Genomic DNA, 253,992 nt, shown 5'->3' on the forward strand with positions numbered 1-253,992 from the left:
TGGGCAATCAATGAATGCTCATGTGCATATTTTCCTACTCTGCAAGGCTCAGAAAAGTTGTAGCGGCCTGGGGTTGGTGGGATAGGGCATGTGGTGAGGGGATTGACTAAGAACCCACCTTCTGTCACATGTGTGCAAGTATTTTGCCTTCTCTAGTAAGAAGTCTGTCCACCCACTACAAACATGTAAATTACAAAGTCCAGTGCACTCTCTCTGGGCCCTTTGTCTCCCCATCCCACCACTGGCCACTCTCCCTTCTCCTCCTCTATGGTCCCTAACCAGTCTGAAGAAAACCTGGGAACTTGATACCTGGCCCCTGTGCAGGGGGGAGTCAAATGGCTTTCTGGGGCAGATGGAGGCCCCCTTCTCCAGATCCACATTTCCTCCTCATCTCTCCCCACCCACAGGAAAGAAGGAGAACCCTGCCAGCCCTGCTCCTTGCCTTTGGCATCCAAGGTGTCAGTGAATGTCATCTTCGTGGAAGTCCATGCAACTTCTCAGTTACTCCCACACTAGACACTTGCTGGCTGGATTCCCTGTTAAAGCCAAGGGTTATTTCCATCTCATTTCCCACTGGGACACTAGATCCGTTGTGCCTTCTGCTCCAAACATGGTCTTGCAGAAGCCTTGGTTTCACCATGTCCTCCTTTCAAATGGCAGCACAGAGAGCCAAGTGTAGCTGCCCAGGCCTCGCAAGCCTGCCTTTCAGCTCAGCACTGGCCAGCAGGAAAGGAGCCAAGTCCAGAGCCCCATACACAGCAGGCCCTTCAGCCCCTCCTCGGTGCTTCCAGCCTCAGGGTACAGATGGGGACAGTGCCTGAGCAAACACTCTGCACCTAACACTTCCTTTATCAAACTCCTGCTAACCCCAGAGATGCCAGTGTTTCCTTCCTGAGCCCCAAGCAGCTGGCAAAGCTATAGCTACCCTCTCTCAAAACTTCCGCTCAACTGGGGCCAGGACCTCCCCATCAACTCTAGTGTCAGGAGAGGGGCACCACAGAAACAGGAACCCCAGGAAAGACATGGAGCCTGGGGCTGGCCAACCAGCTTTCTGCCAGGGCATGCTGGCACCTGGCTGAGTCAGAGCTAAAACCAATACTCATATAATCCTGTTACCTCCTTCATGTCTTAGGGCTTAGATGGAAGAAGGAGTCAAAATCCAGGCTTGGAAAGGCAGGTCTTGTGCCTAGGGGTGAGTGAACTGAATCCATGCAGGTGTGTGGGGACAGAGGTCCCTCGGAGGCAGGAGATGTCTGCTCTGTGAACACTGGGTAGGGCTGGGGAGCGGGTGTGTGAAATGGCAACATAAGCAGATGGAAGAGGATTGAACATCTCCCTCAGAGGTAAAACTTGGTTGGGATCCCTGAAGACCAAGGCTGCCCCTTCTCAAAAATAGGCATGAAGATCATGGGAATGGGCCTCCCAGGCCTCCAGCCATGGGCTGAGCAATTGACCAAGAGCATCCATCTGGAGCTACACTTCCTGTGGCCACTCGTGACCCAGGAGCAGCCCCACCAGTATTGTAGCTTCACAGGGATTGTAAGCAAGCCCACACATGGAGGACACAGGAGGCCCAGAGGTCTTTCCACCCCTACGTAGAGTGAGCCCCCCGGCCATCCACCCAGTCTCCCCATGTGTGCCCTTCACTCATCATGGACGTCCATCACAAGCCAGCTCTCCTAGTCTAGCCCCAGCTGCCCTGATGGTTTCCTTGCACAATGGCCCAGCCTTGGAGTCTCTCCTCAGGGGACCCAGCCTCACCCAGAAAGTTCCCAGACTGCTAAAAGGATAAAGCCCTGTGGGTAAAACCTGCTCACAGTGTCAGAAGGCAGCCTGCAGAGGTTGTCAGGGAAGAGGGTAAGGATCAGGAGGAAGTTGGAGGGTGGTGGAGGGGAAGGGTCCCTGGACTGACCAGGACTCCAGGAGAGTATAGTCCTCCAGGGGGTCTCTCACTTTCAGGAAAGAGCCCTCCCTCCCTACTGGCAGAGACTGGGCCAGAATTCCTGTTGCCTCCTGGTGGCCGTGCTGTGCACAACACCTATGTCACATCCCATCTTGTGCTGGGATTCAGCTGGAGGGAGGAGTGGAGAATTTGCTGTGTTGTTTAATGTCTTCTCACACTCTCATTTATAACAGATTGCAGGAACTCTGACCTCCAGACCTAAGGCTCAGGATCTCCTGTTCTGAAGTCAGCTGTGTACCTGTGTGCATGTGCAAATGATGCCCAGATCCATTGCACTATACAGGGTGAGTGGAGGAACTGTGCAGTATGGGAACTGTGCCTGGTAGAGCTGAATTAAAACCCACACCCTGGACCCAGCACAGTGGCCTAATGGCTAAAGTCCTTGCCTTGCATGTGCCAGGATCCCATGTATGCGCCGGTCTAATTCTGACAGCCTCGCTACCTATCCAGATCCCTGCTTGTAACCTGTGAGTGCAGTTGAGGATAGCTCAAAGCCTTGGGAGGCACCCGCATGGGAGGCCTGGAGGAGACTCCTGGATCCTGGCTTCAGATCAGTTCAGTTCCAGCCTTTGCAAACACCTGGGGAGTGAACCAACAAACAGAGGATCTTCCTCTCTGTCTCTCCTGCTCTCTGTATTTCTTTATTTATTTTTTTTTTTTAAGAATTATTTTTATTTTTATTTTATTTTTATTGGAAAGGCGGATATACAAAGAGGAGAGACAGAGAGGAAGATCTTCCGTCCGATGATTCACTCCCCAAGTGAGCGCAATGGGCCGATACTATGCCGATCCGAAGCCAGGAGCCTCTTCCGGGTCTCCCACGCGGGTGCAGGATCCCAAAGCTTTGGGCCGTCCTCGACTGCTTTCCCAGGCCACAGGCAGGGAGCTGGAAGGGAAGCGGGGCTGCTGGGATTAGAACTGGCGCCCATATGGGATCCCGGGCGTTCAAGGCGAGGACTTTAACCACTTGTGCCACCGCGCCAGGCCCATGCTCTCTGTATTTCTGACTTTCCAAAGAAAAATAAATAAATCTTAAAAAAAATTCCATACCCTAAGAATAGTTGGAAGGATCTGAAGATTCTAGTTCATGACATGACAATGGTTGCTTCAGTTTCTTGGGGAAATGTCCAACTATATGTGCAAGAAAGTCACATGGTCATTACCCAATGAATCCTTATAAATCACTGTGCAGTTACGTGCAATCACCTGTTTTGTTGCATCACCACCTGCCTCTTCATTTATGCACCTAAAACTATGGGCATCTGTGGTTTCCTCACCATCCGTGGTGGCCTGAGATACTTGGATCTAGGCCTTCCAACGCTCTGCTCTATGAGAGCACAAGAAGCTGCCCAGAGTAGCCCCTGATACCGTCAGTCCTGAGCTCTCTCAACACACTGCTCCTCTTCATGTGAGTTTTGAAAATCCTTAGTCTTCTACCTCTCTCCTTTGCCCTCTTTCTTTCCTTTTCATTTTTGCCTCTATTAACTCCCCGAACTCCTTAATCTCTTTTCTCTCTCAACTGGGGTCTTCCAGCATAAAGTCCTGCCTCTTCTCAGTCTTTGTTCCAGAATCTGAGCACGTGAGCATGAGTGCTAAAGATCACCATGAGTCTTAACATTCCTTGCAGATATTCTAACTCTGTTTGCTTTGGTCTTTTAATTTGGTCTGTTTCTCTGAGCTTATTAACAGTACTGCATTTCAGAAAACCTTGTGGCTGCAGGGACAAGAAATAGTAGAGGGAAAAAAATCATCACTTTGTTTCTCACTGGTCTCAAGAAGTCAACTCTGCTTTATCTCCACTTGGCACCCTGATTTCTCCCTCATAGCACATTTTACAAGCACAGACCCTATGCCATTTGTGTAAGTATTGTGTCTAGTGCCTGTCTTCACCACTTGCAGGCTTCCCTGTGAGGGCCCACATCCACTTGTTTGCTATTTCATCCCTAGAGCCAAGCAGAGCACCCTTCATGCCATCAAGCCTCAGGATATATCTGGAATGAACTACCTGCTACGGCAAGGACCCTGGACTGAAGAACCTGTGCTTCCTGTGATGGGACCCTTGGGCTGGGACAATGAGCTGTCTCAGACGCCCTGGTCTCTCCTCTTCACAGACTGTGGGTATTCAGTCAGCTTTACCTCATGTAAATGCTGACAGGTGGTTTTGAGGGTAAGGATGGCATTGCCATGGTGCTCTTGCCCTGCCTCTCTTCTATACCTTCTATTTATTTCCATTATGCCTTTCTTGATTTCTATGCCCTGCCTGCTCCAACCAACACACACACACACAGTGAGCTCATCTCATTCTCTCTCTCTCTCTCTTTTTTTTTAATTCCGCTGACTCACCCTCACATGGAGCTGTGGCCTCCTACCTACCAGCAGGTGGCCCGACTGATACTCAGCATCAGCTGTGGAGCCCTCCCTGTCTGACGTGGCTGGAACTGTCTAGAAGTGATAATGCTGATGGATGGCTTCTGAATACATGAGCCCATGACATCTGAACCACACACAACAAGGGGGCAGGACTGTGGCTTCAGTACCGAATTTCCATGGTCTCAGAAACTGAAGGATCACCTCTTTTATTGATGACACTGTTGGTCTCCCATTAATTTGGTTTGACTACTTTCTTCCAACTGTTCATTGTTCTGTATAACCAAAGGCAAATAAGCATAGATACCAAAGAAGGTCCCCTAGAAAGGGGAAAAAAACTGAAGATCTCATTCAAACAGCATCTCAGAATTTCCATATCTCATATCAGATTACCTCTTTCAAGTCCTTGCTCAACTTCCAATCTCAAGCCTGTAATGCATACCCTGGAAGTAGTCAGTGATGACAAAACTGTCGTGACTCTGCCATGTACATCAGAAACTCCAACTGGTTTCTGGTCTCTTGGCTTTGGCCTGGCCCAGCTCTACCTGTTGTGGACATTTGGAGGGAGAATATGAAAATAAAATATCTCTGTCAAATAAATGAAATAAAAATTGTAAAAGGAATCTCTTTGGAGGCACGAAGATGCCAAATGTATTCAGAAGAGATTGTGAAATAGAAGACATGGTAGGAAAAAAGTAAAAGTATAAAGTAAGTTATTTTGGTAAGGAAGTGGGTTACCTCAATCTCTGTTAGATTATTGAACTGAGCAAAACATTTTTTTTTCTTGGTCTCCAGGGCTGGAGAATGGCTGTAAACAGACGTCATATGCTTGAACTTTCTGTGGACCTGGCTTGTTCATTCTGACGTATTGAAGAGCAGGAGCTTTTGGAGATGCAGGTGTCAGTGGCATGAAAAGAGGCAGACGGCTTCCTTGAGCTCAGACACTTAGCTCCTCTTGCAGGCCTGCTATGTTTGTTGTGGCAAAGGTAGGCTCCTCAAATTTTAGTATTTTTTGTGCACATGACTGGTGGGATGTTGGTGAAGATCAGGGCCTGAAATACAGGGTTGGTTCTTACAGATTATGGTTTCCATTATCCTCCATTAAGATCGTTACTCAAGTGATCCCTGGCCACTTGTTGAGTATGCCCTATTGTTTTTGCTTATTGAAGCAAAAAGGATGAAAAATCAATATTTCAAACAGAGAAGGTGGTTTACCAGTAGAGTAGATTGTTTTCCTTGTAGAGTCTGGAGTGAGAATTACTCCAGGGGTGCTTGGTTTAGAATATGCAAGGTGACATATTACAAAAGTCTCCTCAGAATGTACAAGGGGATGAGTCATAGGTTTCCTTTCTGTAAACTTTGCTGCCTTTGGGTTTAGTGGACTTGAGTACCACAGTGAAGGTTGGTGGGAATGGACACGGTATGGAAAGAGAGAGTACTGGTGGCAGAAAAGGAGTCATCATCTCCCTTAGAGCTGTCCTAGAATGGAGTGTGTGAGCAAACTGCTTAGTGAGGCAAAGAGGCTGATTCAACAGGTATCCTGACGAAGAGGTGCTTTGTTTCTGATGAGCCTCATCTTAAACGAGCTTTCCTTCAAGGATCCCTTTTGTAATCTCTCCATCCATAGAGGCATCATTTCATTCTGCTGGTGTCAGCCACTGGAAATGGAATTGAGTGGACAGATACAGTCCTTGGATGCACATCCCTCAGAAACAATGTCAGTGATGGCTAGTGATGCCCATGAATTGTTATGTGCAAGTGGAATGCACAGAATGAACACTATGGTAAGATCCATAGATTCACTTTGTGCTTTGGAATACTCGATCTACAGAGACTTGTAAGTTTGACTAATGTAATTCTGAAATAGTCCTACAGGTCAGCAGGGTAGACACTGTTCTCAATACTTTGCAGAAACTACTCTAAAACCCACCCACACTGCTAGGGTGTTGTTGAGCCAACATTTAAAACCCAGGAATTCTGGGCCCGGCGCGATGGCGCAGTGGTTAAGGTCCTCGCCTTGCACGCCTGGGATCCCATATGGGCGCCTGTTCTAATCCTGGCTCTGCACCCGCTTGGGAGACCCAGAAGAGGCTCCTGGCTTTGGATCGGCATAGCATCGGCTGTTGCACTCACTTGGGGAGTGAATCATCGGACGGAAGATCTTCCTCTCTGTCTCTCCTCTCTGTATATCTGCCTTTCCAATAAAAATAAAATAAATCTTTAAAAAAAAACCCAGAAATTCAAATCAAATTGAAACTCAAAGTTCTGAGAGGTATTGCTAAACTGGGTAAGAGAACGCCCATGCCTCAGGACGCCTCTGACTACCTGCTCTTTGTAACAGGAATTGTGTAGTGCCAGTAGAAGTTTGAGGGTAAGGAGATGTATGCGGTAGCCTAGTGGCTAAAATCCTTGCCTAGCATGTGCAGGAATCCCGTGTGGGTGCTGGTTTGTGTTCTGGTGCCCCAGCTTCCCAGCCAGCTCCCTGCTTGTGGCCTGGGAAAGCAGTTGAAGACAGCTCAAAGCCTTGGGACCCTGTACCCGCATGGGAGGCCTGGAGGAAGCTCCAGGATACTAGCTTCAGATAACCTCAGCTCCAGCCTTTGCAAACACTTGGGGAGTGAACCAACAAACAGATCTTCCTCTCTGTCTCTCCTCCTCCAAAGAAAAATAAATAAATCTTTACAAAACATCACCAGCAGATTCCACTTGATTACCACATTTGCAACTTCTTGAGTAAGTTGAATTGCCACAGGAAAACATGGCACCTTCTGGAAATATTTCTCAAGCTGTGTTACATCAGGCTCATGAGGCTATGGGAGTGATCCACATGAGGAGGCCCAGCCCTGAGCAGGGGAGAGCTCAGGGTTGTATCCCAGGAGGTGGCCATGAATAAAGCTGTCCAGCCATGGTGTGCTCCGAGGAGTGACCTGCATCACATGCTGCACCTCTTGAGTCCACCCCACTTGTCACTGGCCTCCTCCAGAATTCAAATTAGCCCCAAGGGACTTGGAAACCATCTCCAGTTTCTCTCAGCAGTGGACTGTACTGTGGCTTCCTGTTCACCACTCTCTCCCTCTCCCATCTCCATCCTGAAGTTCAGTTTCACAAGTCAAAGACCCTGTGGCAACTGATGAAAAAGCTCATGGGTAGGAGACAGCAGCTGCCATTTCCTTCCAGACCAGCTGATTTAAGACAGAATGTTTGATAGTACCATAGTTCCTCAGATTTTTTTCTTCCCAGAGAACACAGATGCCTTGGAGTGGGCCTTGCTGGCTGGAAAAAATGGAAAGATGGATACTTCTTCCCAGTGAAAGCTCACTGAGCGTTCCTTATCTGTAGTCCGATCCCTTAATAGTGCCAGGGCCGGGGACAGGAGACTTGTATAGTAGACCGAAGAGTATGATAACCACTCTTATGAACCCTATGTTTGAGGTTGGTGTACACTTATTTATCAAGAGGCTAAGGCTGCAGCTGTAGCATCAGCTGGCAGAAGCTGGCACTGGGGCTAATTCTCTCAAGTCAAACCACAGAACCATCTGGAGAGTGCATAATCTGGAAGTGGGAGAGGCCTGGGAGGGAAATAGTGGGCTTCTCCCTCTTGGGTTACAACTCCCATGGGAGGGCACGAAAACTAGGCTGGGGTACCTAGACAGAGAGGCACCCAACAACATCCGTGAGGGCTGGATAGTTGAGCTGGTTAGATGGAACTAAGCTTTAATACCCACTGACATGTACGAGAGCTGAAGGGGATGTGGGACAGACTGGACTAGTCAGTTACACATACTGGCAAACCAGGATAGTGGGTGAGCCTGGTGGGGGTTATTGTGGGTCACCCCAACTAGGCTGCAGCTCCCACTGGTTTATGTGAGGGCTGAATATGTGCTGGGCAGAACCAGGCTGGACTACAACACCCATTGGTTCCAGTGGAATTTGGGGCTGAAAACAGAACCAATCCAACAATTGAAAGCACCAGCAGATTGGGGCGATGGATTGTGCCAGGCCCTGTACTTGCTAGTACATATAAGAATCTGGTCTAGGAACACCTCAGACAAAGACTGTTTGGAGATCTTCCCAATCGAACTGCTGGACTCAGAACCCTAACAATGAAAAGACAGAAGATGGAACAAGTCAATCAACCACCTCAGCTATATATTGGCAGTGAAATACTGGGCAAACGAGACTGTATGATGGACTATGTCAATCAGTGGATTCTTCAACAACCTCATTGTGCTTGGAGTGGTGAGAATGGCAGCAATTCATAACTGGTAAACTATCAAACCACTTGAGCAAGAATTTCGGAGCATGCCCCACATCTGGGACCTAGGGTGGGTGGGAGACTGGGTGGGGCTTCTCCCTTAAAATCCCCCTTTACCTCAGATACATGAAGGAAACAATATGGAAATAATAGTCTTGCCCTCTTTCCTGTAGCCCTTGAACCTTTTTACCCTAATTAACTATGTAAAGATTGTCAAAAAATATAATTTAAAAAATGGAAAAAGTTAAAAAAGGCTAAACCTGGCCCTTAGGATCACGATTCCTTTACAAGGGATATTGAAGACTGCGTGCTTTCCACTAGGGAAGGCAGTGCTAGGCCACTGAAGCAGTGCCTAGTAGTGGAGTAGCCCTGGGATGAGAACCAGGGGTTAGGAAAGGATAGTCTCCCTCCAGTCAGCAAGGGTGGAGGACTTGAGGTCCCCTACAAGCACCTGTGGGACTATAGCACATGGATGGTGGGAAGCCAGAGGACGTGATCAGAGCCCAGAGCTCTAGGGTGTGTATGCTACAGGGGTAATGCCAAGGATTCTCTTTTGTTTACTCTCCAAGGTTCACTCCCCAAGGATTCAAATTTGTTTATTTCTGTAAAAACAAAAAGGGGTGCACTCACAGAATATTTCTTCACCTGGTTCTCTCCCTAAATGCTGATGATAGCTGGTGCTGGAACAGGTGAAGCCAGGAGCCAAAAGCTCTTGCCAGGGTCTCTCATGTGAGTGGTATGGGTACAAGTAATTGAGGACCTGCTGTCCTTCTGGGTGAATAAGCATGGAGCTGGATTGGGATATGGAATACAGTTGTCCCAAGTGATGGCCCACCCCACTGCACTATAGCACTCACAATGGGGTTTTAAGCAGTCTGAGGCTCAAAAGACAGGTCAAGTTGAAGTCCCCTTTCCCCCACAGACCACTCCTGATGTCCCCTACTCTTGACATCTCTCAAGACCCATCCTGGCACATCTGACGAACATAAAGGCTTCTCTTCTGTGCTCAGGCTCAGTCTAGGCTCACTATCAAGCAGTGCCTCAGGCAAAGACCAGCCCAACCATGGCCTGACATCCAGTTCCTGTAGGAAGCCAGTAAAAGTCCTTGTCCGTTGCTCTATGATGCATCCCTGACAGGAATTGGCCTTTTCCTGAGCTGAGCACCATCTGCTAAGGCACATCTTCCATGGCTGTGCCTTGCCCCCAAGCCATGGGTTAGCAGATATTAGAAGAAGGAACCGGATGTCCTTTTCTGTGACTGACAGGGTCACAGGTCCTACCCCTTCAGTGCTGGGACAGAGAAGCCTTGCAGCTCCCCATTCCTGCACTGTGGAGGAGGGGCCCTGCTTGTCCACTGACCAGGGACAGTTATGGGGAAAATATAAAGAAGGCTCAGACCTCTTGGCTGCACTGGGAAGGGATGCGACACTGACCAGTCTGTCATCCTGGCCTTCATCCCCAACCCAGTCCATGCTAGCCCTTTGAGGAGCTTTTAATGGAAATGAGCTCAGACCCGCAATGCAGTCCTAGTCTCTCGCCTTCATCTTCACTTCTCTCCATATTCATCTCTTGCAGTGGGCTTTTTCTCCCAACCCTCCTCCCACTTCTAGCCCCACTCCTCCCTCATATTCCCCTCTCTCATGTCTTCAACATTTGACTCCCACTTCCCTTGCACCTATTCCTCTCATCTCCTGGGACTTGCAGGTATAGGGAAGGAGCAAGGGAAGAATGAGGAGAGGGAGGGAAAAAGCCCCTGGCAGGATGGATGCTCAGCCCCTCCCCTCTGCTCCCTTCCTTCCCCTCCCCTCTGTGCATGGATTACCTGGCAAAGGCTGCAGACAGAGCTGGTGACAGCAGCGGCTCTTAAGCTCCCCTCCTTGCCCTCTGCTAGCTGGGCTGCCTATCATTTGCTCTTTCTTTCTCTAAGTGAGAGTGGACGACGTGGGGAACTAGGTCTCTGCTGCTCCCCATGGACCATGAAGAAGGTTTCCAGAGACAGGAGCAGCACAAGTTGGAGAGTGAAGCCTGGGATAACCCTGCCTACAGCAGTCCTTCTTCCCCACACGGGACACTGAGGATCTGCACCATCACCAGTGTGGTGCCTCAACAACCCCAACCCATGAAGCCTGAGGATGTCCCGCAGAAAGGAAGACCAAGGACCCTGATGTCCAGCTGTTGCCTGAGGGTCCAACGTGGCATCAGAGGTATGCACAGGGTAAAGGGGGGTTTGGGGAAATCATGGGGTGGAGGGTCTAAGTAAGAGGTGTTCCAAAGAAAACATGAAATCACTGGGGTTTGTGAGTTGCCTAGGTTAGAGCTGCCTGCCCCAGTGCTGAGGCCATGCTCGGGTCCAAAGGGGGAAACCTAGTGTGGTCATCTCTAAGGAGGGGCACATGGGTGTCAGGCTGAGTGAGGACCTGGGCACAGTACTTCCATACACTGTCCCATTTGGCTCAGGTGCCTCCTTCCTGCCTTGTTCTGTAGGATCCAAGGCACCCACCCTGCCTGCCTCATGGAGTCGGAGAGTGCAGGCACAGGTGTGGGCAGCGGGAAGTGGGCAGATTCAGTCAAGGGGCAAGACAATGGGCATGAGAAACTCAGCTGGAAAAGGGTACAGTTCCAGGGCAGAGCAGTGGGGGTAGCTGGGAACAACACTGCTGTCAGGCATCCTGATCACTCTCCCAATGCCCCTTAGGACTTTGGGGAACGACCCTGACAGAGAACACAGCTGAGAACCGGGAGCTTTATGTTAAGACCACCCTGCGGGAGCTGCTGGTGTACATCGTGTTCCTGGTGGACATCTGTCTCTGTAAGTAGCTTCTGCTTCCATGTCCCTGACTCCTGGAGCTGTGTGCAGTGACTGTCTCTGCCTTCCTGCAGGTGACACTCATTTCTGCAAGCTATGGCCTCGGAACCTCATGCATCAGTCTTCAGACCCTACTCAGTACCTCTCAGCTCCAGATACTTGGTTTAAAAATAATTTGTCACTGTTTACAGTACAAGGAAAGCAGGTGGCAGATGGGAGAGTGGCCTATAGAAGGAGAGTGGAAGAACCATGATGTGGAATGCTGAAGTTGGCCCAGCAGGTGCTCTTAGGCCCAAAGATGAGGATAGGAGTTTTATACTTCCTTACAATGTTGCACAGGAAGTGAAGTTTGCCTCACTCATGAGGGTTGTGTTTGGCTGTGTGTATGGTATGCTGACTGAGGCTGCAGCAGGCCCACAGCTAAGGTGTCCTGCTCACTAGGGGCCCAGTGCCCCAGCAGGCACTGGTCCTGTTAGGGGCATGGATCTATGCACAGGGAAGCTGAAGCTCTGATCACATTAAGCAGATGCCATCAGCTTGTCAGAGTGTGCACCCTCCAGGAAGGTGGGGCAGAAGGCACTTGTTTCTGCTGGGCTCTGTAGGGATTCTGTGAGGCCCAGGGGCCTTCTGAATGTTTTACCACTGGTCCCTAGGCACAGAGTGAAAGGGGACTTGCATGTGAGGACCCAGGGCACACTTGTGTGCATCCTGCAGGGCCCCTTTGGTTCGTTCCAGCAAGTGACTGTCAGAGTTCATTGTTGACATTGACTTTTGTCTCCACCACCTGTCAGGAAGGTATGTTCCTTTCCTCTGTCAGCTCCTGTGACAGCGCTGAAGCCCACAGGCAGGGCCTTTCTCCAGAGTGACATCAATGTCTGTGGTCCCAGATCAGACATTTTGGAACATGGCTGGGCAGTCTCCAGTTTACCGGAGTTACTGGGAATCTTGTCTGCCTCCTTTGGCTGTGGCTGGGAGAGGCTGGGTTCTGGAAGCCCAGAGTTCCATCCACTCATGTTCTCTGTTTTCAGAGGCCTCAATGCAGTGGTCAGTGGCAGGTCATCCGGGGCTTGCTGACGTCGGGCACAGACTCGGTCTGATGCCTGTGGAATCCCTGAGGGCCAAGCGTGTCAGAGGCCTCGGGTTTGGGGTGCAGAATATGCAGGGTCCCTGCTCTGCTGTCTCCCATGGTGCCCTGGCAGGGCCAGGCAGCCCAGCCTGGGCAATGTCAGTGGGGACTTTACTGTCAGTGTGGAGCGTTCCATTTTACTACAGTTGGGCAGCTCTGTTTCCTTCCATTGCCAGGCCTCATGGGAGCATCTTAGATGACTGGCATGTGGGCCTTTCCCATCAGGGCTCAGCGTCTCCTTTGTAGAACCTCCCTGTTCTGTTGCACACTGACTTGCCTGACACTCTGCAGTGACTTTTCAACTGTTTGAGTGACATAGCTGTCCTTTTTCTCCTTGGTCATTTTTCCTTCTAGTTAAACAATTTCGATCTTCTTGCTAAATCAGTGACAGTGATGTTCTTAGAGGTGGTGTTGTGTAGAGATGGCAGGCAGAGGCTCTGAACTTATACAGATTTTGCGTTCAGGTGTCATACTCTACCATTTACCATTGAGGGACATTGAGCAAGTTGTTCAACTTCCTTGAGGTTTGGTTTCCTCAAGAAGATTGTGGGAGATAGTATCCCTGACGTCATTTACTGAGAGCCTGGCTTGTCCTAGAACACTTCTGCCCACCTACTACCCTGGTTCCTGTCTCTAGCCCTGGAGTACAAGATGCCAGGTACTGCCAAAAGTATTCCATGAGCATCTGACCAGCACAGAATACTCCTGCTGTATCCTAACTTGGGGACCAATGAGGACAGACAGAAGGAGTGGTATCTGAGTGGAAACCAGAGAGATGAGGAGCATTTAGTTAGTTAGAGGAAGATAAAGAGAGGGGAGGTTTCTGAGAAGACGGGAGGGCACTACCAAGGCTGGGGTGCTTGGGCCCAGTTTAATGAATGTGCGTGTGTTCAGGAGCAGAGAAACTCAGCAGCTGAGTGGGCACAGATGTGCAGGCCAGGTAAACAGGGGCAGCTCATGGTGTGCTGGATAAGGCATTGTACACAATTGGCACTTTTATCCTGAGGGCTTCAAGGGAAATATCCAAAAGGCTATTTGCCTGGGAGTGATATGACACATTCTAACACCTTCTGATTCTGGGAAGCAGATCTAAGTTGGATTTGAGTAAGCTGAATGAGAAAGGTGACGGTCCCAATGCTAAAAATCCAGCAGGGAGCCGGATGGGAAGTGGGGCCACCGGAATTAGAACTGGCGCCCATATGGGATCCTAGCACTTTTAAGGTGAGGTCTTTAGCGGCTAGACCACTGTGCTGGGCCCCATAATCATTCTTATCAAAATAGATAATAGTTAATAGGAACCTAAAACAATCTGTGATAGCAAATATATTTTTGTAATCTTGGAAAATTTGAAAACATTTTGAAATTTTCTTTTACATCTAGACTAGTTATTTTAAAATGTTTGAAAACTAAACCCATATATAAAGATTACATGCTGCGTGTCTCCAATTAATTATATGACTTTCTGGGAAAGGCCAGACTGTGGAAAGAGTAAAAGTTGTTAGCGGTTGCCAAGGTGAGAGGTAAGAGGGATGAATAGGCGAAACATGGAGGATTTGGAGAGCTGAAGGTGCCCCTTTTAGCACTGGCTTATGTTACAACAGCAGAGGGAAGTTATGCATTTGCCTAACCCACAGAATGAACCACACCAACAGTGAGCCCAAAAGTATACTGTGGAAGTTGCCTGATAAAGAGTGCCAGTGAAAGTCAATCATGTAACGAGTGTGGCACTCTAGTGTGTGATTTTATCAGTGGGAAGGCTGTAGCTATGAGGGTGTTAGGATAAAGGATATATGGAGAAGTTTTGCCTAAGTTTTACTCTGAACCTACAGTTGCTCAAAAAATATACATATATATTTTAAAGTTCATTAACAGTACACTTTCATGGTAATATTTAATCGTGCCTATTACCAAATAGCTAAAAGAGAAAATCTTAAATATTCTTAACACAAAGAAATGATATACATGGGGTGTATCTAATTGTTATTCAACTAGGCTTGATCATTTCACATGTGTACATGTGATAAAACATCATGCTATAGCTCACAATTAATTATACATCGTGTTGTTTGTCAAATAAGAATAAAAATATATAACTCAATAAAAGTATCTGATAATTTATGGCTGGCTTCACATATAGAGATAGTGTCACTTGAGCAGTATCTTTTAAGTAACTGCTGCCAGCATCATTATTAGTACCTTATCTAAGGCCCAGCACAGTAGCCTAGTGGCTGAAGTCCTCACCTTGTACCTACTGGGATCCCATATATGCACCGGCCTGTTCATGTTCTGGTGGCCCTGCTTCCCATCCAACTGCCTGCTTGTGACCTGGGAAAGCAGTCAAGGACATCCTAAGGTCTTGGGACCTTGCATTTGCATGGGAGACCCGAAAGTCTCCTGGCTCTTGGCTCTTGGCTCCTGGCTTCAGATCAGCTCAGCTCCAGCTGTTGCAGCCACTTGGGGAGTGAATCATAGGACAGAAGATCTTCCTTTCTATCTCTCCTCCTCTCTGTATATCTGACTTTCCAATAAAAATTTTAAAATCTTTAAAAAAATACTTAATCTCACTGATTACTCTTAGTACCTCTGAGAAAATGTTTCAATTATCATGTCCATTTCACAATTCACAAAAAGATTAGATGTGGCAACAGTTTTGTCAAGTCTGCAAAGCAAGCAAGTGGAAGAAGCAGGTATACAGCCTAGCAACTATTTGCCAGACTCTGATTCTAAGACTTTTCTCTGCCTGGGACTCATGCAGCCTCTGTGTGCACAGGAAGTACATGATTCATTAACACCCATCAATGTTATAACAAGGATGGTCCTCTCATCCCTTCATACCTGTGGAGTATGGGGAGAATTCAACTGGAAAGCTGATGTTCTTTCTTTTTGGTTGGTATATTCAAAAGATGATATAAATAAAACACTGGAAGACATTTAAAAATTCAATTCCCTGCCACTCCAACAAAGATATTTCATTTGCCAGTACTTATCCATACATTTACATATTTTAACCTTTTAAATCCTTTGTATGTTCATCTATAATTGCATCACAAACACTTCCTTATGTTTCTAAGTAGGTTTATGTTTTTCATTTTAATTACAACAGTCACACAAAATTTAACTGAAACGTTTCTCTTGGGGTTTCAATATTTGTCTATTATAGATAAATGTACCTATACACGCTACTTAAAAAAAAAAAACACTAATTCCCTTGAAAATTTTAATGGAGATATATTGCTACACCCCAAGATAGAAATCCCCGCTTAGTATTTGGTGGTAGTTGTCACTGTGCCTCTCTAGAGGATGAAACAGACTTCTGACATTAGTGATGTGAATCACACCAATTTTGGCACAACCTCACAAAACTAGATTTCTTCATTTCTCATTTTTAGAATCAAATAGATATAAAATGGTACAATTTCTTTTAGTGTGTCCTTGATTATTACTAAGGAAAGATAGTTTTTTCCTATTTTAATTAGTGACATGTTCTGACTTTCTGTAAATTTATAAATATACATTAAGAGGGACATGGGAGAAGACAGAGTGCTTAGATCTTGGACCATTCACACTCCTAATGAGAGCCAACCAATGAGACTCTCAATTCGAGATCTGGTTTCCTGGAAATGGAAAGAAGCACTGATATAGTTAGACCTCAGCTATGTGGCAGTATAGCCTGGGGTGGGCCCACATTTCTTCTCCCCCATGCTTTTTTCTGGGAACTTGTGAGCTTAAGAAGCCAAAGCTGCTTGGCATCTCATCTGGCTAAAATAGAGCTATCTTTTTTTTTTTTCATGCAGATGCAGGTGATGTGGGTGGACCATCAATCTTCTCCTAATAACGGTAGCCGTTTACACTTTTGCAAAGAGCTGGCAGACCTATCATCTTATTTGATCGTGACGGCAGTCCTGAAAGGGATAGATACTATTACTTCTCTTCCACAGACAAGAAGAATGTTCATGTTGTCATTATGAATCATTCAGGAGTGAGGATTAGTCATTCAGAACGATCCTGGTGGGTGAAATTGGCCCTGACCCAGCTACTCCTCAGCAGAGAAAAGTGCTGGAGAAAGATCTTCCTGCTTCCCCTCCAGCCACCCCACACCATCATGTTATTTATGAAAGGGCTTCCAGCCCTTTGTCTTGTTGGAAAGATGGCTGTAGCCTTTTGTTGATGGAGAAACATTGACGATCTTTGTGTTGAAACAGTGGCTGTTTGTTTTAGGAGACATCATTGTCATCTCAGAGGTGCACCTGGAGCTGGGCCTGTATAGGAGAGACTCTGAGCCAGGGCATAGCTCAGTCTGGTTGCCATGGAGTTGGTCAGGGCGGGCAGAGTCCCTCAGCCTTCAGTGATTCATGTCTACACATCCATTAATGCTAACTGGATGTTCTTCATCCATCACTGGTTGCTATGAAATGCCTGCCTCTATTTATTCTGCTTTATTTTATTGGATCTCGAGGGTCTGTCCATAGATTGTTGGAATCCTACATTTTCGGGAGAGGTTACAATGAGCTTAGAGATCTGAAAGATGTCTTTCTTGGTAGTAATTCTTTCTTGTCAAGGAGTGGAACAGAAATGCATTGGAGGCTCGTAAAATGTCTGCAGGTGAGCCCCTGTGTGGCTGTAGTGAAAGCCTTTGGTCACATGAAGTCATGACTTCTGTGAAGACTCAGCGAAAGAATAGAAAGAGCATGGGACCTAGAATAAGGTTTAAATGAGGATGCTCATGGTTGTTAGCCATCCATCTTTGACATTATTGGTCAAGATCCTTACATTTCTCTATGACTTGGTTTCCTTCTCAAGTGAGGATAAAGTTTGCCTTTGTGAGTTTGTGCCTGGAATACAGTAGGCTCTCAGTAAACATCAGTTGGCATTGCACATTAAGGTATAAATTAGGAAAATACTGAAGAACATCTCAGTGTTCTGAATTGTTGTGGATGAGATCAGACTTGGTGCTGTTGTGTTAAGCAGCCACAGAAAGAGTAGGTGTCCAGATGTTACAGTAGAGTCTGAGTCCTAGCTCCAACCCTCACCAGATGAGTGAGCCTGAGCAAATCTCTGACACTCAGAATTTCATGATTTATGGGAAATTTTACTCAGAGGTAGGACAGAATTATCAAACATGATAGTAGACATTGTGTGAACAAGGTCTTTGAAAACTGTGAAATAAGGTACACAGGTAATTGAGTGTAATAATATTAATGTAGTATCTTGACTTATTGATTAGTGTCAGACATGTCCTCCATCCTGGACAGAGGTTCTAGCCCAAGAGAGAAGGATATCAGTTCTCAGTGCCATGCTTCCTGCAGTCTCTGGCTTTCCTGAAACCCTTTCTGGAGTTTGTTACTCTCTCTCTTACCCAGGAATATATTTGTACAAGATTCTATTTTCTTCACATGCTTCAACTAAGCCACATGTTGCAACAGATTAAATGGCAGAAGCTGACATAAAAAGCAGCTGCCTTCTATTAAGACAGATGTTAAGGAGCTTTACAAATGTGAAAACAATGCTGCTTTTCTCATTAAAATTTTTTTGTGATGTCTCAGGGAATGTAGGTTGTTCTAAAAAATAAAAATATGTTATTTGTGTTTACATGTATTGTGTTATTTTTGAATGAACACATTAATAAATATTTCTTCAGAGTTAATTTCTAATGAGATAATGAGGCACTGAGTCAGAGCTGGTCTAATTAGATAATTTCACAGCATGGAGGAAAAGAAAATGTGAGGAGATCCTGGGTATTCACACATCCATTTGTTTGAACATTTTTAAAGTCCTACCATGTACTGGGCCCTTGGTCAGGTGCTGAGGACTTCAGAATACTTGAGGCACATCCTCAAGAGGGAGACCACCAGGTAAGCCAGCGGTGGCAGGGTGAGGAGTATTGCAGGGAGGGCTGCTCCAGGAGCACGGTGAGATGTGGGGGCAGAGTGATCAGGGAGCCCTGGCACTCTTGCAGGGCCAGGGGCAGGAACCCACTCACGTCTGAGAGGTCCAAACTCATTGCCAGGGAGGCCTGAAGGCATTGCCATTTCCCTGCTTGCTTGCTTGCTTGCTTACTTGTTTGCTTAAAGGGTGTTGGCTCAGTCCATGGAGGCAGGGGTCAGAGGAGGTGGCGTCAGCCAACCAAGCCAGCTGAGGCCTCAGGCCATGACTGTGTGAGAGCTTTGCCAGTCGGAGTCTCAGTGGGCAAGTAAAAGGAAAAAAAGGTCAAGCACGATTTCTTTTCATTCCCTTGCAAAATAAAGAAAAATAAAACTGGGAATATCTTTATTAGATTTTTACCCAATGTGTAGTCCTTGTTTTCACAAACTCTAGTTGCACAGCTGTCAGAGCCACTCCCTGTACTCACTGTTGCCAGTGGGGCACTTCGTGTCAGCCATTTTCCAGACACACAGAAATGTATGTGAATCTTCCAACAGAAGCTCAGGGTGGTCACACTGGAAGGAGTTGTGTGGTCGTGAGGAGAGCCTTGGTGAGCTGCAGAGGCCACTGCCGGAGATAGAGCAGTGTGGGAAGCCCTCGTCCAGTGTGACGGCCAAGGGCCGCAGAGGCCGTGCAGGAGGATCTCTGGACACACTCTGAAAGACAGATCCTACTTCAGAATAACAAGGAACCACCAGGGCAGCCCAGGGGCAGGAACGTGCTTTTTGCTGGATCCTTCTGGGTCCTGGACCAGCTCTCCCAGCACCTACTCCTTTCTCCTCCCTCTCCCTTCCCTGCCTCTGTACATACCTTTGGGCTTCTCCTCCTCTCTGATCCCTGTCTTCCTGTTCTCCTGCTGAGAAACATGTTTTCCACTCTGTTCTTGAGCACCAGGAAAGTTTGCAGTGTCTCAGGAAGATCATGGCCTTCCACATGACATCGTTTCTGTTTAAATTGTTTAAACATCAGCCAATGCATTCATTACTTGTTTGCTTTCCCTGTAAGTGGGACCATTTAAGAGCGTCTTCTTTTGTATGAAATAAGTGTTAGATTTAAGGAGACAATGCACTTCTCTGGGGTCACCAAAGCTGTCTTCACACAGTTTTCTGGGGTGACCCTTAATTTTCTTTTCTTTTTTTTTTTTAAATTATATTTTTGACAATCTTTACATAGTTAATTAGGGTAAAAAGGTTCAAGGGCTATAGGAAAGTGGATAAGACTATTATTTCCATATTGTTTCCTTCATGTTTGAAGGGGGGTATTAAGGGAGAAGGCCCACCCAATTTCCCACCCGCCCCAGGTCCCGGATGTAGGGCATGCTCCGAGGTTCTTGCTCAAGTGGTTTTGATAGTTCACCAGTTATGAATTGCTGCCAATCTTGCCACTCCAAGCATGATGAGTGACCCTTAATTTTCAATACTTTGTGAATCCATCACAGATGATGCTACCCTTCACAGACCCAGTAACTTCAGAAAGAATCAATTCTTGGCTTTTGGGGAAACATGTGGTTTGGTTTTGGTGTTGACTATCCTGTTGTTGTCACAGGGACTTACTGCGTTGGAATGCAAACTTAAACGTAAATTCAAGGTTTCTATTAGTGAAATCATTCATTTTCAACTCTGTTAACTTAGTCACCTTCCCTTTACCATTTATTAATACGTTGTATGAAATGGTGGTACTGGAATTGGCATGAGCCCTGCAGGTTTTTCCTGATTCCTTCTGAGTCCACATTGTTGAAGACTCCAGCTGTTAACAGCAGGGGCTCTTCCTCTGATGCTTCCTGTGGTTCTATATGAAATATATTTTTGCACTCAAAAGCACAGCACAATGGGTCAATGACTAAATCCTCACCCTGCAAGCACCAGGATCCCATATGGGCTCTAGTTCTTGTCCCAACTACTCCACTTCTCATCTAGCTCCTTGTATGGCCTGGGAAATCAGTAGCGTATAGCCTAAAAATCTTGGGATGCTCTACAACTGCATGGGAGACCTGGAAGAAGCTCCTGGCTCCTGGTTTTGATTCAGCTCAGCTCTGGCCATTGCAGCCATTTGGGGAGTGAACCAGTGGATGGAGGATCTTTCTTTGTCTCCTTTCTGTCAATCTGATCTGCCTTCCCAATGAAGATAAAGCTTCAAAATAAATAAATATATATATTTTGGGCTCATCTAAAAAGAGAAAAAATATCTTTGGGCCTCAGCTCTATACCATTTTTGTGTGTGTGTGACTTTAGTTTTTTCTTCTTTTTTAAAAAGGTATATGCATTTGTTTATTTGAAAGTCAATAATTCAGGATAGAGAGAGAGAGGTGAAAAAGCAGATCTTCCAACACAGATCTTCCATCCACTGCTTCACTCCCTAAATGGTCACCATTACCACAGTAGGGCCAATCCCAAGCCAAGAACTTCTTCCTGATCTCCTATGTGGGAAAAGAGGCCCAAACACTTGAGTCGTTTTCTGCTGCTTTCCTATGATTGTTAGCACAGAGCTAGACATAAAGTGGAGCAAGCGGGACTTGAGCTGGTACCCATATGGAATACCAACATTGCAGATAGTGGCTTTACACGCTATACCACAACATGGCCCCAAGTGGCTTTAGTTTTCCTAAGATAATAATTTTCTGAATGATTTTGGCAAAACAGTGCAAGGAAACAGTAAAAGTAAGCACAAGTCTTCTGTAGCCTTCTGTGGGATCAGGTGTAACCACTGCTGACTCATTAGCTTAAGAAAAGCCAATATCAAGACCAGGCTCCTAGATTTTACTCCATGTGGTGTCCTCCAGCCCTCTTGTTTGCTACCCAAAGACAGGATGACGAGGCTCTTACATACGTCTTATGACACAGACAGAAGTTCATGCTGTCGTGGGGTTTCCAGACAGCACACACATAATTCTGTGGAGTGTGGGGGCAGATTTTTTTTTTTTAGCATCACTCTGAGATGGATCATCCATTTGATGAAGGACTTTTGATCTCCACTTGCCTTAATAACTCGAAGCTGTTCTGAAACTACGTAAGAATTAGCACTCAGAAAGAGTGTTTATCCTAGTCATTAAGATCTTCGTGTTCTATACCAGAGTAAATGATTCACTTCTCACCTCTGGCTCCTGACTGCAGCCTCCTTCCAGTGCAGACCATTGGAGGCAGGGTTGATAGCTCAAGTAATTAAGTTTCTGCCACTTTTTTAGGAGACTTGGGTTGCATTCCTGGCTTCTGGCTTCAGCCCAGCCATTATAGGCACCAGGTAATGGGAGCATATGCTCTCTGTCTCTCTGCTTTTCAAATAAATAAAAGAAAATGCTAAAAAGAATTTAGAAATTAGCACCTATCACATAAGGCTGCACTTATTCTACAAGAATTGCTTGCTGTTCTCTGCCTTGCCTCTGGGTTTAGAATTGAATAGAACAGCAAGTTCCAGCCACTGATCACAGGGTGTCTTTGTGCTCTGGTCCTTGGGCCCATCTCCAAGTGTCCAGATATCTAATTTCAGTCCACCTCCTGATTTTGCTACAATAATTCAGCATGCACAAATATTTATGGATCTGTTCCTGCTGTGTTAAGATCTCAGGGTTACTGAAAACTTAGAGAAATCACTAACCGGTTCTTGGATTCATTTTCCATATTCTGGCCTTTTCACCCTCATTTTGATTCAGTGTCCTTTAATAGCAATTCGTAGTCATTCTTGGGTTCTGAACATGATATCTCAAAGCAAAAACAGCCACATTTTCTAGAATTTCAGTATTCTAAGCCTAAACTCTAGAAATCTTGATAATGCTTAGAGGCTTTGTGACTGGGGCAGATGTGAGTGGTCAAGTTCTCTCAGCTGCAATTTCTTTTGTGTGTGTGTGTTCATTCTTTTTAAAATTTTTTATTATTACTTTTAGCATTTTGTGACACAGTACCATAGACCCCTGGGATTTCCCTTATCCCCTCCCCAAACCCCCCACCAAGTTCCCCTATATCATTACTAAAGTATCATACACAGTCATATTTCCATTATTGTGGGTATGGACAATGACAGAGAATCCATCATCCTATTGTCATATAGTAAACAGTTTCATTGGGAGTCCATCTTTAGTCTGGAAGTAGAGATGCATACTGTATTGCATCCTCACATCTGGATATGTTAGTCTCCATTTCACAGTTACTGTACATCCCCTTAAATGAAAAGCCACCATACAAAATAAACAACAGGAAGAAAAAAGAAATTAACAACACCATGAAGTTAAATAACATGCTACTGAATGACTAATGTGTCGCTGAGGAAATGAAAAAGAAAATCAAGAAGCTTCTTGAAGAAAATGATGCTACTGTATGATCTATGAGTCATTGAAGAATTTAATCTGAAGAAAGTATTTTGAAGCGATAAAACTAACAAAAAAATCAAAATTCATGAGTTTCCACTGACTTTTGTTGGTAAAATGTGTCTCCTGTAGGCAACAAATAGATGGGTTTTGTTTTTAAATCCAGTCTGCTTATCTATGACATTTGATTGAGCTTAAGCCATTTACATTCAGAGTTTAATATGTATGGGTGGTACTTTGGTCCTGTCATGTTAGGAATGGGTTGTTCATTGATTTAGTCTTCTGTTGTCATTTTACTGGGATGTTCTTCGCATTTGCCTTTGGTTTTGGTGGGTGCTATTCCTCTTCTCTGTCAAGAGAACATCTTGAAGTATCATTTGTAGGGCAGGTTTGAAAGAAGCAAATTCTTTTAACTTTTCTTTGCTGTGGAAGTATTTTATTTCATTTTCAAAGACAAAAGAAAGCTTTGCTGGGTATGTTATTCTGGGCTGACAATTTTTTTCTTTTAGAATCTGGAATATGTCACTCCATTGTTTTCTGGCCTGTAGAGTTTCCAGTGAGAGGTCTCCTGTGAGTTTAATTGGCATTCCTTCATATTGTCAGTTGATTTTTTTTCATGTGCACATTTAAGGATCTTTTCCTTGTGTTCAATTGAAGAGAGTTTGATTATCATGTGTTGTGGTGAAGATTGCTTTTGGCCAACTCTTTTGGAAGTTCTGTACCCCTCCTTGGTGTTGTTTCTGAATTCTTTTTCCAGACTAGGAAAATTTTCCCTTATTATTTCATTAAATACATTTGCAAACTCAGCTTCTCTTTCTGCGCTTTGTGGGACTCCCATAACTCTTATATTAGGCCTCTTAATAGTGTCTTTCAATTCTTGAGTACTTTTTTTGTCCTGATCGAGCTCTCCTTCCAGCTTTTTGTTTGTTTTCCCCTGGTGACAGGAAATATCTTCCAATTCTGAGATTCTTTCTTCTGCTTATTTCATTCTATTTTGAAAACTCTCCATTGTACTTTTAATTTGCTCCACTATGTTCTTCATTTGATTCATTTCCTGTGTGACATATTCCTTAAATTCCTTGAACATCTGCTTTATGTGCTTCTACTTGTTGATAAGAAGCTTTATAACAAGTGTTTTGAATTCTGTATGTCCCATTTTATCTATGTCTTCCTCAGTTAATTCTGAGATTAGCAAAGGCTTTTGTTCCTTTTCAGGGGAATCATCAGTAATATTCATTTTTTAAAAGATTTATTTTATTTTTATTGCAAAGTCAGATTTACAGAGAGGAGGAGAGACAGAGAGGAAGGACTTTGTTTGATGATTCACTCCAAAGTGACTGCAGTGGCCGGTACTATGCCAGTCTGAAGCCAGGAGCCAGGAGCTCGTCTAGGTCTCCCATGCAGGTGCAGGGTTCCAAGGCTTTGGGCTGTCCTTGCTGTCCTCGGCTGCTTTCCCAGGCCACAAACAGGGAGCTGGATGGGAATCAGGGCTGTTGGGAATCAGAGACAGTGCCCATATGGGATCCTGGCATGTTCAAGGTGAGGACATTAGCCACTAGGCCATGATGCCAGGCCCAGTAATATTCATTTTGCCTTTGTCACTTCTTTTGCTCTTGATCATTGTACTTCTGGTTATCATATTCTTCTTGGGACAGGTTTCTAAGCTGTTTCATCCACAGGTCTAGTGGATTTTACTTATTGCAGTTGGTACATGGTTCTTTGTTTGCAGTCACATGTGCCACTCCTTTTAGCAAGTTCCAAGTCTGGGTTCTTTTTTTTAAAAAAAAGGTTTATTTATTTATTGGGAAGTCAGATATACAAAGAGGAGGAAAGACAGAGAGAAAGATCTTCCACCCAATGATTCACTCCGCAAGTGAGCACAACGGCCAGTGCTATGCCGATCCGAAGCCAGGATCCAAGAACTTCTTCCAGGTATCCCACACGGGTGCAGGGTCCCAAGTAAGGCTTTGGGCTGTCCTCGACTGCTTTCCCAGGCCACAAGCAGGGAGCTGGATAGGAAGTAGAGCTTCTGGGATTAGAATCAGCGCCCATATGGGATCTTGGCGCGTTCAAGGCGAGGACTTTAGCCACTAAGCCACGCCGCGCCGCTGGGCCCCCAAGTCTGGGTTCTTATGTTAGATTTCCACCATGTTCTCTGTAGCCCCAACTCCTGGCTCACCGCTCTCCACCTGCTGTGACTCTGCTGAGGCTGCATCCCGTCTCTCCAAGTTCTTTACCAGTTAGTGGAGGGAGGGAATTGTGTTCCTGCCCCAGGAGACTGCTTGACAACAAAGAGCAGCCATTTAAAAATGGTATTTAGAAGCCAAGGAGGAGCTTGGTAGCATGTGCTGACCTAAAGGACTTTCACCTAAAAAGAACACATCAACTGCTGACGTCTTATTATTGCACTGAACTGGGAAAGTCTGCCAGCAATTCAAAAGACAGGGCAAGAACATTCTGTCTGTACTGTAAACATAGAAACAGATAAAATCAGGTTATTGCCCAAGCTCATGATGACTAATAATAATTATTATTATGTCAGACCTCTCTAATAACTATATTCATATCCTACCTTTATCTAAAAGGGATCTGAGCCAGCTTACATGAGAAAAAGCACAAATATAATAAACTATAGTCCATTTGAAATATAATGAAAAGACTTAGCAAATATACTGGGAAAAGATATGGGAGGGAGATAACATGTATGAGAAGACTTAAGAGAAACCATTCCTGCAAATGAGAGCCAAGTCTGAGGTTCCTGGCTGCCACAGTGAAGGAAAAAACCTAGCTTCAGCCTTTGCTGCTTTGGGGAGTGAACCAGTGGATGGAAGATCCGTGTGTCTCTTCTTATCTCATTAGCTGTGCCCTTTCAAGTAAATATAAATAAATCTTTAAGAGAATTGAAGGTACTTTCCGTTGGACTATCTCTTATGTTTGCTTCCTTTAATCCTTATTAAATAATCATGAAAAATGTGTATCTTCCTAACCCTAAAATTATATATGTATTTACTATTTGTTATATAACATATGTAATATAGGAAGAGAGATACATAATAGATGCATATACCAGTGTGGGTGTGCAGATGCTTCTTTAAAGTTTTTTTTATAATTTTTTTTTTTACAATGATTACATGATTGATCAAGGCGGGAAGGATCAAGATTAAGGGAAAAGTGGGTAAACTCATTGTTTCCAAATTTGCTATTTCTTTAAGTTTTTCAAGAGCTCTGTATTTATGGAGAAATAAAGCTTGGAGACCCTTAAAGAATTAATGATTGGCACATTTCTCAACTATTATCATCAGTTGATGTGTCAGTAAGCTCCCTTTAACATAAGAATGTTTTAACTAATGTTGATAGGCATCATTTTATGTAAGATTTGTTTGTTACTTTTGTTTGATAGATTTTATAGAAAGGAGAGATGCAGAGAGAGGTCTTCCATCCATGGTTCACTCCCCAAATGGCCACAATGGTCAGAGCTGAGCTATTCTGAAGCCAGGATCCAGGAGGTTTTTCCAGATCTCCCATGCAGATGTAGGGGCCCAAAGCCTTGGGGCATCCTCCACTGCTTTTCCAGGCCACAAGCAGAGAACTGGATCAGGAAATGGAGCAACCAGGACTTCAACCGGTGGATATGGCATCTTTTTAAGACACCAGTCTTGGGGCTAACATGGTGGCATAGCAGGTAAAGCCACTGCCTATGATGCTGGCATCCTAAGTGAACGCTGGTTCAAGTCCCAGCTGTTCCACTTCTGATCCAACTCCATGCTAATGGCCCGGGGAAAGCAGAAGATGACCCAAGTGTTTGGGACCCTGTACCTATGTAGAGGACCTGAATGTAGCTCTGGTTTTGTCCTATCCCTGTGTGGCCATTGTGGCCTTTTGGGAAATAAACCAGTAGATGGAAGATCTCTGTTTTACCCTCTCTCTGACTCTTCCATGGGGTGAAGTGGATGTTTGTGGAATGGTCCATTTCACAATGGAAAGTTCTAGTGGTTAGAAAAGGCTGCCTTTTATGGAGCTTCAGTTTGCCACCCTGTGCCTTCTCATCCCTGAATGCAGTTCTTCTTTAGAGCAGTACAGAATCAGTCTACTGTGCAGGCAGATTTGCATTTGAATCTTGATTCCATTTGTTGTTTACCTTGGATAAGTTACTTCAACTCTCTGAGACTGGAAAATGGACACAGTTACAACAGTTACCACATAGGGCCATGGTAGGATTACCTGAAACAGGCTTGTCAAGCCCTTGGCACAGGGCATACTTGGCATTTGGCGCAGTGTTTAGAGACAATGAGCAGCTGCTCTGGCCATTTCCCCCTCTCTGCCTCTGCCTCTCTCTCTGTAACTCTGGCTTTCAAATAAATAAATAAAACAGATCTTTTTGTTGTTATTAAGGTAGACTTTGAAGAATTATTATCTTTACAATTTTTATCTTTTCAATGCTTCTGGTTGGTAGCCCAATAAATATAAAAGCTGGGTTACCAGAAATCATTTGGGTTTCAGAGAGTAATGAAGGGAAGAACCTCTTACTTCCTTATCATTCTCCCTCTCCCTCTCTTGCTTCCTGCATTCCCCCAAACTGATCAGTGTCTTGCTTTCTCAACTTTTAAGTATGGAATATAGTGTATGGAATATATATGCTACTTAACAAGGAATATTGTGTGTTTCACAGGGTTACAAAGTGTTTTATTTGTTTAGCATAGCGCCTTGTATTTAATAGGTTCTCAGTAAGTGTTGGGTTGAGTCAACAGTAGAAAAATTTTAAAAGTAGTGGAACTATAATACAGAATAGCAAGAAGTCAACCAGTTTCAGACTGACCCATAACAGAGATTTTATCAACACAGTCTAAGATAACTTCTGTATGTCTACTTAATAAATGTTGGAACAAAACTGAAATATTCCCTACTTCAAAAGGAACAATCAGTTCATGCAAGTCTTGGGTAGGAGAAGTGCAGCCAATGTGTGGCTGGCCTAACAAGCAAGCCCAGTAAATTGCAGACGTTATGCCAAATTACTTCTGAATATCTTAATTTTAACTTTGTATGAAGCACAAAATTTGTACAAATAAGAATTAAGAAGGAAGAGATGATGTTTGGATGGAGAGGCTGTGTTGTGTAAATACTAAACCAGGTTTAGACCCCGATTTTTTTTAAAGATTTATTTATTTTTATTACACAGTCAGATACACAGAAAGGATGAGAGATAGAGAGGATGGTCTTCTGTCCGATGATTCACTCCCCAAGTGAGCACAGTGGCTGGTGCTGTGCCAATCTGAAGCTAGGATCCAGGAACTTCCTCCAGGTCTCCTACATGCAGGTGCAGGGTCCCAAAGCATGAGCCATCCTTTACTGCTTTCCCAGGCCACAAGCAGGGAGCTGGATGGGGAGTGGAGCTGCCGGGATTAGAACCGGCGCCCACATGGGATCCCGGACATTCAAGGCGAGGACTTTAGCCACTAGGCCACCATGCTGTCTCGGGCCCTAGACCACAATTTAAAAGATTTTAAAGGTTGCTTCTTGGCTTTCACTTAAAAAGTTAAACCATTCTTCTTTTAAGTTACAGTCTTTCCTGTCTTGGAGAATAATCAAGTGATAACCTGTAAGTGATTGGCAAGCACTTCAGAAGATTATTCATTTTGGAGAGTCATTTCCAACTGGAAGAGAGAAAAAGTGGTGGTGCAAAAGCAATGGCACCACCTTGTGGCCCTTCTGGAGCTGTAATAACAGCCTTTGTTAGCAGGAAAAGCTCCACTCCCTGGTCTTGGTTAGAACTGCATGAGGGGTTCCCAACAATTTCAAGTTTGATTTCCCACAGGAACTCATTTTGCGGATACAGAAAGTTGTTTCTGAGGTCTTCTCCTGCTACTCAGGACAGATAATCACAGATCTGGGTTAGACAGGGTAAGCCCTGTCAGATTTTCTAGAGTGGAATGGGAAATGGGAATCAGCCTCCTTCCTTACTGATGCTACCAACCTGGAAATGAATGATGCTGGGATCAATCTGGGATCACTCACTGGCACCCCATTTCTTCCAGTGCACTCTAAGTCCTTCCAATTCCAGATGGAGCATCATGAAAAAATATGATCCAAGATCTGAAAATGAAGATTCTGAAAGAAATTGCTCATAAGAGCCTGGCAAATTTAATTTTTTTCCAAGATGTTTATGTACCTGCAGATTTACAGGAAAATTGCAAGAGTTCAAAAGCTCCTGTATTTACTTCATGCATTCTGCTCAGATTTCCCGAATAGAAACATTCTATCATTATGCCTTCCCTTTATAAACCTCCTTCTCTGTCTTACTCTACACGTGACAGACATACATGAAAGTAAGCTGCAGCCATAATCCCCTGCTATTCTTTAATACCATCACATGCGTTTTCTAAAAACAAAGCCAGGAAATTACCCTGATCTAGTAGTATCATCTAATGAACAGATCTTATCATTTCACCAATTATCGTAATAATTGCATTTATAGTAAAGGAAAAAAACAACCCAGGATCACATGTTACATTTAGTTTATATATTTCTTCAGTTTAAAAAACAATTTGTTAGCCTTTCTTTGTCTGTCATGACTTGGTCAGAAAATTTAGTACCAAAATAAATAACAAGAAATTATAATCCATGGGGGGGGTGGAATCTCAAGAATCCTTGAGTTCAGACTGATTCATGAAAGGGAAGAAAGGAAGCTCTTTCAGAAACCAGTGCCTGCCAATCACTGCAGAGGGAATGAGGCAGTTTGAAAAATCACCGTGTGGTTCTCATGTTAGTAATAATCAAGCTGAAGTAATCCATGATGATTGAGTAGACTTTCAGCTGTAAGCTTGGGGGAGAGCAGGAGACCCGGTGCCATCCCTAGTGTATTCCCTGGTTTCCCCAATGCCACCATCAGCTAACTTTAGAGGTGGGTCTGATGCCTGTCCCCTGCCATCTGGGTAGCATCTCTACCCAGGCCAGGGGCTTTCCTGTCCCCTCTGAAGAACGGACTAGGGAAGAGTGAGGACACAGCTTCTTGGCTTGTTTTCCAGTGACCTACGGGATGATGAGCTCCAGTGCCTACTACTACACCAAGGTGATGTCAGAGCTCTTCTTACATGCCCCATCAGACACTGGAATCTCCTTCCAGGCCATCAGCAGCATGGCAGACTTCTGGGATGTGAGTATGGGATCTCATCTTTCTGTTCTCCTCTCTCATTCAGTGGCTAATCATCACAGGCCAGAGTTCAGAGAGGCCAGACAGTGGGTCAGACTACATGTTAGAATATGATCACATCAGCCAGGAATGAGGTCAGTCCAAGAATCAGGCTGAATTATTGGGTTGAACTGGAATCCAGATGGAACAGGGTGAAATGGGGATGCTGACCAAAGAATCAAACCAGGGGTAAGATGAGTGTGGGAATCAAAGGTAAGCCTGACCTTCAAAACGTATTTTTAATAGGGTCAGATCAGAAACTGGCCAAGGTATCTAGAACAACTGAGGAGTTCCAGCCTAGGAGACTTATCCAAGTTAGGGTGTGGTGGGAGTCAGGGATTGAGGGTGAAGGTCATTCTGAGACTAGGAGTCAGGATGAGATAGAACTGCTCCCAACCAAACTCATGGTACAGTTTGCCCAGGGTCCTCTGCTGGATGGTTTATACTGGACCAAATGGTACAACAATAAGAGCTTGGGCTATGGCTCCCACTCCTTCATCTACTATGAGAACATGCTGCTGGGGGTTCCAAGACTGCGGCAGCTGCGGGTTCGCAACGACTCCTGTGTGGTGCACGAAGACTTCCGTGAGGATATTTTGAACTGCTATGATGTGTACTCAGCTGACAAAGAAGAGCAACGCCCCTTTGGATCCCTCAATGGCACAGCGTGAGTGAGCCCCCATCAACAATCTCTGAGCCTGATGTCTTCCCAAGGTGTAGAACCACTTGCATTGAGTCATAAAGAACATTGAGATGTTCCAAGTGACTAGGAGGCATCTTTCTAAGTCCCAATTTTTGGGACTTGGTCTGGGAATAAAAGAGGCATTTAGCAGACATAGCCATTCATTCCCTCTGGACTTCTTCCCACACCCAGGTCATAGTTACACTTGTGCTACTCTGCAGGAAGTGCTTCCAGGGAAAATGTCTTTGCCCAGAACTCCCTTGGGAGTGTCAAGAGTGAGTAGGGTTGAGGCCACCACAAGAGTCACAGTCAGAGCTTCCCACCCTTGAGTGATGGGGTGACAGCAAGGGGTCAAATATGGAAGATGAGTAAGGGGACAAAGAGAAGCGGGTAGACAGAAAAAAAAAGTGGGAGGAAGTAAGGACCTATGGTGGAAAGTCTGGTGTTAAACAGTCAGCTTCCCAAGCAAAGAGTTGGAAAGATCTTTGTACACTGTATGCTCAAGGAGCTTTCCTTAGGGAGACCCCTCAGGCTGGGATCAGAAAGGGCGTGGCTTTGTCATCGATGGCCATAACTGACATAGTGAAGTGCTGGGAGAGTAATGTGTATTTCCTTTCTGCCACTAGAGAGTTGGGATTATCTTGGAAATCTCTGACTCTTCTGTAAGATATTTGTCCTTCCTTCTCAAACAGCTGTCAATGTCAAATAGAATAATATTTGTGAACTTGTAAACCCTCCTCATATCTAATATGTATACATACATATATTTGCATATATTATATATTCTGCATATTTTAGAGACATATTTCTATAAAATGCAATTGCAAGAATGTTTACTTGGGTGCAGGACATTTTGAAATCCATGCACATAAGAAGTATTGGAAAAGTTCAGGAAGAAACAGGCATTTGGTACAGCAGTGAAGACACCTGCATCTCTTATCAGAGTGCCTGCTTAGAGTCCTAGATCCACTCCTGATCCCAGTTTCCTTGTAATGTGTACCTTGGGAGACAGCAGATGATGGCTCACGTGATTGGGTCCCTGCAGCCCATGTGGGATACCTGGGTGAGTTATTAGCTCCCAGCTTCAGCCTGGATAACCCAAAGTCCCACTGCTGGCACATGGGAAGTAAGCCAATATATGGGAATTTTCTTTGTGTCTGTCACTCTCTTCTGACTCTGTCAAATTTTTAAAATTTTATTTTTATTGGAAAAGCAGATAAGATTGATAGAAGGAAAGACAGAAAGATCTTCCATCTGCTGGCTCACTCCCTTAATTGACTACAATGGCTGGAGCTGAGCTGATCTTAAGCCAGGAGCCAGGAGTTTCTTCCAGATCTCCCAAGTGGGTACAGGGTCCCAAGGCTTTGGGCCATCCTCCTAAAGCTTTCCCAGGCCAGAAGCAGGGAGCTGGGTGGGAAGTAGAATAGCCGAGACATGAACCGGTGCCCATTTGTGGTCCCAACACTTACAAGGTGAGGATTTAGCCACTGCATTGTATTGGGCCCTCTTGTCGAATTTTTAAAAATATCATGGAAAGTGTGTATTTTTAAAAATCCATCCTTTAATTGCAATATCCATAAACTTTTTGAAGTATCCACATACTGTACACTATGTATATGTCAAACAGACATACATAAACATGAGCACAGATATAGTGTAAACTACATGCATGATTGATGTGAAACTGTGAAGCCCAGACAACCACAAAACCTTGCTATTGCTGTGGGAGCTGGGCCCTTAGCCTTGGGCCTTTCTCCACTCAGCCAGCCTCTTTTGCGGCAGGTGGACATATCACTCTCAGGATGAGCTGGGGGGCTCCTCCCACTGGGGCAGACTCACAAGCTACAGTGGAGGCGGCTACTACTTGGACCTTCCAGGATCCCAACAGGCCAGTGCAGACGTACTCCGTGACCTTCAGGAAGGGCTGTGGCTGGACAGGGGCACTCGGGTGGTCTTCATCGACTTCTCGGTCTACAATGCCAACATCAATCTCTTCTGTGTTCTGAGGTGGCCCCTTTCCCTACTGCATCTCTCCATGCATGGTTCCTGGTTCTTTTCTCCAATGCCCTTCCCCAAACTTGTGCTCTATGGTGGGAGGGGGAGGAGAGGAATTCAAGGAACTCTCTACCAACTTAGGCTCCCCTAAACACCCCCTCCCCACCAGGCTGGTGGTGGAGTTTCCAGCCACAGGAGGTGCCATTCCATCCTGGCAAATCCGCACGGTTAAGCTGACCCGCTACGTCAGCAACTGGGACTTCTTCATTGTTGGCTGTGAGGTCATCTTCTGCATCTTCATCATCTACTATGTGATTGAGGAACTGCTGGAGATCCATATCCACCGGCTGCACTACCTCCACAGCATCTGGAACATCCTGGATCTCGTGATCATATTGGTGAGAGACTGAGATGGAGGGGATGCATCTTGGCCACCACTCCACGTTCTTCCTTTCAGTCCTGAAAACCTAATCACTTGCAGCAGCTCCCAAAGTGAAAGACAGAGGCCCTCTTGTTCAGCACCTAGGAAGCCCCAAATCCCACATCTCTCCTCCTCACCTGTGATCTAGGCCCTGTGCTTTTTCTTCAGTACTTGATACTCTATTGCCTTTCTGACTTTTGCCTGTATAACCCATCGCTGTCCCCTTGAAACTCCTCCTTTTTCTGTCCCCTCCTATTCAAGTGTTCTGATCCTTCATCTCCATCTGCATCTTATCAGCAGGACCAAGGCTGGTAGGGGTAGGAGGAGTAAGATCTCTTGGCTCCAGGTTCCTGTGACCTTTACATCCTTTAGTCCCTGATCCTTCTCTTGGGCTTTAGAACACTGAAGCTGTTCCCCATCATGCTGGTCTATTCGCATCTAAGCTAGTGAACACATTAGCAGGACAGGAAGTTTCTTTCCCACCCGACTTGCCTGTCCAAGCTCTTCCTTGAACCCTCATTGTTGAGCACCACTTGAGAACCCCTTGACTTTTCTGACACCCCATGTTCTCCGTGTGACAGCTCTCCATTGTGGCCGTGGGCTTCCACATATTCCGAACCCTGGAGGTCAGTCGGCTGATGGGCAAGCTCCTGCAGCAGCCAGATGCATATGCTGACTTTGAGTTCCTTGCCTTCTGGCAGACACAGTACAACAACATGAATGCTGTCAACCTCTTCTTTGCCTGGATCAAGGTACTTGGGACAGCCACCCCTGTGTCTGCCTCAGGGAATGGATTCTCCTTTCCCCAGTGCATGTCTCATTTTTCTTGTTTGTTTTGCTGCCTCCTGTGGCCTCCATAGGTCCCTGGAGTAAGCTGTTCAGTGCTTTTCTCTTTTATTCCTTCTCCACTTGGTTCCACATGGCTCTTGCAGATATTCAAGTACATCAGCTTCAACAAAACCATGACTCAGCTCTCCTCCACCCTGGCCCGCTGTGCCAAGGACATCCTGGGCTTTGCTGTCATGTTCTTCATCGTGTTTTTTGCCTACGCCCAACTTGGCTACCTGCTTTTCGGAACCCAAGTGGAAAACTTTAGCACTTTCATAAAGTGCATGTATGTGTTCTACCCCCTCACTCCTCCCTGCCCTCTATTCTTCCCTTGCCCCTCACTCCCAGTTCCCTGGGTCTGTGTGTCACTTGGGAAAATGGCAGGATGTGTATAGATGGGCCTGTGCTTAAAATGGCTGTATGAATTTTGGGGAGCCCTGATGCGCACACGCTCTCTCCCAGATTGGATTATAGACGTAGGGGCTGGGATCTGTAGTTAGGAAAGTGGGGTATGGGTGTGGATTTGGATAATTTAGACTTTGGTGAAGCCTTGACCTTGTCTGTCAGTTTCACTCAGTTTCGGATCATCCTTGGGGACTTTGACTACAATGCTATTGACAATGCCAACCGCATCCTGGGCCCTGTCTACTTCGTCACCTATGTCTTCTTCGTCTTCTTTGTGCTTCTGGTAAGAGTCTCTGAAGGGTGGAGACATAGTTGAAAACTCCAGCCTACAGGCTCTCTATGTCTCCCACTCAGGCATAGGATGAGTTTTTCAAACTGAGGATGGAGAGTGAGAGGAGGATGTCTGGATCTTCTGAGAGCTGGCTGATATGGTCAGCGTGGCCAGTATGGTCAGGCAGCTTCCAGCACATGAGGTTACCTGCAGATGCCTCTAGTAAGATCAAATCCCCATTCTCAGAGGATGTGAGAGGATAGCAACGTGCCTCATGAAGGAAGTTGCTCTCTCCCAGATTGGATTATAGACCTAGGGGTTCCTTCCTCTGAGGATCTCTTGGTGATTTGTCCTACCACCACCTGGCAATTGTTCTCTCTCCTTGCCTACAATGGAAGGTCTGGGTGTGGTTTTTATTGATGAGACCAGCACATTTCCTTACTTGATCAATGGTTGAGGAGACAAATGTGAATGGTGGTAGAGAGACCACAATTGTGCATTCACCTTAAGAAGTTTCTGGCTTCAGTGATGGGCAGATCACTAGATGGAGGTCTGTGGTATCTGTTGAGTATCTTCATGGCCATAAAGGTTATCGCAGCAACTGGGAGTGAGGGCCCAGATTGACATAGAAGCATGGCAGAATTGTGCTGAAAGGATGAACTCCAAGGACATGGGAGGTATAGGTGGGTAAACTGAGCTGAGGTTAAGAGCATTGGCTCTTCTAGCATATATGTCTTGGGCATTAGTGGGGTCAGTGGGCTCAATGCTTTTAGTGGGTCTGGTGGTTAGGACCCAGGTCTCTTCCCTTATCCTCCAGAACATGTTCCTGGCTATCATTAATGACACGTACTCCGAGGTCAAGGAGGAGTTAGCTGGACAGAAGGACGAGCTGCAGCTTTCTGACCTCCTGAAACAGGTGAGTTCAGACTCAGGCTTTTCCAGCTGCACATCCACATCAGGGTCTGGGTTCAAAGTTCTGTTTTCTGGTCTGTTCCTGACTGGTAAATGGCCCTATACCCTTGTGTGCCTTTGCTATCCCTGGGAACCTGGAATGATGTAGAGGAAAATGGGACCAGGAATGATGATGATACTGTGAGGACTGCTACCTGTTTTCTTTGCTTTGCAGAGCTATAACAAGACCCTACTGAGGCTGCGTCTGAGGAAGGAGCAGGTTTCTGATGTGCAAAAGGTTTTGGATGGCGAGCAGGGAATCCAGTTTGAGGATTTTACTAATACCTTGCGGGAGTGAGTGACCAATACTTTATCTATGTTGCTCCCTAAGTCTTTAAACCTAAACTGTATATATTTTGCTTCTAAGCTTTTGGTCTTTGTTTTAAGCCTTGGATCTTGCCTTGAAGGTCTCTCACCTTGGCCTTCAGAATCATTCCTTTAATCACTCAGACCATAGTCCATCATTTTAGACCTGGTTGAAAAACTTCTCAGATTAATAATTCATATATTTATTTATATATGTGATGACTACCAAGCTCTGATATGTGTTTTATGTTCCCCCACAAACACTGGTCTATTTCTCTAGCTGCTTTGTCTATGCTCCCCTATCAAAAATAGTAAAAGACTATGAAAACAAAAACTTGTTTTAAGCCCTAGCTCTTGCCTAGGTAATGAGCAGGGGACAACATAATTAAGTGAGGCAAACTATTTGTCCTCTAGTTGCTCATAAACATGTAAGCAAAGAAATAACACCATGTAAGTAATAAAACAACAGAGATTACTAAAAAGGGAATTGAGTAAAGACAGAGACCAGTTCCATTTTTGATATTACATGAAGGTTTTCTGGATGAAATGCTGTCTAAAAAAGGTTTAGGAGCATGAATAGCTTGCAAATGGACAAGCAGTAGAAGACCACTCAAGAAGAAGTAAAATTACATACAGAAGCAAAAAGCCCAACACTAAGGAGCATGTGTACACATACTGGAATAATAAGTGATTGAACATTGTTAAGGTACCAGATAAAAGGTACCTAACAGGAGAGAGGCCAGATAAATAGGCAAGGGTCACACCACCACTTTAGCCAAAGATGGGGTACCTGGGAGAAATTTCAAGGAACATTTAGAAATGCATTTTAGGAAGATTTACTTGTCTAGCCATATTATGGAAGAAGGATTTTAATAGGCAGTGAAGAAGAAATGGGAGGAGGCAGGTTATTTAGAGGCAAAAATATTCTGCAGTTATCTCATAAAAGATCATGATTTCTCACCCCAAGTAAAGTTTCCTAGGGTACATCCCAACTGGACCACTGGACTCAAACCCCAGCCTCAGGGAAAATTCACAGAATATGTGGTCCAACCTTGGAGTACATGTGTCAGGAATGAGCCTCCTCAGATGTTGACACGTATGCAATAGAAAGACACGACAGCTCATCTAGGCCAACAGAGGACAGGAAGTACCTCTTCAAAAGATGGAAAGATGGAGAATAGGTTGAATCCTCTCCTGCCCAGGCTTTGCAGCAAATGTCTAGGTTTATGGGTATACCAAAGTAGACCTGGTCAGACAATAGACCCCAGAAAGATTTTCTCAACCCTGGTGCAATGAAGCCAACATCATCTCAGAACTATCAAGACCACTCAAGCGGCACCCTCAGAGCATTCTTCCCTACATTAAGGTCTCTAAAGCAATATTAAATAACCATTCTCACCCCCTGGGGCTGTCTGTAGGTAATATGGGGGGATGGTGGGAAGGGAAAATGGGAAAGAAGGCAGAAGAGTAAGGGGGGTAATCACTGTACTTAAAAAACTGTATCATGGAAAAAAGAATAATAACAATAAAAAGCAAACCAGAGGAAAAAGGATTACAAACCTCTAAATCTAGTCAGCAGGAGTCAGGAGAAGAAACAGAGTTGAGATATAGGGGGAAGGGGTCAAATCGCTTTGGAGATCCTGGCTTTCCCATGAGATTCCGTTCTTTCCCAGAGAGCAGAGAAGCCAGGACTCCAAGAGCAGAGTTCTTGCCGCAGTCTAGCAGAAGAGTGGTGAGTACACAGCCAGGAGGTGACACACATCGTTTCATGTCCTGCTCTCCTCAGGTTGGGGCACACAGAGCATGAGATTGTTGAGCTCACGACTGCCTTCACCAGGTGTGACCAGGATGGCAATCGGGTTCTGGATGAGAAGGAACAGGAACAGATGCGACAGGACCTGGAGGAGGAGAGGGTGAGCTGAGCCGACTGGTCAGGAGGCAGAGTAAGGAAATTGCTCACCCACTTCTCTCCACCAACACCCTCAGATTACAGATCAAAATGAATATCCTCCTCAGATGAACAGAAGAAAGTTCCCTAGATTAGTGGTCCTCAAACTGCCATGTGTTGGAATACCCTGGGGAACCTTCAAAGTGCCTCACACTTACTTAGGCCACCTAGACCAGTTGAATTGGCTTTGCTGAAGCATAAGGAGGCATCAGATTATAAAATTGGAAGCCAGCGCTTAGTCCTGAGAGTCTATTAGGGCAAGTTTTGGAACATTTTCTCCCCCTCTGTTTTCTGACTTCCCAATAGGTGGCCCTCAGCGCCAAGATTGAGAACTTGGGCCAGTCCATTGTGAGCAGCCCATCAGGCGAGCCAGGTCCAGAGACCAGCAGAGCAGAAGGCTGCATTTCAGAAGAAAAATTCTACATGTATGTGCACCCAGTGGCCCAGGATTGCTATTATTGTAATACACTATTTTGAGTTTCTTTCCATAACTTTCCAACTCCCTGTTCCAGCCTTGAAAAACCTACACTCCCCTGCTACTTTTCCTAAATGACTGGGCCTTATCTTCCTAGTTCCTATCCAAACACATACCACCTTGTTACCCCTGCCCTTAAATACCTCAGACCTGGACTCATACTGCTCCTCCCTTGGTCTCTCTCACGTCCTGCACAGGCTCACAAGGAGAGTTCTGCAGCTTGAGACTGTTCTGGAAGGAGTTGTATCCCAGGTTAACGCTGTGGGATCAAAGCTGAAGTTGCTGGAGGGGAAAGGGCAGCTAGCTCCCTCCCCCGGCATGGTGAGTGGCCCTTCACCTGCGTTCTTGTACATCCCCACAGCTGAACTCAATGATCTTCTACCCTCAGTAGGTAAGAGAAGGACGTTTTTGAAAATTCAGGCCCTTGGAAAAACACAGTGGTCAATGTGTCAGTGGGAAAAGGAGGGACCAGGAAATTGGTTTCCTGAGTCTGAGAGTTCCTTGGCCTCTAGGCATGGTCTGGGTCTTCACCTACCCAGGATTCTACAACAAACTACCATCAGCTGCTTTACTTATAAACACAGACATTTATTTCTCATTCTGGGAAGCTGGGAAGACTAAAGTCAACATATAATGTATTTAGTATTTGCTAAGGATCCAGTTCACAAATGCTTGTCTTCACATAGCAGAAGGAGGGAATTCTCTTTTATAAAACTACTAACCCATTCATGAAGGCCCCACACTCGTAACTTACAATGTCCCCATCTCCTCAAACCATCACATTGATGGCTAGCATTTCAGCCAGTTGATTTGAGGGAGAGACACCACAAACATTCAGTCCTCAGCAGTGTGGGGTTCTCTGAATCATATGGGGGGGGGCTATAAAAAAAAGTGCTGAATTTTCTTTCAAGTAACTTTTCCCCACTTTTTTTTTTCTTCCAACAGAAGCACCAAGCTATTTGGGAACACTTGAATTCAGCTCCTGCTGTAGCTCCAGTACCCCAGAGTGTCCCAGAGAGTGGTGAAGGGAACCCCTAAAGCATCAGACAGCAGGCTCTACTCAGCCTCCTAGGAGGCCTCCTCTGTACACCCTGTTCTTGTAAGGCAACAGGCCCTGTCATGGCTACTTCCAAGTCCCACCCTGCTTCTGGTGTTGTGAACCAGTGTTTTCAGTGCGTAGCCATGTAGCTCTGTAAAGTAACTCTTCTCACCCCCTCTGCACTTAGCTTTACTGTGGTGGCCAAAAATACCACCAATAAACAGGATAACAGAAAGGAGGGTAACAACTCTCCCCAAGCACCCCGTAGCTGTGCTTCGTGAAAGAGGTAGACACCAAGAGCACAGGCAAATGTCTCGATGTCTTCTTAACTGCTGGGGAAACTGATCCCTTGTGCATCTAGACACATGGCTAGAACCCATGGGTTTGTTATCATCCCCTGTAGAATTTCCCTGTGAAAGAGAAGGGGGAAGCTTTGAGCCTTTCACAGGGTGATGGCAGCACTGCAGAGGAGTGAGTGGCATCCTTGAAGAGCGAAGTCAGCCGCCGAGGCCCTTGTGGAGAGTCAGCCTCATGGCATTCCACTCAACCTTGGGGGCTGAGGGAGCAAGCACACCAGGAGTCTACAGGGAACCAGGCAGGAAATGGCCTCGGCACTCAGAGAGCATTGGATAAATTTGCGGTGGACTCTGGCTCTATTCTTCCATAGGACAAAGTGGTTTTCCCTGGTGATTACCAATAAAACTCCTTTAAAAACCTAAGATTTTAAAGATTATCAAAATAAAATAATATTTAAAAAACTTAAGATTTTGCATTTGTTGCTAGGAGGGAAAAAAAAGAAGTTAGAACTGTGATGTCCCACAGCCCTGTGCTTGGGTTGGAGTGGGTTCAAAGCATCTGGATGGTAAAAGGTGCAGGCAATGATCACAGGAGGCAGCCTGGCTGACCCAGAGTCCCGAGATAAGAGCACTGGCTGAGAGGCATGGTTCAAAGTGTTGGCGTGGGGGGACACTATGCCTGCGCCATAAGGAAGAATGGAGACAGTTGTCTGAGGGACAAAAAAACATCAGGCTGTGGGGCCAGCTCTTCCATGACTCTTGCATATACGTATACAGAAGATTCTATACTTAGTCTCTCTTGGAATGTCTGTCAAGCATCCATATCACCCAACCTCTCCACTTCTGACCCAACTCCTTTCTTATGGCCTGGGAAAACAGCAGAGGATAGTTCAAGGCCTTGGGTCCCTGCAGGAGACCTGGAGCTCATGGCTCCAGCCATTGTGGCTGCTTGGGAAGTGAACCAACAGATGGAAGATCTCTGTCTCTCCCTCTCTCTGTAACTCTGCCATTCAAGTAAAAATAAATAAATCTTTAAAATTTTTTAAATTTATTTTTATTGGAAAGTCAGATTTTACAGAGAGAAAAATCTTCTGTCCACTGGTCTGCTGGTTCACTCCCCAACTGGCTGCAGTGTCTGGAGCTGAGCTGAGCTGAAGCCAGGAGCCAGGAGCCTCTTCTGGGTCTTCCACTAAGGTGTAGGGTCTGAAGGCTTTGGGCCATCCTCTATTGCTTTCCCAGGCCACCAGCAGGGAGCTGGGTGGAAGTGGAGTCGCCGAGATATGAACTGGCACCCATATGGGATCCCGGCAGAGCATGCAAGCCAAGGATGTTAGCCACAAGGCACTGCACTGAGCCCAATAAAAACCTTAAAAGGAGGAATGCCTACACCAAGGTTTTGGATGTGCAGGAGCCTACATCCTGAGACTTCTGCATTTGTTCTCTGCCATCTCCTGTGCCTTTTGTCTCATCACTTTGCACCTAACATTGGTCCCCTGTCACTTCTCAACTGCTCCTTTCAGCTACTGCAGTCCTCCCAGCCTTTGAAGTACTTTATACCCCTAGGAGACATGCAGAACTGCTAAGTGCAATTATGATTGGAGTGTATCCTCAGCCCTAAAACGCCACAATTTAAGCTTTCTTCAAGAAAGACTGAATCAGCCAGAGAGGCAGGTGCCAGTCTGCAGCTTGCTTAGCTAGTAAAGCTGGTACCTGCTACACCTTGCTTCCTCTATAGGCTGTGGTGAGTTCTGCCAGTTCCACTTCTGATCCAGCCGCCAACCCCTTAGGTCCCGTTAATGGCCTGTGAAAGCTTGGGCCCTTGCACACACGTGGGACATCTGGCTTCTGCTGGCCCAGCCCAGGTATTGGGAACATTGTGAACCAGTGGATGGAAAATGCTTCTGTTCATCTCTGCTTTCCAAATCTTGTAAAAGAAAGAGGAAGGAAGGAAGGAAGGAAGGAAGGAAGGAAGGAAGGAAGGAAGGAAGGAAGGAAGGAAGGAAGGAAGGAAGGAAGGAAGGAAGGAAGGAAAAAAAGAAAAGAAACGGGTCTACGAGTTGGTGTTCATTCTGGACAGAGGGAGGCAAGAGTTTTTAGCATCTGGGACCCATGCCAGAAGACCTACCAAAGCCTGGATGAGGCCACCTGCCACCGCATGGGTTTCCTTTGCATCTTCTGGTGACTGACAGCCGCCAGGGTGCGCAGTGTCTGGGCTGGGAACAGCAGGTGCTGGCGACCTCGGTTCGAAGGATGCTGCGGGCTCCACTCTGCCGGGTGGCGGGGGATGTGGCTGCAGGCCGGAGCGCATCCCCCAACCCTAGACATCGCGGCTCTCGCAAAGAGGCCCTTTCACGCAAGCCCTTGCTAGCTACCGTTTCAGCTGTGCTTTTGACGCTTGGTTACGGATTATTACGCGAGTAGGAGTGGTGGGATCGCTGCTCTCAGAAGAGGGCTGGGCCGGCGAGGCGGGGCCTGTACGCATGCGCAGACCTTCGGAACCGGAAGCAGTGGAGCCGGGCATGGCGGCGGCGGCTGAGGGTGTCCCGGGGACCCGACGTGATGAACCTGTTCGAGGTGCTCAGAATGGATGGAGCTGAATGGGAACGATTGGGGTGCTAGGGCCCCGAGTAGCCGGGGCTGATGTGTGGTTGGCTCACCTGGCAGGGAGGGGCAGGTCGCAGGAGCGCACCTGTCTGTGTTTACTGTCTGGGCTATTGAGTGGGCTCAGCCCGGGGGTCGTGTACAGTGAGCAAGGGCCGGCACGGGGACTTGAGGTTATGGCAGATGAGGAATGCAGCCGCCTTCGTCGCACAGGTGTTGGGAGGTAGGCGGAGGCTGGCTGCTTCGGCTGGGTCGGGACCGGTGTGGGGCAGGACACTTACTCCCGCTCCCTTGTCCCTAGACGATGCGGTCGTGGAGACAGCTGAGGAAGCCAAGGAGCCCGCAGAGGCTGACATCAATGAGCTCTGCCGAGACATGTTCTCCAAAATGGCCACGTACCTGACTGGGGAGTTGACAGGTGAGGTGTGGTCTGGGCTAGTAAAGGCAGAGCTGTGTGCGGCTGGGGTTTGGTTTCCAGGGGGTCTGGAAGGCATCTGCCGCGGCAGCCTGCAGCCACCTTCCTTCCCCTGCTTACCCAGAAAGGCCTGGGGGAAGTGTGGGGATATCATGGTGGGAGCGAAAGCAGACCAGCTCTTCCCTGGAGAACATCATGAACCACTTTCAGAAACACTGAAGAATAGGCAGGTAATACAACTCTGCGGGCCTCTGTGATGTACAGAGAGGATAAGAAAGAACAAACCTAGTGTCTGGTCATGGTTGATCAAGAAGTTCTTCCTTGGGGATGGTGTGGAAAGGGAGAAATATGGAATTAGTTAGGTGACACAAGCAAGCCAGGACGCCAGGCCCGCACTTTGCTAATTCTTGCCCGAGTTTCTACTTAGACATTCTGAGTATGCAGGTGAAGTACAAATGTCATAGTTGATGTGGTGGCTGCTTTTACGTTTCCTAGTCCTTCCTTGAATCACGTCGTGGTCTGCCATTCCACTTACAGGTGATCTAAGATTGATCTTAAACACATGACTTCCTCTCTTTATTTTAAAGCTACCAGTGAAGACTACAAGCTCCTGGAGAATATGAATAAATTAACCAGTTTGAAATATCTTGAGATGAAAGATATTGCTATAAACATTAGTAGAAACCTAAAGGACTTAAACCAGAAGTGTAAGTAGTCATTTTTATAGTGAAACATTTGTATTTACTGTTCTTTTTGTTTGGGGCCATGGAGAAGGGGAAGAGCTGTGACATTCTTTCCTGTAGGACCTCATGTTATTTTTTCCGTTCTAAGGATTAGCATGCTTTAGTAGTACTGCTACTTGTGCATCCAAATCTTGATTTTTTTCAGTTGGTTTCTGGAAAGGGAAGGGACAGAGGAAGGGTGGCACCTCTAGTGACTTGGTTAAACTGTGAAATCCATACTCCATATAAAGAACCAGACAACATCCCAATGGAAAATGCCAGTTTAGAGTGGCTGCATGTATTTTTCTGTTGGCTTAAATGTGTTGCTTATTTGTAGGGCACTCTGTTTATATGGGGATATCAAGAGACTGGGGGGAGCTGGATTGGAAGTAGGATGGGAAGATTGCTTGGGAAGTAAGGTATAAAAAGAAAGGAAATTCATAGTTGAAAGAGATTTACGTTGTTGAGGTTGTGATTATACTGGCTTCTGAGTGTCTGTAGTCAGCATCCTGTCACCCTGACCTGACGTGTCTGAGGCAGAGCTGGGGACACACTAGTATTCCCACTTTCCCACTCTTGTTTCTACACTTGTTGTAGGAGTCGTATGAACCTGTGGTTTGTTTTCTTTTTAAAGATGCTGGACTACAGCCTTACCTGGATCAGATCAATGTGATCGAGGAACAGGTAGCAGCTCTGGAGCAGGCGGCATATAGGTTGGATGCATATTCCAAAAAACTGGGTAACTACTTTTGTTTCTGTTGATTCAGTGAACAGTACCTCTTGCCACTGTGTTTGTAACTAACGGAATAGTTAACATTGCTGGTTTATACACAGTGCCATTCATCCTCACCAAAACCTAGTGAGTATTGATACAAGTCACATTTCTTGAGTTGTTAGTGACATATCAGGGACTGTGTTTTTGTACTTTATCATGTTTTTCATTCTTCTAATAATCTGCAAGGTAGTTTTTAATTTTTTTTTCAAGATTTTTAAAAAGGAATTATTTATTTGAAAGGCACGAGAGAGAGAGACAAAGATCTTCCATCTGCTGCTTCATTCCTCAAGTGAAAGCTGGGCTAAATGGAAGCCAGGAGCCAGGTGCTTCTTCTGGGTCTCCCATGTGGTTGCAGGGGCCCAACCATGTCCATTGCTTTTCCCTTAAGTATTAGCAGGGAGCTGGACCAGAAGTGAAACAGCCAAGACTTGAACCTGCACCCATATAAGGATACTGTCAGTGCAGATGGTAGCTTTACTTGTTCTGCCACAGGCCAGCCTCAGCATTTGCATCCTTAAGCAAGTTATAAACCTGTGGCATCATGCTTTTTTCTCTAAAGAACTGAAATAAAAATCACATGCTGAGGCTGGCCTGTGGCGGAACAAGTAAAGCTACCATCTGCACTGGTATGTTTAGTGTTGATAACTTAAAGTGCGGCTCTTACATCTATGGTTACAAACGATGAATTTGTTTTTTTATCCTAGATAACATTAGCAGATTTTATTTGTTTTATTTTATTGTCATCATTAATAATAGTTGACTCCTACAACAGAATAGTTTATAGCAGGCTGAGATTTGCTGCAGGTGATACTTAATGGCCAGTTGCATGGGCTACAATTTAGTAAATGGTTACCAAAGAGAAGGCAGGAGTTCTGTCATAGTAAATGGCTTCTTTGATGGCTTTTAAAATCTCTCTCCAAAGTGCCCTCCTGGAGTGAGCAGTAAGGATAAATAGATAGATGAAGAATTGTACACTGAAACTTCCTGAGGGCTCCAGTGGATGTCCATGGGGTCCCTGAGACCGTGCCAGGAGGGGAGTCCCCTGCTTTGTGAGGCTCCTGGTGGAGTTCCGGTCCCGTCAACAGCCCTGCTCAGCAGGTGCCAGCAGGTGGCGCCAGACCCGCTCAGGCCTGCTGGAGATGCCTCAGCAGGGCTGCAAACAGGACCTGAACTCCATGAACTCACGTTGGCAGGGTTTCTTCATTTTGGGTGTCTGTGAGTTTGAACCCTTTTTTCAAAAGTTGTATAGATCAGTGATGAGATTGAAGGCAGTAGATTGTTTTTGCACAATGGAATGGAGATGTTTAAATTCAGCTGGTGTCTGTGGAGAGTCATTTTTAACCATTCACAACCCTGTGCTCACAGAAGCCAAGTACAAGAAGCTGGAGAAACGATGATGATCAACTTCTTATGCAGCAGTCTTTTTTTTTTTTTTCTTTTAAATGTGGAAGAATGCTGGATGAGACCTGAATGCTGAGGCTAATGAATTGTTCAGTCTCCTCCATAAGGAAGCCAGGCTGTCGGGTCCTGGGAACTCTCAGTGCTAGAACGAGCCGGAGGACTGCACCTTCCTGCCGAGCCTCCCTGGAGGCCCTCCCAGCTCTTGCCTTTGACACGAATGCTCTGTCATCCATGCAGGACTGAGACACTCTCTAAGTCCAGGATGAGCCTGGGCTTGCTAATGGAATCAGTGTTTTCTCTGGTTGTGGTTGAGTAATAGCTTAATCTTAAATGGCTGATTGTTGAGTTACTGTGTAAATGGTTATTTCTTTCTGTTAGTAATGCTAACGTATTGTTAACAAGAGTCTATATTAAAAAAAAAAAAGGAAAACAGAACAAACTCGTTCTCTGCAGTTTATACCTTGCCTTATTTATTCAGTTTTCTCTAACATTGCAAAGACTAGGAAATCTTCAAATGATTCCACACCGAGTTTCATCTAGAATGTGCACACAGTAAAAGGGCCCTTCTGAGAGCTCCTGCCCCTTTATCCTGCGTGAGTTGAACATCTGGGGAGGAATCACATCTTGACACATGCTCCCTTTTGGAAATGTGAAAAACAGAGAAGAGATTATATGCGCATGTGTGGTAGTGGGTGGGGGAGTGGGAGCTGCACCCATGAAAGGAAGCATATTGTCAGATGTCTTCCCATATATGCAGGCCTGATGGAGCGTGGTGGGGGAACCTTCCTGTTTTCATCCACATTAAAGACATCCGAGGATGGGGTACAGATGCACCATGTCAGTGTGGAAGCCAGGCAGCCTCACTGGAGCAGGGTGTCGTTGGGAAGGTGTCACGCGTCCCCACCGCTTTTCCTAATGGTTCTTAGTTCTGTTTTTGTCCTTGTACACCATTTCAGTTCCACACTGCTATCTAATCTATCTTATGCTCTGCTGTGGGGTCTGCTGTCCCTCCAACCCACTGCCACCAGTGCCAATCTTTAAGGAACAAACTGGACACAACACTCCTTCTAAGAATCCTGTAGTAACTGCTCATGGGCTTTTGTTATGAAAAAGGCACACACTTGTGTATGAGGACTCAAAAAATATTTTTAATGGGAAGTCTGATTTTTACTGGAAAGGTAGATTTATAGAGACGAGAAGCATTTGCTTTCATCTGCTGATTCACTCCCCAAAGGGCTGCAATGGATGTCATTTCCTGTTATTCCTATACACACACTGTTCAGCTGCTTAAATTCTTGAGTTTTCTTGTAACACACTTTATTTTAGCACAAATTTATAGGAGAGTGGCAAAGATAATACAGAATCCCCTGGGTAGGTTGTCCAATCATGCTCTTGTTTATTCTAGGAATTATTATTTGTCCATGCTTGCTAAGTTTCATCTCCAACATTTGGGAAGTGTAATATTAGCCCAAAAATAGGGGGAAAAAAACTATCTTAGTGTGTCCAGTAATGCAAAGACATCAATCTTTATGAGACAAGCAACTGTTTCTTAAAAATGCATAACAAAAAAGAGAGGAAAACTAGAATTTTGTGGGTTTTTTCTTTCCTTAAACTTAGGTTTATTGAATTTTGAGTTAGATTTTGAGTCTTGTGCCTGATGCAATGGCTCAGTGGCTAAATCTCTGCCTTGGATGCGCTAGGATCCCATATAGGTGCTGGTTCATGTCCCAGCTGTTCTACTTCCATCCAGCTGCCTGCTTGTGGCCTGGGAAAGCAGTCTTGGATGGCCCAAAGCCTTGGGACCCTGTACGCACATGGGAGACCCAGAAGAAGCTCCTGGCTTTGGATCAGTTCTGCTCTGGCCATTGCAGCCACCTGGGGAGTGAACCAGCAAATGAAAGATCTTTCTCTCTGCCCTTATCTCCAACTCTACCTATCTACTATAAATTAATTAATCAATTAATTAATTAATTAATTAATTAGCGTCTTCCCTGAGCTTTGGTTGTCACGGTCTCTCCCTTTGGTTTCCATTTTCTTACACACTGCTTTCTCCCATCAACCAACTGGAACTTCTCAGAAAAGTCAATGTTACGGGGGAATAAAGGCTCAAAAGTTAGGTGGACCTTCATGGATCAAGAGAATAGAGATAGAACTAAATGCCAGGATGAAACTCAAATGGATTGTCAAAGAAAACAAATACCAATATTCATGTAAGTATAGGTTGAGGCATATAATCAGATTGAGGGGACAAAAGCAAAACTTAAAATATAGATGTATATGGGGTATTACTGAATTAATGTTAATTTTCCTAGTGGCAGTATGGATATAGAAAAGAATATCCTTATTAGGAGATGCAGGCTGAGGTATGGCCAATTCTCTCCAGTTTACATTCAGATTCTACAGTTTTTCAAATACTTTGTTTTCAAATAAAAATTGCTTAGGTACTCCGAAAGAAGATAGTGTTGGCAGATAGTGCTGGAACTAGATTTGGTTACATTCTAACACACAGTGGAAGTATGGTCAGTATTCTCGTAAATTTTGACAGGTTAAAAACTTGCAAGAAATGCGCGGCGGGCGGGGGAGGGGGGGATTGTGTTCTGTCTTGCCCACTACACTGATAAGGCTAGGGCAGGACAGTTATTTAGGGGTTAACATTGCGTTGTAACATACTAGCAGATCACTAACTTCCATTCTGGAAGGGAAAAAACTCAACATACGAAAAACAGGACAAAAGAAAGCACTAGAACGCTAATTCCTTCAGTCGTTCTCCAGTCTTCAACCTGCTGCTCTTGCAGGCTCCATGGAAGCGAAACCACAAGGGAAAGGGTTGTTGTCCCTCGGCGCTCCCCGTAGATAGCCGAGCGCTCATTGGCCGAGGCTTTCCGACGTCTTCCCGAGCTAGGGGCACGTTCTCTTCGTGGAGCGCGGTCCGTGCTTCCTGCTTTTCGGGGCTTCTTTCCCACCCAGAGTTTCAGGCCCGATGGCTCAGAGGCCTTTGCGTATGTGAGTACGGGAGTTCGTGTGGTTGCTGGGGTGCGGTGTGGACGGGGGCGGTGATCCTATCCTGACTGGACGGAAGGTGGCCGAGTCGGGGGTCGCGGGCCAGCTGAGACGGGTCCGGTCCTGGCTGGGGCAGGTCGCGCCTCTTTCGGGGACTCCCTTGGCGACTCACTGGGAGAGTTAGATGTTGCGGGCGCCAGGCCTTTTCCATCTCTGCCATAACATGCCCCTCTTCGTTTTCCCCTCTCCCCGTGCACCTGTTTAGTAATCAAGTACTGCTCGGTATCGGGCCGATCGAGGGCTTTGGGCAGTGGCCCTCGCGGGGCGCAGTATTTCGGGGGCGGCCAGAAGGTGTGGGGAGGAAAAAGGACTTCATTTGAGAGGAAGGGGGAGGCAGATGTACAGTATTGTGACAGTCATCAGTGTGAGGGGAGCCGCTCGCTATTGGGTGGCGGGCGGTGGATAACAGGAGTACTTATTGGGAGGAATGAGGGCTGCACTCCAGGGGGAAAAATTGAGCCCTTGATAAATAGGTTTGCCTTTACCCCCCAAAAAGATTGAAATGTGTAGGACCGCCGTCGTAGGTCAGACTGCAGTTATTTAAACAGATAAACCAGAACCGTAAAAGGAGAGGACAGCTGGAGTTAGTGGAGTGATGGGGGAGGAAGGGTCAAGGACTCCAGGTGTGTTAAGGAGGTGAACTGGACAGGAGTGGACACCGTCCAGTTATGCTGAGATCTCTGTCCTCAGGGAGATAGGCAGAGCTGTTTGAGGAAAGGCTGAATTGAGAGTCGCCCTACTGTGTAGAGCAGACAGTGGGTCTCTTTCAGAAACAGCGATCATTGGGTGTGACGAGGAGAGGGGTGCCGGATCCTGTGGGGGCGCTGGGAGTTGGTACCTGGTAGGAACCAGAAAGCTCTGCTAGAAGACAGGGAGCTCGGAAGAGGACTGAATGCTTAACGGTCCCTAGCCATCAAACCAGCAGCAGTCAAAGTGATGCTAGGGGAGGGTCTCCCGTCCGGAGAAAGCACCGTGCGGAGACAGGGCCTGTGGAAAACAGTGGGACATCTTGTGTTTTTGAGAAGAGCTAAACAGTCTCTATGTGGGATGGCGTAGCGGCCTTAGAGGAAGCACAGGCATGGTCTCCACTTTGTGTTTCTCTGCCGCACGACTCTCCCTCACATGTGTCCTTCAGCCTTCTCATTTCCCTTCCTACTTCCTCCTTCCAGTCTGTGTTCACACTTGGAATTTCTCCCCATCTCCATTAGTGTTGTCCTTGTTGATATTTCTGCGTATCCCTGCTTGTTGTGCAGGAGCATCACTCCTTCTGTAAGTGAAACAGCAGCTAGCAGGTGGAGTAAGTACAAGTTTAAGACGTGAACCACTGACGACGTATACTGAGATAGGGATAGTGGCAGACTCAAGGGGACAGACATTTGGAAGATGGGATTTATGGAACTTGGTGACTGGACGGTGGAGTTTTGCCTGTTGGTGACCAATTTGGTGAAAGACCTGTCTGCACAGCAGGAATGAGGAGAGGTGGCTCCGTTGTGGAGGAAGTGACATACTAAATTTTACATGTGTCAGTTTGGAGGTTTGGTGGGAGCTGCCTGGTGGAGTTTGGCTCTGCTAACAGGTACTTAACTCCACAAGGTAACTGGAGGTAGGATCACAGGTCTGCCACTTGCTGAAGATTCGTTCTTCCCAAACCTGGCAGGCCCCTTTTAAATTGCTGTAACCTTCATCTCTGGTTTGCAGCTTGGCTTGTGGCGACGTCGATGGCAAGTTTGATGTTTTATTCAATAGAGTTCGAGTAATTCAGAAGAAGAGCGGAGACTTTGATGTAAGCCTTTTGTTTTATTTTAACTGAATTTCCTTTTACCATTGTAGTCAGACATACACAATAAAGTTTGATCCCCTTTGTCATTTCTTAACATATATACTATACTTTTGGTTGGCTGAGTGCAGGCCTGTTTCATGAGCGTGCAAGTGTTTGACCAACTGAAGAGCCCTCAGCAACGCTCAGCATGGCTGTCTGCTCAGCTGTAAGCTCCCAGCATCTGCAGAGCCTGCTGGAGAGGAGGCTGACTCGCTCGTTGGGGCAGAGGCGAGCACCATCCCTAGGCAGCACACAGGTGTCTGGTGTCCTGAAGCTCAGTGTATTCATCTTCCAAGTTCTGGATTGCGCAGAGGGATTGTTTAAAGTTCTGTGCCTCCATCGCTGTGTACTCCAAGGAAGGAGGAGGTAGAGAGCGAACCATGCAGGGGAAGACTGGAGCTAAGACTTGACGGGCACGGAATTCTCTGATTTCTATTGAAAATTCAGTTCCTTAACTTCTGCTTCCCTGCCCCCAACTTGAAGTTAGCAGGCAGTGAGAGAAAATTTAATAATTCATAGAATCAATAACTATTACAGCTGCTGCTGAAAATGATATGCTGAAATTCTGCAAATTGATTAAAAGCCTGATTAGAAAACATTATGTAGGATATTTTGTTGAATGTAACTGTCAATTTTGTACTGTTTTATATTTTCACATCTCTTATATCTGTTTAAAAAACTCATTTTAGCTGCTGTTGTGTGTAGGAAATTTCTTTGGCACTTCCCCAGACGCTGAGTGGGAGGAGTATAAGACTGGCATCAAGAAAGGTAATTATTCCTATTTAACTTATGATTTCTAACCAAATTTTAAGGGTTGCCGTTCTTGCTGTTTTTCTTTTTTACGTATTTGTTATTTTTAGATTTCTCTTAAGCTCTGCATTAGCTCGAAAGGATGAGCATAAGCTACATGTTTACATGTTTGAACTGCTTCAAGTTAGTTTCAGAAAAACTATTCTGGTTTCTCAGAAAGTGAATAAATGCAGTATGTCTTTTCCTTTTTCTGACTTAGTGTTTTTACTATTATCGTTAAGCTCTTTAGATTCTGTGTCACTTCATGTGCCTTCTGACATGTTTTATAGTGAAGTGACGAGGTTAGGTGTGGGATGCCGTTAGTGCTCAGCTGGCTCCTCCCTTAGGATTGCTACAGGGGGTGTGCACAGTCACTTTACCTTTGCTGTGTTTCCCTGTAGGAAAGCATTTCTCAAACTTGGAAGTCAATCTGGTAACTGATGTCACATCTCTTTTCCTCACTAGCTCCCATTCAGACATATGTGCTCGGTGCCAATAACCAGGAAACAGTACAATATTTCCAAGATGCTAATGGTTGTGAATTGGCTGAAAACATTACTTACCTGGGTAAGTTGATATTTTTTGGTTATAATGAACATAACAAAGTTTCCCTAAGAATTAGGCTCCCTAGAAAGATTTGCCTGAATTATTTTTTCTGCTATAACCACTTAAGAGAATGAGGGTTCTGGGATCCCTTCTGAAAGTCCCTGGCTGTGCCTCAGGACCATGGGGTTTTTCACTTTGTTGGCGCCACTGTTTTCTCCCAGTCTCTTTGTTTCCTACAACCAGAGAAAGACACAGTCTACAGTGTGGGGAGAATGTAAGGTATATTAAAGTGCATTCAAATAAAGGAAGCTCCATGTGTGTGGCCTGACCATATCACCTTGCTGGATATGTAGCCAGCTTTGATTCCTGACTAGCTATAACTCAGGCTTCACCCTAAGGTTTTGATAATTCAAAATTTTAAGTGCTGATTCTTAGGTTTTTTTTTTTTTTAATTCCTTTTTAAATTTTTTCTGGTTCCAAGTCAACTTTTCAATTCCAAGTTAAAGTTGTTTCCTCCACAACCCCTTGTCCTTCTTTTAGTGATTCTTCTGTGTCTGGCCATTTTTTGGCCATTTTTCAGAGCACTGAATGATTTTGTGTGCTGTCAGTCTCCAGAATCATTCATCTCGTTTTCTAAAATGATTCCATGGTTAGTCACTTTTGTTCATGGTTATCTGATTTCTCTGGAAAGCTTCTACATCTTCTCTGCTGTAATTGTCCTCCTGTCTGCTCCCCAGCATAGGCCTGCTTGTCCTTTGGTCTCCACATCCAGCTGTATCTGTTCTGCCTGTGTAAGCAGCATCACCTTGCTCCAAACATAGGGGGTGAAGGATTCTGTGTGTTTTTGACCTCTGGTTGTTGTGAGCTGTATGTTTTCAAATTCTTTTATTATAGATCATAATGTGGGCCTGACTTGTGGTAATTCTCAGGGTAGTTTTTAGATTAGCATTTAGAGCGCTACTGATCTTAGTATCAGTAGTGGAAAAAGGGACTAAAGTACTTAGTTTATCTTTGGGAAGTAGTTTTTTTCTTTTTAGCTCCTTTAGGAGCAAGGAATGAACTTGATAGTGAAAATGCAGTGGCAAGCTTAACATGTTGGTAAAGTATGCAGTGAAGGTGGAAGTGATAAATCATTCTAGATACTGTAAACAGGGTCAGTAAAGGCTTTAGGGAGTTATTTCCATCAGATGAAAAGTGTAAGTGTTCCAGGTCAGCAACCTTTAGGAGAGGTGGGAGAGGGGAGTTGGACTGCAGAGTGCTAGGGCACTCAGAAGTAAAGCTCTTGGAGAGCGTGGAGCATTCCCTAGAACCTGGAAAGAAGAGGAGGAAGTTTCCTAATTAGTTTGTGTGTTTGTCCTGGATGGGAAGTCTTGAGCATATTCTGTTTTTCTGAACAGAGAAAGCCAGCTAAGCAGGGACTCAGCAGAAGAAAGGGAGGTGAAAGTTGATGGACTGAGGTGTTGGAGGTGAGAAGGAAGGAGTCCAGGCCACAAGCTGGGAGAAACTTTCGAAGAATCTCTGATTTTCCCCAAACATTTGCTCTTTCCAAGTGTTTTCTTCTTCTTGGAAGTTGCTGTTTGCCTGAAAAGTACTTTTCTTAACTCTTAGCACCCTCAGAATTGTAGTTATTTTGTCTCTTCATTGCCTCTTCCTAGGTATAGTTGTTCATAGGTTTTCTTTAGTCCATTTAGCATCTTCTCTCCAAGGCAGAAAACCATTTTCTTAATTACCATTTACTAACTTTCTCAGTCGTGTTTGTGAGGCACTCAGTATTAACATGCTGGCTTGTGGACTCCAGCAGCCTCATTTCATGGCTGGAATGAGAAATTTAGCACAGCTGTCTGAGCTCAATGACCAGCAGCCAGGCGGAGTAGGCCTCAGGAGGGACCTCCTCCTGGGCAGCTGAGGCCAATGCGGAGTAAGACTCACGAGGGCGCCCCCTGCAGACAGCTGCAGGGCCACTGCAGGGGGAGGAATTCATGTTGAAGGCATTTCCTTGAAAATTTTGATTAAAACTTGTCTGTTTTTCTTTGAACCCAGGTCGTAAAGGTGTCTTTGTTGGAAGCTCGGGGCTGCAGATTGCGTACCTCAGTGGGACAGAGTCACTCACTGAGCCGGTCCCCGGTTACAGTTTCAGCCCCAAGGATGTGTCTTCCCTGAGAACAGTGCTGTGTTCTACATCCCATTTTAAGGGTGTTGATATCTTGCTCACGTCCCCATGGCCCAAGTATGTGGGAAACTTTGGGAATCCTTCTGTGAGTAATGCTTGTTCAGTTGGAATTTCTATAAACAAATTACACTAGCTTAAGCAGGGCTTTATTTGTTTATGTTCTTTTGTTTTTCCTCTTTTTGTTGAATATTTTAGTACTTTGTATCTTTCACTGGAAATCTCTCATAAAAGTTTTTAGGATTCGATAAGCTGTAAAACTGACTAAAGCATTGACCTCATACAAGTGTAATTCACCAAAGAGATTGCTGGAACCTTAATTATTTAGATGAATCCTTTTGTTTTCTACTTCAAGTACTCTTTCCCAGATCTCTTCTTAGTATGTCTTGAGGGTTCAGTAATTTTTTTGAAAAAAGATTTATTTTATTTATTTGAAAGGTGGATGGAGAAAGATCTTTCAACCCCTGGTTCATTCCTCAAATGGCTGCAAAATGACCAAGACCTGGGTCAGGCTGCAGCCTGGAGCCTGGATCTGTGGGTAGCAGAAGCCAAACTACTTAGGCCATCTTTCCCGGCTTTTCCAGGTGTGTTAGCCGGGAAATTTGATCGCAGATGGAGCAGCTAGGTCTTGAACAGGCAGTCATAGGATGCTGGATGCCAGCGTCACAGGCAGCAGCTTTCCTTGCTGTGCCAAAACCCTGGTCCCCAAAGGTTCTGTAATCTTTAGTGAATTTGTGAACTAGTGGCTGCTCTGTGGATATACTCCACTCATTTCATTCCAGAGTATTGATTTTTGGCTGTCAAAGTGTTTTTAAAAATTGAACCATCATAAGGTTGTGTCTAATCATCTAAAGATGGGAAGCAGAGTATTGAAAATTTGATACTCCTCTAATAGGATTATTTTACTGTCAAGATGCATAGGAGTTCCTCATTGTGTTGAATCTGAATATTGCAAATGATCTCACAGATGATGTGTATACCGTATCCATATATATCGTATATGTGTATACATAGGTACGTACTAGTAAGAACAGCTATCATGGGGAGGAAAATCTGTATGGTTGGAAACAAACCAAGGCAGATATTGAAAAGACTGTGTGAGGCCGAGATACCAGCTGAGCTCAGTGGAGAGAAATGGAGGAATGCTTCTGAGGCCAAATCTCCAGGCACAGATCAGAATTATCAGTGATCCAGAGTGTCTCACAGGCCCCTCCTTGCCGACTTCAGTACTGTGTCTCTGTGACCAGGATTGACAAGGAACCAGGAGTGTAAGGGGAAGATGTTGAAAGAAGAGGGGACAGTTCTCTCTTCCTCCACAGACCTATGATTATTCTTCACCAAGAATATAAGAGACAGTGCTGGTTGAAACACCAAAGACATGGCAAGGCTACAGAGATCCATAGAGGGGCTGCTGGAGTGATGGTGGGAGCATCTGTAGCACAGGGTGAGAAGTGATGCCTGTTTAGCTTAGCGTAAGCTAAGAAAGGATATTTTTAAAAAGATCTGTTTATTTTTATTGGAAAGGCCGATTTACAGAAAGAAGTAGAAACACAGAAGGATCCTCTATCCTCTGGTTCATTCTCCAAATGGCTGCAGTGACCAGAGCTGAACCAATCAGAAGCCAGGAACTTCCCCCAGGTCTCCCATGCTGGTGCAGGGTCCCAAGGCTTTGGGCTATCCTCTGCTGCTGTCTCAGGCCACAAGCAGGGAACAGCTGGAACACAAACCAGCACCCATATTGGATCCAAGTATATACAATGCAAGGATTTAGCTGTTGAGCCATTGTGCCAGGTGTTCAGTTTTGTATTTATTTATATTTTAGTGTTATTTTTACATTTACTGGAAAGGCAGATCTACAGAGTGGAGTGACAGAAAGATCTTCAATCTGCCTTTTCACTCCCCAGATAGGCACAATGGTTGGAGTTGAGTGAATCCAAAGCCAGGAAACAAGAGTTTCTTTTTCTGTTTTTTTTTTTTTTTCCCTCCAAAGATTTATTTATTTTTATTGGGAAGTCAGATATACAGAGAGGAGCAGAGTCACAAAGGAAGAGCTTCCATCCTTTGATTCACTCTCCAAGTGACTGCAACAGCCAGAGCTGTGCTTATTTAAAGCCAGGACCCTGAAGCTTCTTCCAGGTCTCCCACACAGGTGCAGGGTCCCAAGGCTTTGGGCCGTCCTCGACTGCTTTCCCACGCCACAAGCAGGGAGCTGCATGGGAAGCGGGGCTGCTGGGACACAAAGTAGTACTTTCCTGCAATGAGATTGACAGCTTACTCTGTCATTACTATAGGTACACTACAAAGCACAGTCTAGAAATATGGTTTGTTGGTTCTCAGGAGAGAGCTTAAATTCCCAAAATGGATGTAACAATCTTTGGGGAATTGTGCGGAGCGGTCACCTTAGTGTTTTATTTCTGGTTTGCAGCAACTGTTTCTATTCCTGCATTTGTTGTAGTTTAATTCCCTTATATTTTTTATTTTTGTCTGGTTGTCATACATTTGCAAGTCATTGTACAGTTCATTCTGCCCCTATTTGTATCTATATTTAAATTTCTTATTTCTTTGCATTTCTTGGTAACTGTTATAAGTATGTAGATGACCAAGTTTCTGTTTACTAGGGAGAAGTGGATACCAAAAAATGTGGTTCTGCTTTGATCTCCAGCCTTGCCACAGACTTGAAACCAAGATACCATTTTGCTGCTTTGGAAAAGACATACTATGAGAGGCTTCCCTATCGGTGAGTAGAATTTCTTCTTTTTTCTTTTTGCATTTTGAAAAATTTGTCTTGGATCATATGTGTCAACTACTGTTGTTCATTTTCAGCCATAGATTAACTTGATCTTACACAGAAGCTGAAAGGAAACCTGTTAAGTCATTGAGCTCCTCTGAGTTTGTTCCCTAAATTGAAATACAAAAGATTGAATTAGAAGGGCCTTTAAAGTTTTGGGGGCCTGAGGTGACAATATTGTTTAATCACTACCACTCTTTGAAGCACATCCACCCCATTTGATTAGATTAATCCAAGTTTCTTGGTGTGTTCTTCATTATTATTATTATTACTTTTTTAAAGATTTATTTTTATTAGAAAGGCAGTTTTACAGAGACAAACAGACAGAAAGAAAGATCTCGCATCTGCTGGTTCACTCCCTAAACAGCTGCAGTGGCTGCAGCTGAACTAATTAGGAAGCAGGAGCTTCTTCCAGGTCTCCCATGTGGATTCAGGTTCCCAAGTACTTGGATCATCCTCTGCTGCTTTCCCAGGCCATTAACAGGGAACTGGAAAGGAAGTGGAGTAGCCAGGGTAGGAACCAGTACCCATAATGGGATCTTGCAAGGGAGGATTAACCAATTGAGCCATCATGCTGGACACCTTGATATGCTCTTAAAAATTCAGAGAAATCAGTATTTCACAACAGAAATCAAGAACTTGTATCAGCTTTTTTCTTTTTTCTTTTTCTGGTTGGAGTTTGGAGGTAAATTTTTTTAAAGGAAATACTTCGCAGAAAATAAAACCACTGTTTTATAAATGGTGGAGTTAAATAAAGCCGTTTCTGAATTATCTTCACTGATCTAGAAAATTCCTAGTTGATTAGACATTTCCTTTTTGTTTTTATAGAATGTTAATACATATATACTCTTTCACAGTTTAAGAAATAAAAGTGAGCAAAATTATAAATAACCTGCCTCTGTCTCATTATCTTGGATTTAGTATATAATCATAGGGTGATACTGTTTTTTTCATTAAGTCTCCATATATGTACATTTCTTGTTCTCTAAAAGCCAGCTGAAATCAGGAGGGTAGGGAAATGAGCCATTCAAAGCCTGTACAACTGTTAAGGATGTTAGTATCCAGTTCTTCATCGAATGTATATAAACTGCCATTAGACACATTAAAAGGTGCTCTTATCATTAGCCACTTTGATAACGTAAACTGTGATGTAAATTGCTAGTGTATAAAATGGTGCAGCCACTTTAGAAAGCTGTTTATAATTCCTTCAAAGGTTTAAACCTAGTTACTTGCCCCAAGCCTGGCTTTCATGCTCATCAGTGCAAGCTGCAACCCAGCCAGGGGAATACCCAGTTATCTTACCAGGCTTGCTCCCGGCCCCAGACAGTACTGAGGTCCAGTCTGACATAACTTGCACCCAGTTCCAGCACTTGCCAGCTGGTGCTGTGGCCTAGCCCAGTTGCCCTGCACCCGTTCTGGCTCTCTAGTGCCAGTGGATGCGGCAGCCTAGACCATCCTGGTTTACAGCCAGACCCAGTTCAAACGCCAGCCAATAGGTGCTGCAGCCCTTTCCAGATTGGCTCACCCTAGTCCCAGCTGTCATACTCATCACTGGACACAACAACCCAGCAAGGGATTCCCTAAGATTCTCCTACCAAGCCTGCTCCCAACCTCAGATCTTGCATGTACCAGTGAGTGATTCAGTCCATTCTGAGATGGCTTGCTCCCAGTCTGGACATTTGCCAACAGGTGCTACGGTCTAGCTCATGCCTGGCCCACACCCAGTTCCACCTGTTACCAGTGGGTACAGCAGCCTATCCGAGCCTGGCCCATTTCTAGCCTCACCCCTTATGTCCACTGGTGGGTGTTGCGGTCCAGCCCAGCCTGACCTGCACCCTGACCTGCTCTTGCCAGTATGTGCTATGGACTGGCCTGGTCTGGTCCACCCCAAGACCCAGCCCACACATTGATCAGCAGGTGCTGCAGCCCAGCCTGACATGGCTTTCCCTAGTCCTGGCACTCACTGGAAGATGCTACAGCCTACCTTGACTGGCCTGCATCTCTTCTGGCTCTCGTGACCTGCTGCGTGCGTGATCTTCTGCAGCCTAATTTATACTCATTCTGTCTCTTGTAAACACCAGCAGGTGCTGGAACCTAGGGCAGTTTGGCATACCATAATAATGGGAATTTTAACATGGTCATCTTTGGGGGAGCATTATTTTGTTTCCCACTCCTGATGAGAAATGTTAACTTTTTTTTTTAAGATTTATTTATTTTCATTAGTAGGGTAGATTTACAGAGAGGAGGGAAAAAGATCCTCTTTCTGCAGTTCACTCCCCAAATGGTCACAATGGCTGTATCTGAGCCAATCCAAAGTCAAGAGCCAGGAGCTTTTTCCAGGTCCTACACATGGATGAAGGGTCCCGGCTGGGTGTGGAGATGTGAAGTGTGCTTGTGATGGACTCTTTCCTGCTCATGGTCCTGTGGCATCTACATGCATCATGACTGCAAATTAAAAGTGAAGTGTTTATAATCTGTTATTTTCAAATATGTTCCAGAAATCATGTTGTTCTACAAGAAAGTGCACAGCATGCCACCCGATTCATAGCTCTGGCAAATGTTGGAAATCCAGAAAAGAAAAAGGTAAAGATCTGAGTATTGGGTGATAGGTTAATATTCATTGCTTGCTTGGTAGAAGTTTCTGTGGCCCAGTTAAGCAGTCACATCTTCCCTGCAACTGCATGGTCCCAGCACAGATACTGTAAAGAAGGGTCAGGTCCTAGGGTCCTTTGGAAAACAGACACAGAGCAGTGAATGCAAAGGACTGATGAACAGTTTTCCCTTTCCTACCGTGTTCATGTTTTCTCTGCAGGTATTTGTGAGTTTGCCCTTAGATGGTGCTCCTTGCCTGCTTCTTTTGGCAGTTTCAATTAGCGTAAATGGGAAAGTCCTCTTAGTGAACTGCTTAAGTCTTCTTTGGGTTTGGGAAATGTATTGATATCTAGACTCTTCATACTGGAAAACAATACAAATGATGAAAGGGAATATACCAGAAAAAATAAGTTGTTTCTCTCACTTTGTTGAGAATATTGTTAAAATCTAAGGGCCAGAAATATCCTGTTGTGGATCGAAGCAGTTAAAATCAGAGCAGTCAGTCAAGTAGGGAAAGAGGCAAAAAATTTTCCTAAATAATTTAAGTATTATTCCACTATAACATATCATAGATGATGTATATAAGAGGTAAGCAAGTGTTTAATTTTTTTTTTATTTTTAAACTTTTATGCCCAGTTATTTCTTAGCAGGTTTTAGATTTGTGATTTTTAAATTGTCAATCAAATTGAGTAGCACTTGCAGTGTTTTCCATCTATTGCTTAATTCTCAGAAAAATGTTAGCCTCAAGCAACTCATACTCAGAGGATATGTACTTTTGTTTTATTTTTGCTTTTTGGCAAACATTTTTGTAGCCACCTCAGAATTTTGCTTCAATCTGTATAATTACCAGCAGTGTGAGGCTTTTCCCCCGTATTTTCACTGATTAGTGTCAGATTTTTTGAGGATTTTTGCTAGTCTGACAGGTGAAACAAGATGTAATATTGTCATGTTGCTCTGACAAGTAGTGAGGTCAAGCGTCTATTCATATCTGAAATTTCCGATAACTGTGCCATTTCTCTAACTCTCTAGATATTTGTATAAATATCTAATTCTTTGCTACTAGTTTTCAAGAAATTTTTAATCATCATATATAGCAGAATCTATCATATCAGAGAAACCTTAAGTTATCTAATTGCAGTTCTCATTAGGAAAAAAGTATGACAGGGTTGTGATTCTGTTAACAAAGAACACAAAAATAAAGGATTCAGAGACAGAAGCAGATGTCTTCAAGAGTTCGGAGCAAGTGCCACTGCACCTTGTAGTGGCGCTTGCTTGTTCTCCCCTTCGCAACGGAGGACCCTGGAACTGAGTCTTTGCCATCGTTCCATCAGCCCTCGGTTAGCACCTGCAGAAGACACTGAATTGGGACTTGATATGCTGTGTGTTTTCTGAGCCACAGGTGGGCTGCTTGCTGTGCTTTGGGTTTTACTCAGTTCCTTTCACTCAGTTCTGATGCTTTCTGTGAAAGTTACACAGAACAGATTAATCGCATTCAGATAAATGGTATTAACCCTCACCTTATGTTATTTTTCTTCAAAGTATCTTTATGCATTCAGTATTGTTCCCATGAAACTAATGGATGCCACAGAACTGGTAAAGCAACCTCCGGATGTCACTGAAAACCCTTACAGACAATCAGGAAAGGAGGTGTCCGTAGGAAAGCAAATCCCTGCCCCTGAGGTATGTTCTCGTTAGTGGCTGGCAACGGGCAGGAATGCCCATTGCAGGTGTACTTTTCCTAGTGATCGCGTAGTGACTCAGAGTAAATGATAAGGTTCATGCTTAAGCCTTTAGAAAGTCATAGTAGTGATGGTTTTGTTTTTGTTTAATTGTAGTTTGGGGTTAACCAGTTTTATGTGTTATGCCACTTTGTAAGAATTTAACTATTCTTAGCTCTTCAGCAAGGATCCAGCTTGATAGCAGTGTTATTTGTGATTTATAGTGACAGCTTATATATAAATAAAATTGATTCTGATGAACTTTTCTTAATAACAGACTTTTCTGAAGTTTTATCTTCCCCACAAGAAAGCAAGGAATGTCAAATTCTCTTGTCAATATGCATGGCCTACTTTCTTGGGCTCTTAATGTGCAACCTTCTCATCTCTTTGATTAAAGTTGAATTGAACTCATTTCACCCTGTGAAATTGTAGTGTTACAGCATGTCTCCTTTGAGAGAGAAAGGAAAAGGAGTTTAGGTAGGTTCATATTATTTTGTTTCAAGCAAAAATTGCTTTATAACTTGCATTTTCACTTGAGGGATTGATTTGTATTAGGGTAAGTGTTGGGATATGGAGAGGCTTGGAATCAGTTGGGAAGATACATTTTTTTCTCGAGTCCACAGAAAGGACTGAGAAAAAGGATAGTATGATGTGTGTAGCTCGTGGATAGGTTGCCTGAATAACATTTCTCCTTCTGCCTGTTGCTGTTCCAGGAAGAACCAGCCTGTCAGTTTTTCTTTGATTTGAATGAGAAGCAGGGAAGGAAGCGCTCATCCACAGGCAGAGACAGCAAATCTCCTCATGCGAAGCAACCTCGCAAGCCTCGTAAGTGCCTCAGTGCGGCAGGTCTCCTGTGAGCAGTAACTGCTTTGGGTTTTCTTTGGAAAGTGACCTTGCTAAAAAAAACACCTCATCTGGCAGGGGAAAATCATACATTGAGTCATTAGGAACAACAGTAAAAATAAAATAACCCAAGTATGGTCTGACTTGGAGGCTGGCTGAGGACTCCCTCTAAGAACCCTGGGGAAAATTTTCTTTCCTTTGTAGAGATAAAAAGCATAGAAAATAGAAAAACAATGTAAGTTCATGAAATAATAGAATAATCAAACTGAGAGGAAGGACATTGCGGTTATTTCATTGAGATCCACTTTGCTCACCTCTTTGCTTCTTTTTTTTTTAAGATTTATTAATTTTTTTTTATTTTTAAAGATTTATTTTTATCGGAAAGGCAGATTTACAGAGAGAAGGAGAGACAGAGAAAGACCTTCCATCTGCTGGTTCACTCCCCAAGTGGTTATAATGGCCAGAGCTGAGCCAATCCGAAGCCAGAAGTCAGGAGCTTCTTCCAGGTCTCTCACACAGGTGCAGGTTCCAAAGACTTTGGGCCGTCCTTGACTGCTTTCGCAGGCCACAAACGGAGCTGGGTGGAAGTGGAGCAGTCAGGATTAGAACCGGCAGCCATATGGGATCCTGATGATTTCAAGGCAAGGATTTAGCCACTAGGCTAATATGCCAGGACCAAAGATTTTTTTTATTTTTATTTCAAAGGCAAAGTGTTACAAAAAGGAGAGACAAAGAGGTCCTCCATTCCCTGGTTCACTTCCCAAATGGCCGCAATGGTTGGATCTAGGCAGTCCAAAGCCAGGAGCTTCTCTTAGGTCTCCCACATGGCTGCAGGGGTCCAAAGACTTGAGCCATTTTCTGCTGCCTTTCCCAGCAGCGAGCTAGATGCAAAGTGGAGCAGCTGGGACACAAACTGTTGTGCATATGGGATGCTGGTTCTGTACCCTGAGGCTTAGCCTGGTATACCACAAGTGCTAGCTCCTGGCCAGCTCCTTGTTTCTAAGATAAAGATGCTGAGATGTGGGGTGACCAGCTGCTGGGTAGTGTTCTTTCATGCTAGCCTATAATTTGGAATGTGCTATTTTAGTCACTATGTGATTATCCACTACCTGTGGATTTATTATAAATTCAGCTGTTTTTTCTGATAGAGATTGGGTTTCATTAGAAATGGTGATGGTGGAGTGAGAGTGGAGAGTATAAGTCCAGCCTGTTGTGGCAGTGCTGTGTCCCAGTGTTCCCAGGATTCAAAGATCAGGCGAAGCTGTGTTCTATAGGGTGACTGTATGCTGTAGTGCTTGGATCGAAGTAATTCTTGACTTTCTTCCCCATGCAGCTCAGCCTCCAGGGCCCTGCTGGTTTTGCCTTGCAAGCCCTGAAGTGGAAAAGCATTTGGTGGTCAACATTGGCACACATGTGAGTTATTTTGTAAATCTCTTATAGAGGACTCATTTAACTTGTTTTTGTTAACTTTACTGGATTGTAAAATTTACACATTTGAAGTGTACAGTTCAAGGATTTTCAGTAAGCTTAGTGAGTCATGCAAGCATTAAATACCTAGCTTAGAACGTTTCCATTACTAATAAATCCAATGTGCCCAATTGTAGTTAATCCATGTTTCCCTCTTCAGCCCCAGGCAACCACTAATCTACTGTCTCAGTGGGTTTGTGTTTTCTGGACATTTCATACAAATAGTATATAATAATGTAGCCTTTTGTGTTTGAGTTTTTTTTACTTAGAGTAATCTGTGGTTCATCATTGTTGTAGCATGTTATCAATATTTCACTTTATTACTCTGAAAAAGTATTCCATTTTATAGACATACTGTGTTTTGTTTATGTGTTTTTCATTTGATTGACATTTGAGTTGTTTCCATTTGGAGTAATGGTACTCTGAAATGTGTACATTCTTGTTTTTGTGGAGGCATGCATTTTCCTTTCTGTAAATACCTAGGCATGGAATTGCTGAATCATGTACTATAATTCTGCTTAACATTTTTTCAAAACGGCCAAGCTGTTTTCCAGAATGGTTGTGGTATCTTACATCCCCATGGGCAGTGATTGAGAAGTGTTCTTTTCTCTGCGTCCTCACCGACACTTATTATTACCCATCTTTTTAATTGTAGTGCGCATCATCTTATGGCTCTGTAGCATCAGCTTCACAGCATTGCTCTCTTTCTTTATCCCTCTCTCACAAATCAGGTATTACTTTCTTAGGGTGATGTGTTTATGTACATCTTGAGCACTTTGTATTTTTATTTTAAAAGATTTTGTATTTTTTTATTTTGAAAATTAGAAAGCTTTTTTCTTTTTTTTTTAAATTTTATTTTTATTGGAAAGGCGGATATACAGAGAGGAGAGACAGAGAGGAAGATCTTCCGTCCGATGATTCATTCCCGAAGTGAGCGCAATGGTCGATGCTATGCTGATCCAAAGCCAGGAGCCTCTTCTGGGTCTCCCACATGGGTGCAGGGTCCCAAAGCTTTGGGCCATTCTCGACTGCTTTCCCAGGCCACAGGCAGGGAGCTGGATGGGAAGAGGAGCCACCAGGATTAGAACCGGCGCCCATATGGGATCCCAGGGGTGCAAGGCGAGGACCTTAACCACTGCGCCACCACGCTGGGCCCCCATAAGGCTTTTTTCTGTAGGGTGGTTCATTCACCAGGTGGCTGCAGTAAGCCAGTCTCCCATGTGGATGGCAGCATCCCAAACATGTGGACCATTTCTCCTGCTTTTGCACGCCATTAACAGGGAGCTGATTTGAAAGAAGAGAATCTGGGTCTCAAACCAGTGAACATATGGGATACTGGAATTATAGGCCATGGCTATTCCCACCATACCACAATGCTAGCCCCAGAACACTCTATTTTACTCTGTACCTGTTTGGCAGTCATGAGTTGCCTTTGTATTCATATTTAAAACCTAGGTTTTCTTTGACTTGAAAAGAAGTCCTCTGTTGCTTATAATCCTACATTAGGTTTAAAATGTTGATATTCTTTGTATAGCTTCAGATTCAGAAACTTGAACTTGCATTCTAGTTTTTATCAAGAATTTTTAGCACACAGCTATTCACTCTAACTGATAGCAAGTTTACCTTGCGGGTTCCTGGGGAGGAGATGTGACCTGAAGAAATGGGGGGACTGTTAGTCACTTAAGCAACTGACCAAGTTTATTTCCAGGGTTCTAGTTTATATACATTCAGCAAAGCAATACTTTGAACACAGTTCAGCTCAGATATCAGTTATAATGATCAGGTTTGATATACAACTCCTATCACATGTGTGTAAACAGGGAGTTCCAGGAGAACTAACAAGGCACCAGGATCAAAGCACCATTGGTGTGAGCTATTGATAGAGTACTACTTTGATCTAGGATAACTGGCTAACTAAGCACAGATGTTCACCATGTATCAGGGAAGCAGGAAAGCACATCCAAGGATTTACTGGGGGCTAGAGTGCACTTTGGATGAGAGGCCCTGCACCTCCTCTTTCCTGGAGCCTCTTCTCAACAGGATCCCACAGGCCCCTGCTGTCCCAGCTACCCTGTTGGATGTATTCTGACAACTGATCATGTCAAAGACTGCTGTGATAAATTCTCTGTTGCCCAGTAGTAAAGAATATCACTTCCTAGTGTCAGGGATACCTTTCTGCACCTTCCTGCTGTGAGTAGCCAGGAACTCTAGATAACAAAGATAAGGTTGCTTGGTTGGTATGCACTGAATCAGACTGTAGGAATTCAATACTCTAGAGTATGAGTTTATTCCAGCTATGCAAAGTTTGGATGAACTTGGTATTTCTCACTAGAAAGTCACTGCAGTTCAATTTTTTCCCAGATGGTTTTTCCTTTGAATGTGTTTCAACTTGGGTTAAAATTTTTCTTTAGGGGCCCAAGCAGTAGTCTAGTGGCTACATGTGCCAGGATCTTATGTGGGCACGTTTGTGTCCTGGCTGCTCCACTTTCCATTCAGCTCCCTGCTTGTGCCCTGGGAAAGCAGAGGAGAACAGTCCAAGGCCTTGGGACCCTGCACCCATGGGGGAGACCCAAAACAAGCTCCTGGCATCAGATTGATTCAACTCTAGCAGTTGTGGCCACTTAGGGAGTGAACCAGTGGGTGGAAGATTTTTCTGTCTCTCCTGTTGTCTATGAATCTGAATCCAACTCCAATAAAAATAAAGAAATCTTTTTTTTTTTAAGTTGTTCTAAAGGCAGAGTGGCAGAGGAGAGAGATAGAGATAGAGATCAGTAGAAAAAGTGAGAGATTGATATTGATCTTCCATCTGCCGGTTCATTTCCCAAATGCCCTCAACAGCCGGAGCTGGACCAGGGAAAGCCAGGAGCCTGAATTCGATATCCGGTCTCCCATGTGGGTGTCAGGGAATACAGTGCTTGCACTATCATCTCCTTTTTCTGAATGCCCTTTTTGGATAATTTTTTCATGAATCTTTTTTCTTGGGTTAGTTACTAACATTCTTCTCTCATTCATGATTTGTATGGTGAGGCATGCTTTAGATTAAATTCTGCTTGGAAATTTCAATGGGCTTAAGATCCCATGCAGGAGAAAAGAGATATGGAGTAGATGACCTAGGTAAATACTTCTCCAAGGCTCAAGGAGAGATGACATTTTCTTGTGTATCTAGCTCTGGGTATGATCTAAGGAAACGTTTTTGCTTCTCACATAGGCTTGAAGTTAGAGGGGCAAAGTCTTTTTGGGGGCCCAGCCAAGCACCCCATCAGGAAGCTATGGGAGTTTTCAGTCTAGCACTTTCTGCTAATCAAGTTTTTGTTTACCTGCACTGAACTTCTGTTTGAGAAAATCCTCTTGGGAATTTGTGGTGAATTTTGAGTATCTGGCAAGAAGTTTGAGAGATCCCCTCCTGGCAGCATTCTTCTTGATTGCTTTTTTATTACTTGAGTCATCTGGGAAATTAACTTTCCAGAAGTTATTAGTCCTGTTGGCAAAATGAATTAAGAATGCTCATGCCTTAGTTTGTTCCCAGTAGACATCTTGTCATTCTGCTAGATTTTGTAGATGTGAAATAAATGATTCTTTCCTTCAGCCCTAATTCTGAACACTGCTGCCCCTCCCTACCCCCCAAAAAAACACAGTGAACGACTATGTAGATGATGTATTTCCTAAAACTGTAGCACCTGTATTTGCTCGCCTTGATGCTTGCTGGCCTCTTCTCTGCTCACTCATGGTGATGTTGATGGTGGTGTCATCTTTCTTTAAAGAGTGTCTCAGTGCTGCAGCAATCCTGCAAATTTGTTTTTTTTTTTTAAGATTTATTTTTATTATTTTTTTATTGGAAAGGCGGATATACAGAGAAGAGACAGAGAGGAAGATCTTCCATCCGATGATTCACTCCCCAAGTGAGCACAACGGCCAATGCTATGCCGATCCAAAGCCAGGAGCCTCTTCTGGGTCTCCCACACGGGTGCAGGGTCCCAAAGCCTTGGGCCGTTCTCAACTGCTTTCCCAGGCCACAGGCAGGGAGCTGGAAGGGAAGCGGGGCTGCCGGGATAGAACTGGCGCCCATATGGGATCCCGGGTGTGCAAGACGAGGACCTTTAACCACTGCGCCACCGCACCGGGCCCTTAAATTGAATTTGGTTTTGACAGCAATGTGTTTTCATTGCTCTTCAAGGCTGATGTCCATTGTTGAGAGGCATAGTTCTCCAATGAGTTCAAAATTTCTCCATCTTTCTACCCTATTAAGTCATCATTATATTTTCATTTTGCAGAGTTGAGTCATCAGCCCAAGGTTATAGGGACATTAGATAATAACAATCATGTTGTCTTTTATTTATTTATTTATTATTTATTTGTTTATTTATTTATTTATTTATTGTAAGCCCAAGGGATATCTTTTGGGATGAGCTGTAGGATTGGATGTTAGTGAGAAGGCAAAAAGTGGTCATTTTTAAATCAGAAATCATATCTCTGGATGAAGGCAGCAAAGCCTTAAAACTTGCTCTCAAGTTGAGACTAAAGGCAAAGCCATCAGTTGTTCTGATTTCTGTCAGATCTGGTATGCTTAAAGCCAAAAGTCTGCTGCTAGGCATTTTCCAATTCACTTGATTCTTGCATAGAAATGTGTTATGTCTATTCTCATTCTTCAGCAGATAGTCAAGAACATTGTTGCCTTAGCTTTATTTAACATTTCTTTTTTGCTACATAGTATTTGTGAGTATTTATGGACCACAGTGACATTTCAATGCAGTATTTTTAACATGTAATGATCAGAGCAGGGTAATTGGCATATCTATCACCTTAGAGATACCATTTCTTCATGTTAGGAATTGAAAACTCCTCTCTACTAGCTATTTGAAATATTCAGTTAATCCTTGTCAACCAAACTTACCCTCCTGTGCTGTAGAACATCAGAAGTCTTTGCTCCTGTCCAGCAGTACCCCTGTGCCCACTAACTGTCCTATCTCTGTGTCTCACAGCTTTTCCAGGCTCTAGTAACTACTATTTTATTCTCTTTGCTTCTTTGAGCAAAGGATGGAAAATTCTCATTGATGCTTCTTGGGGCTTTCTCCATGAAGACCCAGTCGTGCACCGCTGCTGTCTTAATTCTGTGTTCTTCCTCTCCAGTGTTACCTAGCCCTGGCCAAAGGAGGCTTAGCTGATGACCATGTCCTAATCCTGCCCATTGGACATTACCAGTCAGTGGTGGAGCTTTCAGCCGAAGTGGTGGAAGAAGTGGAGAAGTATAAGGCTACACTGAGACGGTTCTTTAAGAGTCGAGGAAAACGGTGTGTTCTCTTTGAGAGAAATTATAAGAGCCATCATCTCCAATTACAGGTTGGTGGTCCCTGCACAGAAACTTGAAAGAGTGCTGTGGGAGATTTGTTATTGATAAATAAATATCCAAATAATGCCTTAACACCTAATTTAATATTGTGAATATTTATTTTAAAAGATTTGTTTATTTTTATCTGAGATACATATTTACAGAAAGAGAGAAAGAGATCTTCCATTGCTGATATGCTCCACAAATACCATAACAGCCAGAATCTAGCCAATCTGAAGCCAGGAGCTTGGAGCTTCTTCCAGGTCTCACATGTGGATGCAGAGTCTGAAGGCTTTGGGCCATTGTTTTTCCAGGCCACAGTCAAGGTGCTGGATGGGAAGTGGAGCAGCTGGGACACAAACCTTCACCCATATGGGATCCTTGTGCTTGCAAGGGGAGAATTTAGCTAGTTGAGTCATCATGCTGGGCCCAGCATATTTAATATATGAAGTATTTAATATGCATTTTCATATTTAACTGATGCTTATTTAAATGGGTAGAGTATCTGGTGATAATTTCAGAGATTTACAGGAAGAGTGGGATTTTTATGTGGAGGCCCAGTACAAGTGAAGGCTTACAGTTGGAAAGCAGGCACAGAGCCTGCCTTGGGCTAACTGCTCACAAATTCAGAGATTGTAGTCACAGGGCTTGCATTTGTGGTGGTTTTCTCTCTGGCACATTTGTCAAGTTTTCAAATGGGCCTGACTCCACCACATACATTGTAAGGGAGCTGGCAAAGGCTCGATGACAAAGACATCTCTTCTGAGCCCTTCCTGCACCAGAGCTTTGCTCCCACATGTGGCAGGCTAGCTCATGAGTTTAAGTCCTTACAGACAGGCTGGGGTGCCTGTCTGCCTGAGGAGAGTCTGTGCTGAGGGGTGCAGCTCCACCCCCATGATGGATTTGCTGCCTCTCAGAGGCCGTGCAGGCCACCCCCTCGGGCACCGATGCCAAGACTCTCTCAGCTTCTCTCCCCTCGACCCCCACCCCCCAGGTCATTCCGGTGCCACTCAGCTGCTGTGCCACTGATGACATTAAAGATGCCTTCATGACCCAGGCCCAGGAGCAGCAGATAGAACTGCTGGAAATCCCTGAGCACTCTGACATCAAGCAGGTAATGGGGAGGGGAGGGCCGGCAGGGCTGTCCAGGGAGGAGTGAAGATCGCAAGTCTGATGCACTGCATTGAGGACTGAGGCATTCCATAAATGCTCAGCAGGTGGGGGACATTTGGGAACTAGAAGAAAGGTTATTTATTACACTGGCAGTGAAGATGGTATTATAGCAAAGTCTTAATTGTTTCCTGGGAAGAGCAAGAAATTAGAAGCTTCTTGAGGTGGGGATTTAAAAAGAGAGCATGCCCTGAATGCTACAGGTAGCATTTGCCAGTTGGGCTCCTAAAAATGCCTTGGGGCCTCTAGCTGCTTACACATCCCTTTTATTGAGTGTCTCAGTTGAATTCTTTGCCATCGTAGATCTTACAGGGGATAAGGTGGGACTTTAGATTTTCAAAAACTACCATGTGTCCTTATGTTATACTGTTTAATCTAGATTGCACAGCCAGGAGCAGCATATTTTTATGTTGAACTTGACACAGGAGAGAAGCTTTTCCACAGAATTAAGAAGAATTTTCCTTTGCAATTTGGAAGGTTTGTATATTTTCTTTCTTCAATATATTTTCAATAGGCTGAATGTAGACAAAGTTGGAGGTTATATGGACAATTAATGAAAAGTTAAATGGGAAACAGTCTTTGTCCCCAGAAGCTCATATAACATTGGGGCAAGTCAGATCTTTACCTCTATGGAGTTATGTAATGCACAGTATGATGTATACTTACCACAATAGAATTTTGGGGGAAAAAAATGTCTTTCAGAAACTCAGAGAAGAGGCAATACATTTCTGCTTGGTGAAAGCCTCTTTGTCAGGCAGAAGTTAACCCTGAGTGCCAGATTTAGAGGGCAAAGGTTGGGGTGAAGGGATTCTAGCTAGAATGAATTGTTACCATCAAGCATGTTCTCAGTGACAGGCATTGTGCCAAGGCCTTTATTTGCGTTGCCTTATTTATTTTCAGAGCTTTGTAAAGTAGATAATGTCATCCCAGTTTACTAATATGGGAAACTAGGCTCTGGATCAGTGCTTAAAAGAACTTTCCACACAATGCAATGTTCTATAAATCTACACTGTTCAGTAGTATAGTTACTAGGTACATGTGGCTGTTGGACACTTGAAAACATGAATACAACAGAGCAACTGGACTTTTAACCTTTTTTAATTTTAATTTAACATTTGAATAGCCACATCTGGCTGTGGGTATTATTTGGCCACTTTACAAAGGGCTGTGTAGCTTCTCCCTGTGAGGCCTTCATTATTCTGCAGTGTGGTAAAGGCCAGAAGGCCTCAAAGCAAGTAAAACAGAATAGGAAAAAATTACAGAAGTAGGGAAAGGTTAGGCAAACGTTGAAAACAGAAAGTTCCTGGCAGGCAAAAATAGAGTATGGAAGGAAATCGGAAATGTACAGAATGGATTATCTGATGATGTCTCTGATTTGCCACTGTTTTATTCCCCATGGTTAGAGCTGAGCTGTGGGTGAGTCTTGACCTTTTCCTGATCTAATTTGGAAAAGCCTCCAAGAGATTGCCCTATTGGATCAGTCCATAATTATGTTTGTCTATATTTTTAAAGAGCTAATTGATATATAACAGTAGTTATGGTAAGAGCTTTAAACATTGACTTAATGTTTTTGTTGTTGCGTTAGCATCACGTGCAGATAAGCACAGCCAGGACTAAGAACATGACTGTAGATGCATATAGACGTACTAACTATAAAGCCCACACCAGCGAGAGCATCTGGAGAATTTTTTGTTCATAGTAGTTGTACTTTCAGTATTGGGTTTTTAGAAAATTCTTATTTGTTATTAATAGTATTTTATAATTTTTAAAAAAGATTTATTCATTGTTATTGCAAAGTCAGATATTTATATATAGAGAGAAGGAGAGACAGAGAGGAAAATCTTCCATCCATTGATTCATTCCCCAAGTGACCACAACGGCCAGTGCTGTGCCAATCCGAAGCCAGCAGCCAGGAGTACTTCCAGGTCTCCCACGCGGGTGCAGGGTCCCAAGGCTTTGGGCTGTCCTGGACTGCTTTCCCAGGCCACAAGCAGGGAGCTAGATGGGAATCAGGGCTGTTGGGATTAGAACCGGCCCTATGGGATTCGGCACCTTCAAGGCGAGCACTTTAACCACTAGGCCACTGCCCCAGCCCTAATAGTATTTTATAGTTAATGAAATTAAATAGCATTTTTTTTGCAGCTGTTTAAAAAAAGTGGTTTTATATTCATTTTACATTTGAATAAGTTTAAGGGGTAAGAAACAAGGTAGGACTTGTTGATCATTTACATTTTTAATTATTTTCAATTTATTAGAAAGGACGGAGATCTGTGTGATCATTGCCCAGTGCCCACAATAGCCTGTACTAGAGCAGATTGAAGGAGGCTTGGAACTCACAGGCCTCCTTGTGCGTAGCAGGGACCTAAGGACTTGGACTGTCTTCCTGCCTCCCAGGCTGCACAGTGGCAGGAGGTTGGAATCAGGAACAGATCCAGGGCTTGAACTTAGGCAGACATCTCAACCTGTGTCTTAGCTGCTGTGAGTTGATCGCTTGAAATGGGTGTGATTTTGATACCTGGGATGGCAGAGAGATTACTCAGAGCAGGAAACACTATGAGTAGTCAGAAATTTGCATACTTTGGTTAGAGAGGAATAGAGGGAGGAAGGAGTTTCAGACTGATATTGTCCATTTGACTTCTTTGTGTTCTGTCTGTAGGGAGGTACTGGCTAGTGAAGCCATCCTTAATATTCCAGAGAAGTCTGACTGGAGGCAGTGTCAGATCAGCAAGGAAGAGGAGGAGACACTGGCCCGCCGCTTCCGGAAAGACTTTGAGCCCTTTGACTTTACACTGGATGACTAAGCAAAGGCAAGAACACTTCATGAACTTCACAGGAAGTAACTGCAGCTTGTTTTTAAAGAAACTCAGTCTCCCATGGGGACTGTTTCCCTGCCTCTTTTTTGTGCATTCCCATGGAAGCTGCCTGAAGCAAGAGGCTTAGGACTGCATATTTTTGAGGAGAAGTCATTTTAGGATTAAATACTATGCTGAAAACATGTCTGTCATCCAGCTCTTAAGAACAGTTTGTGTTTGCATTTTTAAAGAAAAAAAAAAAAGTCTGAGCTATCAAATAAAATCTGTTTTTCCAAGATGGAGAAGTATTTTATGTTCATGCTGCCTGTGATCACTGAAATGAGGTAGTGTATATCCTAAGAGTGGCCAGTGCTATAGAACTAGCTGCTGAGCAAGTTCAGCAAGGGGGGTCCTCTGAACTCACTGTATTTTTCTCTTACAGCATTCAACATGTATTTATATCTAAGAATCTGTTCAGTTCCTCAGAGAGCTAATTCCTATGAGCCAGCATTTTTCTCTAGCCCAAGAATATAGCCATGTCCCACCATGGTTCCTGTTGTCCCTGGGTTAATGATCTAATTGGGACAAGAAGGGACAAATTTAAGAAGAAAAAATATAAATGCTGGTTCGAGTTGTAGCTGCTCCACTTCCAATCCAGCTCCCTGCTAATAATGTACCTGGGAAAGCAGCAGAAGTTTGCCTAAGTGCTTGGGCTCCTGCACCCATCAGTGAGGTCTGGAGGAAGTTCCAGACTCTTGACTTAGGCCTGGCCCAGCCACTGCCATTGTGGCCATTTGGGAAATGAACCAGCAGATAGAATATTCATATTCATTCTTTATCTCATTAGATTTATTTATTTGAAAATTACAGTTACACAGAGAGAAGAGACAGAAAAATCTTTTATCTGCTGGTTCACTCTCCATAAGGCTGCAATGGCCAGCACAAAGCTAGGAGCCAGTACTTCTTCTAGGTTTCACACATGGGTGCATGTGCTTGGACACCATTTGCTGTCTTTCTAGACACATTAGCAGGGAGCTGGATTGGAATTGGAGCAGCTGGAACTTGACTTGGGACACTTAGGGTACTGGCACTGTGGCAGTGGCTTAACCAGCAATACCACAGTGCCAGCCCCAATAAATAAATATTTTTTTTTTTTTTTAAGAAGGCGAATTGTGTGTTCCTGTGCTGTTGGGTAACTCTAAACTTAAAAGATACGAGTTAGTAGGGTTTGAAGATTATAACAGTCTAGGCTATAGATAAAATGAGGATGGATGATATAAGAACTAAAAGACCACTTGAGGAATGTCAGTATTTTAGAAGTGCTTGGGGACCCAGCGTGGTAGGCTAGCAGCTAAAATCTTCAACTTGAACATGCCAAGATCTCATATGGGTGCCAGTTCTAATTCTGGCAGCCCCCATCCAGCTCCCCATCCAGCTTCCCATCCAGCTCCCTGCCTGTGGCCTGGGAAAGCAGTCGAGGACGGCCCAAAGCCTTGGGACCCTGCACCCGCATGGGAGAACCGGAAGAGGCTCCGGGGTCCTGGCTTTGGAGTGGCTCAGCTCCAACTGTTAAGGCCTTTGGGGAGTGAATCAATCAATGGACAGATCTTCCTCTGTGTCTCTCTTCCTCTCTATATATCTGACTTTGCAATAAAAAAAATAAATTTTAAAAAGTGGTTGGAAATAGTGATCCAGTAAAGTACATGAAGAGGTAGAGAGATCACAGGAGAAAAATAATTGTTAAAAAAAATTGTTCCTGCATGTTTTGGACACTAGACACTTTCACTTCATCTTTATGAAGTCTTCACATAGTATTACTGTGTCTCCATTTAAATAGGAAAAAATCTGAAGATTATAGAACCTGAGGTCAACTGGCTTGGCTTGCTTTTTTAAGTATATAGTATCCTGAGAATGGGAGTGTTTTAAAGTGAACTATCCACAAAATGGCCACTCCAAGATCAGCAGTTAGCAGTGTCCTTGGTCCTCTGGCTGCCTCCATTGCTATTTCCAGTGTGAATTAGATCAAGGGCACCTGTGGAAACTGGAACTAGTACCTAGCCCTGTTGTACATACGAAGGAGAGGCCTAAATTAACCAAGTGGCACTGTAAACCTTTGTGCCATCTGTCCTACTCTGGGACAAGTTCCCTGAGGTACTGTTTGACATCACTTCTAACTCTTAAATAAATTTTATTTTTTGTGATGATTACATGGTGGATCAGGGTGGGAAGGACTGGAGTTTAGGGAAAATTGGTGTATTCATCGCTTCCAAATTTGCTGTTCCTTCTTGTTTCTGAGGGAAGGGGCGTGACAAGAGGGAAACCACTCACCACTTTGCACACATCCCAGTACCAGGGATGAGGAACCCTCACCTCATATCAACCCAGAGTCTCAATGTGTACATATACCGAGGGTTCTGTCCAGGTGGTTTGGATAGTTCTGAAATGCTGCTGATTTCACTGATCTGAGGATAATGTCACCCTTCCAATGTCCAGTCACCTCCAATTCTCATGTTCCAGCTCTGGAGTCAAGTATGGGTGATGGTAACCAGCACCTCCCATAACAAGCTACTACAACCTTGTCTGGGTTTGTAATATGTAATGCTCAGTACTGGAAATTGCACTTCACATATGTCTTTAGAATTTGAATTCACAGGCACAGTAGCCTAGTGGCTAACGCTCTTGCCTTACACGCGTCAGGATCCCATATGAATGTTGGTTTTAATCCCAGGCCCCCCACCGCTTCCCATCCAGCCCCCTGCTTGTGGTCTGGGAAAGCAGTCTGGGACGTCCAAAGCCTTGGGACCCTGCACCCGTGTGGGAGACCAGGAAGCGGCTTCTGGCTTTGGATCCCCGCAGCTCCGGCCATTGCAGCCACTTTGGGGATGAATCAATGGACAGAAGATCTATATCCACTTTCCATTAAAAAAAATTTTTTAAAAGTGAGCACGGACTGGAGACCATGTAAAATTCAAACAAGACAAACAGGATTAGGGAGTGCACTGACGAGAATGTAGGATTTGGAGAGACACCGATTTTTTCTAGAGTAGAAAAACACCATGCCCGGCGAGCACACTTACGGGGACCGAGAGCGCCCTCTTCGCCCTAACTGGCGGCCGGCTAGGCTCCGGAGCGCCGGGCCCAACTCGGAAGGAGCCTGCCCTGCGGCAGGTACCGGAAGTGACGCTTCCATCTCGCGAGAAGCAAGACGCGCCAGGCTCGGCGGCCCGGAACCGGCCTGGGAGCAGCGGCGGAGCCTGAGGCCGCTCGCCCTCCCGCCCCATGGAGCGGCCTCCGGGGCTGCGGCCGGGCGCGGGCGGGCCCTGGGAGATGCGGGAGCGGCTAGGCACCGGCGGCTTCGGGAACGTCTGTTTGTACCAGCATCGGGTGAGGCGGAGCGCGGGAGGAGGCGAGGGGGGCGGCGTGGGGCTGAGCGTCTGGGGAACGCGGGGCTGTCAGCGGGAGGGAGGCTGTGGCGGAGACCCAGGGAGCGGGCGTGTGTGTGTGTGTGTGTGAGTGTGAGAGAGAGAGAGATGTGTGACAGGTGTATGTGAGAGAGACGAGTGTGTGAGGGAGAGGTGTGTGACAGTTGTGTGTGTGAAGGAGAGGTTTGTGTGTCAGATGTGTGTGGAGGGAGAGGTGTGTGACAGGTGTGTGTGAGGGAGAATGTGTGTGGGAGAGGTGTGTTTGAGAGAGAAGTGTGTGTGAGGGAGTGGTGTGAGAGATGTGTGTGCGTGTGACTGGTGTGTGAGAGAGAAGTGTGTGTGTGAGAGAGAAGTGTGAGTGAGGGAGGTGTGTGTGTGACAGACTGAGGATGAATGTGGCCGAGGGATGGAAAGTGAGGGCTTGTTGTCGGCAGATCCAGAACAGGAGGTTCGAGCATTTTCTTAAGATTTAATTGGAAATCTTTAGTCGTTGTAGAAGCTGTTAATAAACGAATTTGAGGTATTTCTCATGGTACACCAATAAAAGCTATGGGCCTTTTCCCCAGGGGAACATGCACAGCTGGCCTTGCACACCCCGCGGATGCCTTCGCAGGGGTCGGGTTGACGACCCTGTGGTGTGTCTGGCTTTTGCTTGGTTGTCTGCAAAACAGGCGGGAGGATGTTCACCGTGGGTCTGTTGGAGAGTAAGATGGTAACAAAGGGCTGAGTGCAGTAGAGGTTGGCGTGGCTCCTGCTGCTGCCATTATCATAATCCTTAACATCATTAATTGGCCTTAGAAGGGAAATGTCGAGGTAAAAGCAGTGTTCTAGGAAACTTACTCTGTACGAGAGATAAATGTAAGTGGAAAAATATGTGGGACATGGGAGCCGTTATTTGGATGCCTGTGCTTGACTTGGTGATACAGAAGTTAGTTCAAGAGGAGAAACCATAATTTGCTGTCTTGAGGAATAGGAGTCTGTGATTGGGAGTGGCAAGTAAAAGAAATTCTGCATGGGAGAATTAGGCTTGTTTGTGAGGAGCTAGAATAACAAATGTCACCGATAGGCCTGAGGAAAGATTTCTCCAAAGAGCCTAGGAGAAAAGCCTGGACCCTTCGGAAGGTCCAGCACAGAAGGTGAAGGGCTAAGGCATGAGGTATGGTGGTAGTAGTGAAGTTGTATCCTTACTTATTCTCACCATCAGAAGAGACATACATATGCCCTCAAAGAGGGATAAACAAGGAGCCCAGAGCTCCCAGGACTGGCAGGGGGTGGGTGGGAATGTTACATTTGTACATGTCAGCTCAGTGTCTTGAACTGCAATGAGGAAGAGGAATGGCTACATGATAGTTTATTTAGCTGATTACTGCACTGGGTGCTGATCATGCCAAAGTCAACAAGAACAGTATTCTTTGCCCTCAAGGAAATTCCAGGTCTACTCAGAGAGATTGCCCTGGAAATAAATTGCAGTGCGTAGACAGTGGCTATGTGGATGTTTGCAAGGTGCTGCCGAAGCATGACAGAGCAGTCAGAGGACTCTTCCTAGGGAATGGGCTAGCGCTTCTCACCATGTTTGGACAAACTCATCCCGTTAGCCACTTTTTTCAAAGGGTACAATAGGCCGTGTTTATCAGTGAGTCCCAGATGTATGGATGTAATCACCTGTGACCCTTTAAAAACATTGCATCTTAGCGGGGCCCTTGGAGCATGCCCCACATCAGGGACCCTGGGATGGTTGGGAGGCTGAATGTGGCTTCTCCGCTTCTCTCCCCTCCTGCCACATACAGTAAGGAAAAAAGAGAATGTCAGAACAGTGGTAACACCCACTTTCCTCTAGCCCTTAAGTCTTAGCACCCTAATCAAATATGTAAAAAGCTTAAAAAATAAAATTTATGCAATAAAAGAAGATGCATCTGTTCTGAGCATGTACAGACTCTTCCCTTGTCATCCCCTACACAATGCAGCACAAATGTTAACATAGCATATGCATTGTGTTAGACATTTTGAGGTGATTTAAAACTTGGGAGGCTATGCATAGGGTGTGTTTATATTTCTGTACTATGGCATTTCATATAAGGGACTTGAGTATCAGCTGAATTCCTAGAACCGATCCTTCATGGAGACCAAGGGACAGCAGTGCTGTGTTAAATGTCCCCTTCACACTCACAGACATAGAACATAGCCTGTTTGGCCCTGAACTTGGTTCCTAGGCTACATGTGAGTGTTACACAAATGTGGTGAAGCTTGGCTCTTTGCTGTAATGTGTATCAGCATAGTTTTCATTTTAGTCAGAATTGACTGAAGTCTCTGGTCGTAGGCAACAGCTGTTAGGTTTGCTTGATAGATAAAGAAGCAGGAATTCAGTCATTATTTAGGATTTGAAGTGCCAGGATTAGAATCTGATTTGGATGTAGTCATACTAAAACTATTTTAGGCTGTTTTGAAGCCAGAAAACTGTGAATTATTTTCTTCATTCTACTTGTGCTGAGGCAAGGGCCTTCATTAGTTGTTTAGAAAAGGGGTTTGTTGGGAGGACAGAATCTTTGTTTTTTCTATTGTTAGGTGCTGTTGTAAAGAGATGTGTCTTGGGGTCAGTTTAAGTCACTTTTTGCTTGTGTTTTGCAGTGTGTTTGTGGGTTAAAACAGTGGTTTAAAGCAGTTTATCTAGCTGAAGTGTTGATTTGAGAGCATTGGATAAACATGCTTGATTAGTAAAGTTGCAAAGAGTTTTGCTTCCCTAAGCTGACATTTATTTTATAGTAGGTAAATCTTCACTTATTTTTAAAATTTTTCTGTTGATTATCTATTGTCAGGAACTTGATCTCAAAATAGCAATTAAGTCTTGTCGCCTAGAACTAAGTACTAAGAACAGAGAACGGTGGTGCCATGAAATACAGATCATGAAAAAGTAAGTATCCTTGGTGACTTAAATTTCCCTAGATCTAGAATAGCCCAATCAAGTTGCCTTTGTAGGAAGGTGGACCAGGAATCCACTGTTCCTTGAATCTTTGTGGAATAATAGTTTTATCTTCGTTATTGAAGATACGTATTCAGAACAGCATCTGCTGCAGTGGTGAAAATACCACTTGGGACCCTGCATTCCACAATGGAGCGCCTAGGCCTGACTCCCTACTCTGCTTCTGACTCTGCCTTTTTGCTAACATGCGCTGGGAGGCAGAAGGTGATGGAAGGCTCAAATGACTAAGTCCTTGCCATCCATGTCCAAGGCTCACACTGAGTTCCAGGTTTTGGGTCAGGCTGAGCCAGCCCTGACTGTAGTGGACATCTGGGGGGGGCGGTGTAAACCAGCAACTGGAAGCTTTCTCTGTCTCTGCCTTTCAATTTAAATTAATAGCATTATGTTGTAATTAAGAAAATTAGTTTAAAAGGTCAGTCTGGTGTTTTCAGACCCAGCTCTTTAAAGGCAGAATCTTTCTTTTAGATCTTGAGCAATGCTTATCTATTTTACCTCCTAATTAGGCATTAATTGCTACTTTTATTTAAAATTTTTTTCATTTATGTGTTTTCATCTACTTGAAAAGCAGAGTGACAAAGAAGAGATCTTTTTAATCCATTGCTCCACTCTCCAAATGCCCACATGAGTCAAGGTGCAGGCCAGGCCAAAGTTAGAAGCCAGGAATTCCATCTGCATTTCCTGTGTGAATGCAGGGACTCTAGCACTTGAACCATTGTCATTTGCTACTTCCTGTGCTGTGTCTGCTTGAAGTGTACTTGATCATGTAAAACTCTCCATTGGGAAGTTTGAGCCTGCTCATGCTATGGCAGCTAGCTTTCCTCAGAACAGGTGACCTGGGAGAGAGAGAATAAGATGAAAGCTGATGGGTTCTGTGATCTTTCCCAGGGAGTCATATTCCTTCATTTTTGCCTCATTTGGTTCCTCAGAAATGAGCCACTAAATATATCATACACTCAAGGAGAGCCAAATTAAGTTTTGGGTTTTCTTTTCTTCAAATTTTTGTTTATTTTGTGTGAGAAACAGATAGGCAGACAGGTCTCATCTTACAGCAAGGACCTAGTCCAAGTTTTCTACAGGGGTGGCCAAAACTCAATCTCTTGAGCTGCTACCTCTGCCTGCAGGGGTGCACGGTGACAGTAAGCTGGGATCAGCTTTGGAACTGGGACAGGAACTCTGGCACTCTAGTATGAGGTGTGGGAATCCAAACAGCATCTTTTTTTTTTTAAGATTTATTTATTTTTATTGGAAAGGCAGATATACAGAGAGGAAGAGAAACAGAGAAGATCTTCCATCCACTGATTCATTCCCCTAGCGGCCTCAATGGTCAGACAGAACTGATCCGAAAACAGGAGCCTCTTCCAAGTCTCCCACACGCGTACAGGATCCCAAGGCTTTGGGCCATTCTCCACTGCTTTCTGAGGCCACAACCAGGGAGCGGGATGGGAAACCGGGCTGCCGGGTTAGACCCAGCACCCATATGGCACCCTGGAATGTTCAAAGCAAGGACTTTATTTTAACTGCCATGTCAAACACTTCTTAAAGGGAGAAGTAGGCATATTTGAAACTTGTGCAGTTGGAGTGCTAAGCGATTCACATGTGTTCATCATAGCAACTTTGTGTTCAAGTATTATTCTGATGTTTTATATAAAGAAGGTACAGCTCAGAAAGCACACGTAGCTGATGGTTGGTAGAACCTGAATTTTGAACGAGTACTTTCTGACTCCAGTGTAGTCTTTCTTCACTTTAATGGTTCTCAAACCTGGCTGTGTAGCAAAGTTATCAGGAAAGCCTAACAACATGAAATTCCTTTTTATAAAAAAAATATTTATTTATTTTTATTACAAAGTCAGATATACAGAGAGGAGGAGAAACAGAGGAAGGTCTTCCGTCCAATGATTCACTCCCCAAGTGAGTGCAACAGCCGGTGCTGAGCCAATCTGGAGCCAGGAGCCAGGAACTTCCTTCAGGTCTCCCACATGGGTTCAGGATCCCAAAGCATTGGGCTGTCCTCAACTGCTTTCCTGGACACAAGCAGGGTGGGAAGTGGAGGTGCCGGGATTAGAACCGGCACCCATATGGGATCCTGGCACATTCAAGGCGAGGACTTTAGCTGCTGGCCACACTGCCGGGCCCACACCATGAAATTCTGAAGGCCCCACACATAGAGATAATGTTTCTTTACATCTCTAAGACACGGAAATTATACTGGTTTTTGGATTTATTCATCATGATGAAAACAGTGACTGGAATGATACATTGTTAAGTGTTTAAAGAGGACTGCTAGAAAATAAGAAAAGTATGATTCAATATTTCCTGAAAAATTTATATTTGTGTAGAGACTGAAAACTAGAAGGGATTGTTTTAACAGAATTTAGCTCTGAGTGACATTGTGAATGATTATGAGAGAGATGGCAGGATTTAGGCTTTTGGGGCCAAACTACTGGATTTTATTGCTTACTTGACTGCCTGGTCACTGTGTGATCATATGTTGCTTAATCAGTTTGTGCTTCAGTTTAACCCTGTATGATGAAACTATTGATAAATCTACCTGTAATAGGATTATTATTTTGAGCAATGTATATTTATGTTATTATATGCAAACTGCTTATTGCTTGGCACATAGAAATGTAGTCATAGCATAATGAAGATGTTTTATGTATATTTTCCTTTAAAAAGTTACTAGCTTTTAATAATCCAAGTCATAAATTACAATGTTATCCCTAATATTTATTTTTCCTCCTCCTCTTCTTCTCTTATTAAGTACCATTTCAAATCTAGCTCCTTTTTATTGGAAAATAATTTTTTATAATAGTGCTTTTTCTTTTGCTGTAGGTTGAATCATGCCAATGTTGTAAAGGCCTGTGATGTTCCTGAGGAATTGAATTTTTTGATTAATGATGTGCCTCTTCTAGCAATGGAGTACTGTTCTGGAGGAGATCTCCGGAAGGTAATGTGGATATTTTAATATAAGGTAGTAAGTCTCAAACTATGGTAGTATTTGAGTCATATCCAATATGATCATCTAAAGCAAGAATCAGAGAATTGGCTGCTTTCATGTAGCTGCAGAACTGAGTGGTTGTGACTGGGATCACATATTGCAAAGCCTGAAGTATTTGTTCTCTGTCCTTTACAGAAAATATTTGCTGACCTCTGACTTAAAACACTTTTTTGTTTGCTATATGGTGTTATAATATCAGTGTTTAAGGTACTTATAAAAGATATTTTCAGGGCTGGTGCCATGGTATAGCAAGCCAAGGTTCTGTCTGTTGCCCCAGCATCCCCTACAGGTAGTATTTCATGTCCTGTCTTCACAGTTCTGATCTAGCTCTGCTTGTGGCCTGGGAAAGCAGTCATGGATGGCCCAAGTCCTTGAGTCCCTTGTACCCGCATCAACGACCTAGAAGAAGCTCCTGGCTCCTGGCTTCAGATCAGCTCAGCCGTAGCCTTTCATGGAGTGAACCAGTGGATAGAAAAGCCTTCTTTGTGTCTTCCTTTTTCTGTGTGTAACTGCCTTTCAACTAAAACTGAAATAAATTTGTTATTTGAAAAAGTCATTTTCTCTAATGAAATCTCTTTCCTATCTCATCTTGAATGTCCCGTATATCCTGCATCTGTGAGATTTGGGGAGCTTTCTAATTTCAAGTATGTTCATGCCATTATGAGCCTTGTGAAGCAAACATGTCTTCACTGTTGCCTTAGTGATTGATCTTTTTCCTTATTCTTTTTTTTTTAATATTAAGATTCATTTATTTATTTGAAAGGCAAAGTTACAGAGAAGGAGAGAGAAAGGAAGATCTTCCATTCGTTGGTTCACTTTCTAAATGGCTGTAATCAGCTGGGCCAGTGCAAAGCACAGAGCTTGGAGCCTGTAATTGCATCTTGGTTTCATTGTCGCTGCAAGAGCCCAAAGACTTGGTTGTCTTTCTCTACTTTCCCAGGTGCATTCACAACGAGCTGAATCAGAAGCGGAGCATCAGGTCTCGACCCAGTGCCCATCTGGGATGCTGGTGTTGCGGGCAGCTGCTTGATCCACTGTGCCACAGTACTGCTCCTCTTGCCATACTTTATCATGACTTGTTTTCTCATTTGACTATTAGAATATAGTGATTAGTGCACACTGTTACTGCTGCCTTGTAAACTTTTTCTTCTTTGCCTTAGCTGCTCAACAAACCAGAAAATTGTTGTGGACTTAAGGAAAGCCAGATACTTTCTTTATTGAGTGATATAGGTATGTAATTATTATTAAAATACTGCTATAATTTAATGCTTGTTTGGTCTGTAGAAGATTTGTATACTTTTTGGGAATTAAGGAGAATTGTTGCTGTACTATACAAAGCATATAAAATTTTAGCATCTGTAAGAAATTCTCACAAAACTTATTACTGTTGATGCTAAACTAAAGCTAGAATATTTTGTTATTTAAATTTGGTTTAGCTAAGAGTCCTTGTCTTAAAGATATCCCATTATTGTCAAAAACTGGTGTGAGATAACCTTATTAAAATTAAACTTCACCACTCCAGTTGACAGTAGTTTACAACAGAATCGCATGCCTTTGGGAGATAGGACCTCAAGTCAACTCTTCATTCAGAATTTCTCCTTAAAACTCTCTAACATAATCAATATGTAGACCGTTGGAAGAAGCTTGAAAGCCCAGAATTTATTCACTATGTATTTTGATTTGCATCTTCTCCTACTTGTGGGTCAAAGTTCTAGTTTAAGGAGGAGATTTAGGTGGGAAGTAGAAGTAATAAGAATCATAAGGATTTCTCAATTGCATGTATTTCTTTTTAATGTTAATTCTCATCAGTGAACTGAGTTTGTACTACTTCAGTGTTTATTTAACTTTACTGGGAGTATGACTGTTTACAAAAATAAAAACTAATATTGTTTGCACAGTTAAATGGTTCACAAGCATTTGAGTATTAGTGATCTTTGCATAAAATGTGAGAAAAATTTTTCTACTCAGTGTTTTCTATTACTTCACTATACATTTTGAGTTACTTCAAAATACATTTTAAACTTTATTTAGGGTCTGGGATTCGATATTTGCATGAAAACAAAATTATACATCGAGATCTAAAACCTGAAAACATAGTACTTCAGGATGTTGGTGGAAAGGTAGGTGAAACCTAAGAGATGTCCCATGCCCGTTGAATACAGTCTCCCTGGTACAGTTCACATGTGAGCTTTGGAGTCTTTAAGTGTACCCATAACACTCTACTAATTTTTCTGTGTCAGTCCTTGCTGTACTGAATTATAGTGTTGTTGTGTGGTTTTATCTTTTTAAGATTTTAAAATTTATTTGCTAGGCAAAGTGACAGAACAGGCAGAGAGAAAGATTAAATTGCGAGCTTCCATCTACTGGTTTCACTCTGCACTGGCTGCAACAAATCAGGTGGTCTAAGTTGGGCAGAAGCCTGAAGACGAGAACTTCATCCTATAGAGGTGGCAAGGACTCAAGTTCTGGCATCATCATCTACTGCCTTCCAAGAGCAATAGCAGGGAAGTGTTTTAGGAACCAGAGTAGCCAGAACTTGAACTAGGTACTCCAGTGTTGGATGTGGGCATCCTAAATAACTGTTTAACATGTTGCACCACATTGCTTGCTCCTAGTGTTGTGTTGTGTTTTGTTTGTGAAGCAGAGCTTCCTTCTACTGGTTCACTCCCTAAATGACACAATAGCTGAACAAGGCCAGGCCTAATATAGGAGCTAATACAATCCATGTCTCCTGTGTAGGTGGCAGGGAGCTTAAGAATTAAAGTTTGTGTGTAACTTTTGTTTCCTCTGCTAAATAGTGGCTCTTTTGAAGAAGGAACTATGTTTTTGTTTTGTTCATATCTACTTTTCTAGCATACCTAGCAGAGATAGGAGACAGTGAGTAAATAGTTTGTTGATATTTGTTTTATTCTTATGAAGCAAATTCAAAATACATACACAGAATCCTGAGCCTGCTGTACTTTAAGAAATGTATGTGTGTTTTTCAAATTCTTGCTGTTCCAGAATTCTCTTTTAGAAGATTTTTTTTTTGAAAGGCAGATTTTACAGAGAGAGAAGGAAAGACAGAAAGTCTTTGATCCACTGCTTCATTTCCAAAATGGCCACAATGACCAGAATTGAGCCAATCCAAAGCCAGGAGCCAGGAACTTCTGCTAGGTCTACCTTGTGGATGCTGGGGCCCAAGAACTGTGGCTGTCCTCTAAATCTTCCCAGGCCACACACAGGGAACTGAATTGGAAATAGAATAGTTAAGATTAGAACTGGCACCTGGTTGGATGCAGGCATTACAGGGCTGAGGGTTAACGTGCTGTGCCCCTGCACTAGCCCCTGCTTTGCAGGAGTCTTGAATTCCATCTTGTTTTCTCCATGTGGGTGTTATGGGCACAGGCATTGTCTTCCTGTCCTGTGGTTTCTCCAGAAGCATTTACAGGGAACAAGATCAAAAAAGGAGCAGCTGGGACTTGAACCAGAACTTATAGGGAATGTTAGCACTCAGACAACATCTTTACCTGCTACAGTCCCAGCCAACATGCCATTCCCCACCTCATTTCCATGTTTAATTAAAACTTTTGTATCTCAGATTCATAAGTGAGCTGGATTGAGAATAACCAAAAATGAATTGACTTTTAAAATGTTTTCATTAATTTGTGCAGTTTTCTTGTTTCTGCCATTCAAGCTCTAGTCCAATAAAAAATCTGAGCCATGCATTGGATTGGATATTCTGTAGACAGTGAAGTTGGTGGCAGTTGAAGGTGATAGGACCTTGGAGATGGTCTTGTTTTTTAGGAACCTTTTTTGTATCCTTGGCATTCTCTGTTCTTTCGGTATACCAAGAATTTGGACATTCTTGAACTTGGGTAGGTACGTACTCACAGCTAATCCACTGCAAGGAGGTACAATGATTCACTAAACCTTGCCTATCAATTTAATGAATATACCACAATAAAAAATAGCCAATCTATATTTGTCTTACCTAGAGCCATGCAAAGATCTTTTCTTATACTTAATTGAATTCTAATAACAATTCTATGTAGGAGAGACTGTTAGTAATCTAATTACCTGGGAACTTGTACAACTTAACTCAGGTAAGGTCACATGACAAATTAAATGGCAGAGCTTAGAGTTGAAACTCCTATTATTACTGAGCTCAAACTGTTACTGCGTGACATTATAAAGACTGTGTTGTTCTTTTCAAATTTCTCAACAATGTATTTCATTGTATTTTTTCAGATAATGCATAAAATAATTGATCTGGGGTATGCCAAAGATGTTGATCAAGGAAGTCTGTGTACATCTTTTGTGGGAACACTGCAATATCTGGTAAGACATTATTATTTTTTTAAGTGTATAAGAATCGTACTCTTGGGCCTGGCACGATGGTGTAGTGGTTAAGGTCCTCGCCTTGCACGCCCGGAATCCCATATGGGTGCTGGTTCTAATCCAGGCAGCCACGCTTCCCATCCAGCTCCCTGTGGCCCAGGAAAGCAGCTGAGGACAGCCCAAAGCCTTGGGACCCTGCACCCGCTTCGGAGGCCCGGAAGAGTCTCCTGGCTTCGTATTGGCTCAGCTCCAGCCATTACATTCACTTGGGGAGTGAATCATCAGATGGAAGATCTTCCTCTCTGTCTCTCCTCTCTGTATATCCGCCTTTCCAATAAAAATAAAATCTTTAAAAAAAAAAAAAGGATCTTACTCTTGTTCATGAAAGGCATGAATAAAACAATTTAGGAATAAAATAACCTTTCCATAAAGTGTTTACATTTAAAGCATTTCTCTCTTTAAGGCCCCAGAGCTCTTTGAGAATAAACCTTACACAGCCACGGTTGACTACTGGAGCTTTGGGACCATGGTTTTTGAATGCATTGCTGGATATAGGCCTTTTCTGCATCACCTACAGCCATTCACATGGTAAGAAATGCATGGGAACCTCAGCATGCTTAATAGGAATGACTTTTTTCCAGTTGTCTATTCTTTCTTTAATGATAGAATTGCCTTTTAAGCACACAGTTGAATAAAATTAAATGGAAGGAATTCTTAAGAGTGTTTGTGAAAACCAAGGTTTTTGTTTTGTTTTGTTTTCCAATAGGAAAGCAGGGTTAGAGAGGTCTTCATCCTGTTTCATTAACCCAAATGGCTGTAATATTTGGATTGGGCCGGGTCAAAGCCAGGAGTCAGGAACTGCATTGATGTTTCCACCATGAATGGCAGGAGCTCAAGCATTTGGGCTGTCTTCTACATTCCCCAAAACTGGGTTGGAATTGGAATAGTGAGGGCTTGAATTGGCGGTCATATGGGATGCTGATGGCACAGGCAGAAGCTTAACTCACTGTCATAACTCTTGTCCTACCAACTAGTTTGTTAATTGAAATGTGCTTTATTTTTATAGGCATGAGAAAATCAAGAAGAAGGATCCAAAGTGTATATTTGCATGTGAAGAGATGACAGGAGAAGTTCGGTTTAGTAGCCATTTACCTCAACCCAATAGCCTCTGTAGGTAAGTATATTTTGACAAAGCTTGCCTCAGTTGCTCTAGGGTTAAAAAACAAAAACATAAACATAACAGTTGTCTGCACCACTGGACCTTTCTGTAAGGACGAAAAGATTCTGTGTAGTGCATGCCATTGGGCGCTTGGAAGGCGGCTGGTATGACTAAGGAAATGAATAAGCTGAAAATGTAAACAGCTGTTTGTGACTAGTAACAACCTTATGGGAGAGCACAGGTCTATTAGAAATACAAACTGCTGCTCTTCAGCTGACTGGCTTAGATGCCAGAAGACTTCTCAGGTGAAGAAGTAAATGGCTTTCTAACTCATCTGTTGGGGTTGCCAAATTAACAAGTTTATATGTGTGGGTTTTCATTTTTTTAATAGATAAATCGTATCCTTTATTATTTCATGAATTATTTTAAAGTAACAATTTAAAGTAACTAATACTGGTAAGCAAAAAAATTGGGCAGCCTATGAAATTACTGTGTTAGCAATGCTAAAGTAAAGTTGGAATGTCATGATTTCACCCTGTTTTTGTACATTTTCTAGTTTAATAGTAGAACCTATGGAAAACTGGCTACAGTTGATGCTGAATTGGGACCCTCAGCAGAGAGGGGGACCTGTTGACCTAACTTTGAAGCAGCCAAAATGTTTCATATTAATGGATCACATTCTGAATTTGAAGGTTAGTTTTACTGGAGTACTTTATAAGACCTGTGTATAGGTTAAAAAGTTTATTTGGAAAATGAGTATAAATGTCTTTCAGTAATCTTTTCTTAATGTTTACTTGAAAAAGAAAATGATATTTTCATAATTATCACATTTAAATTTTTATTTGTTTCTTTAAGTAACTTTCTCAATTTGCTTCTAAGTGGTTTTTATAGATTATTCCTTTGAAAGATCTTTTGAATTTTCTGCTTCCCATGAGGTGCCATTCTCATTGTGATCTGATCATGCAGGATTTGGTTCAGTAACGAAAGTTTCTGTCTGGCTTTCCTGCCTTTCCACTGTCTCTCCATCTCATAGTCTGTGCAACATAAACTCTCCCTCTCATATTCTGAAATGCTTTTATTCTCTCTGAGAAGCTAACATACACTTTTTGTTTTGTGTTGTTTTGTCTGTTGAGTCACAAATAAACTGATCTGCTTGGTTTTTAGGGGGCTTTCCTGTTGTAGATCCACTGTAGCCTAGTGTATGCCTCATTCCTGCTTCTTTTAAATTAGACATCACCTCAGTTGGCTTGAGCTTGCCACTTCTCTGTATAGTATGAAACCCTATGTCCATGTTTGTGCTCTGACAGATGGCAACTTGCTCTCCAGTGTGGTCGCCTGCTCTATGTACCTCCATATCTGGCATATCTTCAACTTGCCCTTTTAAAAAAATTTATTTTCTATTTAAAAGGCATATTTACAGAGATGAGAGACAGAAAGGTCTTCCATCCGCTGGTTTACTCCCCAAGTGGCTGCAGTGGCCAGGACTGAGTTTCTTTGAAGCCAGGAGGCAGGAGCTGCTTCTGGCCTGATGAGCCACTGGCCTTAACTTCCCTTTTCTCTAATGGTGTCTCCTATGCAGTTTGTTGCTTAATCACATATTCCATCTCTCTATTTTTTGCATTCTACTTATGCCTCTCCACATAGATTGTCTTCTTCAATATTGAGATTATTTTGCTGCTTTTATTCGCAGTATTTAAATCCCTTCCTTGGCATTCTGTAAAGCAGGACTTTTTTCAGTTTCTCAGTTAATATTTGCTGATAAGAATAAGAGGTATAGGTAATTCTTTTACAGGGAGTAGGATGGGAAATGGAGCAGCCTGGGCCCAGCATGGTAGCCTACTGGCTAAAGTACTTGCCTTGAACACGCTGGGATCCCAAATGGGTTCCGTTTCTAATCCCGGCAGCTCCACTTCCCATCCAGCTCCTTGCTTGTGGCCTGGGAAAGCAGTTGAGGATGGCCCAAAGCTTTGGGACCCTGCACCCGCATGGGAGACCCGGAAGAAGTTCCTGGCACCTGGCTCCGGATTGGCTCAGCCCTGGCCATTGTGGCCACTTGGGGAATTAATCAGCAGATAAAAGATCTTCGTCTCTGTCTCTTCTTTCTGTATATCTGCCTTTCCAGTGAAAATGAATAAATCTTAAATTTTTTAAAGATTTATTTATGTTTTTGTTGCGAAGTCAACAAATAAATAAATCTTAATTAAGAGAGCAAAAAAAAAAAAAAAAAAAAGAGAAGAAGAAGAAGTGGAGCAACCTGGGCTTAAACTGGTGCCCATATGGGATCCTGCTGCTTGCAAGGAGAGATTTAGCCAATGAGCTATCGTGTTGGGCCCTCCGCAATCTCTTTATGTAATTTTCCCTATAATCTATCTGTATGTGGGAATAGCATCAACCTTCAACAAATGAATGGATAGAGAAATGTGGTATGTACATAATTCACAATTCAATCTGAAAAACAAGATGGGGCTGGTGTTGTAGCACAAGTTAAACTGATGTTTACAGGGTCTCCAATCCATACCTGAGTCCCAGCTGCAGTGTTTCTGATCCAGCTCCTTACTAATGTGCTTGGGAAAGCAATTGAAGGTGGCTGAATTGCCTGGCTCCTCCACCCATGTGGAAGACGGTGGATGGAGTCTTAGATTCCTGGTCCCAATCTGGTCCATACTTGGCTGTTAGGACTACTTAGGGAGTATAACAATGGATAGAAATTTTCTCTTTTTTTCTGTCTCTCTGGCTTTCTGTCTCTTCATCCCTTTCTATTGCTTTATGTTTATAAAAACAAACATAATAATGTGTACATATATTGCTTTGCTTTTCAAATTAATAATTGTTTAAGGGCAAAAAAAGAAGGGAATTCTGCCGCTTGGGGACCTCAGATGACTTTTTTGAACATGATTCTACATGAAATAAGACAGACTCACTGAGAGAAATACTACATAATCTCACTTACATGTAGAATCTGAATAGTCAGACTTTAGCAGCAGTGTAGAATGGTGGCTTCCAGGAGTCCTGGAGAGGGGACATGATGATATTGTTCAAAAAGTACAAAAATGAACTCGGAAGAAGTGATGAGTTGTTAATTCTTGAAATGTAGTCATAATTTCACAGTGTATAACAAAACATCAAGTTGTATGTGGATACTTCAGTAAATTTCTGGAAAATGGAATGAAAAGACAGGTAAAAGATAGTATGAGATAAGCATTTGACCTAGTTGTTAAGCCAGTTGTTGGGACACACACTTGGAATATCAAAGTGCCTGGGTTCAAGTTCCAACTCTTCTTCTAATTCCAGCTTCCTACTAATTACACATGGGGAGGCACAGTTAGATCCCTGTCAGACATGTGAGAGAATTGAAATGAACTTGTGGCTCCCAACTTCAGCCTGTTGTGGGCATTTGGGGAGTGAAATAGCAGATAGGAATACTTTGTCTCTCTCACTGTTTCTCTGCCTTTCAAAAAAAAAAGTGTAATAATGTGTACATATACAATTTAAATATGCACAGTATTTACATGTCATATGTCAAAAAGTTAAAGTGTCTCAATAAAGAGATCCAAATACTAGAAAAAAACAAAACCCCAAAATCCTTAGAATAGGCTATGAAGAAGTTATAGATAAAACCACACTGGCTGTAAGCAAATGATGGTCCAAACCATATAACATTCACAGGATTAGGAAGAGGGCTAGGAAGATGTCATGTTTAATGTTATGTGCTTGAAAACATCGATTAAAATTGTGTTTTAAGGGGATTAAAAAAAGTAGCAGCCTCGGATTAATGCTTTATTTTTGTAGTCAAGGTCTCCAGCAAAGAGAATTTTAATCATTTATATATTCTAGTCAGTACAAGGCTGGAGACATGCAGGTCTTAACTTTGTATGGCTTATCAAAGGGCTGTGGTGTTAGAGAATTCAAAATCTTGTGTTCTGTAACTATCATTGATTATCTTGATATTGCCCCACCTAATTCACTCCAATGCATTTGACCTGTGTCAGACTACTATTACTAAAGTTTTATTTAGGTCAGGGTAATAAGATGTTTTTTTATCCAATTTTGGACCCTTAGGTCACTGCTATGAGATTTGGTAACATCTTCTAAAAGTTTTAGGACATCTTGGCTCATCTATGAGATAATTATTTCTAGAAACAGTATAAGATAGATAGGAGTCAAATCTAGGATTTGTCGGTCATGTGATCCCTAATCTAAAAGATTTAACTTCTTAGAGCTCTGGTTTCTGCTTCTATTGAAGTAGAGACTGCGAGTCCTGGCTAGCACTGATGCCAGTGAAAGCACTTAGTTCTGGTTGGCACCAGATTGGCACTTCTTGGATGGGAATGATTTCTCCCAGGTCTATGATAATGTTTCTCAAAATAAATCAGTATTTTTAAAATTGGGGCTTTATTGACTTTGTGCCTTCCTGGTACTTTGAAGTTTTATTGGTTGGAACTAATGTCTGTTATAGAAAAATTAGCAACTTTTCAATTTTCAGAATGTTGTTTTAATTATTATGGAAGAATATTTCACTTTGAAGAATGAGTGAACATTCTTTAGCACAGAAATAATTCCTTTTGCTTTTATTCCCCTTTTAGCATTTTCCAACTGAATTTTTTTACAAAACAATGATCAATGTTTATATTTTTTCCTGTTTATACAGATAGTACACATCCTAAATATGACTTCAGCAAAGATAATCTCTTTTCTGTTACCACCTGATGAAAGTCTTCATTCACTACAGTCTCGTATTGAGCGTGAAACTGGAATAAGTACCGGTTCTCAAGAGCTGCTTTCAGAGACAGGAATTTCTTTGGATCCTCGAAAACCAGCATCTCAGTGTGTTCTAGATGGAGTTGTAAGATAATTTTAATAACATGGATTCTGATAAGAAATCTGTATAGAGGGATTATATGGACTTTAATTTTTTATGTATCCTTGGAATCCCTTGGGGAAGCATGTCTTACAACAATTTTTTCTTTTGATCCTACTTTTGTTGTTTCTGCAAGGTGAACAATGTAGAACTGCAGTGTTTATTGTTTTAAGCCTTATTAGACATTTTCTTTGGTGCCAGTTTTCTCACTTTGTTTCCTTATTGTATTTGAAAGTGAGAACCTTGAAATTAAACTAGCAGTCTCATAAATCTTACCAGAAGATAGAGAGGTGATAAAATATTATTGTGGTCATGACTTTCTTCTTTTTTTTTTCATCTTTTTATGACTGTATGGTGGTCTGTGTTACATACCATTTAATTCAAGTGTGGAACTCAGTGATTTTTTTAAATTTACTGAATTGTGCAGCCATCACCATAAATCTGTTTTAAAACCTTTCTATCTCAGTAAGATCCTTCATGGCCATGAATTATTAATCTTCTTTTTGCCCACATTAGCCAAACCATAAATCCACATTTATGAATAGAGTACAATTCTAGTCCGAACTCTTTTCTGAACATTTCATACAAATGGAATAGTAATAATACGTAGTCTCTGTGTCTCATTTCTTTAGCACTATTTTTCATTCCTTTTTGAAATTGAATTTATGCATTTATGCTTTTGTGTCTAATAACTTTTTCACTTCAACCCATAGTAAAGTTTTGCTTTCCCTTCTCTTTAAAATGTGTGCTAATCTACATTGACTGTGTATTTGTGTTTTATGATGGGAAATGTGGTACTTAGGGATTTAGAGAAGTTGAAATTTATAGGAAACTAAACTGTGTTTTAATTATTTCTCTTTCAGAGAGGCTGTGATAGCTATATGGTTTATTTGTTTGATAAAAGTAAGACTGTATATGAAGGGCCATTTGCTTCCAGAAGTTTGTCTGATTGTGTAAATTATATTGGTAAGTATATATTTTCTATTTAGTAGCTGAGTGTTAATATGGATGAGTATGATTTTTACTTTTAACATAATTGGCAGAAATGGTCTTTTGGTTTTTTGTTTTGTTTGTTTTTCTCATCTCTCATACTTGATGTTTGTATATGTGGCAAAAGTGGACTTACGTAGTATGGGAGGTGAAATGGTAGATTTTTTATTGAAGATTTATTTATTGGAAAGTCAGATATACAGAGAGGAGGAGAGACAGAGAGGAAGATCTTCCATCCAATGATTCACTCCCCAAGTGAGCGCAATGGCCAATGCTATGCCGATCCGAAGCCAAGATCCAGGAACTTCTTCCGGGTCTTCCACACGGGTGCAGGGTCCCAAGAAAGGCTTTGGGCCATCCTCAACTGCTTTCCCAGGCCACAAGCAGGGAGCTGGATAGGAAGTGGAGCTGCTGGGATTAGAACCAGCGCCCATATGGGATCCCGGGGAGTTCAAGGAGAGGACTTTAGCTGCTAGGCCACGCCACCAGGCCCAAAATGGTAGATTTTTAAACCTCTACCAGATTCCTTACTTAGGAGAAGACTTGATTTCCTGATGACAGGAGATTGAAGTTCTATTGCCAGCTAAAACCTACTTGTAAATTGTCCCTTCATTTTCTAAGCATGTTCAAGTATTTGTTTTACTCTATCCTGTGAATACTGCTTAATGTTCAAATATTTTAATTTGTCATGTGGAAAGCACTCTTTAGAAGAAATTGTTTAATCAGTTTATGTCTACACAAAGTAAAATCAAGTAAAATAGTAAAATGAACAACAAATTTGGACATGGAGAACTAAAAATGTGTCATTGTTCCTCTTATCACATCTTTTTGTCCTTAGCAAATGAAATGCACATGATGGGTAATTTGGTAATTTTTTTGTGAATATTCCTGTGTAATTCACAATCAAGGTGTTGCTTTTCATATCTCAGAAAGTGTCTTCATGTCACTTTGCAGTCAGTAGTCCCTCTCCCACATTTACATATTTATTTTTGTTCTGCACATTTAACGTTTTTATGTATTTGTTTTAATTTTATTTGAAAGAGAGATGGAAAGACAAATGGCAAGAGATCTTCCTCCCTTGGGTTCCTCCCAAGATTCCTGCATTATCCAGGTCAGGGCCAGGCTGAAGCCAGGAGCCCAAAACTCCATGCAGGTCTCCCATGTGGGGGACAGGAGCCCAAAGTATTTACATGATTGTTTGCCACCTCCCAGGATGGGGAGTAGCAACATTTAGATCAGAAGTGAAGTAGCACATACTTGAATCAGGCGTAACGATATGGGATGCAGGTGTTCCACATTAGGCCTTATCAGCTGCACCAAATACCCACAGCTCCCCGCAGTTTTCATCTAATTCCTTCCTTACACATAGTTTCCACTAATACTAACATCATACATTAGTGTGGTACATTTGAACCAAAATGTCATTGTAAGCTGTACTCCATGCTTTTTTTTTTTTGTATTTTTTTTTTTTTTAGCTTCATCTGATGTCCTTTTTAATCTTAAAATACTCTCTAGACATCCTATCTCCTTAGGTTCCCTCTGAGCTGTAACAGTTTGTCAGTCTTTCATAAGAAATCATTGGGGGTTACAGGTGCTCTAAACATCTTCTGAAGTATCTCACCTTCTCTTGCCTACAGTACAGGACAGCAAGATACAGCTTCCAATTATACAGCTCCGTAAAGTATGGGCTGAAGCTGTGCACTATGTGTCTGGGCTGAAGGAGGATTACAGCAGGCTTTTTCAAGGTCAAAGAGCAGCAATGTAAGTAGATTCTGTAGTCTGTAAGCACAATATCATGTTCACTATGTGCTCAGGAATTAGTCTTGCCAGTTTTCACCAGTCAGTATTGCATGCAATATTAACATATTGGGCCAATTTGAAATGTAACATTCAGATCAGATTTGTAGAATTCTAAAAGACTGGAATAATTCAGTAGTAATGGCTTGAGAATAGTTGTTTCTGAACAGTTCTATTGTTTTTTTTTTTAAAGATTTATTGGAAAGTCAGATATACAGAGAGGAGGAGAGACAGAGAGAAAGATCTTCCATTCAATGATTCACTCCCCAAGTGAGCGCAATGACCAATGCTATGCCGATCCGGAGCCAGGATCCAGGAACTTCTTCCGGGTATCCTACCTGGGTGCAGGGTCCCAAGGCTTTGGGCCGTCCTCGACTGCCTTCCCAGGCCACAAGCAGGGAGCTGGATGGGAAGTGGAGCTGCTGGGATTAGAACCAGCGCCCATATGGGATCCCGGGGAGTTCAAGGAGAGGACTTTAGCCGCTAGGCCATGCTGCCGGGCCCTGAACAGTTCTATTGTAAGATTGTTTATTATAGACTGTCACAGACAGGAGGTTTTAAGAGACCAACTGTTTCTCAGAGCTTGATAATAGATACTTGGGCTTTGGGCTTCTGGCAGTTTATGTTTTTAAATTGTTTATTGTTTATGAATGCTAATATAGTATAAAACTTTTTCCTTTTGCTATGGTTTAGGTTAAGTCTTCTTAGATATAATGCTAACTTGACAAAAATGAAAAACACTTTAATCTCAGCGTCACAGCAACTGAAAGCTAAATTGGAATTTTTTCACAAAAGCATTCAGCTTGACTTGGAGAGATACAGTGAGCAGATGACATACGGGATATGTAAGTGTTGGGTAACGTGTTTGAAAGAAATCTCTAGTCTCTTCAAGCCATCTGCTGTTTTGTCTTCCTGACTCAAAGCCAGTTTCGTTTACATGTATATTAGAACAGAAGCCAGGATCATCATAAACCATGTCTGTTTTAAATGTTAGCTCTTTTTAAAAAGTTTTTTTTGAGTAACTGAAATTACTTAGCTCCAGAAATGCTGTATAATATAGAAACAATTTAAGAGTCTGAATTTCTACTCTCACTTTTTAACTGATACAAAATCTATCCTGGGATGATTTCTCAGGCAGTATTTGTGTTGCTTCAGAATTCTAATTCCGAATTACAAAATTCTAATGCCGAAATCCTGCCCCTCCCGCGTACCCCACAGCAGTGTGATTGTGTTATAGAGTGAGACCTTTGAGAAGTGATTGGGTCCTCAGTGTAGAGCCCTCTTGTGTGAGTTAAGTCACTTACAACAGAAATCTGAGTGAGACCTTTATGTTTCCCGTCATGTGAGAACATAGCGAGAAGATAGCCACCTATGACTGAAAAGCAGGCCCTTAGCAGACAGCAAAGCTGCAGCATCTTGATCTTGTATTTCCCAGTCCCCAGAACTGTGAGAAATTAAAAATTGTTTATGGTTCCTGAACTATGTGTTTTTTTTAAAGTTTTATTTTTTTGGGAGGGGGAAGTCAGATATATAGAGAGGAGGAGAGACAGAGACGAAGATCTTCCATCCCATGATTCATTCCCCAAGTTACTGCAATGGCTGGTACTGTGCTGATTGGAAGCCAGGAGCCAGGAATTTCCTCTAGGTCTCCCACGTGGGTGCAGTGTCCCAAGGCTTTGGGCCATCCTCAACTGCTTTCCCATGCCACAAGCAGGGAGCTGGATGGGAAGTAGAGCAGCCGGAATTAGAACCAGTGCCCATGTGGGATCCTGGCACGTTCAAGGCGAGGACTTTAACCACTAGGCCACTGCATCAAGCCCCCTCCCCCCACCTTTTTTTTTTTTTTTTTTTTTAATGACAGCCCAACTAGTCCAATATAGCCAGGGAAATTTATGTTTTGTATCTATCTTATAATTCCAAGATTAGCTTTCTTTTCCAATCACCTACAATAGACCCCTTCATTTTTTTTATTGAATACAGTGTATGTTCTCATTATTGGATTACAGGCATTTCTCCTGTAGGTGTACAAGAAAAGTAAAAAAGAGTTAAAAATCAAATAATCAGCAGCATTCTTGTTTCCTTTCATAAAATAAGTCTTTTTTTTTTTTAGGAAACAGATACTATTTATACTTGTCCTTAGCAAGGTATTGGTACCTCAGAATAAAGGATGAACAGTATCCAGTTACAGTGGTGAAAAAAATTACTTTCCAGAGATGGTTTTATAATTGATGTTTTATTTCTGATTATTCATTATATCCATTCTGATGAATGACAAAGCATAAATGTTTTATTGAACTAGCTTTGACTTGTCACAAGGTTACTTTATAACTTAAAAAATATGAGATGATATATATGTGCTGATATTTAAAAAAATCACTTGGGCCTTTAAATGTGATTTTTTTAAGTTGTAGAAAATAGTAAAGAATAAATATTGTCTCGCTTGTGAAGGAATAGGGTATATGTCTATGTGAAGATCATATAGTAAGTAAGATCTCTTAGCATGGATAGTAGAAGGGAAGAAGAGTCTGTTCTCTTTATATTTTTTTATAGTATTTAACTTAAAAATTATATTCATATATTAATTTGAGAGAAAACCATCTGCATTGGTTTCCCAGTGCTTCCTCAACAAACTGTTATAACTGGAGACATTAAAGTAACAGAAATTTGGGAAGCTGGACTGTAACATTGTACTAACAATATTGGGACACACTTAAATAACAGACTGATGGAAGCATGACTCCTTATAAAGGACTGTACTACTGTAGCAACATGGGCAAAATCTGTCAGGAGGGTGGGAGTTGGAGTATGGGGGGGGGAATCCCAGTCTCCACTAAATTGCACCATAAAAATCAAAATTAAAAAAATAACAAATTTGTCTCACATTTGGGAAGCTAAATGTCCAATTCAAGGTACCAGTGAGGCCTTTATCCCCGTGAAACTTATAGGAAAGAATCTTACTTTGTGATCTGCTAGTCTCCTAGGGTTTGCCAGCAGTCCTTGGCTCTCCTTGGCTTGTAGCTGCAACTGCTTTCCTTGTCACATGGCATTCTACCTGAATGTGATTGTTTTCCCGTGTAACTTCTTTTAAGGACATGTAATCAAAGTGAATTAAGTGTTTACCCTACTTTAATGTCAGCGTTAATGTTGCCAGCTGATACCTGTAATAACTCTGTTTCCAAATAAGGTCACAATATGAAGTACTAGAAGTTAAGTCTTCAACTTAACTTTTTAACTATCTTTTTGGGGAACAAATCATAACACATCTTTGTTGGTATGGCAAGGAAACAGGTAGACCAGTATTTAAGGTTGTAACTATTTCTGAAATAACTAATTTAGACTTTTATTTTAAGCTTCAGAAAAAATGCTAAAAGCATGGAAAGAAATGGAAGAAAAGGCTATCCACTATGCTGAGGTAAAAAAAAAATCACTGAATTAATTCTGTATGCTTATTAATGCTTGATGTCTCCCTTGGAAATTATCTTTGTTTTTAGTATATAAAGAATATTTTAGTATATAAAGAATATTTTTCTTGTCATTCCTGAATTTTAGACAATATCTAATAGATGATTTGTGTTTTTAGATATAGGTACCATAATGGATAAAAGTAATGGTTGTGAGCAAATTCCTTAGCTTCTCAATGTCCTCTATTAGGGGTATGAAGATTAGGTGGAGTCAGTTAAATGCCATTGATTTAGTTTTGGATGGCTGCACATTCTGGTCTACTTGACACAGTCCAGTTTATACCTTATATCCCATACTTACCAGAAGTACTCATATCAGTCTTAAAATTGTATCAGTAATAACAATGATTTTCATGACTGCTTTATCTATCTTGTTAGAGACATTTCTTTTGTGTTTCTCCAGAGGAAAAAGTAAATGCTAGTAGCTTGCTGTTATTAGGAGAGGAAAGCAAGAAGTATAGAATAAGTATGTCCCCATCACTTCTCGGCCTTTTGGCTAAGATCAAATGTAGAATGTCATTAGGTGAAAGATGAAATGTCACAATCCAAAGAATTAAAAGGAAAAAAAAACCTAACACAATCTGTGTTTTGTAGTAAATGATCACATTCTATATCCTTAAGGCCTGAGTTTTGTCTGTCACTTTCTACATTTTCATCATATTTTAGGTTGGTGTCATTGGATACTTAGAGGATCAGATTATGTCCCTGCACACTGAAATCATGGAGCTACAGAAGAGTCCCTATGGAAGACGTCAGGGAGACTTGATGGAATCTCTGTAAATATTGCCTTTGTTGCTTGTCTTGTTAGCTGTAATGTTTTTACATTTTATTTAACATGCAGAGAGACAAAAAGAGACAATTCTTCCTTTTGCCAGTTTCCTCCCCAAATGTACATAAACAGCTGAGGCTAGGCCAGGCTGAGTCAAGAACCTGGAGCTAAATTTTAGTCTCCCCTAAATGAATGGCAAGGATGCAACTACTTGAGCCATCATCACTTGTGCCTTTCCAGGGTGCTGGAAGCTGGATTGGAAGCTTAAGCTAAGCTGGGACTCAAATCCCCCTCTCTGATATGGTATATGAGGAACCAAGTTAGAGGCAGAGCAGCTGGGACCTTAACCCGCACTCTGATATGGATCTTAGTGTTGCAAGTAACAACTTAACTTACTGCTCCAGAAAATCAGTTCCTTTAGTTTTCAAAGCTTCTTTTTCATGTGAGTGAAAAAAAGAGAATTAAAACACATCTAAGTTACAGACTATTTTCATATTTACTATATTTCTGGTCCAAGATATTGCTTCCTAAATGTCTGAATTTCTGTAATCACAAGCCAACATTTTTGTCTATTTAAATATTTCTGTTGCTGGAGCTGGCATTGTGGCATAGTGAGTTAAGGTGTCTCCTGTGAGGCTGGCATCCCATATGTGCTCTGATTCATGTCTTGGCTACTGCACTTTTGATCCAGCTCCATGCTAATTCCCCTGGCAAGGCAACGGGAGTGACCAAATCTGTGGGTCCCTGAACCATGTAGGAGACTATAAGAAGTTCCTGACTTCTGGTTTTGGTTTGCCCCTCCCCTACCTATTGTGACCATTTGGGAATTAGACCAGTTGAAGAGCAATCTCTTTGTGTCTTTTTTTCTCTTTCTGTAACTACCTTTCCAATAAGAAAATCTTTTAATAATTTTCTCTACAAAGATGTATTTGTAGTGATAGAATAAAGCAGGAATGAAGTATGCTAAATTTAGCATTTTAAGAACTTGACTAATTCTTGCTTATTACTCAGTAAAATGCATTCTAAAATATTCATTGGCATTATATACTTTAAAATGGGATCATTACACAAAAACCAAAATTGTTCAAGTTGTGGCTTATTGGAGTCATTAAGTTACTGTCACAAATGGAAGCATATTTTCTCTTTTGCAGAGAACAGCGTGCCATTGATTTATATAAGCAGTTAAAGCACAGACCTGCAGGTAAGACACTTATTTGTTAATATTTTGAGATATTTTAGGAAACTCAACAAAGAATAAATTTGTGATATTTCAAGTTTTAAAATTTTACATCTTTAAAAACCTTTAGAGTAAATCCCAGTTTTGGTATTGCCATTGGAACATTTATGGTATGTGCCACAGCTTTAAATGTATGAGAATTTTAGTGATTTGAAAGGGAAGTAATAAGTTTAAAAAGAATTTGATATATGAGATTGAGCTGTGTATTGGTTAGAGTTAGAGGGAAGGCCCTTGTTTTAGGCCAAAGCAGTTTACTTTGAAAAGGATGTGTTCTGGGCTGGTGGCGTAACATAGCAGGTGGAGTTCACCACCTGGCACACTGTCATCTCATTGGTACTGGTTCAAGTCCAAGCTGCTCCATTTGCAGTCCAGCTCCCTGCTAATGGCTGGGAAACACAACAGAAAGTAGCCCAAGTGTTCAAGGCCCTGCTACAACAGAAGAGACACTGATGAAGCTCCTGGCTCCTGGCTTTCGCCTAGGCTAATGCTGTCTGTTGCAATCTCTCTGTTTCCCAATCCAGTGCTCTTTGTAGATCATATTTAGCAGATATAAAACAGAAATTGTTTTGCAAATGAAACAAGAAATCAGTTAAAAGATATATTTATATGAAAGAATAGAGAGACAGAAACAGAGACATCTTCAGTCTACTCTGTACTCCCCAGGTGGCAAGATATTCCTAACTAAAAATTTGTTTTAAAAGCTTATTGAATAAAAGTAAAATATATGTCTTTAATACTCATTATACATTATCCATTAAGTTTAAAGTACGTGTATCCATCCCCCCACTGGAATTTGTGAGCTTTCCCAAAATGACTTTTTTGTGGGATCAGTAACAATATCGAAGATTTGTAAAACTATAAAACAATTCCAGTTTATTCACTTTTTTTTCCTTTGCTTTGGGAAATATAGTTAGTTAAATTATTGCATAAATATCTCTTAAAACTTTTGTTAATTCCTGAAAAACCCTATGGGGAGCTCAAGACATTTTGAGACTTGAGAACTGCTTATTTAGATTGTCCTTTTAGGTGGGAGTTTGGGAGGTAATCCCAGCCTATACAAAAATGTACCACATAATTCAAAATTCAAAATAAAAATATTTTTTAAAAAATTAAAAAAAAAATAGGTTGTTCTTTTCAGAAGCTAGGCTGTTTAGGGCCCTGCGCAATAGCATAGTGGTTAAAGTCCTCACCTTGCATGTGCCAGGATCCCATATGGGCACTGGTTCTAATCCCAGCAGCCCCACTTCCCATCCAGCTCCCTGGTTGTGGCCTTGGAAAGCAGTGGAGGATGGCCCAAAGCCTTGGGACCCTGCACCCGCATGGGAGACCCGAAAGAGCTCATGGCTCCCGGTTTTGGATTGGCATAGCACTGGCCGTTTCGGTCACTTGGGGAGTGAACCATCAGATAGAAGATCTTCCTCTCTATCTCTCCTCCTGTATGTATATCTGATTTTGCAATAAAAATAAATAAATCTTTTAAAAAAGCAGCAGCAGCAGCTAGGCTGTTAATGAAGAGAAATGAAAGAATATAGACTCAAAGGGTCAGTTTTCAGAAGGGGCACATGAGTATTTTACATGCTTGGGACCAAAAACCCATAGTCTCTGAATAATCTGAAAGTTGACTCCAGAAATTAGTAGGAGGGATTAGCCCTGCTGCCCTTGATATTGTAAGGAAAATGGGTGTGGATACAGATTATTTTGTGGCAGAAGAGATTACAAGGTCACGATTCTGCTGCCTTTGGCTGCTATCAGGAAGCAGGAAGTGAGGTTAATTGTGTAATGGAAGATGTGATGACCTCCATTGTGGATTTGAGGAATGTGCTAAAGATTCAAAAGCTAGTGTGTGCAGTGGAAGATGTTGCTGATCAGGAACATATATCAAGAATCTAGAGTAGAAGTGAAGTCGTGTTAGTTGTTGTAACAATAGAGTGAACAAATTCCTTTCTTTTCCCCTTTAATCATTATTCATGTCTTCTGTTCAGTGAGTCAGATCTTGCAGGTGAAGGTGTACAAAATTAAAATGTACTGATCCAGTCAGGAGCTTTGCAGTAACCCACTCAGCATGTCAGCAGAATGAATTTACTATGTAGATAGTCTCTTTGAACTGACAGTCGCCTTGACTGGTTAAGACAAGTTTTTGTCTATCATTAAGGTTTATATAATCTCATTTGGTGTATGGTCTCTGGTGTATTTTCTAGCTTAGAGTTGAAACTTTTACTTAATTGAAAATTGTGTGCTTGGCATAATAGCCTAGTGGCTAAAGTCCTTGTCTTGCCCGTGCTGGGATTCCATATGGGCGCCAGTTCTAATCTTGGTGACCCTGCTTCCCATCCAGCTCCCTGCTTGTGGCCTGGGAAAGCCATTGAGGATGGCACAGGGCCTTGGGATTGGGCACCTGTGTGGAGGACCGGGGGAGGCTCCTGGCTTTGGATTGGCTCAGTTCTGGTCACTGTGGCCGCTTGAGGAGTAAATCAATGGACAGAAGGTCTTCCTCTCTGTCCTCCTCTCTGTATAATTACTTTTCCAATAAAAATAAAAAAATCTTAAAGAAAATAGTGAAAACCAACTTCCTTATTTTTCCTATGTAGAAGGCTGAAGTTCTGTGGTCTTTGTCTAAAAAAGCTAGTTATATGAGAAAGCTTTGGGGCTTGGTATGTGGAAAATAGGAAGGAATGCTTGGAGAAGAGCAGTTTGGGAGCCTCATCTCTGGTTTGTAGTGGTGGAAGAGTGAGAGATGTATGGGGAGTAAAGTTGAGTTATGGAGAAAATCTTTGAAGTTAAAACAAGACAGCTTCCCCCTCTCCAAGATTTATTTATTTGAAAGGTAGAGTTACAGAGAGAAAAGGAGAGAGGAATGGGGGGAGCGCCAGCTTTTCCATCTGCTAGTTCACACCTCGTGGCTGCAGTGGGCCAGGCTGAAGCCAGAAGCCTTGATCATCATCCAGGTCTCTCACGTGGATTCAGGAGCCCAAGCCGGGAGCCTTCGCCTGCTGACTTCCCAGATGCATTAGTAGGGAGCTGGATTGGAAGTGAAGCTGCCAAGACAATATTCTCTCCTGCTGTTGTAGGTGGTAGCTTAACTCAGTACAACCTAATTCCAGCTCCAGGTCACAGCTTTCTTAACTTCCTTTGATATTCCTTTCATAGTTTTTGCTTTGGTAAAATGGGGGTTACCACAGTAACCTGATTATAGGACTGCTTTGAGAATCAAAAGAAAAAATTATGAGTAAGTATTAATAATAATAGTATTCTTGCATTCAGGTGTAATTGTTCATAGAAAATACTAGCATGATACACATGAGCAATTTTCAGCTCTTTTAAACTTAGGTAGTATTTTGTGAATGATTAATGGTAATTTTTTAACTGAAGTAACATCTAAAATTGTAAAACTTTTGGTGGCTCACAGCAATCCAATTTGAAGGTATCTATTATCTACCACTGGCTTTAAGATGTCATGCTGCCAGGGCTGGCACTAGAGCATGGCAGGTTAAGCTACCACCTACACCACCAGCATCCCACAAAGATGCTGGTTGGAGTCCTGGCTATTCCACTTCGGATCCAGCTCCAATCTAGTGTGCCTAAAAAAGCAGTGGAAGATGGTCAAAGTACTTGTACTTTGTAAGACCCACAAATGAAGCTCCTATTTTTAAAAGAAAACCGTTATGGGCCTGGTGCGGTAGCCTAGTGGCTAAAGCCCTCATCTTGAACATGCTGGAATCCTATACGGGCATCAGTTAATATCCTGGCAGCCCTGCTCCCATCTTCCCATCCAACTCCCTGCTTGTGGCCTGGGAAAGCGTTTGAGAATAGCCCAAGGTCTTGGGATCCTGTACCTGCGTTGGAGACCAGGAAGAAGTTTCTGGCTCCTGACTTCGGATCATCTCAGCTCCAGCCGCTGTGGCCGTTGGGGAGTGAATCAGTGGATGGAAGATCTTCTTCTCTGTCTCTCCTCCTTTCTGTATATCTGACTTTCCAGTAATAATAAATAAATCTTAAAAAAAAAAAAAGTTGTTCTACCTCAGACCTCAGACCTCAGACTGAATGTTTAGTGTTTCTACTGATCCCTTTATTTATGCCATCAGGTTTAATTTAAGACAGCTTTTGTCGAGGTTTTTTGTGGTCTTTGAGCAAATGAATAAACAAAATTTTAAGCAATAGTTTGGGGGCGTTAAAATTGGATGAATGTCCTGTGTTTCTAAATAAGTGATGTTAATCATCCAAGAAAAATTAGTCTATGACAGAGGCTGAATATGCATGTGGAGTTTGAATTAGGGTGAGTTAAAAATAGACAAACGTGTTCTCGAGCACAGGTCACTAATGTCTTGGAAGATCCAGGAATAGATTTTTAGGTGTGTGCTTTAAACATGCACAATCATAGCTTAATTACTTTTTAAATTTTATTTTTATTTGAAAGGCAGAGTTGCAGAAAGAGAAAGGCAGATCTTCCATCTGCTGATTCACTGAATCACTGCCCAAATGACAGCAGTGGCCAAAGCTGGGCCAATCCAGAGCCAGGAACCAGGAGCTTCTCCCAGGTCTCCCGCATGGGTGCAGGGCCTGAGTACTTGGGTCGTCTTCCGCCACTGTCCGAGGCCATTAGCAGGGGGCTGGATGCAAAGTGAAGCCACCAGGACTCAAGCTGATGCTGCAGGTGGAGGCTTAACTTGTTCCACCACAGTGCCCGACTCTAGTTTTGTTTTTTGATATATAGCTAGAATTAATTTTGTATAATTTTAAAATAATCTGTCTTGACCTAGTTCTTAATATAGATGAAGATAGTTATTAAGGTTTTCAGCAATTTTTTGTTTGTTGGCTAGTATGTTTAATGCAGAAGAAAATTTACATATGCTGACTAAAGTGTTTTATAGATCACTCTTACAGCGACAGCACAGAGATGGTGAAGATAATTGTGCATACTGTGCAAAGTCAGGATCGAGTTCTCAAGGAGCTATTTGGCCACCTAAGGTAGAAAAATCATTTATTTTCTAGTGTAAAACCAATAAAGCTAGAATATTTTATCATATTCCTTTAAAAACATAATACCTTCATTGGTAAATGTACTAGACTCAGGAATCCTGAGTTCTAGCAGTACTTTGGATAGCATAGCCAATGATGCGTACATAGGTTTTTCAATGTTTTGTTTATATGCGTTGCTTTGGGGATCAGTCATCAAATCCCATGCTGATTATGGCTAATTTCCCTAGTTCTGAGTTTGGCAGTATGATATGAAGTATAATAGTCTTTGTGCTTGTGTAAGTTATCTGACACTGATTTAATTTCTCTAGCAAGTTGTTGGGCTGTAAGCAGAAGATTATTGATCTACTCCCCAAAGTGGAAGTGGCCCTCAGCAACATCAAAGAAGCTGACAATACTGTCATGTTTATGCAGGGAAAGAGGCAGAAAGAAATATGGCATCTCCTTAAAATTGCATGTGTAAGTAGCTTAATGAGTTATTTAAGGTGACGTTGAGTGGATGTTCCCTGCAAAAGGGATTTTTGTCCGCATGAGCTGGAGCCTCTTAAAGATAGATTTTGTTGTGGGTTGAGTTTCACGTTCCTTTCTTGGTGTCTTGCCTAGTAGTTGAGATGCAGGATGTTATCCTACTACCACTGTCCTTCTCAATTCTCCTGTCTTCCTGCTCTTTCTAGCTCAGGACCACTGAGTTCAAGAAACCTGTCCTTTGTTTCATTGGGTATTAGAGGGACAGATACATTTTGTTTCAGTCAATGAAAGACACCATGGGGCCGGCATTGTGGTGGTGCAGATAAACCCACCACCTGCATTGCCAGCATCCAATATGGCACCTATTTGAAGCTCCACTTCCGATCCTTCTTCCTATTAATGCACCTCAGAAAAAAAGAACAGAGACCCAGACAAAGTTCCTGGCTCCTGGCTTCAAAGCATCCAACTGCAGCCCTTGTCACCATTTGGAGAATGAATCAGCAGATGGAAGATCTCTCTCCATCTCTCTTTCTTTTTCTCTGTAATTCTACCTTTCAAATTAATAAATGAATCTTTTTAACTGGATGTAGTTTGATAAATACTCCATGTGTATAAAAGTGGGGAAATAAATTTAAGACTGAGGAATATGGTATAAGAAATTGTGTGAGTCAATAGAAGTGCTTGCTTCTAATCTTTTGGTTTTGTTTTTCTTCTCTGTTCAGACCCAGAGTTCTGCTCGATCTCTTGTAGGATCCAGTTTAGAGGGTACAGTAACCCCTCAGGCATCAGCCTGGCTTCCCCCAACTTCAGTACAACGTGAACATCCTCTGTCATGCGTGGTAACTCCTCAGGATGGGTGGGTTCACTTTGTAACAATAGAGTTGTATTCCCAGAATGGTGGTGGAAGAAAGCTGTAAAGGGTGGTGGCCAGGGTGGTCCTCAGTGCCTGCAGACTGAGTTGAATGTCCCTTGTAATGATCTTGGGTAATTTATTTGACTTCATAAATGTTCAAATTCTTCACCTATAAAATGAGAATGTCTGTAAGTACTCTTCTGAAAGTTCATTTGAGGTATATGGGAAGAAAATAGTCAGCCAATGATAATTATTTTAAGCTCAGTCCAAGTTTTAAGTTTTTTCTCTGTTATTGGCTTATCAATCTATTTTATCAAAACCTATTCCTTTCTTTGTCATTTATCTGTGTAAGAAAGAATGCTGCTTTTTGCATTTATCATTTTGAGTCCTTGATTACCCTTCTAACAAATTGTTAAGAGCTACTCTATTTCATAACTTAGCATTGCAAAGATCAGTCTTCTTTCAGGGTCTGAAGTTAATTTTGCAATTGAGAACTCAAGTTTGAATCTTTGCATTTCTTTTATTAATTCCTACTCTTCTGCTAAAATATGAATACTGTCCATTTCTGTTATTTTCTCAGCATAAGATATGCCGTATGCAGGGCCTGTGGCTCTTTGCTCGCTTGTGTATTGTTGCTTTTCTCACAACTCATGGAGACCTGTACGGCACCAGCATTTTCTGGAAGCTCTGCCCATAATTAGTTTTGCAGAAGTGCAGCCATGTTACATCACTGCTCAGGAGGCCATGCAGCTGCATTCTGTGTGCTGCTTTTATGAGAGGAAAGCACATGGCAGGAAAGCAAGCTGATATCAGGTATTTTGATCTTTTTTAAAGAAAGCAAATTCCAGGGTAATTTGGGGTCATTATAGATTTGGCCCAAATGAATTACATTTACCACTACAGCACAAACTATAATTTACTACATAGGCTTTAAGAAATAGTCTGTTAATCAGTCATAGGAAGTAAAAGTTAAGATGATTTTTTAACATTTTTGCTTTTGTTAAAGGGATTTCGGTTTATTAAAGGATGTTAATAGATAAAAATGTCACCTCTACAGAAATAATTTCAGCTTAAAGGTTGTGGTTCTTTGTAAAAGTGTATCTGACAGTATTTTAAATATGTCTTCAAGAAAGAATACATTGTAACAGAAAACTGATTTTAATTACAGTGTACCTTTGATACTTAACTATCAGGGTTAAGAATTATTGGCTTGATTTTTCTGTTAAATAAGAACTGAATCAGAATTTATTTCTAAGCTAATAGTACTTGTTATTCATAGCCTAGAACTGGCTAATAGAGGGGGACTGGTGGTTAACAGAGGGTGAGGATACAAGCTATATAGAAAATAGAAACCAGAATCAAGATTTCCTTCAAATATAGACTTCAGGGAAACTTTTCTGTCTGGGCTTGCCTATCACACTGTTTCTTTGGCTGTCCTGAGAATTCTGCTTGTTTGTCTTTGCATGGCTGTTATCTGTAGCTTCCAACCAGATCTTTTACCTTCTCTGATCTCTGTGGCACAGATAGTACTTTTGTAGCTTTTTTCCTACATTTGTCTGTGAAGTAAGCTTGTTGATGCTTTTACCACTTGCAAGAAAAGGAAATATTCCAGAAACAAAGGCCTTTCCTGTCTGTGCCCAGGATTCTTTTTTGTTTGTTTATTTGCATCAGTGGGAAAAATGTTTTATATAAGTGTTACTTTCATTTCAGAGAAAAATAATTATATTGGACTTACCATTAGAGTTGGGCAGAGGCAGTAGCTTGGGTAATGCAAGACACTGCCTGGGAGGAGACGGGTCAGGAAACTGAAGATACCAGGAGTCACTTGTATTGGGTTGCTGGGTTGCAAAAAGGGCAGGGATCCTTCTGTCCTAGAAGATAAAAAAGTAACAGAAATTGACAGGCTTCTTTATTGAACTTCAAAAGGTTTTGTTCTTTTATCCCACAGAGAGACTTTCACACAAATGATAGAAGACAATTTGAATTGTCTTGGCCACTTAAGCACTATTATCCGTGAAGCAAATGAGGAGCAGAGCAGTAGTGTAATGGTGAGTTTTGTATGGACATGGATGTGTGCTTGAGATATGTTGGGTGTAAAGTGCTTAACTTTCTAAGCTAGTCTTTATCTGGCATTCAAGAATCATATGTAGGGAATAGAACTCAGATGAAAGCATTGAGGAATATCTTTAAACTCAAATCCCCAGATGTTGTTACTCAGGGATATATTACTGTTGTGTCATTTGGGGTCAAGATGAGTTAAATGGTAAGCTATTGTTTTATTATGTGACCACTGATATGGAATGATTTATACTCCTTTGTTTTAGTGATCAGTTTTCTCCAATAAAATGGGACTTATACTGCAATTCCAATATATTATCTGCTCTGTATAAAATGAATTATGTTAACATAGTTCTATTTAATAACAATGCTTATATTGAGGTTTGTTTCGACTATTGATTTGTTAAAACTTGTAGAAATTCCAATAAAGTATTCACTAAATTAACTTTTACTGCATTTAGTCTTGAAATGTCAACTCCATATTTACTCTTTCATTAATAATAATATACAAAAAACTTGCAAAAGTTAAACCCGTATTCTTACTGTTTACAACATCTAATTGTAATTTTCTCATGCCTTGTTTTAGAGTCTAGATTGGAGTTGGTTAGCAGGATAATAAGCCACTTGTTCACTGACCCCAAACCTGTGGAAGTTGTTGCTGCACACATTGGAAATTTCTCACCCATCTTCAGATATGTCAGCTGGAGAAATGGCAATGATCATAAACTACGCCTGATTTTAAAAGCACAATGCTTTGATTTTGAATATTTTTAATGTCTAAAACAGATAGGATTTTATATAGAAGTCACTGGACTTGATGAAATATGTTTTAATATCTAAGCTACTTGTGATAATCATTATGACCCATTTTTCTAAGACTTTGGAAAACATTATTTATTTAACTGACTGAAAGTTCCTTTTAAAGTTTTTACTTTTGATCTTAAAGCCAAGCTTAGAGGAAACCTCATTTAGTGTTTTGGCTACCTGTGGTTCTGTGGAAGAAACTGTTCACAAATGCACTTCGTGGCATCATAAGGAGTGTTCTCAATTTTTAATTTTTACAGTTCTCATCTTACAGAAGGGATTGTGCATCTCTGCCTTTACTACCAGTTGACTCTTAATCATGGTGTGTGTTCTGTTAATATGTATTTAAGATGTACATTTAATAATATCAGAGAAATGTCTGTTAATTTATAATGTATTTGAAAGGTTATAGTTATGAGTTTTTTCACTTGTAAAAATGATCATTTGTTTAAACAATATTGTGTCTTGTGATATGTTTATACATCTATATATACATATGTATATATGTCTGCACTCCTTTGTAATTACAAGCCCAAAAATCTAAAAAACTATGAAAGCAAAGTTTTTATCCCATAAACCTGTAACAAAACACTTGCAAATATAATCTAGACTGACATTTATTCTACTTATCCCATTTAGTGTGAATATCGGTTTATTTTGCTGCAAAAATAGTCACATGCCTGATCACTGCAGGGAGTGAGAGGGGTGCTGCCAGACTCGGCGGAGGGCTCCTGTAGAACGGCACGTGCACTGAGTTACCTTCCTCAAATCTGAACATTTCATATTTGTGACGTATCTGGCTCCACAGATAAACGACTGTGGGTCTCTGTTATCTGCTAAATAATTTTAGAAGCTATTATTTGGGGTTTTTTTCTTTAATGTGAAATGCTTTTATATTATAGTTTTTCACTTTGTGTATTAAATGATTTTTAAACTAACTCTTGAACTTCTATTCATTATAATAGGTTTTTATAATACAGTATTTAAATATGGTTTCGGAAAATGTGAAGGTTTCAGGAGGTAATATTGGAGCTCTGAATAAAGCAATACTTTCTCTTTACTTTCAGAGGTTAGCCCATGATCAGTATAGGGAAGCTTCTTTCAGTGACTGTCTTCCTCTGATGTCAAAAGTCATGTTTATATCTTGTCCTATAAATTGATGTCATAGTCCTCTCCATTTTGCTAACAATGTCATTTTTCCAGTGACCCAAATGTGAAACCTCGTTGTTTTCTCTCATAGTTTTTAATCATCACTGTTTCTCTGTGGGTTGCTCTGTCCATCTACTTTGCATCCATAGTTACAAAAGTTTTTGGGTTTTTTTTTAATGTATTGAAGAGAAAATCAATAGCTGCCATGTACTAGTTTACTCCCCAAATGCGCTGGGTATGAAAAGAGGAGCAAGAGCCAGAAAAGCAAGCCTCATCTCTCAGGTGGGTAATGGGAACTCAGTTACTTGAGGACAGTGCTGCCTTCAGCATCTGATTGGTTGGAAGCTGGAGTCGGGAGCCGCAACTCAACCAAGGCACTCCAGTGTGTGACATGGGTGTCTTGATCACTAGGCTAAATGCCTGCTCCCCAGAAGGTTTACATAGTAAATACTGCTGGATATTTCCTGCTTGAAAATTAATAAACTAGATGGCAAGATCAGAAACATAGGCTATACAATAAAGGTGCTTATTTAGGGTTCTATGATCATTCATTTTTACTTTTTATTTATTTATTTATTTATTTTGTTTGAAAGCAGTTAGGGAAGAAGGGAGAGAAACAGAGATCTGTCCACTGGTTCACTGCTCATGTTGCCCAAGGCAGGAGTCAGGAACTTCATCTAGTCTGCCACGTAGGTGCAGGGATCCAAGCACTTGGCCTACCTCTGCTTCTTTCTCTGGTGTATTAGCAAATGCCTAATTGAAAGTGGAGCAGCTGGGACTTGAACTAGCATGCATATAGGACAGTGGCATTGCAGGCAGCAGCTTTACTCACTGTGCAACAATACAGACTCCAAGGATGCATTTTGAAATACCACTGTGTGAATTTGTAAAGAGATCTGCTGTAGAGTAGTGGCCATCTTGAGATGTCAGGGCAGTTTGATGCAGGACCCTGGCAGGTGTTAGGAGTAGGAGTGGACTACTGCAGTGAGATTACCTCCAAACTGTTACTTTGATGCAAACTGGACTCTACTCTTTTTTGTTCAGTCACAACTTTCTGAGTTGAGTGGAAGTTGTGAAATACACATTGCATTCATCAACCAAAGGAACACTATGCAAAACTCTGAAAATACATCCAGAAAACACAATGGCTCTAGCAAGTTATTTGTTTTTTGGAAGTAGAACAGCTAAGCTCTGCAAATGCCATTTATCTGGAAGAAGGCTCCCACCCTTGCTGTGAAATAAAAAAATCAAATATGTGATACTGGTAAGTCCTTTATTAAAGGAAGTGATTGAAGTGATGTGGTAACAGTTGCTTTAATGAGGATAACCTTAGGCCTACAGTTTTGTTTTGCTTTCTTTTTAAAACTTTCAGTATTTTTCTGTTGTATCTAGATGTGTGTGGTGAAGTATTTTTATTGGAAAGGCAGATTACAGAGAAATAGAGACAGATCTTCCATCTGCTGGTTCACTCATGTGGCCACAATGGCCAGAGCTCAACCAGTCCGAAGCCAGGAGCCTCTTTCGGGGTCTCCCACATGGGTGCAGGGTCCAAAGGCTTTGGGCCATTCTCTGCTTTCCCAGGCCACAAGCAGAGAGCTGGATGGGAAGTGGAACTGCCAGGACATGAACTGGCACCCATTTGGATCCTGGTGCTTGAAGTGATTGCCTTATTGTTTGTCGACTACTTGGCTTTCCTGCCTGTAGTCTGTCTCCTCTCAGGCACTTTGCAGATTCATTGGCCTTGGAGCACTGCTTCCCCTCTTCCTCTGCACGACAGGCTGGAAGCCCTAGCAAACCAGTCAGCCTGATCAGCCGTGGCCTCAGCACAGCCTTGCAAGGCAAAGCCATTTCTGCCCAACCTGCAAAATGGACTGGGCTTACTTTCCTTGTATTCATCCATCTCTTGCCAGACTCCACCCTTTTCCTTTACCCTCTGTGTTCTTGGTAACATGTGCATGATGCAAAATTTTTAAAAAGTACCAAAGGATGCAGTGACATTTCTGTGTGCATGTCCAGTGGTCCTCTCAGCACAGTGCATTCCTGAGTTTCAGAATCTGGTCCTATCCCAGCCCGTGGTGCCACTACTTTGCAGCCCATGAGGCCTCTGGAAAACTCCAGCGCTCATTGTTTCTTTGGTCCTCCAGGAGGGCTGCTTTGTCCCTCACATCATGTGCTTAACCCACTCTGTGTCTCTTCCTGGGTGGTCTTAATAAAGCCCTAATTGGATCAGCATTCTGGCACGGCAACACACACACACACACACACACCACCCCCACCCCCACCCCCCTCTTTAAATAATAGTAATAATGAGTGAATGAAGCAAACAGTTCCCTCTTCTGAACTTTACTGGCAACAAGTTTGGATTCCGTAGTTACCCCGAAAAAGACCAAAGAAACACGTTGAGGGTGTGGGAACGGGTTCTCCGCCTACGGGCAGAGTGGCTAGTTCCTGGTCTTAGTGGCCCTTTTCTCTGCGTCCGCCAGGAGCGCCCTTCCTCCGGCCCGGCAGCTCACCTGCGGCGCACCGAAGGAAGCCGCCGCCGGTTCGAGAATTTTTGTTCCACTCGCTTTCCCGTCTGCGGCGAGGGCGGGGCACTGCGCGCCGTGCGTCTCGGCGCAGGCGCAGTGTCCGGGCAGGAGGCCCGGCTCCTGGCGGCAGTTGGCGCGGCCCGGGAGGCGGCCGCACGTGCGGGCGGAGGCGATGCGTCACTGATCGGTGAGGCGCGCCCGAGGGGTCGGCTTCCCCGGCCCCGGTGCCTTCCGCAGACCCCGCGGCGGCGAGGAGGGGGAATTAGGAGGCGCTCCGTGCGGGCGCGGCCCGTCGGCCGCCTGGGCGCGGAGGAGGGGGCGACACGGGAAGGATGAAGGGAAAAGGGCGCCGTGCCCACCCGCTCAGCCTGTGAGGGGGCGCCGGGGCTCCGGAGGAGGGAGGGCTCGGGCCCGTCGCTCCGGGCACTGAGCGTCCTTGCCTCCCTGGCCCAGGAGAAACCAGGATGAATATGACTCAAGCCCGGGTGCTGGTGGCTGCCGTGGTGGGGCTGGTGGCCGTCCTCCTCTACGCCTCCATCCACAAGATCGAGGAGGGACACCTGGCTGTCTACTACAGGTGAGGGGCGTGCGCGCGGGGGGCGCGGCTTCCAGAGCAGGTGGCAAGGGGACTCCGGTTGTAATGGAGTCAGGCCAGTCCCTCGGCGAGCGCTCACGGTCGGGACAGGGGGATGCCTGGGCAGGCTTCTGCGGAGCTCCCTGCGGGTGTCGGTACCTCTGTGCCCAGCTTGTGCAGAGATCCTTACAGGTTTTTCCGAGGACACAGTGAACTCCATTCTTTACAGAAAAGGGAAAGAAGTAGTTACCCTACGTGTAACTGAAGAAGTGCTTGAATCATGTGTAATGCATAGAGCTGTGCAGGCTTGAGTTGGCTGCCAGAGCTGCTGTTAGAAAATGTAGTTCTGTTTAAGGTTGGTTCTTAAATTTGTTTTTGTTGATGAGATCCCAGTGCCTGGTTATGTCTTGAGAGACTGGGAGGTCTCTCCCAGTCTTGAGGACCATGGCGGTTGTTACTACCTGAACCTAAAGGGACGGAGGCCAGCATTGCTGAGCCCCCTCCGCTCCCTTCTTTTCAAGTGAGAGAGAGGACGTGCTGCTGTGTCTTGGGCTCCCACCCCCGCCCCTTGAAACGTTAGGTACCGCCAGTTCCTTTTTATTCTGACTGCAAAGAGCGAGGCCAGTTGGTTGAGAAATTGGGGTTATTGGTGTATTTTTAAAAGCTCCAGCTTTTTGATTGTTTCCATAATTTTGCCCACCACCACCGCCCCTACAAAAAAAAAAAAATAGATCCACCCTGAGTCATGGAGGAGGTGGTAGCCAGCACAGCTCCAACATAAGAAATGACAGATGAATTCCGACTTCCTTCCAACACCGAAACCAAGGAAGGACCAGGTCGGGGAACAGCTGTCAGAATTAGTGTTCAGTCTCAAGTTGTTTGCCTCTTTTTAAGTTTTGACTTTTTAGCTAAGTCTGGTAAGTTTATCACTCTTTATGTAAAACCGGAGTTCTTTATTTGTTCCCCAAATGCATTTGCGCTACATGCAGTATGTGCTTTCGTAGTTCCTAGATTCCAGAATTTGATGAACAAACCTCATCTCTTTATAATCTGCCTTTCACCCTTTTTGTTGTTTTTAGATAGAAGCTTGATGTAGATGAATCATGGGTCTCAGCTTTTCCTCCTTCCTTGAAAGTATGTGTAGTCTTCTTGTTTTCAACCTGGCAATTAAATATTATATTCTGTACAACGTGCAGTAGAGTGTTACAGCCTTTATCACCAGTGTCTGTGAGAAAGTCAAAGAGCAGGGAGAGTACTCTGACCCAGAGGGTGTCCTGGGCACCCAGAGGTGAAGTGGCTGGCACCTAGAAACCAGCTGTAACACAGGCTGCTTATTTTGGCGTTTTTACCTTTACAGGTGTGGTAGGTGTTTTAAGCAGCAGTTGTTCATCCAGAGCAGCTCATTTTAGTGGATTTAGTCCAGTGGCATGAGTAAGAGTGTTGCAGCATTTTAGATTCAGAAGGAGAATTTCTCTAATTTCACCAAATTGAAACATCTTTTCGCAGGGGAGGAGCTTTACTAACTAGCCCCAGTGGACCAGGCTATCATATCATGTTGCCTTTCATTACCACCTTCCGATCTGTGCAGGTGAGTGACTCTGAGGCAGCCCCACACTGACTGGACAGGTGTGACAGGAGGAGCTGCCGCCCACGTGGGTGGAGGTGGATTTCCTTATTACTCAAGCAGATGGCGGTATTTACTTACAGGAGTTAAAGTTCAGAGTAAGTACAGTTGTCACAGCACAAACTGGTTTTGAACAACCCTGTTATCTTGATGTGAATATAGAGTATGAGCTAAGGCAGCTTGGGAAAACTGACTTAGCATATAGTGTGTAGCAAGTTTTCTGTTGACTGCTGTCAAAATAAAAGCAAGAATTAGAAACCCGATTAGAAGTACAAATCAGTGATTGCTTGGCTTAGCCCAGTGTTTGACTTTCCGAGAGGCAGGCTCTTGGTACTATTAACATGGAGGATCTGAGGTTTGATACATAGCTTTTTAACCTCACATTTTTTGCTCAGTATATTAAGCACAATTTCTTGTGGAACTTTAGTGAATGTTGTATTTTGACAGCATCCCAGGATATTTAGTAAAGTAGTTGAAATGAGTCTCTTGACCATAGAAAATGCTTGATAAATGTCTTTTGACATAGGATTAGGCTGTGACTTCTTGTGCAAGCTCATTGTGATCATAAATCTTTGATTTCAGAAGTTTTATCGACCATTTGCTATTGATTTTTCAGGACTCAAGAAAACTGAATGTTATTTAAGCTTGTAGTTCTACATCTAGGCTTCTTGCTGAATGAGAACTTAATTTTGAATACTTAAATCCTTCAGGTTTCCTTCAAGTTCCTTTTAGAGAGATTGGGGAAAGAATGATATCTACTGAAGTAAAATGTAATGTCTTCCTTTAGTCACCCATTTCCATATTGTTTTCCCATAGTTATTTTTTATTCTTGCCAGGGTTGATGTTCTCACCGCTTCACTCACCGTCTCGGCCTCCTGCCTCTTTTAGGCTAAGTTTTCAACCCAAGAACTGTTTAATTCTCTTCCCTCCTAGAATTTTACATATAACCAACTCATCAAGCCCTTCCTCTGTTGTGTCTCCAAAATGTATAGCCTTCAGTTTCAATGCCCTTTACTAAATTGAACTAAATAAATTTTCCAGCTGACTTTTTTGCCTCCAGATAAAATGGATAATGAGGATTTCATCACAATTAGAACAAAGGAATTAAGTACAACCTTTTTTTTAAAGACTCATTTGGTCACCATATGGGATGAGGTAGTAAGAGCCCAGACACACCAGCCAACTTTCAGGACCCTGTAAATAATATCACTATGTCTGCATCTCAGCATTTTGCCTCATTTAAATTTACCCCTTGGCTCCTGTCAAGCCAGTTGTCTTCCTGTCACCCGTACATGCAATTCATATTCATCTTTCTGTGTTCAGATGTGATATTTATTGAATTTCAGTTGTTCTTGTGTCTTGCCTATTCTTACTTCTCCCCATTCAGACCTGATTTCTGAGAATTTCACATCAGTAAGAAAACCATTAGCTTTTCTTACCCAACAATTGAGCATCTGCTCTGCTGCTGTGTACCTGTTGGTGGGTTACTTTGTAAGAATCTCCTCTTCTATGCTAGATTGTGAGCTCTCTGGAAACAGAGATGACTCTTCCTGTTTCTTCTGTGTTCCATAGAATTGTCTGTTGCTGTGTGCTTGATAGATACAGCGTGTCCAGGCTGTACTCCTTAGATCTGCCCACATATCTGAGGCGTTAGAATGCAATGTCATTCCAGATCTGAAAAAAGGTGTGGTGGGGGAAAGCAATCAAGTACATGAATGGTGGTTCAGTAGAAGGAAACTGTATTGGTGATAACACTTGTATTTTATTTTATTTCTTTTTATCTAAGCATGTATTTATTTTTATTTGAAATGCTGAACCACAGAGAATGACAGAGAGGTCTTCCATTCATTGATTCAGTCAGCTGCAATGGTCAGATATGGGCTGGTTCGAAGTCAAGAGCTTCTACAAAGTCTCCCATATGGATACAAGGACCCAAGGACTTGAGCCATCCTCTGCTGCTTTGCTGGGCCGTAAGCAGGGAGCTGATTAGAAGTAGATCAGCTGGGACTTGAACCTGTGCCTGTATGAGATGCTAATACTGCAAGTGGATGTTTAACATGCAGTGCCACAGTGCTGGCCCCAAACTTCTATTAAAGGAGAAACTGAACTGAACACAAAAGAGATCAATAAGTGCTGAACTAAAATTACTTGAGTACAGTTTCAGAGTCAAAAGGTTGCTGTTGAGTCCAAGGACAGACTGGAGTTGTAGAACACTTGTATGCTTGTGATATTTATGTCTTGTCTGCAGTGTGAAAAGTGAATTTAGTGGTGAAATTCAAGTTCAAAGCTCAGGTCCTAGCCATAGCATCTTCATGGGTTAGCCATTAAGTGTATAATTCCAGCAAGTTCCAGATGAAGGGAGTTTTCTGCTTATGAACAGATTGAACATTAGTCCTTCCCCAGTGCATCTTTATTTAAAGATTTGTTTAAATCCACAGTTTGGCTGGGCTATAAAGAGAATGACTGCTTTATAGCTCAGTCTGGAGGGACTGAAATTGTGTTGGAATTGTGCTGTGCTTGCTCCCAGCACAGGTTTTTCTCTGGGCTTAATGGTTCGTGGGCGCGTTGTATCTACAGTGTTGATGGTATTTTTCTTTCCACAGACAACACTACAAACTGATGAAGTAAAGAATGTGCCTTGTGGGACAAGGTAAGCTTGCTCCTTGATGATTTCCTATTAGCTCAGGAAGAGTGTCTGCTCCTCACGCCGTGATGATTGCATAGGCAACTTTCAAATCAGCATGAAACCAAAGCAGAGCATGACTGCTCTGAGCATGGTTAGAGCAAAGACCCACCCAGCTCCAAAATAGCAGCTTCCCATTTTAATCACCGTGAGATTCTTTCTGAAAACCATAGAATTTGAGAGCCAACAGACCTTACTTTGTATATCAGCATCAACTTTATTATCAAGAGCAATTTTAAGTCTGTAATAAAATTGAGGAGAAAATACAGAGTTCTCATAGACCCTTTGTCTTTACTGACTTTTCTAAGGTTAGTTTCCTCAGGTAAAAATTGAGTAATACAAGACCTGTCTTACACATTTGCCGTACCGGTTCAGAATAATACGGATGAAGTGGTAAGACTAGCACATAGCCCAAAACATGGTATTTAATAAGTAGTTTAGCATTTTGGTATCCCGCCTTCTCATCTGTAGAATTAAGTGCCATTGAATTTAGTTTTTGATATGGTAAGTCTGAAATGAGACCAGATAAAAGTTCCCTACTCTTTGCTTCTGTTCTAAAGATCTCACTTTGAAATTGCTGACCTGCGCAGGTTTACGAAGAAAATGGCAGGCAAAGCCCAAGTTATTTCTCAGATATAATCTCTACATTGAATTGGATCAAAAAAAGAATGTGCAATTCGAAATATTTTTAAATGACCTAAAATATTAATGATATAAGCCCCCAAAATAGTTTGATATCAATAGAGGGACAGACATGCTTGGAGTTAAAATAATATATTTGAGTATCAGTTTCTGCTTAGATCTGTGTATAGCTCTCCTTTGTGGTTCTCTTTAGTGGCTCACACTTTTTCCCTGTCGTTGTTTTTAGCGGTGGAGTCATGATCTACATAGAGCGAATAGAAGTGGTTAATATGTTAGCTCCTTATGCAGGTATGTTAGCAATCATTTATATTATTTATAATTATAACCAAATTATTTGTAACTGAAAGATTATTTGGAAAATAGAGAAGTACTTGTGAGGTTTATGTAAAAAATAATCATAAGGGGCCCGATGTGATGGCTCAGTGGCTAAATCCTCCCTTTGAAAAGTTCCAGAATCCCATATGTACACTGGTGTGTTTTGGCAGCTCTGTTTCGCAGGACCTGTAGCTCCCTGCCTGTGGCCTGGGAAACCAGTTGAGGATGGCCCAAAGCCTTGAGACCCTGCACTGCATGGGAGACCCGACCCGGAGGAGGCTACTGGTTCCTGGCCCCTGATTGACTTAACTCCAGCTGTTGCAGCCACTTGAGGAGTGAACCAGCAGATGGGAGATCTTTCTCCCTGTGTCTCCTTCCCTCTATAAATCTGCTTTTCCAATAAACATTAATCTTTAAAAAACGTAAGAATATTCTGTTTCAAAGAAATGGAGACAAAAATAGGCCACAAATTACAGATGACAGACTGTCCAACCACATGGTTTTTTTCTCTTGAGCTTAATATTTGTAAGAACCAGACAGTCATGATTATTTCTGGAAGGAGATAGTAGCAATTTATACAGTCAGGATGAGATAATTTACTGTGTGCTAAAATATCTGTAACTGATCAGTTCCTTGGGTCACAGTCATTTGTCACAGGAATCGTTTTTGATTGTTGTTTGGTATAACTTGCAAAGTAATCTGAATGTCCTCAGGAAAGCATTTTCTTTCTCCTTTTTTAAGATTTATTTTTATTGTAAAGGTAGATTTACAGAGAAGCGAGTCAGAAAGATCTTCTGTTTGCCAGGAGTCAGTCGCTTCTTCTGGGTCTCCCATGTGGGTGCAGGGTCTCCAGGCCTTGGGCCATCCTCGAATGCTTTCCCAGACCACAAGCAGGGAGCTGGATGGGAAGTGGGGCTGCCGGGATATGAACTGGAGCCTATGTGGGATCCCAGTGCTTGCAAGAGGAAGATTAATGAGATGAACCATTGTGCCAGGCCTGTGAGGAAAACATTTTCTTGGTAAATGATGAACACCCACACGTGTAGTATGGGTGTTAGTAATAAAAATTTAGGCACACTGTAGAAAGATAAGCAACTTTATCTTTGCCTTGGTTTAAAAAAAAAAAACTGGCATGGCTTATATGTACAAGATTCTGAGGTTGGCAGAACAGTTCTGTGTTTTTGTTTGTTTTTGAGACTTAAAAAAGAAAAAGCCAACGTGCTGACTCAACAGGCTCTACCTGCAAACCATGGCATCCCCTATGGACGCTGGTTTGTATCCTTGGGACCTGCATCCAGGTAGGAGACCCAGAAGAAGCTCTGGCTATTGTGGCCATTTGGTCAGGGTACCAGCGGATTGAAGATTTTTTATCTCTCAGTCTTCTCTCTGTAACTCTGCCTTTCAAATAAGAATAAGTAAATCTTAAAAGAAATTAGTTATTTTTATCTGAAAGGCAGAGTTGCATAAAGTGAAAAACAGATCTTGCATCTGCTGCTTCACTCTCCAAATGGCTACCAATGGCCGGAGCTGGGCCGGTTTGACGCCAGGAGCTTCTTTTAGGTATTCCACGTGAGTGCAGGGCCCAAACACTTGAGCAATACTCCACTGCTTTTTTCCCAGGCACATTATCAGGAAGTTGGATTGGAAGTGGAAGCAGCTGGGACTCAAACTGGCGCCCATATGAGATTCCAGTGCTGCTTGGCGGAGACTTAACTTGCTACACCATGGCGCTGGCCCCAGCAAAACAGTTTTAGAAGATGAGGTTATACCCTTTGCTTTCAAGGAGTTTTGCTTAACAAACTGTGATAAATGATATTTAGTATTTATTAATGACTTGTTCATCAGTTTTGATTTAGAAATCTAGTTGCATCCAATACCCTGTATGGGAAGGCCAGGAAAGCAAATTATTGGGTCTAAAGAGAAACAGAAAGGGGGCTCTAGCTGGTAGAGCGTAGTTTTCAACAAGGTTTAGTATGTGCCTTTTGAAACATTTCTAAGTACACAGTGGTAAGATTTTCAGGAGAGGATGTGTATAATATGCTGATGTGTATAAATTACCTGACATAATTCCTTCCCCTTCTAAGCTGGCGTCTTTTTAGTCTTTAAAAATATGGTCTTTTGCAGCTGCTCCTTTCTTTTATTTTCACCGTTCATTAAAGAGTTCCCTCCCTCTTAGCTAAACTTTGGCTATAAAGCTAAACTTTGCTTCTGATCTCTGCCTCTCAGTTCATCTGCTGAAAGATGCAAAAACACAAATTTCCTTTGACAGTTTCTTAGTCTCTAAAATAATGTGTTCCCTTGTTAGTAAGGAAATTGAGGTTCATCTGTTAGACCTGGAAATGCAAAGGTGCCTGAGAAATTGAGCACAAAGAATACATCAAAATTTTGAGTTATATTCTGTGTGTTTGTAATGTATATAATGTGATGGACTTAAAAAAATTAATTGAAAATAGAAATTAAGTGATAAGTTTATTTTGGTGCCAAAAATATTGAAATTCATTAACAATTTTTTTCATAATATGCATTTTCTATGAGCTTTTTGAAGACTTTTGGTCTATCACTCTCACATTTCCCCTGGCTGAATTTAAAGATACCTGAGTCATTGTTGGATGAAACAAACATGGGTTTACCTCTCCTTCAGTGTTTGATATCGTGAGAAACTACACTGCAGATTATGATAAGACCTTAATCTTCAATAAAATCCACCATGAGCTGAACCAGTTTTGCAGCGCCCACACACTACAAGAAGTTTACATTGAACTGTTTGGTAAGTGACATCCTGTTGGATACCTTGATAAACTCATATATTGATGGTATAATAATATACCTTATGTTATTTACCATTTCTGTTGGGTTTCTAGTAAAGGAATGGTTGAGATTAGAAAAGGTTCATTTATTCACTGTGTTAACTTAATGGCATTAACTTTGTTACTGATTAATAGATCATTTAAGGCTAGTCAGTAATTTGCGTTTAGCTCCCTAGACCCATCCCTCCCTCTATAATTTGTAGGAGGATTAAACAGTTATATTTATGACTTTAATACTCATAAGTGGGTTTTATTTTGGTCAAAAATCAAAAAGTGAAATCTTAAGGTCAAGTGTTAAGGAAGCCAAGCACAGGCTTCCCAGAGTCCTCTTAGAGTGGAGTCAACATAGGTTGGTTGCAAATTGTCCCAGTAACAAGTTGCAGCAACAAACACAGGGGAAGTGTTGTCCCCTGGGGAAGCTCATTAAAGATTCAGGGCAATGTGTTTTTGTTAGGGACTGGTCCTTTATGTTCCCTCTGCCAGCCCATCCCCAAATTCTGGTCTCCCAGAAGAAACATGTTCACCATGAGCCATAATATTTGTGTAGACAGTTTAGGCATAGTGAGCTGCTTATATCAGTTCTGGAAATGATGGGAACCCTCCTAAATCCAACCTCCCGTCTGCCAGTGAACGCTTAGACCTTTTAGCATAAGGAGTGTAAGTTCAGGTCTGCTATGTGAAATCTGCTGCAGAAATTACTTTTCAGTTGTGATAGTAAAAGTTCTGACCAGGTAATGGGTTATTGCTGTTGATGGCTTATAGAATTCTGTCTTGTGAAATTCTTGTTGAATTTCTTAGAGGGCATCATAGCTAGAGATGGTCCATAAATTAAAAACTGATAAGTCAGTCCTGAATTGTCACATCTCTGGCCATTTTAATAATGGTGGAAGAAGAAAATTCATGAGTTACAGGGCTGCATGAAGTGACACCATTGTTACTGGATATTGTGTGTGTGCTTGTGCTTCAGACTTTGCTATGAGCTTTTCCGTTTTTTTGTTGTTTTCTGTTTTTCTATTTTTAAATCCAAAAATTTATGTAAAACTAAGGTGTGAGAATCACATTTAGTTTACTTGGGAATTTAAATAAATATTGACTTGAGAAAAACTTGCTTTTTTGTGAGAATCGGGATATATGTTAGTAGCTGTGGATTAAGAAGGAGACCTAATTTATCGATGGAGTACATTTATTCTATACAGTAAATAAATTTTTTTAGTAAGTCTTATTTAAATTACCCAATAAAGAAGTTTGTCCAAAGTTAAGTTTAATAATAAGCTTACTGGATAAGCAGACTAGTTGTGTCATCTTCTTTCTTAATTTTTTCGTTAGATAATCAGTTTTCTTCTGCACAAAAGGAAAGTACATATATGAAGCAGGTTAAACTGTAAAAGAATAGTACCGCGGACACTTCAGGACTAATGATTGGGTTATTGGGTCATGCCCTTTATTTTGGCATTAAATGTGAGAAAAAAGTGTGAGAAAAATGGAGTATCATAGGATCTCTTGTTCTTGGCTTCAAAAACAGATCAAATAGATGAAAACCTGAAGCAAGCTCTACAGAAAGATTTAAACGCCATGGCCCCTGGCCTCACTATACAGGTAAGAACTTGGCCAAGGGCAGTTGTCTGAGAATTTTGAGGGCTTTAAGTTTATTCCTTCCATCATCAGATTGTTTATTGAGCAGTTATTTAATTGAAGTGCTATGGTAATTTCTAGAATATTTTTCCCATTTTGGCCTTTTATTTTTACTAAAATAAAATATTCTGTAGCTTATCAGTGATATTTTCTTGTGACCCCTTAGGGAAAAGTGATGAACTGATGCTTGTTTCCACCAGTGTGATGGGTATTTATCAGTGAGTCAGCTTTGCCCTCAGCTTATGAAGAAAAGCTTGAGGTCTAAGAGTTGAGCCATAATTCTTGATAGAATAGATGTCACAAAGTTTCAGTTGACATTCACAGGATGATTTTTGCTGTAAGAATAAGACTGGGAGGATTGCAAATTTGTTGAGATTTTAAGAAGGTCTGGAAAAGTTACTTGAATTTATATGAGAGAAGGAATTGTGAACTGGCTATTTCAGTGGGTGGGATAGTCTGAGTAAAAACCTGGTGAATATAATAGTGGGCCTGGTGGTATCACGTGGGAAATAGAATGGCATGAGTTTATATGCATTTCTGAATCACCATGTTTTCAGATTTGGGATTGAAATCTATTGATGGATTATAAAAGCAGTTTTAATGGTCATGGCCAATGTTTTAAACAAAATGGAATAGAATAGGAAAAAGAATGGTATGCAGTGAGTTTAAGTATTCTGTGAAACTTTTGTTCATTTTACCTAAGTATATGAGGATGGTATTTATTTTGGATGTCAGATGAATTTGTTTCTTACTGGGTGTGTGGTCAGTGCTTTTTGAAAGCCACATGCTGTGAAGTCCTTGAAAAGTGTTAATACTATTCTTTTGTCCTATCTCAGAAGCTTTGATAGATGAGTTGTTAATTGTTACGGTGAATATTGCTGCATCTAAAGATAAAAGAGCTTCCTTTCTGTGTGTGTGTGTGTGTGTGTGTGTGTGTGTGTGTGTGTGTGTGTGTATGTGTGTGTGGTCAATGGCACTGTTTTAGGTGTGTTTTTTTCCTTTAGCCACATTCATGCTATGTCATTTATCAGACAGGTGTGAGAGGAAACTGCTAAAGTTGAGAGGTCATTTGAAATGTCAAAAGTAATTTTGTACAATCTTCTTGCTAGTATCTGGAATAGTTGTTTAATGTTGAAGATGCTGACTGTGACTGTTAGGTTCCTCCTGTATTCTTTCTTGGAGCTCTCACTCATTTTAATAGTTTCATAGTAGAATTTCTTAACAACAGTTTAGTCATTTCTCTGTCCCGATATTTTGCTTTTAGTAGACAATAGTGTAATGAAGAATCATGATCCCTGCCCTTCTTTGTACAAATTCTCTCAAAATATTGTACAAGTTTATGTTTTTACCATCAGACTGTGAAAATACTTGTTTCCTAACAGTATTACAAGCTGTGGGACTAGTCACATCTGCTTATTTTTGCATATGAGTAGGAATGAAGTTGTGCAAGTAGTCATCTTTGATTTTAATTTCCTTGATTAGCAATGAGGTTGAGCCGTTCTGATAATTTTATTGTTTGTATATGCTCTCATCTGTTAGTTGTCTGTTCGTTAGCTTTACCAATTTATCTGTTGGATTTTTACTTTTCTTCCTGCCTGATTCATTGTCATTCTGTATAGGTGTTTTGGATATTTTTATACAAATAGGCACGTTACATGTTATAAGAAAAACAGATTAGGAGAGGAATGAAGAAAAAAGTAAAATTCGCCAATGATTTATGATAGAGAGAAAACATACATTTTTTTTGTCAGAAAAAAATTTTAAAGATTTATTTTATTTGAAAGGTAGCGTTACAGAGGGGTAGAGAGGGAGAGAGCTTCCATCACTGGTCCACTACTCCTCAAATGACTACGGTGGCCGGAGCTGAGCCAATTCAAAGCTAAGAGCTAGGAGTTTCTTCTGGGTCAGTGCAGGGCTCTGAGAACTTGAACCATCTTCTGCTGCTTCCCCAGACCATAAGCAGGGAGCCGGATCAGAAGTGGAGCAGCCAGAACGTGAACTGGTACCCATGTGGAATGCTGCTTACTATGCCACAGCACTAGACTTTGAAAGATTTTTTATTTAAAAAGTTATTTTGTGCTTCTTTTAGGTTAAGGTTAAAATGACTCATAGCCAGTCTGTTAATTAAAGGTAATAGTATAGTTCTTGTGGGGTGAGTTTCATCCATGTTAAAAGTCATCTTTACTCCTATGTCTGTTGTATAGCAAAATCTGGCATTTCTCACAAATTTTGGTTCTGAATTGTGACTTCTGCAAATCTCAGTCAGATTCTTCCTTATGTTCCTTGCATGCCTTACCTTCAAGGTGTGATGAATTTTTTTCTTCCCTTCTACTGTAATCTTCATTTTTGGTTACAGTAGTCTGAAAAGTTATCTCTGCATTTGACTGTTTCCATTCTTGTGTGCAGTGCCATATGGCTTAAAGTATTTTAAAGTTTCCATCTAGATAAGGATACAAGATGTTTGATTAATCAAAAACGTTTGATAGGGACTGGCATTGTGGCACAGCAGGTAAAACCACTACGTTGTAAGGGTGCTAGTTCATGTGCCAGCTGCTATGCTTTTGTCCAGCTCCCTGCTAACAGCCTGAGAATAACAGTGAAAGATGTCTCAAGTATTTGGGCTCTTGTTGTCTACATGAATCACCCAGATGCAGCTCCTGGTTCCTGCCTATGGGGTGGCCATCCCTGACTTGGCCTTTGTGGACATCTGGGGAATAACCCAGTGAATGAAAGGTCAGTCTGTCTCTTCCTCTGTCTGTAGCTCTGGCTTTCAAAAAAATTACCAAGTCTTTTTTTTATTTTAAGATGTATTTATTCTTTTTATTGGAAAGTCAGATATACAGCGAGGAGGAGAGACAGAGAGGAAGATCCTCCATCCGGTGGTTCACTCCCCAAGTGGCCGCAGTGGCTGGAGCTGAGCCAGTCTGAAGCCAGGAGTCAGGAGCTCCGCCAGGTCCCTTACGTGAGTGCAGGGTCCCAAGGCTTTGGGCCGTCCTTGACTGCTTCTCCAGACCACAAGCAGGGGCCACTGGGATTAGAACCAACAACCATATGGGATTCCAGTGCGTTCAAGGCGAGGACCTTAACCACTATCGTGCCTGGCCCAAATCTTTTTAAAAATAAGATAAGCTTTTGTGAGTTCAAGTCCTTGATGTAGGGAAGTCTGCCATGAAAAAATAGCAGTTCTTACATAGATAATCCTAGTGATGTCAGTATACCATGATTAGGGACACAGGATCACCGGAATAACTTCTGCAAAGCCAGAGTTTGTTCCATTGAAATCTCAGGGAGAAGTTATTGATTGGTATTTTCTTCCCTTCAGCCTTTAGACTAAATATGTACCATTAGAGTGACTGATAACAGTTTTAGCAAATGATAACATTTATTCATTACATATTACATGCAATTAATGTTCTGAGCTTGGTTTTCTGTTCTTTTTCTTGGATTGCTTCCAGACTTTACACTGAAAGTTTTTGAGCTTAGCCTTCCTTTTCTTTCTTTGGTTTACAAGTTTGCAAGGGAAGTAAAAATATTGAACTAATGAGTTTTGTAAGACATTGTTTAAGAAAGAACCTTTTTACCGAAGCTTATTTCCTCAGAGGGTAGAGTGATTTTTTTTCCTGTAGTTGGGCATTTAAGGAAATGGGAAGCAGCTTATCTGATTCTCGGTGTGATTGTGTGAAAACAGATTTTGTTGTGGTATCTCCACATATACCTGTGGATAGCTACATTATAGTTGTTATTTCATTGTTATCATTTAAGGGATTCTTATAGAAAATTTTAGTTTAAAGATTTCTTTTTCAAATATGCTTTGGTATTTTCACTTTTATTTTTTAGGCTGTGCGTGTTACAAAACCCAAAATCCCAGAAGCCATAAGAAGAAATTTTGAGTTAATGTGAGTAATATGCGTGGGGTACCGGTATTTCTGTGTAGGCTAGGGCTGTCCTAAAGCACCAGTGTAGGGGAAGCAAAGATGATGCACTCTGGGTGGGATGTACTCTATAAGTCTGTCATGTGTGTTTTCATTTAGCGATAATGCCTGTTCTTGTGTCTTAATTCTCACTGGCCTTTTACTACCTTTCTCTTATGGACATTGTAGGACCAGTTTCATGGGGTAGACACACTTTGCTATAGAACCTTTCTGGAAAGCTCAGGAACAAGAATTTGTTCATGAATAGTATCTTGAATTAAATAGTAATAGAGGAGAGAAAGTCCTAGCTTCCTAAGATTGATGAGAATGCCTGTCTCTTGTTACTGTGTTGTAATGGTAAGAACAGACACTTTGTTGGTATGAAGTTCAGGTTTCCATTGTATATATAAATGTATTAAAAATAGAACTGCATCTTTGTGACTTGCCTTCGGGGAAGGAGGTCTTACTTGAGATGACTACGTATGGTTTTCTCTTGCGTATGTCCAGTACTGGCTTGACGTGAGAAGTGACTTGCTTGACATCATATTGGTTTCTATGTGTTTTAGATGGTATCTAAGTAAGGGAAATAGTTACTGTGCTTGAAATGGCAGTACTAATCCGTGTTGAAGAATTACGCTACAAAAATAACTGCAGAAGTCATGAAAACAATAGATACATAAATGCAAGGGGTCCAAGGAGGAGGAGTATTGGTTGGTAGGATGATACGATCTTGAGTCTTTTTGCTCCCAAGTCTCTAAGTGCGTAGTGCATAATTTTGTTTTCCCTTTTGAGTTGCAGAAAAGGAACTCATATCTTTGAAGCTGTGTGATATGTCAGACTAGGGAAATCATGAGTTTGTGCCAGTTATAGGAAAAAGCACAGCCTGGGAAACCTTCAGCTTTAAATGTCATTACTGCTGCTGATGGGAAAATTACTTTTTTTTAGTCTGTTATCAAATAACTCAGGATGTTCAGAATATCATTTCATGTCTTTATGAATGTTAGCAAAGGATGGAGGCTTTGGGAGGACATGTCATGTATTGGAGTTAGTATTAGATAATTCTGGATTTTTCTACATCTTATAGACTAAGAATTCCAGAATTGAAAGACTGAAATTCAAATGTACTGAATTTTTTTTTCTTCCTCTGAATGATTTGAATCAAATTGTTTTACTCTTTCAGCCTCAGAGCCACTATAAGTAAAGTATGTAATCCCTTTCTTACGCATCCTAATAAATAAAAAAAGTTCCTGCTGAAAAATGATCTTCCAGCCCACTGCAGGATTGTATTTGTGGCCGTGACTGCCTACTACAACAACCATTTCTAAGTTTATCGTGTTTTGTTTTGCAGGGAAGCTGAGAAGACAAAACTTCTTATAGCTGCACAGAAGCAAAAAGTTGTGGAGAAAGAAGCTGAGACTGAGAGGAAAAAGGCTGTTATAGGTACTTGGATTTCTTTCTGAAATGAATGTGTTTAAGCATGTAGTTAGGAGCTTGTCCTGTTTTTATCAGTTTCATATTGGATATTGATGAGAACTTAAATAAGATTAAATAGGTAATACAGAATTCTGGCAACTCCATTGTGCATTCAAATGTCCTAACACCTTTAAAATAGACTGCCATTGTGGTCGCAGGTTAAGCTGCTGCTTGTAGTGCTGACCTCCCCTCTCTGTGGAATGCTCGTTCAAACCTTGGCTGCTGTACTTCCAATCTGCTTTCATGCTACTGTGCCTGGGAAAGCAGCAGAGGATGGCCCAAGTACTTAGGTCCCTGCCACTCATATAAGAAACCAGCCTGGGGTTCTAGGCTCCTGGCTTCAGCCTGTTCCAGCTCTGGTCATTGCAGCCATCTGAGGAATAAAGCATCAGTTGGAAGCTGGATCTCTCTACCTCACTCTCTCCCTCCTTCTTGCTTCCTTGTCTCCCTCCCCCCCAACCGTACCCCCTTTTATGTCACTCTGCCTTTCAAATAAATACATTAAAATTAGATGAGGCTAGAAAGAGCACTGGGGGCAGTTGATAAAATGCTGGTTTAAACATCTGGATCCCTGTATCACAAAGAGCCTGGATTTGAGTCTCAGTTCCGTTTCCTGCTAATGTGCACCTTGGGAGGCAGCAGATGATGACTCAGCTAATTGCTTTGCTACCCATGTCTGAGTCCTGGATGGAGATGGAGTTCCCAGCTTCTGGCTTCAGGCTGGCCCAGCTCCAATTCTTGCCAGCTTTTGGAGAGTGAGCCAGCAGGTAGAAAAGCTCTCTGTCTCTTTAGCTCTGTCTTCCTTCCAAATAAAGACCAGTATTAATGACGTGCTTTGGTTTTCTGTCGTGCTGTTGACTGCCGCTGTTCCTTTTAGGGACAGGAACAGTGAATAGGTTTATAGGCAGCTTCAGACTTTGTGGAGTTGGGGTTTTATTTATATAGGCTGTGAATAGCAAAGTTTTTTTGGCCAAGGCTCAAAATTACAACTTTACTGTTGGCATGAACCTGGTTGTATCTAGCTAGGTAGTGCCACCTATGAAAGCATGGCAAGACTGTTTACACTTCATTGCTCATTTTGAATATCAGTGTCTTCCCACACACTATGTATTAGACTAATTTTTTTTTAAAAAGACTTATTTATTTTCATTGGAAAGTCAGACTTACAGAAAGAGGGAAAGACAAAAATCTTCCATCCACTGGTTCACTCAAATAGAGCTAAGCCTATTTGAAACAAAGAACCTGGAGCTTCTTCTAGGTCTCCCACATGGTACAGGTTCTCAAGGCTTTGGGCCATCCTCAACTACTTTTCCAGGCAACAGACAGGAAGCTGGATTGGAAGTGGAGCCTCAGAGATATGAACCAGCACCCATATGGGATGCCATGCTTAGATGTGAGGCATTAGCCAGTTGGACTATTGCGTGGACCACTGTGTTAGACTTTTTTTTTTTTTTTTTTTTTTTTAAAGATTTATTTTTATTATTTTTTATTGGAAAGGTGGATATACAGAGAGGAGATACAGAGAGGAAGATCTTCCATCCGATGATTCACTCCCCAAGTGAGCCGCAACGGGTCGATACTATGCCGATCCAAAGCCAGGAGCCTCTTCCGGGTCTCCCACGCGGATGCAGGGTCCCAAAGCTTTGGGCCGTCCTCGACTGCCTTCCCGGGCCACAGGCAGGGAGCTGGAAGGGAAGCGGGGCTGCCGGGATTAGAACCGGCGCCCATATGGGATCCCGGGCGTGCAAGGCGAGGACTTAACCACTTGCGCCACCGCGCCGGGCCCTGTGTTAGACTTTTATCTTAGCTGCCCAGGTGATACTGAAAGTCTAAGATGCTTTTTATTAAAAAATTCAAATATATAGACATGTGCAGAGGACAGTACGATTAAGGCTTAACATTTGCCGTATCATTAAAATCACTTAAAAAAAATACATCTTTTTGAAATCTACTTTGTACCCTACCCTAGTTTTTTTCTTGACCTTCTGATAGGTTCTGTTCTGAAGTTTATCTTTTTTCTGTTCTTTAACACTTTTATTTTAAGTATGTAACAAAAATTTGTAGAATTGATTTACCTAATTAAAACCGCAAAAGTGGTACCTTCTTATTTTTTTGCTAATAGTTTGAGTTTCATTTATGTTGTTGCATCTAGATCTAGTTCTATTTTTTTAAAAAATATTTAGCTTATTTTTATTGGAAAGGCAAATTTACAAAAAGATCTTCCATCGGTTGGTTTATTCCCCAAGAGCCTACAGTGGCTGGAGCTGAGCTACCTGATCCAAAGGCAGGAGCCAGAAGCTTCTTCTGTGTCTCCCACAGGGATGCAGGGTCCCAAAGCTTTGGCCATCCTCTACTATTTTCCCAGGCCACAAGCAGGGAGCTTGTGGAAGTAGTGCAGTGGGGACATTAACCAGCATCCATATGGGAACCCGGCGGATGCAAGGTGAGGACTTTAGTCACTAGGCCATAGTTCATTTTTTAAACTATTTGTTTTTTAAATTAGAGAGCCAGAGAGACTTTCTGTCTACTATTTCACTTCCCAGGTATCTACAAGTGGCTGAGCCTGGGTTGAGACCAAAGTCAGGAAGGAACCCTGTCTAGCTTCCCACATGACTGGTAGAAACCTACTACTTTGAGCAACCACCACTGCCCCTAGTTGATGCTAAGCTAGAATGAAGAGCAGAGCCATGAACCAATTACACATGTCCCTAATGTGGGACACAGATGCCTTAACCACACAGGTGCCTTAACTGCTATCCTAGATGCTCACTCTCCCACTTCATTTTTAACTGATGTGTATTTCTTTGTGTAAATACTTGCTTATTCTGGTATATTACCAATGAAGAGTTTGGTAGTTTGTAGTTCCTTCTTACTACAAACTGTTGCAGTAATAATGTCCTTTTTTTTTCTTCTTGGGCACAAACATGGAAGAGTAGTAGTATTCATATGAGTCAATATTTTGTCATCACCTTTTTGTTCCTGAGCTATAGTGCTATGAATATAGAAGTTGAGAATGAGTGTTTAAGAAATTCCAGAAGGATTTTGTTTAGAAGTTCTTACAGTGTTTTAACACACTAATTTTATAAGTTTTTCGGAGGTTATATTTTTATGTTTTTTCTTAGCATTTTTTTCCTTGTAATTCGTTTTTGTTATAGTTTATTACATTGATTCCTGGTAGAGTGATAGGAAAAGAAAGTATTTCCCCACAAGTGATTTGAGAGGCACTGCTCTAGAATACACGCCTTAAAGTAGACTTCCTCAGTAAGGGCAATGCATAGCTTCAAGTTTAGCATTGTGGAAGATTGCTGTCTATGTCTAAAGCGAGTCTTCCGTTTATCCTTTCTTCAGCAACATTAGAGTTCCAGTTTCTGCACATTGTCTGCAACCATTGGAGTCATACTTTAAAAAAAATTATGCCACTTTGGTGTTAGACATGGTACCGTACGATTTCAAATTGAATTTCCTTTATTATTAGAGTTGAATAATATATTGCTTATTCAGTGTCTGTTAGTATGTGGATTGCTTGTTGCTATCCTTATTTGCCCATTTGCTTTCCGAGTTGATTCATAAAGAGTTGTTATGTTTCTCTTAGACACTTAGCTCATATTTAGCCATTGCAAATATTCAGTTTTGGCTTGTCTTTGAACTTCATGATATCCTCAAGAGTCGTATATGTTTAGTTTTGCCGTGAGCCAAGGGACCCTGCACCCCTGTGGAAGACTAAGAAGCTCCTGGCTCCTGCCTTTGGATCAGCTAGCTCAGCTCCAGCCATTACAGCCACTTGAGGAGTCTTTACCGTTAGTGCTTTTGTGTTTTTTTAATTTTTAAATTTTATTTCAGTATTTGTTATAAAGGTGAGGGGATGGCAGATTCACGTGGACCTTCAATTAGGGTGGAGAGGGTGGGAAGCGAGGGAGGTGGGTGAGAACAATGTTTCTATTTTCCCTGCTCTGTCCTTGAGGGAGTGGAAGAAGGAAGATAGTCTTTTGATATCCCCTTAGAGACCCCAGTTTGGGGGAAGAATGTTCCAAGCGTGTTACTTGAGTGGTCTTATTGTTGGTGAGAAGTTGTTGGCTTCTTACACTAGAGGTGAGAAATTCTTTCTAAGGCCTGTTGGTTGTCCTTGTATCCCTCAGTATTCCCACAGGCCTAGGTCCTAGTTGTAGAGCCTGGCTTGGGGTGTTGTTCAACTGTCCTGTCCATCTTGATGAGGTACTCAAAGTCTTCTATTGGCTTAGGTGAGCCGGCTGTCTTTCATGTTCATTTAGGTATGCCCTCCAATCTTGCACAAGGGTCAGCAACTGAGATGGCCCAGTCCTGCAATACATACTCTAGGTCAGACCACATGTCTATGTGATTCTCCCTGAGGTTGGGCTTCAAGTGCAGTGATTGTGTTGGGAAGCCCCCAAAAAGTTTCATTTGCGATGTCCTCAGGACTTGCTCCCGTGTGCACCAGCCTTTGCAGGATCAGGCTTAGTCTGGTCCCCTGTATTAGCCAATGCAGTGGGTAGATTGGCCTGGTCAGACAGCTCTCAACCCTGGCTGTCATGTGGACTGGCAGGTGCTGAAGCTTAGCTTAGCCCATCGGGCCCCCAAGCCTATCTTATGCACACTGGCAGGGGCCTAGTTGTGGTGACACTTATTATATCCTACTCTCCCCTCCCCTAACACCCAGCAGGGGCATCCCCAAGGATGCCCTACCATTCCCATCCCTAGCCCCAGTTCTTATGTGTGTTGGCAGTGCTATGGCCCACTCTGAGTCCCAGTGCTCACTAGCAGATGCTCAGGCCTAGCCTGGCCTGGTCCAACCCCAGCCCCAGCTTTTACATGCAGTTGCAGGTGCTGGTGCTGTGGCCTAGTCTGGGCAACCTAAAGAACTCCTACCATACCTCCCCCAAACATGGCTCTGGCGAGCTCTGACAGGAACCATAGCTAGCCTGGTCCAGTCCAATCTGAGCCCAGACTTTTACGGGCACAGGTGGATGCTTTGGCCTGATGTAGGGAGGCCCTCCGAACACTCCCCTTCTAATTCACCATCTCAGGACGGTTTGTGGAATTCCCCAGAAATCAGAAATCATTTTATGCATATCAAAGAGGCCCTCAGTGGCCCCCATTTTTTTTTTAAGATTTATTTATTTTTATTGCCAAGTCAGATATACAGAGAGGAAGATCTTCCATCCGATGATTCACTCCCCAAGTGACCACAATGGTCGGTGCTGTGCAGATCCAAAGCCAGGAGCCAAGAACTTCCTCCAGGTCTCCCACGCAGGTGCAGGGTCCCAAGGCTTTGGGCTTTCCCAGGCCACAAGCAGGGAGCTGGATGGGAAGTGGAGCTGCCAGGATAAGAACTGATGCCCATATGGGATCCCGAAGCGTGCAAGGCTAGGACTTTAACCACTATGCTATCACGCCAGACCCAAGATTTATTTATTTATATTTTTTATTGCAAAGTCAGATATACAGAGAGGAGGGGAGACAGAGAGGAAAATCTTCTGTCCAAAGATACACTCCCCAAGTGACCACAATGGCCGGTGCTGTGTAAATTTGAAGCCAGGAGCCAGGAACTACCTCCAGATCTCCCATGTGGATACAGGATCCCAAGGCTTTGGACCGTCCTCGACTTCTTTCCCAGGCCACAAGCAGGGAGCTGGATGGGAAGTGGGACTGTCAGGATTAGAACCAGCGCCCGTGTGGGATCCTGGCATGTTCATAGCAAGGACTTTAGCCGCTAGACCACCACGGGGGACCCAGTGGCCCCCATTCTGATCCATACCCAGGCCCCTGGCTGGCTTGTGCCTGTGGTGCTGCTGCAGGAACTTCATGCCCTGTCCCCCCAAATCTTCAAAAAAGAAACAATAGAATAGACAACTATGCTGACACACTTGTTTAATTTATACAGAGTTTGCATTAACTAGGCTCAGAATGCCTGCAAGCAGCTTTTCTGCCAGAACTGTAACACCTGCCTTGGCATAAGGCAACCTAGGCAGTTGCTTGCAGCTAAGGACCTTTGAAAACTTTTTTCTCTACCCCAAAGAAATACATTTTTTTAAAAGATTTATTTATTTGTTTATTTTTTTAAAGTGAAATATACAGAGAGGAGGAGTGAGAGAGAGAGAGAGAGAGAGAGAATGAGAGAAAGATCTTGCTTCCAGTGATTCACTCCCCAGGTGGCTGCATTGACCAAAGCTGAGCCAATCCAAAGCCAGGAGCCTGGAACCTCTTCTGGGTCTCCCACCCGGGTGCAGGTTGGGTCCCAAAGCTTTGAGTGATCTTCGACTGCCCTCCCAGGCCACAAGCAGGGAGTTGGAAAGTGGAGACACCAGGATTAGAACTAGCATGCCCGTTTGAGATGCTGGCACCTGAAAGATGAGGACTTTAGCCACTAGGCTACCGCACCTGTCTCTACAGTAATACTTTTATTCTGAAAGTTTTGCTTTCATATTTAGATTTTTAACCTATTTAGATTTTGTTTTCATATCTAGTGTGACATAAGGATTCAGTTTTATATTTTCAAAATAGCAATTGATTGTCATGGACTACTCATTGAATAGCTCATCATTTTTCTCTACTTATTTCTAATGTCACATCTGTCAAATAATAAGATAACTATATGATTTATTCAGTTGCTAGGATTTCTACTTTTTTTTTTTTTTTTTTTTTTTTTTTTTTGCCTATCCTCCAAAATTACATGATTTAGAATAGCTTCTGTGCAGGTCTTGTTATCTGGGAGAGTTAATTTCTCATTTCTCCATAAGTTTATTCCTCTTAAATAGTCAGAATTATTTTAAAATTTTTTCCTGCATTATTTTAGGCTCTTTCTCCATCTAGCTTTAGGAGCCAGTTCTTCCACTTCTGCAAAAAACTTTGTTAGTTTTGTGTTACTAAATTGTTTTTTCTCTTTTTGGGATAAACCCACTTGTTCATTATGTAGATTTAATATATTTCTCTATTATTTTTGATAACGTCTCTAGAGTTTCTACTTTTGTTTTTATAAGTAACAATAGCTTATAATTTTCTTACATTTTTTTAGTGTGGTTAAACACTGTCAGATAGGCTGAAGAGAATATCTTCATTTCCTATGTTTTAGAATATTATCTCTTCTTTGTAGTTCTGGTGGAACTCACTTGTAAAAGTCTTGGACAAGTTGGTTTTAGTTCTTTTCTGTTGACTTATTCTTTGTGGTAAAATGTGTTTGACTTAATTTCTGTATTGAATATAGGTCTTTTATATCAATCTTGCTGATTATTTTTATAGAGCATTTTCTATTCCATCTGTTATTTAAAATTTAGAGACATAAATTTTTAGTATTCTCAAGATTTTCAGTAATGTTTACTGTATTTGTATGCCCCCTTTTCATTTCTGATATTGTTTATTTCTTCCCATTGGCTGGGTGAACTGTTCCAGAGAGCTTTCTTATTTTATTTATCTCTTCAGAGAGGCTCTTGGTTTTATTTTTGATGATTATAACCTCAGCTATATTATTTGTCATTTATTTTCATTTTCTTCCTTCTTTGAATTTCTCATTGGTTCTTTTCTAACTTCTTGAGTTGGATACTTAATATGTTACCTTTTAGTCTTTTCTAATGGAAGAAAAGCATGTATTTCCATTGTAATTTCTTCTTCATCTCATGAAATATTACAAATATGTTTTAAGATTCTTGGCTTAGTGAGTTTTTGAGGAGGTGTGATTTTATTGTTGATTTCCAGTGTTACTACATTGTAATAAAAAAAAAAAATAAGGTCTATTGTGTGAATTCTTAAATGTTTGTTGGAATGTGCTCTGTGGCCTAGCTGTACTTTGATCCTTTTATGGTAAAAGTCTTGTATGTATTAGAAATGATTCAGTATGTTTTCCCTATTTGTTGGGTGCAGTTTCTCTGTATATCCATTAGGACAGACTTAGTGTGGTATTCATGTCTTTTGTATTCTTCTAATTTCTGCCTTCTTTAGCTATTACCAGTAAAAATATGTTAAAATCCCTGCTATGAATATGGATTTGTTGACTTATAATTTTTTTTTTCTAAATTTTTGGGCTATTTCATTAAGAGCATTCAGGTTCAGGGTTCTTATACCTGTTTATCCTTGATTTTTTTTTTTTTTTTTTTTTTTTTTTTGGTGTAAGATCTATTTTTTCCAATGATAATATGGCTGTGCCAGATTTCTCTTGGTTACTTGTTTTCTTGGTGTATCTTTTTCCATCCTTTTACTTTCATCTTTTCTGTCATTATGTTTTAGGTCTGTCTCTTGTAAACAGCATATAGCTGGATTTTATTAACTTATCCCATGTGAGAATCTGTCTTTTAACTGGTGAGTTTAGTCTTTTTCTATTTATTGTGGTTACTGCTATATTTATACCTGTTTGCATTGTTTAATTATGTGCAATTTAATATGGGTTTTTTTTTATCTGCCGCTTTTTCTCTTCAGTTCTAATTAGTATTATTTTATTCTTTTTTCCTTTTACTTGGTTGGAAGTTTGACATTGTGTTTCTGGAATATATAACTAGTGATTACCTGAAAAGTGATAACAAGGACCCCAGACTTGACAAAATCTGAAATTAACAAATCTATTTTCTTCTTGAATAACATCTTGAAATACTTTAGTTCATTGCACTTCGATGTTTTATATTATCGTTGCTCTGTGTCTTAATTTCACATTGTTTTTTCTTCCCATTGATTATTGATGCTTTTAGTAAACATTTCTTCTTTATTTACAAGTATTAAGTAATTTTTTCCTCATTGCTTCTGACATAATTTTTTTTCTCTGGTAATTTTTTCAGTCAACACTAGGGAGTAGAAAACTTCTTCAGTCCTTTTGTTTGAAATGGTTTGATAATATTCCCAAATGGTTCTTTCTCCTACAATTCTGCACCATATTAAGCTTATTCTGCCTTAGCCATTTAGGCAGCATTATTTCATTTTGGTTTGGCCTCTTGTACTGTTGTGTTTATTGACAGTGTGCTGTCAGCCTAATTGTATCGAGTAATCAGTTGTTATTGTTTGTTTTGTTTGCTTTGAAATTGTGTCTGCATTTGGATGTTCTTCATTTTCTCTGTGATGTATCTAAGTAGAAAAAAGCTTGCTTCTCACTGGGCTGGTAGATGTGATTTCTCTTGTTCCCCTTTGACTAGAATTACTGCCTTCTAGAGGTCTTGGTTCTAATATCTTAAGGCCTTTTCTGGTTCCGCAGCAACGATAACCCAAGTACCTTTCCCAATCTTGTCTAATATCCACTCCAGAGCTGCCACCATACAGATTCTCTGCTCTCCATTTGCTTACATTACTTCAAGATCTTTAATTCTTTCTTATGAGCTCAGCCATGCTTTAAAAAACAAATCTATTGTGTTCTATCTAGCATTTTTAAGGTGCTAGTTGGAAAATTTTTCTCCTAGCCTTTTCTACCGTTTTTCTAGAACTGAACGTTTGGTCAGTTCTTTCATTGGTTTATTACCACATACTAATTAGAATTAGAGCGTGGTGTTGAATGGCGTTCATACGGTAATCCCTCTTTGTTGAGGCAAGATTCTTTGGGATCCAACTGCAGATTCCAGATCCCTCACTTTTTATTCAGGTTTCACTCCAAGTTTCTCTTTAAGTTTCAAGCCTAGTTGCCCCTGGTAGTGTATTTAATGGGGAAGTGGGTAGATGTGCCCTGGATTTGTTGGTAGAGAATTCTAGAAAGAAAAAAAACTGCTAGAAATTGTCTTTGTGATATGCCTTTTCTGCCAGAGATAAGATATGTTAAGATACAGTATCCCTCTGTATCCATAGGAGTTTGTTTCCAGGCCCCATCTCTCCCCTAGCAGCTCCCCCTGGCAGATAAGCAGTTCTTCTGATGTGCAGATCCCTTGTATAAAACGGTCTAGTACTTGCATGTTAGATACATATCCTCATGTAAACTTTAAGTAATCTCTAAATTACCTATGAAACCTACTACAGTGTAAGTGTTACGGAAATATCTACACCATATTGTATAGGGAATAATTACCAGGAAAAGGTGTATATGTTCAGTACAGATGCAGGATTTTTTAATGAATATTTTTCAAGCCACTGTTGTTAAACTGTTCTTGTGGATACAGAGGACTGACTTCAGGAAGGAAAATTGAAAATATTGTTTAAGAATTACAGTGACTGCATTTAAAGTATAATTGAAGTCTTTCTAATTCTGTCCTGGATCTTTTGGTTAGGCCATAGATTTACTAAGAAATGTTTAATTTCCTCTCTATATACTCACCTTCTGCAGCGCCCGACGTTGTTCTCACATTCTCAGCACAGGTGAATTGTGCTGCTTTCTGTTGTTCCTTCTGCAGCCTTCATCACGCCCGTTTTTTGATGATAACAGGGATCCTAACTGTGATAAAACTAAGTTTAGATATTTCACTCAAGACAAAGGCCTTCTACCTCTGGTTTTTTGTTTGTTTTTTCATGTTGGCTAGCTCTGTATCACCTCTGCTGTGCTTTCTCTTTTTGTTACTTCCTGGCATGTTTTAGGCCATTGTTCCTTTAAGATTCGTCTGAAAAGGACTTCCTTGATTTATATTACCTGTCTTTTTTCTTTCTCTTGTCATATTGTATCATTGTCCCATTTATGTTGCTGGTTTTGTTCTTTAATGCTTTCATAAAGTATTTTTCCTGTATTATCTTGTGTATTGTAATATTGCCTCATGAAGCACTGGAACTGTTAAACTCCTGGACTATACCTCACTTGTTAGAAATCTGGTACTGCCAAAATAGAACAATGAAGTAGGAAATAAATTTTTTTTCCCTTTCTTTGAGTTGTTTAAAGCCTAGGTAGATAAAATGTAAGGTATTGCTGATTCCAGTTGACTCTGGAGCTGGAGAAATGTTTCTGAGTGTATCTTTTGTTGTATAATTATAGAAGCAGAGAAGATTGCACAGGTGGCAAAAATTCGCTTTCAGCAGAAGGTGATGGAGAAAGAAACTGAAAAGCGCATTTCCGAAATTGAAGGTACATTAGGGACGGGATGTTACTTTGACTTTCTGGAACTGCCTCTCTGCTCACAGGTTGGATTCTTGCTTGTAGATGGAATAATCACATCTAGAGGAAGCAGTTGACATAATATGGACAAATTTTTTCCAAGATTTTAAACTTAAATTTGGGCCTTTGGGCTGCCTCTTTATTCTTAAGTAGGCAAAATATGAGAATTATATTGAGCTGCTTCCTTGCTTTCTGTGTTAATAGGGCCCAGGTTAAGTTTGGAAGCCATATGGACAGTACATTAAGTAGACTAGAACTTTCATGTCTGATCCTATTTTGCTTGAATCCTGGAGTCCTGGTGAAGTGTGAGGCCTCAGGTGCTGGGAAGGGTGGAAGAGGAAGGAGCAACTCAAGAGTAGGGAACATGTAGTCCCAGACCAGCCATGAGTCACTCAACAATGATAAGAATATTCCTGTTTGAGAAAGAGCTGGCTAGGGACTGGGATTTGAAAAATACTAGTGTTCCTGTAAACTATTAAAGTGAAGTAAACAGTCGGAATATTAGGCAGTAGAGACCGCAGAGGGAATGGGTCGGTAACTTTCCTTTGTGTTAAATACCGTGACTGTTTTATTTGCCAGATGCTGCATTCCTTGCTCGAGAGAAGGCAAAAGCTGATGCTGAGTATTATGCTGCACACAAATACGCCACCTCAAACAAGGTGACTGGCTTTCTATGCCACTTTCCTTCTGGTACAGTTTGGGGTGTTTCTTCTTCCTTTCAGGAATTCTTGTGTGATAGAGGTGGTTTTATCCATTGTCAAACGAGGGCAGTGACCAGTACAACCTGCTGTTGAATACCATACAGTCACTGGATTGGGGGCAACTTTGCTCCTGGTTCCTCATGAAAGTGAGGGATTTGGACAAAGGCAGACACGTGTGAATGCACACACACAGGTCAAATGCCATAAACTCATTCGTTCGTGCTGCTGTACAAGGGCTTAGTAATCAGTGAAGTTGAAGGTCTTCTCCTGAAATGACAAGAATGGCAGGAAAATAGTTAAGTTCTTTTAGAATTGCTGTCCAGATAAGGTAGCTTTTTTTCATAGAAGTTAAGCCTGTAGAACACTGTGAGGATGGGCTGTTTTTTTCATCATTGAAAACTGTCTCATGTGTTGGGACATTTTATGTCATTGGCCCTTGCCGCCTAACTTTCACTAGTGCTTACTTCCAGTTACTTTAACAGCCGTATTCATATGCATGCCTATTTCCAGATGTCCCCAATTGAGTGTTTCTTGGTTGTGGATTTTAAAAAAAATGGATTCACAGATGACTGATTGTAAGGATATCATCCCAGGTCCTTTCTTTGAAGCTCTGCCACTCTGAATCCATTGATTTTTGTACCCTCAAGAACAGCAGAAATTGCAGGTTGAATTCAGCTAGCTGAAATGAGGAGTATACAAAAGTACTTTACACACCCTCAGTCACTGTAGAAATATTAGTATCAATAGTAATCATTCCCTAAATAACCTATTTCCCCAGGCCTTTTACTGTGAATAGCTTCTGCTTTGGGGCAATAGCTGGCTGAAAGACTTTAAATCAAAAACATGAACTGTTACTGTGATTGCCACACTCCAAAGAGGATGGGTCTTTGGCCATCATGCAGAGATGAGCTGTGAATCTCACTCAGGAGAGCAGTAAGAGAAATGGGTGTTGGGGAAGCGGGGGAGAGGAAGATAGGATTTTTGCACTGAAGTGTCCTGATGCCTGGCTCCTGTTTGCTTCACACAGCACAAACTGACCCCGGAATACCTGGAGCTCAAAAAGTATGAGGCCATCGCTTCTAACAGTAAGATCTACTTTGGAAGCAACATCCCTAGCATGTTTGTGGACTCCTCTTGTGCTTTGAAATACTCAGATGTTAGAACTGGAAGAGAAAGCTCCCTCCCCACGAAGGAGTCTCTTGAACCCTCTGGAGAGAGCTCCATCCAAAACAAGGAGAGCACAGGTTGATGCAAGAGGCAGAAATGTTCTCCCATATCAAGACGTGGCCCAAGGGATTAAGTGGGAACAATGGCAATGTGGACTCTTAAGATTTTGCAAAGAACTCGTGTTCCCTCTGTTCTGCTTCTCCTGTGATAGTCCTGGTTTGTCAGCTGATTACAGGAGAAAGCCAGTTGTCTGGCTCTCTCAAAGTCTTTTCAGCTACGATTTTATCACGTATCCTGTACGTGTTCCTTTTCAAACTGGTACTCATGAATAAGGGAAAGTCTGATGCTAAGATACTGCCTGCACTGGAATGTTAAACACTAAATATATAACAAGCTGTGTTTTTCTAAGCTGAGATCTATTGAATAATGTTTACATTGGTCTCCTGGGGAAGTGAGTGCTCAACCAGTCAAGATATGCACAGCCAGAGAGAAGATGGCCAGGATCTGGTAAGTTAGAGAAGACGGACTCTGCCTGGGACCCAAGCTCCAACTTTGGGATATGGTGCCAGCATTCACCCATGTGGTGATTACCCGGGCCACTCAAATTCCCCAGGAAATGATCTTCCACTTGAGCAATCATTTACTTGAGACGATTTTTACCTTCTTGTTTTTCTACATTGGTTTAGTGGCCTGCCAGGGACATGTGCTTTGCACCTAACCAGAGATTTTTAATTGCTAGTTTATTGCATTAGTAGGCTCAGAGATAAAGAGGGCTTGGCTTGAAGTTTGAGTGAGATGCAACCTTTGCTCTTAACCAAGGCTCCGAGACCCTTCTGTTCCCTCCACTGGGTGATGCCTGTCAGTGTGACTGTCCAGGTCACGTGTGATTAAGGGGTCCGATTTTTAACCACAGACAACTCCTTATATGTCACCTCGCAACTCTCGCCAAGACTGGGACAGGGCTTTAACCAGAAGTAGAAACAGTGTAAAAGTCTGGGCCACTTACTGCACAGTATTGTATCATTGCAGGAAGTTTTTATGTTTGAAACTGGATCTAGGGTGCATTCATTTGCTCCAGAACTTCTGTCAAAAGAGCAAATCGTCCAGCTACCATGGTTCCTAGCTCACTAAAGCTCACGTGGTCTGGAACAAGGAACAGTCTAGAAAGCATCTTTGAACATCTTTCTCTTTTCTCCTGACCCTGAGATGCTGAACTTTCATATTCTCTAGGAGACCAAGATTCCACTAATTTCCTGGGTAGCCATTGGATCTGATTTTCCGTGGGAGGATGACAGTTAACCTGTGGCTGTAGGAAAATGTACTTTGTCTGGACCTTTGTTTCCTTCCAATTAGCTTTCCTGGGACAGTGTGCTACGTAACGAGGGCTAAGCTTGTACCACTTGTTAAGACACCTCTTGTATTCTGTGTTGAAGCCAGATAAGAAAAGTCCTGGGACCACTTCCAGAAACCTCTTGGTTGTCAGTCCTGATGTTCTTATGACAGCCTAATGGGTTGTGCCAAACACTTTATTGGAAAAGGAAAGCCCAAATTTTTTAGTGGGTCTTTTCCTTAGGCCTTATACTATAGAGGCATTTGTACTAAGGAGAAAATCACTTTTGTTTTTACTCTTTAATTCTGTAAAGTCTCTATGAATGAATTTTGTGTTTTTAAACTCTCCTTAAAAGAACTTTTGCATTATAAGAAACTTAACCTGTCATTGTTACTGCAGATAAATACTGGTTGCTGTGGGAAATCTGGATCGTTGACCCCTGTGCTTTCATCGCAGAGATGTTTGCTATTCACATGAGCAAAAGTCAGTTGCCCCAATGTGATGGCTGTGAGTGCTGCTGGCAGCCAGAGTCCTTGAGGCAGGATCAAGAACAGAAAAATGATACTGAAAGGAAACACTTCCTGCTTAAACTCCCTGTGAGCTCTGCTTCCTGGGCCCCCCAGTGAACTCTTGAGTCTAGCCATCCCTCAGGGATGTTCATTTGGGCAAATATACACTGTAATCTTGGTCAAAATTTATATGTGAAATGCTACCTTTTTTTAAAATAAGAAACTAAATAAAATTATTTTACTATCAGTGATTTGTGTGTGTTTTTCCCTCATCTATCTAAATTCTTTTCTCATAACAGGCTTTCTTGCACATTTCAATCAGATACAGTGTATTTACTGAAAGGTTTTCCAGAGTGCTGGCTTCTTGCTCTGAGCCTCTGAATACCAAGGCTTCTACTGTTTTCCCGACTCCTAGAACTGAGCAAGGGATGTTCTGGTTTTTTGGAGACAGGGCCAGCAACAGGGAAGTGAAGAGGGAGAACAGCATCCTGCCTGTTGAAGTCTTAACTTCACCACCCCAGCTACAAGCTAAAATGCTTTTTGCACTGAAGAAGGGAGGGGCAGCTATGCTGGTGGAACAAGGACAGCTTCATGAATTGAAACTAGTTTTAGGGCCCAACACGGTAGCCTAATGGCTAAAGTCCTCACCTTACATGCCCTGGGATCCTATATGGGCACCGGTTCATGTCCCGGCTGCCGTACTTTCCATCCAGCTCCATGCTTGTGGCCTGAGAGGGCAGTTGAAGAAAGCCCAAAGCCACGTGACCCTGCACCCAGAAGAGGCTCCTGGCTCCTGGTTATGGATCAGCTCAACTCTGGCTATTGTGGTCACTTGGGGAGAGAATCGATGGATGAAAGATCTTTGTTTCTCCTCCTCCTCCTCTCTGTATATCTGACTTTCCAATAAAAAGAAAATTTTTTAAATATTTAAATACATTTTTAAAAAAAGAAACTGGCTATACTGTGGTATAACAGATGTTATTGGCAGTCCCAGAGCCAGGACTCTTCCCAAGCTCTCTACACGGCTTCCCAGGAGATTTCCTGATGAATGATGTACCAGCAGTTGAGACTTTTGGAGAAAGCAGCCCTTCACTCAGATTCCTCTGGGAACCAATTCTAGTGTATCTTGCAAAACAGGAAGCTTTCATTTTGACTATCCCAATGGTCTTTTGATAGCCAATAAGATGAAGTGACATCCTCCTGTTGCTGGCAAGAAGGAAATGTATAATTAGAAGTCGTGGCTTATCTTTCTAAGAATTATATTTTTGTTTGAAAAGCAGAATTGCAGAGGTGCGAGAGAGCTCCTGTCCACTGGTTCACTCCCCATGTGGCCACAACAGCTAGAGCTGAGCTGATCTAAACTGGGGATCAGGAGCTTCTCTATCTCCCATGTGGATATAAAGACCCAAGGACTTGAGCCATCTTCTGCTGCTTTTCCAGGCCATAAGCAGGAAGCTGAATCAAAAGTGGAGCAGCTGGGGCTCAGACCAGCAGCCATATAAGATGTCAGTGCTACAGGAAGATTAGCCTGTTAGGCCACCATGTCAACCCAAGGCCTTCTTGTTCCACAGTGTGCTTTACAAAGAAGTCCAAAGCATATGTACATAAGACCTTGCATGGTCTGGTCCCTGCTGACCTCCAGAGCCACTTGTCTCTCAGGTCTGTGAACATACCTCTGTGTGTGGTATTCCCTCTGCCTGATTCATTTTTCCTCCACTATAACACCAGCTTTCCTTTGCTAATTTCTTTTTTTTATTATTTATTTTTTTATATTTTATTATTTTATGATACAGTTTCATATTCCCTTATCCCCTCCCCAATTCCCTCCCCCACCACCTAGTTCCTCTATATCATTACTCACATATAGTTCTTCATACACAGGCCTATGTCCATCATTGCAGGCATGGACAATGGCAGAGAGTCCAGGATCCTATTGTCAAGATATAGTAAACAGTTTCATTGTAAGTCCATCTTTGTCTAGAAGCAGAAATGCATACTACACTGCATCTTCACATCTGGATGTTAGTCTCCATTTCACAGCTACTGTACATCCCCTTAAATGAAAAGTCATAATACAAAATCAACAATAGAAAGAAAAATAGAAATTTACAATGCCATGAAGTTAAATGACATGTTACTAGATATGACAGTGTCCATTACACAGCTACTATACATCCCTTTAAATGAAGAGCCACAAAACAAAATATTGGGGAGAAAAACGAAATTAACAACACCAAGAAGTTAAATAACATGCTATTAAATGATTAACGTGTAGCTGAAGAAATGAAAATCAAGAACCTTCTTGAAGAAAATGATGCTACCGTATGGATCTACAAGTCATTGAATGATTTAATCAGAAGAAAGTGTTTTGAAGAGATGAAACCAACAGAAAACAACAAAACCCATGCAATATAGTTTCTGCTGATCTTTGTTGGAGTGTGTCTCCTCCAGACAATAAGCAGATGGATTTTGTTTTTTAATCTAGTCTACTTATCTATGACATTTGATTGAGCTTAAGCCATTTACATTGAGTTTAATATGTATGGGTGGTACTTTGGTCCTGTCATTTTAGGAATAGGTTGTTCATTGGTTTATTCTGTTGTCATTTTACCGGGATGTTCTTCCCATTTGCCTTTGGTTTTGGTGGGTGCTATTCCTCTCCTCTGTCAAGAGAACATCTTGAAGTATCATTTGCAGGGCAGGTTTGAAAGAGGCAAATTCTTTTAACTTTTCTTTGCTGTGGAAGAATTTTATTTCATTTTCAAAGACAAAAGAAAGCTTTGCTGGATGTGTTATCCTGGGCCGACAATTTTTTTCTTTTAGAATCTGGAATATGCCACTCTGTTCTCTTCTTGCCTGTAGAGTTACCTGTGAGAGACCGCCTGTGAGCTTAATTGGCATTCCTTTATATGTCAATGGATGTTTTTCACATGCACATTTAAGGATCTTTTCCTTATGTTCAATTGAAGAGAGTTTGATAATCATGTGTCTTGGAGAAGATTGCTTTTGATCAAGCCTGTTAGGAGTTCTGTGCCCCTCCTGGACCTTGTTTCCCAATTCTTTCTCCAGATTAGGGAAATTTTCCTTGATTATTTCATTAAATACATTTGCAAACTCAGCTTCTCTTTCTGCGCTTTGTGGGACTCCCATAACTCTTATATTAGGCCTCTTAATAGTGTCTTTCAATTCTTGAGTACTTTTTTTGTCCTGATCGAGCTCTCCTTCCAGCTTTTTGTTGGCTTCCCCCTGATGATAGGAAATATCTTCCAATTCTGAGTTTCTTTCTTCTGCTTGCTTCATTCTATTTTGGAAACTCTCCACGGTACTTTTAATTTGCTCTACTGTGTTCTTAATTTGTGATATATCAGCCTTGATATGCTTAATTGCTTCCTTAAATTCCTTGAACTCTTTGCATGAGCTTCTCATTTTTTATCAGAAGCTTTAAAATAAGTCTTAATTATTCTGTGTCCCCCATTTTCTCAGTGTCTTCCTCAGTTAACTCTGAGGTTGGCATAGGGTTTTGCTCCTTTGCAGAGGATTTTTCAGTAATATTCATTGTGCCTTTGTCTCTTCTTTTGCTCTTGATCATTGTACTTCTGGTTAGCAGAGTCTTCTCCTTGGAGCAGGTTTCTAAGCTGTGTCACCCACAGGTCTACAATGCGATTTTACTTATTGCAGTTGGTATACAACTTTATGCTTGCAGCCACTTGTGCTACACCGTCAAGCGAGTTCCAGGTCTGGGTTCTTATGTCAGATTTCCACCATGGTCTCCACAGCCCCAGTTGCTGGCTCACCACTCTCCACCTCCTGTGATATTGTGCTGAGGCTGCACCGTTGTCTCTGCAACCTTTCTCCCACTTCTGGTTGGAGCAGGTCCCAGGATTAGAGAGACACCAGGTGTCCTATGTAATTAGGTTGTTGGTGGCGCTGATCTTGTCGGAACCTGTTGGACGCTAGTTCTGGGTGCCACACGGACCTGTTTTGACAAGTACAATGCCACAGTTGGTATTATTTTCCTGTGGGACCTCAGTGAAATCCACTGAACTTAGCAAGTTCTCATGAGCTCAGCACATGCGCAGTTCACTATTGTCCTCTGCATTCCTAAAGCTATTGCCACAGTGTACAAAATGGCACCTGACATGCTACCACTACAGTTCTTGATCTGCTTGGTCTGAGGGCTACCCAGACCTGTTGCTTTGGGTGGAACCTGTAGAATGCCATGTCATTGCAGTTCACTGAGCCAGAAATGAGTTCACTCCCAGCTCAGAGCATGCTCCGTCCTTCCCTTGCCTTTGCCTCCTTACGCAAAATGGTGCCCAATTCAGCTCTACGGGGCTGACTGGGCTGTGAAATCCACCCTGTTCTCGTGCTGCCTGTCTGGGATCTGCTGCTCTGTCTCTACTCCTGGTCGAATCAAACAGACCAGCAGGACTGACAGTTCTTTGTCTAGGTTCACCTCCCAAGCTCCCAGTGTAAGTCCCTTCCCACCTGGTTGCTGGAGGAATTCCGGCTGCTGGTGGATTTCAGATCGCCTGTTAGCTTAATGCTGCTGGAGTATCAGTCACTGCAAAACCACACCATTGTATCTGCTGCTTTCCTTTGTGTTTCAGTCTCTGGGTACCCCTCTGCTGTTGTTCTATCCTTTCCTATTTCCTGAAATATGTCCTCTCTGCTTCATCCTAATTAAATGTTTTTCTGTCCACTTAAACGTATCCTGGGCCCGGCAGCATGGCTTAGCAGCTAAAGTCCTCGCTTTGAACGCGCCAGGATCCCATATGGGTGCCAGTTCTAATCCCAGCAGCTCCACTTTCCATCCAGCTTCCTGCTTGTGGCCTGGGAAATCAGTTGAGAATGGCCCAGAGCCTTGGGACCCTGCACCTGTGTGGGAGACCCGGAAGAAGTTCCTTGATCCTGGCTTCGGATCGGCATAGCTTCAGCCGATGTGTTCACTTGGGGAGTGAATCATTGGATGGAAGATCTTCCTCTCTGTCTCTCCTCCTCTCTGTATATCTGACTTTCCAATAAATAAATAAATAAATCTTTAAAAAAAAAAAAAGAAGAAAAACTTGTCCTTACCCTATTTCACCATCTTGATTCTCCCTTTGCTAATTTTTAATGAGCCTCCAGGAAGGTTCCCCTGGCCTGCTTGCTTGTGTTAGCTTGCCATATCCCTGTCTGTGTGACACTTCATGCTTACTACCTGCCTCATCCTAAGCTTTTCAAGAGCAAGGACTTAATGCTGTACCCTGGGGACACAATGCCTGGCCTATGTGAGTGATCTATTTTGTTGCATGAAAGACTAAAGGATATAGGTGAGATGCAGACAGTTAACATTGGGGGAAAGGGCCTAGGAGATTAGCTCAGTCTTCATGTAAGGACTTAATATGCAGCCATGAGAAGTTACTTAACATTTCCAAACCTATTGACTCATCCTTGCAGGACAAGTCTTTATTTAGTTCAACAAGACACACTAGAATTGAACAAGGGATTTACATGTGGTCATTGGGGTATGTGAGTTCACTAGTCTATTGTGGTCTCTGCATGTTTCTGACTGTGCGAGCTCTAAGTTCCCCAGGTTGAAAGAGAGAGCAGTTACTTATTCACACAAACTCGGCCCTCTAGGAACATCCCAACTGTCTGGACCAGCTTCTCCACTTTCTCCTGGGCTCTTTGTATATGCATTTAGGACTGATTTGTTAACTCATTGCTTACTTCTAGTGTCCATTATTACATGACCCATTAACTCAGCATAACATTTTACTGTGGTTTGAATATCTCCCAAAGCACATGTTGGAAACTTAATCCCCCATACTACAGAATTGGGAAATAGGGCCTAATGAAATACAATTATGCCATAAGAGGAAGTGAGTAGATTAATCTTAGGAGGATGGTTTTATCGTAACTATTGTAATCATCTGCCTCTGCCACATCCCTACCTCTCTCTACGCATCTACCTTTCCAGCTCAGGTGGTGCAACTTCTTCACCTTACACGTGACAGACTCCAGACTCAGAAACAACTTTTTATTTATATAAATTACATTGTCTGGTATTATTACAACAGTGCATAATGGGGTAATGCAGGAAGTTGGTCCAAGACAAGTGAAGTGTTGCCCTAAGAAATACCTGGAAATGTGGAAGTGGCTTTGGAATTGGATATTGAATAGATGTAAGATTTGGAGCAGACTAGGATAAGCCCATGTTGCTTGAACAGAATGTTAGAGTAATTGCGTGTGGTTTTAGAAGGGAGTTGTAGGAAAACTTTGAAACTTCATAGCTATTAAATGATCAGAGTATTGCTAGAAATGTGGATAATAGCAGTTCTGAGCTGTGTGACTTAACTATGTGTAGTAAAATCTGAGAAGAAAGAAATGATTTAAAGAATTTGCTGTTGAGATAGAAACCAAGTCTTGGAATTTGAAGGATCCTCAGCCTGATAGGAAAAATGAAAAACAAAAACCCAAGAAGGATGTGGCCAGTTGACCATTTACATAAATTAGTATGGCTAAAAGGAAGCCCGGTATTAGCAACTTGATCTTGGATATTTCCACTTCCAGAGCTGTAAGGCAATGAATTTTTTTTCATTATTAGCAAACCAATTAAACAGACTCAGGACATCATACTTCTTTGAGATTTGTACCTATTCCAATTAATTTTTTTTTTTGAAAAGCAGTGTTACAGAGAAGGAAAGACAAAGAAGAGGTATTTCGTCCACTTGCTCACTCTCAAAATGGCTACAACGTCCAGAACTGAGCTATTCCAAGGCTGGGAGCCAAGTCTCCCACATGTATGCAGAGTCCCAAGGACCTGGGCCATCCTTTCCTGCTTTTCCAGGCCATAAGCAGAGATCTGGATGGGAAGTGAAACTGTTGGGACACTGACAGCCTCCCATATGGAATGCTACACCATGGAGTAGGGAAATTAGCTGCTCTGTCACTGCAGTGCCACCCACTCCAGTAACTCTTACTGTTTTTTTTTGCATTCTATCTCTTTGTAAAAACTTATTGAGCACTCAACTATGTGCCAGTTGAGGTAATTAAAAACATAGAGCCTGGTGTGGACTGGGGCAGTACAGCAAGTGAATAGGCAGGGGTACTAGTGTAGGAAAATTGATGTCAGAATGGACCATTGGTGCTATGGAGCACTTGTGAACATCAGCCCAGCCTGGTGATTTCTAGGAAGCAGTGTCTGATCTGAGCCAAGTATTTATGGGTGGGTCGGAGGCAACCGGCCAACTGAAGAGAATAGCAGAGAGAATGGGATGTATTTTATTTTATTTGATAATGAGGAAATGAAAGGACCATATGCTACTAGATTGTGAGATGCAATTCAGTTAGTCCTTTTTCCTCAAGAATGTCAGAAGGCATGAGAAACTTATTCCTTGCTGATAATACTTCTTATTTATTGAGCATATCCCAGGTCATCATCTGGAGGCACTGCGACTCCTCACAACAAGCCTTTGAGGCTATCCTGTTATCTCCACTTTACAGCCGAATTGAAAAGGCTGCTTTATCCAAAATCACATTAATAATCCATGACAGCATTTGAAATAATTTTCCAGACCGAGATTCCTTACAGCAACACTTTACAAGATCTCCCTTGAGGCACTTAACCTTTAGGGCAATGGAAACTATAGGGAAGGTATGAGGAGGTATAGCCTAGGCCAGAAGTCAAGGAAAGATGTGGATGGTTAATGTGGGATACGAAGCGGTTTGCCAAGGATTGACTTTCTTTGATCTCTGCAGGATCTGGAAGAAGTGTTCCTGGTGATCTGGGCAATATGGCAACTAATTGCAGAAAGGTAAGATCCCAGGATTTGGAGGTGCCATGATCCTAAGCAAATAGACCTATAATGGGTGCTGTGGTAAACCCCCGAAATTCTGTGTTCTGCGTTGTACAGCATTCATTGTCCTGGTTGCTGGGAATATTCATGCTGACAGCCCTCAGCCAAGTTGTCTACAAACATTTCCCTTAGGTTTAGAGTCCCCTTGTACAACACCATTTTGCTGGAGACCATCCCCATTCAGAAAGTAGTTGATGCAGGGGTGGAAAGACCAGAAGAGTTATTTAAGCCATGTAGTGTGTTCATAAGTTTCTATGTTGCTTGTCTACATTTACAAGTATGTTAGAATTTGTACCTTAATATGTGTAATAGCCATAATTGGAATCCAGACATATTAGGGAAGTTCTGACAAATTGGATATAGCAGATCCCTGTGGTTCTATTACTCCATGATCTAGCTGTGATGGACAGATCCACATTGACATCAATTTACTTTGCTCTGTGTCTTATGTCAGGCACTTCACTTGTTTTTCACCCCAGAGATCTCCCAACACTACAGAAGCTCCAAGCTCATATGTTCAGCTCACCAGGAGCACAAGGGTCAACCCTCAACCTGTGGGAGATGGGAAAACAGGTAGTTACAGCAGACGGGAACCAAGAACTTTTTCAATGAAGACTGCAACCTCCCTGATGTAATAGAAAAGAGCAATGTGAGCATGGGACTAAATACAGTTTGGGACTGGCAGTGTGGCAGCAGGTTAAGCTGCCACCTGTCATGCCATTATCCCATAATGGCACTGGTTCAAGCTTCTGCTACTCCATTTCTAATCCAGCTTGCTCTTAATGCATCTGGGAAAGCAGTGAAAGATGGCCCACGTTGTTGTACTTTTCCTACCTGTGTGGGAGACCTGCATGGAGTACAGTCCAGGTCTCTAGTTTGGTCTGATCCAGCCCAGTTACCTTTGGGAAGTGAACCAATGGATAGACGATCTCCGTCCCTCTTTCTCTGTACCTCTGCCCTTCAAATTAAGTCTTTAAAAAATTTAAATCCAATTTAACAAATGTTTGTTGAATATCTGGCATATGCCATTAAACCCAGACTGCAAAATTGATGGACCTGTGATGGATATTACAGCATAGAGTACAACATAGTCTCTGCTCACTTAGGTGAACAGTCTCATGGGAAGGTTGATCTCGAAGAGTTCCAGAAATGATTAAAATGGTCTAAACCAGAGGAATACAATGCCAGAAGAATGTAAATAAGAAAGGAGCAAGATAAAGTGAGGAAAAAGTGCTAGCCAGTTGGAAATCAGGGAATAACTCACCAATAAAAAGGTAACCAAAGGGGAGGGGGAGTTTGGCACAGTACTTAAGATGCCTGAGGTTCAACTCCTAGCTCCACTTCCCATTCCAACTTCCTGCTAACACTTCCCCTGGGAGACAGCAGGTAGTTCAGATGCTTGAATCACTAGCATGTGAGGGATTGCCCCTGTGTGGTCTGTGTGGGAGGTCATAATGACAAGGCACACTGTGTCCCCTGGGGAGCCCCCTAGCAATGGTCTTGGCATACCAAGACCTCAGCCTGACCTGATCACTGGTCATACAGGCAAGAGCAGCAGGCTATCTCTAGTTTCTTTTCTCTGTCCTTGGATGAGCTGCACTGGGACTTCCTTGATAAGTAACTAAGTAGGTACAGTTCCACGTTGCCTGCCTGCCTTACATGGTGGGCGTGACCTATAGCACACCTGCCAGACAGATGTGGTGTACATAACCTGTGACCTGCATCATGGTTGGAGAGTCCAGAGAGAGAGAGAGAGAGATGCCTTCTAGCCAATTGCTGTACTGTTGGTGGGTGGGAAGATTGTCAGGAGAAGCCCTTCTGCTTTTCTCTTTTCTTACTCTATGTAAATTGGTGCTTGCTTTACAGTTAGTGGATATGCTTGATCAGACTGTCTCTGGTGATTCTTACTGAGGAACACCATCACCTCATCCCCTTGGTGTTTGCAGGGTCCTGCTGGTAAGAAGCACACTCCCCACCCCCGCCCGAGACTACCATCCATATGGGAGAGCTGGGTTGAGCTCAGCTGCTGGCCTCAGCCTTGCACAGTTCTAACTATTGCAGGTGCAGACATTTGGGGACTGACAGGAGACTATTTCTATTTTCTTTTCAAATAAACTTTTTAAAAAATTTTAAACTCGGGCCCAGCGCGGTGGCGCAAGTGGTTAAGTCCTCGCCTTGCACGCCCGGGATCCCATATGGGCGCCGGTTCTAATCCCGGCAGCCCCGCTTCCCTTCCAGCTCCCTGCCTGTGGCCTGGGAAAGCAGTCGAGGACAGCCCAAAGCCTTGGGAACCTGCACCCGCGTGGGAGACCCGGAAGAGGCTCCTGGCTTCGGATTGGCATAGTATCGGCCCGTTGCGCTCACTTGGGGAGTGAATCATCGGACGGAAGATCTTCCTCTCTGTCTCTCCTCTCTGTATATCCGCCTTTCCAATAAAAAAATAGTAAAAATAAATCTTTAAAAAAAAAAAAAAATTTTAAACTCAAGTTCCAGGCAAGCCGATTATTTTGTTAGACATTTTCTCAGAATAGATGTACAAATGGTTAATAAGACCATGAAAAATCCCTGATATGTTTTTACAGATATTCAGTGAGATACCACTGCATACCCACTGAAAGGGTTAAATGCAAAAAAAATGTACTGGAAGATGTGAAGAAATTGCAGCCACTTTGGAAAATGTTTTGATAGTTTCTCAAAAACGTTAAAGCAGTTTTCCCAAGATACAGAAGTTACACTATTAGGAATATGACCAAAGAGTTGAAACTGGCCCACACAGATAATTGTGTGTGAGTGTTCGTAGTAGCCAAAAGGTAGAAACAAGCCGAGTACTAAGTGATAGACAAATAAGTAGACCAGTATCTCTACACCATGGAATATTATTCTGTAAAGGGTGAATCCTGTGATGTGGATTAACTCACATAAAGTCTACATGATGTATGATTCTGTTTCTGTCAGATGTTCAGAATGATCCCTGAGCATTACTGTGACTTCTGTTAAAAATATCTGAACTTTGACCTCCCTCATGTGATTAATTTTGTTTTTCATGCAGGCAGAATAGTTCTGTATAGGCACAATGTAATTAGTGGGATTGTGTGTACCAAAAAGACTGAAGAGTTGATTTTAGTGGGTCTTCTAAATCTTGTTACACATCACTGGTTTTTTCCAAAAGCTGGAGGAAACCTTTCAAGAGTTTTAAGCAGGGGACCAACATGGTTAGCTAACTTTAAAACTGCCACTTCCCAGGGGCCTCTACAGTGGCATAATAGGCTAAGCCTTCACCTTGATTAGCCCTAGAACCCTAAAAGTCTTCCTGACCATTGTGCCAATTCATGAATGTAACCTAATGAACATATTTGTTTGATGAAATAAACAGTCAGCCATGACACCAAAGGATGGCCCTGAGAGAAAAATAACAGTTCAGATCAGTTAATTTTACTGCAACAAAGAGTGTTTTTTTTTTTTTACAAGATTATTTGCTTTTATTGAAAATTCTCAGTTAAGAGAGAGGGGAGAGACAGAGAAAGACCTTCCATCCACTGGCTCATTCTCCAAATGGCTACAAGGGCCAGGATTGAGATAGGCTGAAGCCAGGAATTCGAGAACTTCTTCCAGGTCTCCATGTGGGGGTATGGGCTCAGGCATTTGTGCCACCTGCTGCTTTTCCAGGTGCATTAGCAGGGAGTTGAATCAGAAGTGGAGCCCCTAAGGCATGATCCTGCATGCACCTACAATAGTATAGGCTGAAGCTTAATTCACTTGTTGGCCCCCTAAAATAACATTTCATATGTTTTGTTTCTAATCACAATGAAAAATCTTCAACATGAAAATGGGTAATGCAGTAAAGCAAAAAGAGAAGCAAATAAAAATCATCTGCAGTTTTAATCTACAGAGATAATTACTGTTTTGTTGTACAAATCAAACAAATATCTAGTACCTCATCTAGCATATAATAACACAGTCTATGTATTAAGCAGTTGTCCCTATGAATAGTTTGGAGTGCATTCTATGAGAAATGCATAATGGCTTGTCCAATTCATTCTAGATACCCAGGTTTCTGATGGATCAATGTCATACGTGACACAAATGCCATCCTCATAGGTAAATAAGACCCCGAAGGGAAAGTACTGAATTGAAGCTTTTCTCTAGTGCTCTGAGATGTGGAGAAAAAGTGTTACTCTGGTTTATTGTCCTCTAGCAGTTATGAGCATTCGTTTTCAGACCAGTGTTTTCAGTGGCTTTTAGAGCTCATCCTACTTGAACAGAAAGAGCACTAATGGCAGTGTTTGCTCCTTCCAGGCAAATGGGTTTGTGTCGGACAGGGCCTGGCCCACATGGAGCTGTTCCTTTTCTTCACCACCATTCTGCAAAACTTTTCCCTAAAGCCCCTGGTGGAGCCACAGGAGACTGACAGCAAACCCATTACTACTGGGTTTATCAATGTTCTACCACCTTATAAGCTGTGTTTTATTCCTAGAAAAAGAGCTTGTCCCTATGACCATTCAAATCAGTTATTACCTTCTCCCCACCTTCACCCCGAGCTAGAAATAGTCCCTCCCTTCTTTCAAATACTGGCTAGAACAGAAATGTAATCACTAACTGGTGGGGAAATCTTTGTTTAAATCTACAAATTCCTTGCTGTAAAAGAGCTGGATCCAAGAACTTCAAAGGCACAAGCACTCTCTGTATACATTTTACAGTAATTTATAAGCAACGCTTGAGCAGAACCAACACCAGGAGCCAATCGGGGAGAATCAAAAGTGAAGTCCGTTGTCTTCTGTGGCTTTGCAGATAGGCCAGATTTCTATAATTTTGTTTTTATTTTTACTTTTTTGGTAAAGATTTATTTATTTATTAGAAAGTCAGATATACAGAGAGGAGGAGAGACAGAGAGGAAGATCTTCCATCTGATGATTCAGTCCCCATGTGAGCTGCAACGGCCGATGCTATGCCAATCTGAAGCCAGGAGCCAGGAACTTCTTCTGGTTATCCCATATGGGTGTAGGGTCCCAAGGCTCTGGGCCATCCTTGACTGCTTTCCTAGGCCACAAACAGGAAGCTGGATGGGAGGTGGAGCAGCCACGATTAGAACCGGTGTCCATATGGGATCCCGGTGCGTTCAAGGCAAGGACTTTAGCTGCTAGGTCATGTCGCCGGGCCCTAATTTTGTTTTTAAATAAAGGGATTAATATAATGGCCCATGTATAGATTTCTATTACCAATTAAAAACACTAATGATTTCTGCCACTTTCACGAAGTAAATCCTTACTTCCACAATAGACTTTCTTTAAGTGTTCAACTAATTTCAAGTCTTAAAAAACCTCTTTCCTTGAACTATGGGTAATGTACAACTTGGTTACGCTAAATTGATAATATTAGGTGATAATCTGCTATTGCAAATCTCTACTGGCCCCAACCCCATCTATTTGTGACTTTGATTTACATGTAGCATCTTGCATAAGAAAGCAAATCATGGGCCCGGCGCGGTGGCGCAGTGGTTAAGGTCCTCGCCTTGCACGCCCGGGATCCCATATGGGCGCCAGTTGTAATCCCAGCAGCTCCACTTCCCACCCAGCTTCCTGCTTGTGGCCTGGGAAAGCAGTCAAGGATGGCCCAGAGCCTTGGGACCCTGCACCTGTGTGGGAGACCCGGAAGAAGTTCCTTGATCCTCGCTTTGGATCGGCATAGCTTCAGCCAATGTGTTCACTTGGGGAGTGAATCATCGGATGGAAGATCTTCCTCTCTGTCTCTCCTCTCTGTATATCCGCCTTTCCAATAAAAATAAAATAAATCTTTAAAAAAAAAGAAAGAAAAAAAAAAGAAAGCAAATCATGTCTACAACTAGGGTTCAGCTGTGCACAGCTGTGTCCTATTTAGAAAGTTCTGGGTGTTGCCTTCGATAGCTCAGCTGGTAGAGCGGAGGACTGTAGAAAGTTCTGGTGATGCGGGGTGGGAGTGGCGTCATCATGGCCAAATGGGTCAAGATGCTGCCTGTGATGCCAGCATCCCATGTGAAAGTTAGTTCTAGCCCCAGATGCTCCACTTCTAATCTAGCTTCCTGACAGTGAACCTGAGAAAGCAGCAGAAGATGGTTCAAATACTTGGGCCCCTGCATTCATGTGGAAGACCTGGAAGAAGTTTCTGGTTGCAGACTTCCTTCTGGCCCAGCCTTGACCTTTGCATTCATTTGAGGAATAAGCCAGTGGGTGGAAGATCTCACTCACTGACTCTTCCTTTCCCTTACTCTCTTTCAAATAAATAAAATAATCTTTAAACAAATAAGAGTGGTGTGTGGGTTTGAGGCTGAAGAGCAAAGAAGTACATTGAAAGAAAAGATTGCCTATTCATTTCCAAGAGAACAGTGGTCTACAAGAAAAACTAGAGGACCCAGCATGGTAGCCTAGAAGCTAAAGTCTTCACCTTGCATGTGCCAGGATCCCCATATGGGCACTGGTTCTAATTCCAGGGGCCCTGCTTCCCATCCAGCTCCCTGCTGTGGCCTGGGAAAGTAGTCGAGCATGGCCCAAAGCTTTGGGACCCTGTACCCGCGTGGGAGACCCAGAAGACACACCAGCCTCCTGGCTTTGGATTGGCTCAGCTCCAGCCTTTGCATCCATTTGGGGAATGAATCAACAGACAGAAGATCTTCCTCTCTATTTTTCCTCCTCTCTGTATATATGACTTTTCAATGAAAATAAATCTTAAAAAAGAAAAAAAAAAAAAAAGGAAAAGTAGAGACAGCTGCCGCAGCACTGGTCCTAGAAATACAATCAGCAGCACAAGGTATATAATCAGCAGCCAGTTCAGATTCCAGGAAAGAAGAACTTTAAAAGTAGAGCTGAGTCAAGAGAATGATAAGATACACATTGAGAGAAAATATTATTTGCGAAGGACACTTCTGATAAAGAACTCTCAAGATTCAACAATAAGAGAATTAAAAGCCATCTGATTAAAAACTGGGCCAAAGGTCTGAAGAAGATAAACAAATGTCACACACTTAAGAAAAGATGCCCCCCTTGGGCCCGGCGCGGTGGCGCAAGTGGTTAAAGGTCCTCGCCTTGCACGCCCGGGATCCCATATGGGCGCCGGTTCTAATCCCGGCAGCCCAGCTTCCCTTCCAGTTCCCTGCTTGTGGCCTGGGAAAGCAGTCGAGGACGGCCCAAAGCTTTGGGAACCTGCGCCCGCGTGGGAGACCCGCAAGAGGCTCCTGGCTCCGGATCGGCATAGTATCGGCCCGTTGCGCTCACTTGGGGAGTGAATTATCGGATGGAAGATCTTCCTCTCTGTCTCTCCTCTCTGTATATCCGCCTTTCCAATGAAAAAATAATAAAAATAAATCTTTAAAAAAAAGAAAAGATGCCCCCCATTACACGCCGTCAGAGAAATGCAAGTTAAAAACACCAAGGCACTACTACATTAAAACTGGCAAAATCCAAACACTGACAGTGCCAAATGTGGGCGAGGATGTGGAGCAACAGACTTCTTGCTGCTGGGAGGAATGCAGAAATGGTACAGCCACTCCCAGAGACAGGCTGGCAGCTTCTTGCTATAGCAAACATTCTCCCAGCAGTCATGCTCTTTGCTGTTTACTTCAAGGAGCAGAAAACATGCTCACACAGAAACCTACACACAGATGTTTATAGCAGTTTTGTCTGTAATTGCCAACACTTGAATTCCATCAAAATGTTCTTAGGAAAAGGCAGAATATATAGACTGCAGGACATCCAGGTGGTGGATTTTTATTCAGCACCAGAAGGAAATGAGCTGTCAAGCTATGAGAGGACACAGGGGGAAAGGCCAGTGAATGCTGCTGAGTGAAGGAAGCAGTCCAGAAAGGTTACACACTGTGTGATTCCCATTGGATGACATGCTGGAAAAGTCCAAGTGTTGGAGAGAGTGACAAGATTGTGGTTGAGGTGGAGGGAAGCACACACGGGTTCTATTGAGGCTAATGTTGATGTAAGACAAAGGTTAGAGAGGATTTAATTACAGGCCTCAGTTCTGTCTGATAATTAAGGGTATTTCAGTGCATTGGAAATCATAGTGAAAAAGTTTTAGTACAAAATAATTTTGACTTTAGTGATGAGTAGTGGTTTTTGTTGTTGTTTTTTAAAGATTGTATTTATTTTTATTGGAAAGTGAAATATACAGAGAGGAAGATCTTCTGTCCTCTGATTCATTCCCTCAGTGGCCACAAGTGCCATAGCTGAGCCAATCTGAATTCAGGAGCAGGAGTCTCTTCTAGGTCTCCCATGCGGGTGCAGGGTCCGAAGGCTTTGGGCTGTCCTCGACTGCTTCCCCAGGCCACAAGCAGGGAGCTGGATGAGAAGCGGGGGCTGCCAGGATTAGAAGCAGTGCATGGGATCCCAGTGCATGCAAGGTGAGGACTTTAGCCACTAGGCTACCATGCTGGGCCTTGTTGTTTTGTTTTTAAGATTTATTTTATTTATTTACTTATTTATTTTTGAAAAGCAAAGTTACAGAGAGGAGAGACAGAAATCTTCCATTATAGTTCACTCCCAAATAGCTGCAGTGGTCAGGGCTGAACGAATCCAAAGCCAGAAGAAAGGAGATTCCTCTAGGTCTCCTCATGTGGGTGCAAGAACCCAAAGTTTTGGCCCATCCTCCGCTGCTTTTCCAGGTCATAAACAGGGAACTGGATCAGAAGTGAAGCAGACGGGACTTGAAACAGTACTCACATGGGATATGAGCACTGCAATCAGGTTAGCCTACCATACCATGGTGCCAGCCCTGTGATAACTAGTTTTAAACTTCAAAAATCTTTACATGCCCCGATTCATACATTGTGATCTATACAGGGTGTTCAGGTCTAGCTCTGAATTTGGTAGTACTAAATGCTTTCGTCCTTATTGTCAGTAGGAGGTGACCCGCATGAAATTATACCCTCAGTACTCTTACCCAAAGCCCAGGAAGCTTGCTCACGTCTCTTTCCCACTTAACCTCTCTGTTAGTTTCCAACATGCAAGGGATATGTGTGGTCTTCACTGATGATCCAGCCACTAAAACTGAAAAAAGCAAACTAGGGTCAATGTTTGCTTTAGGAGGCAGCATGAAGCAGAATAAAGTTGTTCTGAGCATATCTGGAAGTTTCTAGGTATGTCATCTTAATTAGGTCCAGATCTTTGTCTGAAAATGGGATTAACAACACTTACTTCCCAAGGTCAGGAAATTGAGAGTTAGTGATAACCCATGCATTTCCCCAAACAGCCAGAGGGGCTGAGATTCAGATTCAAACATTTAGACCTTCTCTGTGAACCTTTCACTGTGTTTATCCTCTTTAGTTTTCCAGAATGTTTTCTATTTTAGCTTGGAAAAATTCCAGACTTAATCATTGTTCAAATAATTAAAATTTGTCATTAAAATTCTCTGGTAAAATAATGACATGTTGGATTTCTTATAAGGTGTCTTCTTACACTATCATGTTTGTTTGAATTTAAGATGCTATCTGTGTCAAGATATTCCAGTTTCAGAGACATTCAAATATCAAAGGCAGAGCACTTTGAATCAGTCATGTGCCCCAGTGATAGTTGGGTCCGTAGCCTAGCACTGGTCTTGGTAAGAGGGCTGTTCAAGGTCTGACGTGTGATAGCCCCTAAATCCCAAAGGAGCAATATGGTTTAGAGGGAGCTACCCCTTTCTAGTTAACCTTCCGCCTGATACCCTCGTTGATGTCAGTAAACACACATCATGTTAGCTTTTTCAAAGTCGGAAAAACCACTTTGCTCCTGACAAGGAGGATTACACAGATGTGGGCTATTTACCCATTAGGCAATGCTGGTACACAGAAGGGATTCAGAGTCCAGGCTATGCACACTTTTCTGCCTGCTAGAGGACAAGCCAAGAGTCAACATGTCACTGAACCAGTGACTGCTCTGCGGGAAGCAGGGTTAGCCAGCAGTATGCAGAGGACCGTAGGTCCCTAGAATTCCATGTGGTCATTTCCTGCCCTGTTCTAAAGTCAACAGAATGGAAACACACAGGGAGCTAGTTACTGTTCATTGTTACTTTTCAACATGAAAACCTGTCCTATGCCCAGCACAGGCTAGGGACTGAAAATCCAGCACCAAGACATAATCCCTGTCCTTAAGGAACTTGTGCTTTAACCAGCAAAGAGAGAACCTGATAGTTTAATCAGGGAAATTAAAATAATAATCACAGCAATATAAAGTTGGTAGAGGAGTGTACATGAAGTTCTATGGAAACACAGAACTCAGGAGAGTTTTAGAGAAAATGAAGCTTGCATTTTTTTTTCAGAAGTAGAAATAAGTTTCCTGCTTCAAAATGGAGAGAGATGTTCAAAAATTCAGAGACTTTGCACAGATTGCAAGTGGTTGGGTATGGCTGAGTGTTGATGAGGAACACAGGATCTGAACCCAGGGAGGCAGGAAGCATCACTGTGTGGAGGGCCCTCCGCAGGTCAAGATTGGAGTTGACAGAGAACCAATCAAGAGGGGAATCCCTGGAAGGGCTGGGCCAGAGACAAGATGTGGTCTGAATTGGGGAGGGATAACAGTGGCCGCAGGTGAGGGCAATCAGTTGAGATGGGTGAGAACAGAGCTGAGGCAGAGGCAGTGCAGGGAGAAACCAAGGCCCATGGTGGGGATCTTCCTGAGAGCAGGTTAGGTGCCCAAGGACAGGTCGCATAAGCTCAGCACTCCACAGTTTACTCAAGATTTTGATGGAAATGTAGTCCTCACTGGGGCAGAACAGGTGCCAGGCCTGGGAGGGTCTGGTGGGAGTTTCCACCTGCTTTGGAAAGCACTGACAACCCCAGCAGATGTTACAGAACCACGGCTGGAAGAGCTCTGTCTGTCCTCCTACTCTGTAACTCTGTTTTTCAAAAGCAACAAATAATTCTTTTCTAAAATTTATTTAGTTTTTATTGGAAAGTCAGATTTACAGAAAAAAGGAGAAACAGAGAGAAAGATCTGTCAGCTGGTTCATTCTCAAAGTGGCTGCAATGGCCAGAGCTATGCCAAACTGAAGCCAAGAGCCAGGAGCTTCTTCTAGGCTGGGTCGGACCCAATGCGGGGGACTCACGCCAAAGACACTGCCACAAGGCAGTGGAAGAGTCGTCGGCCTCCCCCAGGACCCAAGAGAGCTCTTCCCTCAGGGTAAGTCCACCATGAGGGAACTTGGGAACTGGGTGGAAATTCCTAGCTCCGCCCTGCCGCTAAGACCATGCATGGGCTTAGCTAATAGGAAGGGAAGAACCACAGAATAATTTACAAGAGCATTCCTGGATGGAAAAGCAGCACCCGAAAATACCTTCGGGCACAAGTAAGCAGGAAATGTTGAAGAGGCAGGAAGGACATTGTAACTGTCGCTTGCTGGAACAGTATGTTGTCATGATCATTTTTCATTCCAAGCGTAGGGGGAAGTCATTGTAGTATTTGTGTGAGAAAGTAATTTATGGAAGCAGGGAGCACATTCAGAAGGCTCTTGTCACTGTCCAAGCAAGATATACATAATGACAGACTATGGTGCCAGTCATCACATGGGAGAAGTCCCCAGATTCCAATACCGGCTTCCAAGTAGAGCCAATACAATGCACTGGTACAGGGAGTGAAACAGAGAGGGACTGTGCAAAAACCCTGAGTTTGGGTCTAAACAGTTGGATCAGTTGTGTTAACATTTGCCAATTTGGAGGAGCCAAGAAAGACATGCGCAAATGTTAAGAGTGATATCTAGAAAATTAATGTGGAAGACTGAGTATGGGGATATTTTTTCTCTTGGAACCTGTCTATGTTGTCCCCATTTAAAAATATTTTTATCTTTGTTAGGCAAATTTACGGAGAGAAAGACAGAAAGATTTTCCATCTGCTATTTCACTACCTAAACAGCTATAATGGCTTGAGCTAAGCTGATCCAAAACCAGGAGCTAGGAGCCTCCTCTGGATCTCCGATGCAGGTGCAGGTACCCAAGAACTTGGGCCATCCCCTGCTGCTTTCCAAGCCACAAACAAGGAGCTGGATGAGAAGTGGAATAGTTGGGACACGAACTGCCACCTATATGAGATGCTAATGCTTAAAGGTAGAGCGCAGCACTTGTCCCTGCCCACATTTTTATATCAAAGGCACACTAAAAAAAGGCGGGAGGTGGGGAGCTGTTTTTCCGAGAGCCTCAAGGGTAGCAGCTAGATTGGAGGCAGAGGTCACACTTCTCAAGGCTTGGTAAGTGAGGCAAGATAGGGCTGCAGAAAGCGCCACCAGTGTCATCCCTAGGTTTACCGAAGGTAAAGTGTATGACCCCAGTAGACCCTCTGAACTTCAATGGCTCTCTCATGTGCAAATGGTCTCTAGAGAAAGATTGACTGTGTCAAAGTCTGCTCAGGCTCCAGAGACCAGAAGTGGATGGACAGTGTTAGTCACAGGTGTTAGCTGAAAGTCCTGGTGAGGATACAGGAATGGCAGATGGAGTTCAAGAAGGGGAAGAAAAATCGTAAGATCCATTGGCTTCAGGGACTTGTAGATAACCTTCCTGGGGAGTGGGTGCAGGAAAAAAACAAATTCATGGCTGCTCCCACAGGCCAGGAGGAACCAGGAAATTCTTCCTTTTCAGATTTCCTTCATTCTGCCACAAACGTGTCCATGCTGGCTAGCATCTACTCACACTCACATCTCCCATCTCAGTTCACACAACTCCCCATTGTTTTCTAGTTTATTCAGTATATTGTGCTAGGATTAGGAGGTAAGCAATAAGATAAATCAGACATTTGGTTGAGCATCTCATCTGCTGGGAGAACCAGCCGGTAAGTGCGGTGTGTAAGTGCATACTGTGAAATCATCACAGTGGCAGGACAGCACAGCCAGGGGAGGCCCCTTGGGTTGGAATGATGGGGTAGTCTGTGAAACTGACATCATGTGAAGGTCAAAAGTCTGAGACAAGGCAGGAAAACTTTGCAGACAAACAGAATCTGAACGGCTTGGTGCATCCTAAGGATCGGCTTGCTTGCTTTCCAGGTTTGATCAAGTGCCCTTTGCTCTGTGCTCTCATGACAGGTTTTTTTTTTTTTTAAGATTTATTTATTTTTATTGGAAAGGCAGATCACATAGAAAGAGAGACAGATCTTCCATCTGCTATTTCAATCTCCAAATGACTGCAACAGCCAGAACTGAGCCAATCTGAAGCCAGGAGCTTCCTTCAGGTCTCCCACGCAGATGCAGGGTGCCAAGGCTTTGGGCCATCCTCCACTGCTTTCCCAGGTCATTAGCAGGGAGCTGGATGGGAAGTGGGACAGCTGGGACACAACCAGTGCCCAGTGTTTGCAAGGGGAGAATTAACCAATTGAGCCCATTGTACTCAGCCATCTCTTGACACTTAATAACCAGAGATTTCCAAGACAGTCATTGGTAACTGTACTTGAGCTGGATTCTTGGTTTATGTATAGGTTTGGTCAATTAACATGGACAGAGTAGGTGTTAGTTTACTTCCAGACCGCTTTGCAATTACTGCAGGATAAAAAGAAACTTTAATGTAACAGGAAGTCGGAATTGTGAAGGCTGATTCATCGGCCTCCATAAGGCTGATTTACCCTCTCTGTTTCTCCCATTCCCATTGCCTTTTCCCCTCCCGCCCCTTTTCATTTCTTTCCCCCTACCTCCTCTCTTCTTTCTCTCTCATCTTGCAAAGAATAATGAAATAAAAGAAGGTGCTTGCTTTCTCCCTCCCCTGTAGAGGATAAGCAACCTTCTACTTCCTTCCTACCCCTTCCAGTTTTCCCTCTTTGGACCACTGAGATCAGATAAGTAAAATGCTGAACTAACTGTGCCAGAGGGCATGGTGTCCAGGCCCCCCTTCACTTCTTCCTCCCACTCTGGAAAGTTCCTTTCCTAAAATGACAATATAGTACCCTTCTTCTCATGCCATTGTGAGGAGGAGATAAGGAAACAGTTGGTAACCTGTAAGGTGATGTAGAACTGTGGCACTTTACTGATATTTGCCTAAGGCACTATAGAGACTTGTTGGTCCAGACAGGGACAGCTGTAAGAATATTGTGAACCCTGAAGGGAGGAAATGTCTAAAATTAGAGTGAAGTGCCATTCTGTCTGGGCCTACATAGCCACCTGCAGGTCTGGCATCTCAAGACTTGGATATCAGACAATTAAGCTTTCTGTTTTGGCCACCCCGAGAACCCAAGTTCAGTGTGAGGCTTAATATATTTGGAGATGTATTTGCTGCCCCTGGCAGTGGGAAAAAGTGGCTGCAGGGGCAGCTTTTTTGGCCGCAAATATCCAGAAGTTAAGTCACTTTTCTGCAACCAAACGGCCAAAGAGGCAGTAGCACTTAGACTTAAAACTGTATCTCACTGACACTCAAGCCCATGCTGCTCTTCCTTCCAGCCACGCCGAGACATGCTGTCTGTCCTCTGGACTCTCAGGGCCTTCCCTCTGGTCCCTGGAGAACTGCAGGGAAGGCGTCTGGCCTCAGCCCTGATGTTCCCAGCTAACAGCAACCTCACAGTGCAAGCATGCAGGGAGGAGCACCCTCTCTTAGAAAATGGGCCCAGGTGTTTAGCATAAGCAAAGTATCCATATAAAACTTAGGCACATTTGTCAGAGAAGTAGAATTTTTTCCTCCAGAGAAACTATTTGAGGTTCTTTGAGGGCCAGTCAGCCGAGCGCTCAGCAGTGATAATAGATACTGTCCTAAACCAAGTGCTACATTGATATCCTCTAAGCCTTCTCCCTCTTTTCTTAAAAAAAGATTTATTTACTTACCTACTTATTTAAATGGAAAGATAGACACAGCAGAAGAGAGAGAATCTTCCAGCAAGTAGTTCATTCCCCAAATGCCCACAAGAGCTGGAGGAAGGCCAGAAGCCAGGGACTCCATCTTGGTCTCCCATGTGGATGGCAAGGGTCCAAGCACTTGGATCATCATCCACTGCACAGCATTAGGAAGCCGGGTCAGAAATGAGTAGCCAGGACTCAAAATAAAATAGTACTCCACTATAGGTTGCAGGATCCTCAGCCGCCTTTGTTCATGCTTTCATCCCCTACAATGACTGGACCTCGTCAGGACAGAGGATGTTAGCTGTTGGCATAAGGTCACAGCCCTGTGGTACTGGTGACATAGACCTGTGAGGCAGATCTCCCTGGCTGTATAATAATCACCCAATAAATCCAAGAGGGAACACCTATCTCTATGGTCAGGTTAAAACTACCTAGGATTTCTCCAGAAAAATGTGTTCAAGTCAGAGCAACAGAATACCAGGGGAAAGTCCATAATAGCCATTTCAATTTGTTCAACAAATATTGACTGCCTGTGCTGGGCTCTGTGCGAAACCGAACACCACACTGCTGGAGGCAGGAAGAGTGTGGCCCCCAAACTTCATCCCAACACCTGTCAGCTAGCACAGATCACTGTTGCCTAACAGAGAGAGAGACCAATGGCAGCAACGGCTACAAGCGGAGAAGAAAACAAAGGATTTGGAGCTGGAGAAGGAGACCAAGGTTTGGAGCCTGATCAAATTATCTAGGGAACTGGCACTGGCAAAAGCAAGACAGCATGCTTGGAAGACAGTGGCCAGGCTGCACTGGAGTGAGGGACAGCATGACAAGCACCACTCAACCTAGCAGGAAGGATTTGAAGGTTGGTCTGAGGCATTGGCATTTTATAGTACAGTGTATGCAAATTTCAGTGTATGAAATTTCATTTAATAACTTTATTGAGATATAATTTGTAGCCAACAAAATTCTCTTTTTAAAAGTATGTTATTAGAAAGTGGCATTGGGCCTGGCAGCATGACCTAGCGGCTAAAGTCCTCACCTTGAATGCACCAGGATCCCATATGGTCACTGGTTCTAATCCCGGCTGCTCCACTTACCATCCAGCTCCCTGCTTGTGGCCAGGGAAAGCAGCCGAGGACAGCCCAAAGCCTTGGGACCCTGCTCCCATGTGGGAGACCTGGAAGAGGTTCCTGATTCCTGGCTTCAGATCGGCACAGCTCCAGCCGTTGTGGTCACTTGGGGAGTGAATCACTGGGCGGAATATCTTCCTCTGTCTCTCCTCTCTGTATATATATCTGACTTTGTAATAAAAATAAATAAATCTTAAAAAAAAAAAAAAAGAAAGTGGCACTGTGGTGGAGCAGGTAAAATCACCACTTGCAACGCTGGCATTCCATATGGGCACTAGTTTGAGTCCCAGCTCCTCCACTTTTCATCCAGCTTCCTGTTGATGCACCTGGGGAAAACAATGGCATATAGCCGGGCCCAGTGCGATGGCCTAGCAGCTAAAGTCCTCGCCTTGAATGCACCAGGATCCCATATAGGCGCTGGTTCTAATCCCAGCAGCTCCACTTCCTAGCAGCTCCCTGCTTGTGGCCTGGGAAAGCAGTCAAGACGAGACCTGGAAGAAGTTCCTGGCTCCTGGCTTCGGATCGACACAAGCACTGGCCGTTGTGGTCACTTGGGGAGTGAATCATCAGATGGAAGATCTTCCTCTCTGTCTCTCCTCCTCTCTCTATGTCTGTCTTTCCAATAAAAATAATAATAATAAATCTTTTTAAAAAAATGGCCTACATGAGGGAAGACCCAGGTGAAGCTTCAGGTTCTTGGCCCACCCCTGACAGTTGCAGCCATCTAGGGAGTGACCCAACAGATGGAAGAATCTCTTTTTCTTTAGTAAGTCTTTCAAATAAATAAATCTTTAAAAATAAATAGGGCCTGGCGCAATGGCCCAGTGACAAAATCCTCGGCTTTCACACACCAGGATCCCATATGAGTGCTGGTTTGTTTCCCAGCTGCTCCACTTCCCATGCAGCTCCTTGCTTGTGGGCTGGGAAAGCAGGATAACCCAAAACCTTGTGACCCTGAAGAAGCTCCTGGCTTCTGGCTTTGGATTGGTTCAGCTCTGGCAGCTGTGACCACTTGTGGAATGAATCAGCAGATGGAAGATCCTTCTCTCTGTCTTTCCCCTGCCTTTCTAAGAAAAATAAATGTTTAAAAATAAATAAAGTGTGCTGTTAGTTTTCAGTGAGTTTACCATGCTGTCCTCCATTGTCCAACTTTAAAATAAGATTGCTCATTTGCATGTAAATCCTCATGAGCTAATCCTCATTCAACACCCAACTCCAGGCACATGAAATTTTGTAAAGTTTTTTCTTTAAAGATGTACCTTTCTAGGACATTTTGTATGAATGGGGTTGTACAAAGTGTGGTGTGTTTGTAGGTGTGTATATGTGTCTGGTTTTCACTCAGCATGGTGTTTATCAAGTCCCTCCGTGTTGTAGCATGCATTGGCACTTTATTCTTTCTTCTTGCTGGGGAGCAAGCTTTCAGTTGTATGCCACAGTTTATTTATCTATTGGCTAACTGACAAAATTTTTTAAAGTTTTCTATCAGGCAATTATGGAGAATGCTACTGTGAAACTCTTGCGTGCCAGTCTTTGTTCTGATGGTAAGCACCCAGGATTGGGATTATTGGATTGCATGGTAAATTTATATGTGATTCTTTGGAGGTTATAATTAATTGCTGTCATTTCCTTTAAGATTAGCTTTATTGTGCTATCATCTGTGGACCTAGCATTATGGTACAGTGGGTTGAGCTGCTGATTGCAACACTGGCATTCCATATTGGTGAATGCTTTTCTAGCACCAGCTGTTCCACTTTTGATCCAACTTTCTGCTAATGTGCCTGAGAAGGCAGTAGATGATGGCCCAAGTGTTTGGACCCCTACCACCCACTGGGAGAGCCAGATGGAGTATCAGGTTCCTGGCATCAGCCTGGTCCAGAACTGACTATTGCAGCCACTTGAGGAGTGACTCAGCGGATGGAAGATCTCTCCCTGATCCCCCCCTCCCCAACCAGGATCTCTCTCTCCATTTTTTTTTTCTCTTTTCTCTCTCTCTCTCTCTCTCTCTCTCTGCCTTACAAGTAAATAAGTTTATTTTTAAAAGATATAAAATATACATTATGAAATTCACTTATTTCAAATGTGTAATGTGGGGCCAGTGTTGTGGTACAGTGAGTTAGGCTGGCATCTACAATGCCCTGCCAGCCACATGTGAGACCTGAGTGGGGTTTCAGATCTCTGGCTTCAGCCTGGTCCTCCTCCACCCGCTGTGACCATCCGGGGGAGTAAAGTACCGGGTGGAACATTTCTCTTCCTCTTTCCCTCCTTCTCTCTGTGACTTTGCCTTCCAAACAAAATAAATAAATCTTTATATATACATATGTATATATAAATCTTTATATATCTCAACTCAATTTAAATATCTTTATAGACAAGTATCTCCATCATCATAATCTAATTTCAGAGCATTTCTATCACTCTAAAATGAATGTGTATCCAATTATTGTTACTCTACATTTTCAGTTCTGACCCTAGAGAATCCCTATGACTTGCTTTCTATTTCTATGTATTTTTCTTATCTAAGCATTACATGCGTGGATTCCTCAAAAAATTCACAAAAAAATGGAATTAAAAGATTTAGGGTCTGGTGCAGTAGCCTAGGGGCTGAAGTCCACACCTGGCATACACCAGGATCCCATATGGTTCTGGTTCTAATCTCAGCAACTGTGCTTTCCATCCAGCTCCCTGCTTGTGGCCTGGGAAAGATTTGGGACCCTGAACCCGCATGGGAAACCCACAAGATGTTTCTTCTGGCTTCAAATTGGCTCAGCTCCAGCAGCTGCAGCCACTTGGGGAGTAAATCAAAGGACAGAAGATCTTCCTCTCTGTCTCTCCTCTTCTCTGTATATCTGACCTTCCAATAGAAATATAATAAATCTTTAAAAATGCTTTTAAATTTTTGGTTCATAATTTTTGAAATTGGCCTAATTTAAACATTTCTATTATCTATTTTTTAAAATATGCAAAGAAATAATTATATGGAAAGAATTATATGTAGAGAGAGGGGGAGAGACAAGAGAGATTTTTTCCATCTGCTAGTTCACTCCCCAAATGGCTGTAATAGCCGTAGCTGGGTAAGGCCAATGCTGGAAGCCAGGACTTTCTTCCTGCAGGCCTCCCACATGGGTGCAAGGGCCCAAGGACTTGACCCATTCTCTGCTTTCCCAGGCCATTAGCAAGGAGCTGGATTACAAGTGGAGCAACTGAGACTTTAGCAAGCACCCTTAGGGGATGCCAGCACCACAGGCAGAGGATTAGCTTGCTATGCCACTGTGCTGGCTGCAACATTGTTTCAATAATTTACTTTTTCTAGTAACTTTTTGAAAATCTCTTGTATACACACATCTCAAAATAGTTTTTTGTTTCAGAGTAAGTGGATTCTTCCTCTAAAAAAAAGAATATTTATATTTATTTGAAAGGTCAAGCGATAAAGACAGCAAGGTCTTCAGTCTGCTAATTTATTCCCCGAACTCCCCAATAGCTATAGTTGGGCAGGCCAGAGCCAGGAGCCAGAAACTGCATCCGGTCTCCCATGTGAGTGGCAGGAATCCAAGTGCTTGAGTCATCAGCTGCTGCTCCCTAGGGTGCCCATGAGGAGTAAACTGGGCAGGAAGCAGAGGCAGGACCTAGACCCGGGGACTCTCTCATGGGATGCAGGCATCCCACGGAACAGCTTACCCCATCCTGTCACGATGCCCGTCTATCAGAATACCTTTCACTTCCATTTTCCAATCATTTTGAAGTTCCCTCCTGTTCACTGGATCTTACAGTGTGTGACCTTTTGCGCCTGACTTCTTTCACTGTGCTTAAACATGATGTTGAGGATTCATTCCTGTTATAGTGCATTATCAATCCTGTGCTCCATTTTATTGTCGAATGTTGCACTGTATGCCTATTCCATATTTTATATCTCTCTACTCAGCAGTTAATGGACATTTGGGTTGTTTCCCTTCTTTGGTATGTTAATGCAGCTACTTGGTCAGACTGTGTGGATTTGTTTCCATTTCTCTTGGGTTGTTACCTAGGAGAGAAATTCCTGGGCCTTATGGTGAGTATTATTTAATCTCTTAAGACATTGCCAGAGTAACCATTTCCCATCAGCAATATGTGAGCATTCTACTTCCTCCCTATTCTCACTGTCTTTTTACTAAGTTCATTCTAGTATAGGTTAAGTGGTACCTTGTACTTGCAGTCTCAGTTTGTATTCTTTTAAAGATTTGTTTTATTTATTTTGAAAGGTAGAGTTACAGAGAGGGAGAAAGCAAGGAAGAGAGGGAGAGGGAGAATGAGAGAGAAATGTTTTCCATCTCCTGGCTCACTCCCTGAATGGCTGCAAGGACTGGGGCTAGACTAGATCAAATCTAGGAGCTTCTTCCAGGTCTCCCACAGGAGTACAGGGACCCAAAGGCTTGGGACATTTTCTGCTGTTTTCCCAGGCACGTTAGCAGGGAGCTATACTGGAAATAAAGCAGCCAGGACACAAACTGGCACCTGTATGGGATACAGGCACTGTCTACTATGCCACAATTTTTAAAAAATATTATTTATCGTTTGAAAAACAGTTGTGGAGAAGGAATGGGTGAGATAGAAGAGATCTTCCAAAACACTAGTTTACTACCCTTATGGTTTCAATAGTCAGAGTTGGGCTGGGCCAAAGCCAGGAGCTTCTTCCAGGACTCCCATGTGGGAGCAAGGACCCAAGTACTTGGGCTATTTTCCATTGCTTCCCAAGATACCCTAGCAGGGACAGTAGCGGGGAGCGCGCAGGAGCGGGAGCGCAGTGTGGACGTTGCCGCAGCTGCCCAGGCAGGCGCCTCCACATGCACCCCTCCGATATACCCAGCCCCCAGCTCTTTGTTCTGGCGCAGCCTTTAGCCTCTGTGCGCGCACACACGAGCGCACGGGAGCACGCGTCGTCGCGCGCGCACGTACCGGCCAAATCCTCCGTGGGAGGCTCTTGGGGAGTCTGCTGCGCACCCCCGCCCCAGCCCTTGCAGAAGGTCGCTTGCCCCCAGACTGCACCTGGGGGTCTCCCCTTAATAGCCTGAACAACCAGGACATACACCGACACCCATATGGGATACCAGCACCATAGGCAGCAGCTTCACTTGATCTTAGCCAAAAGTCCGAGAAACGATGGGCAGCGGCTTTATTTGCCATGCCATAGCACTGTCCCCATGTATTTCTTTAATGACTAACAAAATTGAACATTCTGCATGTGCTAGTATTACTAGCCATTGAGTATCTCCTTTGGTAAAATGTCTATTGAAGGACCTGGTGAGGTAGCCCCTAGTGGCTAAAATCCTCACCTTGCATGCACTGACATCCCATATGGGTGCTGGTTCATATCCCAGCAGCTCCACTTCCCATCCAGCTCCCAGCTTGTGGTCTGGGAAAGCAGTTGAGGATGGCCCAAAGCCTTGGGACCCTGCTGCCATGTGGGAAACCTGGAAGAAACTCCTGGCTTTTGATCAGCTAAGCTCCGGCCATTGCAGCCACTTGGAGAGTGAACCAGCGGATGGAAGATTTTTTTCTCCGTGTTTCTCCTTCTCTCTGTAAGTCTGACTTTCCAATAAAAATAAACCTTTAAAAAAAAAAAGTCTATTCAAATCTTGCCCAGGAGTGAGCATTTAGCATAGCGATCAAGATGCCACATTAAAGTGCCTGGGCTTCTCGGGTCATTATCTGCTGCCTCCAGAGACATTAACAAGAAGCTAAATTGGAAGCAGAGCATCTGGAGCTTGAACCAGCGCTCTGATTTGGGATGAAAGTGTTCCAGGTGGCAGCTTAACCTGCAAATACCTACCACATATTTTGCTCGTGTTAAAATAATGTACCTTATTTTTATAAGAACTCTTTATATGTGTTATCAGTATTTTACCAGATATGAAATTGAAGTTGTTTCTTCCCAGTCTGTGGCTTTTATCATTTTCTTAATGGTAGGTCTCTCTTGCAAATTTTGGAGGAAAAAGGACCAGGTAGAGCTGTGTGCCAAGAGTTTGGCAGTAGCGTAGGATGGATGAGGGAGGGCGCAGAGAGCTCTTTCTGTAAGTTGTAACAAAGGAAACTGGCACAAACCAAGTTTCTTTCTTTTTTTTTTTTAAAGATTTATTTTTATTATTTTTTCATTGGAAAGGCAGATATACAGAGAGGAGAGACAGAGAGGAAGATCTTCTGTCCGATGATTCACTCCCCAAGTGAGCGCAACGGGCCGATACTATGCCGATCCGAAGCCAGGAGCCTCTTCCGGGTCTCCCACGCGGGTGCAGGTTCCCAAAGCCTTGGGCCGTCCTCTGCTGCTTTCCCAGGCCACAGGCAGGGAGCTGGAAGGGAAGCGGGGCTGCCGGGATTAGAACCGGCGCCCATATGGGATCCCGGGCGGCAAGGTGAGGACCTTTAACTACTTGCGCCACCGCGCCGGGCCCACAAACCAAGTTTCTTAAAATTGTCTGGGAGCCAAAGGGTTATAAGCAGCTGTGTACTGAAGCCTATTTACAGTCCAGTTAATCAGTAAACTGGAATTAGTGAAGCTACCCATCTGAGCAAGTGCAAAACACTTTTCAAAAGGTTTTCCTGGACTAAGAGAAAGAAAATGAGGGAAAAGAGCTGTGTGGCGCTCCCAGAGCTACAGAAATAATCTCCCGTGTCCACGGGGACCTTCTGAACTTCCTCCCAGTTGCTGTGACACTGGTGTGTCCCCGGGAGTCACGGAGCAGAGCTGCTTCTTGGCCCCTTGAGTTCTGACCACTGAGGCAGACACGCTCCGTGCTGTCCCTGAGGACGCCTGGCAAGATGTCTGACTGCCTCACAATCTTCTTCCATCTCCTCCTGCTCTTCAAGCTCATCACCCCCATCACCTTCCGTCACCACCGCTACGATGACCTCGTGCGGACGCTGTACAGGGTGCACAACCAGTGCCCGCACATCACGCGGATCTACAGCATCGGGCGCAGTGTGAAAGGGAGACACCTCTACGTGCTGGAATTCAGCGATTACCCCGGAATCCACGAGCCCCGTAAGTCCCCGTGCCCAGGCGGAACCCACCCCGGGTTAAATATTGCCTCTTCCTCAGCCTCAGGTTGGTTTCTCCTTCCTTGCCCCTTATACTGCCCCACCTCTGGGTGACCGGTCCCTGTGTCAGACCCTGGCTTGCCTCTCCTCTGGGTTCTAACTGCTCCAGGCCTTCCTGGGGAAGAGTGGGTCTTCTTTCCTACTTTCCTTCCAACCCTACCTTCCCTTCCCTCCCATGATGTTCCTTCTCTGTGATTATTCTATCTTCTAGGGTCCAGTGACTCTGGAGATATAAAAAGAAGCAATGAACCCTTATAGTTATTTCAAGAAACTTAGAAAGGTTCAGGGATGTCTGACCCAGGAATGGTGGCCTCACAGAGCATGGGACCCTCGAGAGAATCTGGGACTGGGGTGGTAGCTTTATTTTTTGGATTCTTTCCTGTTTGTTTCTATGATAATATGAATCCATAATTTGGGTTACAAAAGTAGAAATTAAATAAGAAAAATAACAAAGCCTATTTGTAATTCCACTATTCACAGATAACCACTGTTAGTATATCAATGTGTGTCCTTCCATGTGTTTTCTATGCATACTTAAATCTACATCTATCACATGCACATGTAATTATGCTTATAAGAGTAGAATCATACTATAATTTCTTATACTTTTTTTACAATTGTGAAATTTTATTTTCATTTTATTTAAAAGGCTTAGATACTGAGAAAGAGGGAGATTGCTCATTGATTTGCTCCTCAAGTGCCTGCAACAGCCAGGACTGTGCCACTGTCAAGTCAGGAGCCAGGAACTGCATCCTGTTCTCCCACAGGGATGCTGTCACCCACTACTTCCCAGGTGCAATAGCAGGAAGCTGGATCAGAAGCAGAGCAGCTACAACTCAACCCACCACTCTGATATGGGATGCCAGCATCATAAGCATAGTTTACAACATCATCAGCAACATTTAATGATATATCATCAAATGTGGGGGCTGTGTAATATTCCATTGCATGGTTTGTTTAACTGCTTACATGTTGATGGACATTTGGATTGCTTCTAATTTTATACTGCATTTCAGCAATGGTGTCAGTTATGTCAGCTTCTCCTTCACATTGTCAACCTCAAATCTCCCTTCTCCTTTCCACTTCCACATCCAGGCCTAACCCAAGCTCTCTCCCAATCTGCTGGATCATCGCAGTAGGCCCCTAACTGGGCTTCCCAAGCTCCTGACCACTGCTACCCTCTGAAAATTCCAGGTGGCACACACAGATGTTGGAATAATTTTTCTCATCACTCTCCTACTCCCAAACCTCACTCTGAGGATTCTAATCCTGACACAGGAGATGCTCAGGGGGCCATGTGGCTCTGTGGCGATAAGTACCTTGCTTTTTGGAGTTGCACTTGCTTGTCAGGCACCACACCTCTTCTTTTTTTTTTTAATTTCTTTTTTTTTTTATTTTGACAATCTTTACACAGTTAATTAGGGTAAAAAGGTTCAAGGGCCATAGGAAAGTGGGTAAGACCAGCATTTTTTCCATATTGTTTCCTTCATGTTTAAAGGGGGGTATTAAGGGAGAAGGCCCGCCCAATTTTCCACCCTCCCCAGGTGCCAAATGTAGGGGGCATGCTCTGAGGTTCTTGCTCAAGTGGTTTTGATATTTCAGCAGTTATGAATCGCTGCCAATCTTGCCACTCCAAGCACTATGAGGTCTTTGAAAAATCCACTGATTGACATAGTCCATCATAGCAGAGATGGTTGGTTGACCTGTTCTGTCTTCTGTCTTTTCTTGGTTAGGGTTCTGAGTCTGCCATTTCGATTGGGGAGATCTCCAAAGAAACTTTGTCTGAGGTGTTCTCAAACCAGATTCTTGTATGTGCTAGCAAGTACAGGGCCCAGCACAGTCCATCGCCCTGATCAGCTGGTAGTGTAATTGCTGGGTTGGTTCTGTTTTCAGCCCCGACTTCCACTGGAACCAATGGGTGTTGCAGTCCAGCCTGGTTCTGCCCAGCACATACGTGGCCTTCACATAAACCAGTGGGAGCTGCAGCCTAGTTGGAGCGACCCACAATAACCCCCACCAGGCCCGCCCCCTACCCTGGATCCAGTTTGTCCCACACCCCATTCCACCCCAGCCACTCTCTTAGTTTTATGTCCTCCCATGGAAGTGGTACCCCAAGAGGGATGAGCCCACTATTTCCCTCCCAGGCCTCTCCCACTCCCAGATTATGCACTCTCCAGATAGTTCTGTGGTTTGACTTGACAGAACTAGCCCCCAATGCCAGCCTCTGCCAGCTGATGCTGTGGCTAAGCCCAAACAACCCTCACCCACTCTAATTTTGTTTGCACCAGTAGGAATAATCAGCCCAGCCCGGCTTTTCCCTGATCTAGTCCACATGAGGCGTACAGGACCACACCTCTTCTGAACTGCCTGCTCCTTGTGGAAGCTCATGGGTAGATGCGCATGGGCATTATAGGGTTAGCTGCTCACCCCATGTCCCCTTCTTGGTATCTCTGTGCACTGTAGCTTCAGAACCCTCAGTGAAGGTTTCCACACAGCATCAGCTGCACCAATCCCTCTTTTCTTTGAAGCCCTTTAGCTGTACCTCCATTAATTCCTTTCATTCATTCCACAGATATTTATCAGTCACTATATGCATGCTCTTTTGTAGTCTGTGAAAGTATAACAGGGAATGAAAAAGAAAAAAATAGACCTTTCTCTCCTGGTCAAGAATTCTAGTGGACAAGACTGGCAATGAAAGGCCATAAGTGGACATAAGTGCATGAGAGAAAAGCACTGGTACAGAGATGTGACGGTGCGGGCCAGACCAATGTTGGGGAAAACTGAGTGGCAGGCCGAGTGAACACAGCACGCCAACAGGGCCAGAGCATGCCTACCTATGTGGGCAGCAAGGGGGCTTAGGGAACAGTAGGAAAGTGGGAGGAAGAGGCGGAGCTGGCTGCTCAGGCACTCCCACAGCAGGGCGTGGCAGGCCGCACAGGCCTTTGGAGATATTTTGGCTCCTATTTTGACTAACATGAGGTGTTCTTGGAGGACTTTAAGCAGAAGACAGTCAGGATGTGACTTAAATTGTTTAAAGATCACTTGGTATTAGGTCAGCGAACTACAGTCCAGGGGCAAGCCACTTGTTTTGTAAATGAAGTTTTATTGAGACACTGTCATTTTTGTATTTTCTGTGCTGTGTTTGGCTGCAAAACCTGAAGAGCTATGATGGAAACAATGAGGCCTAAAGGTATTTCCAATCTCCCCCTAAAAAATTGTGCCAGCCCCTGACTCTGGAGTGTAGATGCGTCTGGACCTTGGCAGATGCAGGAGCCTGAGTGGGAGCTTCATGAGACTCCAGGCTTTCCAGCGCAGTTGGTGGCAGTGGTGGGATTCAGGTGAGGGTGTGAGGAAAGTGACAGCTGTGAGTGTTGTGAGCAGTGGCTGTATTCTGGCTGTCCTGAAAGGCGAGCCAAAAGCATATGACACCGAGTGCCTACTGAGAGCGTGACGCTGCTGGGTTCTGTCGGGTAGTGGGTGTCAGACCTGGATTTCACAGAGAAGTTTACAAAAATTCCTCTTAATAAATGAGAGATTTGAGAGGGAGTAAAACATATTTTCTAAATTTTATTTTACTGGAAAAGTGTATAAAGAAGACTATCCATCATCCATTACCACCAGTCTTTTCTCAAAGAGGCGAAAATCTTTCACCTGCTGGTTCACTACCCACTTGACTGCAATGGCCAGGGCTGGGTCAGGCTGAAGCCACGAGCCAGAAGCTTCTTCTGGGTCTCCCATGTGGGCTCAGGGCCCAAACACTTGGGCCATTCTTCACTGCTTTCCCAAGCACATTAGCAGGAAACTGGATCAGAAGTGGAACAGGCAGGACTTGAACCAGCAGCACCCATATGGGATGCTGGTACCACAGAAAGCAGCTCTACCCATGATCCCACAGCAGTGTCCCTAAGAGAGAAAAGTAAGAAAAATAAAACCCAAGATGAAAGAAGTACTTTGAGGTCAAAGCGCTCACATTATGGAACACTGTTGTGTGATCCTTATGGGCTGCAAGCATCCTGTTGAAAAAGACTTCAAGATGTACGTGGAGATTGACAATAATAAATAAATAAATAATGATGAACAAATAAATAATAAATTATAAAATTTATCATCACATATTATATAAACAGTATAATTATAAATATATAATATCTAATAAAATATATAACAAATAAAATATTCTAATATAAAATATAAATAATTTATAACTATATAAGTATAAATAAATTTAACAAGCATTTTTTATTTATTTAAAAGGCAGAGACATAGATATAACAGATTCTCTATTCACTGATTCATTCCTCAAATGCTGTTAACAGACAAGGCTGACCCACACTGAAACTAGCATCCGCAAGGTAACCAGGTCTCCGCCGTGAGTGACAGGAAGCCAGCCACCAGCCACTGCCTCCCAGGTTGTGAGTTAGCAGGAAGTTGGATGAGAAGCAAGCAGACTCTGAAGCCAGGCCCTGAGCAAGGAGATACTGGTGTCCAGAGAAACGTCTGATCTGCTGTGCCAAAGACCTGTCCCCAGAGCACCTCTGGTTCTTTTCAAAAGAACCTCCATTCTCACCTCCATTTAACAACACGGCCCAAGAGTAAGGAACAAGGCATAAAGAGATCTTTTCCTATTCTGAGCTTTCTCTGATGAGGAGCAGAGATTTTACTTTTATAGGTGCCAAGAAAACTAAGCTTTCCACTGGTACGATTAGCAACTGTTAGGCTATGACCTCAAGTTCTTTGTCAGAGCAGGCTTTGGTAAAATCCATCCTTATCCTGAAAACATCTGTCTCCGCAAAGCAGTACTATAAATGGTGCTGTAAATGCTGGCTGGGCTTTGGCCTTCCTCCACTCCGTTATAGGCAGGGTGCTTAAGCTCTTGCCTCCCTAGAACCCATCTGGAGGTTAGTAATGCCTGCTTTACAGGCTTGCTGTGAAAGTGGCTAGTGCAGTGTGGATTTGACTTACAGCAATTGCTGTGATCTCTGGCATGTGTGTTTTGTAGTTTTTACAAATTGTAGCCCCAGGATTCTTAGAGGAGTCCCAATGAAAGGAAGTATGAGGTTTTATTTCAGTCGTTTCTGAAAGAGAAAAGCTCCCTCATCAAGGTTGGGTGCCAAAGGTACTTTGCAACCTTGCCTTTCTTCTCTCTCTGCATGTGCACTTCCCTGCTGACAGTGGAGCCAGAAGTCAAGTACGTGGGGAACATGCACGGCAACGAGGTGCTGGGCAGAGAGCTGCTGCTGCAGCTGTCTGAGTTCCTGTGTGAGGAATTCCGCAACCGGAACGAGCGCATCACCCGGCTCATCCAGGACACGCGCATTCACATCCTGCCCTCCATGAACCCTGATGGCTACGAGGTGGCCGCTGCCCAGGTACAGAGCCGCGGGAAGAGGGGGGTGGCGGGAGGTGCTTCGGGAATTAAAAGCAAAGCTGGCAAAATGAGCATGTCCTCTGTCCTCTTGTAAATGGCACTCAAAAAATCAAAGACACAGTGATCAAGAAGAAAAAAAATAATGCTAAGGACTTGGGTTCAGACCTGTATCCCCGGAGGGAGTAAAGGCAGGCCAGGCCCTCTCTGAGCTTTGGGTCCCCCTGTCTGTTCACCTCCAGGTTTCGTTGTGAGGATCAAAGTGGTGCCGTCTGTGACAACACTTTGTAAACTGGAAATCAGTACAAATGCTGGGGACGGGAAGGGATTGCACAATAGACTTCCCTTCCTGATGTTTACCGTTGAGCCTGAACACTCTTCACACTTCATCCATTTACATCTGCCAGGGACATGTTACAAGTGTAAGCTTGCCCCGGATCAAGGGGACCATGCTGCTAATACCAGGTTCTTTCTGTAGAGTTCTCCCTCTACCAGTATACAACTTGACCTTTCTGCTCTTTGTTCTAGAATTAGATTTGTAGGTAAGACAAATGGACAGATAAGCAAATGTCTATGGGTTCTTTATTTCCTAATATAAATTCAAAATGTCTTTTTGCCTAACATTAAATTGGTAATTTTCTTGGGTGACTGTGCATCAGACTCTAAGGTGAAGATGTTTGACAAGCAGATCCCCAGGCCCTGCTGCAAACTTGAATTAACAATTTCAGAGATGAAACCAGGCATCTTTCTGCCTTGCACAATGGGTACATCCTTTTAAAAAGCTGTATACAAATGTGGGGGCTTGGGGAAAGGTGGAATCAAAGCACACTTTACACCTACTTGAAGATAGAGTTAGAAAGGTGGTTGAAGGTAGATTGAGGAGCGAAGCCAGCATGTTGAGTCAAACACAAAATTGCCTTCTGCAGTCTTACAACTTCCTGCTGAAATGACTCAATAAATGTAACAATACCTTCCTACCACTGGAAATCAGAGAGGTGCTCACTAACACACCCCAAAACTTACGTTCCCCATAAGTCCAAGGGTATAGGGAAGAAGCCCAATATGGCTGCATTCTTCCTGTATTGCAGTGGAGAAACTGGAGAATCAATTCAGTCCTGCCCACATCCTTTGCAATAGACAGGATGGGAAAAACCCTAGTGGGCCCTGAAACCAGTCAGAAACCAGTCACCTCTGTTCACCTTTTGATTGATTGATTTATTTATTTGGAAAAGCACTGCGGAATAACAAAAGTCAGTATCAGAAAGGCACATCTCATCCTCTAGCTTATCGCCTGTGTGCCTGCAATAGCTAGGGCTAGGTCAGGCTGAAGCAAAGACCCAGGAGCTTTATCCAAGTCTGCCATTCCTGTGAATTTCAGGAACCCAAGACTTTGGGCCGTCCTCTGCCACCTCCCAGGAGCATTAGCAGGAAGCTGCATTGGGAGCAGAAATGGGACTCAATCCCAGACATTCCAATATGGGATGCAGGTATCCCAAGTGGTAATTTAATGTGCTGTGCTGTGATGCTACATTCTTGTTCAGAGGGAGCAGATCTTGAACCTGACTCCCAGAACTACAGGTCATGTCCAAAGGCAACCTGCCTGCATAACTGTACAGGGACAGCCTACCTAGTTTCCAGCTTTAGAGTCACCTGCAGGTGGACAGAACAGTGGCCCCCAATATTGCCAGTGTTCCCTGACAATAGGGAATTAAAAGTTGCAAAGGAGCTAAAATTGCTGATCAGTTTTGGGGGAAGAGAATTGCTGAGGTCAGAATCAGAGATGGATTTGAAAGATGTGATACTGCTAGTCTGGAAGGCAGAAGAAGGGACAAGCACAATAGGTGGGTAGAAGCAGGGGAAAGTCAGGACAGAAATTCTAGAGCCCTCAAAAGGACTCAGTCCCTGGTGCTATCTTACTGTAAATCCTGTGAGAGTCAGTCTTCAAAACTTTAAGAGAATAAACTTACTGTTTTAAGCTGGTAGATTTATGGTAATTAGCTGCAACAGTAATAGAAAACTATTACATCACCAACTACTCAGAAGAAAGATAAGAAACCTAAACTGTTTTAAAGAAGGGGAACAGTGGATTCCCTTGTGTAACCACTTTGGAAAATGGTTGAGCAATTTCTTATAAACTGAAGCATAGACTTAGGTCACGATCAGCAGTGCCACTTGTAGATTTCTATCAAAGGGAAGTGGACACACACAGCAACACAAGGACTTGGACATGAATGTTCATGGCAGCACTGTTAACAGCTAACAAGCAGAAATAGCCCAAGTGTCCATGGTTGAAGAGTATCCTCTGTCTCCAAGTTCATATTTAGTTAGAACCATTGGCTGTGACCATTGTGGGGAACAGGGTCTTTGCGGATATAATTAAAACTTTAAATTGATGTCCTTATAAAAGGAAACAAATTTATAAATAGCTACACAGACACCTGGGAAGATGAGCACCTAAAGATGAAGGCAGAAATTCAAGTGAAGCATCTGTTGACCAAGAATTGCCTCCTACCACCAGAAGCTAGGAGAGACCAGAAAGCCACCTTGGACTTCCTTATAGAACTGAAAAAAGTACATTTCTAATATTATAAGCTGCTTGGCTTATGATTATTTCCTACAGCAGCCACAGGAAGCTACTCAGTCTATCAACTGGTGAAATGGATGAACAAACTTCTAAGTCCATATAATGGAACCATTCAGCAATCAAAAGGAATGAAGTACTGATATGTACTGATAGGTTATTCCAAGTGGAAAAAACAAGCACAAAAGAACATGTGAGATGTGACCCTGCTTATATGATATATGCAGAAAGGCAGCTTTGTACAAAGTGATTACCTGGGGCTAGGGTAAACATGAAGAACAACTGTGAGTGGGAATGAAGTTTTTTTTTAAGGGATAGAAATGTTCTAAAATTGGCTCTTGATGATGGTGTGCAGTGCTGCAAGCATATGAAAATTGGTTGGTTTATACCCTTAAAATAAGTGAATTATATAGCAGCAAAGCTATTTTAAAAATAAATAAAAACCTGGTGTTCCCACTATCCTGAAACACCTTACTCTTTCTAGAGCTTTTCCTGGGATCTCAACATTCCCATGTTCCTGGCACTTGGGTTAAGTAAAACAAGGAAATGCTCTATCATTTGATAGATTAAGCTACAGCCAAAATGATATAATATTCCTAAAGTACAGTATTCAGTTTGAAAGTTTACTTTTTTTGACCTCCCATTTCCCTCCCAGGGCCCAGACGTGTCTGGATATCTGGTTGGCAGGAACAATGCAAATGGTGTGGACCTGAACCGGAACTTCCCTGACCTCAATTCCTACATCTACTACAACGAGAGAAACGGAGGTCCCAATCACCACTTGCCCCTTCCGGACAACTGGAAAAGCCAGGTAGGAGATGAAATTTGTGAACAGAAGCAGGTAAATTGGCATCTAGAATTTGAAAAATTGTTCAGCTATCTTCATAACAAACAGGCAAGCCTTAAGCTCCTGCCTGGGTCTGCTTTGGTCCGTCTGGAGCAATAAGTGTGTCTTATGTGTCTTTGTGTTTAAACCTATCCTGTCCCAAGACAGAGCCCTCCAAGAAGTGCATGTTTACCGAATGCTGGGTGTGAGCACTGCTGGTGGTGAAGGAGGCGACAGTAGTACCATACAGTCACGTGGTACCTAACACATTTATTAAATTCTCTTACAGGCAGTGCTTCAGTTGACCATTGTGACACTGCTTGGTGAATGCATCAAGCAGTATTATCTATCTCTGCTATATAGCTACTACATGTGTAGATAAGATTATTTAAATTTACATAGCTAATAATTGGTAGAGTCAGGATGAAAGTCCAGGCCTTCTGACTGTCACTAATTAGATTTTGACAGGGAATTCCAGTGTTCCATAGAGAAATATTTCACATGTGATAACTGTATGTTCCATCAACAGTTGGCTACAGGAAGTTCAGGGAGGGGGAAAGGATAGTGTTGTGGTACAGTGAGTTAAGCTACTACCCGACTTACTGGCATCCCATTTGAGTGCCACTTTGAGTCGCAGCTGCTCCTCTTCTGATCCAGCTTCCTGCTAATGTGCCTGGGCAAGCAGCAGAAAATGACGCAAGTACTTGGGCCCCTGCCACCTACTTGGGAAACCTGGGTTTTGTTTCAGGTCCTTGACTTCAAATTCCCCCAGTTTAGGCCACTGTACCCACCTGGGGACTAAATGAGCAGGTAGGAAGATTTTCTCTCACCCAGTTACTTGCTTACTCTTTCTGCTTTTCAAATACAAGAAAGAAGTATATATAGAGATAGGAAGGAAGGAAGAACGAAGAAGGGAAGGAAGAAAAGTAGTAAAGGAGATAGACAAGCAGGCAGGCCCAGGGTACCCAGTCCTTACAGTTTTTCCTTTTCCCTTTCTTTACATGGGACCCTTGAGTACTTTACCATGCCCTGCCCCACCTAGCTTCCCTTCCTCTGTTAAGGAGGATCTTGTCCAGTGCTCCAAGACCCACCCTCCAGGAGCCTGAAGGGCCACTTCATCTATCCTGCTGGGTGGCCTGCCCCTGGGGGTGACTACCATCATCCTCAGAGCATAGTTACTGGTTATCAGCTAAAATGAATGCTTCTAGGTGTTGTATTTGTGAAGATCTAAGCCTAGAGGCTGCCCAGAAAAAAGCAAAGCAGGTACAATCCTTTATATTGGGAGCTTCCCAGATGAAAGCTACTTTGTTTTCCCTTGAAAACGAAGCAAAAGTCACACTGGTATGGTACCCTTGGTTCAAATAAATAATAAATAACAAAACTGTGTTGTAATGAACATATTCAGCCAGAACAATGTCCTAATTTTTAATAAAGATTTATTTTATTTTTATTGCAAAGTCAGATATACAGAGAGGAGGAGAGACAGAGAGGAAGATTTTCCATCTGATGATTCACTCCTCAAGTGACCACAATGGTCGTTGCTGCGCCTATCAGAAGCCAAGAGCTAGGAACTTCCTCCAGGTCTCCCATGCAGGTGCAGAGTCCCAAGGCTTTGGGCCATCCTTGACTGCTTTCTCAGGTCACAAGCAGGAAGCTGGATGGGAAGCAGAACTGCGGGGATTAGAACCGATGCCCATATGGGATCCCGGTGCATTTAAGGAGAGGACTTTAGCCACTAGACCAGCATGCCAGGCTCAGTGTCCTAATTTTTTAAGCAACAGAAACCCACCATCTGCTGATGCACTTTCCAAATGTCCCAAACAGCCAGCGTAGGCCAGGCCAAAGGCAAGATCTTGGAACTCACACTGGGTTTCCCACATAAGCAATTGAGCCATCACCTGCTGCCTCCTGGGGCATGCACCAGCAGGAAGTTAAGACTCAGGCGCTCCAGCCAGAAGGTGGCTGTCACGTGGTGACTCTGACAGCCACATGACAGTTCTAGAATGATCTGATTTCTCAAACTTGTTTCTATAAGTAAAATCAGGTAATTCAACCAATACAGTTAAGCTCCTATAAGATATAATGCCCTGTTTCACACATAAACAACAGACTGATGAAATTATAATGACTTATGTTGTATAACCATATGGGGAAAATTATTCAAGAATGAGAATTCAGTGGGGGAGGGGGAGGAAATCCCAGACTCTAAAGAATTATACCATAAAATTCAAAATTAAAAACAAGGATTACTCAGCACAAGTGTGGATGGGGCCTGGGTGCTCCAAACAGGGCTAGTCTCCAGCACCACCTGGTTCTCTGGAGGACCAGGGTAGATGTAGAACAGACTAGGCTAGGTCTCTGCCCCTACTGAGCCATGTATGAGCTGTCTGAGTATGGACAAGCCTTGGTTGGACTGAATCATACAACAGTAAGAACTGGAATGGGGTGAAGATCAGTCAGGAAAGGCCACTTTTACTGCCAGGGCAGGAGGACTAAGTAGAGCTTGCCCATGAACTCACCGGTATGCGCAAGATCTGGCATTGGGAGAGATTCTGATGGAGGAGCTTGGGCAACTCTGGCAGGACCCAGTCCCTACAGGTGAGCACAAGAACCACAATAGAGAGCAGCCCAGACCAGGCCAGGGAAAGGTACTCACTTACATACATTTGGCATAATTCGGGGGCAAACCAGGCTGAACCAGTTCACATCACCCGCTGGCGAATTTGAGCACCAGAACAGAGTGTGGGTCAGGCCAGGTTCAGTTGCAACACATACCAGTACACATTACGGCTACGACAGAGGTACTGGCTGGGCTAGGCTGGGCTGGACTGGAAAGTAGGACTGGTTGAGTTGAACTAGGCTTCAATGCCCATTGACATGCATGAGAGCTGAATGGGATATGGGATATGGGACAGACTGGACAGGTCTGCTGTACATATTGGCAAGCATGGTAACCAGGGTAGGGGGCAGGTCTGGGTTGGGGCTATGGGGAGTTACCTTGACTAAGCTTTAGCTCCCACTGGTTTGCAAGAGGGCCAGGTGTGTGCTGGACAGAATCAGGATTGACTGCAGCACCCATTGGTTCCTGAGGAAGACAGGTCTGGAAACAGAACTGACCCAGCAAATGCAACCACCAGCATATGCATAACCAGACTGTGCTGGACCCTGAACTGGCATTCACACACAAGAATCAGGTCTGGGATCACCTCAGACGAAGTTTCTTTGGGGATCCCTCCTACTGAACTGTTGATCTCACAACCCCAATCATGAAGAGAATTGCAGGTTCCATGGTCTGACCATGGAGAGCAGGTGTCAAAGCTGAGCCTCCTCAGAGGCTCAGATGGAACAGTGGACAGCATATCCAAGTGGACATGGAGGAAATGGTGATGCATCAGAGCCTGCGAAGGACACACCTGGCACCACAACAGAGGACGGTGGACAGAACAAATCGATCATCTGCCCCAGCCATGTGTTGGCAGTGAAGATATGGGCAAACAGAGACTCTAAGGTGATTATGTCTGCCAGTGGATTCTAGAGCGATTTCATCGTGCTTGGACTGGTGAGACTGGCAGCAATTCAGAACTGTTGAACTATTGAAACCGCTTGAGCAGTGCCCTTGGAGCATGCCCTACATCGGGAACCCTGGGATGGGGTGGGAGGTTGAGTGGGGTTTCTCCCTTTAGCTCTCTCCTTACCCCAGATACACACACACACAAAATGTAAAAACAATGGTCTTACCCACTTTCCTGTAACCCTTGACCCTTTGTGCCTTAATCAACTATGTAAAGATTATAAAAATAATTTTAAAAGGAAAATGAAAAAAAAAGAATTAAAAACAAAGAAAATGTGAACTCTGTCTGGTTCCTGATGGAACAATGAGAAGCTGGCCTTGTTCCAATAGATAGCTTAGGACATGAAGAAAGGGCTGTGCTGAAGGCCTGAGCCCTTGGTCACACACCAAGACCGGGACCTTGTCTTTCAGTATACTGATTCTCATCCAGTGAGACTCAGCCCTAACCACCTAGTCCCCTTGGGATGGAAGAGATGGGACCTCCAGAGCTGCCCCTTGGTCCAGGAAGTGCCATTAACACCCAGTAGTCTCTGAGAACATCCATCCTGGAAGGAAGCAAAACACCAAAGACTGTAAATTACCGAAGTTCAAGTGGATTCAAGGCTTTCCTTAGAATACTGTCATTCATGAGCAGCATACTATGTAAAGAAAACAGTGGGATTCACTACCCAGGACTGTCTGTAGTGACAGTATGTCTCATACATGAAATGTGGGTGTGATTCCAAGAGTGTATTCCACATATCAAAACTTCAACAGATGTATTGGAGGAAGCATCAGGTAGAAAACTGTTATCAGGGGCCTGGCACGGTAGCCTTGTGGTTACATCCTTGCCTTGCATCCACTAGGATCCCATATGAGTACCAGTTCATATCCTGGTTGCTCCACTTCCCATCCAGCTCTCTGTTTGTGGCCTGGAAAAGCAGTAGAAGACAGCTCAGAGCCTTGAGACCCTGCACCTACATGGGGCACCAAGAAGAAGCTCCTGGCTCCTGACTTCAAATCAGCTCAACTTAGCTGTGGCCATTATGGCTACTTAGGGAGTGAACCAGTGGGTGGAAGATCTTTCTCTCTGTCTTTCCTTCTCTCTGTATATCTGCCTTGAAATAAAATAAATAACATTATCAGGGCTAGTGCTCAACTGGCTAATCCTTCGCCTTCAAGTGCCAACATCCCATATGGGTGCCAATTTGTGTCCTGGCTGCTTCACTTCCATTCCAGCTCCCTGCTTGTGGCCAGGGAATGCAGCAGAGAATGCTCCAGAGCCCTGGGACTTTCCACCCATGTGAAAGACCTGGTGGAAGAGCTCCTGGCAAATCTGCTCCACTCAGGCCATTGCAACCACGTGGGGAGTGAGCCAGTGGATGCAAGAGCTTTCTCTCTATCTCTGCTTCTTTCTGTACATCTTTCCAATAAAAATAAATAAATCTTTTTAAAAAACCGAAAAGAAAGAAAGAAAACTATTATCATAAAACAGCATTCTTCAGCTTTATTCACGAAAGCCTTAAATTGGGAAGTCCCTTCGTAGGAGCCAGAGAAGCTAAACTGAGACTCTGAGTTGTTGCATCACCCCCTGTCTTCAAATGGATCTGTTCCTTTCATCTTCACCTCTGTCTCCCTCAGCAGAGTTTACCTCTTGGTATGGGTTCACAGCACAAACGGACAGAAAGTATGAGGAGTTGCCATGTATGCACTACCTCCCACCACCACCATTTCATACCAAACAGGTGCATATGTTATCATCAGTGGACCTACATTTGACGGACTCATCAGTAACCCTCAGAAGCCTATAGTTTTTTTAAGCTATATTTTACAGATTAATTTATTTTTATTGGAAAGGCAAATTTACAGAGAGAAGGAGAGACAGAAAGTAAGATCTTCAATCCACTGGCTCACTACCCCAATGACTGCAGTGGCCAGTACTGAGCTGATCCCAAACCAGGAGCCGGGAGCTTCTTTCAGACCTCTCACATGGGTTCAGGGTCCCAAGGTTTTGGGCCATCCTGTAGTGCTTCCCCAGGCCATAAGCAGGCAGCTGGACAAGAAATGGAACAGGCAAGACATGAACCAGTGACCATATGGGATCCTGGTGTATACAAGGTCAGGATTTAGCTGCTGAGTCCTCGTATCAGGCCCTAGAGTTCATAGTTTACATCAGTGCTCACTCTTACTGTTTCACATTCTTTGGTTTTAAGCAAATACATTATAATGTATACCCACCATTATAGTATCCTACAGGATAATTTCATTGCTTGAAATGCTCTCCATCTGCTTTCCATGTTGGAATTCCAGGTAAGATTTCCTTTTGAACAAAGAGTCCATACACTTTTTGAATCCATCAGTCCAAACTCCAAAATTTCCCATCTACACTTCCCAGACCTGGCAGGATTCAGTTTCATTTAGTCATGCTATCCATTCAGGCCTCTTGCTGATGGAATCACCCTGACAGCCTTCTGACACTTCTTATTTACCATACCTTTGTGCCACCTCTCATCTCCTCACAGGTGGAACCTGAGACCCAGGCCATAATCCAGTGGATGCACACCTTCAATTTTGTTCTCTCAGCCAATCTCCACGGAGGTGCAGTAGTGGCCAATTACCCCTATGACAAGTCCTTTGACCATCGGCTCCAGAATTTCCGCCAGCCTGCCAACACACCCACCCCCGATGACAAGCTTTTCCAGAAGGTATGTGGAACAACAGCTTGTCCCACTCTGGGAGTAACAGGCTCCAGAAATGACCTCAAAGTGCTCCATGGTACAAGTCCACAAATAACAACAGCAAGCGCTGCTGGCTTGCGGGGAGCTCACAGTCCAGAAAGTACATTTTTTGAGTTATATGCCAAAAATTGATGAAAAGATAGAGGAAAAGAAAAGCAATTATTACGACGAAAAAATATTTTGGCTAGTGTCAAGCAAAAATATGCCAGAAGGCTCATGTTGTTGTAGTAAGGAAATGTCAATCTTGGGAAATGGGTGCAGTGCTGCAGTGGATAAGTCCCTGGTTGGGATTCTTGTATTCATTTCACCCTGGAGTTCCTGGGTTTGAGTCCAGCCTCCTCATAGTTGACATTCTGGAGGGCAGCAGGCAATGAAGTGGTCAAGAACCCCTTGAATTCAGGGTTCCTGGCTGGGTAGAGAGAAAGCTTTCTTTCTTTCTCTCATTTGCCTTTCAAATGAGTGAAAATCAATTTTAATTAGATAATACATATGAAAACTAGTTTGTCAACTAAATTTGTGACAGATGCTGGGCATTATTTTAAAATGTGAATCTGGGAATTCTAATTTATAATTTTATAGCAATATGCCTGTTTTAGTGAAGAAAAGTCCAAAAATATGAAAAAGTTTTAGATAATAGCTCAAAACAATGTGATTAATATTAATATGTTAATTTATATTCATAATATATGAACACATTTTGTAGTGTACTGAGCACTTTTTCTTGAGCTAAAATTTTAAGATGTTTTTAGTTTTTATTAATATTTAACAAATTCAATGTAATTTGTAGATACAATACTAAGAAAATGATGACATTTCTCTCTTCTTCCCTTCTCTCTCTTATTATCCCCTCTTCATTTTTCATGTTTTTTCTTTTGAGATAACATGTTTTAGGTGTACAGTACAGTAAATGTCTAAATATTTCACCAAAGAAGATATTTAACAAGTAAAAAAGCAAAAAGATGTAGTCAAATGGGAATACAGTCAATGATTACAAACAGTAATTGAATAAAAAAATGACCATTTCACCCATAGACAATAAATTATAAAGTATCTATAGATCATTAAACCATAGTAGCATAAAATTCTTTCTTTTTAAAAATTTATTTATTTAGTTATTTTAAAGGCAAAGTTATAGAAAAGAGAGGAACAGAGATCTTTCATCTGCTGGTTTACACCCTTAATGGTTACAAGGGCCAAAGCAGAGCCTGGCAGAAGCCAGGAGCCAGGGAAGCTGCTTCTAGGTCTCCCATATAGGTACAGGGCTCCAAGCACCTGGACCATCCGCTGCTGCTTTCCCAGATGCATTAGCAGGGATCTGGATTAAAAATGGGGCAGCCGGGACATGAACTGATGTTCATGCCAATGCTGCAGACACAGGCTTCATCTGATATGCCACCAAATTAAAAGGCAATATATTACATAATATACATACTGGTAACATTAATATCATATTATTCACATTAATGCGACATTAATATTATATGCTAATATTAATGCCATATTAATATAACATATCAGTGTATAGTATGAGTATTATAATATAAATACCAACTAGGGCTTCTTCTGAGCGCCAGCATTGCCATATGAGTTTGGAATCCTCAAGGTCACTTTTGGCTTATTTTTCCCCTAGCTGGCCAAGGTCTACTCCTATGCACATGGGTGGATGCACCAAGGCTGGAACTGTGGGGACTACTTCCCAGATGGCATCACCAATGGAGCTTCCTGGTACTCCCTCAGCAAGGGTAAGGAAAGTGCTGAGAACTGCTCAGGGGAAAGAAGAAGAAAGCTCATTTCTCCTTTAAGTGACCAGCTTTCTTGGGGGAAATAATGGGAATGATATAGAATTTTACAATCGTACAGACATCTGTAACGTTGGAGAAGTCTCAGATTAGCATCCAACGTCATCTTGCATTCATTTTTTAAAAATTTTACATATTTTTGTTATTATTTTATGGTACAGTTCCACAGGCCCTGGGATTTCCCCCATCCCCTCCTCAATTTCCTTCCTTCCCCATATCATTACCATAATGTATTTGTTCGTGCTTAGTCGTATGTCCATCATTGTGGGCATGGACAATGGCAGAGAGTCCAGCATCCTATTATCAAGATATGGTAAACATTTTCTTTGGGAATCCATCTTTGGAAGTAGTGATGCATACTGCACTGCATTCCCACATCCGGATATGATAGTTACTATACATCCCCTTAAATGAAAAGCCACAATTCAAAATCAACAACAGGAAGAAAAATAGAAATTTACAATGCCATGAAGTTAAATAGCATGCTGCTAGATATGATAGTCTCCATTACACAGTTACTATACATCCCCTTAAATGAAAAGCCACAATTCAAAATCAACAACAGGAAGAAAAATAGAAATTTACAATGCCATGAAGTTAAATAGCATGCTGCTAGATATGATAGTCTCTATTACACAGTTACTATATATACCCCCAAATGAAAAGCCACAAAACAAAATCAGCAATGGAGAAAAAAAAAGAAATTAACAACACCATGAAGTTAAACAACACGCCACTGAATGGCCAATGTTTCAATGAAGAAATGAAAAAGAAAATCAATAACCTTCTTGAAGAAAATGATGCCACTGTATTATCTATGAGTCATTGAATAATTTAATCAGAAGAAAGTGTTTTGAAGAGATGAAACTAAGAAAAAAAATCAAAATCCATAATGATGATCTTTGTTGGTGACATATGACTCCTATAGGCAATAATTGGGTTTTGTTTTTTAATCCTCTACTAACCTATGACAAGAGATTGAAGAGTTTAAGCTGTTTACAATCAGGGTTAATACAAATAGTTGGCAATTTGGATCTGTCATTTTAGGAATGGGTTGTTCATTGATTTAGTCTGTTGTTTTACTGGGATGTTCTTTGCATTTGCCTTTGGTTTGGGTGGGCCTTATTCCTCTTCTCTGTCAAGAGAACATCTTTAAGTATCATTTGTAGGGCAGGTTTGGAAGAGGCATATTCTTATAACTTTTCTTGACTGTGGAAAAATTTTATTTCATTTTCACAGGCAAAGGAAAGTTTTGCTAGGTACAATATCCTGGGCCGATAATTTTTTTCTTTTAGAATCTGGAATAGTTCACTCCATTCTCTTCTGGTCTATAGAGTTTCCTGTGAGATGTCTCCTGTGAGTTTAACTGGAATTTCTTTATATATCAGTTGATTTTTTTTCACATGCACATTTTAGCATCTTTTGCTTGTATTCAATTGAAGAGAGCTTAATGATCATGTGTCTTGGTGAAGATCACTTTTGGTCAACCCCGCTGGGAGTTCTGTGCCCCTCTTGGATGTTGTTTTCCAATTCTTTCTCTAGATTTGGAAAATTTTCCTTTATTATTTCATTAAATACATTGGTAAACCCAGCTTCTCTTTCTGCATCTTCTGCAACTCCCATAACTCTTATATTTAGTCTTTTAACAGTGTCTTTCGATTCTTGAATACTTTTTCTTAGCTTGACCCAGCTCTGCTTGCTACTATGCGTTGGTTTCCCCCGGTGACAGGAAATATCTTCTGATTTTGAGATTCTTTCTTCTGCCTCCTCATTCTATTTTGGAGCCTCTCCACTGTACTCTTAATTTGCTCCACTGTATTCTTAATTTCTGATATATCAGTTTTCATTTGATTCCTTTCCAGTGTGACATAGTCCTTAAATCCCTTGAACTCTTGTTTTACGTGCTTCTCATTGTTGATAAGAAGCTTTGTAACAAATGTTTTGAATTCTGTATCCTCCATTTTCTCAGTGTCTTTCTGAGTTAACTCTGATTTTGGCAAAGGGTTTTGCTCCTTTGCAGAGGAGTCATCAGTAATATTCATTGTGCTTTTGTCTCTTCTTTTGCTCTTGGTCATTGTACTTCTAGTTATCAGATTCTTCTCCTTGGGGCAGGTTTCTAAGCTGTGTCACCCACAGGTTTACAGTTCGATTGTACTTATTGCAGTTGGTACATGGCTCTTTGTTTGCAGTCACGTGTGCCACTCCCTCCAGTGAGTTCCAGGTCTGGGTTCTTATGTTAGATTTCCACCATGGTCTCCGTAGCCACAGCTCCTGGCTCACCAGTCTCCAACTCTTGTGATACTGTGCTGAGGCTGCACCACTGTCTGTGCAACCTTTCTCCCACTTTCAGTTGGAGCAGTTCCCAGGATTAGAGAGACACTAGGTGTCCTATATAGCTAGGTTGTTGGTGGTGCTGATCTTGCCAGAACCTGTTGGTCATTAGGTCTGAGGGCCACATGGACTTATTTTGACCCATACAATGCTATAGTCAGTATTATTTTCCTGTGGGACCAGTGCAATGCACCGAGCTCAGTGAGATCTTGCAGAAATCAACCCATGTTCAGCTCACTGTCATCCCTGCAGTCTTAAATTCTTTGCCACACTGTAAGAAATGGTGCCTGATGTGCCACTACTAGATTTCTTGATCTGCTGGCCATTAGGTCTGCGGGCTACCAGGACCTATCTTGAGTGGAATCTGTAGAATGCCACATTGTTGCAGTTCACTGAGCCAGAAATGAGTTCACTTCCAGCTTGTGCATGCAGTCCTGCCCCATAGTACTTGCCTCCTTAAACAAAATGGCGCCCAGTTCAGCTCTAGGGGGCGGACTGGGTTGTAAAATCCACCCTGTTCCCACACTGCCTGTCTGGGATTTGCTGCTCTGTCTCTGCTCCTGGTCAAATGAAACAGACCAGCAGGATGGGTAGTTCTTTGTCTGGGTTCACCTCCTGTGCTCCCCTGGTGAAAGTCCTTTCCCGCCTGGTTGTTGAAGTAATTCCAGCTGCTGGCTGAATGCCATTGGAGTATCTGTCACTGCAATACCACACCATTGTGTCTGTTGCTTTCCTGTGTCTGTCAGTCTCCAGGTACCCCTCTGCTGTTGTTCTGTCCTTTCCTGTTTCCTGGAATGTGCCCTCTTTGCTTTATACTGGATAATATTTTTCTGTCTGTTTAAATGAGTCCTTACCCTATTCTACCATCTTGATTCTCCTTGTATTCATTTTTAAGATAGATTTTTACAGATTTATTAGAAATGCAGATTTATAGAGAGCTATGGGTGGGGAGAGATCTTTCATCGCTGGTTCACTCTCCAAATGGTTAGCATGGCCAGGGCTAAGCCATGCCAAAGCCAGGAATCAGGAGTTTCTTCTAGATCACCCATGTGGGTACAGGAGCCCAAACACTTGGGCCATCTTCTGCTCCTTTCTCAGGCATGTTAACAGGCAGTTGGGTCAGAAGTGGAACAGCCAAGACTCAAACCAACACCTATATGGGATGGCAGTGTTGCAGGAGGAGGCTTAACTTGCTATGCCACAACATCAGCCCTACTACTACACTTCATCCTGTGGGGCATGCAGTGGTGTGTCAAGTTAATTCTCTGCCTATGGTCACAGCATCCCATATGGATACCAGTTTGTGTGCCAGCTGCTCTACTTCCTTTCCATTTCCCTGCTTGTGGCCTGAGAAAGCAACAACGGATGGCCCAAGTCCTCTGGCTCCTGTACCCACATAGAACAAAAGGGGATCCAGGCTCCAAGCTCCAGCTCAGCTCAGCTCTGGACATTGCACCCATTTGGAGAGTGAACTAACAGATGGGAAGATCTTCCTTTATCTCTTCTCTTTCTGTAAAATCTACCTTTCAATTACAAACAAACGCATCTAAAAAAAAAAAAAGAGCACATAAGGTAGGAACACCTTGTGGACCTGTCATGCTAACGGTTTACGAGCATATCAGGGCATAACAGGAAACTAATAGAGCCAAAAGTGGTTGGGTTGCGAGAATCAATTGAGTTGAAATGTGGTTTGCCCGATCACTTAACCTCTCTGTGCTTTGGTTACTTTACATACAGTTAGTACATGAATCAAAGCACCAAACTCTACCCCATTAATATGTACAACTTTGAAGGGTTAGTAAACACACATTGATCTAAATAATACTTGTAATAGTAAAAAAAAAAAAAAGTAACATTTCCTTGTAACTCTGAGGTAAAGTGTGGAATAATGCACATAAAGCATTCAGAAATGCCTGACTCACATTAGGTTTTATACAGTAGCACAGAGGCATGCCTCACAGAACAGCTGATGAGCAGCGGGTAGCTACCCTGGGCATAGCCAGTTCCTCCACTGCACCCCGATGGCCTGTCTCCCCAGGAGCAGCCATCTGCGGTGGACATTGGGTTTCTATAACCAGCAAGAGGCTTTTTCCACTGTTCTCTGGGCCTTTTCCCTGGCAAGGGTCAAGCTAAGCCTGTTCGTGAACCTCCAGTTCACAGAGTTCTTAAGGAAAGGAGAGGCACTGCAACAGGTAACCAAGTTCTTCAGCCATCCTCTTTTAGCATCTGTCTTTTCCCATACTCTCAAATCTACCCTGGCCATCCCAGGGGGCCAGCTGGTGGCAGGGGACGAGTGGTTACAGCCCTGTGGAGAGAAGAGGGAAGCTGCATGAAAGAGCAGCCATATACTGGGCAGGCACGTTTGTGACCAAAAACTCGCTCAACTAAAAGAGAAAGACTGTCTTGAACTTTTTATTTTATTTTATTTTGAAGATTTGTTTCATTTGAAATGCACAGTTAGAGATGAAGAAAGAGAGAGATCTTCCATGCGCTGGCTCACACCCCAACTGCTGCAGTGACTGAGACTGGGCTAGGCTTCCTTGCTCATGTTTGTCTCATCTTTTTGCATTAATTTTTAGGCATTTGTGAAAATACTTGTTGATTTTTCTCCCCTGATCACTTTTATCTTTGACATGTGTGTCAAATCTTAAAAAAGTTATCCACTCAAAATATTTAAACAAAGTCATCTTCAGTTTTCATATGAAAATTCCAATGACTTTTTTTTTCAAAAACAAACAAATTTGTCCTCAAATTTACATAGAATGCCAAGGGGACCCCAAATAATCAAAATCATCTTGGAAAAAAAAAAAAGAACAAAGCTGGGACCAAAGCTGGATTAATGGAGTAACTACTCCTTCAGTGGATATTCAGATACTTATGCTGGTGGGGCCAGTGATCTCCACTAGTGCTTAAGTGTGAGACAGAAGTCCAGAGCAACACCAAGTTGGGTATGGTAGATCTCTGTTACTGGTAACAAAGCAGAAGGGTCTGATTGTATTAACTGGTGTGATTGCAGCCTCACCCCCTCTCTACCAAGGTGAACCATCTGCCAAGCTGAACCATCTAGCTCTCACTGGCTAGATGCCACATTCACACAGGTGCAAAGACCACACAAACTATCTGGACACTCCTCAGTGTGAGCAGGAACCACTCTGAGCCCCTGAAGTCAGACACAGTGATTGCTGGGCTCCTCTGTACATCTTTGTTGTTTTATGCCTTTACCACATTGTTCTAATATGGTAGCTTCGAAATCAAAACCATGATTCTTCTAGCTTTGTTACTTTTGTTTGTTTATTTTTAAGAATTGTGTGTTTGTTTGAGAAACAGATTTACAGAGAGAAGAGAAAGAGAGAGTAAACGTCTCCATCTGCTGATTCATTCCCCAACTGGCCGCACTGGCAGGAGCTGAGCCATTCTAAAGTCAGGAATCAGGAGCCAGAAGCCAAGAGCTTACTCCAGGTTTCTCATGTGGGTACAGGGGCCTATGGACTGAACCATCCTTCACTGCCTTCCCAGACAATAAGCAAGGAGCTGCATTGGAAGTAGAGCAGTTGGAACATGAACTGGTGTCCATATGTGATGCCAGCACTGCAAGACAGAGGATTAATCTGCGTGCTGGCCCCAGCTTTGTTCTTTTTTTTTTCCAAGATGATTTTGATTATTTGGGGTCCCCTTGGCATTCTATGTAAATTTGAGGACAAATTTGTTTGTTTTTGAAAAAAAAAAGTCATTGGAATTTTCATATGAAAACTGAAGATGACTTTGTTTAAATATTTTGAGTGGATAACTTTTTTAAGATTTTACCTTATTTTTTTTTTGAAAGACAGAGTTACAGAGAGACTCTGAGAAATCTTCCCCTGGTTCATTCCCCAAATGGCCACGATGGCCAGAGATGGTGCGTTCCAAAGCCAGGAGCCAGGAACTTCTTCCAGGTCTCAAAAGGACACGGGGCCATCTTTTGCTGCTTTTCCAGGCATATTATCAGGGAGCTTGGGGAGAAGTGGAGCAGCTGGGACTCAAGACAGTGCTCACTTGGGACGCTGGCATGACAGGCGGTAGTTATTGGTCCTTTGCATAGGTTAATTTTTAACACATGGATTTTTAACATACATGCCACTATAAGAAATATCTTCAAAATAATTGAGTCACTAGAATAAATAAATGACATCAAAGATCAGAGCAGGAAAACATTTAATGGAAAAATATATAGGTGCTTTCTGATCTTTTAAGGAGTCTGCTTTTCTGGGGTTAGTGTTTGTTCTCAGGTAGGATGAGGGATATGAAAGCAAGAGATTCAGCTCATCTGTGCTTTCTTTCTTAGGTCTGAAGGACAGCATAGTTCAAAGAGCAAACATGGTCTGAAAGCAGCCTACCAGAGCTAGCTAAGGGAGAAGCACAGGGGCTCAACCGGCTAATCCTCTGCCTGCAAACACTGGCATCCCAGGTGGGTGCCGGTATGTCTTCTGGCTGCTTCACTTCCCATCCAACTCCCTGCTTATTGCCTGGGAAAGTAGTGAAGGATAGGCCAAAGCCTTGGGACCCTGCACCCATATGGGGGACCTGGAAGAGCTCCTGGCTCCTGGCTCCTGGCTCCTGGCTTCTGACTATGCATCAACTCAGCTCCAACTACTGTGAGCATTTATGGAGTGAAGCAGCAGATGGGATGTTAATTTTCTGTCTCTCCTTCTCTCTGTCAATCTGCCAACCCTATGAAAATAAATAAATCTTTTTTAAAAAAGCATAGCTAATAAGCAGACCTTGGAAATGATAAGGAGGACAGAAAGTGAAGCCAGGAGATAGAAAAATATAGAGGAAGGACTTAACTAATAGATATTTACAAAGTGAGAAAACCTAGAAAGAGAGGAGGCATGAGAACTGGGAAATACAAATAAAGGTCAATAGGGGGAACAGAAACTGATGAGGAAAACCATGGGTGGTGAAAAAGCTGTGGTGGAAGAGCTGAGATGGGGCATTGGGTGGAAGCCTAGTCATGCAAATCTCCCTTGGCCTTCGGCCCCCCCAGGCATGCAAGACTTTAATTACCTCCACACTAACTGCTTTGAGATCACACTGGAACTGAGCTGCAACAAGTTTCCCCAACAGGAGGAATTACCAAGGGAATGGCTGGGCAATCGGGAAGCCCTAATCCAATTCTTAGAACAGGTAAGATCTCCTTCTGTGAACTTTCCCAATTACAAAAAATGAGATGTTTCCCAATGGCATATATTTTTTTAATCTATGGGGAAGAATGTTCCTCCAAAGTGGACACAAGAGTGAATAAAATGTCAATAGCAAGCCTGTAGAAAAACTCCAACCATCACTAACTGATAGGTAAATGCAAATCAGAACCACAGTGAGATACCACCTCACTTCCAATAGCATGGCTGCTAGAACAATCCAATAAATAAAAGCATACATTAACAAACGTTGGCAAGGATATGAGAAAATAAAATCCTTGTGCCATGTAAAACGGTGCTATGGAAAACAGTAAGACAGCGTCTCAGAGAATTAAAAATTGAGTTACTATATGACCCAGCAGTAATATTTTGGGATATATATGTAAAATAATTGAAAGACGGATCTCAGCGAGGTATTTGTACATCCATACTCCTAACAGTGTTGTTCATGATAGCCAAAAATGTAGAAACAACCCAAGTATGCCCTGATGGAAGAATGTCTGAAGAGCAGTGTATACACAGAATGAATTATTCTTCACCCTTAAAAAGCATGGACAGTCTAATGCATGCTGTACCCTGGATAAACCATGGGACATGATGCCAGATAAAATCAGTCTGCCACAAAGTATGTGACCTCAGGTATACTAGGTACTTGAAGTCGTCAAAACCAGTGTCAGGAGGTAGACTGGTGGCGGCAGCAATTACCCGTAGGAGGAACTGAGGAGTTACCGTGTGATGGGTGTAGAGTTTGAGTCTTACAAGATGAAAGGGTTCTTTGAGATGGATCATGGTGATGGTTACCCAACACAGTAAAGGTGTTTAATATTCCTGAAGTGTACACTCAAAATGATTAATATGATATGTCTTATGTTATTTTTATGTCATCACAGTGAAAACATATTTTAATTGAAGAAACATAGGGTCAGGACCTGAGTGCACCTGAGATGAGCCCAGGAGCCGGGGAGGGAACAGGAGATGGAAGCAGAGCACCAGCAGGGACGGAGGTTTGCAGAGAGCGTCAGAACCCCTGCTTCTGCTCTGAGACAGTTGGGTTTGGAGCAGATCAGTAACATAACTTGATTTAGATCTCAATAGGATCAATACAGCCCAGACTGTGATGCAGTTTATAAAAACTGAATTAAAAGAAGTCAGGATCAATCACGGTGTTCTACTAATAAGAGATTATGGAGATAGGAGAGTGACAGAGAAACTGGTGAAGAGGCTGTGGCCACAACCTTTGTGACAGCTTAAGAGAAGCTAAAATACTACACAGATATTTTATGATCATAGCCCTCTATCAACTTCTTCCTACAGGTTCACCAGGGGATCAAGGGAATGGTACGTGATGAGAATTTTAACAACATCACAGAGGCCGTCATTTCTGTTGATGGGATTAACCATGACGTCACTCCCGGTAGGTGCTTAGCAGGAGGGAGAACATTTATTTCTAGTCTTCAGCAGAATCGGGGGCTAGTTTGTAAGCCAGTGAACCTAGCAAGGATGTCAGGCCCTAGACACTAGATGCTGGAGACTGAATGCTAGAAATAAGCACAGGAAATTAAGGGGCCAGGTCAAGACGCCACGATGCTGGGTGGGAAAACCTTTGCTTCTGAAGCAGCAATCCTGAGAAACAAGGACTAGAAAAGATACCTGTAAACCTACCTTCTTATCAACACTTGGGAGTCACTGCCGTAATACAACTTGCTGGGGGATCTTCTGGGCTTTGGGACTATGAATCACTCATACACTGGTAGGAAATGGGTAGAAAAAGAAGAAACATAACACTAAGGCTTAGTCTTATTCTGAGCCAGGCATTTTGCTACATGTTGATTCTGGGAAAAGGAGTAGTGATATTTGTTTTACCAGCCAGCTGCAGGGCAAGATTGATGATGGAGGGCAAGACTTTTTATATAACTATCTAGGCCCTTCTAGAGGGTAAAGAATTGTGTGATAGCAGAATGGTGTTTCAAACCAACCCCACTCACTCCGAACATGCTGAACTCTTAGGTTTGTTTGTTTTGGATGTATAGCACTAGCTGCCAAGGGCTAGAAGTGGCTGAGATTTGCCTAGTAGGCAACCTTGGTATCAGCAAATTTGGCTCAACCAAAATTTGACCACAGTAACTGTATTACCAAGCAGGTATGTTACAGTTTCTATAATTTAAGCCAGATGCAATCTCTGCTTTATGTTCTTTTTTTTTTCCTTCAAAAACTATTTATTTGAGAGGCAGAGGGAGAGAGAAAAATTCCCAAATGTTGGCCCTCCCTCAAAATATCCACAACAGTTGGAGCAGAGCTGGAACAAAGCTTGGAATTCACTACAGGCATCCTACATGGGTGATAAAAACCCATGGAGTCAAAATTACTGGAGCCGTTACCTGCTGCTTGCCGGGGTTTGCTCTAGCAAGAAGTTGGAGGCAAATGCTAAAGCTGGTACTAAACCCAGGTACTCCAAGTTGAGCCATGGACATCTTTTTTTTTTTTCTTTATTTTTGACAATCTACATAGTTAATTAGGGCACAAAGGTTCAAGGGCTACAGGAAAGTGAGTAAAACTATTATTTCCACTTTTTTTTTCTGTATCTGGGGTGAAGGGGGAGATAAAGAGGGAAGCCCCACCCAGTCTCCTAGCCATCCCAGGTCCCCAATGTGGGGCATGCTCCGAGGGTCTTATTCAAGTGGTTTTGATAGTTTAACAGTTATGAATTGCTGCCAATCTCGCCACTCCAAGCACAAAGAAATTGCTGCAGAATCCACTGGTTGACATAGTCCACCTGGGAGTCTCCATTTACTCTGTTTTTCAATGCCAACATATGGCTGGGGTAGTTGGTTGATTTGTTCTGTCTTCTGTTGTGGTGCCAGGTATCCTCTGCAGGTTCCAATAAACTCCAGCTCCATCTGCAGCTGGTTATGCTGTCCACTGCTCCACCTGAGCCTCTAAGGAGGCTTGGCTCTGGCACTTGCATGGGCATCTTAACCCCAGGGTAAATGATCATTCCTGTTTCATGATCTTGAAGATAATCCCAGCACATCATCAGCCAAAGATTAATTTGGGGCCCGGCGGCGTGACCTAGTGACTAAAGTCCTCGCCTTGAATGCGCCGGGATCCCATATGGGCACCAGTTCTAATCCCAGTGCCCCGCTTCCCATCCAGCTCCCTGCTTGTGGCCTGGGAAAGCAGCCGAGGACGGTCCAAAGCTTTGGGACCCTGTACCCATGTGGGAGACCCGGAAGAAATTCCTGGATCCTGGCTCTGGATCAGCGCAGTACCGGCTGCTGTGCTCACTTGGGGAGTGAATCATCGGACGGAAGATCTTCCTCTCTGTCTCTCCTCCTCTCTGTATATCTGACTTTCCAATAAATAAATAAATCTTTTTAAAAAGAAAAGATTAATTTAAGGGAAAAGTAATTTTCTAAAGGAGGAATCCTGTGGCTTTATAGTCAGGCATTAGACACCCAGAATCCTCCAGCCTACTGACTGATCCCAGGAGTCTTTAGTCTACCTTAGTCACCGTAAGGGCTTGCTAGATATGTATATATAAGTATAAAGGAGTTTTCATTTACATCAAGAGAAAGAGATCCTCCTTCTGTTGGTTGACTCCCCAAACTTTCCCATAGTCAAGGCTAGGCTAGACCAAAGTCAAGGATTCCGAAATCCAGGTCTTCTCCATAGCTGGTAGGGTTCCAAGCATCTGTTGGCTCCCTATCACAACATCAGGAAGCTGAGTTGGAAGTGGAGTAGCTGCGATAAATGTCCCAAGCAGCGGCTTAACCCATTATGCCATAATTCCTGATTGCTAGATTCTTACACCCTATTTAAGCAGAGACGAGGACTATCTGTGAACATTGTAGCCAATCAACAAGTGTTGAATAGTAATTTCACCAAGAAGTGCCCGTTTCTCACATCCATTATCTAAATGAAGGATTCATTCATTTCACTAGTGAAAACAACCCTTGCTAACGTTCATCGTGCTACTCAGCAAAGCAACTGGCATGTATTAGGGATAAGGGAAGTGAAGCCCCCGCAAGCCCTGATCAGGAGCGAACCCTTTGTAATCAACATATGCATGAAAGAGCATCACCTTTGCTAACATATAGAAATAAGTTCAGGCATATAATAGGAGGCAAGAAAAAAGACTTTGCTTTTTCTCTTATTCATTGTTGTGCTCTTAAAAATTAAGATTTTTTTAAAAAAGATTTGTTTTTATTGGGAACTCAGATATACAGAGAGACAGAGAGGAAGATCTTTGTCCAATGATTCACTCCCCAAGTGACCACAACGGTCGGAGCTAAGCTAAACCAAAGCCAGGAACCAGAAGCTTCTTCCAGGTCTCCCATGTGGATACAGGATCCCAAGGCTTTGGGCCATCCTCAAATGCTTTCCCAGGCCACAAGCAGGGAACTAGATGGGGAGTAGAGCAGTCAGTACACGAACCTGCACCCATATGGGATCTTGGCACATTCAAGGCGAGGACTTAAACTGCTAGGCTACCATGCCAGGCCCAAGATTTTATTAATTTGAAAGGCAGAGTGACAGAGGTAAGGAGAGAGGAAGAGAGAGATTCATTCTCTGGGTTCACTCCCCAAATGGCTGCACTGGTTGGGATTGAGTCAGGCTAAAACCAGATTTGGAACCCCATCCAGACCTCCTACCTAAGTAAGTAGCCGGGGCCCCGAGAACTTGAGCCATCTTCTGTGGCTTCTCCAAGCACATTAGCAGGGAGCTGGATGGAAAGGGAGTACTTGGGACTTGAATGAGTGCACTGATATGGGATGGCAGCATCACAATCAGTGGGTCAGACTACTGTGCCACAATGCTGGCTTCCAGCAATTTCTTTAAAGGCTTATTTGAAAAGCAAAGAGTAGGCAGAGAGACAGAAGTCTTCCATCTGCCTGGCACTCCCCCAATGGTCTCAGTCACCGTGACTAGCTGGTTAAGGCCAAATCCAGGAAGCTGGAACTAAAGTGGAATTGCAGTGTTGGTATTGTGGCACACCAGGTTAAGCCCCACCTATAGCACCAGCATCCCATGTAGGAATGCCAGTTCAACTGCTAGCTGCTCTGCTTTTGATCTGCCTGCTGAAGTGCCTGAGAAGGCAATGAACATGACCTAAGGACTTGGGACCCTGTTATACACAGGCAGGAAAAAGAGCAAATCTTTGGCTGCTGGCTTTGGCCTGGTCTACCTTAGTGTTTTGGCCATCTGTGAACCAGTGGATGGGACACATTTCTCCCTCTGTCTATATCTCCCCTGTTTTTCTATCACTCTGCCTTTCAAATATATAAATACAATACAATAATATAGTATAATATTATATATAACATAATATATATTAAAAAGCAAAATTGTCAAGAATTTGAGTTGGCCCTTGGGTATGGATTGTGGGAGTCCCAAACAGTGGCTTAACTTGCTCTACCAGCCACAGCTACGATCCCTGTTGGGCAGATTTTTAATCAGCAGCCATCCTTGTGACTTTCAGGTAAGCACGGGGATTACTTCCGCCTGCTGCTTCCAGGTACTTACGTCGTGACTGCCACAGCGCCTGGGTTTGATCCACAGACAACAACTGTGACTGTGGGTCCTGCAAAACCAGAAGTGGTGAGTAGGGCAGACCTTTACAGAAACTGCAACAAGCAGCTGCACAAAGTCTTAAACAACTGGTGCTTGGTTCTGTCATTTGTGACTCTACTTTCTTCATGTTTTAAAAAGTTCATTGCTTTCTTAAGTTTTCTTCTGCTACTGTCTTACTATTCCTTCATCACTTCTGGTTGCCTCTTCTTAACATATATGTATATAATTCATTTATTTTTATTGGAAAGGCAGATTTACAGAGTGGAGGAAAGACAGAAAGATCTTCCGTCCATTGCCTCATGTGGCTACAATGGCCATTGCTGAGCCAGTCTGAAGCCAGGAGCCAGAAGCTTCTTCCAGATCTCCCACATGGGTGCAGGGTCTCAGTGCTTTGGGATATCCTGCCTGCTTTCCCAGGCCACAAGCAGGGAGCTGGATGGGAAAAGAAACAGCCAGGACGTGAGCCAATACTCATATGGGATTCCAGCACATGAAAAGCAAGGATTTAGCCACTGGGAAATCACGCTGGGACCTTAATATTTATTATATTTATCTGAACAGCAGAGTGACAGAAAAAGAGGAAGAGATACAGAGAGCCCTTGCATCCACTAGTTTATTCCCTAAATTACCACGATGTTGAAGGTGGGTGGGCCAGGCCAACGCCAGGAGCCAGGAACACCATCTGGGTCTCCCCTGCCAGAGGTAGGGTGTGGAATAGGCATGAAAAGGAAAGAAAGGGACCACTACAATTTCAGCATTGTAATGGACAAATGCAAGAAAGCCGTCTCCTTTATACAGAAACCCTCACAAGCTCTGGCACAGACTTTTGATGTCATGGTCAAGTGGGTATCCAAGAATAACTCTGCTGTTTGTTTCACTTAAAAACTCTCAATAGAAGTTCCTACTACGATTCTTATTCTACAACTCAATCTTGAATCAGTTAAGGGACTGTATCACAAAGAAAAGGAGAACCTAAAGATCAATAAAAAAATGAAACCCTAAACACAGAGCCCTTGATCAGCATAAAGTTGATGGGGACAGCCAAGGCAGTGTGAATAATAAAAGGTCCTTTTGCGAGACATTATTAGCGACATTAACTTCCAAGCTCACATTGACAGTAAAAAACCAATTCTGCAGCAGCAAACAACGCCAGAATGGATTAGAATTCTTCCACAGGTGGTCCAGTGTCCATGCAAAGGAAGGTGGAGCTGCATTCAGGTGGTTGTAGAGACATCCACTGGACCCTGCCAAACAGCGGGAAATTCCTTGCAGCCCTGCCTGCAGTGGAACAATACTCTTCACACCTTCTTGTCCCCCACTTCCACTGCACGGACCCCAGCAATAGGGAGATGGTCTTCAAAGCCAATAATAGGGGACTGCGTGTTTGGGCCATCTTCTGTTGCCTTCCCAGGCTCATTAGCACAAAGTGGAATGGGAAGCAGACCAGCCATCACAGACAGCAGCTAACCTACTGCACCACAGTGTGTCGGCCCCTGGCTCTTCCTCCTCCTGTTTGACATGGCATAGTGACTAAAAGCCTGTTTCTACTATGAGCTTATTTGCCCATAGAACCCATTCAAATTTCCTGATCTCTGAACACGAATTTTTTTCCTCTGAAAGTTAGTACCAGAAGGGCCTCCTTCATAAGCAAATGAAGTGAGAAAGCATATAGAAAGAATTTAGTACAGCGAGGGCCACAGAGAAAAGGCTAAGCACATGCTCCCCGTGGCGCTTTCCGGTGCTGAGAACAAGGACTACCATCAGATGGCGCTCGCACGGCCTCCTGAGGCCCCCCCCCAGGCCCAGGCTGTCACGCCTGGCCCTGGCTGCTGGGGCTGCAACTCCTCAACTCAGCAGTGTCTCCGTTCTGCCCTGACAGGATGAGAAGCAGTGTCAGCTCCCTTGTTTGGGCCCCATTCAATTAGGGTCTCGGCGCTCAGAAGTCATGGACACTAATCCTCAAATTCATCGGATGAGGAAAAAGCCTCGAGGCAGTCCTATTTGGAGCTTCCACCTATAAACCTGTGTCCTGCCAGCACTCCTCACTCTGTCCCCTTTGTTCTCCAAGCAACCCTAAAGCCGAGTAGACTCTCCTGCTCTTGCCCATAACAGATCAGATCCCTTATCTTTCTCTAGACAATGAGGGTACTGTGTATCTGACACTGAACGGAAAGCTTTCAGAATTAGCTCGTAATTATGACAAGGTAGATATGTAAGAATCCCCACTTCAGACTATGGAAACTGAAATTTAGAGATGATGAGAAACTTGTACAGCTTCACGTAGTGGGGGAAATAAAAGCCAGGATTCTAAGCCAGGTCTGCCCCGTGCTGCCTGTCAAGGGCGCCATGTTCAGCATGCAACCTGCTTTGCAATCCCTATGTTAACTCCAAAGTCAGAGCAAAGCTGTGCCATTCGAGGGTTCTTCTGAAACATCTGGACCATTCCCTGTCTTCCTTCCTTCAGTCTGTCTGCTGTCATCTCCAGCAGGGACAAGTCACTGCTACTTGCAGCTGTAGGAAGTGAAGAACGACTTTCCCATTGCAGCCTGTTCGCTGACCCTGGTTTTGCAGCCCATGGCCCCTTTCTAGCCCCCTTTATTCTTGTTATGTGCCAAAAATCAGATGGCCATGAGGCAGCCGCATACATACAAGGGGTCTTCCCAAAGGTCATGGAAAATACTTGAAAAGGATACACGTGGATTTCACGATGTTTTGCACCAAAGCATGCCTATCCTTTCATTCTGTCTTCCGCCCTCTTTCTGAGGGAAGATCTATTCAGTGACACGTGCAAACAACAGCACATCCTCTTGAGGAACACGCTGTGTTTCAAAGTATTTCACCCCCTTCTCCACATACGCTTCATAGAAAGGCACACCGCCTGTCAGTATGCCACATCGAATTCAGAATGGGGACAACCTGCCATTCAGACACCATTCCCAGATAGGAAGGGACCAAGAACCCTGACTGCCACAGTGGAGTCTGCACCCTTCCCACTTGGGAACAGAGACCCCTGTGGCTCCTTCTTGTCCCAGTCCTAGGAAGTCACCTTAACACATCCGGAGGCCCACCGTGTTCCCTCAGCAGCTTTCCTTGGCCTGTTTGTTCTTTATACCTTTCCTGTATTTCTGTTACTGCTAGGAAGTGGAAAATTGTATCGTTGGCTTGAATCTCCCTCCCAGCATTGGCTGTGGCCTTTTGTGGAGGGGCCTCCCACCCCCACACATATACCATGTTTTCTCTCTATCAGCTGGTTCCTGCTGCAAGCTGTTCTGAGAGCCAGCAAGCCAGGCTTGGCACTTCCTCTGCAAGCACAGCTGCGGCAATTCTTTCTCTTTTTTTTAAGATTTATTTTTATTTGAAAGGTAGACATGCAGGAGAGGAGGAAAGACAGAGAGGAAGGCCTTCTGTCTGATGATTCACTCCCCAAGTGACTGCAACTGCTGGAGCTGAGCCAGTCCAAAACCAGGAGCCAGAAGCTCTTCTAGGCCTCCCATGCGGGTGCAGAGTTCCAAGGATTTGAGCCGTCCTCGACTGCTTTCCCAGGCCACGAGCAGGGAGCGGGATGGAAAGCAGGGCTGTTGGGATTAGAACCGGCGCCCATATGGGATCCCGACATGTGCAAGGTGAGGACTTTAGCCATTACGCTATCGCGCTGGGCCCATGCTGGGGCAATTCTAACAGCCTACACCTACCCTCTGCTTACCATGGCCAGAGGAGAGGCTTCAATAATGCAGGGCTTGGAGGGACACACAAGGGTTACAGCCTCAGGGCTACGGACTCTATCAGCTTCACCATCTCTGGGGCAGCAAGCAAGGCAAACGCTTAGCCCTGAAGGCCAAAGCCACCTGAGCCACCCACGGGCCTGAGCACCAGCCCTGTGGCTGCAGATGGCCTGAAGGAGTTATTATGGTTGTGTCAATCCTAGCTCTTTGCCCGAGCAGCAAGACTGGAGGAAAAGCCATGGCTTACACTGTAGGTATCATATTTTCATAATACTGAGACTCTACCAGTGCTTGTAACACATGTAAATAGCAAAAAGCTCCAGTCGCGATTACAGCTGAAGGACTATAGGAGGCAAGAAGAAGGATGGAAGGAGGGAGGGAAAATGGAAAGACCTATACCTTAAAAACTATACAATGGAAAATAAAATGAATGAATGAATGACATACGTCTGAGGGAAAAAGAAGTGGCATGCAGTTCATGTGAGCCCTTCCTCCATGTGGCCAGCAGATGGCAGTGCACTGCCCCTGGGCACTATTAGCATCCACAGCCTACCATTGCTGACCATCAGCCAACACGCCTTCGCGACCCACCCGTGCCCTCCTATATCTCCTATGCTCACTGCCCTCGCCTCCCCGGGGGCTGTGGTCAAGCAGAGTCCAGCCTGGCCTCCTAGCTTCTCCTTGTTCCCTTCCAGGTTAACTTCCAGCTCAAGAGAAGCACCTCTCAAGCAAGCTCCTTGAGGAGGGCTCCGAGTGGAGGCCAGCGAGGCCGAGTGAAAACGCAGCCCCGCCTGGCCAGAAGGAAGGAGGTGGTGGGAAAGCTGCCGCGGAGAGGCCCCGCCTGAGCCCCGCAAAGCCTGCTTGCTGCGCTTGGAGTGGATGAAACTCACTTCCTGTGTGATTGTCCAGGACGTATTTAAGTCTGAGTATAAGCTATCCGAACACCGTGGAACAGTCAGTCTCTGGCCATCCCAGGGCCGAGGCCTCTCTAGGCCATCATTAAAGGAATCAGTGTCCACCGGAAACAGATGCCGTAGTGTTGTGGGAGGGAGACCCCATGCAGGGAGTCAGCTTCAGCATCGTGCCTGCTGGCGCAGCTTGCATGCAGGGACTGGTTTTGCTTTCAGATCTAGCACGGAGCTCACAACGTCACAGTGCTCAGTGAAGACAAGATGTTGGCTGCAGTGGCAACGAACCCATCCTCCGTGCCAGGAGCAAAACCCATTTTTCCGGAATCCCAGGGGACCATTTAGCAAAGGCCAATCGTTTCTCAAGAAGAGGAGGATTTGACAGGCGATCTCACAGCCCCACTGCCACTCATGCCTACCTGTAGGCACTGTAGACAATGTGCACCCCCTAAAGCCTTTTCTGAGTGGGCAAGTGTAACACAGGTGCCCAGAGGGTGGCTCTGGTTCAGTTCTGGGCCCAGTATTCTGCACTGAGTTCCCAGGAACATCTGGCTTGTGCCACACGCATTACTAAGCAGATTGGATGTTACTCAAGGTTGTGAAGCATGTATGGTTTTTCATTGCACCTGTCACAGCACACATGCTCACAGATTCTCACCAGGTGTGAGGGGACCCCCTAAGACCCTGTCATCGTCGCTGGTTGTGGCCTGTCTCTCATGCACTCCCGTGCAGAGTTCACAGCCGGTTAGACCAGGCAGGTTCCAGTTTCCGGAATCAGGGCAGCTCCTCTAAATGAAAATTCCCACTCAGCAGAAAAGCAGGGGTGTTGGTGCTACAGGTGATCGGAGTTAGGACGGACACATTGTTTATATCTTGGTTTTCTGAATGGGCTCTCAATCCTTGGTCAAAAGGAACACAGACGAAAAAGTGAGTTCTCTCCTTAGGATAAAAGACCCATCCTTTCTTCAGATGTGTATTTTCCTCTTTCATCCCCGTTTTCATTTCAGGCCCCTCTAGCTGGGCTTCTTGTCCTAGTGAGGCAGCTACTTGACAGGGCTCCATTCAATACCAGCAGAACTTAGAAACTCGGTCCATGAGATTACCACATGTACCTAGGCTCTTCCAGACCGTCTGAATTTATCTTGCTTTAGGGCCCCTTGGTTACAAGGTGACTTGTACCAAGAGCTGATGTTTCTAAAACATGGTCTAAGTGCTTCCCCTGGCACAGCCACAGAGTCTCACGCAGTCACGCAAGGAGTGGGGATGGGCGCTGGCTGGCTGTAGCAGCACTGAAACGCAGCCTGTGATCTCCACGCAGCACAACCTGAACGTGGCTGGGAAACCAAACAGGCCAGCCATACTGCACTGTAGTAACTGCTGGGATTCCATAGACAGGGGCGGGGGCCAGGGGCCATCCTGCCACAGTTAGAGGAAAGTCAGGAAAAGGACCCCAAAGCTAGTAGAATCTAAAGTGAAAATTCATAGAGTCAGATAAAGAAGCGCTGGCCAGGTGGGAGGACGTGGGAGGAGAGTGTACCTGCTGACACCCATGTAGGAACAGAGGGCTTGTTCAAGCCAACTGTAAGACTCCATGCAGTGAGAGCTGGCAGAGGTGCTGAAAGCCAAGGCCCTGGGTGGAGAGGCGGGAAGGAGTCAGAAGGGACCGATGCCTGGAGGGCCCTGGCCTTGAGCTTGAAAAAGAGCTAGAAGCCATTGATGGGCTCTGCCAGGGGCTGCGCTGCAGAATCTGATTAAGGTTGATGGCTTAGGCGGTTGTACACACTGCTAAGAAGAAAAGGCAGGCTCTGGCCGTGATCATGTGATAAGTCACCGGACGCTGAGCAAGCCTGTTGCTATGGGTTGCAGAGGGTTTGAGCCTGTCCCCACAGGTTTCTGTGCTGGAAGCCTGGTTCCTCCCCTCTGTGGTGGTGCTGACATGGAGTCGCTAGGAGGTGGCGCCTGGTCTAAGGTAATTAGGTCACGGGGCACCACCCTGGGGAGGGATTAGAGTTGATCTCATGGAGTGAGTTGTGCTCCTGAGAGTCAACTGTGACCAGGCCAGTGGCTCACGTGGCCCCTCTTGCACATGGCCGATGCCCTTTGTGTTCCTTCATCAGGTTGTGACTCCAGGACACCAGCGCCTAGCGACATGGCTCTCGGAGAGTCAGTAGACTCCTAAGCCAAGTAACCCCCTCCGAGTGACCCAGCCTCCGGTGATGGGCTAGAACAGAACAAGACAGCCCTGGAGAGATGTGAACTCAGAACTCATGGTGGGGAGAGAGTAGCAGAGCTGAAAGGATCACAAAGCAGGCCCAGGTAGCCTGACTGGCACCCTTTCTAGTTCCGGTCTAGAATGTCCTTTTAAAAAGGAAGTCTTGGGCCCGGCGGCGTGGCCTAACGGCTAAAGTCCTCACCTTGAACGCACCAGGATTCCATTTGGGCGCCAGTTCTAATCCCGGCAGCTCTACTTCCCATCCAGCTCCTTGCCTGTGGCCTGGGAAAGCAGGCAAGGATGGCCCAAAGCCTTGGGACCCTGCACCCATGTGGGAGACCCAGAAGAGGTTCCTGGCTCCTGGCTTCGGATCAGCACAGCAGCAGCCGTTGCGGTCACTTGGGGAGTGAATCATCGGACAGAAGATCTTCCTCTCTCTCCTTCTCTGTATATCTGACTTTGTAATATCAATAAATAAATCTTTACAGAGGAAGCCTTCCATACATAGTATCAGACTTTGTAGGTGGTGTTTCCTGAAAGGGTAAAACACTGCAGGTAAGGGCCTGGGTTTTGTACTCTCAGACCTAGGTTTTTAGGTTTTTTTGTATACCAAAAAGATTTATTTAGCTTGGCAGTATGACAGAGAGGGAGCGAGAAGAGATCTTTCATCTGCTGGATCACTCTCCAAGGGGCTACAACTACCAGGGCTGGGCCTGGCCGAAGCCAGGAGCTTAGAGCCTCATCTGAATCTCCCACATGGGTAGCCCAGACTCCAGCACTTGGACCATCTTTTGCTGCTTTCCCAGGTACAGCAGCAGTGAGCTGGATTGGAAGTGGAGCAGCTGAGACTCGAACCTGTGCTCTGATGAAAATGCTATTGTTGCAAGCAGCAGCTTAACCCATTGCATCACATTGCTGCCTCTAGACCTGGGTTTTAATCTTGGGTGTACTTCTTCTGGTATGTACTTGAGGAAATAACTCATCTTCTGCAAGTTGTAGTTCCTCATCTGAAAAAGAGAGAAAGAGGGCATCACTTCCCTGGGAGTCTGTTGGAGATTACAAGTGATGCACTCAGCAGATCAGCAGGAGGGGAAGGCTGCAGACGGGTTGGCTGGCAGCTGGGGAGTCCCACAGGGTTTCCTGAAGGCTGCACCCAGCCCACCTGCCTCATTTGTCACCCTAGTGACTACAAGGGCCTTCATTAGCTCCTTCCTCTTCCAGTGCATGTCCTTCCAACTGGAAGACTTCACACTGCTGTGACTCTCACCTCAATTCCAGAGAATGTGCAGCTACCAGACAACGTGTTACCAAATGACCTTGGCACCTGCTCCTGGTTCCTGCAAGTGACTTTCAGCTGCTGTAAGTGAGACCAGCCTGACTTTATATGCTCAGCCCTTATAACCATGCCTAGTACACACACACGCACACACACACACACACTCTCTCTCTCTCTCTCTCTCTCTCTCTCTCTCCATGTGTTTGCCGAGTGAATGAAATTCAAAACTGTGTTATTTCTTTCTCTTCCTCTTTCATGACTTTCTTCTTTAATATAGTATTAGTGGGCTTGAGCATTTTTGTAAACTAGAAACCATGGTAGCATTTTTAGGTGAATCCCAATAACTATTCCCCTTAAGTAAAACCTTCCCTTGCATGTGGGTAGGGTTTTGTAGATATGAAGAGACACCGTTTCTGTGACTGTTACATTGTGTGGCCAAAGGATTTTGCAGATATTACCAAGGTTGCAAATCAGTCCATTCTGATTTGTTTTGGTTGAAATTCTGAACAGTTGTTTTAATTAGGCCTGACCTGATCAAGTGAGCCCTTTATAAAGCAAGGGGCATTTTCTCTGGCTGGCTTCTGAGAAAGAGAGCTGCCTGTGCAGAACAGTGGCCACTAGGAACTGAGGAAGGTCCCCAGCCAACAGCCAGTGAGAAAGCGGCAGTCGGCATACAGCTGGAAGGCAAAGGATTGTGCCAGTAACCTGAGTGAGCCTGGGCCAAGGCACTGAATGTGGCCTTGCGATCTGAGCAGAGGCTCCAGCCAAAACAGACCCAGACTCCCAAAGGACAGAAATCATATTCCAGCTCTTTGTGCATTTTCAAACCTCTGAATGGATATGCTAATTTGTTACATGGTGATGAAATACTATAGACTACCTCAAGTTGTTAGTAAATTAGATAGAATATAAATAAAGCAGAAATAATCCGTTGCTATCAGCACATGGAGTAGTACAGCTGCCATATTCCTATCTTGAGTGAACATATGTAAAACAGAACACAGAGAAAAAAAGTAAAGTTTACATCACGCTTTAGGAAAGAAGGCAGGTGTAGTCAACTTAACCGAGCCGGGGACTGTGACATCCTCTCTAAACAGCAGGTGTCTGGCAGCAGGGACTTCAGGCTTTGAATGACTTGTTCTCTGCCTCAAAGGGTCCTGATTACTTGTGCCAGATTGCTTGTTATAGTCTGGTAGACATACAGCACTGACACAAATGAAGAAGCAAGAGAAAACATAAAGAGGATGCAAGTTTGTGTGGAGGCAAATGGGGACTCTTCCCACTTCCCCCAACAGCGTGTCACACCTCAATTCCTTCCACCCTGCTCCAAGACACTTTGGAGAAACAGTGGCACAGGAGCCCTTCTGAATAGCCACACCCAGCTTGCCAAAACCTGGGAATGTTTTCTTCATCAGTAAAGTCCCAATACAATGATGTAAGATTTATTTCTGTTCAAGATGCAGAGTAGAAATTCAGAGAGTGGTACTGGGACCTCCGAAGAGAGATGTCTACTCTGTGTCTCCTGGCCCAGCACTTCGGAAATCCTGGTAACTTTCAGAGTGAAGCACACAGGAACACCTTTTGTAATGTGGCACAGCTCCTGAGTTCATGCTGAGGAGGTGACTGGACAGCTGCAGGATGGGGCTGTCAGCCTGAGGAACCAGCTGTGCAAGCCAAGCAGCAACCTCTTCACACTTTCACGGGGACTGAATTTATCATCAATGGGTCTGAAGGACCAGGCCCACATAATAGAACCTCCCTAAAGGAAGAGCTTAGGGGAGCTTCTGGGCTGCCGACCAGGCCTGTTGCCCCTGGAGGAACAACCTAGTTGCTCAAACTATGCTCCAAACCCCTTTAGACCTCCTCTTCAGGTGACTATTCGTTCATCTCCTTTCCAATAGATTGGCAGTAATCCACAGAGCACTTCCCCGAGTTGTATAAAGGGCCAACCCCAAAGAGGACCACCAACCCTGACCTCCAGCTGCCGGGAGGCCTGGACTCATGCCTGCTATCCAAACGAGCACAGTTTTGTGAGACTGAGCCCTTTGACCTGCAGCATCTGATGATGGCTCTGGCTGTCAGCATCAGAAATAGTGACATTTGGGCGAGGGCTGGGGAGCGGGCGAACTGGTCACAAGTGCAGAAGAAATGTGTTTGGTATCAGAAGTGCTTCCTGCCGCTGGACCATGAGGTCCCCCTCAGGCTTCAGACCCTGTTGTGAGTGGTGGAGCTGGAAGGGGAACTGGAGAAATGTAGTTCCTACCTCTGTGGAGTTAGAGGGAAATACAAAGAATTAAACAAGTTCACTGGGGCCAGCATGGTGATTGTTAGCCTAATATTCCACCTGTGGCACTGGCAACCCATAAGGGTGTCTGTCTGAGTCCTAGCAGCTGCACTTCTGATCCAGCTCCCTGCTAATGGCCTGGGAAAGCAGTGAAGGCCTTGGGTCTCTGCACCCATGTGGGAGACACAAAAGAAGCTCCTGGCTCTCAGCCTTGGATCAGCCTGGCTGATCCTAGTGCCCATTTGGGGAGTGAACCAGTGGAAGCAAGATCTTTCTGTGTGTATGTCTGTAATTCTTTTAAAAAAAAATCTTTAAATCTTATTGTTAATGTTGTTTACGTGGTTGAAAAGGATGTACACCCCTGTGGTCCAGTTAGGGTGGGGAAGGTCAAGGTATGGAGGAAGTAGGTAGGACACATGTTTCAGTTCTTTTTTTTTTCTCTTGTGTCCGCTGGGGCGGGTTGGGGGGTCTCTGTAATTCTTTCAAGTGAATAAATAAACCTTTAAAAAAGCAAAGTTCATACACCCGTGCAAAGGGACTTAGAAAGGCACATGAAAATGGGGTTGAGGCATAATGTTATTTTGGCGCTAAAACAGTGTGAAAACTATACATTTTTTAAAATAATGTGCATGCTTCATGTACTTTTGAAAACTCTCATACATAGAAATAATTATTATTCAAGAAGAGGAAACACCAGGAGCATTCTAAGATAGAGAAGAATTCTGCAAAGACAAAGTATTTGGGCTGGCTTGTAAGGGCTAAGAAGAGGGCAGGCCTAGCAGGAAGAGGAATACAAGCTCAGGCACAGGAACCAGCCAGCCTTGGCACCCTGCTGTATCAGAGATGAATTAACGGAGGACATGAGAGGCCAGGCAAAACTGAATTTTTATTATCGTAGCAGGGCGGCCATCATCTCTCAGGATGATGCATCGAAACAAAGGAAGTGAGAGTTTTTATACTTTTACAAAAAACCAGTGCAAGTGGTGGGAAAGCAAGTGTGTGGAGCACAGATGAGCTGAGTTTTCACAAGGTCAGAGTAGCCCACAACAGGTCCAAGCAAAGGATAAATAAGTAGCTCTCCTGTGGGAAGAAGGAATCAGGCAACATTCCAAGGGACAACAAAACTTCAGACTCTAGGGTCAGGGCTTTGCACGACTTCAGGCCTACGTACAGCATAGCGTGCACACGGAGTGTTCTCTGCTTTACGTCTCTCTTAGAATATGCGTGAGGCATCCGCATCACCTGTGGCAGCACAGCCTGGCTGACTACAGTAGCTGCATCTCTTTGGTACAAGGGTGTATGTGTGTGTATTTTGTTTCCCTATTTACATTCTCAGCATGCTGGATGTCTAAGTCAAAGCAGATCCAAGTCAGCCCAGTATCCAAGCCACACTGAGTCTATTCATGAGGGAGCCAGTAAGATTCATTTTTTCTGTGGCTTCAGAAAACACCACTAAATCCTACCAACCATCCCCAAAACAAGGATTTAAAAAGTAGGACAGCATGGCTGGGACCCGAGAAGGTCAAGTGTGTGTGTCTGGAGTGCCATCTCCACACGTGTGGGACGTGCTATGGCTCTGACGCGTGCTCCCCACGCCCGCCTCCTTCCTGGAACACGCTTCCTACCTGCTGGCCAGCCATCTCTGAGCCAGTGCTCCCCCTGGGCTAGAGCCAAAGCAATTACCTGCCCCCTCCTCCAGGCAGTTACACACCACTGCTCAGAGAGGCACTCTCCCCGGCACCCTCCCCGGCAGGCCTTTCCTCTCCTGGGTCTGTGTTTCTCCTACCTTCTTTCCCTCTGCTGCTCACAGACCCCTGAACCCCTGTTCCCCCACCCCATCAGGCCACGCTGCAGGTGAAAGTCACAGTGCCAGAAACCCAGAAGCGAATTGCTGTGGAGTAGACAGCCGGTGGCGGAGAAGCCTCCCTGTATCCTTTTTTTTTTTAATTTTTATTTTGAATTTTTGAATTTTATGATCCAATCTCATAGAGACTGGGATTCCCCCTCCCGAACTGCCAACCCGCACTCCCCCATCCCCCGACAGATTTCTCCCTGTATCCTTTGTTGCTGCTAACACACTGCCTCCTACCGCCAACTTACACAGTTGCTGGGAGCAGCAACTCAAACCAGCCCTTGGCCGGGTGTGTACCCCACAGGAGGAGGGGAAAGGCCTCTCTGACTTCCTTTTAGTTTGTTCCATGTGAGTCCTTTGGAAAGAGAACTTCATGCTGGGCATGAGATCAAAGGCATCAAATGAGTTTCCTGTAATCCTTTAGGAAATCAGATAAAGTACAAGTAAACCAACAAATAAAGTGATAATAATTTATTCTTTTTCTTCTAATACCCAAATACACTGTTTACATACACTGCAGTTTATAGCAGACTTTTGTGAACCACTAAACATTTTTTAATACTATCTTTCTCTTTGTCTCACTTTGTAACTTTGCCTTTCAAATAATTTTTTTAGAGGGGGAGATGGGCTGACTTGTGGTACAGTGGGTCAAGCCATCACTTGACATACCAGCATCTCTTATGAGCACTGGTTTGAGTACCAGCTATTCCACTTGCAATCCAGCTTCTTTTTAATGTGGTTGGGAGGCAGGGGCGGATACTTGGGTGCTGCCATCCACATGGGAGACTCCAGTGCATTTCTAAGCTCCTGGCTTGCTCCTGGCTTCCACTTGGCCCAGACATGGTTGTTATGATTTTTTGGGAGGAGTGCACTAATGGGTAGAGGATCTCTCTGTCTCTGCCTCTCTCTCTGTAACTCTAACTTTCAAATAAATAACCAAACCTTTAAAAAGTGTTTTTAAATAATAAGTCAAAGGGTCTTCCAGGCCCGGCACAGTGGCCTAGCAACTAAAGTCCTTGTCTTGAATGTGCTGGGATCCCACATGGGCACCAGTTCTAATCCTGGCATCACTGCTTCCCATCCAGCTTCCTGCCTGTGGCCTGGGAAAACAGTGGAGGACGGCTCAAGGTCTTGGGACCCTGCACCCATGTGGGAGACCTGGAAGAAGCTCCTGGCTTCAGATTGGCTCAGCTCTGGCTGTTGTGCCACTTGGGGAGTAAATCAGCAGGTGGAAGATCTTCCTCTCTGTGTCTCCTCTTCTCCTCTTCTCTGTAGATCTGACTTTGCAATAATAAAAATAAATAAATAATAAAAGATCTTCCAGTGTTTTATTTTGGATTAACTTTTTAACTTCTTACTGACAATAGTTAGAAAATTATAAGTGCTAACTGGCATCATTATCAATTCATACATATTTCCATGTCCAAGTTTATGAAAGCTATACTCTTGGGCTAGAAATAATCTTCTGAATCAAATATTTTTTCCCATTTTGCTAGGGAACAGTGACTGTTTCATTTCAGATTGGCATTTGTGAGCCAGTGTTTGAAGCGGGGCCTTTTAGTGGCTTACATAATTAAAAACGTCCATGGGAAGATTTCAGAAACAGTGGGTCCAGATGTCAGACTATGTGGTCTAGAATCTCCATTTCTTGATTTCACTGTCTTTGTGATGAACTCAACTTCACGTAATCTCTCCCCAAGAGAATAGGAAATGACCAACAGGTCCTTCAAACTCATATCCTACCAGCTGAACAACAAATTGTTGATTCTTAGGCCAGCTCTCAGTAACACAAGTTGAGCTATGTCCCTAAAACCAGCATAACGGCTCTGGTCAGTTATGGGCCAATGCCCACAGTGGGATGAAGAGAGGGAAAGGAGCATTAAGAAGTAGTTCCTTTTTGAAATGCTATGACCACATAAAAGCAACAAAAGGGCATTTTTTTTTTTAAGATTTACCTTTTTTATTGGAAAGTCGGGTTTTTTTACAGAGAGGAGAAACAGAGAGAAAGATCTTCCACCTGCAAGGCAAGGACCTTAGCCACTAGGCTACTGCGCTAGGGCTACGGTATTATAATTTTAATGAATGTAAGCACTATTTTTCTTTTCAGATTTATTTTCTTTTTGGGCATGGTTTGGTAGCTTGGTGGCTACAATCCTCTCACATTGCAACTGCTGGGATCCCATTTGGGTGCCAGTTCATATCTTGGCTGTTCCACTTCTCATCCAGCTCGCTGCTTGTGGCCTGGGAAAGTAATTGAGGACAGCCCAATGCTTTGAGACCCTGAACCCACATGGGAGACCCTGAGGAAGCGCCTGGCTCCTGGCTCCTGGCTTTGGATTGGCTCAGCTCTGAACATTATAGCCACTTGGGGAGTGAACCAGCAAATGGAAGATCTCTCTGTCTGTCCTCTCTCTGGAAATCTGCCTTCCCAATCTTGGGGAGAGAAAGACAGACAGAGAGATCTTCCTTCTCCTGGTTCACTCACCAAATGGTCACAACAGGTACAGAGGCCCTAGTCCTTGAGCCATCCTCCACTGCTCCACTGCTTTCCCAGGTCATAAGCAGAGAGATGGAAGGGGAATAGAGTAGCCAGGACATAAACCGGCACCCATATGAGATGCCAGGTTTAGTAGAAGGAGGAATAGCCTGTTGTCCACAGTGCCAGCCCCAATAAATATTATTTAAATTTGTTTTTCTTTTGTTCAAGCAAGCCTGATTATTAAGCAAGCATTGATTAGAAATATGTGTGTGCCAGGCACTTTGCATGACAATAGACATGCAAAGATGAGTTCCAGAAATGGAAGCCAGGTAGGTTAAAATAATGTATCCTCTGGGGGCAGGTATTTGGCAGCACAGTAGAGAGAGAGATGGATCTTCCATCCTCTGGATCCTCTGGGTTGTTAGTAAAGCCAGGAGCCTGGAACTCCATGTGGATCTCCACGTGAGTGCAAGGACCCAGGCACGTGGGCCATCTTCTGCTGCTTTCCCAGGTGCATCTGCAAGGAGCTGGATCAGAACTGGAACACCTGGGACTTAAACTGGTGCCCATATTGAATGCTGGTATCGTAGGCTGCAGCTTTATCTGCTACGCCGCAATGCTGGCACCAGCATCTGTTTGTTTTCCAATCTCCTCATGCTCACCCTTTTGCTTCTTTTCTGTTTCTGAATTTTACCAAACTGCTTTCCTCTTCAAGGCCTTGCACCTGCATCCCTCCTACCTGACACAAACTTCCTGGATTCTTCCCCTGATTCTTCCTCAGGTCTCGGAGGGTGTTTCTCTAATTACCTCCAGCCTCAGAGAAGTCCCACCCTGACTTTGTCTTCTGAACACAGCCTAAGGATCCTCTTCCTAGCTGTAGGAACACAAAGTGTGTGTTGAGCGATTTTTTTTTTTTTTTCAGTTCTTCAACGGCAGCTTGTACAATTCCTGCTGCATAGCCGAGGAGGAGGGAACTCCTTACACGCAATGAATGCCTGAGGCATTAGGGCTGAATTCTCTAAGTCTGACCTGTCGTGTCACCTGGCATTGCTCCTTCCTGGCACTCAACACACCCTGTGATTATGTGGCTTATCACTTGTTTATCTACCTGCTGTCTGTGTTGCTACTCCAGAATGGGAGCTCCCAGGGCAGGGAGCTTGTTGTTGACTTAGGCGGAATCTCAAACACCTGACCCAACAGCAACCGACCACATAGCCAAAGCACAGTCCGTTGTTGCTGATGCCTGAAAGGATATTAGTTTGTTTTGGGGCTGGGAACCTTTATAGTGCCAGAGTAGAGGTCTTTATACTTCAGGGTGCCCCCTGAAGAACCTACCCACCCCTGGAGGTGGGCGTTGTGACCCAGCGGGTTAAGCTACCTGGGACAGCAGCATTTCCTTTGAGTGCAGGTTCCACTCCCAGCTGTTCGCCTCCTAGTCCAGCTCCCTACTACTGTGCCTGGAAAAATAGCAGATGACGGCCTAAGTGCTTTGAGTCCTGGCACCCACATGGCAGACCTGGATGGAATTCCAGGCCCCTGACTTCAGCCCACATTTAGGCTCTTTGGGGCATGAGCCAATAAATTGAAGATCCTTCTTTCTTTCTGTTTTAAGTATGTATGTGTGTGTATATTATTTATATATGTGTGTATATTAAGACTCTCACCTACTTCTGACCATTAAAATTAGGTAATGGGATCATTCTGAAATTGTCTCTCAGGTGAAAAGAAAAAAATTCCAGTTTGGGTTTGATGGCTGTTAAGACATCCCAATTTTTTCATTTTCAAAATGGAATGATTAATTTTTACTTTCTTTTGGTTTCTTATGACGTACCTGACTCCAAAAAAACAATAGAAAAGAACACCCACAGAAAGCCAAATGAAGGTAACTTCAGAGTAAGTTTTCTGCTCTTATTTTTGATGCACCTGGGAAAGCAGCAGAAGATCCAAGTCCTTGGACCCCTGCATCCACATGGAAGACTTGGATGAAACTCCTGGTCTTGAAGAGGAAGGAAAGAAACCCACTTGAGACCACCTGCCCGCCCAAGGCTGGACTTGGACATCTGAAGCAAGCAGAAAGCAGTGCTCTACTCCTCCTAAGCCAGAATGATGCGCTGCCGGCGGAGCAGGCCAGAACTCGGCATGCTGCGCCTCACCTCCCTGTCAGGCAGAGGTGCTTCCCCTGGTCTCACTGGTTGAGAAAGCCGGGAGGTACTGTGTAGCACCCACAGGCACTTAGAGTGGAGCAAGGCCTTACAGAAGAGTGCACCCAGATGGGCAGACATGAGAAGGCACTTGTGGCGAGGGCGCTTTGCACTGGCACCAGGAACTCAGCAAAGAAGAGCCCCGTGGTTACTGAGTCCACACAGAGGTACAAAACAACAACAACAACAGCCTGCTCCTGGTGAAACAGTCAAACCCATGGGAAGGGTGGGATAAGCAGCAGCTGCTTGCTAGTCTCATTCCCAATTAGAAACCTAGAGCGGTGGGATCAGCATCTGGGCAGAATCAGAGAGCAGGAACAAAACCCATCCCGGGCGGAATGGTCAGCAAGCTCAGCAGTTCACCCGCTCTGGGCCTCTGCCATTCCATCCACTCTGCTGCTGCGCCCTGACATCACGGCTAGGCTAGGCCTGGATGAAAACACACCATTAAGCCGTTTGTAACGATGCTGCTCATGTAGATGAGCCTCAGGAACGCAGTACTGGGTGCAAGAAGTCAGCCCCAAAGGGCCCCTGCACTGTATGCTCCCCTCCCCAGGAGGTACCCCCAAAAGTCAAATTCCCAGAGACAGAAGAGTGGGCATTGCAGGGCCAGGAGTTACGGGCTGAGGAGGGCAGAGTTTGAGTTTGGGAAGAGGAACCCTTTTTGGGACACAGAGGGTGCTCTGAGGAGCCAGGCCAGGGCACCCATCGCTCCTGGAGCCGCTTGTTTGAAAACTGGCTCCAGTGGCAATGAGGGTGTCCCACCCTACAGAAAAAGGCAAAGGAAAACAGAACCCAGGAGGCTTGGGAGTCGTTTGCCGTGCTGTGCGCGGGGACTTCAGCGACTCAGGACGCGGCCAGGCAGGGTGACTCTAGTCTGGGATTGAGGGTGAGAGGGCTTCTCTCAGATCTGCTCGGGTCTAGGGAAAACAAAACAAAACAACAACAACATCAAAAATCGGTCACCGGCGTTCCGGACAGGAATGGACATTTTTCTGAGGGGGAAGGGCGGGATCGGGCGTGAGGGAACAGCAAGGGCGGAAAGAAACAGGCTCCCAGCCGGAGCTGCACCGAGGCCGGGCCGGGACCACGGCCGGCAGGGGCCAGTGCCTCAGTTTCCCTCGGAGAGGCTCTCAGAGCGCCGCCCCTCTGACGTCGCTGGGCGGACGGCAACGGCGAGCGGCCGCCAGGGGGCGCGAGCGCGGGCCGGGCGCCCGGGGAGTGGGTGGGCGCGCGCGCGGGCGGCAGCGCGGCGCTCCCGGGGGCCGTGCGGGCCGAGGCGGCCGAGGCGGCCGAGGCGGAAGCCCGGGGCGGGAGGCGGGAGGCGGGGCGGCGCGCTGAGTCACACGGGATCGACCCGCCCGCCGCTGGCCGGGGCAGAGGTGACAGCGGGCCCGGGCCGGGCGGCCGCCACAGCCCGTCGCGTCGAGGGGACCGCCGGGCAGCGGAGAGCAGGTCAGGAGCCGGGGCCGGGCGGGGAGCCGGAGTCGCCGTCCCGGGGCCGTGCATGCGGGGCAGCCCCCTCGAAGGGACGCGCCGAGCGCCCTGGCCTGCGCGCCGGCCCGGCCCGGAGCCCTCAAGGAGCCGTGGGCGCCTCCGGGGCCGGTCGCTGGGCGCTCGGGCTCGGCCAGGGCGCGCCGCGTGAGCCCCTTGGGTGCGTGGGGCAAGCGCTGTGCGGTGGTGCACCGCTCTGCCCCTGTGGCGATGGGGCGGAATTCGAGAGTTTGAAAAGGAAATCGGCGGCAACCTTCGTGTCACGCATGCACGAGCTTGGCGTCTGAGTCGGGTTGGGAGTGCGTGAGACAGGGATGCCTGGCTTCCCAAGTTCGCTGGAGCTGCGGACGCAGCTGTGCCCGCGGTGGAGTTTTCTAGTTAACTCGCGAACACCTGTGTTTGTGCAGCGCGGCCTCACGTCCGCCAGGCATCTGTGTCCCAAGGGATAAAGACACCTTCAGTTGAATAAAGGAATGTGGGAGTCACCCACAGGACAGGCTGTGGTGCAGAGTGGGAGCCGCGACAAATGCTTGGCGCGCGGTGAGGTCGATTTTAAATGCAAAATCAAAAGCCTAACTCAGGAAAAGACAATCTGCTCCTTTGCACTCTGTCGCCCTGAATGCGCAGGAGTGGAAGTAGAGGTTCTTGACATGGACGTTATTCGGAAATATGGGCGTATTGACTTTGGGTCTGCTTCCCAATAGGGTGGGCACCTTGTGCTGACACGTTGTTGTCCTAATTGTGGATGCCCTGCCTTGTGGCAGGCTGGTGGAAACACCCACATTCAGGGCTCCAGTGTAGGTTAGCTCCAGTTGTTGACATTGCTGAGTTACAGGGAGTGGGCAGTTTTGCCCATGCTGAAGTCCTGGGGAACACATAGGCACGGTTTGTCAGTGGGTGCTTGTTGATTGCTGTCCCAGCTTGAACAGACTCAAGGTGATGAGCAAGGCAGCTCATTCCTCTGCATCCATTCCCTCTAAAATATTGATTTTAAGGATCTCTAAGGCTCATGTCTGAAGTTCTGTGAGGTTGTATGTTAATACGAAACACGTGTCACTCATTGGGATGACAACAGCAAAAAACAGTAAGTTCTGAGAAAAAAGATTAGGGGTTGACATTGTGGCCTTGCACGTTACGCTGATGTCTGTGATGCTAGAATCCTATATGGGTACAAGTACAAGTCCTGGCTGCCCCACTTCCCATCCAGTCCCCTGATAATGCTCCTGGGAAAGCAACAGAACTGTCCCAAGGGCTTGGGCGCCTGAACCTGTGTGGGAGACCCGTATGAAGCTCCTAGCCTCAGCCTCCCACAGCTTTGGCTGTTGTGGGTAATTTGGGGAGTGAACTTAGTGGCTGAAAAGTCTCTGTATCTCTCTCCAACTCTTTCAAATAAATAAATCTTTAAGAAAAAGAAAAGGTTTAAAAAAAAAAAGGCTAGAGAACATAATTGCATGTTTGTTATGCATGCCGAGTCCTCAAATTCATGGTTATCCCCAGCTCTCCTGGTCATTCCATCTGTGTTGGGCTAAAATAAGTGAGAGGTGATTTTTCAGATACAGATACTTCAGTGTTAAGGTCTCTTGGGTTTGGAGGCCGGAATGGAATGCTTCCTGCGTGCTGGAGGACAGCGAGCGTCCAGCCTGGGAATCTGGCTGGGTATCTGCAGAACTGTGGATAGCTTTTGCAGTGAGCTGGGACATTCTGACTCAGAAGATGCGATAAGGGGACTTTCTCGCGGCGTTCAGATTGTGTGTTCTGTTGCCTGAGGTACAGCAGGCATCTTTAGTGGCACTGCCCGGTTGTGTGCAGCCTCTGCCTTGCAGGTGGCTCCTTCTCTGTGTGCCCCTCCTACCCGCAACGATCCTCTTCTCACACCATGGAGCGAGAGAGAGACACTGAGAAAGGCCATGCACTGGTCGCAGTGGTGGCCAGGTTGGGTCACGCTGCAGCCAGGAGGCTGGAATGTGATCTGGTTCTCTCGTGGGTGGCAGGAGTCTAAGTCCTTGGTCCACTCTTCGCTGCCTTCCAAGTGCATTAGTGGGAAGCTGGATTGGAAACAGAATAGCCGGGACTTGAACCTGCACTCATTTGGAATACCAGTGTTGGTCCTGCCTTTTCTTTTAGACAGTGGGAGAAGTTATCTTTTTTTTCTTTTTAAACTATTTTGATTTGAAAGGCAGATTTACGGAGAGGAGAGACAGAGAAAGATGTTCTGTCCATCAGTTCACTCTCCAAATGGCTACAACAGCTGGAACTGAGCTGAAACTTCCTGGTCTCATAAGGTTGCAGGTCTCAAGGCTTTAGGTTGTCCTCTGCTGCTTCCACAGGCCACAAGTAGGGGGCTGGATCAGAAGTGGAGCAGCTGGGACACAAACTGGTGCCCAAATGGGATGGTGGTGATTACACGTGGAGGATTAGCCTGTTGATCCACCACAGTGGCCCAAGAGAACATCATTCTTGAGTCACCAGGATGTCCTGTAATAAGGGTAGGTGGTCACTGAGGGAGGGGCACAGTGACACTCCTGGAGGCTCTGGCTCTGGAAGGGGCCAGTGGTGCAGGGTTCGACTTCTCTGTGCTGGGAGACCACAGAAGAGGCCACTGCAGAGGCAGGACCTGGCCTACCTGTGGCCCAGAAGGCTGCCCTTTCAGCAGCCTACCTGTCAATCACGTGATTCCCACCCCCTGAGTCATTTTATCCGGGTTGGGCTAAAGGAAAGAAAACGGGATTTTCCAAACTACAAACAGTCCAGTATCGTTAAATTTGTTTGAGGGACTGTTTTTGAATGATTAAAACAATTAAGATAGAGTGCCAGTGGAGACTGACCTACCTCCTACCAGGGACAGGGCCTGACTCACTGTCTAGATTTTTTTAGTCTGTGGATTTTGAAGTCTGCAAGCAAGTTACCTAGCAGGTGGCATTAATACGCAATTGCCTGCGCTCCTGCGGGAGCACGGGTGGGGAGCGTGCACAGGTGGGCTGTATAAGGCTTCCCAAGTCATCAAGTCTGGCCCCGCCGAGGCATCCACAGGTAGGACTTGGGATTCTACTGATGTACAGCAGGGTAATTGTTAAGTGCATAATTTTGTGTGGTCCTGGGCAAAAAAAGGTTTCCCAGCCCATTTTAAAAATTCATACAGATATTTCTCAAACGCGTCACAACCGCAGCTCAGTCCATATGAAATGGCGTTATATTGTGTCCAGCTCAGGAAGGCATCCAAGTGTTCAAGATTGGATGACTTAGTCCTGCTGGTTAAAATCTAATTATGCAATTCTTTTGCCTGGAAAGGAAGCGTGGGCCAGAGCTGGAGCCATAAAATCAGATCACAGAACAACTCTTTAATGAAAAAGCCGTTGAACAAACCGAGGTGTTAACTTTTGGTTAGGTGCTTTGTGCTTGAAGCTATAAAAGGCAGCATGGGAGGGAAAATAGACGAGTTACTAAGGTGTCTGACTAAAGTCATGCTTGGCGTAGCAGCAGGGATGCAATCTGAGAAATGCGTGTTGAGGCAACTCCATCTTTGTATGGACGTGACAGAGAACTTACATAAATTAATGCTACAATGACCTCATTGGTGACATAATCTGTGGCACCACCATTGTATAATGCACTTTGCCCATCATTAACCAGAATGTCATCATGTGGCACATGGCTGTATGGCATTATGATTTGTCAGGTTTTTTATATTATTATTATTTCTTTATTTGAAAGGAAAAGGAGAGAGGCAGTTTTTTCCTCCCATCTGCTGGTTCATGCCCCAAATGCCTGCATTTACCAGGACTTGGCCAGGCTGCAGCTGGGAGCCAGGAACTCCATCTGAGTCCCCCACCTGAGTCCCCAGGAACCCAGCTAATTGAAGGCATCACCTGCTGCCTTCAAGAGTGTGCAATAACAGGAAGCTGGGCTCCCAACGAGCAGAGCCAGGACTCAAACCCAGGCCCTCCCTGTGGGGATGGAGGCCTCCCGAGTGTGTCAGATGCCCGACCTACTCTTTCCTTCCGACTATAACATGTGCCCACTGAGAACTGAATGAGCATGGCAGAGTGTGCAGGTCATTGTGTTGGGAGTCTAAAGTCTGAAACATGGATTGAGTTCTGACTTGTTCATTCATACCTCAAACCTTCACGGAGCACTGTTACGTGCCTGGCACAGTTACTGGTGCTGGGATACTGCTGTGAGCAAAGCAAAAGCCCTGTGGAGTTGACGTCCTGGTGGTGGTTGCTCTTTCTCTGTTGCCTGCACATCACCCCACCACCATCCAACCACCATCTGACACACTTGGGAGGCCACCATCCCCACATGGAGGGCCTGGGTTTGAGTGCCGGGACTCAGGCGGGTCAGATGATTGCAGTGCTATGGTAGATGTTAAAGCTGCAGGAGCCGGGAAGTGCGCGAATGATAAAAGCGTGTGCACGTGCCTGCGTGCACGCAGTTTACTCTGTACAGTGGTCAGGGAAGGCCAGCAGGACCACTTTTAACCTGAGCTGCAGGAGTGAATTCCACACCCTGAGGTAAGAACATGTGTCACCTTTGTGAGGGGTAGCAAAGCATTGGTGGCCAGACAGCAGGAAGTAGGTGAGGGAAAGCTGCTGTGGATATGGGGCTGTGGGAGCAAGCAGGTGGCGGCCCTAGTAAACACGCCGGCCGTGGCGGAGTGAGGGAGCAGTTATTAAAGAGGCTCGCGGTGGCTGGCCTGTGGAAAGGGTTCAGAACAGACAGGGTGGGGGGACACGGTGGGATGAAGGAGACCCTTCTATTCAGGCTAGTGGTGTGGACCCCCCCCCCCCAGACAGTGATCTCTGGGCGCTGCTGTCCTCATCTGTAGAATAGCTGGGGCCCCTAGAGCTCAAGAATGTCAAGATTCCAGGCATCTGGAACACTTCTCCATGGTGGCAAGAGGGTTGCGTAGGAAGATTCCAAGAGTAAACAGCTTCACATGGCCTGAGAACGTGCCGCCGGCCCACCTAGAGCGAGGTCTCCCTGCGTCCAGGAGCCCTCCAGGTCCTCCCCACAAGCCAGCAGGTGGAGGACAAGCATGCCGCGTAGCGCGTGAAGACCCCCCTGCCCACTGGTGGTCCCGCCCCGCTCGTGTCCGAGGCCTGAGTCTTCTCTTCCCACTTGAACGGGTGAAAGCTGTTGCTCATCAGCAGAGTTGGCAGCCAGAGTGGCTTTTGTTGTTGGGAAAACTGGGATCTTTGGGGAAGGAAACAATTATCATTTTGTGTCTATCATAGGTCATTTGAATCCTTCTCTTGTAACACATAAGGAATCTGGAAGATTCTAATTCCCTGTTTCATTGCTCTTTCTCTCATGCCCATGCCAACGTGTTTCTTTTCTTTTTTTTTTTAAAGATTTGTTTTTATTACAAAGTCAGATATACAGAGAGGAGGAGAGATAGAGAGGAAGATTTTCCATCCAATGATTCACTCCCCAAGTAAGCCGCAACAGCTGGAGCTGAGCCAGTCTGAAGCTAGGAGCCCGGAGCCTCTTTCAGGTCTCCCACATGGGTGCAGGGTCCCAAGGTTTTGGGCCATCCTTGACTGCTTTCCCAGGCCACAAGCAGGGAGCTGGATGGGAAGCAGGGCCCTTGGGATTAGAACCAGTGCCCATATGGGATCCCGGTGTGTTCAAGGCGAGGACTTTAGCCACTAGGCCACACCACTGGGCCCAATGTGTTTCTTTTGATCTGAATAGGATCTGGGCATGTGTTTTAATGTGTGATGCTTCCATTCATTTTGCTGCTGCCTTTTTTTTTTTTTAATTATATTTTTGACAATCTTTACATAGTTAATTAGGGTAAGAAGGTTCAAGGGCTACAGGAAAGTGGGTAAGACTATTATTTCCATATTGTTTGCTTCATGTATCTGAGGTAGAGGGGGATATTGAGGGAGAAGCCCCATACAGTTTCCCACCCACCCCAGGTCCCGGATGTGGGGCATGCTCTGAGATACTTGCTCAAGTGGTTTTGATAGTTCATCAGTTATGAATCACTGCCAATCTCGCCACCCCAGACACGATGAGGTCGTTGAAGAATCCGCTGATTGACATAGTCCATCATAGTCTCCATTTGCCCAGTATTTTGCTGCCAACACGGAGTGCTGTTTTAAGCTCCATCCCTTGAGTTGCCAGTTTGTCTCAGCCCTTCCTTCCGAGCGCCATGCTAGACCTGTGCTGTGTGCATGCACCACAGTTATGCCTCTCTGCCTCTGTGTGGTCACGGATTCCGTGGTGGTTATTACTCCCAACATCACACATGTTGTCTGGGAACACCTTCCTGCAAACCCACAGCTGGGAAGTGTGTCTGTGGGATGGGAGCTCAGAAAGAACTGTTGGGATGCCTGAGTTGGGGTAAATAGTGCTGGAATTCTCCACTGGCTGCATCTCCTGGCCCTGCAGAGGGATTCTCCTGTCCCATCAACATTCAGCTCTCCACTTGTCTGTGCACAGTGCTGTGTTGTCTTTGTCCCATTGTGATTATTTAGGAATTTGAGCATCTTCATCTTGGCCATTTTCAGTGGAGTGGATATATGTTTGGTTGTTGCCGTTGATGTGCAGAAATAATTTTCTGATTTTGATTTCTCCCCCTTCGCACATTCAGTTTTGCATATATCTTGTTGGTTGTTCATCTGTTAATTTTGTCTTTGCCAACTTTTGATTAAGAACAGTTTCTGATTTTGGTGCAGTGGGGCAGTTGAGTTCTTTGACTTGTGAGTTACACCCTGGGAGTTGTTTTAAGAAGCTCTTTCTGATCCCTGCGTCATGTCTGTGACTTTGATCTGTCGAGAAACCTCACTGGCCTGAGGTGTGACTTCACGACCCAGACCCCTTCTTCTCTGTTTAATGAGACAATTTTTTTTAAAGATTTATTTTTATTATTTTTTTTTATTGGAAAGGCGGATATACAGAGAGGAGAGACAGAGAGGAAGATCTTCCGTCCGATGATTCACTCCCCAAGTGAGCGCAACGGCCGATGCTATGCCCATCCGAAGCCAGGAGCCTGCTCCAGGCCTCCCACGCGGGTGCAGGGTCCCAAAGCCTTGGGCCATCCTCGACTGCCTTCCCGGGCCACAGGCAGGGAGCTGGAAGGGAAGCGGGGCTGCCGGGATAGAACTGGCGCCCACATGGGATCCCGGCGAGCAAGGCGAGGACCTCAACCACTGCGCCACCGTGCTGGGCTCTAATGAGACAATTTTTAAAGATTTATTTATTTGAAAGGCAGAGCAACCGAAAGAGCAAAAGAGAATAAGAGAAAGACAAAGAATGGAGAGCGAGGTAGACACCCTGTTGCTCACAATAGCCAGGCAGAATTCAGGATCCAGGAACTCACCCAGATCTCCCACGTGGGAGAGGTGCCAGGGGTCCATGTATTGGCACCATCTTCCATTGCTTTCCCAGACACATTTTCAGGGAGCTGGATTGGAAATGGAGCAGCTGAGGTTTGAACCTGTCCTACATGAGGTTGCAGCCGTCCCGCATGGAATGCTGGCGTTGAAAGTGGCACCTTACCCTACAGTGTCATGATGCTGGTCCTAATGAGTTATTTTTTCTAATAGCATTTAAAAAAAAAATCCATGCTTTCCTTCATTGCCTGTGGCAGCCTCTTTCTCATGTGCATTTTTACAAACATACTAGTCTGTCTCTAAACCATTATTTTGTTCCATTAATCAGAACAGTTCTTTTTTTTTTAAATGGCTCTGGTTTTATGATAGTGACTTTGTAGTATGCTGTAATAATTGCCACAGAAGGTCTTTGATTTTAAAATTTACTTTGCTCTACCTCAACCAAATTTTATTTTTCGATGCAAAAGTTGGCATATGTACATCAAGTTGCTCCAAATTTATGTTATTGAAGAGTGTTTATTTGGATTTATTGAATTTATAAATACTTGTGGGGAGGCTTCACATCTTTATAATGGTGGTATGTTTTCTCTAAGAGTATGCAGTGTGTCTTTCCACTTATTCATCTGCTTTTCTTAGCATTTTGTAAAATTTAGAAATAATTTGAAGCTGACAGGAGAGTTCCAAGATTAGTACAAAGAGGTCCTGTATCTCTCCTACTCCAAGTCTCTGTTAGCATTTTGCCATATTTGCTTTATTATTTCCTGTGCACAGTCTCTCCGTCTTTTTTTCTGTGACTCCACCAAGTTAGTTGTAGACATCGTACCTTTTAAAAACACTCCAAATACTAAAGCAGTTCAACGAAGTCCTTTAAAGTTTTCTCCATAAAAGTTAAAGAGAATATTCTTGGTTAGATTCGTTTGTAAATACTTCATCTTTTTTTGTTGTTATGGTGAATCATATTTTTTTTCCTTTTTTCCTTTTAAAATTTATTTGAAAGACACAGAGGCAGAAGTAGGGGGAGGGAAGGAGGAAGGGAGGAGAGAGGAAGAGAGAGAAAGGGAAAGAGAGAGAAGAAATGTACACTCCTAGAGACAGAAAGACGGTTCTCAGACATACACCAGTTTACTCCCCAGAGGCGCGCAGCAGCTGGACCTGAAGCCAGGAGCCAGGGACTTCACCCAGATCTCTAGTGTAGGTGGCAGGGACCCAGTTCCCTGAGCTGCCGCTGTGCCTTGGGGAATGTGCACAGCAGGATGCTGCTGCCAGCACTAGAGCAGGTTTCAAACCCAGGTATTCTCGTACAGGATGAGGGTACCTTACCTGCTGGGCTAATACCCGCTCTCACATTTTTTTTTTTTTTTTTTGCTGGTATCGTCTAGTTGGTTATTGGTAATTTAGGAGAAATGATACTGATTATTATAAGCTGATCTTATATGCAACAGCCTTGTTTCCCTATCTTAATCAAATATCTGTTGATGTTTGTTCTTTTTTTTTTTCAAAGATTTATTTATTTTTATTGGAAAGGCAGATATACAGAGAGGCGGAGAGACAGAGAGGAAGATCTTCCCTCCCGATGGTTCACTCCCCAAGCGGCTGCAGCGGCTGGAGCTGAGCCAGTCTGAAGGCAGAAGCTTCTTCCAGGTCTCCCATGCAGGTGCAGGGTCCCAAAGCATTGGGCTGTCCTTGATTGCATTCCCAGGCCACAAGCAGGGAGCTGGATGGGATGTGGGGCTGCCGGGATTAGAACCGGCGCCCATATGGGATCCCAGGGCGTGTTCAATGCGAGGACTTTAGCTGCTACGCTATCGTGCCAGGCCCAATGTTTGTTCTTTTTCTGCATAGTTAATCATACCCTTTGTAAATGGAAGCAGTTTTGTTGCTGCTTTCCCATCCTTTATTTCTTCTTTTATTTTTTCTCACCACATGGGCCAAGTCTTCATGTTGGAACAGTTGCTGAGATGGAGGGCATATTTGTCTTCAGGAGAGTGAGTCTGAGGCTTCCCATTTTCTTTCATGTTTGCTTTAGGTTTTATATGGTAGCATTTACTAAGAGAAGATGTCTCCCCCATTTCTGGGTTCTCCAGAGCGCCCATCAGATGTGGGGCCCCAGTAGCCTTTTCAGGATTTGTCTTCCAGGTGACAATGGTATCCAGAGTATGAACATGCCAAGGCCCAATATAAACTGATTTTATGATTAGGTCAGCGTTTTTCTCTTGCTGTGCAGAGTCTAAATACCTGGTATGAAGAATGAGAGAAAGAGCTCTGTTTAGCATCCCATCTGGAAGCATCCGCGTGACTGTAAGTATAAGATGCATAAGACTGCAGTCCGTGCTCTGTGGATCAAGCTGTAGTCCAGGAATGAATCTTAAGTTCACCTCAAGAAAACATGCAGTAAAGCAGCAGGTAGGGGCATAGGTCACGCCGCGGTAGCAGTGACTTCGGGAGTGGTAGATAAATTATTTTTATGTCTGTTTCTTCCCGGTTTTTTTTTTTTCCTTTTTATAAATTAGCTGGGTTTTTTTTTTCCCCCTAATTAAACCACTTTGTTGTAGAAAATTTTGCAAAATATAAAAAAGCAAATTTATGATCCCACCTTTTGGCACGAACCTTTGCTAAGACACTGGTTATTTCCCTCTTTCTGGTCTGTGTGTGTGTGTGTGTGTGTGTGTGTGTGTGTAGGTGCGTGGTGGGAGAGGGAGGCACACCTATTTTCATTTTTCAGAAAACTAAATAGAATGACAAAAATGCTAATTTATTCTCTTTTGACTCTGAAATAAAACCCAACACTAACATTTCAGCTCTGTTCAGCTTTTGCCAGTGTGGTGAGTGTGGAGGTCCTGGGGTAATAACTCGCAGGAAATGACAAAATTCCCCACTTCACATTCCTGTGCCAGTGGTGGGTTCGGCAGAGAACTAGCAGCCCTCTCCCTCCCATCCCTTTAAGCTGCTCTAGTTTTTCATTTTGCTGTAACGTATGTTACTTTCTCTAATGTTGTCCTCTGCCTTCCCTCGCCCTGGGAAGTTCTGCTAGGGGACCTGGCACTGTGGCGCAATGAGTTAGCTACCAGCTGCCGTTCCAGTGTCCCATGTGAGCGCCAGTTTGAGTCTTGCTCCACTTACGATCCAAGTCCCTGCTGATAAGTCTGGGAAAGCGACACAGGACTGCCCCAGTGCTTGGGCCCTGTACCCACACAGGAGACCCAGTTAAAGCTCCCAGCTTTGGCCTGGCCCAGCCTTGGCCATTGTGACCATTTGGGGGAGTGAACCAACAGCTGAAAGAGCTCCCTTTCTCTCTTTGCCTCTGCCTTTCAAATAAATAAATATTTAAAACTAAAACAAGAAAAGGAAGCTCTGTAAAGGGAGGGGTCTTTGCTCACCAGTAACACCCTGAGCACCTCAGGCCTGCTTAGGGCGTGGTGGGCCCTCCACATTTGGGTCCACTGACCGGGTCAGCTGGCAGGAGGCAGCACTGGTGCTCACCTCAGAGAGGGGGAGGCAGGCAGGTTCTCACAGCCTCTGACTGTGTGAGTTCAGGGCTCTGCGGGCACAGAGCTACTTGCTCCGCGCCCATCGCGGCCCCTCGTGAGTGCTGCCATTCTCCCCGGAGTGGAGTGGGAGTGTCAGCGTTGCGGTGGGAGTGGGAAGCGGGAGGGAGCGATCCTGCTGACGCACAGGCCATGGGTTCTGGCCCAGCACACACTCACCATTGTTTTCATGAGGTGATTATCTTGGGACAAATGAGCCTGCGCCATCAGCAGAAAAAGTTGCAATGGATATGCAGAGGTATGCGGAACTCCCCAGCCTCGCGCCCAGGTCCTCCCCTTTCTAGCTGGTTCTTTCATCTCCAGCAGTGCGGAAGCTTTTTGGCTTTTCTGTCGAGTCTGAACACTAGGTGCTGTGAATGTGGTTCAGGACCGATGGGATGAACGTGAGGCCACGTTTACCTGATCACTTGCTCCGTGACGCCAGGCCCTCCCCTGGATGAACAACAATGTTTTAAAATGCAAAAAGAAAAGAAGCGCCACAACTCCACTGTGGGCTGTGCTTGAGCTGCTGCCTCAGACGTGGTCTACCCTGTGGAGACCCTTGCTGGCCTCCTCTTCGTGAGCTACTCCTTTGCTTTGGTGCTGTGCTGTTGCCACCTGCATCTCATCCAGCAGGGCCTGAGCTCTGCCGCCTGGCCCACATCTGCTCACGTGCATGGGTTTGCTTCTGTGTCCTCATTTTCCTTCTCTTTCTTCTTCCTCTTTTTTTAATATGTTCATTTAAAAGGCAGGGAGCAGTAGAGAGACACATGCATGCACCACACACACACTCACACACACTCACACACTCAGCTCTTGCCTGCTGTCCTGTTCCCCAAACATCTGCAACAGATGGGTCTGGAGCAAGGTTGAAGCCAAGAACCTGGAAGTCAGTCTGGGTCTTAGTGTGGGTGACAAGGCCCCAGAGACTCAAGCCATGCCACTCTCTTCCAGGGTCTGCATGAGCAAGAAGCCGGAGTCAGGAGTTAGAGGTGGGTGTTAAACGCAGGCACTGTTAGAAAGACAGTGGGCCTATTAACAACTAAGTCAACTAAGTCAAATGCCTATCCCCTCCTTTTTTTTTGTAAGATTAATTTATTTTGATCAGGTAGGCAGGTCAGATTTACAGAGAGGAAAAAGAGAGAGAGAGATCTTCTGTCCACTGATCACTCCCCAAATGGCCACAATGGCTGTAGTTGAGCAAATCCGAAGCCTGGAGCCAAGGCTTTTGCATCTCCCACGAAGGTGCAGGATCCCAAGGCTTTGGGCCATCCTCTATTGCTTTCCCAGGCCATAAGCAGGGAGCTGGATGGGAAGCAGAGCAGCCAGAACTCAAACCAGCACCCATATGGGAGCCTGGCACTTGCAAGGTGAGGATTTAGCCATTGAGCCATTGCATTGGGTCCTTCTATTCTAATTGAATGAGTTTCTTTCTTATAATAATAATGGCAATAACTATATTAAGTGTAAATATTTCTTCTTTACATTTTACCGGGTTTCACTAAGTCAACTCAAGTGAAAGGAAATGTTTATATAACAAGAATAATAAAGTACCAACCGCAACTGATAGTAGCCGTTAATCATATTAAATGCATTGTCTCAACACTTTTAAAACCTATGAAATTGATTTCTATATTCTGTCTCTGTGTACCATTTTAAGACCTTCTGGTCCTACTAGGTTTTTGTTGCTTTTTTTTTTTAAAGATTTATTTATTTATTTATTGGAAAGTCAGATATACAGAGAGGAGGAGAGACAGAGAGGAAGATCTTCCGTCCGATGGTTCACTCCCCAAGTGGCTGCAGTGGCTGGAGCTGAGCCAATCTGAAATCAGGAGCCAGGAGCCTCTTGCGGGTCTCCCACACAAGTACAGGGTCGCAAGGCATTGAGCCGTCCTCGCCTGCTTTCCCAGGCCACAAGCAGGGAGCTGGAAGGGACATGGAGCTGCCAGGATTAGAACCGGCACCCATTTGGGATCATGGCGTGTTCAAGATGAGAACTTTAGCTGCTAGACCAGGCCTCCAGGCCCCTGCTGTTGTTTTTAAGACCTATTTATTTATTTTGATAGTGAGAGAGAGAGAGAGATGGACAGATTTTTTATCCACTGGTTTATTTCCCGGATGTCTGCAATAGCCAACGCTGGGTTGATCTGAAGCCCCTAGCCAGGAGCCTCATCCCAGTCTCATTCATATGCAGGGACCCAAGCACTCTGCTTTTCCCAGGCAAATTGGCAGAGAGCTGGCTGGAAGTGCAGCAGCTGGGACTTGACCGAGAGCTGAATTGGGATGCTGGTGTCAAAGGTAGCATCTAACCTGCTGTGTTCATGTGTTTCTTAAATGACTTGGCAGTTAAAATGAAAGTGTGTGCAGTGCATGAGTTGGAGAGACTGGTCATTGATCTGTAGACTCTTACATTTTGGGTGTTTTCAAGAGCTTTCTCATGCCCTTTGATCTGTTGGCTCACTCCAGGGAGGTGCCCAGGGACCATTTAAGAGGGGCTTTCCTTCGGAAGAAGGGAAGATCAGAGAAGAAGTAAGGAGGCATTTGATGATTTCTGAGTATGTGGCAGGGTGAGGAGAGTGCCCAGGCTGTCTCTCTTAGCCAGTGCCTGTTGCTTTAAGGATTGCTGGGGCTCAGTGCTGGAACCTTCCTGTTATCCTTTTATCTGTAGAGCTGCTTAACTGGGAATTAACCTAGGATTTCTGGGAGGAGTAGACTCCTGGGGTCCTACCCACTGGCATGGCACTGCGGAGTTCTCTTGGACCCTGTGGGATATACTGCCACTACCAGATGCCCACTTGGTCTCACCTGTTCTTTCTGCTGCCAGTATTTAGATGCCGTTCAGGGATTATAATTTCTGGACCACTGGTAGACATGGAATCTAACTTTTTTCTTTTCATTTGACTGCCTTGACCTGGTAGTAAACTGATGGATAATTCTGTGATGTACTGAGACAATGTCAAAGTAAAAAGCATGAAGATTGCTAAAGCATGATGTTACCCTGGAATGAATTTGTTTAATGATTTGAAGATGACAGGACTGAAGCGCCTCAATGCCAATTTTAAAATCTGGTTTTAAAGCCAAATGGTTAATTAACCAAAGCTAAAAATTTAGCAGAAAAAGACAGGCAATACATTTATTATAATCTTGTGTATGCTTTATACTGAAGGCTAATTGGTTAGTTTAAGTAAGAAATTTTGCTTTGTGTAAGAACATTGATAAGATATTGATGAGAGGGCCCGGCGCGGTGGCGCAAGTGGTTAAGGTCCTCGCCTTGCATGCCCGCCCGGGATCCCATATGGGTGCCGGTTCTAATCCTGGCAGCCCCGCTTCCCATCCAGCTCCCTGCTTGTGACGGCCCAAAGCTTTGGGACCCTGCACCCATGTGGGAGACCTGGAAGAGGCTCCTGGCTTTGGATCGGCATAGCATCGGCCGTTGCGCTCACTTGGGGAGTGAATCATTGGATGGAAGATCTTCCTCTCTGTCTCTCCTCTCTGTATATCTGCCTTTCCAATAAAAATAAAATAAATCTTAAAAAAAAAAGGTATTGATGAGAATTGTGTTATAGTAATTCTGCATTTGGTATCAACTTGTGGATCTAATGTGTTAATAGATTCCTTGAAAGTTTGATAATATTAAATTAATGAATTTTCTTACATTGGATGTCACCAATGTGTTTAGTTATTTATTTATTTATTTATTAAGATTTATTTATTTTTATTGCAAAGTCAGATAGATATACAGAGAGGAGAGACAGAGAGGAAGATCCTCTGTCTGATGATTCACTCCCCAAGTGAGCGCAACGGCCGGTGCTGTGCCTCTCCGAAGCCAGGAGCCAGGAACTTCCTCCAGGTCTCCCACACGGGTGCAGGATCCCAAAGCATTGGGCCGTCCCTGACTACTTTCCCAGGCCACAAGCAGGGAGCTGGATGGGAAGTGGAGCTGCTGGGATTAAAACCGGTGCCCATGTGGGATCCCGGTGCGTTCAAGGTGAGGACTTTAGCCACGCCTCTGGGCCTTACCAATGTGTTCAAACTTTATTATTATATTCCACAAATGGGATTCAGACTTGGTCAATATTCTCTTCTTATGACTCCAAATTCTTAAACATTAATTGTTATTTTTTTTTAAATAGTTTTTTGGAAGGCAGAGTTGGAAAGACAGGGATCTTCCTTTGCTGATTCACAAAGGCCAGGACAGCTGGGACTGGACCCGGCTGAAGCCAGGAGCCTGGATCTCTATCTAGTCTCCCTTGTGAGTGGCAGGGGCCTGGCTTCTTTGGCCGTTATCTGCTGTTTTCCTAGTTGCATTAGCAGGGAGCTAAATCAGAAGTGGAGCAGTTGGGACTTAGCTGGCACTCACAGACGATACTGATGTCACAGGTAGTCACTTGGCATGCTGCACCACAACACTGGCCCAAAAACTTACTTATTGTTCACAGTAAAACATTAATCAGAAGTTTGCTAGCTTACTAATTGTTCTTCTTTGCAAGTGATTAGTAAACAGTAAAAATAAGCACTTCTTGTTCATACCTGATGACATGTGGCAGTAGTACCTATGTGTATAAGAGGTAATGAATTGGGCCCGGTGGTGTGGCCTAGCAGCTAAAGTCCTCACCTTGAACGCTCCGGGATCCCATATGGGCGCCGGTTCTAATCCTGGCAGCTCCACTTCCCATCCAGCTCCCTGCTTGTGGCCTAGGAAAGCAGTCAAGGACAGTCCGAAGGCTTGGGATCCTGCACCTGCGTGGGAGACCTGGAAGAAGCTCCTGGCTTCAGACTGGCTCAGCTCCAGCCGCTGCAGCCACTTGGAGAGTGAACCATCGGGAGGGAAGATCTTCCTCTCTGTCTCTCCTTCGCTCTGTATATCTGACTTTGTAATAAAAATAAAAATAAATCTTAAAAAAAAAGAGGTAATGAAATTGAAAAGCAGTCTGTAGATGTAATGAGATTGTATTATAGTCATGTGTGTTGTGGTGCCGCGCTATCCTTTGTCCTTAAGGGAACAGTCGTTCTGGTGTGTTTCAGTTCTGCTTTTGAATATGATGCCCTTCCTGTGAGCAGAGGGAAAAACAAATGCCAAGGTATCTGTACCCTTGCAGAGAGCTGCCATTGTTGTGGACAGGTTGGAGCTAGAGGGCTGTGGTTCGAGGTGCTTCCTACAGGTAGAGAGCAGGGCGGCGTTAATGAACTTGAAGAAGTGGAAAAGGATGATATTTTTGTCTTTATCTTTTTTAAAAAAAGATTTATTTGAAAGGCAGAATGACAGAGGGAGAGATCCATTTTCTTTTCATTCCCAAATACCCGTAACAGTTGGGACTAGATCAGACTGAAGCCAGGAGCCAAAAACTCCATCTGAGTCTCCCATGTGGGTGGTGGGAATCTGAGTGCTTGGGCCGTCGTCAGCTGCCGTTCCAGGCTTATTAGCAGAAAGCTGGATTGTGGACTGGACTGAAATTGTCACTTTGACATGGTAAGTGGGCATCATCCCAAGGGGTAGGTTAGTCCAAATGTGCCACAACACACGCCCCAAGATTTTTCTTCCAAAGAGATTATCCTAGCTGCAGTGTTGAATATGGGACCAAAGATGAGGCTAGTGGGTCACCTTTTAGGAGTTGCCCCAAAGAACATCCATCGTTGATGGATGCATTTAAAAGGTTTGTAAACATGGCAGTGTTTTTCCTAGAAGTATGGGATATGTTTTAGAAAAGTGAATAAGTTCACTTTTATCCCTGGGAGACATTTGGCAAAGGTTTTCTTGGATCCATATGCAGGCATCTCTTTCATAAACTGCTGCCAAGTCTGTGGGTTGTTGTGAACACAGAGCTCTTTGGAGTGGAGCAGGATGTCAGTTGCTTTGTCCTTGTGACCAGCAGCCACAGTCACCCCTCCCCCTTGGGACGGTGGCAGTTTTGAGAAGTTGGCTCCTCCCAGAACTTGCTGCCTCATCTGTATTGTTTATATTAGAGTTGGTCTAGGCAGTGATAGTCTTCCTCCTCCTCTTCCTCTTGCCATTTGCATTAAGTGTTTTACCCACATGATGTCAAATTGAATCCTCATAACCCCCCCATGAGGTCACATGTAGTATTTTTCATTTACACATGATGAGACTAAGGCTGAGAGAGGCTTAAGTCACTTGCTGGAAGTCACTTAGCTTTACAGCCGACAGAGTGGAAATTAGAACAAGTTCTCCGAGGTTGGAGTCTGAACTCTTAACTAGCATGTAGGTGGTAGTTCTTTGAGATAGTTGTTTTTCTTTAATTTTTTTAATACGGCTTTGCACGATGTATGATTTCTCTTTTGAAATTGATTCTGTTACAAAGCTCTACCCTTCCAGTGTCATTTCCCTCCATCAGGAAACTGTGCTACCTACCTGCCCCCCAGCCTGCCCGCCATCCTACCCCCCAGCCTGCCCCCCAGCCTGCCCCCCAGCCTGCCCCCCAGCCTGCCCCTCAGCCTGCCCCCCCAGCCTGACCCCCAGCCTGCCCCCCTGCCTGACCCCCAGCCTGCCCCTTAGCCTGCCCCTTAGCCTGCCCCCCAGCCTGCCCCCCAGCCTGCCCCCAGCCTGCCCCCAGCCTGACCTCCAGCCTGACCTCCAGCCTGCCCCCAGCCTGCCCCTCAGCCTGCCCCCCAGCCTGCCCCCAGCCTGCCCCCCAGCCTGCCCCCCAGCCTGCCCTCCAGCCTGCCCCCCAGCCTGCCCCCCAGCTTGCCCCCCCCCAGCCTGTAGCAAGGATATACAAAAGTAAAAACCATTTACCAGAATGTGGAGTGTGGGAAGAGCTTCAGGGCAGAAGTGGGGCATGAGGGCAGAGTAGGAAGCTCACTGAAAACACAGTATTTACATATGCATTCACTATTTTGCTGATAGTCAGAGATCTCTAAAATGGGAGAAACATTCACTTCTAAAACATGAGGCAATTCACATACCATGAAATTCACATGTGACAGGCAAAGCTTTGGGTGTTTTTCCCTCAGCTTAGTACAGGAATAAAAAGCCAGGAATTGGTTGCAGACAGAGAAGTTGTATTTGCAAAATGAACAGACAAAGGTGGCAAGAAGGAAGGGGAGGGCACCTCCTTGGAGGGATCCGGGACATGGGGTGCTTCTTCAGAGACACAAAAGGCTTTGCAAAGCGTCTTGGGGTTTTAAGGGTTCCCTGACCCCTCCCCGTCTAGGCAGGCGTCTGCAGGGAAATCGTTCCCCATTGGTGGTCTCTCAGCCAGTTAGGAAAACACTGGATAATTCTTGTGCTGCCTGCATGAAGGTGTGGCCAAGATTTTAGCAGGCTTGGACAGTCTTAATTGTTGCTGATTGTGGGACCTTGTCCTCTCCCCTTAAGAAATTCACTACCCCCCCCATAAATATTATATATTATACATATATAAAAGAAGAAAACAAGAAATTCGCCAGCAGTCACTACCCACTGCCTTTTCCTGAGATGCTCATTTTCAAAGCTATTAAATAAAATTATAATTGGGCAGTATTTATCCACTATTCTCCTCTTGCTATATATATTTTTTAAAGATTTATTTTTATTTTTTTTTTATTGGAAAGGCGGATATACAGAGAGGAGAGACACAGAGGAAGATCTTCCGTCCGATGATTCACTCCCCAAGTGAGCGCAACGGCCGATGCTATGCCAATCCGAAGCCAGGAGCCTCTTCCGGGTCTCCCACACGGGTGCAGGGTCCCAGAGCTTTGGGCCGTCCTTGACTGCTTTCCCGGGCCACAGGCAGGGAGCTGGAAGGGAAGTGGGGCTGCCGGGATAGAACTGGCACCCATTTGGGATCCCGGGCGTGCAAGGCGAGGACCTTAACCACTTGCACCACCGCGCTGGGCCCTATATTTTTTATTTGAAGGATTTATTTGCAGATTTACAGAGAGAAGAACTAGAGAAGGTCTTCTGTCCCCCAGTTCACCCCCCAAATGGCCATAATGGCCAGAGAAGGCTGAAGCCAGGAGCCAGGGCCCTTTTCTGGGTCTCCCACATGGGTTACAGGACTCACCAACTGGTACCCATATGGGATGCTGGTGCTTGCAGTTGGGGGAATTAGTCAGTTGAACTGTCGTGCCACCCTCTCTCCTCTCTTTCAAAACTGTTTATGTACTTGAGAGACAAATAAAGTTCTCGTGTAGTGGTTTATTTCTCAAATGGGCGCAAAGGCTGGGCTTGGGCCAGACTGACACAGCGAGTCAGCAATTAAATCCAGGTCTCCCACATGGGTGGGTGGGAGGAACCCAGTCATTTGAGCCATCAGCACTGCCTCCCAGGGCTGGCACTGGGGTCGGGAGAAGGAGCCAGGCTGGACCCTCGGTACTGCCACGTGGGACATGGTTGATTTCTTCACTCAAGGCCAAATGCCTGCCCCTTGTCCTGTCTGTGATGCAGGCAGCTGCTGTGTGTAGGACTTCCAGCTGTGAAGTGCATGCATTAACACCCTTAAATTCTGCTACAACCCTGCGATGGCATTCTGTTATTAAATACATTTTAATGGTGTGGAAATTCTGGCCCAGTCCTGTTACACTCTTACGAAGGGTGGCACCAGAGTAGAAGTCCAGGCAATCTGGCTGTGAATTTAAGTACACAGTTCAAGCTGATCATGTTTCTATTTGAAAATGATAGGAAGACCTAGAAGACACCAGGCCAGGTGAAGGAATGCAGCCCCAAGGACCACATACTGAATGATTCCATTCATGTTGAATGTCTGGAGTAGGTCCATGTAGAGAGAAGGAGGCCTAGTGTTTGCCTAAGGCTGGAGTGGAGAGGGGCCGTGGGGCAGCAGGTGTGGGACTTGTGCATGAGGTGTTGAAGTGTTCTATAGTTGTTCGTGGTAATGGGCACAACACTGGGAACATGGTTTAAAAAAAATACCTTGGAAATGGATGAGTTATACACTATGTGAATCACATCTCAGTGAACTTTTTTTTTTTTTTAAGATTTACTCATTTTCTTGGGAAGTCAGATATACAGAGAGGAGGAGAGACAGAGAGGAAGATCTTCCATCCGATGATTCACTCACCAAGTGGTCACAACAGCTGGAACTGAGCCAATCCGAAGCCAGGAGCCAGGAACTTCTTTCCAGGTCTCCCATGCGTGAACACGGTCCCAAGGCTTTGGGCTGTCCTTGACTGCTTTTCCAGGCCACAGGCAGGGAGCTGGACGGGAAATAGAGCAGCTGGAACATGAACCAGCGCCCATATGGGATCCTGGTGTTTGCAAGGTGAGAACTTTAGCTACTAGGTTACTGCCCCAGGCCCCAACATGTTTTTTTTTTAAAAATGATTTGACAGGCTAGTGCGATGGTATAGTAGAAAGTTTCTTCCAAGCAAGTCACATGGCCAAGTCCAACCAGAATGTAATAGGGAAATACACTGCTCACAGTGAGCGGCCCTGCAGTCACACACTGCTGTGAGAGAGTAAAGTATGTGTTATAAGGTAGGAAATGGCTGAGCAAGGTGGGCATGCAGGAGTGAAGACACATGGTGTGGGAATGGCTCGGAGTTGCCAGGGCATGCTGAGATACCGCTAGAGCAGCCCGTGAGTCCCAGCCCGTGAGTCCCAGCCCGTGAGTCCCAGCCCGTGAGCCCCAGCCCGTGAGTCCCAGCCCGTGAGTCCCAGCCCGTGAGTCCCAGCCCGTGAGTCCCAGCCCGTGCCTTGCTGCTCTTAGGCTGGTTCTAGCTCAACAGTGCTAGTATAAATTTTAATTCACAGCACCTCGGTGTGAAGGCACTGACTATTCATCTAAGTCATATTTCACCTGTTGTAAGCTTTCCTCTATTTGGCCGTCGGAAAACTTAATTTTAGGCATCACTGGAGCCTGTCTTCCCCATGCGTGGTGGGATCGTAAATATTCTTAGGTCTATATGATGCTAGAAAACTGGAAGAAGGGTTCTTGTCTCGGGGTATGGAGGCTGCCTCCTAATTTTATAGTAGAAAACTGCCATTCATGTGTACAGAAATTTCATAGAATACAGCAAAGAAGTGTTGCAGTCTGTGAACCCGTAAGTATACAATGAAGCGTTTGCAAATTAAAAAGGCTGTGAAATGCTCTACCTGGGACACAGCAACTGGTACTGGATCTATGCAGTCTCCTACTTAAGGTGATCAACGTAGCATTTTTCAGCTTCCTAATGGTGTGAAAGCTCCATTCACTCAGGAGAACCCATGCCTAGGGTTTTTTTTTTTCCCCCCAGACTCATGATATGTGGTGTGATACCCTCTTGCAGCATTGGGCCACAGCAGGGAGCTGCACCTGCCGGTCAGCTGTGCAGTTGTGAGGGCGAATGGCCAGTACTGTGCAGTGTCCTGCAGGCCACAATGGTCAGAGGAGGAGGTGTCTTAAGTATTTCAACTTCCTGTGGGTTTATTAGGATGCAATCATTCTAAGAAATTTAAGACTGTAGAACATATATTAGGTGATGACTTTTATTTTTTTTAATAAGTTTTTTTGAAAGAAGTAATTTGATAGAAAAGGAGTGAGCTTTGTTTTCTGGGCTGAGTTTGGGGTGAGTCAAGGTTGGGAGCTGGAAACTCAGGGACTCCCATGTAGGTGCAGAAACCTAAGTTCTCGCGCCATTACCTGCTTCCTCCAAGAATCTGTTTTTATTTTTTTTTAAAAGATTGATTTATTTTTATTGGAAAGGCAGATATACAGAGAGGAAGATCTTCCGTCCGATGATTCATTCTCCCAGTGAGCGCAATGGCTGGAATTAGAACTGGTGCTCATATGGGATCTTGGTGCATTCAAGGTGAGGACTTTAGCCACTAGGCCACCATGCTGGACCCCTCCTTTTGTCTTTTCCCAGTTTGATTTCATAAATATATTGCCCTCAGATTCATGAGTTTCCATGTGCATTTGTTCTTTTTAACATTTCATTCATTTCAGAAGCAAAGAGAGATTGAGAGAGAGCTTTCATCTGCGGTTTATTCCTTAGTATCCATAGCAACTAGAGCTGGGCCAGGCCTAAGCTAGGAGCTCAGAACTTCATCCACGTTTCTTAGGTGGTAGGGACCCAGCTTACCTGGGCCGTCACCTGCTGCCTGTGGTGCCGATAGCAGGAAGCTGAGGTTGAAGTGGAGCCAGGACCCAAACTCTCGGTATTCAGAGAGGGGATGTAAATATCCCAACTAGTGTCTTGACTTTTGTGCCAAATGTCTGGCCCCAAAATTCAGCTTGAAACAGTCATGATCATTTTGACACGTTCCCCATCAACTATTTTCTAACTTGCTTTTGTGAGAAGCCACTGTCCTTCACATTGTGACACTGTTGATCCCTGGCGTGTTCCACAGTTATCACTAGTGGTGGAAATAATAAAGTAGATCAGGATTTTCCCTGCAATAACATCGGCTTTCCGCACTGATACATCTGTGCACTGTGTCAAATATGCGAAAAGTATGTTTCGCTTGTCTGGGCGGGGACAGGGTTTAAACCTCCTATTTCAGAACAGCAAATCCTCAGGGACACCAGCTCAGGGCTAAGGAATCAGCCGTTCACTGCATTTCCCCTGTGTTGACTATTCTTTTTTTTTTTTTTTTAAAGATTTATTTTTATTATTTTTTCATTGGAAAGGCAGATATACAGAGAGGAGAGACAGAGAGGAAGATCTTTCGTCCGATGATTCACTCCCCAAGTGAGCGCAACGGGCCGATACTATGCCAATCCGAAGCCAGGAGCCTCTTCCGGGTCTCTCACGCGGGTGCAGGTTCCCAAAGCCTTGGGCTGTCCTCGACTGCTTTCCCAGGCCACAGGCAGGGAGCTGGAAGGGAAGCGGGGCTGCCGGGATTAGAACTGGCGCCCATATGGGATCCCGGGCGTGCAAGGCGAGGACCTTTAACCACTTGCGCCACCGCTCCGGGCCCTGACTATTCTTAAATAGAAGCTACCAGGAGATTCTATGCCTGCATTTTCTGGTATAGTGACTGTAGTTTCTATTAAAGGCAAGTAGTGGTTTTTGTCGTTTGTTTACATAAACCTGCCAGCCTTTTTTCCATAGTGCTTGGGTGTTAGTGCTCATAAAATGATTTCAAATCACCTGCCCTGGGCTAGACACTGTGTGTGGCACAGCAGGTTATGCCTGTATCTAGGGTGCCTACCTCCCACGTCAGAGTTCCCGGAATCGGATCCCGGCTACTTCATTCTACCTTCCTGGGAGGCAGCAGATGGCTCCAGTTCTGAGTCCTTCTTCAAGAGAGACCTGGATGGAATTCCTAGCTTTTGCTTGGCCAAGCCCCTGCTGATGCAGCCATTTGGGGAGTAAGTCAACAGATAGAAGATCTCCTTTGCTATCTCTGTTTCTCTGCCTTTTGAAGGAAAAAGAGTTAACCACCTTAAAAAATAATAAAGTTCCTTGAGCATTGCCTCAGGTATTTTTAATTCCATTTGGAGAGTTTGTTTTCTGCCTACCTTTCTATCTCAGAATCTTCAATTCTCTGAATTCCTCTCCTGATTCTTTTTTTCAAAAGCATCAACATTAGTTTCAGAATGGGTAAGATGCTGCTTGGGATGCCCACATCCCATTGTGAGTGTTCGGGTTCAAGTCCCGGCTCCTCTCCTGGCTCAAGGAGCTGCCTGCTGGTGTGCTCCCTGGGATGGGAGTCGGGGATGGCTTAATACTTGGGCCCCTGCCAGCCACGTCCAAGACCCAGATTTGAGTTCCAGGCTCCTGGCTTTGGCCTAACTCAGCCCTGCTGTTGTGTGCATTTGGGAAGTGGACCAACAGACAGAAGGTCTCTCTCTGTGTCTTTGTGTCTCTCTGCCTTATAAATAAATATATACAGTTTTAAAAAGAATACTTTAAAAATGAGCTAAAGGGTAGATAGATTTCTTCTTTAAACCTTCTCTAGCAAAAGAACTGCATGTACTTGAAACAGAAAAGACGCCCATCTTGCTGAACCCGGTAACGTCTGTCTTTGTGGCTCAGAATATTGGGTTAATTACATTTTCTCAACATCACATGGAAACTGTGCTAAAAGCTGCCTGTTTTTACATGCCTTTTGTGCACCTTATCGGCAGCCACACCCCAACGTTTCATTTTACATCTTTGCCCCAATGTGTGGCTCTGCAGGTGCTATCGTTATGTGTCATCTGTGTGTTTGTTCCATACGCAGCATAGCTCAGCTCTACAGCTCTTCGTTTTAATGTGTCACCAGGCTGCTTAGCTCAGACTTGTCCAGTGTACTTTGTCATGAGTCAGTGGTTCTTACATTCCCACCCTTAGTTGAGATCCATGTATGATTTCAGAAATGTGAATGTGAGAGAGTATCAAAGGAATTCCCCAGCTAACCCATTTGAAAATGTTTTTAAACCTGCATTTCAGACTGCTCATCATGCAGTCTTCCTCTACCGGTAACACTTTTGTCAAAAAGATTAAATGAATGTGAAGATATACAAGTAATTAATAAAAGAAAAAAGCTAAGAAGAGAGGAAAAATAGCAGATCGAAGGGGTGGGGTAGAAGTCTTAGACTCTTTAAAAACTGCTGTGCTGTCCAAGTCAGTCCTGAAGATTCAGGTCCCAGGTCTTCCAGGACTGGTGCAAACTGGCACGTAGGGCTGTATCCTGTTCCTTCTGCGTAGGTTGTTGCCTTCCAACTTGGGACAAGTGTGAGGAAAGGCACGGTTGCAGTGTAATAGGAAGACTGCTCACGGCAGCAGGTTGCTTCATTTATCTGCCCCATTTTTCTGATCTTCCCGCCTGAGCCGTTTTCCCCTTGTTCTTGGAGCCTGGTGTTCCTAAGCCTGCCTGCCACACCAAACACGGGATGGGGTCCCTGGAGGAGCACGTGGGGAGGGAGGAGGACACCATGTGTGGAGGAGAGCGTCTGGAGGCTCTGGCTGGCACCTCTACTTTCTGCGGGAGGATTCTGTTTCCCTGTTTATCTGTTGCCGCCCGGTCTGGCTGCTGACCTTCAGTCCCCGGTCAGCTCCAGTGACATAACCAGAGGAGGAAATGCTGTTTTCCTAGCCGCTCTCATTTCCTTCCTTCCTGAAGCAGATTTAGACTTCGTTTTCTGACACCTCTTATTCTTTCATGCAAAAGGGCAAAAACCCGATCTTTTAGCCTTGCATTTTCAAATACTAGAGAAATGTGCAACTGCTTTTTTTTGTTTTGTTTATAAGAATTTATTTATTTGAGAGGAAGCATGGGGTGGGGACAAGTGTGGCTGTCCACTGGCTCACTCCCTGCCTGTCTGTCTGCAACAGCCAACGCCCAAGCTAGGAGCTGGCAGCACTCCGGGTCTCTCGTGCAGGTGGCGGAACCCAATTATTATTTGAGCTGCTTGTCAGGGTCTGCCATGAGCAGGAAGCTGGAGTGGGTACTCTGGTGTTGGGTGCTTACACTCTGCCTTCTCATTGCTAGACTTGAAAATTTTAAAATATGGACCCGGCGGTGTGGCCTAGCGGCTAAAGTCCTCACCTTGAATGTGCTGGAATCCCATATGGGTGCCGGTTCTATTCCCGGCTGCTCCACTTCCCATCTGGCTCCCTGCTTGTGGCCTGGGAAAGCAGTCGAGGACGGTCCAAAGCCTTGGGTCCAAAACCCTGCACCCATGTGGGAGACCTGGAAGAAGTTCCTGGCTCCTGGCTTCGGATCAGCATAGCACTGGCCGATGCACTCATTTGGGGAGTGAATCATCGGATGGAAGATCTTCCTCTCTGTCTCTCCTCCTCTCTGTATATCTGACTTTCCAATTAAAATAAAATAAATCTTAAAAAAAAAATGTGGGGAAGCCAAGACTCAATTCCAGGCACTCTGACATGGAATGCAGATGTGCTAGGCGGCAGTTTAACCCACAGTGCCACAATATGTGTTCCTAAAGTAGACATCTTAAAAAAAAAGAAAGAAAAATTTAAAATATATTGTCATTCTCCAGAGAAAACATTTCCTGGAAAGTTCAGTTCTAAGACATAAGAAAATATTTCTAGATGCTCACGAATGCATAGTCTCTTTTATTATTATTATTATTATTATTATTATTATTATTGGAAAGGCGGATATACAGAGAGGAGAGACAGAGAGGAAGATCTTCTGTCCGATGATTCACTCCCCAAGTGAGCGCAACGGCTGATACTATGCTGATCCGAAGCCAGGAGCCTCTTCCGGGCCTCCCACATGGGTGCAGGGTCCCAGAGCTTTGGGCCGTCCTCGACTGCTTTCCCGGGCCACAGGCAGGGTGCTGGAAGGGAAGCGGGGCTGCCGGGATAGAACTGGCACCCATATGGGATCCTGGGTGTGCAAGGCGAGGACCTTTAACCACTTGCACCACTGCACCACTGCGCCGGGCCCGAATGCATAGTCTCTTGAAGGACCCGATCCTGGAGGGGCCGGGCAGAAATGCTGCTTTTCCAGCACCTGCCTGGTGGGCAGAGGATACCATGCTGCTGGCCCCTGTATCCCTTTGTAGGAGCAAGCAGAGCAGCCACAGCCTGTTTTCTGTCAGTTCAGGAAGATGCTTCATGGGCAGTGGTAGGAAGAGTGGAGAAGGTACCCCCAGTGCTTCTAGAAAGAATGTACTGGCTGATCTGACACAGAGAGTAGGAATCTGAGCATGGGTCTTTTTCTAATTATTGCTTATTTAGCTTTTTTTAAAGGTTGGCTTATTTGAAAGGTAGAGTGACAGAGAAAGATCAATATTTGATTCTTTGCTAGTTACTCCTCACTAGGGTATTGAAGATTTCTCTGCACACCCCTCCTAAAACTGTTCACCTAAACTGTTGACATATGTCCAGGCCTCGTGCGAGGGCAGCAGGGACCCAGCTGTTAGAGTCCTGGGGAGGCTGGAGCAGAGCTGAGACTCAAACCCGGGCGCTCTGACCTGACACGTGGCCGTCCCAGGCAGCGTCCCTACTGCTGCGCCAGCCACCTACTCCACATTTGCCATTTTAACTGTTTTGAGCCTACTGATTAATTCACATTGCTGTGCAGCTATCATGCCACCCACCTCCCGAGCTCTTTCATGTTATTCAGACTGAAAGACTGTACCCAGCAAACACTAACTCCTTGTGCCCGCCTACGTTCCACCCCGCCCCTAGCAGCCACCATCCAACTGTCTGTCTCTATCAACGTGATCACTCTGGGTACTTACATAAGTGGAGTCGTGCAATATTTGCCCTTGTACATTTAATGTTTGCCTTATTTCATTGGCATAATGTCTTCAGGATTCACCCAAGCATCCGTTAGAATTTTTTCTCATTGTGTGTATGTATCACATTTTGCTTACCTGTCTACCACCTGATGAGCACTTGGGTGGCAAGATATATAAAAAATCTTACTTTATCCTGAAGATGTTTTGATGAATACAGTCATGCTCATGCATTTAACATCAGTATTTCCAGTGTGATGTATCATGGTCTGTAAGAACACAGAAGAGCCGGGGCTACAGGAGTTGCAACATGAAAGATGGAGTGGGCTTGAGGAGGAGGGGAGGGCATTATTTGGCGGCAGTAGGCAGTGGGAAGGATTTAAATGTGAGGGGAAGATAGGGGTATCTGCCGTAGAGAAAGGAAGCAGCATGGAAAGCCAGAAGCTGGCTCTGCCAGAAGGCGCCTTACGGGAGCAGAGGCGCTGAGGATGGAGAGGATGCACCGTGTGCTGTTCATGAGCAGGTGAGCTGAGGTGAGCTGAGGTGAGCTAAGAGGTGAGCTGGGAAAAGTGTTCTGTGGCTGGATAAGCTTAGAGATGTGGGATTATAAAGGATTCTTGGCTAGAGTGCCTCAGTCTTTAATGTATCAGTGGGTTTTTCCACCCCATGCCATTGTTCTAGGGGTGGATGGTGGTGATATCTGCACAGCAATGTTGTAGGCTCACAACAGTTAAAATGGCAAATGTGGAGTAGGTGGCTGGCGCAGCAGTAAGGATGCTGCCTGGGACGGCCTCATGTCAGGTCAGAGCGCCCGGGTCTCAGCTCTGCTCTCGTGTCCAGCCTCCCCAGGAAGCAGACAGGGTGACTCTTAACAGCTGGGTCCCTGCTGCCCACGGGGGAGTGTTCTCAGAACATATCTGGAAATGGTAGGGACTAAGCTAAGCTTTTTGAGGACAGGGAACGTGATTTGTCTCCCATAGCATATCCCTGGGCATGTTCTCAAAGCAGTGCTGAATTAAAAGTAATTGTCAAGAGTGTTAGCCTGCCAAAAGTGCTAAAATATCCTTGCAGTACCAAGAAATTGATGCAGATTGAAGAGTCCCTCTCTGCCTTACTCCCTCTCATTGAACAAAGGAGCCTGAGTGGCCCTTTCAGAAACTAGTGCTCAGGTTATCTGCCATAGGAGTTGAACTGCCCAGGACAATAGAGAGTCTAAATGCATTGGCAACCACCAAGACTATGTACTTGAATATATTATACTATCCAGTAGAACCATGTTTATGTGCTGTGATTGGGTTGACTCCATTTGACTTGATACATATGTGTTGAATATATGAATGAATTATGGAAAGCAGAAGACCATGTGCATTCTTAAATAACACATGAAAGTGATTAATCAGGTTCACTGGGGAGAAAATAATTGTAACTTTGGCCAAGAAGAGAGGAAAAAGGTGCTTTAAACAAATATTAAGCTGTAGTTAATACATTGTGCCAAAGTTTGGAAAGAAATGTCAGATGCCAGTGGTTTGTTTTGAAGCGATTCAACATAATATGTACTTGCACATGTATTTTAAAATGAATAAAATATAAATTGAGAAATCAGGGAGGCTGGGTGGGGCCTCTCCTTTTATCTCTCCCCTTACCCCAGATACAGAAAAATAAAATACTAATGTGGAAATAATGGTCTTACCCACTTTCCTGTAGCCCTTGACCCTTTGTGCCCTAATCACCCATGTAAAGATTATCGAAAGTATAAAGTAATTAAATAATTTTTAAAAAGGAAACGGATAAAGGGATGAATACTATGAGGCAAAGTAAGTGCAGTTAGATGCTGGTGGTGGAATCTAGGGATGGGTGTAAAATTCTTTCAACTTCACTGAAAATTTTCACAGGAAAATGTTGGAGAAGCAGAGAGAAGATGGTGGGAGTGTGGAAGAGCTTGAAGGCAGAACCCAGCTGGATTTGAGGGAATCAATGATTGTAATTAAAAACAGCCTGGGCCTTGTGTGCTGTTTTTGCCTTAGCTCTCTGTTGGCCAAACAGGTTGAAGGAATTTCTCGGCAGTGGTCTGGGTTTGAACCCAGGTACCCTGCTTCTAGAGCCTCACTGTGCAGGGAAGTGATGGCTACAGCTCCTTGCTCAGTGTCTGGGACATAGTGGGGGATACTTTGATGGCAGCTACTGTTGTTAGTGGACTCTTGGCTAAATTTAGGGGGTGAAGTCCAAGATTTCAGTACAACACTGTCATCAGTGACAGACATATAGGCAAAGCTGGAAGGTAGCGCTGTTGGCGAAGCGGTAGTTAGTTTAATTTTAGACAGGTGGAACTAGAAATATGCATACTCTCACACACTTTCCTGAAGTTCAGTAATTGATTTGTTCACCACACGTTTTATGTGCTGGTACTGCTGTAGACCAGGGAACAGAAGTCTCTCTTCTCACCGAGTCTATGTTCAAAAAGGGTTTGAAGAAGAGTCTTTGCAGAGATGTTTGTATGTCAAATTCAGAACGGCTCCCAGAAGGTGGAAACACGGCAGGCACTCCCAGTGAGGCAAGAAGGGCTGCTGGCACAGCAAACTTTCCTAATGTCTCTGAAGTTGCAGCACTTGGGCAATCACCCCCTATGTTTTCCCTGGAGCGCTCCAGTGTCCTGATTACATAGTTCCTTTTACTTCCAGCTGGGGCTGATGGAGCTGCTGCTGATCACATTGTCAACCCTGAGCCCAGTTCACAGTCACAGCCCTGGTGTGACTAGCAGCAGTTGCTGTTCATGGAGTGTGCAGGGCAGGAAGGACTGAGATGGGCCCACCATCATGTGGCTACAGCACCTTGAGACGTGCCTTCTGGCCTCACACCGACTGGGTAACTTGACAAGGCGTGGCTTCAGCACCCATGCTCAGACAGTGTTTTTCAGCGTTTACACACCCATCCTGGCAGAGCGGGAGGCCAGGCAGGAAAAGTGTGTCTTGTGCCAGAATCTCCTCTGCTTCTGAGTCACTCTGGGGGAGCGGAAGGTTCTCGGGTAGAATCTTTAACTCCTTCCAAGGCTGGGACAATCCCTGCATGCCCAAAAACACACTGTAATAACATAAGCTTGTCACAGTAACTGGCAAAGCATATAGTGAGTCTAATAGAGAAATTAAATTTGATAAAATATAAGAAGGCAAAAATTGTACATAGCTTAGCCTGACCTTGAGTAATGTTTTTAGTAATGTAGAGATGGCTAAAAGCTTTGCAAAGTATTGTTTGTTTTTTGTTTAAAAAGAAAGTAGACATCACCCTTGTGCAGAAATCTGATTTCTAGCCACTTTAGCCCTGTGGAAGACAGCCAGAAGAGGAGGCCTCAGAGGACAAGAAAGTAACTTGGAAAACTTCAGTGCTAATGTGTGTCTCTTACCGTCATGGCAGGGTTTGCTAGCCTCATTCAGAACTCATTTGCTTTTGTGAATTGGTAACTCTTAATCATTTTGGCAGAGTATGTATGTTCCCCTAAGCCAGGCAGATTTTAAGCAACAATCTAGCAGAAGTGGAAACATTGATGAGGAGATGAACTGACCTTAAGAAAAAGTTGCACAGGGCCCGGAGCGGAGCGGTGGCGCAAGTGGTTAAAGGTCCTCGCCTTGCACGCCCGCCCGGGATCCCATATGCGCGCCAGTTCTAATCCCGGCAGCCCCGCTTCCCTTCCAGCTCCCTGCCTGTGGCCTGGGAAAGCAGTCGAGGACGGCCCAAGGCTTTGGGAACCTGCACCCGCGTGGGAGACCCGGAAGAGGCTCCTGGCTTCGGATCAGCATAGTATCGGCCCGTTGCGCTCACTTGGGGAGTGAATCATCAGATGGAAGATCTTCCTCTCTGTCTCTCCTCTCTGTATATCCGCCTTTCCAATAAAAAAATAATAAAAATAAATCTTTTAAAAAAAAAAAAAAGAAAGAAAAAGTTGCACAGAACTGCTACAGGACCAAACAGTAATACATGATGTTAGCAATGAACTTAGTCCAGATAGCCACAGAATTAATCATTTTCAGTGTTTTCTGTTGAAAAGAGCAGGAGAGTATATAGTGTCCATTTCTTTAAAAAAAACTTTTTTAAATTTGAAATACAAAGTTACAAAAAGAATAAAAGAGAGAATGAGACAGAGAAAGATCTTCCATCAGCTAGTTCATGCCCCCAAATGGACACA

General features: G+C 44.0%; 6 protein-coding genes and 1 non-coding gene across 11 annotated transcripts; all 7 read left to right on the forward strand.

The window, feature by feature from the left end:
• Positions 1 to 10,554: 10,554 nt before the first annotated feature.
• Positions 10,555 to 39,242, forward strand: PKD2L1 (polycystin 2 like 1, transient receptor potential cation channel). The gene is made up of 15 exons (XM_040992508.1): positions 10,555 to 10,789; positions 11,281 to 11,394; positions 29,759 to 29,886; positions 30,336 to 30,589; positions 32,387 to 32,611; positions 32,769 to 32,997; positions 33,602 to 33,772; positions 33,953 to 34,134; positions 34,416 to 34,536; positions 35,342 to 35,440; positions 35,651 to 35,769; positions 37,568 to 37,694; positions 38,036 to 38,154; positions 38,402 to 38,525; positions 39,150 to 39,242. The coding sequence occupies exons 1-15, from the start codon at positions 10,555 to 10,557 to the stop codon at positions 39,240 to 39,242; spliced, it is 2,340 nt and encodes a 779-aa protein (XP_040848442.1).
• A 2,772-nt stretch (positions 39,243 to 42,014) lies between these two features.
• BLOC1S2 (biogenesis of lysosomal organelles complex 1 subunit 2) lies at positions 42,015 to 45,882 on the forward strand. 2 transcript variants are annotated; one of them, XM_040992304.1, is made up of 5 exons: positions 42,015 to 42,113; positions 42,442 to 42,558; positions 43,143 to 43,262; positions 43,912 to 44,016; positions 45,418 to 45,882. In XM_040992304.1, exons 1-5 carry the CDS (start codon positions 42,020 to 42,022, stop codon positions 45,447 to 45,449), a joined length of 468 nt encoding a protein of 155 aa, XP_040848238.1. In that variant the 5' UTR covers positions 42,015 to 42,019; the 3' UTR covers positions 45,450 to 45,882. The 2 variants fall into 2 exon arrangements, with proteins under 2 accessions (XP_040848238.1, XP_040848239.1); XM_040992305.1 differs by having other exon boundaries at positions 45,421 to 45,882.
• Positions 45,883 to 48,353: 2,471 nt separating this feature from the next.
• On the forward strand, positions 48,354 to 72,829 carry CWF19L1 (CWF19 like cell cycle control factor 1). 3 transcript variants are annotated; one of them, XM_040992308.1, is made up of 14 exons: positions 48,354 to 48,456; positions 50,212 to 50,296; positions 51,022 to 51,100; positions 51,587 to 51,688; positions 53,708 to 53,922; positions 56,453 to 56,571; positions 59,121 to 59,205; positions 60,754 to 60,894; positions 61,646 to 61,757; positions 63,109 to 63,188; positions 68,370 to 68,579; positions 69,563 to 69,682; positions 70,118 to 70,215; positions 72,395 to 72,829. In XM_040992308.1, exons 1-14 carry the CDS (start codon positions 48,434 to 48,436, stop codon positions 72,537 to 72,539), a joined length of 1,614 nt encoding a protein of 537 aa, XP_040848242.1. In that variant the 5' UTR covers positions 48,354 to 48,433; the 3' UTR covers positions 72,540 to 72,829. The 3 variants fall into 3 exon arrangements, with proteins under 3 accessions (XP_040848242.1, XP_040848243.1, XP_040848244.1); XM_040992309.1 differs by lacking the exon at positions 69,563 to 69,682; XM_040992310.1 differs by lacking the exons at positions 48,354 to 48,456; positions 50,212 to 50,296 and having other exon boundaries at positions 51,016 to 51,100; positions 53,708 to 53,894.
• Positions 69,221 to 69,368, forward strand: LOC121164425. Its single transcript, XR_005885094.1, has one exon. It is a non-coding gene; the product is annotated as a small nucleolar RNA SNORA12 (small nucleolar RNA).
• Positions 72,830 to 75,444: 2,615 nt separating the features above from the next.
• Positions 75,445 to 110,852, forward strand: CHUK (component of inhibitor of nuclear factor kappa B kinase complex). Of its 2 annotated transcripts, none has more exons than XM_040992306.1 (21): positions 75,445 to 75,914; positions 78,766 to 78,860; positions 81,762 to 81,876; positions 83,088 to 83,157; positions 83,959 to 84,047; positions 86,158 to 86,247; positions 86,711 to 86,835; positions 87,314 to 87,421; positions 87,963 to 88,098; positions 92,055 to 92,249; positions 93,128 to 93,230; positions 94,892 to 95,015; positions 95,745 to 95,896; positions 98,402 to 98,463; positions 99,179 to 99,288; positions 100,433 to 100,482; positions 105,387 to 105,483; positions 105,804 to 105,951; positions 106,683 to 106,816; positions 108,762 to 108,861; positions 109,458 to 110,852. In XM_040992306.1, the coding sequence occupies exons 1-21, from the start codon at positions 75,810 to 75,812 to the stop codon at positions 109,485 to 109,487; spliced, it is 2,238 nt and encodes a 745-aa protein (XP_040848240.1). In that variant the 5' UTR covers positions 75,445 to 75,809; the 3' UTR covers positions 109,488 to 110,852. The 2 variants fall into 2 exon arrangements, with proteins under 2 accessions (XP_040848240.1, XP_040848241.1); XM_040992307.1 differs by having other exon boundaries at positions 106,683 to 106,799.
• A 2,619-nt stretch (positions 110,853 to 113,471) lies between these two features.
• Positions 113,472 to 143,963, forward strand: ERLIN1 (ER lipid raft associated 1). The gene is made up of 12 exons (XM_040992311.1): positions 113,472 to 113,539; positions 113,806 to 113,929; positions 115,433 to 115,514; positions 118,154 to 118,200; positions 119,102 to 119,163; positions 121,832 to 121,957; positions 123,520 to 123,593; positions 127,467 to 127,525; positions 128,889 to 128,980; positions 139,890 to 139,979; positions 140,589 to 140,668; positions 141,738 to 143,963. The coding sequence occupies exons 2-12, from the start codon at positions 113,817 to 113,819 to the stop codon at positions 141,957 to 141,959; spliced, it is 1,047 nt and encodes a 348-aa protein (XP_040848245.1). The 5' UTR covers positions 113,472 to 113,539; positions 113,806 to 113,816; the 3' UTR covers positions 141,960 to 143,963.
• Positions 143,964 to 174,148: 30,185 nt separating this feature from the next.
• Positions 174,149 to 209,036, forward strand: CPN1 (carboxypeptidase N subunit 1). The gene is made up of 9 exons (XM_040991819.1): positions 174,149 to 174,450; positions 179,679 to 179,875; positions 183,108 to 183,263; positions 189,351 to 189,533; positions 191,197 to 191,308; positions 198,720 to 198,859; positions 200,188 to 200,287; positions 204,353 to 204,471; positions 208,862 to 209,036. Exons 1-9 carry the CDS (start codon positions 174,228 to 174,230, stop codon positions 209,009 to 209,011), a joined length of 1,380 nt encoding a protein of 459 aa, XP_040847753.1. The 5' UTR covers positions 174,149 to 174,227; the 3' UTR covers positions 209,012 to 209,036.
• The last annotated feature ends 44,956 nt before the right edge of the window (positions 209,037 to 253,992 follow it).

This window comes from Ochotona curzoniae, unplaced genomic scaffold (assembly GCF_017591425.1).
Source record: "Ochotona curzoniae isolate NIBS_2020 unplaced genomic scaffold, NIBS_Ocur_1.0 contig_66, whole genome shotgun sequence".
Classification (NCBI taxonomy): Eukaryota; Metazoa; Chordata; class Mammalia; order Lagomorpha; family Ochotonidae; genus Ochotona; species Ochotona curzoniae.

Excerpts from the sequence above, each read along its gene's own strand:
- CPN1 (XM_040991819.1), top strand. The coding sequence starts at position 174,228 with ATGTCTGACTGCCTCACAATCTTCTTCCATCTCCTCCTGCTCTTCAAG. Across the intron at positions 191,309-198,719 it reads CTGGTACTCCCTCAGCAAGG|GCATGCAAGACTTTAATTAC; the intron begins GTAAGGAAAGTG and ends CGGCCCCCCCAG. Across the intron at positions 200,288-204,352 it reads TAACCATGACGTCACTCCCG|GTAAGCACGGGGATTACTTC; the intron begins GTAGGTGCTTAG and ends TGTGACTTTCAG.
- CHUK (XM_040992306.1), top strand. The coding sequence starts at position 75,810 with ATGGAGCGGCCTCCGGGGCTGCGGCCGGGCGCGGGCGGGCCCTGGGAG. Across the intron at positions 86,248-86,710 it reads TGGGAACACTGCAATATCTG|GCCCCAGAGCTCTTTGAGAA; the intron begins GTAAGACATTAT and ends TCTCTCTTTAAG. Across the intron at positions 95,016-95,744 it reads CAAGGTCAAAGAGCAGCAAT|GTTAAGTCTTCTTAGATATA; the intron begins GTAAGTAGATTC and ends GCTATGGTTTAG.
- PKD2L1 (XM_040992508.1), top strand. The coding sequence starts at position 10,555 with ATGGACCATGAAGAAGGTTTCCAGAGACAGGAGCAGCACAAGTTGGAG. Across the intron at positions 32,612-32,768 it reads AATCTCTTCTGTGTTCTGAG|GCTGGTGGTGGAGTTTCCAG; the intron begins GTGGCCCCTTTC and ends CCTCCCCACCAG. Across the intron at positions 33,773-33,952 it reads TCTTCTTTGCCTGGATCAAG|ATATTCAAGTACATCAGCTT; the intron begins GTACTTGGGACA and ends TGGCTCTTGCAG.
- CWF19L1 (XM_040992308.1), top strand. The coding sequence starts at position 48,434 with ATGGCTCAGAGGCCTTTGCGTAT. Across the intron at positions 61,758-63,108 it reads GAAGCAACCTCGCAAGCCTC|CTCAGCCTCCAGGGCCCTGC; the intron begins GTAAGTGCCTCA and ends TTCCCCATGCAG. Across the intron at positions 69,683-70,117 it reads AGCACTCTGACATCAAGCAG|ATTGCACAGCCAGGAGCAGC; the intron begins GTAATGGGGAGG and ends TGTTTAATCTAG.
- BLOC1S2 (XM_040992304.1), top strand. The coding sequence starts at position 42,020 with ATGCGCAGACCTTCGGAACCGGAAGCAGTGGAGCCGGGCATGGCGGCG. Across the intron at positions 42,114-42,441 it reads ACGTGATGAACCTGTTCGAG|ACGATGCGGTCGTGGAGACA; the intron begins GTGCTCAGAATG and ends CCTTGTCCCTAG. Across the intron at positions 42,559-43,142 it reads CCTGACTGGGGAGTTGACAG|CTACCAGTGAAGACTACAAG; the intron begins GTGAGGTGTGGT and ends TTTATTTTAAAG.
- ERLIN1 (XM_040992311.1), top strand. The coding sequence starts at position 113,817 with ATGAATATGACTCAAGCCCGGGTGCTGGTGGCTGCCGTGGTGGGGCTG. Across the intron at positions 119,164-121,831 it reads TATGTTAGCTCCTTATGCAG|TGTTTGATATCGTGAGAAAC; the intron begins GTATGTTAGCAA and ends CCTCTCCTTCAG. Across the intron at positions 121,958-123,519 it reads AGTTTACATTGAACTGTTTG|ATCAAATAGATGAAAACCTG; the intron begins GTAAGTGACATC and ends CTTCAAAAACAG.